This window comes from Sturnira hondurensis, unplaced genomic scaffold (assembly GCF_014824575.4).
Source record: "Sturnira hondurensis isolate 20B ecotype Veracruz unplaced genomic scaffold, ASM1482457v3 Scaffold0009664, whole genome shotgun sequence".
Taxonomy (NCBI): Eukaryota; Metazoa; Chordata; class Mammalia; order Chiroptera; family Phyllostomidae; genus Sturnira; species Sturnira hondurensis.
In genome coordinates this window covers 167,398-411,190 of record NW_028082295.1, presented here as the reverse complement: position 1 = coordinate 411,190, position 243,793 = coordinate 167,398, and the positions used below count along the sequence as shown (strand labels likewise).

At 40.8% G+C, this 243,793-nt stretch overlaps 1 protein-coding gene and 1 long non-coding RNA gene across 2 annotated transcripts; one reads left to right on the top strand and one right to left on the bottom strand.

The window, feature by feature from the left end:
• The first annotated feature begins 584 nt into the window (after nt 1-584).
• On the top strand, nt 585-5,125 carry LOC118994639 (uncharacterized). Its single transcript, XR_005068111.1, has 2 exons — nt 585-977; nt 2,758-5,125. It is a non-coding gene; the product is annotated as an uncharacterized LOC118994639 (long non-coding RNA).
• On the bottom strand, nt 3,085-115,836 carry NPAS2 (neuronal PAS domain protein 2). Its single transcript, XM_037057267.1, has 20 exons — nt 115,788-115,836; nt 86,665-86,813; nt 71,757-71,848; nt 65,468-65,557; nt 47,889-48,009; nt 44,145-44,258; nt 34,730-34,854; nt 33,973-34,055; nt 33,180-33,286; nt 30,845-30,992; nt 27,729-27,813; nt 23,874-24,009; nt 23,246-23,355; nt 18,754-18,843; nt 15,766-15,912; nt 10,083-10,280; nt 8,536-8,723; nt 8,140-8,235; nt 4,869-5,046; nt 3,085-3,307 (listed from the first exon to the last, which is right to left on the bottom strand). The coding sequence occupies exons 1-20, from the start codon at nt 115,829-115,831 to the stop codon at nt 3,104-3,106; spliced, it is 2,505 nt and encodes an 834-aa protein (XP_036913162.1). The 5' UTR covers nt 115,832-115,836; the 3' UTR covers nt 3,085-3,103.
• Nucleotides 115,837-243,793: the final 127,957 nt, after the last annotated feature.

Genomic DNA, 243,793 nt, shown 5'->3' with positions numbered 1-243,793 from the left:
TTATCCAGATTCTGAATATGTGTAAGATTTAAACAACACTAAATTAAATTAGTAGCCTGGCATATCCCACCCTCTCTTAATGGATTCCAACTAGAAAATTGTAGGGCAATTAAATGCTGTTTCCATTAAAAATCTCATTCTACTTCGAAATAAGAATTCTGACAGCCCATTAAAATACAAACTCTTTTACAGAAAAATCAGATTTTCCATTTTACAAAACAGTTAAATTATAAAGTCATTAATCCAGTTCCTTTCTGGTTCCTTTAGTTTTAAACAGTAAATGATTCTAATGCATGCAAAATTTCAGACTTACTTTTTTCCAGGAATACAGCAATTGTATGGTGAATAAAACTCCTTTTTGATGTATTTATATGGCATTGTCTTAGGCCATTTAAACCTGATCCCAGTCATAGAGCTGAGGAATGTTTTGTGGTTTTTTTTAAGAAGGAGAGAAGGAGAGAATTACCAATGTATGGTTGCCTCTCGTGAGTCCCCTGCCAAGAACTGGCCTGCAACCCAGGCATGTGCCCTGACTGGGAATCGAACTGCGATCGTGTGGTTCGCAGGCCCAAGCTCAATCCACTGAGCTACACCAGCCAGGGATTGTTTTGTGTTTTACAGGGGTGCAGGTAGGAGCACAGAGCTACAGTGATGGAGGAAGGAAAGGAATTCAGTTCTCCTGGACCAGTGGCTTTGGAAAGGGCTGTGCTGAGCATCATCACCTCATTGGTTCCCAGTCACAATGTGCAGGGTACCCTTGTGTCAGCATGATGAAGCCTCATGGGAAAGAATGATTGATATCTGTAGTTGGCAGAAGTCTCCAAGATGCTGTTGTTCTATCACCCCTCATCAGTATGATATGCGTCCATGTCTCACACACACACACATACACATGCACACACACACACATATGCACGCACCCTGTGTATCACCACTGTCTGAATGCTGTTGGTCAGAGCCCATGGAGATCAGCCCAGGTGAGTTAAATTATAGCTGATGAATGCTTTGGTGGTAAATGTCTTGTTCTTCACAGATTACCTAAGCCCATAAGGTTGTCATGTTTCCAGGAACTTTGCCTGTTTTTCTGTCATTTCTATATAGAACCATTGTTTTTTCCTGGCACAACACTTGATATAAAAATCAGGGACCTGACAGGCTGATGCACATGTTGTAGCTTAAAAAAAAATAATGCTATCACCTGACTTATTTTTTGTTTGCTTCCACCTTTTCCATGTATTTGATTATCCCTAGAAACATCTTGAAATTTAAAAAACATATGTTTATGGATGAAAAGATATGTTTATGAGCATGTACATATAACAAGGGACAGAAACTGCCTCCAGAAGAAATTTATACAAATCTGTTCATTTATTACAAAATGTCCACTCACAGAAAAACGCAAGAAAACTTTTATACTTTTATATTTGGGAAAGGAACTGAGTCTCAGGTAGAAAATACTTTACATATAATCCATACAATTTTATATAGAAATAGGTCATCATTACAACAGCTGTACTAGACTCCATCTTGTAACTACATAAAATCTCTTTAGAAATATCTCAACATAAGAAACATACAAAAAATAAAGCAAAGTGCATTTTGAAAAGGAAATCTGGTCCTGGGTCTTATTGTGGAAGATGTGTAGCAAGGGACAGTGTTCTTGCACACAGGTTCAGCACACACAGAGGGGTGTCCATGGGGCTGGGCACCCCACAGGCGTATCTGGCTTGTGAAACCTCTTCATAACCCTTCAGTTCACAAGGCTCTGGATTGTCAGCTACATGACTGTGCTTTGCTCTGAGTTGTCTAGTAGTTGAAATCAACAAAGTAAACAGGAAGGAAAGAGTCCAGTGCTATAAAAGTAATCACCAGACTGGTACAACCATTATGGAAAACAGTATGGAATTTTCTCAGAAAACTAAAATTGGACTTGCCTTTTGACCCAGCAATTCCACTGCTGGGATTGTATCCTAAGAACCCTAAAACACCAATCCCAAAGAACCTATGCACCCCAATGTTCATAGCAGCACAATTTACAATAGCCAAGAGTTGGAAGCAACCTAGGTGCCCGTCAGTAAATGAATGGATCAAAAAACTATGGTACATATACACAATGGAATTTTATGCTGCAGAAAGAAAGAAGGAGCTCCTACCTTTTGCAACAACATGGATGGAACTGGAAAGCATTATGCTGAGTGAAATAAGCCAGGTGTTGAAGGACAAATACCATATGATCTCACCTCTAACAGGAAGCTAAACAACAAAGCAAACAAGCAAGCAAAATATAACCAAAGACACTGAAATAGAGAACAGGCTGACAGTGACTGGAGGGGAGAGGGGAGGGAATTTCAGGGGAAATAAGGGAGGGATTTAGAGGAACCTATATAAAGGATACATGGACAACAACTGAGAAGGGTGGAAATGGGAGGGAGGGGGGAGGATGGGGGGTGGGACGGGATGGGAGTAATAGACAGAAAACTGTACTTGAGAAATAATTAAATAAAAAAATTGGAAAAAAAAAAGTAATCACCAGCATAGTGTGGTACTCAGGCTGGAGGTTGTGTGCCTGGTGAGTGATGACCAGCTTTGCTCTCTGACTGGTTAGCTATTTTGTTACTGTGGTCTCCAAATGAAGTTGTAAGACATTTTTTAAAATGAAAGTGCTTGAGTTACCTCCTCTGTGCAGCTGTGCAAATAGAAACAAAAATTATTATTTAAAAATAATGAAAAATAATCTCTTAATTCTCTCTTCAATAGATTTTTAACGGTGCTTCTGGAATTAAAACATGATTCAGAGAGTGAAGGCCAGCTAGTACTTGTGGATGGGCTACTAATGGCTAGACTTCACTGTGCTGTCGGGAAGGTGCAGCGAGACCAGCTATCTGATCAGGGAGACTGAATCATGATGTCCAAGGATGGCTGTAGAGTGTGCCCGAGGAATGTAGAAGCAACGGAAACTCATCCAGCATTCCTGATCATGCCCACATGCCATCCGTGGTTCTCCAGAGATGGTTACCATTGAGAAGATCTGAAATGTATGCCGTGTGTGCAAAGGCCAATGGTTTAGTTCAAAATCTTCCCCACTCCCTTATCTGTCCATTAGTTAAAGGTGACTGGGACCTGACTGAGGTGCCAGGGTGCTACTGGGGCAGCTGCTGGAGGACTGAGGACTCAGGCTACTGACCCTTTGGGGAGATCCAGAGGGTTGGGGCTGTGGGGCAAAGCCCAGAGTCCCTGGCTCCTGTGAGTAGGTGGAGAGAAGTGGTGAGTCCTGCTGCTCACTGTGCAAAGAGGTTGGCACCTGTACCTAGAAAGGAAAGGAAAAGGGCTCCAGAGGTGCTTCTGTGATTCCACAACTCCTCAGCTGAAATGCAGATTTAGACAGTCAACGGGACTCCTCTTCATGGCTGGGGGGCTTGTGGTCAGGGCTTTGGTGGGACTGTGGAGGGAAAGTGCATGAGGAAGAAAGGAACCTCATGCTCTACCAGATGGTGAATTGTGAAGGCAAGCTTAAAGCTAGCACAAGGGTTCCTTCTGGCCCAGTGAAACTTTGGGGACTGAACATGTACACATAGTCCACATGTAGCTTGTATGTTTCTGGATATTGGGAGCTCACCCACATTCAGATAGTTAGTATAGCAGAATGCAAACATGCATGCAGTCTGCACACTTTCACTAGTGGTTCCTGATCCCATAACTCCTTCCAAATACTGCTGTTTGTAACACCTATTAGTAAACATCCTCATTTGCAGGTCAGAAACTCCAACTGGCCAAAGCCCAACTTCGGAAACTTGGACCCTTCAATCTCAACTTCCCACTATTCCCATTCACTCTGGTTTCAAAGCTGCTGGGGCACACCTACCTGTCTAATTTGGCTAAGACTGTTTCTCTTGCTACAATATTGGCCCTTCAACTCCACACCTTAACCTGCACTTCAAGCATTTCCCAAGTGTGCAGCTCTACAGCAGGACACTGAATTCTTTTCACAGAGGCCTCCCAGCCATAGTGCTTTCAGAGCCCAGTTGCTCTGTAACTAACCCAGAGCCCGGTTGCTCTGTAACAAGCTCTTTCCACACTGCACTGAGGCCCTGAGGGCATGAAGGAGGCCTCAGCACTCTTGCAGCCTGAGCCTTGCACCTTCGCTGCTACCACTGAAGAAATATCCAGGAAGCCTCTAACTTACCCTCAGGCTCTGCCTGCCTCTTCACAACATCAGTTCCCATCCCAAATCATGTCTGTGTTCTACCAGTTGACAAGATACACAAAATTGAGTCTTGAGTTGATTCCCATTATGCCTGGGATCAGGGAGATTTGAAAATTGTACCATAGTTTGGTAGCTTTGGAATTAAATTACATAGATTCTAGTTCTTCAAGGATGATTCTTTTTATTTCTAGCCCACTGCTCTCAAAACATCTGCCACTGCACAATTTGTTTTCTGGGAAAGCCCAACTTCAGGCAACATTATTGTATTTATTAAGGAAATCTGATGAGTCTTTAAATGTGATTTAAAAATTAAAATGTAATTTTATATTTGTAAAAGGCTCTAATATAAGCACATTAGCAAGTCCAACAAACATAGTTATTAGGGTCTTACTCTTTAAAAATACACTAATAAAAACTGCTTTTTAAAAAATGGACCTTTTTAGTACAGAACCATATGAGGCATAATAGCTGATGCTAAATTTCTTATACTGTGTACATTTATAACCTTTGAGAATTACAGACTTTAGAAACTATAAAGATTCAAATACAAATCTGTTAGGGGTATATTTCAGTTCTGAGGACTAAAACCACCTCTAAAGGTGGGAAAAGGTGTGAGCTTGGAGCTAGACCCTGTCTCCCTGGCCCAAGATTGCCCAGTGCCCACCTGCAGGAAGTGCTGCTGAGCCTGCTTCTGGGCCTGTGTGGGCTGTAGGGGTGCTGGCTGGGAGCTGGGGGAGCTGTGATGCAGCACTGCTTGTCCCATCATCAGGATGGGGGTTGAGGTGCTGCTGCTGGTGCTGTGCACGTCTGTATTTGGAAACATGGCCTGGCTCTGTGGATACCTGTTTGGTTTCACATGGGAAGGAAAAAACAGACTTAAAAAAGAGGTGTTGCTAGGACACCAATAGCACAGGCAACAGTGAGAAAGAAGATAAACTGGATCTTATCAAAATGAAAAATGTGGCCTGGCTGGTGTAGCTCAGTGGATTGAATGCAGGCTGTGAACCAAAGAGTCACCAGTTCGATTACGAGTCAGGGCACATGCCTGGGTTGCGGGGCAGGTCCCCAGTGAGGGCCACATGAGAGGCAACCACACATTGATGTTTCTGTCTCTCTCCCTTCCCCCCTGTCTAAAAATAAAAATAAATAAAATCTTTAAAAAAATGAAAAATGTTTGTGCATCAAAGGACATTGTCCATGGAATGAAATGTCCAGCCAGCAAAAATATTTGCAAATCATATATCTATAAAGGGATTGTTATCCAGAATGTGAAAAACAAACCTGATCAAAACATAGACAAAGGTCTTGAATGGACATTTTTCTAAAGAAAAGATAGAAACGGTCAATAAACACATAAACAGTCTCAATGTCACTAATCACTAGGGAAATGCAAATCAAGATCAAAATGAGATATCACTCAGATCCATCATGATGGCCATTATGGGAAAAACAAAAAACCAAATAATAAGTGTTGATGAGTATGTAGAGAAATTGGAGCCTGCGTGCCCTGTTGGTGGGAACTTAAAATGGTGCAGCCACCGTGGAAAATAGCCTAGTGATTCCTTAAAAAGTGAAACAATGCTCTCGAGATCTGCCCATGCTGTCACCTACACAACAAAACAAAAGAGCAAAATAGAACTAGAGACATCAAAATAAAGAACAAACTGATGGTAACCAAATGTTGGGAGAGGGATAATGGGGGGAGGGATAGGGGAAGGGTCATCCAGGAGCATATATATAAGACACATGGACAAAGCTAAAGGATTAGGATTGAGGGTGGGGCTGGGGTCTTGGGGGGGGGCGAAGAATAAAACAACTGTACTTGAACAACAAAGAACGAAACAAAAAATTCATAAATATATGTACCTATACTCTCTTCTAGAAACTTAATAAAGTTTTACATTAAAAAAACCCACGAAACGTAAAATTGCCATATGATCCAGCCATGCCACTTTTGGGTATATGCCCAAAAGGAGTGAAAGTATGGGCTCAAACACATATTTATATATCCATGTTCACAGCAGCATTATTCACAATAGCCAACACACTATTCATTCCACATTGTCCACACTGTGTGTGTCCACACTCTGTGGCTATTCCACAATATCCATACTGACAGATGAATGGATAAACAAAATGTGGTGTATATATTGCATCAGAATATTATTTATTCTTAAAAAGGGAGGGAATTCTGACATGCTATAGCACGAATGAACCCTGAGGCCATTACACTGACTGAAATAAGCTAATCACTGTAGGGCAAATATTGTATGATTCCACGTGTACAAGGTGCCTGGGGGAGTCAAATTCCTAGAGACAAAAAGTAGGATGATGGCTGCCAGGGCTTGGGAGGATGGGGAATCAGTGTTTAACGGGTAGGGAGTTTTAGTTTGGAAAGATAAAAAATGTTGGGAGGTGGATGGCGGTGGTCACTGAACAATATGAATGTATTTAATGCCCCAGAACTGTATACTTAACAATGGTTACAATGGTAATTTTTATGTTATATATATATTGTACCACAATAAAAATTAAAAATAAAAGAACAGGTGTAGATATTAATAAGTCATTAACAGTGGGTACAGGAAGGCCATTAGAAAGGCTCTGGAGGAGCAGAGATGAGGAACAGGTGCTTAGAGACACTAAAGAGAAGTCCAGTTTGCAGTATATATTTTAGAAATGTCATTTCTGTATTTGGGGTCATTTAAACAGGATTTGCAAGTCCTAAACTTCCCCTGAAGAGGCCTCTGTGGGGGGGGGGAGGCACAACCAAACACATTCTAGGAGATGGAATGTTAGGTTGTGTCTGGGAGAGATGGTAGGGGAAGATGGAGAGTATAAATTATTGGGATGACTGAGAATGACAGAGTTCCCAGAGGGAAGAATTTCCATTTTTGCCTAGTTCAGTGCATTTTAAGCATCTCTGGGAAAGCGATATATAACAAGATTCTTTGTTCCCATTCATTTGGACCTAAGGAAGAACAGGGAAAATCCAAAACCAACTCCACCACCACCGCCTGATTGAGAGCATCATTGAAGAATTAGAGGCAGCTTCTACACTGTGCACTCCCTCCACACCCCCCCACAGGGTTTTTATAAAACAAAATGAAATGATGTAGGTACAGTTCGCTGATCCTCAGAAATCATCAGTAACCATCTGCTGTTACTAGCGTAAGTGGTGGAGGGAGGACACAGGAGAAAGGGCTTCTGGGGAAGGTCCTAGGGGATGGCTGTAAGGCGTCTATGTGAGGGCATGCCAGGCCTAATTAGTTGGCACTGTCCTGGTGAACTACTATCACAAATTAAATCACTATTTATATAAAAAGGCATTTATATTAAAAAGACATGAGATAGTTCTTTTTATGCTTCATTTCATAGGGCCAGACACTGTTTTCCAGTAGCTGTTCAAGTATTTGCTATGTCTCCAGTAACCTTTGTCTCTAGAATTAAACAGCCAAGCAAAGCTGCTTCTGCTCCTGGGGTTTCTCCTGGGGAAAGGAGAGATGGTTGTGTGTCTGGGAGGGACAGAGGGCCACATTGCAAGGTCTCACAGTCCTGCAGCATAGTTCTAGAATCACAGAGCAGATAATGTGTGCCTGTGGAATCTGCCAGCATGTGCTGGTCAGCTGGAGCCAAGGGCAACATTTACCTGGGGTGCTGCTGAGGTTGAAGGCATTTAGACCTGTAAAGACATCAGAGGATGATGAAAAGCTAGAGATATGATTAATTGTTTCACCTGGGTCCTGTTCTAAGCATGGAACACTGACACAAAGTTTTATCTACTCAAATGCAATATGGTGGAAGAAAAGCTGAGGGAAAGGTCCTTCAAAGGATGTGGGACTCAGGGGGAGCTGCGAGTCCAGGCAGGTGAGATCCTGCCAGCCTGGGACCATCCAGTGGAGCTCTTGGCCTCCTCCCTCCACTTGACCACCTACTTGATGTGCTGTCCAGTCCTGCCAACCTCATAGGTCTGCCTTGCATCACAGGACCCAAGCATCATGGGCTGGACTGGCTGGCTCAGCAATAGCCTTGGAGCAGAGGAAGAGACAAATGGGAAATTGATTAGCATCTGAACTGTAGACCTGCTGGATGATGATTGCGGTACGTGTCCAGCCTGGCTGGGTCATTTCTGTCTGCAGGAATCCCTTTGCCTGCTCTTCTCAGAGGGTGAGGAACACAGCAGATCATGTCCTCTGGCCATCAAGACCCCACCATCTCTTGCCTTTGCATTAGCGGAGATCAGTTACAGAGGCCTGAGAATCTGAACTTTGCTGAAATGAGGAGTGTCAAGCTCAGCCTCAGTTACCTTATAAGGACAGGCTCCCGATCTGAGCTGCCTATCATGGCTGAAGTCCAGGCTGGGCTGGCACTGGTTGGTGTCCTGGGTGTTAGAGGCCAGTGTAGTCAGGCTCAGAGTTGGTGAAAACATAACCGTGGGGCTGCTGAATGAGGTTGTCAGGCTGCCCACAGGGTGGTGACCTGTCAGTATCATCTGCATGCTTCTGGTTGACTTGGGACCCTGAGCCTCATTTTAACAAGAAAGGCAAAACTTAGACTTTGCTCAGCTGTCATCTCCCCAGGAACCCTCCCAGAACCTCTCTCCTCCACACTCCTAGGTCTCTTGTCTACCTTAAAAGCTACTGACTATTATTTTGATCTTGTGACTGTCTTCACCATTCGATTATAAGCACCTCAAGAATTCTTTGGATCCTGGGGCCTAGGACAGTGCGAGACTCTCAGTAGACAAGCCACAGATGTGTGTTGAATTGAACAGCTTTCTGCTTAACAAATCCCCTATAGACACAGGATCCTCAGCTTCCTCCCGCACCAGGTCCTTTGCATTTGCTGATTCCTGCATGTGCAAGGCTCTTCCCACCACCAACATGCCCATTCCCTCATCCTGCAGGTCTTTGCTTCAGTGCCATCTTCTCAGTGAGGCCTTCTCTGGCTACCTGGTTAAAACTCCAACCCATCCTCTATTTCACCAGTGTTCCTGTGTTGCCATTGACATGCTATAATTTTTACTTATTTCTCTCTCTTTCCCCACTGGATCAGAGATTCTTTCTGGTTCACTGCTGTCCCTTGGTACCTAGAACTTAGTGCCTGGCATGCAGTGAGTGCTCAATAGATTTGCTGCATGAAATAATCAGTGAGTGAGGGGATGAGTTTGGGTTTGCTTTTGAGTTTTCTACTCTGTTTCACTAATTGTCTATTAACACGATGGCACCACAGTGTATTAATTCTCAGAGCACCTCCAAAATCTTTCAATATCAGATAGTGCCAATCCTGCCTCAGTTTTTCTTTCCCCAAATTTTCCTGGCTATTCTCAGCCATTGGTTTTTCTGTTGACCTTTTAGAACAAAAAGGCTGTATATTAAAGTAAAACTCTTAAGTTTAGGTGGAGGTTGACTAAACTCTCTGCTACATGTACTTCTCCACATTTTATTGTTTACATTCCTAGAGGTCCCACTAGACTACAAGCTCTTTCAGGTCAAGGACAACTCTTATTTTCCGGGGGGCTGTAGAATAACAGGAACTCCACAGAGGCTCACTAGATCCACAATTGTATGTGTGAATACAGGAGGCTTGAGGGGAAGCTGTGTCCTGTTGATTCTCCAGAAGTAGGTTTTCAGGACCTCTCAATTCCATTGAATTCTAGTGCTATTCACTGTCAGGTAACAAGGCCACTGGTGACTTTTAGTTTGTGGTAATGGCGTGAAGGAAAATTTGGAAGGAAATCTGGGGGATGAGGAGCATGGTGGTCCTGGGGTAAAGAACAACAAACAGAACTGGATGACATGTGTTCTTACACTGATAGTGGCTAAAACCAGGAGTGGATGATAGAGACTTGTGGGGACACATGAGTGAGGATGTTTACCTGAGTTGATGTCACACTTGATTCTCTGAGCAGGTGCTGGTCTGTGACCTGGGTGGAGGTTATCTGCCCTGGAAGCTGAGGGTTTGTGGTGAATGGGAACTGGGCCTCTGAGGTTGACCTCTGAGGGAGCTGCTGTTGAGCATCATGCCGCTGGGCACTGCTAAAACTCAGGGATACAGCTGGCTGCTGCAGAAATATCTGGAAGCACAACAGGAATGTCTTTAAGGAGGAGTCAGGGCCTCTACAGGTCTGCACTTGGATCTTCTGTTCATGGGAAGAAGTCTGCTTTCTCATTCTCACTGAACATGGAGACATGAAGTGCCCAGATACCACAGCACAGGGCAAGGTCCCTGAAACAAAGCACTATACAAGACAGAGACACTGACCTTGACTTCAAGAAGGTTATAGACTAGTGATGGGAGTCTAACAGTTCAAGATGCTTACACCCATATGGTCTATCAATAAATTGACATATGTAAAGCTAAAACTAATACAAAATAATATTGAATATAAACTGTAATTGCAAAATAAAATTTAAAAATAAATTGATGTACTTGCATGGAGTCTGGGCTGGCTTATTAGTTTATTATTAGAAGGGAGGAATATATTGTGAATGGAATGAATGACATGATAATGGGAGCAGAGAGTTGGCTAACTTGTGGCATGGATCAGGCCCTGTGCCCAGCCTTGAATCTCTGATCAATGACCAGGGTTTGTACCCAAATTGTAGATGGGCATTTTCCACCTAGTGCTCCCAGCCAGGATGGCAAATTTGCTCTCACTGATAAGGTGACTGTACTCCAGGAAGGCAAAGGGGTATGGAGATGATGATGTCATATCAAGTCCATGTACTTTAAAATCATGTTTAAGAGTAAGCTTTATAGACTTTGTGATACTCTCAATACACTATGTTATCTAAGATGTCTCCGAAATAATTTAAGAAGCTGTGATACATTAACCTGGTGATTTTAACTTGAAAGGTTTAGGAGAATTTGATCAAGTGTGTAAAGAGTGTTGAAGTGTTTGTGAGAACTTTGATCTACCCTATTTATAAGATTGGTGTATTTGATTAAAAAGAATTGCTTAGGTGCTTACAAAGATTTTACTTCTTAGACTTCCAAGTCTGCCTTGTTAGTTATGGGAAATGTTTGAAAGATTTAGGTATATTAAATTTGTAAAGTAATGGTTTTGGTAGGTAATGTTGATTATTTACAATCTGTTAAATTTATAAACTAATTAAACATAAATAAAAAAGTAAAAACATTGCTTTTTTTAGACCACATCAGTAGATTTGTAAATACAAGATAATTTGTACATTGACTCTAGAGGCTCAGGAAAAACAACTTTAATATTTTTAATAATAACTTAAACTTAAGACCTGTAACTAGTTCTTTCACAGAAGCTTCTCTTGGGCATTTAAAACATTAACTAGTGATTACTTATGCAGTGCAAAGAGTAATATTACTTATATATTCTGACTCTTCACAAACTGTTCCACTCCATTTTAGGCCTTTACCTTTGAATTCTTCAGGGAAGGCTCTCTTTCTCCTAGCATCTGGAGTTTGAACCCCAATTCCTGCAATCAGTGAGATAGCCTCGTACCCAGTACAAAACCAAGATGCAACATTTGCTGAGTGGTTTTGGGATGGTGGATATAGAACCATGTCAGGCAGATGCTTGGAAGAGTACTTGAATGTCAGGCAGTTCAAATGTCTAGTGCAGAGCTGGAGTCAGCATCTTCCAGATGCCTGAGGTCAGTGGGTAGCCTAACTTGACTAATTTTCCCATGTAGTGTGCTTCTCATCACACCATCTGTTCTCCACTTTCCTGTCATGGATCCAGCCCCAACAGAGGAGTCTGCAGTGTGAAATGAGGGCTCTTTCTTACTTTAGAGGTTAAAAGTTTTTTCTCGGTATCCCTCATTTCAGATTTACTACCCATTTAGTACAGATTCAGTTTGAGGATTAGATTAGTGCTTTGTGTAATTCCTGTTACCCATTATAACATGACTTCTTTATAGCACATAGGGTGACTTAGACTTCACTTCATACTCAAACCAAATCAAATAACATATTTTTTTCTGGTAGAATACAATTTACCTTCTGATTACAGCTCAAATAAATATCATCTTTATTTATGACAGGCTATACTCTAGCGTCAATCAGACATACCTTAGCTCAAATCCAGCCCCACCAAACTTGGGTGATTTTCATAACTTTTCTTTTTTAAATATTTTATTCATTTTATTTTTAGATAGAGGGGAAGGGAGGGAGAAAAAGGGAGAGAAACATCAATGTGTGGCTACTTCCATGCACCCCTCATTGGGGACTGGCCCCAAACCCTGGCATGTGCCCCAAATAGGAATTGAATCTGTGACCCCTTGTTTTGCAGGCCAGTGCTCAACCCACTGAGCCACCCTAGCCAGGGCTGCTTTTCAAAGCCTTAGTTTTCTCATTAATAAAACTGACACTAACAGCACACATCTCATAACAACATATATACTTGGTTTGCTACTGTGTTCCATTAATTTATGGTTTTCTCCTATTTAGCTCTGTATGCCCAAAGTGCCTAACCAAGTGCCTGGGCATCTGCTGGCTGTTTGGCTGGATGAAAGATGGATAGGTGAGTGGATGGATGCAGGGGAGGCATGAATGGAAGAAATAAAGGGGCCCTAGCTGGTGTGGCTCTGGGTATTGAGCGCTCATCTGTGAACCAAAGGGTCGTGGGTTTGCTTCCCAGTCAGGGCACATGCCTGGGTTGTGGGCCAAGTCCCCAGTAGGAGGTGTGCGAGAGGCAACCACAGATTGATGTTTCTCTCCCTCTCTTTCTCCCTCCCTTCCCCTCTGCCTACAAATAAATAAATAAAATCTTTAAAAAAGAAACAAAGAAAGGGCGGAGGGACAACCATAGCCCTTGTTACCTGTCCTTCCAGGAATTTCTTTTAATAGCTAGCAGAGGGCGTGCATGCTCTCAAAAGGAAAGAGAGGCAGCCTTCCCAGGAGTGCAGGGAAGAAGGAGTCCGCTGGTTCAGCGGCTCCCCTCAGGCGACCTCTTCTCTGTGACTACTTCCAGGTGCAAACAGCGACACACAAGAGAACCGCTCCCTCACAACCCAATCTTTTTAAAAATTATACTTAGCAAACAAGGCCGGTGCACAGAGTCTCAGTGGGAGCGCCAAGCCCAAGAGTAGAGTAGGAAAGCCTACTACTGGGTGAGCCTACTACAAAGGATGAGCGGGGGTAGCCCTGATGGGCGGCTGCACACAGCCAGCCATGACTCCTTGAAAGGGCTCCAAAGTTAACTGTACAGGCAGAAGGAGGAAAACAGTTCCCTAATTCAAGTGGAAAAATATACTTCTAATTTTCAAGAACAAACCAATCCTGCACACATATGTGGTTTTTCATTATTTTTATCTGCTTACATCAGTGAATATTAATGATTCCAGAATATTTCAGATGTACACAAAATGGAGCTAGTGTGCAGTGAAATCCATGTATTATTCATTACGCTTCTACAATTATTAACGTTTTGCCATTGTTAGTTAATCTACTCCCACTTTTGGGGGGAGGAGTTTTGCCATTGTTATTTAATCTACTTCCACTTGTTTTTCCTATGATTGAATTATATAATGTCTTTTTTTCCTAAACAAATATCACACTTTGGTTAAATATTTTGGAAGGCATTTCTTTAAATCTCTAAACTTGAAAAAATATCAAAAGGCTGATTGTTGGAGGAAATGTTCTCTGGTTGATTATCTGTGGATCTTCATGTTCTCTGGATAATCCCACAGCAAAGATAATGTCACAGGAATGAAGTGAGGAGGGACACACCAGGATGGAGCTGAGGGCTTTATTTCCACATTACTATTCACAGACCCAGGTGCTCACTGGCATATGTGATTTGGGGGTTAACAAAATGCACTAGTCATGAGGAACAAAAAGAATAATTCTTTGTAATAAGCCTGGGCTGGGTGCTGGGAAAGACATAACTTGTGTTGCCTTATATTTTAGAGTCTAGACTTAATGTTAAAAAGGTGGAAAATAGAAAAGTCTGGGCTCTGAGGAGGATGTTCATATGCCTACCTACCTTGCTTTCAGCAGTTTCTGGCTCAATTTCCCCCTTCCTGTGTTAGTGTAAAAACTCCATTCAATTAATTGAGTCAGGCAAGTTCTATCAGTTGGACCCTGGATCAGTGAGAAAAAAGTACAGCTGGGGTAGAATGAGTAAAAGGGTCTTAGACACCTTAGTGATTTCATTTCTTTTCATGTAAATGTTTCAGTCTTTTCCCTCATCAATGTTAGGGTTGTCCCTGGAGAGGGTTGGCTGGGGCAGAGCAGCAGGGCTCTGGGGGTGGCTGTGGCTTTCTCAGCAAATCTTGGGCATGTGTACACAAGCAGGCCTGGGTGACAGTGGGCAGGAGCTGTCAGTCTTGCTAGGAGCTCTGATCTCTTTGAGGAGCCAGCCTTGGGCTCAAAGTGCTGTGCAGGACATCTCTAGGGAGCCCAGGTGTCCCCCATTGCCCAGTAACCACACTATTGCATGATGCCTGTGCATGGCCTGCTCATTGGGGTTTCACTGCACTTGCGGAGCTGTGTGGACAGTGAGAGGGTGGGGCAGGGGCCATGCTCCAGCCATTTTCCCTAGGGGTCTCTTCTACTTTATGTCTCTCCTAATGAGGTGCAAAGGCTTAGAGCTCTCAGGAAAAACTCCCAAGTAGCTAGAATTACATTTACAGTTAAAGGCTGGGTCAAAAATAATGCACTCTGGAAGAAAAACAGCTCTGGACTGACATAAGTGACACTTGGTAAAAATAATTTATCCTTGAAATAGGCCCAATATCAGGGTCCAGCAAAAATAACCCCCTCTTTTTATGAGCTGGTAATCTATACCAAATATTTTATTACAAAATCTTAAGCATGCAATTCTGTAACATAACAATATCACACTCAAGCACACCATATGACATTTTAGGTGAAATGTTCAAGTTACCATCCATCTCATTGGAGACCTTTATGTACTCTACCAACCACACTCAATGGCATTACTTCTGCTGAACCCTGTATAGGTTTCCTCTGAGATGAAACTCTCAAAAAGATTCAAGAAGTGACAACTGGGATCATAGAAGCTGCTGCCATCAGTGCCCGCAGAGCACTCCAATTTGGCTGACCTCCAGTCCCCAGTCCCTCTGCTGTCCCCATTAGGGTGCAGATGTCATCACTTCCCACACCTCCTACCTCTGCTTTAACTGAGAAGAAGCAGAAGCAGAGGTGACCCCATGTCTCTGTTGACAGCCTGGGCTGGGTGCTGGGGATGTGGAGTTACACAGGAGCTGGAGTTTATAACTCATAGGATGGAGGCTGGCATCAGCCCAGGGTGATCCACTTCCAAACCCGTGAGTAAAAATGCAGGTGAGGCAGCAAATATGTACCAAACAGAGACAGGGGAGAGTGAAGAAGATGTCATGCAAACTTTATGTTTGGCTAAGAGTTAGGGACAAAGGAGGTGGTGTTTATTCTTGTACTCCTTCCATGGAGGTTTCAACATGTCTCGTAAGCAGGGTGTGTTCAGGCCATAGAGGGGAATTGGGGAGGGTGCTCTGCCTTTTCTGCAAGGGTGGATCAGGACCCATCAGGGAGCATGGAAGACAGGCCACACTGGACCACTGGCCCAGCAGGGGCATCACCTGGATGCTGGAGCCTTGGACCAGGCACAGCTGCTCCTGGATCCTGTAGAGCTCCTCCTGCTGCCACCGGATGTTGGCCTGCAGGACCCGTGTGCGCTGCTCCAGCTGGCCTTTGATGGTCTGGAACATGCTGGATTGTGCTGGAAACTTCAAGGTAGAGTCAGAAACACACCAGATGAAAGAGTTATTTCTGCCTCACAGACAGATGTTGCTGCTGTTCTGAGCGGCTCTGCCCACTTTCATTTCTGTCCCTTCTCTACTCTTTTTAGTCCCTACTAAGTGACCCACAGCCAGAATAGGAGTGAGCTTTTCTCAAGCCCACCAGAATCTGCAGGCTTACTTTATTACACTGTAGTCTGGAAGGGCCACTGGACTGGGACATGTTTTTGTAAGCAATGTGTACAGACTGGTATGTCCAATCTCGTCAGATAGACAAATGGTTTTGGAGATGAATTCCAAAAGCATCAGACAGCTCCTCCCACTCTTTTTTCCTCTCATCTAGGGCAAGAAGATTTGCATGTGATGGCTTCACAGGCACTTTTGGGTCCTATCATTCATCATCCTAAATCTGATCCTGGAGAGTAGGGTCTTTTGTAATCACTCCCCAGTGAGCTTGAATTTGATGGTAACTTTCACCAGAGCCCTGCTGTCCAACCAGCCAGTCTGGGAAGAGGGAGGACTCATTACTCCCCCTCCCCTCACCCAGGTTTACTTGTGGCTAGGGATTTCTTAGAAATCTGTGCATAAAAGAACTAAGGAGAAAAAATAGTACAATCACATAACATTTATCCTGAGGAGAACTTGTAGGAGGAACACTGATATCTGTTTTTCGAAGAGCACTGTCTCCTCTTGCTTACTTGTACCTCTCAATCCTTTTCTGGGACAGCTGTCTCTGCTCCCTGTCACCACCTGTTTACCCAGACACAAGGCCAATGGAGAGGCGGGATTATGGGATGGGAGGTGCATTTAAAACTACCTATGTTATTCTTATTATTATTACAAAAATCTTCATCAGAATGTAAGTAACCAAAGCACTCAGCTGGGATTTTGAAACAGAATTCAACTGAGAAAGAAAACAAGCTAGGTCAGATAATTTAAGAAACAAAACACAAAGCTTCTGTGGTAAGTTCTTAAAAGCCAGGACATACTCAGGGGTGCTTCTGCTGAGTGCAGTCCAGACTTTCTGGGTTGAGGGACCAGGCAGTCCTCTGGGGCCAGTACTGGGCTTCATAAGTGGTACTTCTAGTATGATTCTTATTTTCTCAAGGCGTTCAGGACACTCAAGCATTATGGTCATGATCTTGGCCTTTATCATAAAGAGATCTACTTTAACTTAGAGACTTTTAGTAATGGTATGAAGCAAAACCACTAGTTTCCCAGATTTTGGATTTTGTTGTTTCCCCCTTTCCTGACAAGGTGCTACAATAATAAGCTCCATGAAGGCAAGGGAGAAAACTGTAGAATTCATTGTTGCACATGGGGTAGGTATGAGGAAAACTGTTTGACTTGAAGGGTCAACATTATGCAAAAATGTCTTAAGGAATATAGTTATTGAGTATAATATGCTTAATAGACTAAGAACAATGTTATTAATTAAAATGCTGTCCTGGCTGGTGTAGCTCAGTGAATTGAGCGCGGGCTGCAAACCAAAAGGTCCCTGGGCTGCAAACCAAAAGGTCCCTGGTTCCATTTCCAGTCAGGGCACATGCCTGGATTGTGAGTCAGGTTCCCAGTAGAGGGCACCCAAGAGGCAACCACACATTAATGTTTTTCTCCATCTCTTTCCCCTTCCCTTCCCTTCTCTTTAAAATAAGTAAAGAAAATCTTTTTAAAAAATGAGGTTTGTTAAATGTAGAAAAGGGCCTTAACCACTCAGCATATATTTATTATAAAACAAAGAAATTCTTGACTATGCAAAACCTGCAGTGAAAGGAATTCTCATTTCCTGTGCCTTTGGATTGAAAAAGTTAATAATTGCATTACCAAATTGGGCCTGGGAATTTGAATAAAAGAATTTTCTATTTTTTCCCTAATGAGGATGAAAACAGACTCATTTAATTAGTTGACTCTGAATGAGTAGCTTTTACATCTTGGCTCTGGGAAGAGGCATGTGCTAGCTTGTGTTTTTCTTCTTTCAGGGATATTCAAGACCACTACTGATGGGGCCTAGGCCTCAGGCTTGTCAGACATTTCCATACTTCCCTGCTGAAGCACATACCTGGGTCCCTCTTGCCTACTGACCCTGACCCTCTATCTCTCCATCAGGCTACCTCCTACTCATCCTTCCAGGCCCAGCTCAGGTGTCACCTCCTCTGAAAAGCCACATAGGATTTTCCTAGGCAGAATATTTTCTTACTGGTTCTATAAAAACACATGGCCTGCCATGGTGGCTGCTCTCTTTATATGTCCAACTTCACTTAAAATATAAACAAGGGCTGTGTTGCAGCACCTCTGCAGCTCTCACTCTAGTTCAGAGACAGACCTAAACAGGAACATGTGAACGTTGTTGAAACAAGGAAGGAGTTACTCAGTGAAGTCATGACCACCTCCCCTTTATTCAAAAACAAATGATATCTATAGTTTTGGACTCACAGCTTTTAAAGACTTTCAGAATCTTCCTCTGACATTTGGCCTAATTCAGACCTTTCCTAAAATATCAGGGCCAATGTAGAGTGGCAAAAAATGAGAGAAACATAGAAAAGTGTCAGAGAGATGAATAAGATTATTTAAAAGACTGAGAAACAGACACTGGAGAAAAGGACAGAATGTTTCTGGAAAAGATGAGAATTGTGAACAGGACAGGTGTAGAAACAAAGTCTGTAGCTCAACATGCCCCTCCTGCATGTTGGGAGAAATATTCCCTATTTTAACACCTAAGCACATGCTACTCATCGACACCAATGTGTCCATATACTCAAGAGGACACCATATGTCCCGTCTTGGGGAAATTCTACTGCCAGATTCCCTTTCCCCCAATCCCAGACGCACCTGTGCCAGGGCAGCAGGTGAGTTCTGAAAAATGGTCTGAGGCAGGAGCTGCTCTGTGAGGTCACAGGATGATGGAACAGGCAGGGGAGCCTGAGGAAAAGAGAGGCTCTGTTAACAGACACTCTTTCTGGGTCATTACAGAGGTACATGGGTGTTGTCTCTCAGCCAGCTGGATTTCCTGGCTTAAAAGAGGCCCTTCTGTACTAGAGTGAAGAACTCACTTCTGAAATGTATAGGTGTGTGTTTCCTGGTAAATGGTGGGATAGTAGGCTGGTGCAGGGAGCAGGTGGTCCTTGGGCAAGCTCCTGAGGTCACTCAAGGTGGGTGGTGCCTCCCACCAGAATGTGCTTTGCAAAGCTGCTGCTACCTGCCAGAACTTGGCAGCTCTGTGGCACTTCCCCTCCTTTGTTTCCTCTTTAGACTCTGTTCTTGGTGGATTTGGTTGTTCTACCCAATAATTCCTGGCAGTGTCACTGCAGTGTGAATGAGATTGTACTGATAAGAGGTGGTGGCTTTGAGTGCAGTCCTTACCCTTTTTGCTCAATACTAATGCAGGTGGACAGACATGTCATGCACATCTATGACCATGAACTCATATGGGCAGTGAATAGTGGTGCAATTTGCCAGACTCAGCCTGGAATCTGTTAGAGACTCCTGGGAAGTCAGGGGAGTAACAGACCTTATTTTCTGATCACTTGAGTGGGTGGAGAGACAATGCATAAAAAAAAAAAAACAAATGAAACCTTCAGGATCACGGGCTGAATTTTAAAAGTGTTCTTCTGAAGTTATTCCAAAACTATTTCCTAGAAATTGTAAAAAGCAGCCCAAATGGAAAGTGACATCAAGACAATATGGGAGGATTCCAGGATTCCATTGTATAAATGTACCATAGTTTTTGATCCACTCACTTACTGATGGGCAATTAGGTTGCTTCCAACACTTGGCCATTGTAAATTGGGCCACTATGAACATTGGGGCACATAGGTTCTTTTGGATTGGTGTTTCAGGGTTCTTTACTATGCAGCAGAAAGAAAGAAGGAGCTTCTACCCTTTGTCACAGCATGAATCGAACTGGAGAGCATTATGTTAAGTGGAATAAACCAGGCAGTGAAAGACAAATACCATATAATCTCACCTTTAACAGGAACCTAATCAATAAAACAAACAAGCAAGTAAAATATAACCAGAAACATTGAAATTAAGAACAATCTGACAATAACCAGAGGGGAGGTGGGAGAAGATAATAGAGGGAAGAGAGGAAGGGTTTTCAGGAACAATTATAAAGGATAAAAGGTTTTATCCACACATGAATAAAACCAAGGGGGAGTGGAAGCACAGGACAGAGGTGGGGATGGCTGGGGTGTGGGGGGAGTAGCGGGGGGTAAATACAGACAACTGTAATTGTACAGCAATAAGATAATAATAAAAAAAAGACAACATGGGAGGAAATGACAACAGAAGACTTTGTTTTGAGTGAAAAGTCCCAGGCACAGGGCTAAACCAAAGACTGGTTTTGATTTTCCCAGCTGTATGGGCACCAGTGGCAGGAAGAGTTCTCCTGGGCAGCCACGTGTAAGTGGAAGGGAAATCACAGCTTACAAAGCTTGTCTAAGTGAGGCTGGAGAGAAGGAAAGTGGTTTTTGTTATCATGCTCTATTTGAAAAGAAAATGTGTCACCCATCCTTTTCAAGCAGTGTGTACATAATCTTTGTGGTGATGACAAGCAGAAAGGTGGCAAATTTACTCCCATTTCCAAAATGTCAATGAGAGATGGGTATGAGGTATTTGGCAACTGTCTAGATGTGGCCCTTAAAATTCTTTTTCTTCTAAATATATTTTATTGATTATACCATTACAGCTGTTGTTCTATTCCACCCTTCATTCCCCTCCACCCTGCACACCCCTCCCCCACCATTGCCCCCCTTTAGTTTATGACCATGTGTCTCACGTTCTTTAGATTTTATATTTTCCTTACTCCTCTTGCCCTCCCCCCTATCTATTTTCTACCTACTGCCTATGCTATTTTCTGTACCTTCTCCCCCCTTCTCCTCCTCCCACTCCCCTGTTGCTAACCCTCCATGTGTTCTTCATTTCTATGGTTCCACTCCTGATCTAGCTGTCCTCTTGGTTTGCTTTTGTTTTAGGTGTGGTTGTTAATAACTGTGAGTTTGCTGTCCTTTCACTGTTCATATTTTTCATCTTCTTTTTCTTAGATAAGTCCCTTTAACATTTCATATAATAAGGGCTTGGTGATCATGAACTCCTTGAATTTGATCTTACCCGAGAAGCACTTTATCTGTCCTTCCATTCTAAATGAAAGCTTTGCTGGATAAAGCAATCTTGGATGGAGGTCTTTGGATTTCATGACTTGGAATACTTCTTTCCAGCCCCTTCTTGCCTGTAAGGTCTCTTTTGAGAAATCCGCTGACAGTCTGATGGGTACTCCTTTGTAGGTGACTACCCCCTTATCTCTTGCTACTTCTAGAATTCTCTCCTTCATTTTAATCTTGGCTAATGTAATTATGATGTGCCTTGGTGTGTTCCTTCTTGGGTCCACCTTCTTTGGGACTCTCTGAGCTTCCTGGATTTCCTGGAAGTCTATTTCCTTTGCCAGACTGGGGAAGTTCTCCTTTATTATTTGTTCAAATAAGTTTTCCACTCGTGGCTGTTTCTTTTCCCCTTCTGGTACCCCTATAATCCCGATGTTGGAACATTTAAACATGTCCTGGAGGTTCCTAAGCCTCTCCTCATTTTTCTGAATTCTTGTTTCTTCATTCTTTGCTGGTTGGATGTTTCGTTGTTCCTTCTGGGCCACTCCATTGATTTGAGTCCCAGTTTCCTTTCCATCACTATTGGTTTCCTGTGCATTTCCCTTCATTTCAATTAGTTTAGCCTTCATATGTTCCTCTAATTTGTGACTATAATCAACCAGTTCTGTGAGCATCCTGATCACCAGTGTTTTGAACTGCGCATCTGAGAGGTTCACTGTTTCTTGGTCACTTAGAGTTATTGGCTCTGGGGCTTTGACTTCTTGAGCCATATTTTGGACTGTTCGTGCCTGTTACATTTGGGGAGCAGAGCCCTAAGTGTTCACTAGAGCAGGGCAACTAAGTCACTGGGTTGTGACGCTGTATGTGGGGGTGGGGTCAAAGGAAAGCAATGGCGCTTCCCTCTGCCGCCTCCCATCATCGGGGCCCACATGGTCCATCTCATTGCTCATACCTCTGCTGGTTTATCTGCACGCAAATGTGTAACCGTGGTCAGCCTGCCCCGCACCCTCACTGGGTCTGTGATGCTACCCTGGCTGCCTGCGCACCTGGGTCAGGGGATCCTTCCTGCCCAACCCCTCTCTGCTGCTGGTTCCGCCCCTCTTACCAGTCCCAGTTGAATGGTTCGTTGTTGTTGGACTTCCATATAGTTCAATTTTCTGTTCTTTGGCTGTGTGTTTGTTTACTAAACCTTTGTTGTATTCAAACTTGGTTGTGGGAGAAGGCACAGTGTTTCCACCTATGCCTCCATCTTGGTGGAAGTCCCCCCTCCCTTAAAATTCTTGACACTTCTTCTATCTAGAGATGGAGATCTATGTCTTTCTTTGAGTGAGTGTGTGACTGCTTTGAGCCAAGATGTCAAGAAGTATGGTAGAGGTTATGATGCTGTGGACCTTTCAAGGCTAGGTCAGAAAAGGCCATGCAGCTCCCTCTTTAGGCATTACCTTTTGGAACTCAGTCACTGAGCCAGAAGAAGCCTGGAACATGGAGAGGTCTGTGCAAATCAGTGGTGGGTAGTCTCAGCTGGCCCCAGCCTTCCACCAGCCCAGCCCAAATGCTGGACATATTAGTGCAGACACACCTGGGATGAGGTTCCCAGTCTTGGCCAGGGAAGCCTCTGACACCAAGCAGCAGGTCCTTTCTAAATTCTTGACCCAGAATCCATGAATGTGAAAAGTTGCTGTTGCTTTGTATCTCTGACTGTGCCAAGTTTGTACATGGCTGTAGATTGCTGGAGTGCCATACATCAGTGATTCTGCAGACAGGATTGTGTTTTCTAAGAGGCTGCTCATGGTCTGACATGTATCAAGGAAACTGCCTGGTATATGCAGAAATATATTTTGGTTGACAACCAAGCTTCTCCCACATTTTCACTGGAGGAAAATTAGATCCAAAACGGGAGGATACTAATCAGAGCATCTGGGGGCATGACCCCAGGTTTGAAGTTTTGAGCTTTATCTTTAAAACTCACATAGATTTTGAATTTTAGGAATATACATCCATTAATTAATTTTGGTATGAAAATATTCAAAATTACTTGCCAATAAAATCACCTAGCTTCCCATCCTCTCCTGTCACATAACACTCTCAGTCTTTAAGTGGAACTGGCTCTCTGGGCAGATGCAGCACAACATCTATGGCTGCAGGCCTGGTACTGTATTGCATGCCCTGGTTAAGAGATCTGGGGTCACACACATATCATATGTATCCCCCATGATACATACCAGTATCATGGCTGCCTGGCTGAGGCCTCGCATAGGAAGCTCATAGGGCAGGACAGCCAATCTTGGCATAGCTGTGGTGCTGGCCTCTGTCATCAGCTTGCTTGGAATGGCTGGAAAAAAGTAACAGATCACCTTCCTGACTTACACGTACTTAACCACTTTCTTATCAAGAGGGGACAATGAACCTGCATACATTAAAAAAGAGCTTGACTGCAATCTCTGATAAAGGAAGTCCAGCAGAAACTGAAGTGGGTTCCAGAGCCACAACATTCTGCTAGCTTCCACCCTGGCCCCGGAGCCAACGCATGACAGCAGACCATCCCCACACCTCATCTCCACCACTTGCTTCAGTCACCTGCCTGACCATTTAAAACCTAGCCAGCTTATCAAATCTGTGTATCACCTCTGATATGTCTGCTTCACACACTGAAGTAATCAGGGCCTGGAGAGGTAGAAGGCAGGAAGCCCATGGGAAAGGAAGCAGGAATGTAAACAGAGTGTGCACTTCTGCTCCATAGGAACACCCCCAGCCTGATTCTGCTCAAGCCTGAGGCCCTTCCTGGGGCTCTGTACCCCTCAACCCCAATAGGGTGCCCACCCCTCTCCCAACCCACATCATTGTACTCACAGATGGATTCTGACATAGCTGTGTGCAAGGATTTATGGGAACTTCTTGAGGACAATGATGGAAAGTAACTTGTGTTAAGGCCTGAGGCATCCATGTCAAGTGCCTTAAAGTGCTGCTGAGGTTCCAGACTTGAGCCCTAGTCCAGAAAGAAACATACACCCACATACACAATCCACATTTTAGCATCGAGATGATGAAAGTGAATCACATAACTTTATTTATTTATTTATTTATTTATTTATTTATTTATATTGTTGTTCAAGTACAGTTTTCTGCCTTCCCCCCACCCCTCCCCACCACTCCAGCCCTCCCCACATCCCTCCTCTGTTTCCACGCCAACTTTGTTAATGTCCATGTGTCCTTTATTATTGTTCCTGCAAACCCTTCACTCTTTTCCCCTGTAATTCCCTCCCTTCTCCCCTCTGGTCACTATCAGCCTGTTCTCAATTTCAATGTCTTTGGTTATATTTTGCTTGTTTGTTCATTTTATTGATTAGGTTCTTGTTAAAGGTGAGATCATATGGTATTTATCTTTCACTCCCTGGCTTATTTCACTTAGCATAATCCTCTCCAGTTCCATCCATACTATTCAACATAGTATTGGAAGTCCCAGCCACAGCAATCAGAAAACAAAAGGAAATAAAAGGCATCCAAATTGGAAAAGTAAAAACAAAATTGTCATTGTTTGCACATGACATGATAGTATACACACAAAATCCTATAGTCTCCACCCAAAAACTGCTGGACCTAATAAATGAATTTGGCGAAACAGTGGGATACAGAGTCAATATTCAGAAATCAAAGGCATTTTTGTATACCAACAATGAAACATCAGAAACAGAAATCAGGAAAAAAAATCCCATTTGATATAGTGACAAGAAGAATAAAGTACCTAGGAAGAAACCTAACCAAGGGGGTAAAAGACCTATATACAGAAAACTACACAACACTGAATAAAGAAATTAAGGAAGACACAAATAAATGGAAACATATACCGTGTTCATAGATTGGGAGAATTAACATCATGAAAATGTCCATACTACCCAAAGCAATTTATATATTCAGTGCAATACCTATTAAAGTACCAATGGCATATTTCACAGACATCGAACAAACACTTTAAAAATTTATATGGAACCATAAATGACCCCAAATAGCTGCAGCAATTTAAGAAAGAAGAGCAAGCTAGGAGGGATCAAATTGTGTTACAAGGCCACCGTAATGAATCACAGAACTTTAGTTCTCCACTAAATATGTAGGAAAATGTAAAAGTTGTTGAGAGAATGCTTGTAGCTGTTTGGTGATAATAGCAAACCTCTTTGGGCAGAATGTTTACATACCTCCATAAATACAATCTTTGAGAGAATTGCAGCTTATGAGCAGTAGTTATTACACTTTCTCACCTTGTATCTTACTTTCTTAGATTTTTGTGACTTTTGCAGTTTATTTTTTCCATAAAGTTGTCATCTTAATGCCAAGAATTTTGACTCCCCCAGAAGGAGGAAAGAAGCAGGTTCTAGATATAAGGTTGCCGGTGGTACTAGATTGTGAACACTTTGAATGAAATAAGTACCACTTGACTCTTGGTCTTTTCCTATGCTCACTCCCACTACTTGCTCCTCCTTTGAAGCCTTTGGGTTCCCAAGAGCAGAAGGGGCAAATGGCTAATGCCCCCCTAGCCTTGGACCCCTGGATTGTAACTGATGCTGGTTCCCTGCATTTCTGTTTCAAATACAGTGTGATGAGAAAGCAGCTGTGAGCTATCTTTTCATCCTGCACCAAGGAGCTATCTTTCCAACACAGAGGAGCTATCTTTCCATCCTGCAAGGCATTAAGTGTCTCAACCATTAAAAAAGTAGGTAAAATAATTTTTAACTTAAAGAATAAATATGATAATGACTCTCCTGAGCCATGTTCCCACTTTAGTCTTAGAGAGATAGTGAAACTCCTATCTTCTACTGGGCTATGCAGACAGGTTGGTCATACCCAATGGTCTCAAGGATTAAGAGACCTGAGAAACTGGTCTCTTCATCCCTGTGGATCCACATGGCCACTCTGTGTCTTAGTTATGGCTCCAGTGAGGGTGAATGCTGTGTATGTGCTCATGTAGGTCTGAAATGATTAATGTGTGACCTACAGACCTTTTTGTAAAACAGAAATACAGGATGTGCTTGGCTGTGCTAAGTGCCAGTTTTGAGACTCTGCTGTTTAGTCACAGAGTCTCCCCTAGATAAAACTTTGTTGTGTGTTGGGGGGTGGCCCTGGACCCTCCCTGGCCTATGACCATTTTCAAATTGTGTATTCCTAGTCCAAAGAGAAATAAGTACAGAAAGTGAGATTCGATACTGAGAAACTTTTACAGCCATTGATGCCACCACACTTCACAGGAGTCTGCCATTTACACAAGCAGCAGTCAGTGACATATTTGACATAAAAAACCCCCAACTAGTCCATTACTACTGATAGTTTGAAAAGCATTGTCCTAGAGCTTTTCCTTTAAAAGGATCTCATAACCTGGCACATGAGATTGTGTTTGTGTATTTACACATATGTGCATGTTTATAGGAAGACGTTGCACTGGGCTCTGGGATTCCTAAAGGATCAGAAATTCAATAATAAATCTCTGACTGGATTATACACATTAATCCTGTTCTTCAGCTGTGATGTATGGTGTGTCTAACATCCACCTATGAACAGCTTAATTCCATTCTTGGACATGATACATGATGCATTATGTGACATAGCTGGCTAACAAACATTTCTATAAACAATGACAGGATTCTGGTAATGAATCACCCTAGAATGCACCCCATGTAGCAGCCAGCGAGAGAAGCTCTGCAAAGATGCTGGCTACTGTTTGTCCTTTAAAGGAGACTTTTCCTTCCTCCCAACTTGGTCCTGGATAGACCACATATGCCTTTGCTGGACTATTATTACAGTGTCAGCCTTGGCCAAAACTCTGGATTCTAAGTCAATGAGCAGCCTGGAACTTGAACCACATTCCAACAATTCTAAGATATTTTGACATATCTGAAATTGAGATATATTCTTCAACTTATGAAAGAAATCCTTATTTCATAGATTTACTGGCAGAATTTTTTTCTTAGTGGAGGATAAAATAATGGTAGAACATATAGTTGATAGGTCCTTAGTTTTGATGAAACACAACACTCCCTCCCTTTCTTGCTTTCTTTTTTCCCCCCCAACATTTGTGTCTCCTTGAAGAATGGCCTTTGAGGAACAGGGCTCTTGTGTATCTGCAAGTTGCAGAGATGGGGGAAGCCTGGCCAGAAGGAACCTGGGAGCTTAGCCTTGGGCAGGAAGGAGGTCCAGTTTCATGAACGAAAATACTTCTGTTCTGGCTGTTAATTAGACCCAGACACAGATAAGGGATGTGCCTAAGAGAGGTGGGTGAGCCCTGGAGGCAGTGTAGCAACACTGAGTCTAGGGGAGATACAAGGGCCCCTGAATTATTTCATGCTCAATGGGATGATGGAATGGGCTGTTTTTTTCCTGTGGGAGGGATACAAAGTGGAATTCTTATAACCATTCTTGGAAGCCATAAAGTTGCCAAACTATGTTTTCAGTCTAGAGGCTGTTTTTAGCTCAATGAGTTGTAACTCTTGGTGTCTTCAGGATGTTAGCTTGCCCTTGTGTGCTCTCTGTCTCATCTGAAGAATGAGGACTGAGGACAGTAACAGTGCCCACCACACAGTAACACCACGGAGGGAAATAAATGTATACCTTGAAACCACATCGAAAAGTACTGGGACACAGCAAGAGCTCATAAAGCAAGAAATGCTGTTTCTATTATTCTTATTTTTATGATAACCCATCTGACAAGGATCAGCATACCTTTAGTGCTGAAGGGTGGATGGCCTCAGATGGTGGGTCTTCCAAAGCCAGCTCCTGCCTCCTTTCCACCTGGACATCTGAGTAACTAATCAAGAAATCAAGAGACCACAGCTGGACATGGGACAGTCCAGGATGTCATGGCAAAGAGGGCTGCATGATGTATGGAGGTCTCTATGTGATGACCTTCCTAGAATAGTCACCACGAAGGGGACTAGCCCTGGTTCTTGTCTGAGCAGGAAGTTTCAACCTGTGCCTAAATTCCACTGTAGTGACTTCTGATTTGACAGCCAGAATATCTTATTTTTCAGGATATTTTTATTCTCCTCTTTACTTACCTTCCCCATCCCCACAAACCTCCAAACATACTTGTCCATTGTCCACATACTTGTCCACATTTTCATTTAAAGGGTAAATCTCAGTCTTCAAATAATTAGAAAACTTTCTTAAAATCTACTGAGTCTAGATTTTAAGAAAGCCAAGATCAAGTCTCTGAGAGTGTGCCTATGAAGAATTGATGTAACTTTTTTAGTAATTACAACCTTCAGAAGTTTTTCTCTCAGACAAATCCAGAACTCTAGCCAGACCCAGACTGCTGATTCATGTATGGACCCACTTTTTAAATACTGTGAGTAAATCAATTCAATGTGGTGACCTAGTTATGGCTTGTGTGGAGATGCAGGCTGGGAAAGGACCTTGGAAAGAGACAGTAGCTCTGGAATCTCCAGTATGCTTCTTGTCTTATTTATTCACTCAGTTCACACTTTACTTTCCCTGAAAGTTTCTTTTTAAGATTTGCAAGGTGGAGGATGGAAAGGAAGATCAGGGTCAAGGAAAGGGTCTGAAGAACAAGGTGTTAATGATGACCAGCTTTCTCTGGGGCACAAGGACCCTCTGACAAAGGCACAAGCTGGTAGCAGTGGGTGGGGCTGGCTGCTGAAGTACCCAAGGGTGGGCTAGGAAAGTCAAGATCAAGTCCCTGGGAGTGGGCAAGCGATATGATGAGCAGGCACTCTGGCTAAGAAAACTAGTACTTTTCCTCTCTGTTCTCTCCCCAACTTACTAGAGTATTTACTTGTTGACTATTTATATTCCTGTGTATGTATAGTATGCAGCCATCTATCTAGATGTTCATAACATATGAACATAAATACTTATCAACTATCAACTGTAAGCATCAACAGATATTTATCAACTATGTTTTATACACACACATATAAAATGTAGTATATATGAATAGCATCTGCATATACATATCTATTATCTATCTACCTATCATATATGATGTATTATATAATGCAGCACATATATGTAATATCTATTGTGTGTATTTATCATTATCTATTATCTATCACCTATTTGTTTTATATATATATGAAATGCAGCATGCATATATATGCCTGTCAATTTTAACTATTCTTTTTTTTGCTTTCTTTAAGTGTTCTTCTCTAAACCAGTTTAAAACTAATTGATATTCTTAAAATTTCTATAGTCGAGGGAAAAATAACATTTGTCCTATACCTTTGGGAATTGTGACCTGATATAGGCAGCATCTGTGAAGTGCTAGATGTGCTGTCTCCATTGGACGTCCTAGTCCCCCACACTGGGCTGGGGCTCCCTGCAGCCCCTAAGAACTGCCAGGAACCTGTGCCCACTGGCCTCCTGGCTCTTTTTCCAACACAGCCTCAGTTGCCAGCAGGGGTTTTTTAAGCATTAAAAATAAAGGGGACTATGTGTTTGAGCTATTTAAAGGCAAAATTTTAATTTTCTTCTCAAAACAATGATAAGGGAATAATGGTGCCACGTCCAGCTCCACCAACCATGCTGTCTGACAAAGTCCAAGCATGGGGAGGGCAACTTCAAAGAAGCGTGTTCTGGCTTGGCGGAAGTGGCATGAATGGATATGTGGTGTTGATTTTAATCTTGCTGTCTCTTGGTGTTTTCACCTTTACCTTTCTGATAATTTAGAATCTCCTAGAAATGCTGACCATTCTCAGAGCTGAACAGCAACTATGTCAGGCTGAAAACAATATCACCTTGGCCTTTCCCCAAAATAACACCTCCTTTCCTGACCTGATTAAGCAACTGTAGGATATGATGATATCAGCTAGTAGGGGGCCTAGAATATCCAAACAGCCCCCTTAAGTAAGTCCCAAGGCAAATCCCCTCTAATGAAATAGCCCCTGAATGTCTAAAGTTGTTGGAATAACAGCCCCTCCTTTACCTTGAATAGGGATATATATCTATTAGAATTAGACAAGCAAAGAAATAAGAGAAGCTGCTTAGCTATTAAGCATATAGAAAACAGTTACTAGGGAGACAGAGTTTATAGTACACAGAGAAATATTTTAGACAGAAAGATAGATAGCTAAGTCAAACATCACAAAGGCTTATAATGAGTTTCCTAACCTCTGCTCGGTCTAGCGTATCGTTTTGCCCCAAGACTAACTCTGAGAACTTTAATAAACAATAAAATATTCAAACTCTGTACATAGAACTATTTCAAATTGTCTGATTAATGGTTCTCCTGGTCAAAATAATTTTTGTTTAATATAATTGAAATTATGAGAACTTTCGTACTTTACCTGGTTACCTTTGTATTGATTTTTTCTGCTTAACTGATCATACTATGCACCTGTAAATGTTAATCACTACCAGAAATGAAAATATAAAACCCTGCTTGTACCTACAATAAACGGAACAGTGCTTCACCTGCCTTTGAGCTGTGTAGTTGTCTGTTACCCATCGCCGACACCTATTCTCACCTTGAGGGACCCCTGGACCCTGCTGCAGCTGGACCGAAGCAGAATGGGGTATGGACAGAGATGAGGGGAAAATGTGTAAGTAGGTCGGTGAAGCAGTAACTTACTAAGTGATGTTCTGGGCTGCCTGAAAGAGCTCATGAGGCTTCAGAGAAACCTGACTGAACACTTGAAGGAAATCTGAGTAGGGGGTACAGAATGGGGTGTATGCCTGGAAAGGTTGAGCTCTGGTGATCACTCTGTCAGCTGCAGAGTGTAGCCCTGGCCAGTGGAAGTGGAACTTGGTCCTCAGAAGCTGGGACTACCTGAGGTGGCCAGGGCTCTGGCAGAGCTATTAGGGACCATGTCCCCACGCACCTGACCACTGAATGGGTGCACACGATGAACTCAGGCTTGGAATTCCACTGATGGTAGGTGATATAGTAGTGGGTCTGCAGCCAAATCCACTGCTGGCCTTTGGTTAGAAACCGGTAGCAGCATGACTTCCCTTTACCAAACTGCATCACTGTTGGTAGAAAATAGAGTCTGAATATAATGAACGTTAACACAAAAATAATATTTTTGAAAATAAGCTTTCCAAAAGACAGTATCAGACATTGTATACTTCCCCAGTTAGTGCTGTAGTTAAGTGACTAGTGACTATCAGGATAATGAATTCTTAAACAATGGAGGAGTGATCTATATGCTTTCCTAAATACCCCAAAGCTTAACAATCATTAAATATTGGCAGATTCAGACAGTTTCAAACTGGGGGTTTAATTAGAAAGAGACCCAGGTTTTCCTGGTATACATTTCCTGCTGCATGTAGTGCTGTCTTTAGAGCTGCAGGATAGAGGGGCCAGACACTGGGAGAATGGAGCTCAGAGCAAACATACTGGCCAGGGTCCTCTGGGCTGAGTTGGCCACCATCAGTCAGTACTTCAACTTTAGTCTACATGGTTCTAAGATAGTTGCTACAGATGCCATGTATTCCAGCCCAAGCTCACAGGGCTGTGTGTCCCTGTGAGGTTGTTGGGGGCTTCTCTGGGTGTTCTGCAGGGGAGAATAAAGGCTGTTGAGTTATTAGCCTTGGAGGGCAGAGAGTTGAACTGTGGGGCCCAGGAAGCAGAACCATTTGGGTTTTACTGCCACAGTGCCTGGACTTTAGCACCTCTTTGTGGTTAAGAGGAATCCTAACTAGGAAGCTAAAGCTACAAAAGGAGCTTCTGACTTGGGAAATGTGATATCTGAAGAGGAGGGAGGCCCAGCCTACTAAGGGAGTGGGCTAGATGGTGCAAGCATGCTTTGCCAGAGCCCCAGATGCTGAAGGGGATTCTACAGCCACAGCCTTTCATGTGTCCTTTCTCTGTGAGAGAGGTAGAAGTAGCCAAAGGCTTGAAGGAGTCATGCTTCTCAACTTTTCAGGTGCCCACCAGTCACTTAGGGGTCTCATTAAAATGGAGATTCTGATTCCATCAGCTGGTGGGGAGAACCTGAGAGTTAGCAAGTCCAGCAAATTCCTTGTGATGCCACATGGCTGCTTGAGGACCACCTCTGGGGAACAAGGAGTTAAAGTTTTGACAATTAACCTTAAATTCTAAGTGGTTCCTGATGAAACTCAAGCCTGTTCTTCCTTGAGCAAAGACAGCAGAGAAGAGAAAGTTATTATAATGGGCACTACAGACAAGGCATCTATGAAAATGCAATGTTGGGCCCTGGCCAAGTGGCTTAGTTGGTTGGAGCATTGTCCCATGCACCAAAAGGTTACAGGTTTGATTCCCATTCAGGGCACATATATAGGTGACCAGTTTGACCCCTGGTCAGGCATGTATGGGAGGCAACCAATTGATGTTTCTCTGTTTGTCTCTCTCCCTTTTCTTCTCTAATATCAATAAAAATATCCTTAGGTGAGGAGTAAAAGAAATGCAGTGGTGGTGGTCAATCCATGGATCAGGATCCATAGGACAATGTTACTACAAATCTTCCTGTGCAAAAGTAGGGACTTGGCACCAAAAATATGACTTTAAATGATTAATTCTTAAATTCTCTTGTTAAGTGAGAATGCAGACATGGTTGTAGTTTTCCCTTACCCCACACCAGGAGTCCTGCCTCCCATACCTTTGTCAAGTGTTCTTCTCTGTACAGAAAACCTTCCTGATGCTTCTGCCTTAGCTGGATGAGGGACCCTCCTCTGAACCCCCCAATATCCTGTGTACCTCTCTGTTACTGCACCAATAACATCCTATAAAGTCAGCTATTTCTGTGTTTTTATCAGCCTTTGTTCCTACAGAGCGGCAAGAAGAGTCTGATCATCTTTATATCCTGGGCCTCTTTGATCATCTGGCCTGTGGCTTAGGTCTAATACTTGTCTGCTGGCTAAAGAAAGTTATGTAGATTCAGTATTTTGTGTTTGAAGTACTATATTATATAACTTTAAAAAATGGCCAGTACCTTTTACATTTCTTTAAGATTAAACAGCTTGTGTATGTGAGGGATACTGGGAAGATGCTGGGGTGTGGCCAGGCAGAACAAAGTCAATTCTAGGTGAAAACACACACAGGATCATCCAGACAACAACCTCCATCATACTCCTGGGTCATTTCAGAGAATACAAAATCTTCCACCTCAGAAAGAACCCGAGTAACAAGCAGACTTCCAGGCTAGGAGTCCTGCTGTCAGGGCTCTATGGACAGGGTGAGAAAGCAGTACTCACAGTGCTGGTGACACCTAGTGAGGAGCTCCAGATCATCAATGTGGTAGTAGTCATAACCTGAGGTTCCCAAAACTTCAAAAGGAAGGTATCCTATTATTGTAGGGGCTCTGCCAAGAACAATGGGATAATTCATCAGAGAGGACTCACTATGGTGGCTGCACCTCAATGCTGAGGGTATAGTTTGCACATTTAGTGATACACGGAGGCCTTGTTTCTCAAGAATAGGAGGAGCAAAATAATTTTGCATTGGTTAAAGCCCAAGGGGCTGTGTATTCCAAAGTACTGATTTTTTTTTTTGGCATATAGGTACTCAGTGCTCTTGGCATAACCTGGCCCAAATAATAACAAAATTTATCACAACTGAAGAATAAAAACAGCTATAGATTGAGTCTGCCTAAATCCAAAGCATAATGAAAAATTAGAGGATGGGGAGGGGAAATTGCTACTTCTTAAACTGTGAAAAATGTCAAAAAGAAAGAATATTAGGCTACAGAGAAAAAGGAGCTGAAAGAAATAAGATGAGAAGTTTATCTCACTTCTGCTCCTGCCTTCCTGGGAGCTGGAGAAACTTTCCATTGGTGGAGGTGGGGGATGGGGTTGTTTCCCAAAGATGTCCCCAGGCTGCAGTGTCTGGCTCTTCTGAAATGGTCTGATCCAAACACAGAATACATCCATGGATACAGATACATGTGATAGAAGGCAAACTGCCTAACCCTTGGCTGGGAACCACTTTTCCTTCTGCCAGGCCCGACCTTTTTCACCCCAACCCAGATATGCTTTTCTTTTCACACACCTGTGATCCAGAAATAAAAACTTCCATTCCAAGCTGTGCCTTGAAGTGAAGTCCTCTAGAGTTTCATCAACTACACACATTTCCTATATTAGAAGGAAAGAAAATGTTGCCTGAGGTGATAGATGCTCATGCTAGAGCTGCTCAGGATGACTGGTGGACAACAGAAGTTACAACTCTTCAGAGCAAGTCTTCAAGTTGTGTTGGATTGAAGCTTGTAATCTGTAGCTAATCTGGGTATTAGCTGATACAAAATTTATTTCACAAGCTGGGAAAAATAACTAGGAGCTAAAATGTCACACCCCTCCCTTCCCATTATCTCAAACTGTGGTAAACATGTGGAAAATGGCTTTTCATCTGCACTTGAATTACTAATTTAACTCAACATTCCTGCCACAGACACTAAAGCAAACACAGACAAGAGATTTCAGACAAACCCTCAGTTTGACACTAGGTTCTCACCTCTGCCTGCCCTGAGTGGTATTAATGTTGGTATGAAATGTAGAAAGATTTATGGAGCTCTAAAGAAGCATCTATACAGGCTAAAGAGTGATTGATGCCTTTAAACAAAATATCTTCTAGGAAGTGCAGTTATGAGAGACAGCATGTGGGGCTGTCAGAGGTAAGGAAACCAGACATTTCAAATTTGTAGTGACAATACCCTTGTAATTTAATTTTTCCATAAAGACATTATTAAATATAAGTAAATCGGACTCAACTGTAATATTTCTACAGGATAACTTCTCTTTCAGGTACTTACCTTTAGGAATTGTGGTGTTGCTAGGTGAACAGTAGCGACAAAGCAGACTCCCTTTCCTAGAGGTACCTGGCAAGGCCTTAGAAGGGCACTGTCAAAGCGTCCTCCATTGCAGGAGGGGCTAGGCACTGGGGAGGGAGGGACACAGGTTAGCCCATCTGTGCAGCAGCCAGCCTGCCTGTATTCCTGTGAATCAGCACTGCACTCAGGGCTTTGTGAACATTAATTCATCTCATTCTTATAACTTGGGGAGTAGATGCTGTTGTTACCCCATTGCACAGGAACTGAGGCACAGATGGGTGAAGCAACTGCACAAGACCACACAGAACCAGAATTTGAGTCACTAGTATACTACTTGCCTCTCACTTGCACTATCCTATAGCCACTTAGATGATCATGTTGGGGAAAATATTCTGCAAAATGAGAAGACAGCCTCATTCTGCAGTTACTCACTCCAGGCAGTGTTTTAAGGGTCAATTCCATAGTCTGTCAGTGTTTCTAATACTGATGGACCCAGGAAAATAACTTTGTCTTGGTACATGAACCCCTGCACCTGGTGTGGCATAGCTGGAAGTCAAGGGCTTCTGCTCTGAAACACCTCCTTAGGGTCCTGTATGAGGCAGGGGTTCAGTCAGGACTACTAAAGAGATAGCCTCAAGACTTAGGGTGATCTCCAAAGGTATGGTGCATAGGTAAAAAAATCTGTTTATTGCCTTATTTATTCTCACAAGTCTGGGAAGGTGTGACTTTCTTCATATTAAGCAACGTCACTCAGAGTAGAAATAATGGAGCAGGAACTGTACTCAGGTCTTAGAGACTCCAAGTCCAGGGTTCTAACAAGGATGGTTCTAGGTTCATCTTGCCATGATGCTGGTACTAGGCCCCACAGGCCTCTTGAGGAGGTGCCCTTGGCACTAGCAGCAGTTTTCCCTGGTAGCTACAGATTTTCCCTCAGGTTGACTGTGAACAACTGCTCTTTCCACCTTCCATGCCAGAGAAGAATTCTGCTATAGCTAGAGTTTTTTGGGTGGGTGAAAGGATCCCATTAAATATGAGAAAAGTCATTTTATCATGTACACAAATTCTCACCAGTTCCCTGGGATCTTTGACATGGCTGCCTAGGCCCTACCCAGAGCAGTTAATTCAGAAACTTGGGGTGAAGTCCAGGCATCAGCATTTTAAAACCTCCCAGGTTTACTCATGTGCCTCCAGGATTGAGGACTACTGTTATAGATAATCTATATGACCTCTTTCCTTTTAAAATGTAATTGATTATATCTTGTACATTTCTGAATTTGTAAATTTAAAATTATGCTTTCTAGCCCTGGCTGGTGTGGCTCAGTGGACTGGGTGCTTGCCTGCAAATCAAAAGGTTGCTGGTTGGATTCCCAGTCAGGGTACATGCCTGGGTGGTAGGCCAGGTCCCCAGTTGGTGGCATGTGAGAGGCAACCACACATTGATGTTTCCCTCTCTTCCTCCCTTCCCCTCTAAAATGAGAACATATAAACATCAGAAAACAAAACACATTCTAAGATGATGTCTACAAGACTTTGGATTTTAGCTTTCCAATAATTTCTTACTTTATATGTGTATGGGTTTCTAAATGATTAAATAATGTAGTGTTTTATCTACAGACATGAATAAATTCATTTTACAGAACATATCTCTGAATGTATCCATATAACTAATGCATGTTTCCAAACATGACCATAAAGTGGGTAAAATAAAAAACACTGGTCCCAAGGGAGTTTGCATCTGCCTTTAGTTGGCTTTGATCATTGAAGATCAATGTGTAGGGTAGGCCAAGGAACTTATCAAGGGAAAAGAAAACAATTCCACATAAGGGAAGGGTTGCCAGATGTGAACATCTGCATGATGAAAAAAAGAAAGACATTGAAAAATTTCCCAGATGTAAAATATCCTCTCAACTGAAATCCAAGAAACATCACCAGCCAGATAAATACATAATAAAACGATCCCTACTCTTTCAGAATATCAAGACCTTCCAAGCAAACTTCTACGGATTTCCCAGGAATTTAAGAGAGTCTTTAATTTCACTTGAACCATGTGCCTTGTTTGAGGTATCCTTTCTGCTACTAAATTCATGTGTCCTTTCAGTAAGTGCCTTCCTTGGTGATTTACTGTGAGAGAGACAGGACAGATGGAGTGTGAAATAGGCAACACCAGCCCCTAAGGACTTCAAGGGGCAAGGATGTGTATCATGGCAATTAAATGGATGTTCTATAGAGCTTCCTGTTGGCCTGGCTGCCTCCCAGTATAGTTTTATCAACCCTTTTATGACTTCTAAAGCTTTGAAGATGAAAATGAATCTCTAGGGACATCCCATTATTGCTTGTACCCTGCAGTGATAAGCTATATATTTTAGAGAGGAGCCCAGAACCAGTAAATGCATCTTCTAAACAAACCTTTCCCTCAAACCTGAAGCAGTTGAGAGCTTGATCAAAAGGGATAGTGAGTCAAGGATCAAAATTATAACACTGGCCAAGGGGAAAACCTCAGGGAGAAACATAGGGAAGAAATTACTTTAAACATTTTGCCACTGGTGTTTGAAATGACTTTCACTCTCAGTGTGAGCCTTCTTGCAGTTTCTGGAGAGTCACCACGTGGGCACACTGCTCCCTGGGACTTCATAGTAATATTTAGCTATCCCATCCCCAGGTAGTTTAAAAACAATAATTAAAAATTTAATTAGCTGTTTCAGTTTAAGCAATAGAAAATTATATCTAATCACAACTGACTGCCTGAGCCTTTCAGAAGGATAAACCACTCAATGCAGGCCCAGACCTGTTTTTTCAGATCTCTGACTTTCTCAGCCTCTTTTCCTCTGTTCCTATCTCTGTTTCTCTCTATCACACACACACACAGCACTCATGATAGAGACAGAAGTGATTATTTCTTGCTACATGCCCCCCCCCAAGTCATCTTCTTTAAAATTGATCATAGTGTTGTCTAAAGCTAAAGTGATAGCTTTCCCCATGGCAGGAACTGGATCTAATTCTCTCTTTCCACCTCTGGGCAGGCCTCTTGCAAACAGTAGGTATCAACAAGTGTTTATGGGAAGACTCTCAAACAAGATAACTTTCCATGTCACCTCCAAGCCACAGCTCAAAGCCCAGTTGGGGAAGACACCTTCTGATCCTTGTCAACAACTAATGCATAGACTTTGAGATCCCAGGGTGATTTTTCCCTCCACAGCCCAGCCTGGTGCTGATGGTGGCAGGCTTACCATGGTAGGATTCCCTTGGTATTCAGATTAGCTCATTGCCCTACTAATGCACTGACACTGGTACAAAGAACGCCTGGGCAACACCTGCTGCAAATCAGCCATTTTTCAATCAGTCCATGGAAAGTGTGGGAGTGACCACTGTGAAACCCATGCTTGAAGAGAGGCAAGATAGGGCTCTGTTTTTGGTCTTCCTAATAAAAGTGTTCATGGAACCACAAGGACCCCTCTTCTTTCCTGACTCTTTTAGTACAATCTCTAAATTCAGAGACCCTGAAAGAAATTTGCCTTGGGCTGGCATTCTTAGGATTCCAATAATAAGATAGTACAAGGTTGTCTAGAGAATCAAAATGACTTGATTGTGCCCAGCATTCATCGGTTTCCAAGTCTGCCTGACGACAAAGGTGCGCTCCAAATAAGTCATAACAAGGAAATATGGATGACTATAGGGGCAAGGAGAGTGCAGATGGTGTGAGAACTTGTTCCCAAAGGGGAATGGGAGAGAGAGGAAGAAGCAGGGATGGTCATAGTGAACCTTTGCTGACAGCAGGGAGTAAAAGGAAATGGAGAAAGATATACCAATACTCTTCTGCTCAATATCAGTTCAGTCATCAGGCCTAAACAATTAAGCAGTCTGATCAGAGATGGCCTGCTTATGATGACTTGCAACAGCTGTAGGAAGATACACTAACAGTCCAGAAAATGACAAATAGCTTTCTCAGTACTTCTTGGAATAAATGAAAAACAAAGCAGGGCAGGTATCTGGGGAGACGTGAAACCAGGTGAAAAGGTTTGCTAAAGGAAGAATGAAGTTTGTAAATCTCATTTGTGTTAAGTGTCTGAAAGATTGGGCAAGATTGTTGGGATGTTGAGGGGAAATAATGTTCTGCACATTCATGAGAAATCATCTCCCCCATATTAAGTATGATTCCCAGACTCACATTTTTTCCTCTTCCTAGTGTGTGTTCCCCAAGGTGTTCTGAAAAATCAGGTTTTGGGGTTCTTGGGAGAGCAGCAGCACCATAATCCTGACCAGTGTTTGGCCTGGGGTTCTGCCTAACTTCTGGGGCTAATGTGCAGTTTTCTTTCCTTTCTGCCACTTCTATTTTGGCACAGGGAAGAACAATGTTAGACAGAAGCTACACCAGAAAGCTGGAGGGTAGCAGTCTTCAATTGTTAGACTGAAAATCATATTCTAATGGGAAAAATATACCTTAAACTTCTTTTCTGAGACATTCATTAATGAAATTGAGTCAATTTGGGGGCCAGGAGATGTAATGGCATTGACAAAATACCCACCAGATGGTGGGTGTGGACAGAGCCAAATTATTGTATGCTCAGGAAAGTGAACTTTCTGTAGGCTACTGTGCCCTGAGCCACAGTGGGATATCTTGTGCCCATTTTTATCACAATTATTGGACAACCTATACCAAAGTTCCCTGTACCAGGCTGAAACAAGCATGAAGATAGTTAATAAATGTATGACCATTCCTTACTGTTTCATTTTAATACAGACTGGAGATGCTCCGACAGGATGACAGTCTTAGGTAAAATTTTCTTCTTTTTTCTGATCTTAATTCCTCTGCAATATACTTGGCAGCAATGCTCACTGCTGGGGAAGGATATGAGCTTCACTGTTGGGGTGGCAGAAACACTCTGATCCTGATCCTTGGGGCTTGTGACAGAGACTAGATGAACCTGACCTACTCACATTGGACACGGAGCCAGCTGAGACCTGAGCAGTTAGTTATCTGGGTCAGCAGGCAAGCAGATGGGGTCTTCATCTATGTGATTTACGTGTCACCAAACACCCTCTCTGGCTCAGTCTTGCCCTCTCTTCCCTACCCGGAAACCTCAACATTTCACTTTGGCCCCTTTGTTTTAAGGCCTGAGAATTCCTGTAAATGTGAATTTTAGTAGTAGCAAGGGCCTTTATTGGCCTTGAGCCAAATTGGTTGATCAGAGAATCTTCTAGGCTGGGAAGAGAAGGTCAGGAACTGTTGTACAGGGGCCTGGTAAAGGATATTAGGGAGCACCCAAAGAAGGGTGGGGGCATAGAATAGGGAGTGAGTGGAGGCTAAGGGTGAAACTTTCCTGACCACACATTGGTGCTCAGGAGGTCTTCCAGTATAGACTATTCACAAGGCACAGGAAATTAGACAGGCTTCAGTTTACCCAGCACTTACAAATGTGAATTTAATCATTATTTCGCATTTAAGGCCAAAGAAGTAGCAGGAGCACTCCTGGAAGTAACCACTAGGTTCCTGGAGTGTGCTTTGGGGTCAGTCAAGGATGGCTAGGTTAATTACTTCCCAAGGAAGACAATGATTTCCCTGAGTTTAAAGTTCTTGGTCTGAATTGTGGCTGTTCCCGCCACCTCTGTGTCAGGGCCAAGTTCTCCAAGTCTCTGTCTATGTCAACCTATTGTGTTGAGTGCTTATTTGTGTGCCAGGCAAGGACTGCATCAACCCAGGAAGGGGTGCAATGAACAGATTAAAGGCTGCGCTTCTCCCCATGCCATTTTTTAAAAATAAAAATAAAAGCCTCATAGTTTGACAGGCACCAAGTAAGAATACACCTGGTAATAATACATAAACTAAACAGCTCTACAGAAATGAAAGATTTTTCATGGTAATGGACCAAATTAGGGTTTCCTACATAGTTATTTGATATGTGAGCAAATATTCTATTTAAAGAAAACTAGTGTTCATGATCATTTTTCTTCCACACTTTGCATATTGTTTTTAAACTTGTGCCATGCATGGGAACTTGGGAAAGTTATATGGGGTGGCTTGTGTAATGATCACAATTTTTAGTTCTGTATTTGGTGCTTTGACATTTGGGGCCTTGCTGACCCTGGAGGGACTGCTCCTCTCAGGGTCAGTCAATTCCTAGGGATACTAAACAACTCACCTTCCAGTGTACCTTTCTTATGGAAACTAGCCAATGCAGATCCTACCCACCCCCTCTCCCTTCTGGCTGTCATACTATCCCCCTGCCCTAAAGTGATTACTCCAGGGCCAGGACTGGCCCTGTGCCTAATCACTGACCAAACAACTCTGGGCAGCCTCTATAGCACAAAGCCCTGAAATTAGGCATATTAGACTATTCTAAACCTGTTAGCTAATCCTGCCTTGCATATGCTTTCTAGAATAAACCACAATAGAGGCTCTTCGTATTTTTCCTGCTCTTCCTCCCTCTAACCCATGCTGATGCTTCCCTACGTGACCCTGCATAATGGGCTATGCCTGCTGGATCTGTGCACATAAACCTCTTCCTTCATGACAACCATTTCCATGTTTGCATGCCTTATTATATTTGATATCCTTAAAGCAGCTTGATGTGTGGGTACAGGATATCTGTTGTACACAAGTATAGACATTATATACCACTTCCAGGGAAGGGACAGGCCTATGCTGTACATCTGGATATTTAATTTCAACACAGATTTGTGGAAGGCAGCAAAGCACTGGGCCTAAGCATGAGTTGGTTAGAATTGGTATAAATGTGGGTCTCCCTTCCTACCTATGCACCTCTGAATTCGCTTTCTTATGCATCAATTTCCTCTACTGTTAAGATGAGACAATGCCAATAGTACCATCTCCTAAGGTTCTTGTGAGGATTCAATGAGATGATCAAGGCAAATACTGAGCCCAGGGCCTGGTACTAAAGAAATCCCACCGATGAGCTATTTTTTAAAACTAATTGTTCAATGTTTATTAAGAAGTAAACCTACAAAATCAAATTTGAATTTTTTCTATTATATTAAACTGTATTTTATAGGTTAAAATGGTTGATTTTTTGTGATTTCATAAGGCTCCATGGTAGCAATTCATTTGTCTCTCTGATGCTTTTTCCTATCTATTGTAATTCAAGTCAGACTTATATTTCATGTTTTCCACAATTACATTGGGAGACTCTTGTCTCAACAAAACCCCTGCTAATTTTGGTTTGTTCAATAGGCTCTGGAAAGTTACTTTTCACTCTTGATTTTAAATTTTCCACTTCCAATGCTGTGTGTTTATAGAAGTAACAGTCTCCAAAAATAAAATCACACATAATTTCCATACATTCTTTCAGGCAAACAACCATCGTCTTAACTTGAAGTGGAAATAAAGCCATGTTAGTTAATTTTAAAAAAATCCAGGTATTCACAATGAAGCCTGCCTATTTCCTTGAAACGCTCATAAACCTTGTGATCAATGACAGAAAGGTTCAAAGTGATATTCAGTAGCATCTGAATATCGTGATCAATGACAGGAAGGTTCAAAGTAATATTCAGTAGCATCTTAGAATTGTGGGAATGGAAATTTACAAAGGACAGAACTGCTGCTCACCAGCAAATCATGGGATGGTTCCTTTAATTAAGAGTACGCACAGCTGTCATGGGGACACGTGGGAGAAGCATCCTCTCCCTTCTGTGGATGAGGCTATTGGGATTCTCTGCTCTTCCAGCAGCTGGCATTATTTATGGCCATAGCACATGCTTCAAGCAAATTCCAAATCACTGCTTATTTTAACTCAACGACAAAGTTGTCTGGAAAGGGTACCATATGTAAGAGGAGTGTCACAGAAATTCCTATGAAATGGCATTTAGTATTACAATAGTGCAGTATTTCTCCAAGTCCATGACCCCATGGTTCTTTTCCAACCATGCAACCCCAGCCTCATCCTCAGGTCTTCTGAACTGGAGTCATTTGACAACACTAACAACATGCATTTTCACAGCTGCCTCACCCCATTACCTACTGTACCAGGGCTGATATCATGTTGGGTATTCTATGAGGTCACCCTCTTTATCTGGTAGCTGAATGAGCTACTTGTGTGGTTCACTGACCAGTCATCTAAGAAGGTTTGGGAGAGCCTTTAGATGAGTCAGTTTAGCATGGTCATTCCTTGGCTTCATCTGTTTCACTCAGAGTTAGGGACCCGCTTGGGGAAGATGACCTTCCAACACTTCCAACCACTCAGGCAGAAGGTCTCCTGGATGATGATGGAGCCTATCATCCAGGCATAAATGCTGAACACTGGTCCTGGAAATCACTTTGGCAGAATCATGTTGCTTAGCATCTAGTTAGAGCCTTTTTAAAAAAGTAAGTATATTTTATGCAAATAAATATAATTAAGGAGCCTCCGAAGCTGGAGGAAAAACCTCTAATCGCCTCAGCATTAGGACTTGGTGCCATGGAAACTTGTGGTCTAATCTGACTGGGATGACTGAACTTGACAATGGACCCAGACTTAAACAGTAATCAGGGAGCACAAGTGAGCACTGTCATCAACTCCCTCATGCTTTCCACCTGCCTACCCACCCTCTCATTTCTGAGGCTCATCTTTCTGTATGTATTCCTTTGATATTTTTCTTCCTTTCTTCTTCCTACCATTCCCTGTCAACACTTCCTTCTGGTTTTTCTCATCTCTGCTGTTTTATGAAATACTAGATCTTTCAAAGTTATTTGTTTTGAGTTTCAGGGTATAAGACAAACAAAAGGCAGGTCAGCCTGTGCTAGTCTCCATAGCAGGGCTGTGTGGTGGGACATGTGTTTCTGAGTTTCTGGCATCAGGTCTGCATTCCCATTTTGCAACGGTAAAAAGTAAAACTGAATGTTTAAGTCTGTTAGAGATGCGTGAAGAGCTTACACAATTATTTGCCTGGGTAATTTCAGAAAGGACAGCTTTACCATTTAACCTGTCCTACTTAGCAGTTCATCCAATGTAGATGAGCACAAGGCCTATGAACCAGAGTTATTAAAATATGCTCACAGCAGTACAGAAGGGGTAATAAAAATTGTAAAATCATAGAAAGCAAAGTTATGGATAATCATGTCACAATGAAGCCTTGTTTGGCTGTTTGTTGGCCAAACCTCCTCTATATTAACTGTAAATTATTTCTCACAGTAGAACTATTCCATCAGCCTGCAATTAAATAAATTAATAATGTACATATCAGTGGGACTTTGCACACTGACATAAACAGGTGTGGAAGTGTGTTCCTCTAGAATAGGAAATAACATTTACAAGCACAAAAGCACACATCTTGGGAACAAAAAATCCAAATGCAAACATGTAAAGCACAGATTCTTCTGCTTCCTTCCTCCATGGATTTTTATGTCCCCATGTGCATATTTGCATGTTAAAGACACTGGTGCAATTACATGACAAGTAAAGCTTACCATTGTTGTAGGTGCAAAAATATCCTACACATTTTATGTATTCATAAGTTGGAAATTCCTTTGGGTTCAAGCTGCCTCTGAGAAGATGGCAATAAAACTCTAAATCATTGTCAGCTGTGTCATTAAGGGAAAAGCGAGAGAAAGAGAACATGAGCATTATGCACTGTAGACTAAACAAGTCACACCCTTGTGAAACTCACATGATGAGAATATTTCTTTCATTGTGTGATTGTTTTTGGACATGGTTTTGTAATCTTTGCAGCATAGGTTCCATCCCATTATTTACACATATATTGCATGCTATACTTGAACCCAATTAACCATTGCTCACAGGTGTCTGTGGTTGGTTATGCTGGCATTGATTAGGGCCAGTTGTTTTCACGGGGTATATAAAAATAATGCAACTCATGTAGAACAGTTGTATTTAATTTAATCTTTTTTTGCTTTTATTTGAGGTAAAATCAGATTAAGAGTAGGACAAATTCTTCATGGAAAATGGACAAAGGCTAGAACAAGCACAGGGCAGCTTCAGTACCTCCATTAGTATATCTGCTTCATTAAGTGACAAATGGTTCAGCAGACACCAAGGCCAGACTTTTAGCCAGGTGCCGGTTTAAAAACTTAGAAACACCAAAAACTGCAAATGTGTATAAATTATCCTATGACAACCCTGGCTGGTGTAGCTCAATGGATTGAGCATGGGCCTGTGAAGCAAAGGGTTGCGGGTTCGATTCCCAGTCAGGGCACATGCCTGGGTTGCAGGCCAGGTCCCCAGCAGGGGACACGTGAGGGGCAACCACACATTGATGTTTCTCTCCCTTTCTTTCTCCCTCCCTTCTCTCTAAAAATAAATAAATAAAATATTTAAAAAATTATCCTATAACAAACTAGGGAGAAGAAAATTTGGATTTTTGACCTAATTATTTAATTTTAGGTTGTTCATTTGTTATCATACCAATCTAGCATTACACTGTCCTCCAAAATAAGCAGATTCCTGATGTCCGCACTGTTTACTACTAAAAGACCCTCATGTGGAAAAACAATCTCTCGCATTATATGTAAAACAAATTACTATTCTTAAGTTCTATGCTTTCGAATTTCTTTTTTCTTTTTAATTTGTTGATTATGCTATTACAGTTGTCCCAGTTTCTCCCCTTTATTCCCCTTAGCTCTGTACCCCTGTTCCACCATCATTCCCCCAGCTTAGTTCATGTCCATGGGTCATACATACAAGTTATTTGGCTCCTCCATTTCCCATACTATGCTTAACCTCCTCCTATCTATTTTGCACTAACATTTATGCTTCTTATTCCCTGTACCTTTTACCCCATTCTCCTTCCACCTCCCCACTGATAACCGTCCATGTGATCTCTATGTCTGTGAATCTGTTCCCGTTCTAGTTGTTTGCTTATTTCATTTTTTTTTTTTTTTTTTTAGGTTCAGGTGTTGATAGTTGTGAGTTTGTTGTCATTTTACTGTTGGTATTTTTTATCTACTTTTTCTTTGATAAGTCCCTTCCACATTTCATATAATAAGGGCTTGGTGATGATGAACTCCTTTAACTTGACTTTATCTGGGAAGCACTTTATCTGCCCTTCCATTCTAAATGATAGCTTCGCTGGATAGAGTAATCTTGGATATAGGTTCTTGCCTTTCAAGGCTTCAAATATTTGTTTTTAGCCGCCTCTTGCCTGCATTGTTTCTTTTGAGAAATCAGCTGATGGTCTTATGGGAACTCCCTTGTAGGTAACTGTCTCTTTTTCTCTTTTTAAAATGATTTAATTATTGTTCAAGTACAGTTTTCTGTCTTTTACCCCCATCCCAGCCCACCCCTCCAGTGCTTCCCACCTCCCTCCCATTTCCAACCCCTTTAGTTTTTGTCCATGTGTCCTTTCTACCTGTTCCTGTAAATCCTTCCCCTGAAATCCCCTCCCCTCTCCCTTCCAGTCACTGTCCCCTTGTTCTCTATTTCAGTGTTTTTGTTTTATTTTGCTTGCTCATTTGTTTTGTTATTTAGCTTCCTGTTAAAGGTGAGATCATATGGTATTTGGCTTAAAACACCTGGCTTATTTCACTCAGCATAATGCTTTCCAGTTCCATCCATGCTATTGCAAAGGGTAGGAGCTCCTTCTTTCTTTCTGCTGCATAGAATTCCATTGCGTATATGTACCATTACTTTTTGATCCATTCATTTACTAATGGGCACCTAGGTTGCTTCCAGCTCTTGGCTATTGTAAATTGTGCTTCTATGAACATTGGGGTGCATAGGTTCTTTTGAATTGGTGTTTTAAGGTTCTTAGGATATAATTCCAGCAGTGAAATTGCTGGATCAAAAGGCAGGTCCATTTTTAGTTTTCTTAGAAAATTCCATACTGTTTTCCATAGTGGTTGTACCAGTCTGCAATCCTACCAACAATGGATTAGGGTCCCCTCTTTTCCACAGCCTCTCCAACACTTGTTGTGTGTCTCCTTTTCTTTTGCTGCTTTTAAGATTCTCTCCTTATCTTTAATCTTGGCTAATGTAATTATGATGTGCCTTGGTGTGAGCTTCCTTGGGTCCACCCCCTTTGGGACTCTCTGGGCTTCCTGGACTTATTGGAAGTGTATTTCCCTTGGCAGATTAGGGAAGTTCTACATTATATTTTCATATAGGATTTCAATTCCTTGTTCTTCCTCTTCTCCTTCTGGCACCCTGATTTGGATGTTGGAACATTTAAAGTTGTCAAGGAGGTTCCTAAGCCTCTCCTTGTTTTTTAAAATTCTTGTTTCTTCATTCTGTTCTGGTCGAATGTTCATTTCTTCCTTCTGCTCCAAACTGTTGATTGCGAGTCCCGGTTTCCTTCCCTTCACTTTCCTACATTTTCCTTTATTTCACTTTTCATACCCTTCACTTTTTCCTGTGTTTTGAGACCATACTCAGCCATATCTGTGAGCATCCTGATTACCAGTGTTTTGAACTCTGCATCTAATAGGTTGGCTATCTCTTTGTCGCTTAGTTGTAAATTTTTTTCTGGAGTTTGATCTGTTCTTTCACTTGAGCCATGTTTTTTTTTGTCTCTGTGTTCCTGTCAGCTAGTAAGGGGAGGGGCCTTAGGTATTCACCAGGATAGGGCAACCCAGTTTGCTGCATTGTGGCATTGTATATGAGGGAGGGGCCTGAGAAGGAACAATGACTCTTGCTCAGTTCTTGGCTGGCTTTCAGTCACTTCCAATTACCCACAAAAAATTGGGCTATTCTGGTGCTGATTTCCTGGTGGGTGGTTTTGTGAATGTTCTAGGACCCTGTGGGTCTCTCCAGTGAACTCTCCTGTGAGGCTGGAAGTTTCTCCTGCTGCCTCAATCCCACAGGTTTTTTCAATCAGAGGTTTTAAGGCTTTATTTCTGCCTTAGGAATAAACTGGAACCCTCAGTTGCACAATCTTGTCTCATTCCCCAGTTGTTCCTCCTGGTTTATCACATGCAAATGTGGGACTGCCCATTCTGCCAGCCACCGCAAAGTGTATCTACCTATGCCTCCATCTTGGCTGGAAGTGTCAAATTTTCTATACAAAAATTAAATGTCTTACATATTCCAAACTCCAGTTGTAGCTCTAATCTTAAAATATACCTCTTAGGATCTTGGATATGTTCTGAGTCACAAGGGAAATTATTCTTAAAATTAGTACTTCCTTCTTAATTTGTTTAACCTTTCAAAACTAAAATTTTTATCTTTATATATGGTAAAATTGGTGAAGTCAAACTTACCTTTTAAGTATCCTGGGAAGAGGGAATCTGTCACAGGCATATGGGAAGAAAGCATCTTATAAACTTCTGAATGTTCTTGTTCTGGAAGGAAATTTAATAAATTCTGATCCATGACATCTGACTGAAAAATAAAATAGAACAAAGGTATACACACAATGAATATGGAAAACAATAGCAAAAGCAAAAACTAAACATTCATGTAAATTCAGAACTATTTTCAGAAATGAAAAATGCAATATCTGATTTTTGGTGAAGACCTTTAATCTCTCACTCTGTAATTTTGAATTGTAACCTAAAGGTTTTACTTGCTCAAATGCACATGTGCTATTGCTATGGGCCCAGCAAGAAGTAAGAGTGAAGCAGACAAACATGCAGAGTCCTCTTCATGCTTGAGGAGCCCCATCTGCTCACATCCTCCCTTCTGGTTAGGGGAGCATGGGCAGTGTGATTGGCCCAGCACAAGATCACTCACTCATTTGAAGGGTTCTGAGGAGCTCAGTGGGGTTCCTTTTCTGACATTTATACCTGCAGATGGCTGCCTGTTTACTTCTTAAATGTCTATAGTTGAAAGAATTGAACTTTTTCTTCTAAGTGCCTGAGCATTGTAGATACAAAATAAATACAACTTCGAGTCTGGATAGCACTGATGAACAGAACTGTCTCTGATGAGGGAAATGGTCCACAATCTGTGAGTCCATTATGGAAGCCACTAGCCACATGGCTACCGATCAAGAGCTATTGAGCTCTTGAAATGTGGCTGGTATGACCAAAGACTGAATATTTAATTGTATTTAATTTTAATTATTTGAATGGGAATGTTAATAGCTCCACATGGCTATGGCTATGGCTCCCAGATTGGATAGTGCGGGAGGAAACTCCCAGTGGAGACAGAGGATAGGTATGTCTATATCACTTCCTTGGACTCCCTCAGTAAACTTACCCCCTCTTGCAGCTTAAAACATGATCTGTATATACTTGTAAATGTGTGTATCTAGGCAACTCTCTCTTATGTGCCTTGGCTTAACCTTCCAACTGCCCCTCAGATGCCCCCTAGGGACTAAAGATTCACATAGATCCCCAATATCATAATTCTTTTGCACCCATACTTCTCCTCCCCTTGTCTTCTCTGGTCTCATATGTGGTATTGCCATCTAGTCACTCACTCATACCAGACACCCAGGTGGCACCTTTTGCTTCTCCTCCCCCAACCTGATCTTCACATCAAACAGTGTTTAAGTCCTGTGATATTTTCTTCCCACCAATTTTCTCAGATCTACTCACTTTCCATACATATGGCCTCTATGCTAATCCAAACTACCGTCATCTTTTGTCTGGTGAAAGAACTGGTCAAGCTGGTCTTCCTATTCCAACATCTGTCCTTGTCCAATTTGTTTTCCAAAAGGAGCCTGTAGCAGATCAAGTTACCAACCTGCTTAAAACCATCTATGAGCTTCCAGTTGTTCCTGGGATGAAGCCTAACCATCTCAATTCACTGTAGGGCTCCCACACCTGCCATCTACCTGCTCCACTCTGGCACTTCTGCCTCCCACATCTTCCTTTTCTGCAGTTTGTCAGGACTGTTTTTCTGTCAGAGCCTTCCTCCAGGCTCTGCCCTCTGACTGGAATATTCTACACCCTCCCCTCTTGTTCATCTAACTTTTCAGGCACCTGCTTTGAACTCATGTCCCCTGAGAAGCTATTCATGACAGCCCCTCATCCAGAACGGTGCCCTTATCCAGAACGGCGCCCTCACCCTGGATTCTTTTTTAAAAAAATATACTTTATTGATTATACCATTACAGTTGTTCTACTCCCCCCTTCATTCCCCTCCACCCGCACCCTCCCTCCCCCACCATTCTCCCCCCTTAGTTTATAACCACGTGTCTCAGTTCTTTAGATTCTATATTTCCCCCACTATTCTTGCCCTCCCCCTTATCTATTTTCTACCTACTGTCTATGCTATTTTCTGTGCCTTCTCCCCGCTTCTCCTCCTCCCACTCCCCTGTTGCTAACCCTCCTTGTGTTCTTCATTTCTATGGTTCCACTCCTGATCTAGCTGTCCTCTTGGTTTGTTTTTGTTTTAGGTGTGGTTGTTAATAACTGTGAGTTTGCTGTCCTTTCACTGTTAATATTTTTCATCTTCTTTTTCTTATATAAGTCCCTTTAGCATTTCATATAATAAGGGCTTGGTGATGATGAACTCCTTGAACTTGACCTTATCTGAGAAGCACTTTATCTGTCCTTCCATTCTAAATGAAAGTTTTGCTGGATAAAGCAATCTTGGCTGTAGGTCTTTGGATTTCATGACTTGGAATACTTCTTTCCAGCCCCTTCTTGCCTGTAAGGTCTCTTTTGAGAAATCCGCTGACAGTCTGATGGGTACTCCTTTGTAGGTGACTGTCCCCTTATCCCTTGCTGCTTCTAGGATTCTCTCCTTCATTTTGGTCTTGGCTAATGTAATTATGATGTGCCTTGGTGTGTTCCTTCTTGGGTCCAACTTCTTTGGCACTCTCTGAGCTTCCTGGATTTCCTGGAAGTCTATTTCCTTTGCCAGACTGGGGAAGTTCTCCTTTATTATTTGTTCAAATAAGTTTTCCACTCGTGGCTGTTTCTTTCCCCCTTCTGGTACCCCTATAATCCGGATGTTGGAACGTTTAAAGATGTCCTGGAGGTTCCTAAGCCTCTCCTCATTTTTTTGAATTCTCATTTCTTCATTCCTTTCTGGTGGGATGTTTTGTTCTTCCTTCTGGTCCATTCCATTGATTTGAGTCCCAGTTTCCTTTCCATCACTATTGGTTTCCTGTGCATCTCCCTTCATTTCAATTAGTTTAGCCTTCATATGTTCCTCTAATTTGTGACTTTGTTCCTCTAATTTGTGACTACAATCTACCAGTTCTGTGAGCATCCTGATAAATAGTGTCTTGAATTGTCCTTCTGAGAGGCTGGCAATTTCTTGGTCGCTTAGAGTTATTGGCTCTGGAACTTTGAGTTCTTCTTGCACCATCTTTTGGGCTGTTCATGCCTGTTCCATAGCAGGATCAGAGCCCTAAAGTGTTCACTAGAACAGGGCAACTAAGTCGCTGGGTTGTGACACTGTATGTTGGGGCCGCAGTTGCTGCCGTCACCGGGCCCATGCGTTTCGTCCCACTGCACGCGAGTGTGCCACCACCATCAGCCCTCGCCCCCTGGGGCCTGCGTGGTCTGTCTCACTGTGCGCGAATGTGCGCCCGCGGTCAGTCTGCCCCACACCCCAACTGGTTCCGGGCTGCCTGCGCTCCTGGGTCGGGGACCTGTCCTGCCCGACCCTGCTTGCTCCTGGCTCCGCCCCTCTTACCATCCCCGTTGAATGGTTAGATGTAGTCGTACTTCCGTATAATTCAATTTTCTGTCCTTTGGTTGTGTCTTTGTTTCTCCAAACCTTTGTTGTATTCAAACTTCGTTGTGGGAGAAGGCACAGTGTTTCCACCTATGCCTCCATCTTGGCGGAAGTCTCACCCTGGATTCTTGAGCTTCTGCACCCTTCTGCTACACTTGCTAGGTCATTCTGCACTTGCCAACATGTCTTCATCTAAAGGGGAAGGCCTGTGAGGGACTGGCCCTCATTGTGGCAATGAAAGTGACAGTTGAGAGGTTGGGTTTGAAGAATGGCTCTGCGCCCTCCAAGCCACACTTTGCTCAGCTAGAAGATTGGGAACCTAATATGAAATGAGCTTACTTGAACATCTATAGCAGGGGTGTTAAAATTATTTTAACCAGGGGCCACATCAGCCTCATGGTTGTCTTCAAAGGGCTGAATGTAGAGTTCTTTGTTCCTAGTTAAAGAGTAGTTACATTTATATGGTTCTAAAATTACACTGGACACTTTGAAGGCAACAGCGAGGCTGATGTGGCCCCAGTGAAAATGAGTTTGACATCCCTGATTTACAAGAATTGGAGGGACAACAACAAACAAAGCCTAGAGCAAGTAGAAGGAAGCAAATAATAAAAATGAGGGAAGAATTCAATGACACAGAGATAAAAGAACACTTCTAAGGATCAATACATACAAGAGCTGGTTCTTTGAAAAGAGAAACAAAACTAACAAGCCTTTAACCAGACTCATCAAGAAAAAAAGAGAAAGGACCCAAGTAAATAAAATCAGAAACAAAAGAGAAGAAATTACAACTGATACCACAGAAATACAAAGGATTATAAGGAATTACTATAAACAGCACTATGCCCCAAAATTGGAAAACCTGGATGAAATGGACACATTTCTAGAAAATATAATTTTCCAAAACTGAATGAAGAAAAAGCAGAAAGCCTGAATAGAAAAATAACAGCCAGTGAAATTGAAGCAATAATCAAAAAGATCCCAGCACACAAAAGCCCTGGACTGGATGACTGCACAAGAGAATTTTACAAAACATTTTAGGAAGAGCTAATTCATATCCTTCACAGGCTACTCCAAATGATCTAAGAAGACGGAAGACCCCCAAACTCTTTTTCTGAGGCCACCATCACCCAAATCCCAAAATTGGATTATGACATAACAAAGAAAGAAAACTATAGGCCAATATTGTTGATGAACATAGATGCTAAAATCCTAAACAAAATATTGGAAAACCACATACAGCAATACATTGAAAAGATTACACATTGTGATCAAGTGATATTCATCCCAGGGATGCAAGGATAGTACAATATTCACAAATAAATAAATATAATACATCACATAAACAAAAAAAAAACAAAATTGCATGATCATATTACTAGATACAGAAAAAGCATCTCATAAGGTACAATGCCCATTTATGATAAAAACACTCAGCAAAGTGAGAGTAAAGGGAGCAAACCTTAATATAATAAAGGCTATATACGAGAAACCTACAGCCTACATCATATTGAACAGGCAAACTTAAAAGCTTTCCCACTAAAATCAGGAACAAGACAAGGGTGTCTGCTTTCACCACTTCTATTCAATATAGTAATGGAAGTCCTAGCCACAGTGATCAGACAAGAAGAAGAAATAAAAGGCAACCAAATTGGAAAGAAAGAAGTGAAACTGTTATTGTTTGCAGATGACATGATAGTGCACATAGAAAACCTCACAGACGCCATCAAAAAATGGCTCAACCTAAAAAATAAATCTGGCAAAATGGTGGGATACAAAGTCAACATTTTGAAATCAAAGGCATTTTTGTGCACCAACAATGATTTATCAGAAACAGAAATTCGGGGGAAAAAACTCATTGGCTCCAGCAACAAGAAAAATAAAGTACATAGGAATAAGCCTAACCAAGGAGGTAAAATACCTGTATGAAGAAAAGTACACAACACTGAAGAAAGAAATCAAGGCAGACACAAACAAATGGAAACATATACTGTGTTCATGGATTGGAAGAATTAACATTATCAAAATGTCCATATACCCAAAGCAATTTATACATTCAATGCAATACCTATTAAAGTACAATGACATATTTCACAGACATAGAACAAAAACTTCAAAAATTTATATGGAACCATAAACGACCCCGAATAACAGCTGCAATTTTGAGAAAGAAGAACAAAGTAGGAGGGATCACAATACCTGATTTTAAACTACATTACAATGTCAGGGTAACCAAAAGAGTCTTGTACTGGCATAAGAATAGACACATAGATCAATGGAATAGAACAGAAAGCCCAGAAACAAACCCAAGTTTCCATGGTCAATTAATATTTGACAAAGAAGCAGTAGCATAAAATATAAAAAAATATAGTAAAAATAGCCTCTTCAACAAATGGTGTTGGGGGAGCTGGACAGCTACATTAAAAAAAAATAAAACTTGATCAGCAACTTACACCATACCCAAAATAAATTCAAGGTGGATAAAAGATTTCAATGTAAGTTGTGACACCATTGAAGTCTTTCAGGAGAACATAGGCAGGAAAATCTCATATATTCTGTGCAGCAATATTTTCACTGATATGTCCCCTACAGCAAGGGACATAAAGGAAAGAATAAACAAATGTAATCTCATTAAAATAAAAACCTTCTGTGTGGTTAAAGAAAACAGCATTAAAATGAAAAGAGAACCAACTGTATGGGCAAACATATTTGCCAATGATATCTCAGACAAGGGTTTTATCTCCAATATATATATATATATATATATATATATATATATATATATATATATATATATATATAAAGAACTCACATGACTTCTCTCCAAGAAGACAAACTACACAATTATAAAATGGGCAAAGGACTTGGGCAAATGTTTCTCCAAGGAGGACATACAGAGGTCCCAGAGACATATGACAAGATGCTCAGCATCACTAGCAATCAGAGAGATGCAAATTAAAACCACAATGAGATACCACTTCACACCATTGAGAATGGCCATCATAAACAAAGCAACAAACAAGTACTGGAGAAGCTGAGGAGAAAATAGAACCCTAGTGCACTGTTGGTGGGAATGCAGACTTGGTACAACCACTACGGAAAACAGTAAGGAATTTTCTCAGAAAACTAAAAATGGATCTGCCTTTTGACCCAGCAATTCCACTGCTAGATTTATATTCTAAGGACCCTGAAACACCAATCTGAAAGAACCTATGCACCCCAATGCAGCTCATAGCAGCACAATTTACAATAGCCAAGTGCTGAAAGAAATCCAAGTGCCCGTCAGTAAATGAGCAGATCGAAAAAGTATGGTACATTTATATAATGGAATTCTACACAATAGAAAGAAAGACAGAGGTCCTACCCTATGTGACAGCATGGGTGGAACTGGAGAGCACTATGCTAAGTGAAATAAGCCAGGCAGTGAAAGACAAATACCATAGGATCTCACCATTAACAGGAACCTAATCAACAAAATGAACAAGCAAGCAAAGTATAGCCAAGGACATTGAAATTGAGAACAGGTTGACAGTGACCAGAGGGAAGGGGGGAGGAGATAATGGGGAAAAAAGGTGAAGGGTTTATATGAACAACTACAAAGGACACATGAACAAAACCAAGGACAGGTGGAATCAGGGGAGGGAGGTGGGGTTGGCTGGGCTAGAGGGGGAAGGGTCAGGGGAAAAGGCAGATAACTGTACTTGAACATCAATAAAATGTAAAATTAAAAATGCTTTAATGATTATGCTATTACAGTTGTCCCATTTTTTTCTCCTCTTTATTCCCCTTAGCTCTGGATCCCTGTCCCACCATCATTCCCCCAGCTTAGTTCATGTCTGTGGATCATACATACAAGTCATTTGGCTTCTCCATTTCCCATACTATTCTTAACCTCCTCCTGTCTATTTTGTACCTAGCATTTATGCTTCTTATTCCCTGTACCTTTTGCCCTATTCTCCTTCCACCTCCCCACTGATAACCGTCCATGTGATCTCTATGTCTGTGAATCTGTTCCCATTCTAGTTGTTTGCTTAGTTCATTTGTTTTAGGTTCAGTTGTTGATAGTTGTGAGTTTGTTGTCATTTTACTGTTTGTATTTTTATCTACTTTTTCTTTGATAAGTCCCTTCCACATTTCATATAATAAGGGCTTGGTGATGATGAACTTCTTTAACTTGACTTTATCTGGGAAGCACTTTATCTGCCCTTCCATTCTAAATGATAGCTTTGCTGAATAGAGTAATCTTGGGCCATATATTTTTTGTCTCTGTGTGCCTTTCAGGTAGTAAGGGGAGGAGTCTTAGGTATTCACCAGGGTAGGGCAACCCAGGTTGCTGCATTGTGGCACTGTATGTGGGGGAGGGGCCCGAGAGGGAACAATGACTCTTGCTCAGTTCTTGGCTTGGCTTGGCTTTGTGGGTAGTTGGGAGTGATAAAGTCACTCTCAACTACCCACAAACAAATTGGGCTTTTCTGGTGCGGATTCTCTGGTGGATGTTTTGTGAATGTTCTAGGACCCTGTGGTCCTCTCCAATGAACACTTTTATCAGGCTGGAAGTTTCTCCTGCTGCCTCAACTCCACAGGTTTTTTCAGTCAGAGGTTAAGGCTTTATTTCCACACACTAGAATCCTGGGTTGCACAATCTGTCTCATTCCCCAGTTGTTCCTCCTGGTTTGTACACAAGCAAATGTTCAACTGCCCATTCTGCCAACCGCTGCCTTGCCATTGTCCTCTCTGTCCCAGCTGGTCATCTCCACTCCTCTTACAGATCTGGATGAATGTTTGTCATTTAACTCCTTGGTTGTTGGACTTCCATACAGTTTGATTTTATGGCAGTTCTGTTTATTTTTTCTTTTTTAATTTGTTGTCCTTTGTTTGGTTGTGTGAGGAGGAAAAGTGTATTTACCTACACCTCCATCTTGGCTGGAAGTACTGATGTTCTTGATTTTGTTAAGCCCATTATGTTTAGTTTTTAAGAAGATGACTAATACAGATAACAGTAGTCTTTGTTTTTAAAGACAATTCAGATATTTGAACATAGTAAGTCCCCCCACAGTCTTTTCTTCAACGGCCAGTCAGTTAGTCTCTCCTGATGATGGGTATGGCAGAGAGCAGGGTTTTGGGCTCCCAGGAAGGTCAGAGGACTGTGGGGGACCTCAGGCTATACGTTCTGCACAGAATGAAAGGACTCTGAATGGAGGTGGGGGAAGTTGGGCTATAGGGGTAGGGGCTTTAGGGGCTTGTGTTAATACATGGAAAGGGCTCACAGCAAGTCTTTTATGTGTATTTGTTATTATGTTACTATCATGCCATTTCCATGTGCTGAAAACCAACACATAATGTTAATTTGAAAATTTAAACCCTACTGCTTACAGAAGAGTAAATTATACCTGCAATTGAATTCTCTCTTGAATAAGCTGAGCTCTATTTATTAAAAGAATAGCAATTATGGAGACAAGGGAGAGAATGCACCATCAGTGGCCATCTTTATAGCCAGATTATATTGTTAAAAACATCATTTACCTGTTGGGAAGGGAGGGTCTCTAACCCAACTTACTGATATGTCTGTGGCTAACATGCCTGTTAAATTCCAAATCACATATCTTCCATGTTTTCTGTTGAGGCACCTCGAAAGTTTGGAGCCCATAAGAAAGTGCTGGGAGACAGGAAGGAGATTCCTTTCTCCTTGTACCCCAACAACATCAGTCCCATTGCACCCAGTAGGATTAAGTGAACCTGTGCAGGCAGCGCAGGAAGCTGGATGGCTGAGGTGGGAGCGGGCTGGGCGAACACTTAGTTTAGAAATGTCCCTAAAGGCTCCAACAGTTCTGGCTGGAGACCTGTGTTGGCTACCATCAAAGGGGGTGATGAGGAGAAGTCCTGGAGAAACCTCCTAGTGAGAAGAGGCAGGAATGGGCTCAGGGAGTCAGGCAGTGTCTTGGTATCCCTCAGGGAGCAGGAAAGTGTGGGGGCCTGCTAGGCCATAATGGGACCAAGGACAGAGTTCTCCACTGTGAAAATGGTGGATGAACTTGGTTTCTGGTCTCTGGAGCTGGCGGGTACCTTGACACTTTCCTAACCTTTTAGTTCCCAGCCTTGAAGGACACAACAAGGCTCTGGCGCAGGTGTCATGTTCCCAGATGGTTATGAGAACTTCTTGCCCTTTTGATAGCTTAAGGGAGTGCACGAACTTTGAAAAACAACATTGTTTCTAGTTCCCTGCCATCTTGCTTTAGGTATTAACAGTTTGTATATAAGACAGCTGTTCCTTGAATAAAGTTGCCATATGCCAGCAGAGCTATGGTCCTCTCCATTTTTTTTTTAGTCCCTCGCCTCACCTCGTGACGACGCCTGCTGCAGCGGGCTGCGGCAGGAAAGTATATTTGATATGCTTTCTTTCCATTTACAGTAAGAATAAAACTGATGGCCAAACTTTCAGAAGACTGTATAGAGAATAGCTTTGATTGTGGAATAGTGATGAATTAATTAATATATGAAAAATACCAACTATCAAGAAGCTCTCTTCCTTAAAAAAAAACTAAAGAAGGTCAACAGAAAGCCACAAAATGAGTAAAGATATTTAGGATGGATATACCTGTGATGTAAGGTCTAAAACTAATGTTCAATGTTGTATGCTTCTTTATCACCTGGCAAATAGGGAGGGCCTTGACTGGCCTAAAAGGAAGCTCCTTTCTGCACTCCGTCCTTAGGGATGAAGTCCCCAGCTGAACAACCCTCCTTTCAAAGGGACCAAGCATGGTTCCAGCTCATCCCTGAGAGGCAGGTTTAGTCCTTTGCCAGCTGGCAGAATTATTCAAACAAGCTAATATTGTTGGGCATTGCCCTACCTGGTTTCAGAAGCTATGACCGCACCCCCCCTCCCATGGCTAGGGCTGAGTAAAAGAACTTGGGACCATAAGCTTATCTTCCTGGCAGGGGCACCACCTCTGCCCCCTTTTACTTCACCCTGCTGGCCCTGGGTAGATGACTGGTTAGCCAATGATGGGTAAGATTCCTCAAGAGATGACCTAAGACAGGCATGGTCATGATGGGGTCTTCGGAAGGACTTGGGGGGCTACAGTAAAAGGGGGTGATGGACTCTCACCCCTCAGCTTTAACATGGCCTGAGTCCTCATTCTGTCTGTAAGAAGTCTAATCTCTTGGTTGCCTGAATCCCCCACCTGATTCAGGCCTGAAACACGCCAGAGGGTGGTACAGCCCTGTGCTGGAAAGGGTGGTTCCCTGGGGCAATCAGGCCTAAGAAAGAATGCACAAAACCCTGTGAAACCTGCTTGGCTAAGAATGTCCTCAATTTTCTGATAAGGGTCCAAGCATGAAATGTGTTTGTTTCCCAAAGTTTTATGACCCTTTATCTATCTGACCCTGATTCAGAATAAGCCCTCATAGTTCTTTGAATGTTATCTATTGCTTGATCATTACTGCCTGACAATGATTGATGAACTTTACCTATATTCCTGTGAAAATTTAACCCAGTAAAAGCCCATTGAGGAACCAGTTCAAGGCCCTTCTATTTTGAGAGACTGGCCACTTTTGCTCCCCAATCAGATCATGTCTTTGTAGAATTATTCTCATCCATGGCAGACAGGGAGGCTCTGTGGGCAGAGTGCCCCCAACAATATCACTTCAGGCAGCACTGTACTGTCCTGTTGCTACACAGCTTGCCTCTTACAGCTCCTGCTGGGCCACTCTGTTCTGGAGTGCAGCCCAGGTGGTCCTACATGATCCTCCCCTGACTGTGAATACATGTTACTAATAAAGACCTGTCCATCTCACCTGTGTCAGGACTAGTGTTGAGAAAATAAAGAGAATGCTTACAAATCATAAGAAAACCCCCAGATATCAAGTAGGAAAATGGCAAAATACCTGAACAAGCACTCTACAAAAGAGGAAATTCAAATGGCTACAAGCATGTGCAAAGACATTCAACCTCATTAATAACTGAAAGAAAAGCAAATTAAACCTCCAGAAGACATTTTCACACACTAGACTGATAAGAACTAGCAAGTATGACAACACCAAGTCCTGCTGCTGTGGCACACCTGTTCTCCTGCTGTGGAGGGTAAACTGGTGTGAGCTGCAGACCATCTGGAGTTATCTGTAAGGGTGAAGGTGTCCATACCCTGCTCTTTAAGGGAGGCTTGCAAACCTTCCCTGGGATATTTGACAGAATATTCCCAGAACCACTTTCTCAGTTCCAAACCAGGATGGGCACAGAACTGCACATATTCCTATGATGGAACACTATGCAGTAATGACAACAAATTCATGACAGCTGCCACTAGAGTGGGAGGTGGTGAATCTCACAACAATGTTGAGCAAAAGAAGTTTAAAAGAAGACATATTCTGCCCTGGCTAGTGTAGCTCAGTGGATTGAGCATGAGCCTGCGAACCACATGATCGCGGTTCGATTCCCAATCAGGGCACATGCCCGGGTTGCAGGCCAGTTCCCAGCTGGGGACTCATGAGTGGCAACCGTACATTGATATTTCTCTCCTTCTCTCTATTCCTTCCTCTCTAAGGATAAATAAATAAATTAAAAAAAAGACATATTCTGTGATTCCATTTACATCAAGTTAAGCAAAAGGTAACACAGCATGTCCTCGAATAACACTGCACAACCATCCACAAAACTAATTCCTCAAGGAACATTAAAATGTTTAATAACTAATTATGCATGGCATAACGTCTTTAAGGCATTAGATTCTTTCAAACATGCCTTTCCATGTATAGCAGGTCCTTGGTCAACGTCCTTCCGTTCAAGGTCATTTCATTATAATGATGGCACTGTTGGTGTGAAGTGTACATATTCTCCCTATGTCTGTGTGGGTTTTCTTCAGGGACTCGGTTCCTCCCACATCCCAAAGATGTGCATGTGATGTTATCTGACCCTGTGACAGAAGGGCATCCTGTCCAGGGTTGGCTCCAGCCATCATGACCCTAGACTGGAACTAGCTGGTTTGAAAACAAGGGCCTTACTTATTTTTATTAATATTTCTTTAATGTATATATATATATCTCACATTTATTTCAATGTTTAATATCTGAAGTGCTTTGGGTTTTATTTAGAAGTTTGGGGATGTTTTTGTGACCAGAAATATGCCACAGGAACTTAATATAAACTTTTGTTTATATTATAAACTTTTATTTATAAACTTTTGTTTATATTAATAAACAAAACAATATAAACTTTTGTTTATATTAATTTGCTTATGATATAGTTGGTTTCATTATATGTTGTTTTGCTTAAAGTCAGTTTTCAAAGACATATCAATGATGTTAAGTAAGGACCTACTGCACTAAATTACAGTAATTAGCAATAAATTAAAAGTTGGTAAAACTACAAAGAAAAAAAAACAGCGATCTTAGAAACCAGGAAAATAGTGACCTGTAGGTGGAAGGTGGGGTGTGATGGGATAGGAGCAGTCAGGAGTGTCAAGGGTTCTGGCCACAATCTATGGTCATGCTTGTTTTATTACTAATTTAAAAACTGAACATATATTTTATATATACTTCTGTAGATATGATATATAAAAATAAAAAAATTTCCATCTGGTGACCTGAACTCTAACCTGTGATCAACTGTGGGCTGCAGCCATACCTGCTGCAGCCCCTTCTAGACTGAGTTCTCCAACCCCCTACCTATTCCCTAACCTGGAACCACCTCTGACCAGATGATCTAGATCAGATGGCTTCTTCTAGCAGGTGAGAGGAGGGTAGGAAGGAAAATCAGAGGGATGTTTCCTGGCCTTGGCCTTGCTGCCATATTTTGTGGTAATATAAACCAGGGGCTCTGCCTTTCATTTTCTGTGACTTCCTCTCCCCCAGTGACTCTGGCCACAAGAACTTGGTCCCATATTTCTCTTTGACCTTGTACATCTTGCTAGAAGCACTTCACAAAATTATTCTGTGGCCTGTAGAGTTCTCCAACTTTAAAATCACTTGTGCCATAGGTTACTTTCTTTTGGGGAAGTTGCATTATCCACACCCATATTTCTCACTTCTGAGAAATCCTGCCAAGCTGTTTGCAATTGCTCCTATTCTAGGAGCCCCAGTAGTGAACTCTGTCCCTTGCTCAAAGACTATGTAGGTGCATGGGTATTGTGCTCAGAGCCAAAAACAGGATTTCTGCCCTATCAGCTTAGCAGGGTCCAGCTCATTAGGCAAGCATCATTTTCATTAACAGAAAAGCAACCAGAGAAATTAATTTTTAAAAAATGAAACAAAAGTCCAACAAGAAATGCAGGTGATGAATACCCTGGGACTCATTTTGTTCTGCTTCAGCCCTATTCTCTCCCAGTTCTGTCTAAGGCACTGACTCATACCCTTGATCTTTCCTGACAGTTTTCACATCCAAAGTTCCCTTTAGCCCTTGGTATCCCACCAGCACACTCCTTGCCATGCCTGAGTTTCTCCTCTTACTGCCTGTTGTTAATTCTAGATGCCAAAATGGACTGGTGTTACACCAGGGAAAATTTTTGAGTTTATCTTAAAATCATTTTCTGATTTGAGCAGTTTTGTCTTTTCTGTCAAAATGAAAAAGAAAGTCCTAGGATATTTCATCAGGAAATTGCTCTACAAAAATCTATCATGTGACCTTTTGCTATGTCTGAGTTTCTAATAGTAGGAAGGAAGCAGACTTTAGGCCTGGCCATCTCATAAAAAAAAAAAAAAAGAAGAAGGAAAGAATTCTTGCTGTTCTTTACCACCCTCCCCATCCTCAGCCACCTACCCCAATCACTGATGGCTCTCTCCAATTCCAGACCCCAAAAGGGTCAGTGGGACCCAATCTCTGGCATGCCAGCCTATAATACTAACAGGGTGCACTGCTTCAGGGCCCACGACTTCCTGTCTTCCTGATCACACTGTGTCTCTGTCTCCCCTCTACGGCCAGCTCTCCCATAAAGACTGACCACTGTCTTTCAAGTCCTCATTCCCTAACCACCCACCTCACCTGAGAACATTTGACCTTCCTCTGTTTTTTTTTTTAAATTTTATTTATTTATTTATTTTTAGAGGGGAAGGAGAGAGGGAGAGAAACATCAATGTATGGTTGCCTTGTTTCCTTTTGTGCGTCCCCTGCTGGTAGTTTGCCTGCAAGGAGCTGGCCTGTAACCCAGGCATGTGCCCTGACTGGGAATCGAACCGCGATTGTCTGGTTCGCAGGCCCGCGCTCAAGCCACTGAGCTACAACAGCCAGGGCGACCTTCCTCTGTTTTATACAGAATTCTGAGTAGTGGTTAAGCACCAAGTTCTAGAGTCAAAGTATCTGAGTTCAAATTCCAGGCCCATCACTTGCTAGCTGTGGGACCTTAACCTCTCTGTGCCTCAATTTCCTCATCTGTGAAGTGCGGTAAGTATCTACTTCATAAGATCATTGTAAAGATCAATTAAGGAAAGCAATTGTGATATAGCTCTAGCTCTGTGCCAGCCACTGTTCTAAGTGCTTTACTCATCCTAACACATGCAAGGGACACTTAATGGTGCCTGGTACATAGTAAGTGCTCAACAGATGTTAGCTATTTTTCTAATGGCTTACAGGTGAAATCTAATGGCTTAACAGGTGAAATCTCACCACAAAATTGCAAACTCTTAAGGAAAAATAATCTCATATGGGTCTTTTTTTATATAGGTCTTTTGAATCACTAGTCATCTGTGGCATGTCCTGGGTGTTCTGAGCTCATGCTGAGCAATAAATAAATCTCAATAAAAGTGACCTAAACCAAAAGCAGAATTTCTAAATGGCAAGCCAAGTCCTTCACATCAGAGAGACACCAGAGCAGATTATGAAGAGCTTGGGCTATGCAGTCAGTTGTGCATATTTTAAACCCATCTATGCTCCTCACCAACAGGGCTGCATTGGGTTTCCTCCCCGTAAGTGGAGGTAATAGAAGTATTCCAGGCCAGCTCACTTGCTCAACTGGCCACAGGCTGATTGGCACCAGGGAAGTTTCCATCCTTAATCGCCCCAGTCCACCCACTAGCAAAGGATGCAAGTGTATCCTAAGCAAAAAGAAGAAAGAAGATCCAATCTTGGTGAAACTGGGTAATGTAAGCTACAAGTAAACAAAAGTTAAATTTGGGCTTTTTCCAGCCTGGGCACACCTCCACTGAGGAGCTCAAGGGCTGATTCAGTGTGTTTCTGGGTGTGGGTCTATGCATCGACATTTACTAAGCATTTCAAATTAGAGTCAGGGTCATTTCTGGCCCTTTCAGAGTTAGAGAAAATATTTACAAAGGTGGTCCTAAATTGCTCCATAATTTCATATCAGAAGAACTCCTTACTTATTTTTTGTAAGTCCCATCTGCCACCTACAGCAACTGCATCATCAGATAATTACATGGGCAGAAAGCAGACAATGCAAATCCTGTTCACCCAACAGGATGCATAGTGCTCCTGCACCTACTCCCTGCTCACTGAGGAGGAGATTTCTCATTGCTTTGAATCTGTGCCCATCATTGTCTAATCCCGTCCACTCACAAAACACAAACCCTTTTCACAGGGGTACCCATTTCTTCTTCTTCTTCAGCCACTGTCAGATGGGCCCAAAGAAGCTGGTGGATTGAATACAATCGCTTTTGTATTCCTCACCTTGACTGGCCTCATCACTGTTCTTCTTAGTCTCACACTAGATGAAACTGTGCTCTTAACTCCTTAGGGCAAAGTGAGAACCAGCCTCTCTAACAAAGGAGAGCACCCCTCACCCCAGCCTAATGCACCCTCAAAATGGTGCAGGAAATGGGCTGAAACACAGAGGTAAGATAGATTATGGCAAAATATAAAGGCATCTGCCTAGCAGAATAAAAAAATGCTTTGCTGGGCTATAACACAGTAACTGGCAAAGGGAAATGTTGACTCTATGGATGGTGACTTTGCTCTCCACACAGCATCATGTGTGGAAATTATGGGAGGTGGGAGGTATGCCTTCTGAAGAAGAATATGACCCAGGATGATGTGGAGCACTGGAAAATCAACACACTGGGTCATGACCCCAAAAGAGGCAAGCTGCTCACAGGTAAGGCCCTGCAGTTCTGGGGCAGGTGTCACTACGGATAAACAACCAGTCCTGTAGCACCTTGCTTGCCAGGAGTCTCTAGGTACAGGAACCCAGGGCAAACCTTCACCCTCCTCATCATATACACTATCAGCCTTCCTGCAGGTATGCTGGGGAAGGGGAGTGGTGGAAGTTAATCAGTTTATCAGGGCTTGTTGGGAGGAGAGAGAAGAGAGGAAGGTGTATCCTAAGTCCCACAGAATACTCCTGGTAGAGGAGTGTTTGAGATCAGGCTCTGTAGGAATAAACAATGGTGTGGCAGGAAATGGAAGGCTAGGCAGGTGCCTATGAGGGACCCTCAAAGTGGAGCCTTCATGAGCCAGATGCTCATCCTGATGGAGGGTGGGTGATGGGGGGTTATCAGAGGGTCAGCAAAGCTCATTTGAGAGGAGGAAGCATTGAGGAGGAAGGGAGAAAAGGAGAGGAGAGAGGGAGAAATACAGGGAGAGAAGCTAGGAAAAATGGGAGGAACATTTTTGAGGGCCTTTGAATATGCTGCACACTTCTGTCTCCTAGTTTCAGCCTAGCTCCGTGGGGAGAGCAGAGCTTGCCTTATCCTCTTGGCTACCCAAACCCTCCTTGTTCGCCAAAACCTTCCAGTGCCAACATCATCTTTCCAGACTGTTTTAATCTCCCCAGGATCAGCCCTGTTGTTGGACCCTCACCACTAGTGTCACTACCTACTTGCAATCTCAGTTACGTCCTTAGTGATCTCCAAGCCATGCCCCATCTGCAGCTATCTGGTTCATATTCCTAGACAAAGGAGTTGGAGTTTCCCTTCGCAGGAGGATATCTGTCAGCCTCTGCAGAGGCTCTGAGCTCTGCTAACTGCTGTGACACTCTCTTCAGGCCACAGCTCCTTGGTGGATTCTTGGGCACAGAGGGTGAGGATCTACATCATGTCCACCATTCCAGGTTGGCCCATGCCAAGACCACAGTGCCTTTCTTATTCCAGTATGACACATCTGGGACCTGCCAAGGACTTTGGCCTGGGTCTTGTCAAGGGCATTCCTGAATCCTTCTCACATACAGACCACCACATAACTGTACCACTCTGACTGTAGTTCTGGATGGTTCCCAAGGGAAAATGAAAATGTGTACTGGCAAAGGCCCCCAGAGAAGTGGAAACTCACCGGCAAGTGCCCAAGGAGAGGCGTGATACTGTCAGAAACATAGAGGATGTTGCCATCCGTTGTCACAGCAATGATGAAGCCATCTAATGCCTACAGAAAACACAACAGTGAACACTCTTTAGACATGCTTTTATGGGGGAGGATGCTACTGAAGTACAGAACCCCAGATTATTATTATCACAGATAATTAGCTAGTTATTAATAAAGAAAGGAAGCAAAGGGAATCAGACATTGTTGAGGGAACATAGCCTGTTTTCGTGAAGCTACAGCTTCACACACTCCAGGGGATCTCAGCATTGTCTGCAAAGGAGATTAACAACCCTTCTTTACTCAAACAGGTAAGAAGGATCTGCTTTTCAGTCTCCCTGGTCCACTTGCCCAGACTATGGGGGGAAGGAATAAAACAATAAAAGGGGAGGTAGGCACATGAGCAATCACAGCCAACACAGTGACCACAGAGGCCTATCAGTCTAGTCTTGGAGGGGCATAAATTGGTCAGGGAGTGGACCCATCAAAAGCCTGTGAAAGCTTGGGAAGTTGATTGGTTATTTTGAAAAAGCACCTGGTCCTTTCCAAGCCTGAAGTAATGTAATCCAGTTTAACAAAGCAGCTCTTGCTTTCTCTCTCTTCTCCTGTCCCTCTCTTTCTTTCTGCCCTCCTCCCTCTTCCTCTCTTTCCCTCTCTCCCTCCTTCCCTTCCTCTCTCCTTCTCTTTCTTTCTGCCTTTCTCTCTGGGACACTCACCCCATTCACCTGCACATTCTCTCCATAGCGACTACGAAGGTCTCAGGTGGAGCAGCAGCAAAGACTCCCAAGGCAAGCTCGAGGCGAGAGCCTGTATACAACAGCACAGCTGGGAACAGTGCTAAGCTACTTGCATGGGGACTGAGAACACTTAGCAGCTGTCTGTGGGTTCCAAAGGACAAAGCTTTAATATAAAATAGAAGTTCTGGAAACTGGCTTTTGTTTTGGCTTTGCTAAAGACTCGGTTGAACTTTTTCCTGGTAGGATGGATGGAGACAGAACATTGAGAACCCAAAGGCAGCCTTCTGTTTCTATCTGAATAAATCTTGCCACATCTCATTCTCCTTTGTGGGTCTCCTGAACTGCTTTTCTTGTGACATCACAAGAACCTTATTTCCACTGACAACATTATGACATTGACTTTGTTTTGTAAGACATGGAATATTTCTACAAATAACCTCACAGAACTCCTCTGCTTATCACACAGGATAGGTCTTAAAGTGCCTGTGAAAGCACTAAAAGGCTCTGTGAAACATCTGGCCTCCTGGTATCATGCATCAAAATTTAGCATAAAAATTATTCAAAGAGTTTTAATGATAAGCATACTATTGGGCTGGATTAGAAACATCACCATTATCATTAAAAGATGTCAGTGATATTTTATGGTTCCTGCTCCCCTACCCCTAATATCACTTTGAGTTTAGTAGTAAACATTTACTGAAAGACATCAGACCTAATAGAGGAATTAAAAAGAGATAGTTTGCCTGTGCAACAGGTTCCTCCAAAGGAACTGTTTGTAAAGAACATTTACATTACTCCACAGAAGTAAACAGGGCTGAGGAGGAAGTGGTGTATAATCCAACTAGGTCCAAAAGTATTTTAGAAAGGCTGAAAATTCATTCATTTATAATGCTTTTACTGAACACCTACTGTATGCTAGGCCCACTGCTCTAGGTGCTTGTGATAGAAAAGATTTAGGCAGCAGTGTTTTCTCACAGACACTTGATATATTGTTTTTATTTTTTATTTTTTTGTGTTAGACATATGTTTGATCTTTAATGAATATTTTTGAAGTATAACATAATGGTTTCATGTACATGTTTTGATTGAACCCTTACTTTTTCCTCTTAAGACTGAAATATCATAGAATCCGATTATTACATTTTCCCCATTACTATATATTCACCCTTTTTAAAAATGACTTTATTGTTGTTCAATTACAGTTGTCTGCATTTTCTCCCCACCGCTCCCCTCTATCCCAGCCAAACTTACATTCCTGATTAGATAGATGCTAATGATGCTGTCATAAGACACATCTGAAACCTGAGTTTTAAAATTCATACTAAGTAATTCAGCAGAGGATAAGGTTGTACTGGCAACTGGCTCCATGATACACCAATGAGATGCAAGAGAGGAAAAACAGAGCCCATCTCACTAAGAAATACATTTTGGAGGCAGTAATGTGACAAGTGGACTGTCGCTGTAAATCTAGCACTGTTACTTTATGGACTCTATCTCTGAAATACAATCTTCCCCAAATGGACTTTTTTCCGCTTTGGAGGAAAAAACAGCTAAACTGAAATGTATGCCTAGAAAGTCCTAGAAATATTTTGTATGCACTTAGCTAGAAGGTCCCAGGATCTGCATAACCAAATGGGCACTACTTCGTTTAGGTTAGGATACTGTGGCTATGTGAACAGTAACAGGAACCTGAATTGATCCACTACCTGTGTGTAAAAGGCATGGTTACAGCATGCCAAAATAGGAAATGGTTCCTTTCACCAGGAAAATTAGCACTGGGGTAATTTTATATTATACGTATGTAGTGCAGGATTTAAGACTGAAAAATATTTATTAAAGCATATTTCTCTTTTTTGATATCTTTTTATTAACGTTCAAATGCCTCAATTTTCCCACCACCACTTTCCCCCACCCTACCCCCACCTCCCACCCTCAATCCTAATACCCTTTGGCATTGTCCATGGTATATCTCTTAAGTAGACAGCATCCTCATGGATTACATCAGTGAACATCTGGCAGTGTCTAGAGACCTGTTTCATTATCACTAACTGGGAGAGGGTGCTGCTGACATCTAGTGGGTAGAGGCCAAGGATGCTTTGAAATATACCATAATGCACAGGACACCGCCACAACAAAGAATTATCAGGTCGAAAACATCAATAGTACTGAGGTTGAGAAATCTCAGATTAGATTTATGGGTCATCTTGAACAGAGAGGTATATCTAAATAACTTTTATTCTTTTCCCCTCAAATATTTTCCTAAACGATTTTTCAATCATATTTTCAGAGCTCCTGGAGGTGCATTTTTTTAAGAGGTAGGGGTGCTGCTGATGTGTCAGCTGGACTTTTTTGGAAAAAGCAGATTCTAATACTGGGAAAATTATCTTCCTGCACAGTAAGCCCATGCCCCTCTTGAATTTATAAAGCAAGTGGGTGTGCAAAAGCTGAAGGTATTTATAAATGGGATTGCTTTTATCAGCTCATGGACATTTTCTGTCAAATTCACCAGAACTGAACTGAGTCACTACTTGCTCATCAGCAGTATTTGAGAGTGACTCAACAGAATGTGATTGCAAAATGACATGCCCCTCTCAGTGTAAAGGTGCTTCTGACAGAAGATTTAAGGATGCCAAAGACACCACAATAGCCTCAATTTTAAACTTGCCACACAGAATAGGGAAATGAAACTATCCCTTTATGCCAATTTCTGATTCTGATAGGCTGTCTCTTGTGCTCTCTGGAACAAACTCTAGCCTAAGGGAATAGACTGTTGTAACTTCTCTGAATAAAATTTAGAAGTGCCTCAAACTCCCTCATACCCATCAACAATGGATTTCTCTTTTTTTATGTGTACTCATTCACCTACTTTAAGTGTAAGCTGGAATTACTGACAGCTTACACTTGACCAGCTTGGCTGGACTATAATCAAGTCATTTTTGTTCTTTCAAACATCACAACTGTATGGGTCCTCCTAGAATCTGGTTTGGGGCCTTTCTGAGAAAAGAGGAAAGAAGGAGGGATTCCAACCAAGGATACCAGCAGCTTAGCTTCCTAGGACCCGATGGGTTCTGTCCTCATTTTACAAGGGGAACTATTGGTTACCAAGACACGGCTTCTGAATTCCTCACATTCCCTGAAATGGCTCTGAAAAAAATCAGAGGGAGATGCAGCTGGAATGGGATACATACTGCACATGTCACTACTCTCTACTGTGAGAAAGCTGCACAGTAGAGAGTAATGACATCATCCTGTCTGGGTCACTGCTAGGTTTCAAACCACGAGGGGGGCTCCAGTGACTCATCACCAGGTCTGTGTCTACGGAAGAGCAACACATTGGAATAGAAGCCTAAGACATCCCAAGATAAATTTCAAGTACTAGTAGGTGGGTTTCTCAGACTCCTGAAAGCTACAATTCACTCAGAAGCTCTACCTGCTGTACAGGCTTAATTTCAAATCCATGTCACTCACCTAGTAATATTTCCTTTATCTGCCTCCGGGATATACTGGGAACAGGGGACAGACACAAAAAACAAACAAACAAACAAAAAGAACATCTACACAAATCCAAAACCTTATTTTTCTAGAAATTCCAGTCACCTGAAATCTCTGCCCTGCCTTCCAGCCCAAATAATTATCTATTTTTAAAATCTATGAAAGTCTTGTTTCATCAAATACTTTTGATTCCTTGAAACTCAGTGAAAAAAAAAGTTGCACTACAGGTTCTTAAAAAGAGGTGGGTGCTATAGGGTTATGCATTTTAACTACGGTTCTTTTAGAATTAAAAGATAAAAACAATTTATTTGAAGTAGCATAATGATGCATTAATTCAACATGATATTTCACAAGCTGCTCTAAGTATGTGACACTTAAAATGCATTGCTTCTGAAGAATGTTCCGTATTTTCTTAGTTCACATGGATATTTAAGTATCTTTCATTTTATGCAGATATTTATTAATATGTTTATATTTATAATGTTTGGATTTTCATTCTGGCATTTTCTTACTCCAATATGTTATTTTTACTGCATAATTTGTCTATGTAAATTAGAGTTTACATAAGTCTTAATGATGAAAATAAGATGAGATACAGAAAGATTTATTCCAAGAAACTACTCTCTAAAAACCTTGCCAGGAATAGCTGACACACAGCCGGAGTCTTACTTCCTTTTGTTAAATTCATCTGTCCCACTTTTCTTCTCTCTTAAGTAAGGGCCTAGACATGCTGTGTCTAGGGCTCTCTCTCCCTCCATTGTCATGCTCATAAACTCTCAGTCTTATTCCCATTTTAGATGCCAGAACACCCAACCAGATATTTTTGTAGACTTATTGTCATCTATTATGGAGGAGGTTCACCCATATACAAATATATGACATTAAGGAAGTCCACTGGCTCAGATTAGCCAGATTTCCATAATGCAGCCCTGCAGATGAGTATGGGCACTTCATTTTCTAGAGGAAGAAATGTAAGTGTCTTTTTTTTGGCACAGAAAGGGCGTGTGCTGGGTGGGGAGGCACAGGGTCACTAATGGTTGACACCTACATACCATGTTGATGTAATATGAATTCAAGTTAAAAGTAGCACAATTTACAATAGCTAAGTGTTAGAAGCAACCTAGGTGCCCATCAGTAAATGAATGAATCAAAAAACTATGTACATTTACACAATGGAATTCTATGCAGCAGAAGGAAAGAAGGAGCTCCTACTCTTTGTAACAGCATGGATGGAACTGGAAAGCATTATCCTGAGTGAAATAAACCAGGCAGTGAAAGACAAATATCATATGATCTCACCTTTAACAGGAACCCAAACAACAAAACAAACAAGCAAGCAAAATATAACCAAAGACACTGAAATAGAGAACAGGCTGACAGTGACCAGAGGGGAGAGGGGAGGGAATCTCAGGGGAAAGGGGGAAGGGTTTACAGGAACAGGTATAAAGGACACATGGACAAAAACTAAGGGGGAGGGAAATGGGAGGGAGGTGGGGAGCACTGGCAGGGTGGGCTGGGATGGGAGTAAAAGATAGAAAACTGTACTTGAACAACAATTAAAAAATAAAAATACCTTTTAAAAATATATTTTTAAAAGAAGACATTTATTTTAAAAATGTGTTCTACTTAGGGAAAAATGAATTATTGCATTCTCTAGAGGAGACTCTGAGCTGGAGACAGTATAGAGATGGGACTTTCCCCTCTCATTCCCCTCTCTCTAACCTACCTCCAGTTCTAGCCCTTCCCCATTCTTCCCACTAGGTGTCCTCTGGTTGAGACACTATTAGAGGGGCTGTTCTGCGGTCACTATGGCAACAGTACATTCACACCTTCAGTTTGGGGATTCTTGCTTATAGCTCCAACTCAGTAGCCAAAATATAAGCAGTAGCATGTGAGCTTCAGGAAAGTATCTGTTTCAAGACCTCTTTCCAGGGTGAAGGACAGTTGTTTATTAGGGCACATGATTTTATCTGGAATAAGCAGATACATTTTAAATTGGCAACAAGTTAAGTTAATTTAAAAGTGCACTTTACCTCTAACATCAGCTGGGTGAATTCTTCATTAGTGAGGAAGGAAGGTTTCCAGTCCTGCTGAGTATCAGAGATTTTCATTGGTGCTGAGACTTCTGAAAAAACAAACAAACAACACACACACACACAGGTAAGTTTTTATATTCAAAGGCACCTAGGCACAGGAATTAATGAATGAAGCACATGTTCTATCGATATAATTCTGTATAAACCTCTGTTCAGTTTAATTAAAGAAGCGAATATAAGGAAGTAAGTTACCCTGATTTCCAAGGATTGGGAACTTTGGATGTAATCAGCTTAAAAATACCTCTTAATGTTTTCACATTAAGCTTTCTGGGAGGAAAGTACCACGCCCTCTTCATGGGTATAGTGCCTGAAGCTAGCAGAAGGTACAGCATCCTTGGATTCCTATATGACAAAGCATGTCACCAGCAGTTGAAGTTAGCAAATGAAATTATCAAGGCAATAGGAACGAATAGGAACGAGGACTGGCATGGGGGGGGGGTGCATTCTTAAGCTGCTTTTTTTTTTTTTTGTCAAAGCAAAGCAGAGCACTTTGTTTCAAAATTTTAGAAATATTTTAGGCGTGTGGTATATTACCTACAGTGTCTATGCAGAATGTAATGTTTTTTTTTAGCATTTCCTGGCACTGAAGTATAATGTGCTATACAAATATATATTAGTTAATTGCTTTTAAAGGCAGGATTTACACTTCTCAAAACTTTACTGGTTTACTATAGACTGTTTCTGTAACTACCTTGTACTGATGATATGATTCACATTAGTAAATTCAATAGTCATTGGTCTACATAGGCCTCCTTTAAATATTCTATTTCTGTAGCATTTCTGAAAGTGTTTAGTTTATTACTGAAATATCTCTGATAAGATTATTACAGATAACTCAAATGCTATATCAGATATACTTGCTTTTCCCTTGCTTTATTGTACATTTTTAAAAACCTTTTCCACATTTTTTATTGTTTTTTCAAGTACAGTTGTCTCGATTTTCCCCTCACCACTCCCCACACACCAGCCATCCAAACTTCCCACCCTTGATCCTATCCCTCCTTTGGTTTTGTCCATGTGTCCTTTATGCATGTTCCTTAAAACCCTTCCCAATCCCCCCCCCCATTATCCCCTCCAACCTCCCCTCTGGTTACTGTCAGTTTGTTCTTTTTTAAAAAATTTATTTATTTTAATTGTTGTTCAATACAGCTTTCTGTCTTTTACTCCCATCCCAGCCCACCCTGCCAGTGCTCCCCACCTCCCTTCCACTTCCACCCCCTAGTTTTTGTCCATGTGTCCTTTATACCTGTTCCTGTAAACCCTTCCCCTTTTCCCCTGAAATTCCCTCCCCTCTCCCCTCTGGTCACTGTCTCTATTTCAGTGTCTTTGGTTATATTTCTCTATTTCAGTGTCTTTGGTTATATTTTGCTTGCTTGTTTGTTTTGTTGTTTAGGTTCCTGTTAAAGGTGAGATCATATGATATTTGTCTTTCACTGCCTGGCTTATTTCACTTAGCATAATGCTTTAATTTCAGTGTCTCTGGATATATTTTGCTTGCTTGTTTGTTTGTTTCTTAGATTCTCCTTATAAGTGAGACCATAGGGTAATTGTTTTTCAACGTCTGGCTTATTTCACTTAGCATAACGCTCTCCAGTTCCATCTATGCTGTCAAAAAGGGTAGGAGCTCCCTCTTTCTTTCTGCTGTATAGTACTCCATTGTGTAAATACACCATAGCTTTTTTGTCCATTCATTTACTGATGGGCACTTAGGTTGCTTCCAGAATTTGGCTATTGTGCACTGCGCTGCTATGAAATTTGGGGTACATGGGTATTTTTGGTGGTGTTTCAGGGTTCTTAGGATATAATCACAGCGGTGGAACTGCCAGATCAAAAGGCACTTCAATTTTTCTTTTTCTGAGGAAATTCCATACTGTTTTTCCACAGTGGCTGCACCAGTCTGCATTCCCACGAACAGTGTACTAGGGTTCCCATTTCTCCACCACCTTGCCAGCACTTTTTGTTTCCTGACTTGTTTATCATGGCCATTTTCACCTATGTGAAGTAGTATTTCATTGTGGTTTCAATTTGCATCCCTCTGATAGCTAGTGATGCTGAGCATGTCTAGCCATGCTCAGCCATATTTTCATATGTCTCTGGGCCCTCTGTATGTCTTCCTTGGAGAACGGTCTGTTCAAGTCATTTGCCCATTTTTTAAATTGGGTTGTTTGTCTTCCTGGAGTGGACTTGTGTGAGTTATTTATATATTTTAGAGATCAGACGGTTGTCTGAGATATCATTGGCAAATATACTTTCCCATATGGTCAGTTCTCTTTTCATTTTGCTAATGTTTTTTTTTAACTGCACGAAAGCTTTTTATTTTGATGAAGTCCCTTGTTTATTCTTTCCTTTATGTCTCTTGCTCTAGAAGATATATCACTGAAAATACTGCTCTGTGGAATATATGAGATTTTCCTGCCTATGTTCCTTTCTAGGACTTTTATGATGTCATGACTTATATTTAAGTCTTTTAACCATCTTGAGTTTATTTTTTGTGTATGGTATAAATTGGTGGTCGAGTTTAATTTTTTTTTTTGCTTGTAGCTGTCCAGATATCCAAGCACCATTTGTTGAAGGAGATATTTTTACTTCATTTTATGCTTCTGCTCCCTTTGTCAAATATTAATTGACCATAGAGATTTGGGTTTATTTCTGGGCTCTCTAATCTGTTTCATTGATCTATGTATCTGTTCTTATGCCAGTACCAGGTTGTTTGGATTACAACAGGCTTGAAATATAGTTTGATATCAAGTATTTTGATCCCTCCTACTTTGTTCTTCTTTCTCATAATTGCTGCAGCTATGCAGGGTCATCTATGGTTCAATATAAATTTTTGAAATGTTTGTTCTATATCTGTGAAATATGTCATTGATAGTTTTAATAGGGATTGCATTGAATCTATCAGTTGCTTTGCATAGTATGGACATTTTGATGATGTTAATTCTTCTTATCAATGAATTCAGTATATGCTTCCATTTATTTGTGTCTTCCTTAATTTCTTTCTTCAGTGTAGTTTTCTGAGTACAGCTCTTTTACCTCCTTGTTTAGGTTTATTCCTAGGTACTTTATTTTTCTTGTTGTTATAGCTAATGGGAGTTTTTTTCCTGATTTCTGTTTCTGATATTTCATTGTTGGTGAACAAAAATGCCTTTGATTTCTGAACGTTGAGTTTGTATCCCACCATTCTGCCATATTAGGCCAAGTCTTTTTTTTTTGTAGAGTCTAGGGTTCTCTAGGTGCACTATCATGCTATCTGCAAACAATAATAGTTTTGCTTCCTCCTTTCAAATTTTGTTGCCCTTTATTTCTTTTTCTTGTCTGATCACTGTGGCTAGGACTTCCAATACAATATTGAATAGATGTGGTGAAAGCAGACACCCTTGTCTTGTTCCTGACCTTAGTGGGAAAGCTTTTAAGTTTGCCTGTTCAGTATGATGTTGGCTGTAGGTTTCTCATATATAGCCTTTTTTATATTGAGGTTTGCTCCCTCTACTCTCACTTTGCTGAGTGTTTTTATCATAAATGGGCATTGTACCTTATGGAATGCCTTTTCTGTATCTAGTAATATGATCATGCAATTTTTGTCTTTCCTTTTGCTTATGTGATGTATTACATTTATTGATTTGCAAATATGTACCTTCCTTGCATCCCTAGGATGAACCCCACTTAATCATGGTGTATGACCTTTTTAATATATTGCTGAATGTGGTTTTCTAATATCTGTTGAGGATTTTAGTGTCTATGTTCATCAGCGATATTGGCATGTAGTTTTTTTTTTTCTTTGTTGTATCTTTATCTAGTTTTGGGATTAGTATGATGTTGGCTTCATAAAAAAACATTTGGGAGTCTTCTGTCTTCTTGAATTTTTTTGAATAATCTATGAAAAAGAGGGGTTACTTCTCCTTAAATGTTTTGTAAAATTCTCCCGTGATACCATCTAGTCCAGGTATATTGTGTGCCAAGAGTTTATTTTACTGCTTTGATTTTGTCATCTGTTATTAGTCTCCTTAGGTTTTTCTGCTTATTCATTCAGTTTTGGAAGATTATATTTTTATAGGAATTGCTCACTTCACCCAGGTTTTCAAATTTTGGCATATAGATGTTCATAGTACTTTCTTACAATCCTGTGTATTTCTGTGGAATCAGTTGTAATCTCTCCTCTTTCACTTCTGATTTTACTTATTTGGGTCTTCTCTCTCTCTTTTTTTTTCTTGATGAGTCTGATTAAAGTCTTATTGATTTTGTTTATCTTTTCAAAGAAGCAGCTCCTGGGTTTATTGATCCTTTGTATTGTTCTTTTAGTCTCTATGCCATTTAATTTTGTCAGGATCTTGGTTATTTGTTTCCTTCTACTTGCTCTGGGTTTTGTTTGTTGTTGTTCCTCCATTCTTGAGACGTAGGGTTAGGTTGTTCTTTTGGAATGTTTCTGTCATTTTAGTTAGGCCTGTATTGCTATGAACTTCCCTCTCAGGAGTGCCTTCTCTCTGTTCCATATATTTTGGACTGTTGTGTGTTCATTTTTATTTGTTTCCAGGAACTTTGTAATTTCTTCCTTGACCTCATTCTTAACCCATTCGTTGTTTAATAGCATGCTATTTAATTTCCATGAATTTGAGTGTTTTTGAGTTTTTTCCTTGAGGTTGTTTTTTAGTTTCAGTCCCTTGTGGTTGGAAAAAATGCTTGATATAATTTCAATTTTCTTGAATTTGTTGAGGCTTATTTAATGCCCTACCATGTGTTCTATCTTTGAAAACATTCCATGTGCATTTCAAAAGAATGTGTATTTTTCTCCTTAGGGATGAAAGTTTATATATCAGGTAATCTATTTGATCTAAGGCATTGTTGAATGCCAAAATATCCTTGATGATATTTTGTTTGGATGATCTATCCATTTTTGACAGTGGTATGTTAAAATCCCCTTGTAAGTGTGTCATTTTCTACATCTTCCTTGAAGTCATCCAAGATTTTCCTTATGTATTTGTGTGCCCCTTTGTTGGGTGCACATATGTTTATGTCTTCTGGATGGATTCTTCCCTTGGGCATTATGAAGTATCCTTCTCTGTTTCTTATTATGGGCTTTTTTGAAGTCTATTTTGTCTGATATAAATATTGTCACTCCTGCTTTCTTTCCTGTCCATTTGCTTGAATTTTTTTTTTCCAATTTTTCACTTTTAGTCTGTGTAGCTCTTATGTTTTGAGGTGGGTCTCTTGTATGCACCATATGTGCTGGCAATGTTTTTATATCTATTCAGCTACCCTATGTCTTTTGATTGGAACACTTAATCCATTTACATTTTAGACTATTACAAATAGGTACTTATTCAATTCCCCTCTCTTGTACCTGTGTTCATTTCTCTCTTACTCTTTTTCTTTCCCTTCTTAAAGCAGTCCCTTTAGCATTTCTTGTAGTGCTGATTTCATGGAGGTGTATTCTTTCAGTCTACTTTTGTCTGGGAAAGTCCTAATGTCAACTCTCATTTTAATTGAGAGCCTCATTGGGTAGAGTAGTCTTGGTTGCAGGCCTTCACTCTTCATTACTTGGGATATTTCTTGCCATTCCCTTCTGGCATGTAGTGTTTCTGTTGAGAAGTCATCTGCTAGCCTCAGCGGAGCTCCCTTGTATGTTACTTCCTGTTTCTCCCTTGCTGCTTTTAAAAGTCTCTCTTTATCTTTAAAACTTGGCATTTTAATTATGATGTGTCTTGGAGTAGGCCTTTTTGGGTTCATCTTCAGTGGGACCCTCTTTGCTTTTCAATCTCACATAGCTTTCCTCTCTGCAGATTTGGAAAGTTTTCTGTCATTATTTTTTCAAACACAGTTTCTATCCCTTGCTCCTTTTTTTCTCCTTTTGGTATTTCTATGATTTGAATGTTGTTTTGTTTCATGTCGTCTTGCATTTCCCTTAAGGTATCTTCATTTTTTTTAGCCCTTTTTTGTGCAGCTGCTCTACCTGGGTTTTTCTCTCTACTTTGTCTTCTAGCTCACTGATTCAGTCCTCTGCTTCATTCAGCACAGGTGTAATTCCTTGTAGTGTATTTTTTTTATTTCAGATATTGTATTCTCCATTTCCTCCTGATTTTTGTTTATAGTTTCTGTTTACTTTTTCTTACTGTTGTAGTTCCCACTCAGTTCCTTATAGTTGTCACTGAGTTCCTTGAGCATCCTTATAACTATTCCTTTGAACTCTATATTGGATAGTTTGCTTGCCTCTATTTCATTTAGTCCTTTTACAGGGGAGTCTTCTATTCCTTTTGATTGTGGGTTCTTTCTTTGTCTCTCCATTTTAGGTGAGTCTTTTTGTTTGTTTCTGTGATTCCTGATGCTCCACTTTGCCAGCTGTCTTTAGGATGAACTTCTGTGGGACTCAGTGGTGCAGTCTCTTTCATCTCCTTGTCTGGATGCTCCAGGGTTGCCATTTCTTCTAGTTGTGTGGGCTCTCTTGTTGTACTTGGGCTTTACCTGTCGGTGGCTCCTTTGTCTGTGGGATCTCTCCTCCAGCAAGATTACTGGTATTCACAACTCCCACCTTGTCTTACATGCATCTGTTTTTATGCATTCTCTGCCACCTTTGACTTCTGAACTTCATATCAGCTTGGATTTTGTTGACTGTTCACACTGTTCTTTGGAAGATCAGCTAGGTGTCCCAGTTGGGTGCACATGCAAGTGGGTTTAGCTCCCACCTATCTTGCCCCCATCTTCCCCTGTAAAATTGTTTAGACCATTAGGATCAAACTGTAGATTAACTGTCCAGGAAAGGAGTCTTTCTAGCAGTGCAAATTTGACTTAGGTGGAAGTTCATTCAACTTAACAGTAAAGGAAAATGAAAGACTATTTCTCCTATACAGGTAACTTTTAGATCATTTAGTATGATTAGATACTTTCTAAACAGTATCACAATACTGAAAGCAGATATTTCATTCACTTTTTATTTGAACAATTCTATTGTAGTCCTTACAAGTTAAGGCTCAATAAATAGCATAATATGTCTTAAAGCAAGTATGTAAAGTGTTTCAAATGAAAGAAAAATATTAAATAGGAAATAAAAGTCAGTGTTATAATCATGTATCCACTGGCATTTGATATGACCAATATTATAGGCTATAGGTACAGGGCAGGTTTACCAAAAAGGTGTGGTCACACTGGGTTCTAACAAGAGAATCAAAACCACCTGGGAGATGTTATGCAGGAAAACAATGCAATTAACAGCTGAACCCCAAAATTCTATATAGTGTTAAGTTATAGGTGTGCCCTAGTGTGCTCACCGCCTGGCTGATCCTTGTATGCACCAACAAGGAACAGTATATCTCTGGGCTGTATGTGGTCAAATAAATGTCTGGTAAATGGTGCAAAAACACTCTTCTGTGCTGGCATTTTACCCTGCCAACAGAGACATTACTCCTTGTTCTGTAACCTTCTCCACTACACTGTCATCCACTGAGGCAAACATATTGAAGTGGCATAAATGATGATTTGTGGGGAGCACTAGGGGGGCAGGGCTGGGAACACAAGACAGAAACTGTATTTGAACAAGAATTAAATTTAAAAAATAAAAAATAAATTAATTCTCTGAAAAAAATGATGATTGGTACTTGATGCTGGGAGAAAATGGCATTAAATCAGCTTGTGACTCACACAGAAAGAAGAAAGTGTGCAGGTCAGCCTGGCCTTGTAGAAGTAACATTAGATGGACATGGATAAGGATGTACAATACTCCTATTTACATAATTTAGGGATTTCTCTCTTGTATAGATAATGATGAAACAAAATTTTCCTACAGACAAACATGGTCAGATTCTCATTTTGATTTGAATTACTTCAAAGAGAATAAGCATGCATTACAGGATCAAGATTTATCTCCTGAGCTGAGAAAATTGGGATTAAAAATTAGTAAGAAAAGAGCTAAATAATTATAACAAATACCTGGACCCAATCATCTTTCCTTACTTACCATGTAGCCTCCCTTTAGCATGAGGGTAGAAAGCATGTCTAAATCCACAGTTATTAACCCTTGCTCTACACTGGAATCACCCAGGGATCTTTAAAAATATAAATGCTTGGGCCTTATCCAAGGTTGTGCTGGTAAAGGCTAACCATGTCTACAACAGAAAGCCTTGATTTGGAGTGCTTGCCCATTTTATGGTGTAAATACTCCCACAGTGGTTGATTTCATGCTGTCAACTGGCTTTCAAAACTCCTGGAAATTTAATGATTATCTTTTACAAGCTGGTATGAGTTGGCTCCATCTCACCACTGTGGTTCCACCCCTAAAAATTCTGATTATTTACTTGCGAGTTGTTACCCAGCTATACATATTTTAAAAAGCTCTTTGTGTAAGTCTGCTGGACAGCAAGCTTGAGAACCAGTAATCTAAATTGCCACACTAATGAAAAGCTATAGCACAGCTATGATACAAATATCTATAAGATCACCATAAATCACCTCTTGAGGAGAAGCAGTATGATGTAGTGTTCAAAACTTGGGCTCTGGGATAGACTGCCTGGTATATAAATCCTGCCCTTTTCTAGTTGTCGGAACCATCTCTGTGCCTTGGTAGCCTCATCTGTGAAATGACACTAACTCAAAGAAAGTGTGAATCTCAGATGTACCTTAGCATGATGTCTGCTTGGCTCTTGAAAGATGACCCTGGGATTCTGTACCTGGTTGCATAGGCCTGTGGAGTTCATGTCCATTTAGGTTATCAATAAAGTTTCTGTCTGTTTTGTTTTTTGCTTTAATCTAAATTTTGGCCCAATCACCATATTTCTGCATAAAATCTGCCACCTGGTTTCTGATTTCTTTTGAATATGGAATCACAAAGGATGAGTGAGATGCAGGGGTGCACAGGACTGTACAGAGTAGGCCTCAGTCTTAGCAAAAAGGCAAAACAGAGACAGGAACTCCTGGTGTCAGGAGGCTGCATTTCTGCTGACTGATCCTTTCTAGGTCCTAGATGTAACAATTCTGTAATTCCACAGCCAACAGAGCCCAGAATAAATGTCACACTAATGAACTTGATCTTAGCTGTCCTATTTAACAGCTGTCCTGCTTTTCCGTGGCACTGACCTAGTTTGAGTAATTTGCACAAAATATCTTGGTAATCAAACTAACCTGATATTTCACTTGGCTAAATCATTATTTTTGAAATATAACCATTCTTATTATATTATTGGGGTCATCAAATACTTCTGCAACATCATGTTCCAATCCTGCCTGACTGCTTTACCTTGACTTTTAACAAAAGCAGTGAACATATTCTTTACTTTCCCTGGGAGGCTTTGGAAAAAATAAGGAGGAAGGATACACACACACATATCATTACTGTCATAATTTAATAGGTATATACAATTATTAAAGAAATAATAAAAGAATAACAAATATAATTAAACTTTTTAGAAATATATTTTATTGATTATGCTATTATGGTTGTTCCATTTTTCCTCCCCCTTACCCCCCTATGCACCGATACCCCCCTATGTATCCCCCCTCCCACCATCATTCCCCTAGCTGAGTTCATGTTCATGGATCACACATATAAATTCTTTGGCTTCTGCATTTCCCATACTATTTTTAATCATCCTCTGTCTATTTTGTACCTACCATTTATGCTTCTTAAACCCTGTACCTTGTCCCCCATTCTCCCCCTCACACGCCCTACTGATAACCCTCCATGTGATCTCTATTTTCTGTGAAACTGTTCCTGTACTAGTTGTTTGCTTAGTTTGTTTTATTTTTGTTTTTGCTTTTTTTTTAAGTTCCATTGTTGATAGTTGTGTTTGTTGTCATTTTACTGTTTGTATTTTTTATCTTCTTTTTCTTTGATAAGTCCCTTCCACATTTCATATAATAAGGGCTTGGTGATGATGAACTCCTTTAACTTGACCTTATTTGGGAAGTACTTTCTCTGCCCTTCCATTCTAAATGATAACTTTGCTGGATAGAGTAATCTTGGATGTAAGTCCTTGCCTTTCATAGCTTCAAATACTTCTTTATAGCCCCTTCTTGGCTGCATTGTTTCTTTTGAGAAATCAGCTGATGGTCTTATGGGAACTCCCTTATAGATAACTGTCTCCAAGAGAAAAAACTCTTGCTGCTTTTAAAATTCTCTCCTTATCTTTAATCTTGGCTAATGTAATTATGATGTGCCTTGGTGTGTGCTTCCTTGGGTCAACCCCTTTTGGGACTCTGGGCTTCCTGGACTTCCTAGAGGTCTATTTCCTTTGCCAGAGTAGGGAAATTCTCTTTAACTATGTTTTCAAATAGGATTTCAATTTCTTGGCCTTCCTCTTCTCCTTCTGGCACCCCTATGATTCAAATGTTCAAAAGTTTAAGGTTGTCTAGGAGGTTCCTAAGCCTCTCCTTGTTTTTTTAAAATTCTTGTTTCTTCATTCTTTTCTGGTTGAATGTTTATTCCTTCCTTCTGGTCCAAACTGTTTATCTGAGTCCCAGTTTCCTTCCCTTTACTGTTGGTTCCCTGTACATTTTCCATTATTTCATTTTTCATGCCCTTCACCTTTTCCTGTATTTTGCAACCATACTCAACCATTTCTGTGAGCATCCTGATTACCAGTGCTTTGAACTCTGCCTCTGATAGGTTGGCTATATCTTCATCACTTAGTTGCATTTTTTTTTTTTGAGTTTTGATCTGTTCTCTCATTTAGGCCATATTTTTTGTTTCGGCTCTCTTGTTATGTAGTAAGGGGCAGAGCCTTAGGTATTTGCCAGGGTTGGGCAACCCGCTCTTCTGTGTTGTAGCACTGTATGTGGGGGAGGGGGTCTGAGAGTGAACAATGCTTCTTGCTCAGCTCTCTGCTGGCTTTCAGTCACTTCCTCCTCTACCCATAAGCAAATTGGGCTCTTCTGGCACTGATATCCAGGTGAATGGTTTTGTGTACATTCTAGGACCCTGTGGGTCTCTCCAACAAACTCTCCTGTGATTCTGGGAGTTTCTCCTGCCTCCTCAACCTCCACAGATTATTTCAGACAGAGGTTTTGAGGCTTTATTTCCCAATGCTGGAAGCCTGGGTTGCGTGGTCTGTTTTTCCCCCCAGCAGTTCCTCCTGGTTTATCCACATTTCAGATGTGGGACCACCTGCTCCAGCAGCCACTGCCTTGGCCTGTGCCCTCTCCACCCCAGCTGCCCACCTCCACCCCCTTCTGGTCTGGATGAATATTTCTTCCTTAACCTCTTGGTTGTTTGACTTCCATACAGTTTGATTTTCTGCCAGTCCTACTTATATTTTGTTTTTAAGTTTGCTGTTGTCCTTCTTTTGTTTGTGAGAGAAGGCAAAATGCATTTACCTATGCCTCCATCTTGACCAGAAGTCCCATGTAATGAAATTTTATAATGTCCCCAGCTATGCCCTACTTCATTATATCATCTTGTCTAGAAATATGTTCACAGGAAGAGAAGCATCATCATAAGCACTGAAGAACTGTAGTTATCTCCTCTATAATCTGACATTTCCGACTTGATGATGTATCGTTTCATGGTTAAGGAAAAAATAATTCTTCTCTTGATGGTTAATATCTACTGAACCTGCTTATTTATTCTCAAATATTTTGTCTAGTATATAGGTAAAAGCATGGGTCATCAGTGCTAACAGGGGAAAGAGTTTAAAGGAGAGCAAAAGGGAGAGAAGATGAGTTGGGAAAATCATAAATTCAAGAGTGGATTCAAGCGGTAAATTTATATAGTGGAATACTCTTACTCTACCAATGGAAATGGACTAGACATAGCACCAGAAGAACACATATTAATCTCACAAACATCAAGTTTATACATATAATTTCACCTGAATGAATCCCAACAGGCAAAGCCAATCTCTGGTATTAGAAATCAAAATAGATATGACCTTTGAGGAAAACAGAGATAGAAAGAAGAAAGGGGTATCTATTGGGGAAGCTCCTTTTTCTTGACCCAGGCTTTGGACTCCCAGTTGTGTTCTCTTTCTGATAACTCATTCAACTGTACAGTTATGATATGTGTATTCTCTGTACATATATAAAGTGTTAAAAAGTTTTTTTTATGGCTCTCTGGGAGAACTGGATAGCCCCATGCAAAAAGCTGAATTTTGATTCCCTATCTCATTCCATGTATAAAAATTAACTCAAAATGGGTCAAATATCTAAATTCTCAACCTATAGCTCATATCTAAACACTTAATCTTTAGCTTAAAACTATAAAACTCTTAGAAGGGAACACAAATGTAAATCCCCATGACCTTAGATTAGCTATGATTCCTAAGGCATAAGCAACCACCACAGCAAAATTATAAAGTGGACTTACCAGACTTGAAAACTTTGTATGTCAGAGGGCAAAAGTCAGAATGTAAAAAGACAACCCACAGAATGGGGAGAAATATTTGTAAATCACATATCTTATAAGGGTCTAGTATTTAGAATATATGAAAAACTCTTACAACCCAACAACAGAAAGATAAACAATCTAAATTAAAAGGAGAAAATAATTTGAATAGGCATTCAAATTCTTGTTATTTATCTCTATAAACAAGATACATAAATAGCCAATAATCACAGGAAAAGCTCAACATTATTAATCATCAGGAAGATGCAAATCAAATCCACAATGAAATATTGCTTCATACCAAGAAGGAAGACTACAATAAACACATGTATTCATAATCACAGATGACCAGACAATAACCAGTGTTGGTGAGGATATGAACAAATTATAACATTCATACATTACCAGTGGGAATCTAAAATTGGGCAGCCACTTTGAAAAACAGCTTCTTTGTTCTCAACAAGTTAAACATTGAGTTGCCATTTGACCCAGCAATTGCACTCCTAAGTATGTATCCAAAAGAACTGAAAACTTATATCCAAACAAAAGCTTGTATGTACATGTTCATTGCAGCATTATTAATAACAGCCAGAAAGTGGAAACAACCCAAATATCCATCAACTGATAAGTGGATAAGAGAAATTTAGTATATCAATACAACAGATATCTTTGGCCATAAAATAGAGTGAAATACAGAAACTTGCCAAAATATGGATTCTAAGTAAAATAAGCCAGAAACAAAACACTGCATACTGTATGACTCCATTATTTATGAAGTGCCCAGATAGGCAAACCTATAGGGACAGAAAGTAGATTAATGGTTTCCAGGATTTGGAAGGAGGGAATATGGGAAGTATATATTAATAAGCATGGGGTTTCTTTTTGGGATAATAAAATTGGATAGTATTGATGGCTGCACAATCTTGTGAATATACTAAAATCACTCAATTATAAACTTCTACATGGTAAATTTTATGGTATATGAGTTATGTCATAATAAAAATAAATTTGAGAAGTGGATTAATGATTTTCAATTTTTTTTAAACACCAAATTTTATTTTAATTAAAAATTACTTTTATAAATGATACATATTTTTTTATGAAATTCAAGCCAAAACACAAATAAATAATGATTCTAAATCCAACTAGCTAGAAACTTTTCTTACCAACCATAAGTGAACATCACACTAGACATTACTAGGAAGAAATTCAGATAAAAAATAGACAAAAGAGACATTAATTACTATAAAATAGGGGTTGTTCTATGCATGTTTTTAAATTTTTTAATTGCATTTTTGCTTAACAACAAAACAGAATAAAATGTAAAATATTTTAATTTTGGATAAATTTTTAAACCAAATTAATAAAAATCACAAAGAAACTATGGAGTGGCTGGAATGATTATGGTTATGTTTTAAACTCTATTTCACTTCTAAATGCTACTGATTGATAATATAAAAACTTAAGTCAATTACAACACTAATATTTCCTCCTGTCTTTTATTTAATTTTTGTTGATTAAATATTGTGTGCATTACCAAGGTTTACATTCTGTCTCAATTCTCTTAATCTCCATAGATGTTTAGTCTTAAATAAAACCATTCTCAGATCTGTTCCTTGTATCAGGTCCTCTCCTCTCCTGAGTTCTTTGTTTTAATGAATTGCCTGAATTTCAGCATCAAGAAGTGATGGGAAGGACTCAACACCGCTGGTTTGCTTGTGTTTGGGAATGCCTGCCTCTTGCTTTCACACTCAGTGGACAGTTTTGGTGAGTGTAATATTCGTGGGTCAGCTCTGCCTCAGAATGAAGCTTCTTTTACTCCATTGTCTTTGGGCATTCAATACTGTTATGTAGAAATCTGAGGCCAGCCTGATTTCCCCCAATAGATGTTATTGCATTATTGCTGAAATGTCCCGACCATATTTTTTTAATCTGTAAAGTCTGATACTTGATTAAGGCATAAATCAGGATCCTTCATTCAATATTAACCTTCTCTGGCATACGCATGGTCTTTCAATATGCAGAGTCAATTCTTTATTTATTTCAAAGGACTGTTTTTTTAAATTGATGTCTTTTCATTATTTCTGTTTTATCTATTGGATTCTCTCAATTTTTTTTCATAGTTGAGCTTCAAAGGCCAGATTGTTTAGGGATGGTGATAGAGGTGGTTGGAGGAACCAGTACAGTATGACCCAGTGGATAATGAATATGGGTACTGCATTTCTATAGGGCTGGATGAAAAATGCTTGTTAATCAAGATGCTTCCACTGTGAATGCCACTCCACTGTGCTAGGTACCACCTGTGAGGCTGTTCTGGATTCTCTCCTACAGCTAATAAAGTAATTGGGAGGTGAGTTTCTTCTCCCAAACCTGCTGGAGATGGGCTTTTATACAGGGCAGAGTGCCTTGGACAGAGGGAGCCTATGACTGATGAGATTGGGCTTTGCTGGGGAGAGAGAACTGAGCAGAAAGCCCAGCATGATGTAGTCACCACCAATGAAAGGGCAGGAATGAGAAAACAACAAAGAAAGGCATAGCTTTTACCATTGTGTTTCTGTAGAAAACCGATGACCTTTTCCAGCACAGTGGTTTTGTCCATTTTTTGCGTGTTTCCAGGGAGCATGGAGCTAAGCTCTTTGATGAGAACATTGAACTGGTCTCGACGCTTCTTCTCAGACTTGTTTCGAGAAGCTCTGAAAACACAAAACATGCGTTACTGGAAAATTCTGCTTCATAATTTTTTTTTATGAAATAGAGGTACTTTCTATCAGTGCATGTTCTCTTGTAATCATCCAATCAAGGCTCTTTCAGAGAAAGTAGCATTTGCCATAGTTCAGAGCTAAATAAAGGAGACAGAAAAATGTTTTGCTAGACTCTTGGCCATAAAGAAGGACAGCATTAATAAGTAAGTTCTGACTCAGATGAAAAATTGTATAGATTAGTTGTTGCCAGATGTTGCTCACTCTGACTTCACAGAACTTTGACTTTCAGAGAACAAGCAACATACTGTTTAAAAGCTGCAGTCCAGAGGGTTTCTCTCAGATAGTCCTTCCTTAGTCTCAAACAATGTTGTTCTCCAACTCAGAGCACCTAGCCTTTGGCAACAAGTTAAGGAGGGTAGCGAGGTCCTGAGTGTTCATCAGAGAACCAGTGCCACCCAGGGCATATATCCTAGTCACTGCCCTGGAGCTCATTATCCTGTCTGGGAGATGAAGCACATGCCACACAAAACCATCCGCAAGTCAAGTGCAACCCAGGACCAATGTATCAACACAAGCTGCTCATGGCTGTCGTGCTGATAAATAAAGAGTGGCTTTAACGATGGCAAAGAACCTTAAATGCATATTACCCAGTGGAAGAAGCCAATCAGATAAGGCTACATACTGCATGATTCCAACTGTATGACACTCTGGAAAAGAACATGGAGACAGTATAAAGATCAACAGCTGTCAGGAGTTGAGGTAGTGATGGATAAATAGGCAGAGCACAGAGGATTCTTTAGGGCAGTGAAACTACTTGGTGTGACACTATAATGATAGCAAACTGTCATTACACATATGTCCAAGCCCAGAGAATGTACAACACTAAAGTGAACCTTCATATAAACCACGGACTTTGGGTGATTATGATGAGTCAGTCACTGTCAGATTTATCAATTATAGCAAATGTGCCACTTTGGTGGGTGGTGTCGATAATGGGGAGGCTGTGAATATGTAGGGACAGGGGGTATATTGGAAATCTCTGTACCCTCCATTCTATATTTCTGTGAACCCAAAATTTCTCTAAAAAGTTAAATTTATTAAAAAATTAACACATAACACTGCATACCTACACAGAGATCCAAGTGCAGCTGTACAGGTGAGGGGAGAGAAGCTCTCTGGAGGCCCCTCTGAGGAACTGTTGGATCCCTGGAAACTTGAGAAGGAAGTCATAGCTAAAGGGATGCACAATGCAGGAAGCCTGCCCTCACCAAAGAAGTCTTGGAAGCAGGCCATTCCAGAGGCCTCAACCCTTAATTATACACCACAGGCCTAGGGGCTGGCTCTTAGCTCCACAGGGCAGGTCCTTCATCAAGGTTTGGCTTATTCAAAGGTGATGTAGGTCTGGGAAAGCTGACCTACCCCTCCCAAATTCACCCAGGACAGAATGTTCTGGAAGTCAACTCACTGGGAGAGGCGGGGACCATGCTGCAGGGCTTGTCAAACATGGTCAGCCTACTGCTCTGACACCCTAGGGCCTAGGATCAAGGTGTCTGGGGAAGCTGATCACTTATTGAATCCCTCTCATCAGAGGGATTCACCTTGCTTTGGGTAGGTGTCAAGATCTACAGGTGTCAGTATCAGGTGAAGATTCTGCTTCCCCAAACAGCCCTTGGAATATAGGGACACATAACAAATGTCCTTTCCTTGATGGCATGGTGGCCATAACAGCTCTGTTTGCCTCTGAATAATAACACACAACCTGTCTTTATGTCAACACATTCACTTATAAGCCATCGTGCTTATTATAGTTAAGTTTGTGCTGTTTTCTGATATTATTTGAGGCAATTCTTCAAAGCTCACGTAAAGTGGCCACCCATACCTACGGGTTTCTTTCTTTTCCTTACTTTCCTCTCATTATTGTCCTTGGGTTTTTGGAAGGATCTGAAATTCTTAAGGGGTTTGTACAAAGGCCTCATTCCTACCCGAGTACTGTCTTCATGTATGCTTTCCCAGTCACACACTTACTGGAGGTGCAGCAGTAAGAGGCTGTTCATCCTTTTTCTGGTCGAGGGTAAAAAGCATAGTGTTTAAGTACATGGGAGAGAAGAAAGGAACCTTTTAATTTTCAGAGTAGTTGTCTATGCATTATAAATAATTTTTTGGCCTAGATTTTAAAGAGTGACATGCAACCTTCTTAACCAAAAAAAGCATTATTCCTGTCCTACTTTGCCCATTATAAATTATTTGTGAGCTGACAACATCCAGCTCATTATTATTCTGCACTTTTCTTCAATGGCTGTAATGACAATGAAAATGGCTCATATCATAATGACAGGAACACAAGCTTGTTTCCATCAGCTTCGGCCTAGGACACATGATGGTGCCACTGGAAACTGATTACTATCAGCTGGATGTACAGCTCTGAGGCAGGAGGAAGAAAAGAAACCTCGAGAGACCTTATTTCCAGTGAGGTCTGCTGAGTAGGCTCCAAGACCACCACTCCTAAGGCACTGGGATGACAAGTTGAAAGACACTTAAGCAATCAGCCTTTGGGTTTGTTTTTTCCTGTAAGGTATTATTTATATTCAATAAAATTTATCCATTTTAAGAGTACAGGTTAATGAATTTTGGTAACTGAAACCACGACCAAAACCCACATATAAAACAGTTCTTTTACCCTTAAAATGTTTTCCCCTACTTCTTTGTTAGTGACCTCTCTTTGATGACAGACACAGAAAACCACTGGTCGGCTATCATTCCAGTTTTGCCTTTTTAAGAATTTCATATAAATGAAAGCAGAAAGTCCACTGACTTTCAAAAGCATAAAGCTTTTGAGATTTATCCATGTTGATATATAGATAATGTTCTGTTATTTTTAAGTGCCAACTAGTATGCCACTGGGATGTTTCCAGTTTGGGGTATTAAGAATAATGCTGTTCTGAATATCCATGTTCATGTCTTAGGCCTTCTCTTCTCTTGAGTAAATACATAGGTGTGAAATCACTGATTCATATGATACATGTATCTTTAACATTATCAGATACTGCCATCCTGCCACACAAAGGGGCTGTACTGTTTTTGCAATTCCACCAGCAATGAATGAGACTGGTGGAATTGTTCCAATTGTTTCACATCCTTATCAACACCTGGTATTGTCAGTCTTTTTTTGCTTAGCCATTGTAGTACTACCTTATTGTGGTTTTAATTTGCATTTTTCTGATGACTAGTGATGTTGAACATCTTTTCACATGCTTATTACTCTTTCATATATCTTCTTTTGTGAAGTGTCTATTCAAATTTCTGCCCATTTTCCATCATGTTGTTTCTTCTGATTGAGTTTAAGAGAGACAGAAAGAGAAAGAGGGAGAGAAGAGGTTTGGAGAAAAGGGAAAGTGTGTGAACATGTGCTTTAAATATACACTGATACAAACCTCATCTTTTGATTTTGAATGTAGCATTCAAAGAATCCCAGGTTATCTTTCCTGGTGTGTTCCTTAAGGGACGTTGGTTAAATAGATAACATTGCTGGGCACTTAAAATATAAAAGACACGATTTTAAGTGCTTTACATACATTAATTCCATTAGTTCTCTCAATGACCCTTTAAGTATGTATTTTGTCATTCCCATTTCACAAGTGAAGCTGAGGCACTGAGAGGTGTGTAGTCTGCTGACATCACATGACTAGGGAGTGATGGAGCAGTCTGGCTAGAATGCCCATGCTGTAAAGCACTGCTTTCTCCCCCCTCCTTCTACAACTCCCTTTAAAACCACTGTTATGTGACTATCAAACTAAGAGTGATGAATTCTGGCTGTTTAAGTTTATAGCACAGAAATTAAGTACACTGCAGAACATGGAAGGCATGTTAACAAGACAACAATATTTGTGTTCAGGGAAGAATACTGCAGAAAATCGACTAAAACACCCACTACCTCAAGATTGCACTATTACATAAGGTACAATGTGACACAAGCTAGGCAAGAATCTTAAACAAATTGCCAAAGGATTTCATAAAGATCAACCATGTAAGATGGTCAGGGATGCCTGAAGGGAGAGGCTGCATTCAAGCCGGCCTTGATAGGTGGATGTGCATGAAGGACAGCTCTAATAATGCTGAGTGGTTGAGTTCGACAGGAAACTGGAGACATGTGGGAAGGTAAAGTGACAGGAGAGTGGGCAGGAAGAGTGAAGCTAAACACTAAGTGTCAGATCAGGCTATCTGGTCTCAGCTTCTGGATGCATCTGGAATAGCCTAGGAGAGAGTCTAGGGGAGGAAACTGGTTTGGACATTAGGAGATGGGGAAGAGGGATCCATGTTAGGGAGGAATGAGCAGAGACAAGAAAGAGAGGCAAAGATGGTTGGCAACAGTACCACATGTCCTGTAAGGCAGGGGCTCTGTTCCCCAGTCAGCACTAGCCAAACCTGCTGTGAAGAATTGTGTGGAAGCTGATGGGGTCAGAGGCAAAGGAGTCTCAGCTTAATCTTATTTGTCTAGAAAGAGTAATACTGGTGACATATACATTTAAAAGTTTTTACTCAACATTAACATACAGTAAACATGACTTTTGCTTTGGAGCTCAGTTCTATAAACTTTAGCACATGTATAAATTCATGTAACCATCATCACAATCCAGAGACAAACCAGTTCCCACCAGAACTCCTTCATCTTTTCCACACCTGTAACTCCTGGTAACTCCAGCTCTGCCCTCCATCGTTATGCTCTCTTTTCTAGAATGTCAGATCAGTGCAATTCTACAGCATCCAATCTTTTGAGTCTGGTTTCTTCTACCCAGGAGAATACCTTTTAGATGAATCCAAGTTGGTGCACCTATCAATGCCTTGCCCTTTCTGTTATTAAGTAGTTTTCCATTGTATTGATGAACCATAGCTGGAGGAAATTTGGGGTGTTTCTTGTTTGCAGTGATTATGAATACAGCTTCTGTAGACATTTGTGTACAGATTTTTGTGTGAACATGTTTTCAACTCTCTGAAGAAAGAAACCTAGGGGTAGGATGGCCGAATCCTATGGAAAGTGTATGTTTAATTTTACAAGAAACCACCAAAGTGCTTTCCAGCATGGCTGTACCATTTACCTTCACCTTTAATGTCTGAGTGATCTAGATGTTCCACATCCTCAAGAGGAGTTGACATTGCCAATGCTTTTAATTTTAGCTAATCTAAGAGATATGCAGTGTTATCTCATTGGGGCTTTAATTTGCATTTTTCTTTTTTTAATATATATTTTATTGATTATACCATTACAGTTGTTCTACTCCCCCCTTCATTCCCCTCCACCCACACCCTCCCTCCCCCACCATTCTCCCCCCCTTAGTTTATAACCATGTGTCTCAAGTTCTTTAGATTCTGTATTTCCCCCACTATTCTTGCCCTCCCCCTATCTATTTTCTACCTACTCTCTATGCTATTTTCTGTACCTTCTCCCCCTCTCTCCTCCTCCCACTCCCCTGTTGCTAACCCTCCATGTGTTCTTCATTTCTATGGTTCCACTCCTGATCTAGCTGTCCTCCTGGTTTGCTTTTGTTTTAGGTGTGGTTGTTAATAACTGTGAGTTGCTGTCCCTTCACTGTTCATATTTTTCATCTTCTTTTTCTTATATAAGTCCCTTTAGCATTTCATATAATAAGGGCTTGGTGAAGATGAACTCCTTGAACCTGACCTTATCTGAGAAGCACTTTATCTGTCCTTCCATTCTAAATGAAAGCTTTGCTGGATAAAGCAATCTTGGATGGAGGTCTTTGGATTTCATGACTTGGGATACCTCTTTCCAGCCCCTTCTTGCCTGTAAGGTCTCTTTTGAGAAATCAGCTGACAGTCTGATGGGAACTCCTTTGTAGGTGACTGTTCCCTTATCTCTTGCTGCTTCTAGGATTCTCTCCTTCATTTTGGTCTTGGCTAATGTAATTATGATGTGCCTTGGTGTGTTCCTTCTTGGGTCCAACTTCTTTGGGACTCTCTGAGCTTCCTGGATTTCCTGGAAGTCTATTTTCTTTGCCAGACTGGGGAAGTTCTCCTTTATTATTTGTTCAAATAAGTTTTCCACTCGTGGCTGTTTCTTTCCCCCTTCTGGTACCCCTATAATCCGGATGGTGGAACGTTTAAAGATGTCCTGGAGGTTCCTAAGCCTCTCCTCATTTTTTTGAATTCTCATTTCTTCATTCTTTGCTGGTTGGATGTTTCGTTCTTCCTTCTGGTCCATTCCATTGATTTGAGTCCCAGTTTCCTTTCCATCGCTATTGGTTTGCTGGACATCTCCTTTCATTTCAATTAGTTTAGCCTTCATATGTTCCTCTAATTTGTGGCTATAATTAACCAGTTCTGTTAGCATCCTGATAAACAGTGTCTTGAATTGTGCTTCTGAGAGGCTGGCTATTTCTTGGTTGCTTAGAGTTATCAGCTCTGGGACTTTGAGTTCTTCTTGCGCCATCTTTTGGGCTGTTCGTGCCTGTTCTGTAGCAGGATTGGAGCCCTAAGGTGTTCAGTAGAGCAGGGCAACTAAGTCTGTGGGTTGTGACACTGTGCGTGGGGGCGGGGTCAAAGAGGGACTATGGCGTCCAGTCTGCCGCCTGCCGCCACGGCCCCCACTGGTGCCGTAGCTGCCACCGTCATTGGGCCCACGCGTTTCGTCCCACTGCACGCGAGTGTGCCACTGCCGTCAGCCCTCGCCCCCTGGGGCCTGCGTGGTCCGTCTCACTGTGCGCGAGTGTGCGACCGTGGTCATTCTGCCCTGCACCCCAACTGGTTCTGGGCTGCCTGCACGCCTAGGTCGGGGGATCTGTCCTGCGCGACCCTGCTCGCTGCTGGCTCTGCCCCTCTTACCATTCCCGTTGAACGGTTAGATGTAGTTGGACTTCCGTATAATTCAATTTTCTGTCCTTTGGCTGTGTCTTTGTTCTCCAAACCTTAGTTGTATTCAAACTTGGTTGTGGGAGAAGGAACAGTGTTTCCACCTATGCCTCCATCTTGGCGGAAGTCTCTCTAATTTGCATTTTTCTAATGGCTAATAATGTTGAAGACATTTTCATGCATTTTTTGCCATCTGTTTATCCTTGTTGGTGATGCTTCTGTTTGTGCCTTGTTGCCCATTTTTAAATTGCACTGTTTTCTTGCTGTTGATTTTTGAGAGTTTATATATTCTGATACAAGTCCTTTGTCAGTCATGTAATTTGCTCATATTTTCTCGCAGCTTGCCTTTTCATTCTCTTAAGTGTCTTTCACAGATTAAAAGTTTTTAATTAAAAGTTTTTGAGGAAGTCCAAGTTAATTTTTTCTTTTATGGTTTGCAAGCTTGGTGTCAGGTCTGGGAACCATGTGCTTAACCCCAGGCCACAGAGATTTTCTCCTCATAGTGTATTCTTCTAATAGTTTTATATTATTTTATATTTAGATTTATGATCTATTTTGAGTGAGTCATTTTTTTTACTTTATTGTTGTTCAATTACAGTTGTCCACATTTTATCCCCACCCTAGCCCCCCACCCCAGCCAAACCTCCCTCCCTCCCTTGCTTCCACCTCTCCCTTGGTTTTGGCCATGTGTCCTTTATACTAGCTCCTGAAAACCCTTCTGCTCACTGTCCCTTCCCCCTCTCCTCTGGTTATTGTTAGATTGTTCTTCATTTCAAAGTCTCTGGTTATATTTTATTTGCTTTTTTCTTTTGTTGATTATGTTCCAGTTAAAGGTGAGATCATATGGTATTTGTCCCTTACCACCTGGCTTACTTCACTTAGCATAATGCTCTCCAGATCCATCCATGCCATTGCAAAAGGTATAAGCTCCTTCTTTCTCTCTGCTGTGTAGAGTTCCATTGTGTAAATGCACCATAGTTTTCTGATCCACTCATTTGCTGATGGGCGCTTAGATTGCTTTCAGCACTTGGCTATTGTAAATTGTGCTGATATGAACATTGGGGTGCATAGGTTCTTCTGGATTAGTGTTTCAGGTCTCTTAGGATATAATCCCAGCACTGGAATTGCTGGGTCAAAAGGGAGTTCCATTTTTCATTTTCTGAGAAGATTCCATTCTGTTTTCCACAGTGGCTGCACCAGTCTGCATTCTCACCAACAGTGCACTAGGGCCCCCTTTTCTCCACATCCTCTCTAACACTTGTCCATTGCTTTGTTTATGATGGCCATTCTGACTGGTGTGAGGTGGTATCTTACTGTGGTTTTAATTTGCATCTCTCCGATGGCTAATGATGCTGAGCATCTATTCATATCTCTCTGCATGTCCTCCTTGCATGGGCCTTCTGCATGTCCTCCTTGAGAATTGTCTGTTCAGGTGTTTTGCCCATTTTTTTATTTTTTATTTTTTCTCTTCCTGGACAAAAGTCGTGTGAGTTTTTTATATATTTTGGAGATCAAACCCTTGTCCACGGTCTCATTGGCAAATATGTTTTTGCAAATAGTTGGTTCTCTTTATAATTTAATGCTGTTTTCTTTAGCCATGCAGAAGCTTTGTAAGTTGATGAGGTCCCATTTCTTTATTCTTCCTTTATGGCCCTTGCTTTAGGGGGCATATACATGAAGATGTTGCTGTGTGGAATGTTTGAGATTTTCATGCCAATGTTTTCCTCTAGGACTTCTATGATGTTATGACTTATATTTAAGTCTTTTATCCACCTTGAATTTATTTTTGTGTATGGTGTAAGTTGGTGCTCAAGTTTCATTTTTTTGCATGTAGCTGTCCTGATCTCCCAACACCATTTGTTGAAGAGGCTATTTTTCCTCCATTTTATGCTTCTTCCCCTTCCATTGAATATTAATTGACCAAAGAGATTTGGGTTTATTTCTGGGCTCTCTGTTCTGTTCCATTTGTCTATGTGCCTGTTTTTATGCCAGTGCCAGGCTATTTTGATTATAGTGGTCTTGTAATACCACAGTTTGGTACCAGGTGTTGTGATCCATCCTGCTTTGTTCTTCTTTCTTAAAATTGCTGCAGCTATCCAGGGTCATTTATGGTTCCATATAAATTCCTGAAATGTTTGTTCTATATCTGTGAAATATGTTGTGAGCACTTGACTATTGATTGCATTAAATCTGTAAATCGTTTTAGGTAGTATGGACATTTTGATGATGTTAATTCTTCCAGTCCATAAGCATGGTACATGCTTCCATTTGTTTGTGTCTTCTTTAATTTTTCTTCAGTCCTGTATAGTTTTCTGAGTTAGTTATTTTTATAATGTGTAATGTTTAGATTTAAGTTTATTTGTTTGCATATGATTGTCCAGTTGTTCCATCTCCATTTTTAAGAAAACATTTCTGCATTGAATTATCTTTGCGCCTTTGTAAAGAGCCAATTGGTCATATTTATGTGGGTTGATTTGTAGGTTCTGTATTCCCTATTCTATTCCATTAATCTATGCATGTATGTTTCCTGGGAGACACACTGTGACAGGAATGGGGAATCTCAGTATTCATGTAAATGTAAACATACACCTGCAGGTTTGTGTCCTTGGCCCTCTCTCTTTCTGAAATTCACAAGGACACATGACAGTGGTGCAAATGCATTTTACATATCACCAAAAATCCTGTATTTCCCTAAGGGGCAGAAATTAGAAAGTATTGTATCAGAATTCCTGATCTCTCAGCCAGATGAGGAATGAAGATAAAAACCAGTAAAAAGAGGAAAAAAATAACTAGCATTACGAGTGGGCTCTATTTCACGTGCAGACAAGTTTGGCTGGCAATGTCTTTAGCTCAAGCATCTGCAGCATGCACCAGGAACACCTAAGAAACTTCTGTACTAGAATCGTTCCATGATGTTTAACCTAAGGCTGCCATCTTTTAAAATGGTCCTAACAAGTCTAGTTTGGTTAACTGAGTAAATAGAACAAGGTGATGGGGGAAATGAAAGATGTTCTCTGAATCACATATAGTTGGTGAAATGGAGTAAAAGCTGATAAAATCAAATGTTGATAAAATCAAGTAAAGTTGGAAAGCAATGGCCAGCACTAGTGATATAATCACTACTGGGCTCCCCTGGCTGCCAAGAGTAGCTAGGTTTTTTAATAATAGGCATGCAATTCTGAAATACTAGTCCCATAGAGAGAAGGTTTTTATCCATACAGGGTCTCTATGGTGAGGAGCTAAAGGTATTTTATGAAGCACATTATATTCATGTTTACAATCTCCACCAGAAGTGAAAGAGTGGTTAGATACCAGAATTGCCTCTTTCTGGTTCTGCCACCTACTCTGGGAGAGAGTGGGCAAGGCACTCACTTTCACAGGTCTCAGTTTCAACTTATAAAATAGTGACACCATGGATATGGGGATTATAAACCAGAGCATTTAAAATTATCTAAAACTTTCCTCCCCCCACTCATAGAAATTAATATGAGTTTTAATTCCCCACTCATATGAGCTTTAATTTCCTTCCCTATGAGTATAGGTTGGCTGGGCTCAGGGACTTTCTTCTAGTAAGCAGAATACAGCAGATGTGACACTGCTTGAGGTCAAGGCCAGTTATTAAGAAGACACATGGCTCCCCCACTGGGTTTCTCTCTCCTGGTGCTTGTCCTTGAACATAGTCACATGTTGTGTGGAAGCCACATTTCCACAGGGAGAGTCATGGTCCCAGCAGAGGTCCCAGCTGAGAGTCAACATGAACTACTTACTAGCCACGAGAATGATCATGTCCACCATCTTTGAGCCACTCTTGCTGAGTCCACATAGACAAGCATTCCCTGCCAAGCCCTTCCCAAATTGAAGATCCATGAGCAAAATAAATGCTTTTGTGTTAGTCTTGTAAATTTTGGAGTAGTTTGTTACACAGCAACAGATACCTAGGATTGTTAATGCCTAGAATAAAAACTGATATCCAAGGTTCTTTCCAGATTGGGAATTCTGGTATATCTTAACTGGGTTGACTAGTTCCACATTACAGGATGATAAACACACTGGTCTTGCAACTGGGCCTCCCAAATATGAGTATTATAAACCATCCAACATGAACCTGTCTGAGAAGGCTTATCAGGAGTAGAACTCATACTTCTTTTGTCCTCTCCACTAATGTCTTCTGAAGTACCTGAAACAGAGTGAGTAGTTGTAGGAACTCACATTTTCTTGTAGAATTGACATATACCGTCTATGGCCATACCACCCTGAATGTGCCTGATCTCGTCTGATCTCAGAAGCCAAGCAGGGTCGGGCCTGGTTAGTACTTGGATGGGAGAATTGACATATACCAAATACGAGCTCACTGTCAGTGTCCCAAGAGGCACCTGTAAAAGTGAAATGTTCATAGGCATAACACACATTATAAGTAACCTCTACATTAAGACAATCTTGTCATTTTGGAAAATTCTGGCATAAAGCAACATTTCTAAGGTCAGTACAGTCCCCTCCATACCCAAGCCTGTGTCCTTGTGACAATTGCACACCTCCTCATTTCCTTGCACACCAAGGCACTGAGGTTTGGGGGCACCACCATGCTCAGGAGCCTTCAGCAGCTGGGCTCATCTGTGTATGTGTTTGGAGAAAAGTAACCCCATGTGGAGCAAGATGGGACAGGCTAGTGCCACCCTCATCTCATTGGGAGCTGTAGAAACTCAGTATGTTTTCTACTTCAGAGACTTGGTGGAGTGTGTGGGGATGACTGAGCTCAGCTGTGGGTATTCTTTCCTTCTGAGGTGTAACAGAAATATTTTCACTCTTAAGCAGAGTTATGAGAAAGTATAAGGGCCCAAATGGGAAGCTGGCCTAAGTTCTTAGTGATTTTTTCTTGATGGTTACACAGTGATGATTTCACCAGAGCACAATTCTTAGGAATCTGCTGCTGAAATTCTACAAGGAATGCTTAGCTTCTTCTGAAGAAAAAAAAAAAAAAAAAAGACAGCCTTTTTAATACGGGGAATCTTCTTTTAATTAAAAATTGATTGAAATTATTGAAGAGGCTTTTGATATATTGCCCATTGTCTCAGATGACCCCTTATTGGTTCTGGGTGTATCTGAGTTAAGAGATTCTCAAATTTTTAAACCTACCAAGCACACATTTCTCCTGACAATTCTTTGTAGCCAACCAAAGGACCCCACCAGTGTAAAACCAAAAGCCCCCAATAGAGGGAGGTCTATTTTCCATTCTGCTGTTTACTGGGCTACGGTCAGAATTAGCATTCTGCTTGGAAGGAAGGCTCCACTTTCCCCTTTGCTTTGAATACAGAATCACTCATCTGAAATTTGCAGGGTAATATACATGAACTGTGTGTCCTGATACACTCATATTCTTGCAATGCTTACTGTTGTCTCAAATGAAACAAAGAGAAAGGAAGCCTCTAAAAATTCTTACTGCTATTTTTTTTCATGTGTTGGGTCTAGGATGATGTACATAACACCCAGTCAAGAGCCTATAAAAGAAAATCACAGCAAAATCAGCAGCATAGGCTCTGCTTGTGAACATCAGCATACATCGCACGGGGCCAGGTGTTTCCACTCTGCAGCAAGCCAGCACACAGGGGCATCAAGTGCATACAAGTTGGCTACAACCTCAATGGACTGGGCCAGCCTTTCCTTTCAGACTACAGAATATACATTTAGAGAAATGAAACAGTAAAATGAGGTCAGTCTCTCTTCTTAACCATTTACTCTGCACAAAAGAGCACTGAGAAACTAGAGCTTACAAATTCTGATCACCATCCTGGCTTTGCCCAGCACAGACCCTGCAGAACATGCTCTTTCCCCTTCATGCTTGTTTCAAGAATGCTTCTCTGGTTTGCCTAAAAGATCTCTGAGGGCAGGGAAATGCTGTGTATTACTTCTTTATCTCCCACTTGCTCACCACATTACTTGGTTAACAAATACTGATGGGAGAGTGACAGAATGGCCTCAGTCATTAGTTCACATCAACAAACTACCCCTGGAGGAATCAAAAGAAATAGCTTGCTTCCCAAAGGCTAAAGCTTTTTCCTTCTGCAACATCTGCTTCTGCAAAGTGCCCATGTAGGCTTCATGCTTATTGTGTTGTAAACTCTTCCCCCTTCCCTGAAACATTTTATCCGTGTTGGGACTAAGAATTAGGGGGAAAGAATAATGAACTTGCTTAGCTTGTGTATCAGAACCAGTTTTCACTCTATTGAGAACCCCAAACCAGATACTCTTGTCTGATGCTTTTTGTTCCTATGAACAAAAGGCAGCACAACTCTAAACTCACCACCAATCCTCCTTCCTTCAAAAAAAATACATGGCATTATGGAAACAGAATTTCCCAGCTGATAGGTGGTAATGCAATTTTGATTAGCACTTATAAGCTACGCATTTAATATTGGATCAAAGAAACAAGTTTACATGAAACAGTTTCTTCTTGGTGTTCAGTTCTGTTTAAAGATGGAGCAAGCTATATTTTACAATATTGCAAAGTTAGAAAAAACTTGATGTCTTTGAGAAGGGAGGACTCCTTACAGCACTTTCTGTCTCCCTGCCCTTTGGGCATGTGGCAAGTCAAAAGAAGCAGCTTTCAGGGCTGTCATGAGAAGCTGTTACTTATGGTCAGACTTCAGTAAATGATGTCTGTGCTGAGTCTTTGCCTGCCACTGACTGACTGCATGAGCCCTAAGCCTCAGTTTTCTCAACAATTAAGTGAAGCTGGTGAGAACTTACATCTAGTCTGTGTGGTGAGGATTATGGAGTTAATCCTCCCTGCTGCAGACACAGAGTATAGGTTTTTTTAAAAAAATATTTTATTTATTTATCTTTTTAGAGGGGAAGGGAAGGAGAGAAGAAAGAAACGTCAGTGTATGGTTGCTTCTCATGCATCCCCTGCAGGGAACTGACCCCTTCCGGAAACTGGCCTGCAACCCAAGCATGTGCCCTGACTGGGAATCGAACCATGATCGTCTGGTTCACAGGCCTGCGCTCAATCCACTGAGCTACACCAGCCAGGGCATAGTATAACTTTTCTCATTAACACTGTGTCCATTGCACCATGCCAGGGGCTTATACACAGCTATATTTAGTTGGCACAGTAACCCTAGGAAGAAATTGCTACTATTCTCACCCCTATCTTACAGATGAAGAAACTGAGGCTAAGAGAGATTTAGTGACTCATCCAGGGATAGAACATAAAAGTGGCAAGAATGAAAGTGAGGCCTGTTTGATCCTAAGCTGTTCACTTCCTGCTAAACCACACTACTTACTGTGTGACCACATGCACATGGAGAATTACGTCACATCCAGACCAGAAAGACATGCACAGGATTGAAATACAGAGTGGGAAAATGTGAACTTCAGTCTCTTAAACTGTTTCCTTTTTGTGTTCAAGGACCATGTTTTTGCCTCTTCCCTAAAGAAAACAGCCCATAGTTCTGAATATACAATAGGCATTCAATTAATACTGGGTTTATGTGTAAATTCACATAAGAAAGTACAACTGTGTCCTGGTTCAGAAAATTTGATCATAAATCTAAATAAACTATAAATTCTCTAAAGCTTTAAAAACTTTGCCTAACAAAGTTCTGGCTAAAAATGTTCCTGCAAAAACATTTTTTCCTGCAAAAAATGAGCATTTTCATCTGCAGTTAAATATTTCTGACTGAATTAAAATTATCCTGTGAATGAAAACAATTCCTATCAGGGGTCCAGGTGGAATCAGCTGAAGGGTCTCCTATGTTCCCACTACAAACCCTCACAAACGAGAGGCTTTGAAACTGAAATAGTCTTAGAATCATGTCTGTTTTTTTTTTTTCTTGTGATTTCTAAGGGCTGTGAAGGATACTTCATTACTGTTGTTATTCTGGTGGAGAGTTGGGTATTACCAAACATTCTAAACCTGTTTCCCCATCTGAGGAAGAGAAGGGGAGAGAGGACCAATGGCCTCACTGCCCCCATCATCTGTGAAGGAGGCTTACAGATCATCAGTGTGGATTCCCTGGACTTTAAGAAAATAGGAATGGTACTTAATGGAAAGAAATTGCATTCAATCTGCCTGATTTCCAGGTAAGCAGTGAAGGCTTACCTAGAGAGGAAGGCTGAGGCCAGGGGTTGAGGGTGAAATTAAAGATAACGTCAGACTTCCAGCTAAGATGGAGGCATAGGTAGACATGCTTTGTCTCTTTACACAAGAAGTTCACAACTAATCTCAAAACAAAATACAGCAAGAACTGCCAGAAAATAGAACTATATGGAAGTCTGGCAACCAAGAATTTAAAGAAGAAATCTTCATCCAGACCAGTAGGAGGGGTGCAGATGGGGAGCCAGAAAAAAAGAGGATGCAGTGTGGTGGTGGTAATGCAGCAGTGTGCGCAGCTGGTAGAATGGGAGTTCCCATATTCACATGTGGCAGATTAAAACTGTGAGGGATACCCAAGGAATGAGCCATCCCAGCCCCAGGCCAGATCATGTGGCCCAGGGTTCCAGCACTGGGAAAATAAAGCCTCATAACTTCTGGCTATAAAGACCAGTGTGGGTTGGGGTGGTAGCAGAAACTGCTGGTCTCTCAGAAGAGTCCATTGACAGGACCTGTACAGACTTAGATCTTACGTAAAGCCACCCACTCTGGGATTCAGCACCAGAGAAACAGCTAGAAGGGCACTAGTTTCATATGGAAGTGGGGGAAATGCCTGGAAATGGGGTAAGAGCTGACCAAGAGGCGTGGCTCCCTCACCAACCCGTCCCCTCACAGAGTACCACAAAGTGGTAAAGTGGGTTGCCCCACCCTGGTAAATACCTGACGCTACACCTCTTACAATGTAACAGTTGCACCTAGACAGAGTCAAAGAAGCTCTACTTAATACACAGAAATAAACACAAGGAGGCTGCCAAATTGAGGATACAAAGATATGGAACTAATGAAAGAACAGATCAAAACTGCAGAAAAAGAACTAAGTGAAATGGAGATAGCCTATCAGATGCAGAGTTCAAAATACTGGTGCTAAGGATGCTTAGAGATCTTACTGAGTACAGTAAATGCATAAGGGAATAAATGAAGGCTACACTAAGGGAAATAAATAAAAATCTACAGGGAACCAACAGTGAAGAGAAAAAAGTGAGAGTTCAGAGCAATGGTTTAGAACATAATGAAGAAATAACAATTAACCAGAACAGAATGAAGAAACAAAAATTCAAGAAAATGAGGAGAGAATAAGAAGACTCTGGGGCACCTCCAAGCATGCCAACATCCAAATCATGGGGATGCCAGAAGGAGAAGAGGAATAGCATGAAATCCAAAACTTATTTGAAAAAATAATGAAAGAAATCTCCCCCAATTTGGCAAAGGAAATAGACATACAAGTTGAGAAATCACAAAGAGAATGATGGAACAAGAGAGTCCCAAACAAGTTGGACCCCGAAAGAGCCAAACCAAGATACATCACAGTTAAAATTCCAAAGGTTAAAGATAAAGAGAATCTAAAAAGTAGCAAGAGAAAAGAAGAGAGTTACATATAAAGGGATTCCCATAAGACTATCAGCTGATTTCTCAACAGAAACTTTCAGGAAATAAGGCACTGTCAAAAAGTATTCAAAGTGCTGAACAGCAAGGACCTACAACCAAGATTACTCTATCCAGCAAAGCTATCCTTAGGATGGAAGGGCAGATAAAGTGTGTCACCGACAAGGTAAAGCTAAAGGAGTTAATCATCACAAAGCCCTTTGTTAGGAACTGCTCTACCTGGTTTCAGAAGCTGTAACCCTCCCATGGCTAAGGCTGGGTAAAAGACCTTGGGACCATAAACCACTAAGGAGAAAAAACTTATCTTCTCAGCTGGGGTGCCACCTCTGCCCCCTTTATTTCACCCTGCTTGGCCTTGGGTGGATGACTGGTTAGCCAAGAATGAGTAAGATTCCTCAAGGGAGGGATGACCTAAGATAGAGGCACGGTCATGATGGGTCCCTTGGAAGGACTTTGGGGGCTATAAAAAAGGGGGTGATGGACTCTCACCCCTCAGCTTTGACATAGCCTGAGTCCTCATTATGTCTGTAAGAAGTCTAATCTCTTGGCTACCTTACTCCCCCTGCCTGACTTAAGCCTGAAACAATGTCAGAGGGTGATACATCCCTGGGCAGGAACAGGCTATTCCCTAGGGTGATCAGGCCTAAGAAAGGATGCATAAAATCCTGTGAAAACTGCTTTGCTAAGAATGCCCTCAATTTTCTGATAAAGGTCCAAGCATAAAATGAGTTTGTTTCCCAAACTTTATGGCCCTTTATCTATCTGACCCTGACTCAGAATAAGCCTTCATAGTTCTTTGAATATTATCTATTGTTTGATCATTACTGCCTGACAATGACTGATGAACTTATGTGTATTCCTATGCAAATTGAACCCAATAAAAACCCATTGAGGCTCAAGGTCTTTCTCCTTTGAGAGACTGGCCACCTTTCTTCCCCAATCAGATCATTTCTTGGTAGACTTATTCTTATCCATGATGGCCAGGGATGCTCTGCTGGACAAAGTTCCCCAACAACCTTTATTATATGAAATTTAAAGGGATATTTAAGAAAAAGAAGATCAAAACTATGAACAGTAAAATGACAACAAACTCAAAACTCAACAACTGAATCTAAAACAAAAACAAAAACAAAATAAGCAAACACCTAAACTAGGAACAGAACCATAGAAATAGAGGTCACATGGAAGGTTATCATTGGGGAGGGGGAAGGGGGAGAATGGAGGAAAAAGGTACAAGGATTAAGAAGCATAATTGGTAGGTTCATAATAGACAAAGGGATATTAAGAATAGTGCAGGAAATGGAGTAGCCAAAGAACTTATAGGCACGACCCATGGACATGAACTAAGGTGGGGGGCATTGCTGGAGAAAAGGGGCATACCTGGCTTAGTGGGGCAAAAAGGAAAAAATTGGAACAAGTGTAGTAGCATAATCAATAAAATATACTTAAAAAATAAAGATGATGTCAAAAATAAAACCCCTGTGGAATCCAAAGTCACCTCAGGCCAAAACATTCAGTCTGGGCCTGTCAGATAGACTGAACAAATTCTGAAGTGAAGAGATTTGCTTGTGGTCTGGAGATGAAGAATAGAGTCTAAGGTTTAGGAAGCCTGTGTGTAACTTCCCCTTGTGCCATTTAGAGTTTTAGGATGTTTGATGATTTACTCAAGCTTGTTGAGGCTTAGTTTCCTCATCTATAAAATGAGAATAGCAATGATACACACTTTAAAGAAATGTTGAAGAGATTATGACATCATGAAAATAAAAGTACTTAGCCCATTACTATATGCCCTAATCAGTTAGGCACCCAGGGAGCACTCACTGAGTGCACACCACCAGTGCTGATCTTACCATTATTGCCAATGAGAATACCTTGTAAGTGTGTTCTTGTAAAATATCCTTCATTTTCACACATATGTAGCAATTAATACTTTCAAAAGAGAGCTTCTTTTTTTTTTGTGGTTGATTCCCAAAATAATACAAGAGGAAGGCAGGACAGAAATGATTACCCTGGTGCTTCAATTAAGAAAGTAGAGGCTTGCAGAGAAGAAGCTGTTTGCTAGAATTTATCAGCTAGGACAGGGCTGGTATGGAGTATGGCTCAGGTCCCTACCTCTAGCTCTATGGATACAGCTCGCTGGAAAGAACTAAGAGGTGAAGGACCCCAGGGGAAAGAATTGGGTGTTGCCTGCCCATGGGAGAACTCAGGAGGGTTCTTTTCTTGCCTGGTCTGGTCTAGTCTGTTCATTTGTGTATTTCTTGGAACCATGTAAATTTTGCAACCCTCCTAGGTTGTGGTCTGAGGTCTCAAAAGCACTGTGCAGGAATCATGCTCCCCAAGGCCAAGTCAAAGGCTTGTTACTTCATAGCCAGCTGGGAACATTCATTTAATTAGTTATTTGTTTAAATTTTTATTACAGAAAAATTTCAAGAGAGGTAGGAGTATGATGACCTATTAGTGCTGACCTCCCAGCTTCTACAACACATTTCATCTACACCTCTGGCCATTTTCCCTGCTCCATGATTTTGTTTAAAGAAAATACTTGGGGATTGTGGGAAGATGGTGGCAGAGTAGGACAAAAAATTTCGCTTCCCTCCACACGCTGGAGAAAAACCGGGCTGATCTGTGGAGGAGCGCAGTGGATAGCCAACAGGGACCCAGCATATAGGAAGGTAGGACTCCAGAAAGTGTAGCGGACACTGAATGACCAGAGGTTGAGGAGAGGAGATGACCACAGATCAACAAAGTATGAGGGAACAGCACTGAGGCTGCAGGCTCTCTGTTGGGCCGCACTGGGGCCCTGGGCGGGCCACCTTGGTCTCTGAGAGCCGAGGGCGGGCAACAACAACCCTGGGAGAGAATTAGTCACCAGCACCCTCTCTATTTGGCAGGGTGCAGATTGGAAAACACCAGGAGAGATCAGTTTGCCTGTAGTGGCAGAGATAGGAGTGGGCATTGGGAAGCAAACCAGAGAGCTCTGATAACCGATGGAGTCAGGCTGCGGTTGCCGGCTTGGGAGAACTGAGAGTTTCCCATGCATTCTCTGTAGCTTGGGGTCAGAGTCAGGTGTGCCACAGACCCTGGGAGCCTCGGGCTACTAGCAAGGCCCCTGGAAGAGAGCCAGTCACCAGCTCCCTCCCTACCCAGCCAGTGCAGAATGAGAAGCACTGGGAGTCAGGCCGTGGTTGCTGGCTTGGGAGAATTGTGAGTTGTCCTGTGTGTTCTGCCACAGCACTGGGAAAGGTCTGCGCCCAAGCCTGAGAGACCAGGAAAGCCTGGCTAGGAGCACGAGCCCTCATGCCAGACCAGGGTTGGGAAGCCTGAGGAAAAATCTGCTCTCACTGCGGCCCTGGAGAGCGGAACCAGTCACCTGCGAGACCAGTTGGGTTCACCGAGAAAGGCCACACTAACAGCCCGTCAGGCTGCTGCAGCTAGTGAGGCAAGAAGAAAAGGTTTGACAGGCTGGAAACCAAAAAAAGGAGTAGGTGGAAACAGAGAATACCAAGATACCTGCAGGACACTGCACCACTGAATTTCACAGGTATCCTACCACAGAAGTTCACACCATAAACCCAGGAAACCAGAACACATCAATATAAGAAGCCAAGGCCAACAAGAAGAGCAACACAAACAATGGGAAGACAAAGAAACAATCCCCAAATGAAAGAAAAGGAGGAAGTCTCAGAAAGAATGTTAGATGAAATAGAAGCAAGTCAACTATCAGATATTGAATTCAAAGCACTGGTTATCAGGAAATTCAAAGAGCTTACAACGAGCTACCAGAAACTACAGGGAAGCTACAATGAACTCTCCGCAAACTATACCATCATGAAAAAGAAAATAGAAACCATCAGTAAAGGACAAGAGGAAATGAAAAATACAATTTCTGAACTAAAGAACACAGTAGAAGGTATGATGAGTAGGATCAATGAGTGGAAGACTGCATAAGCAAGCTCGAGGACAGGGTAGAAAGAATCTCCCAGATGGACCACGTAATGGAAAAGAGATGCAGAAAAAAAGAGGAGAGTTTAAGAGAAATGCAAGACAATATGAAACGTAATAATATCCGAATAATAGGAATACCAGTAGGAGAAGAAGAAAAACAAGAGATGGAAAACCTACTTGAAAGAGTAATAACGGAAAATTTTCCTAAGTTGAGGAGAGATAAAGTCACACGAATCCAGGAATCACAGAGAGTCCCAATAAGGTGGAACCCAAAGAGGCCTACTGCAAGACACATCATCATTAAAATGGCAAACCTCCAAGACAAAGAGAAAATCCTAAAGGCAGCAAGGGAGAAAAAGGAAGTAACATACAAGGGGGTCCCAATAAGGTTAGCTACTGACTTCTCAATGGAAACATTCCAAGCAAGAAGAGAATGGCAAGAAATATTCCAAGTAATGAGAACCAGAGGCCTACAACCAAGGCTACTTTACCCAGCAAGGCTCTCAATCAAGATAGAAGGCCAAATAAAGAGCTTCCAAGAGAAAACAAGTCTAAAAGAATATGCCTCCACCAAACCAGCTCTACAAGAATTACTAAAAGGGCTACTTTAAGGAAAGGAAGGAAAAGAGAGACAGAGAGGAACACAGGAACATAAATGGCAATGAATAAGTACCTTTCAATAATAACCTTAAATGTAAATGGATTAAATGCTCCAATCAAAAGACATAGAATAGCTGAATGGATAAGAAAGCATGACCCACACATATGCTGCCCACAAGAGACCCACCTCAGGTCAAAAGACAATCACAGAATAAAAGTGAAAGGATGGAAACAAATTTTCCAAGCAAATGGACAATAAAAAAAAAGTCGGCGTAGCAATTCTCATATCAGACAAAATAGACTTCAAAAGAAGGGCCATAAAGAGAGACCCAGAAGGTCACTTAATATTACTCAAGGGAAGAATCTACCGAGAAGACATTAACATCGTAAATATATATGCACCCATCATAGGAGCACCCAAATGTATAAAGAAAATCCCGGAGGACCTAAAGAAAGATATTGACAGCAACACAATTATAGTAGGGGATTTTAACACCCCACTGTCAAAAATGGACACATATTCCAAACAAAATATCAACAAAGATATTGCAGCATTAAATGACAGCCTAGATGAAATGGGCCTAATTGATATATATAGAGAGAGCCCTCCATCCCAAAGAAGCTAAATACACATTCTTTTCAAATGCACATGGAACATTTTCAAAGATAGACCACATGATAGGACACAAAACAAGAGTCAACAAATTTAGGAAAATAGAAATCATACCAAGCATTTTCTCTGATCACAAGGGATTGAAATTGGAAACTAACCCAACAGGAAAAAACCAAAAACATCCAAAATCATGGAGACTGAATGGTATGCTATTAAACAATGAATGGGTCAAGATAGAAATCAGGGAAGAAATAAAATAGTTTGTGGAAACAAATGAAAATGAACTCACAGCAATCCAAAACTTATGGGACACAATGAAGGCAGTCCTGAGAGGGAAGTTCATAGTGATTCAGGCTTACCTAAAGAAGATAGAAACATTTCAAACAAACAACCTAACCCGACGCCTGCAAGAACTTGAGGAACAACAACAAAGACAACCCAGAGCAAGTAGAAGGAAGGAAATAAGCAAGATCAGAGCAGAACTAAACAAAATAGAGACTAAAAGCAAAATTCTAAGTATCAATGAATTCAGGAGTTGGTTTTTTGAAAAGATAAACAAAATAGACAAACCTTTAAGTAGGCTCATTGAGAAAAGAAGAGAGAGGACCCAAATAAACAGAATAAGAAATGAAAGAGGTGAGATTACAACTGATACCACAGAAATAGAAGTGATTGTAAGAAATTACTATGTAAAACTGTATGCCAAGACATTTGAAAACCTAGGTGAAATGGACACATTTCTAGAAAAATATAGTCTTCCAAAACTCAATGAAAAAGAAGCTGAAAACCTGAACAGGCCAATAAGAGCAGATGAAATTGAAGAAGTAACCAAAAAACTCCCACCACACAAAAGCCCCATCCAGATGGTTTCACAGGAGAATTCTACAAAGCGTTTAAGGAAGAGCTAACCCCTATTCTTCACAGACTATTCCAAAAAATCCAAAAGAAGGGAAAACTTCCCAACTCTTTTTATGAAGCCAGCATCATCCTAATTCCAAAGCCAGATAGAGACACAACAAAGAAAGAAAACTTCAGGCCAATATCGCTGATGAACATAGACGCTAAAATCCTCAATAAAATACTGGCAAATCGCATCCAACAATACATCAAAAAGATCATACACCACGACCAAGTGGGATTCATCCCAGGGATGCAAGGATGGGTCAATATTCGTAAATCAGTAAATGTAATACATCACATAAACAAAAGCAAAGAAAAAAACCACATGATCATATCAATAGATGTGGAAAAAGCTTTTGATAAGGTACAACACCCATTTATGATAAAGGTACTCAGAAAAATGGGAATTGAGGGCACATTCCTCAATATAATAAAGGCCATATATGAAAGACCTACAGCCAACATCATACTCAATGGGCAAAAACTAAAATGTTTTCCACTAAGGTCAGGAACAAGACAAGGTTGTCCACTTTCACCACTTCTATTCAATATAGTATTAGTTTTAGCCACAGCGATCAGGCAAGAAAAGGAAATAAAAGGCATTCAAATTGGAAAGGAGGAAACAAAACTATCATTGTTTGCAGATGACATGATAGTGTACATGGAAAATCCTATAGCCTCTACCCAAAAACTGCTGGAACTAATGAATGAATTTGGCAAAACAGTGGGATACAAAGTCAATATCCAGAAATCAAAGGAATTTTTGTATACCAACAATGAAACAGTAGAAGCAGAAATCAAGAGAAAAAATTCCATTCGATATAGCAAAAACAAAAATAAAATATCTGGGAATAAACCTAACCAAGGAGGTAAAAGACCTATATACAGAAAACTACACAACATTGAAGGAAGAAATCAAGGAAGACACAAACAAATGGAAACATATACCATGTTCATGGTTTGGAAGAATTAATATCATCAAAATGTCCATACTACGCAAAGCAATTTACACATTCAGTGCAATATCTGTTAAAGTACCAATGGCATATTTCACAGACATAGAACAAACACTTCAAAAATTTATATGGAACCACAAATGACCCCAAATAGCAGCCACAATTTTGACAAAGTAGGAGAGATCACAATACCTGATATCAAACTGTATTACAAGGCCACTGTAATCAAAACAGCCTGGTACTGGCATAAAAACAGGCACATAGACCAATGGAATAGAACAGAGAGCCCAGAAATACCCCCAACTCTCTACAGTCAAGTAATATTTGTCAAAGGGGGCAGTAACATAAAATGGGGTAAAGATAGCCTTTTCAAGAAATGGTGGTGGCAGAACTGGACAGCTACATGCAAAAAAATGAAACTTTAGCACCAACTTACACCATACACCAAAATAAATTCAAGGTGGATAAAAGACTTAAATATAAGCAGTGAAACCATTAAAGGCCCAAAGGAGAACATTGGCAGGAAAATCTCAGATATTCCATACGACAATATTTTTACTGATACATCCCCTAGAGCAAGGGACATAAATTAAAGAATAAACACATGGGATCTCATCAAAATTAAAAGCTTCTTCATGGCTAAGGTAAACAGTATCAAGATAAAAAGAGAAGATGCCCTGGCTGGTGTGGCTCAGTGGATTGAGCATGGGCCTGTGAAGCAAACAGTTGCCAGTTCGATTCCCAGTCAGGGCACATGCCTGGGTTGCAGGCCAGGTGCCTAGTAAGGGGCACATGAGAAGCAACCACACATTGATGTTCCCCTCCCTCTCTTTCTCCTTCCCTTCTCCTCTCACTGAAATAAATAAATAAATAAATAAAACTAAAAAAAAAAGATAAAAAGAGAAGCAACAATTTGGGAAACATATTTGCCAATGATACCTCAGACAAAGGTTTAATCTCCAAAATATACAAAGAACTCATATGCCTCCACTCAAAGAAGATGAGCAACCCAATTAACAAATGGGCAAAGGACTTGAACAGACACTTCTCCAAGGAGAAGGATCCAGAGACACATGAGAAGATGCTTGATATTGCTAGCTATCAGAGAGATGGAAATTAAAACCACAATGAGATACCACTTTACACCAGTAAGAATGGCTATCATAAACAAAGAAACAAAGAACAAGTGCTGGAGAGGTTGTGGGGAAAAAGAGACCCTAGTTCATTGTTGGTGCGATTGCAGACTGGTACAAGCACTATGGAAAACAGTATGGAATTTTTAAGAAAACTAAAAATGAATGTGCCATTTGACCCAGCAACTCCACTAGAAGTATATTCTAAGAACCCTGAAACACCAATCCAAAAGAACCTATGCACCCCTATGTTCATAGCAGCACAATTTATGATAGCCAAGAGTTGGAAGCAACCTAGATGTCCATTGGTAAATGACTGGATCAAAAAGCTATGGTACATTTACACAATGGAATTCTATGCTGCAGAAAGGAAGAAGGAGCTCCTACCCTTTGCAACATCATGGATGGAACTGGAAAGCATTATGCTGAGTGACATAAACCAGGTGGTGAAAGACAAATACCATATGATATCACCATTAACAGGAATCTAAACAACAAAACAAACAAGCAAGCAAAATATGACCAAATACACTGAAATACAGAACGTGCTGACAGGGTCCAGAGGGGAGAGGGGAGAGAATCTTAGGGGAAAAGGGGAAGCACTCACATGAACAAGTATAAAGAACACACGGACAATATCTAAGGTGGGGGGGTGGAAATGGGAGTGAGGTGGGGAGCACTTGGAGGGTCAGGGCTGGGAATATAAGACAGAAAACTGTACTGGAACAAGAATTAAATAAAAATAAAAATTGAAAAAGAAAATACTTGGGAAATTAATCACCAATACCGACGCCCCAGACTCAAGTCTAGGAAGTCTGAAATGGCTGGGATGTTTGTTCTCATCCACACATCCCAGGTGATATGGAAGACAGACACCCCTGGAGCCAAAGGTCTGGATGACTCCTGAGGGCACCCACATCTGCAAGTGTAGGATTCTGTAAGTGACACCCAGGCTGTGAGTTATGTGAAGGGAAGGAGCAAACCCTTAATGTATGCAAGTACACAAGAGTCTGCCACAGGTTGTAAGGCCCTCCACACATACAGTGGCAGGAGCAGAAAGGAATGAGATTGAAGGAACAAGGGTAGTCCTCTGGGTCTGCCACAACACTCTATTCTGAGTCTGTCACCCTGCAGCTAAATGATTTGCATCACCTACCAATTGCCTCCATTCACCTGTGCCCTCTTCATGGGCAGGAGGCCTCTGACTCATCTTTATTCCTAAGGGCCTAGCACAGTAATTGCCAACTAAGTTGAATCATATGAAATTGGTGACATTAAACTGGATGTTGCCTGGAAACTTCACATTCAAAATATCCACTTTGTGACTCCACCTCATATACAGTACGTACTCAATAAATGTCCTGTGAAGTGCTTCTGGCCAAGGTGGAGGTGTAGCTGGAAACACTTTGCCTCCTCAAACAACCAAATTTAAAGACAACAAAGATTTAGAAACAAAAACACAACCAAACAGATAGAAAAGTAAACTGTACCGAAGTCCGACAACAACAAACCATTCATCCAGACCAGTAAGAGGCTCGGAGTCAGTGGCAGAGAGAAGTCCCCAAAGGAGGAGTCGGTGATTGGTGACGTGGGTGGGTGCAGATGGAAACCCAGTAAGGCTCGAAAGGTGGCTGGTTGGCTGACTGCGGACACACATTTGTGTGCAGAGAAACCAGGCAGGTTTAAAAACGGTCAGTGTGTTACAGAAAACAACTCAGCTGCTTTTGGGTGTACAGAGTGGAACTTTATTTTATGCAGGTGGACCCAGAAGAGTCAGTCTCCAAATTCTGGGCCCTGAGCAGTGGGGGAGCAGTTATTTTTACAGAGCAAGGGAGGGCCCGTCCTTCAGAACATTACTTTTGGCACGAAAGCAGGAGGCAGCTTACAGAAGCAGAAAGAGCAGAGTGTTATCTCTGGCATACAGACGATAAGCAGTCCAGAGAAGCCAAAAGAAAAACAAGCCTGAGTTGTGTGTTAAAATAGCTATCAATTTCCCCCAACAAGTGAGACAGACCCCACAACCCAGGGCCCCAGCGACAGGAAACAAAGCCTAAAAGCATCAATTGGAAAAACTTTCGGGGGCTGAGTTGCCAGAAGAGGCTCCTAGCCCCACAGGAGATTTTGCTGGGGAGACCCACAGGGTCCTAGAACATACACAAGCCCACCCACCTGGGAACAAGCACCAGAAGGGTCCAATTTGCTTGTGGGACTGAAATCCGAGAGAGAGCAGAACAAACACCATAGCTCCCTCTCTGACCCCACCCCCAGTCACAACCTAGCGACTGGGCTGACCTGCCCCAGTGAACACCTAAGCTTTCACCCCTCATATGTAATAGGCGTGAAGAGATCAAAACATGGTTCAAGCAGAAGAACAGCTCAGGGCCCCAGAACCAATACTTCTAAACAACCAAGAGATAGCTAACCTATCAGATGCACAGTTCAAAATACTGGTGATCAGGATGGTCACTGAATTGGTTGATTTTAGTCACAAATTAGATGAAAAATGAAGGCTACACTAAGTGAAATGAAGCAAATTGCACAGGGAACAAATAGTGATGGAAACAAATCTGGGACTAAAATCAATGGAGCGGACCAGAAGGAAGAAAGAAATGACCAAACAGAAAATAATGAAAAAGCAAGAATTCAAAAAAATGAGGAGAGGCTTAGGAACCTCCAGGGCATCTTTAAACATTCCAACATCCCAATTATTGGTGTACCAGAAGGGGAAGAGGAAGAGCAACAAGTGGAAAACTTATTTGAACAAATAATAAGGGAGAACTTCCCCAGTCTGGCAAAGGAAATAGATTTCCAGGAAGTCCAGGAAGCTCAGAGAGTCCCAAAGAAGTTGGACCCAAGGAGGAACACACCAAGGCACATCATAATTACATTAGCCAAGATTAAAATGATGGAGAGAATTCCAGAAGAGGGGACAGTCACCTACAAAGGAGTTCCCATCAGACTGTCAGCTGATTTCTCAAAAGAGACCTTACAGGCAAGAAGGGGCTGGAAAGAAGTATTCTAAGTCATTACATACAAGGACCTACATCCAATATTACTCTATCTAGCAGAGCTTTCATTTAGAATGGAAGGGCAGATAAAGCACTTCTCAGATAAGGTCAAATTCAAGGAGTCCATCATCACCAAGCCCTTACTATATGAAATGTTAAAGGGACTTATCTAAGAAAAAGAAGATGAAAAATATGAACAGTGGAAGGACAGCAAACTCAGTTATTAACAACCACACCTAAAACAAAACCAAACTAAGTGGACACTTAAAACAGGAGCGATGCCCCAGAAATGGAGATCACATGGAAGGTTGGCAATAGGGAAGTGGGAGCAGGAGAGGTGGGGAGAAGATACAGAGAATAAGTAGTATAGAGATGGGGAGAAAATAAGGGGAGGGTAAGAGTAGTATTGGAAATGTAGAAGCTAAAGGACTTATTATACATGGACATGAACTAAAGGGGGGGGAGATGGAGGGAGGGGATGTGCAGGGTGGAGGGGAATGAAGAGGGGGCAACTGTAATGGCATAATCAATAAAATATATTTTAAAAATGTCTAGTGAGGTGATTAAGCATGGTCAGGATTAGAAGAGCTCTGATATACCAGCTACCAAGCTAGTATTTCCAGTTAACCCAACAACAGCACAAGGTTGCTATATCCCCATTTACAGATGAGGAAAGTGACATAGTGCATCTGAACATGTTTTTTAAAAATATTTTATTTATTTGTCTTTAGAGGGGAGGGGAAGGAGAGAGGAAGAGAAACATCAATGTATGGTTGCTTCTCATGCATCCCCTGCTGGGAACTGGCCCCTGCCGGGAACTGGCCTGCAACCCAGGCATGTGCCCTGACTGGGAATAGAACTGCGATTGTCTGGTTTGCAGGCCCATGCTCAATCCACTGAGCTACACCAGCCAGGGCATATCTGAACATGTTTAACACAGAGATGGTGTTTACTGCATGTTCAGTGTGTGGGAATGATTATTATTGTTATTGCTCAAAGCTAGACTGTTTCCTTACACCAGGGTCATGATTTGAACCCAGGCTTGCCTGGCTCCAATCTCACTACTATGCTAGGCAGTGTCTGTCTTGGAAAAGCAGTAACCAGAGGCCTTGAAAGTAGACCCAAGTCAACAAGACCATATTATATATAATGTATTCATAGAAGAACACATTAAAAATAACTTGGCAAGTCCCAGACAAGGAGTAATTTCAGGGTAAGGAGCAAAAATGAGGTAGCTTGTCTTAATTTTTTAACAGAGCACTGCAGTATTTCAAGGAGAATGGGTGCCAAGGAGAAAAGCCAGTCCCTGCGGCTCTTCTTGCTGGTACTTACATCTATACCGAGTGCAGACAAGCCAGGTTCAGAGTGGCCAGCCATACAGACACTGCTGAGGCATTACGATAGTTCCTCTTACCTCTTTGCCCTGTCTTTCTCATCTTCATCCATTAGATTTTCCATGCGTTTTTTTTCTGCAAAAGAGAACAAATGATTACTATCTGCTTCTAGCTCTTTCTTGCAGGTCTTTCTGGTTGATCTCATTTTAGTTTTGCCTAAGCCATGTGCCTTAGTCCAGAGGTTCTCAAACCTTTTGGTCCAAGCAACCCTTTGCATACTCACAAATTTTTGAGGAATTGAAAGAGCTTTTGTTTACATGGATAAAAGCTGAGAGATCTTAAGTATACAGCAATTATTCCATTAGCTACTAGGGTGATGAATTCATCAGATGTCAGGCAGGTAATGTGTTAATATTAGGAAAACTGTTTTGACATTGCAGGCCTCCCAGGGTACCCCAGACCACACTTTGAGAGCTGCTATCTTGACCCATCTGAATGAAGTACCTGTTATCTCAGCCTTAAATCTGAAGATTTCCCATGACATTCTAAAGGTGAGCACTGATTTATCTCTTCTTTCAAATACACAAACTTCTCTTACAGTGCAGCCTGGGGGAATGGGAGCCCCAGAAGAGTATAGTCCACAGTTGTTCTTTTAGGGCACTCACAGTTCTCTAGATAGTTAAGGCACATAAGTATGAAAATTAAGCAACAATCAAGGAATATTCTTGCAGCCCAAAATCATCAGAGGCTACCCTACCACTTGCAACTTTACTCTCACAGGGCATGGTGCTCAACTGATCTGTGTGGAGAAAAGGCACCTAAGCCAAGTTACCCAGTAGCACATGCAGCAGAAGCTCCATCTACGTATTGTTTTGACACACTTACTGTAGCCCATGTCTTTACTATATTTTTTGTTTTGGCTTTTTACATAAAAATTGTGGTGAAGTACACATAACATAAAATTGATCATTTTTTAAATCTACAGTTCACTGGCATTAAGTACATTCATACTGTTGTACAAACATCACCACCACCCATCTCCAGAACTCTCCATCTTAGAAAAATGAAACTCTGCCCATTAGAGGCTAGCTCTCCATTTCCCCACCACCAGCCCCTGGCAACCACCATTATACTTTCTGTCTATGAATTTGACTGCTCTAGGGACCTCATTAAGTGGAACCACACAGTAATTGTCCTGTGACAGGCTTATTTTCATTTAGCATAAAGTCCTTAAGGTTCATCATGTTATAACATGTCAGAGGTTCTTTCATTTTAAAGCCTGAATAATGTATATCACCTTTTGTTTACCCAGTTGTACATCGATGGACACTGAGTTGCTTCCACCTTTGACTACTGTGAGTTGTTCTGCTATGAACGTGGGTGTACCTCCCCCTCACATTTTTGAGTCACTCTTTTACCTCATAATGTGGAGAAGCTGGAAAGGCCCAATGGTACACAAGGAAGAGGGTTAGAGGGAAGAAAGTCAGTCCTAGGAAGCCAGGGTAAAGAAATAATACAGAAGTTTAAGGGGTGACAACTCTTCTCAATTGTATAAAGAGTTTCCAATGAGAAGGATTTTGAACAGGTGTGTGTGTGTGTGCGTGTGTGTGTGTGTGTTTACTACAGTACCAAGGAAGAGAAAGTGAGCTTAAATGAAGATAGAGAAGATGCTGTTTGGAGCCAAAAAATAACCATTGATGTGATTTACCCCCCAGACTGAACAGTGGAGGGAAGTTGTAGTCTTTACTCTGCATAAGCATATACTCTAGAGGCTAAAGGAACTTTGTAAGAAGGGGGGGCAAGGGAATAAATACCTCATGTCACTCTCAGGCCTCCTTAATTTTATGCTTCTATCCCCTACTAGCCATACTACTCAGAAGGCAGAGGCAGGAAGGCTCCTGGGGCAGGGAGGAGGGTGGAGAGAAGGGTTGGAGAGGTGTGGAGAGGAACAGGGAGGAAACCCAGCACCCCCAGTAAGGTTCATTTCTTAGGTGCACTTCCAGTTCTTGGTTTCATTGAATTTTTCTGTAATAAAAACTATTCGGCATTTTTTTAAGCCTCACTACATCTCCCCAAATTAGATGTAGGCATTTGCATCTAGCAACTAAACACTCAAGAAATAATAACTGACAATAATTATAAGAGGTAGAGAAAAAGAGCCTGGCAAAGAAAGGATCCTGGAACTATTTGAGCAACAAAATAAGTAATGATAGATTATATAAGCAATAATAGATTTTGGAATAAACTAAACATTCACAATCCCATACTGATACAAATAAATAATTAAACAAATAAATAATATGGGGGCAGGTGTCCCTTACAGAAGACAAAAATCTACTTAATAAATGGAAAAGGAATAAGGGAAACAAAAATCGCCATTAGTACCCCATAGTAGTAATTGTTGCAGGTATGATCCACTGATGAACACTTAAATTAATGGAAAAATTTTGAGGGGAATCAGGGTACTTGCACAGTTCAAAGTACCTCCTCAAGATATTTTTTAATTACAAAAGAAAACTAGTAACTTTATAAGTGGAGGAGGTGGGCAGAGACACTGCCTTCACCTGGGGCCAAAATTAACATCCCCACTAGTAAGTCCTATCCAACTGTTTGGTGGAAATAAAAGTTCATTCTCTTGGGGTATACACCTAGGAGTGTAACTGCTGGATCAGAGGGCAGCCACATTATACTGTATTAGTAACTGACAAACTGTTTTACAAAGTGCACCAGTAATGTCTGAGAGTTCCAGTTGCTCCTCATTTACACTAATGCTTGGTATTGTCAGTCTTCTTGATTTTAGTCATTCTAGTGGGTGTGTTGTGGGATCTCATTAGGATTTAAATTTGCATTTCTCTGATAACTATAGAGTTGGTTATCTTTTCAAGGACTTACTGGCCATTCACATGGCTTCTTTTATGAAGTGTCCATTCACATTAAGCCTATTTTATTTCTTAATTTCTTTTTTCCTCTATCCCTCCCTTCCTCCCACCTCCTCTTTTTTCTTCTTCTCCTTCTTCCTCTACTTTTGTTTCATTTTGTTTTGTTTTCTGAAAAATTGAGCAGTGGAAGGGTAAGTCAGTTTTGGAGTGTCATCTGGAAACACTAAGGTTGTGGGTTCAGTCTCTTGTTAGAGCACATACAGGAAGCAACCAATGAATGCATAACTAAGTAGAACAACAAATTGACTTTTCTCTCTCTCTCTCCTCCTTGCTCTCTAAAATCAATAAATAGAAAAAATATAAAAATTAGGGTGAATGTCTACAGCACATTGATTTGTAGAAGTTTCTCTCTCCTGGATACAAGTACTTTGCTAAGCAAAATATAACCAGACACTGAAATCAAGAACAATCAGACAGTAACCAGAGAGGAGGTGGGAGGTGATAATGGAGGGAAGGGTTTTCAGGAACAACTACAAAGGACACATGAACAAAACCAAGGGGGTGGGGTAGAAGCAAGGGAAGGAGGTGGGTTTGGCTGGGGTGGGGGGGAAGTTGTGAGGGGTAAATACAGACAACTGTAATTGAACAACAATAAAGTAATTTTAAAAAATAAAATAAAATTTTAAAAAGTATTTTGCTAGATATGTGTGTTGTGAGCATTTTCTCTGAGCCTGTGGCTGGGCTTCTTCTCACTATCTTGAGGGTGTCTTTAATAAACAGTTTTCAATTTTGATAAAGTAAAATTTATATATTTTTATGTTTGGTGATGTTGTAACCTAAGAAATCTTTGTCCCCTCAGTGTCATGAAGAATTATCGTATATTTTCTTCTTGAAGCTTTTTAGCATTTTAGCTTCCACATTTAGATCTGCTGTCTATTGCAGTTAAATTTTATGTGTAAGACAATGGTCAAGGTTGGTTCTTTTCATCTCCATCTCGATACTCAGTTGCTCTAGGATCATTTATTGAAGACATTTCTTTCCCTATCAAATCGCATTGGCACTTTTGTCAAATATCATATGTGATCTTGTATGTGTATTTACAGAATTTCCATTCAGTTCCACTTACTGGGTGTATGTAGTATCCAACACACAGGATAAACTTATTTTTTAAAGTAAGCTTTATTTTTTATTTTTATTTATTTTTTAATCAGCATTTTTATTTTTTGTATTTAACTATTTAAAAATATTTTATTAATTATGCTCTTACAGTTGTCTCATTTCCCCCTCTTTATTACCCTCCACTCTGCACCTCCCTTCCACTAGCATCCCCCACATCGTTCATGTTTATGGGTCATACATGTAAGTTGTTTAGCTTCTCCATTTCCCATACTATTCTTAACCTCCCCCTGTTTATTTTGTACCTACCATCTATGCTTCTTATTCCCTGTAACTTCTCCCCTACTCTCGACCCTTCCCCAGCCTTCCATGTAATCTCCATTTCTGTGAATCTGTTCCTGTTCTACTTGTTTGCTTAGTTCATTTTTGTTTTTGTTTTTTTTTTTTTAGGTTTGATTGTTGATAGTTGTGAGTCTGTTGTCATTTTACTGATTGTATTTTTTATCTTATTTTTCTTTGATAAGTCCCTTTCACATTTCATATAATAAGGGCTTAGTGATGATGAACTTCTTTAACTTGACTTTATCTGCGAAACGCTTTATCTGCCCTTCCATTCTAAATGATAGCTTTGCTGGATAGAATTACTTTGGATGTGGGTCCTTTCATTTCATGACTTTGAATACTTCTTTCCAGCCCCTTGTTGCCTGCATTGTTTCTTCTCAGAAATCAGCTGATAGTTGTATGGGCACTCCTTTGTACATAATTGTCTCCTTTTTTCTTGCTGCTTTTGAAATTCTCTCCTTATCTTTAATCTTGGCTAATGTAATTATGATGTGCCTTGATGTGTACTTCCTTGGGTCCAACTTCTTTGGGACTCTCTGGGCTTCCTGGACTTCCTAAAAGTCTATTTCCTTTGCCAGATTAGGGAAGTTATACTTCCCTAACAAGTGTTCAATTTCTTGGTGTTCCTCTTCTTCTTCTGCCACCACTGTGATTCAGATTTTGAAATATTTATGTTTGTCCTGGAGCTTGCTAAGCCTCTCCTCATATTTTTGAATTCCTGTTTCTTCATTCTGTTCTGGTTGAATATTTATTTCTTCCTTCTCCTCCAGACCATTGATTTGAATCCTGGTTTCCTTCCCTTCATATTGGGTCCCTTTATTTCACTTTTCATAGCCACCACTTTTTCCTCTATTTTGCAACCATACTCAACCATTTCTGTGAACATCCTGATTACCAGTACTTTGAACTCTGCATCTGATAGGTTGGCTATCTCTTCACTGCTTAATTGTATTTTTTCTGGATCTTTCATCTGTTGTTTTATTTGGGCCATCTTTTTTGTCTCGGAGCTCCTGTTCCACTGTAAGGAGTGGATCCTTATGTGGGTGTGGCAACCCATGTTGCTGTGTTATGGCATTGTATGTTGGGAAGGGATTTCCCAACAGGGAACAATGCCTCTTGCTTGGCTCTCTGTTGGCTTTCAGTCACTTCTGCTGCTACCCACAAGCAAATTGAGCCCTTCTGGTGCTGATTCCTGGGTGTGTGGTTTTGTGTATGTTCTAGGACCCTGTGGGTGTCTCCAAGGAACTCTCCTGTGAGGCTGGGAATTTCTCCTGCTGTTGCAATCCTCACAGATTTTTACAGACAGAGGTTTTGATGCTTTATTTCCCTGCTCTGGAATCCTGGGTTGCACAGTCTGTCTTGCTCCCCAGTTGTTCCTCCTGGTTTATCCACATGCAAATGTGTTACCACACACTCTTCAGCCAACACATTGCCTGCCCCGATACTCCAGCGACTACATTGCTGCTCGTCCTCTCCATCATGGGTGCCTGTCTCCACCCCTCCTACTGGTCTGGATGAATGTTCGTTTTTTAACTCCTTGGTTGTTGGATTTCCATATAATTCTACCTTCTGGCAGTTCTGGTTATTTCTTATTTTGAAATTTGTTGTTGTCCTTTTGGCTGTGCAAGAAGGCAAACTGTATCTATTTATGCCTCCATCTTGGCCAAAGTTTATTTTTTAGAACCATCTTAGATTTACAGTCAATGCAAAGTCATTAGAGAGTGTTCCTACATATCTTGCACCCAGCTTCCCCTATTATAAATACCTTACACTAGTAGGAAACTATTGTCACAATTAATGGACCACTACTGATGTTATTATTAAATATGTCTATAGTTCATTAATATTTTCTTAGTTTTTGCTTGCTGTTCATTTTCCATTCCAAGATCCCATCCAGGACACATTAAATTCAATCATTGTGTCTCCTCAGCATCTCTTAGATGTGGTAGTTTCTTAGATTCCTTGATTTTGATGACCTTGACAATTTTGAGGAGCATTTGTAGAACGTCCCTCAATCTGGGTTGGTCTGATGTCTTTCTCATGGTCAGAGTGGCATGTGGGTTTTTAGGAGGAAGTGCTTAGAAGTAAAGTGTCCTTCTCATCAGGAAATATCAAGGGTGTTAACAAGGTATATCTCTGCCCTGGCTGGTGAAGCTCAGTGGATTGAGCACGGGCCTGTTCGATTCTTAGCCAGTTCAATTCTCAGTCAGAGCACATGCCTGGGTTGCAGGCCAGGTCATCAGTTGGGGACACATAAGGGGCAACAAGGTACATCTCTGTCATGTACCTTAGTCACCTGGATGAGGTAGTGATAAACTTATTTTTAAAATGTATGTTAGTTACATTTCCACATATCCCTAAATTTAAAGTTGTAGATCCAATTTTTATCCTCAAAAAAGTAGAATGACTCTATTTTCCCTGTTTTAAAACTGTTATACATAATTATTGAATTTTGAGCAGATTAACAATTGGAACCATTGCTTTAAACTTAGAGGCCCATCACCTGAAAAATTATCAAGCACATTATTTAGAAACATAACTGACCTGCTCTGTAGGTAAGCTCACCTGTATTTGCTGACTCTGTGACATGTACATTGTTATGTCAGTTCCACAGTCTTAACTCCTTTAGGTTTTCAGGAATTCTTGATATGAATGTAATTTGAGCCTTCTAAATTTTTTTCTTATTTAAGATTTTTGGCTATTGTAGGCCTTTGTATTTCCTTGTAAATTTTAGAATTTGTTGTCAAGTTCTACAAAAAAATGCCTGCTACAACTTTGGGATTATGTTGAATCTAGAGATCAGTTTGGGAAAAACTGAATCTTAACACTGTTGAGGTATGATCCATGGACAGGGCATGTGGCTGTGAGGAGGTGACAAAGTTTATTCACCAAAGCATTAACATGATGTCCAGGTGTGGTGTTCAGGAATTAAAATGATATTCCCTGGTTACCTGGGCAATGGGCAAAGCCTCTGCTCTCATGGTGCTTATATGGTGAAGGTGGGGACAGGCAGGGGAGAAAGAGCAAGGCACAATCAATTTGGTAAGAAAATACACATATAGTCTGCCACCTGGTTATAACTGCTGTGGAGAAAAATAAAGGAGACTCGGTGGGGGCATAGGAAGCACTATGGTGGGTAAGAGTCTCATTTTAGTGTTTCAGGGGTCATGAAAGTTCTCATTGATAAGACAATATTTGCACTATGACCTGAGAGATGTGAGCTATGGGGATACTTGGAGGAAAGCCCATCAGAGAGAAGAAGGACAAGAAACAGCAAAGAGGCCAATATGGTGGATGAAGCTAGTGAGGGGAGGCATATCAGGAAAACTGGGTGAAGTTTGGCTTCTGTTCTGAATGTACAGGAAGATTCAGATCTTCAGGAGGTTTACATAAGAGGAATGAGAAATACCTACCTCAGCAGACAGCCATGATTCCAAAATGAACTTAAGTTTACACATATGGAAGTACCCAACCTAAGTCTGGTCCATAGCAGACACTCAACTGATTTTGAGTTCTTTCCTTTGATGACAAAGATTTGATATAATCTATCTTTACCCACATTGGGTGCTCCATAAATGTGTGAGGAATAAAGAAGAGAGGGGGAGGGAGGGGATCAGAGAGGGAGGACAGGAAGGACATAGCCAGGGCCAAACCTTATCTGAATTCCCATGTGACTCCCTAACACTGACTTTCACAGATCTCTCAATGACTATGGTTAATTCAGAGTAATAGTACTTGATGAAGTACTGATGAATAAAAATTAAAACAAACACTCTGTGTGTCCTGGAGCTATTGACTAAAGTCAAATACACTTGGACAAAACAACCAGTTCTCTTCAGAAAGGGCCAAGGTCTCCCCTGCCAACTGTTAGCCCTGTAAAACCCTGAAAAAGTATAATTTCATGTTATTTCCATTCAGCTCTGTGGGTGAAATGGGCTGGCTAGAAGTATCCTCATATGAAAAGCCAGGAAGCACCACCCAGAAAGACTCTGTGGACAAAGCCTGCCACCCTGGGTTATATCTCCTTACAGCTGACTCAGGTGGCTCTTCCCCACTCTTGAACTGCCAAGGATATATGGGCTTATGACTTCAGATTTAGCCTGATTCAAATTTCAACTCCAACTTACATGCTCTATGACCTTGAACAAATCCCTTAAACCTCATGATTTTCTGTTTTCCTCATTCTTAATGTGAGGCTAACAGTGACCAAGCAGAAAGGGTGTGAGGCATAAATGAGAGGTAGCTCTGCATGCATGTGTGCAGTAAAGGGCCAGCATGCTACCTGAAACACAAAAGGCCTCAAGGTGAGTTCCAAACTATCTCATGTAACTGTATTAAGCTTTACATTTCCACTATGCTCCTGAGCCCTGCTAAGGCAGGTGAATTCTTGTCTGCTCTGAATGTCAATAGATGTGCTCTCCACATAGCAGGATAGTTACTGTGAGGTGAAAGGGGCCATCTGGACCTAAGATTTTGGAGAAGTGCTCCTAATCACAGAAAGGACAACTGTATTGGTAGGAAGTGTGCTTTTAGCAGCCAAGAGGTACCCAAATGTGGGTGGTCCTTCCCCCACTTCCAGAGATCACTGGTGGCTACCAGCAATCAGAGGCTGTGGAGACTGCTGAGCAGAGTGGGATAAAGAAACTTGGCCAGGAAGCAGACCAGCTGGGAAATTTAACCAACCAAGGCCAACAAGCACTAGGTGGACTCCAGAAGTTCTCAGAGACTTAGTAGAGTGCCACATCTGCTTCTGGGACACACTGGATCTCAGAGCTCCTAGCCCTGTACCCATATCTGGAAAGAGGAATATGCAGTTGTAACCTGGTGTCAGCAGCCCCCTGGGGAAAGCCTGGTCTGCCCTTCAGTAACTGTGTGACCTTGTGCTCCTAGCCCTCATGCACATCTGTGAAGTGAGAATAATAGCATGGCCTTCTTCATTGTGTGGCTGTAAGAAGGAAATGAGGGAATCAATGAGGAAGCCTCAGCTCACTGCTTGGCACAAATAAGTCATCGAGAATTTTTAGGTACTATTCAATCACAATATCAGAAATGACATTGAGTTAACCAACTAGCAGTAGAAACTGGTACTTAAGCCTATAAAATGCCTTTGAGCAGAGTGGGAGTAGTGCACCCCTGCATGTGTGTGTAGGCACAGTAGAAAGACAGACGCATACATACATTGGTGCTTGGGATGGTGGGCCTGCCCATGAGTGACTATTGATAGCTCAAAAGAAACTGAGGTCGTTGTGAAGTTGTGAGGAAAGAGAAAAAGGGAATGGAATAAACCTAGGTAGAAATGACTGAGGAGGCCCTCAATGAACAATCTTTGACTTTATTTTTTCCAATTTGTACACAATTTTTTTTTATTTTTAAACTTCATTTATTTTTATTTACAGAGAGGAGAAAGGAGGGAGAAAGAGAAGGAGAGAAACATTGATATATGTGAGAAACATCAGTTGGTTGCCTTTGGTACTTGCCCCAACCAGGGACTGAATATGCAACCTAGGCATGTGTCCTGAAAGGCAATCAAACTAGTGACATTTCAGCTTGCAGAACAACATGCAACCAACTGAGCCACACCAGCCAGGATGTGTACATAATTTTTTTTAGAAAAGTAACAAAATAAATTTAGTGTATTTTTCCATTGCCACTTAGCCCCCTTATATTCCCCTCCCCCCTATAATACCTATTGATTTTAATTAAACTGAAGAACAAAACAGAGGTTTGCAAGAGACTTTTTTATTACCCAGGTGAAATTTTTGCCCTAAAAGCTCTAGAACATTTTTTTTTCTCACAGCCACCTATGCAACTGATTGAAGCTGTGGTCCTTGGTAAAGAGGAACTAGAAAATGGCAGAGGGACTATTTTCTCAGACCACTTTGGCCCTGGGTCATACAGTGTATTAGCAGTGACGTAGGACAGTAATGAAGCACAAGGGGACAGGGACTCCTGGGAACTAACAGCTCACTTCTGGGTCTCCCAAGGAGGCTGCATGAAACATCCACGGAAAGGTATGTTGCTCTCCATAAACAGGGGTTGTCAATGCTTTTCTGCAAAAAGCTACCTTTAGAAAGCATGTTAGATGCAGGCCATACAGTCTCTGCAACTACTCAGCTCTGCCACTGTAGTGCAAACCAGTCACAGAATCAGTAGGGCCTGGGCACGGCTGTCTTCTAATAAAATGTTATTTACAAAAACAGTCTGTTACTCCTCAGCTTTCTTCTTCCCTCTCTTTTCACTTTGAATTTTTTGTATAGCCTTTATAGGCCCAGTGGGTAACTTTGAAAAACAGTCACTGATGAACTACAATGCTTGATACTTACTGGTCTCCCTTTGTCCCTTGAGAGGGACATGCACTACTAGGAATGCACTACTTTCACATTTTAATTCTTCCCCTTCAGGGAATGTCATTTAGGTTTTAATAATTCATTCTCTGGAGGAGGGAAAAAAACCCTTTTCTAAAGGAAATGGACAGTGAAAGCTGCCTGCTTCTACAATCCTGATTCCCTTCATCTAAGAAATTTTCATCACACCCTAGCACATTTCTTGATCTCGCAAAGGCAAGGTAGACAGGCCCATCCTTAACCTTCACTACTCCTGTGCTTTTCCCAAGTAGCCGTGCTTCCTGAAGCTTGCTAGGGGCTCACTGAGCCAGACTCTGAAAAGAAACCAAGATGAGACCATGTTGGCAAGCTCCTGCGACCCTGTGAAAATATATCACAAATTTCTCTAAGGTCAACACTGAGGTATTGATCTGCTTGTTGGATCATGGTCCCCTTTCTAAGGGTCTGCCTGTGGGGGCGGCTTCGCGCGATTCCCTCCGTGTGCCATGGATGAAAGTGAATGTGGCCGAGACACAACAGATCTGCTTAGGGAGACGAAGTGAGCTGTGGCCAGTTTATCAGGGGAGACAAAGGCCAGCATTGGCCAGTTTCTCCAAGGAGAAAAAGGCCTGGAGCACCTTCCTCCATAGCCTTTTATTGGGTTGTAATACACAGGAATACAGGGCGGCAAGGATCAAACAGTAGATAACATTTCAAAGATATCTGAGGGCTTCAGAGTCTGAGTCAGTGTCTGTCAGGAAGAAAGTTGTAGAAACTTTGGAAGACATACTCATTTTCTCTCGGACCCTTATTGTACGAATGAAAGCACTCTTAGCAGAGAAGATTTCACAGGTTTATCAGCAAGTCTTTGTGATGCCAGATTTTTCCCCGGGACATGCTCTAGCAAGTCAAGGAGCTGCATCTCTCCCCAACAGGTATTCAGGCTTAAGGGGATTAGAGCCAGGAAGCACTTCTCCCAAAGAACGTGGGGACTCATGCTTTGACAAAGCGGGAGGGGAGGTGTTGCGAGGGGGCAAGAGTCCATTGCTCTTTGTTGCAGCTTCTCTGAGTCCTTCCATGAAAGCCTCCCAAGTGATCGAGTTTGGCTTAGGTTGCTGCCTGCTGTGAGGGGTCTTACCCGTCATTGACTTCCAACCAAGCTTTGGAGGCAGGGAGAGGAACTGAGGCAGCATTTGCTACCAGAGACAAGCTTTGTCTCCTGCAGCTCGCATTCCAAAGGTCATCCCTCGCCCTTAGCCACAAGGGGTACAGATACAATTCCTAAAACCAGGCAGAGCGGTCTACAACATCTGCTGATTCATTGTTCAGGGGATTGCTGACATAGCAATGAAGGAATGGCAGGAGAAAGATTTGTTATGTAAATTTACAAAAATATTATTTGGTCAGCAAGGAATTTACAAAATAAAAATTGTCATGCTATCTGGGTAGGAGGGTCATCCTAACATGGCGTATTCTTCTTGTCATCTTTGGAACTTATATTCCAATCAGTTAAGACTCCTTTTATAGGACCCCTTTATAAAGCATACAGACTGCACAGTGTAAACATGAGTCAACTAGAGAGAATCTGATGAGTGACAGTGTGTGGTCAGGGTGTGGACCATAGGGGTCTATAAAAATCAGCAGGAGGGGAAAAAGAGTTTGGTGGGTCATGTTCAGAGCTGAGTCAGTAAATGTCTTTGCTAGGAACTACCGTTCAGCTGACACAGACAAACTGAAATGAATCCATGAAACACTGCCCCAGACAAACATCTCCCTGCCACATAATGATTTGTCACAATGTTCTTTTAGGCTTTGGAATGCTCATTCTAATTGTGTTCAAATTTGCAAGGAGAGCAAAAGAAAATGATGATGCCCTTGGGCAAGAGGTCAAATTTGTTTTGGCTCTGGAATTTTGGGTTTAATAACAGAGTAATTAAACATCAAATAATGTTTAATAAAGATGTGGGATGTCTCATGTGTACTGCTAACAGTGGGAGGTGGTGAAATTAATGTGGGAGCTAATGAGATCTAAGTTTGAATGTCCTCCAGGCCCTTACTTCACTTGGTGTGGTGGCCTAGACAAGGACAATGGAATGGCTGCCTAAACTTACATATGGGATGGTCCCCGTTCCCACTATCTATAGGAGAACCCATCAGGACAGCTCATTTACACAAAGCCTTTGGCAGGGGATGGATTGAGCATGAAAGGTGAAATGCCTCCTTTCCCACAGCACAATGGTCAGAAACCATGAGTTTGAAATGAGTGGCCAGGACTTTGAAGCTTAATGCCACCCACCTCACTGATACAAAACAGACTTCCTTTGTATTGTCTTCCATCTTTGCCACTGCAATCACTACTTTTCTTTACAGTTGAAACAGAGGATGTGGTCTGCTCTCCCCAAAGTGCCCTGGAGCTTCTGCCTACCTCCAACCCCTGTGATGAGAAAGTTTCTGCCTGAGCTCAAGGCTGCAGGAGCCCTGAAGGACAGTCTGCCTTGAGCTACAGAATAGTGTGACTTTGTCTCTAATGTGTTCACTTGTCAAAGGTATCCATGAACTCAGATCCATAATTCAACTGAGAAAGATTGCCCCTGGGAAGGCAAATGCAGCTCTGGGGGCTTCCTGTGGGATGGGGGTGGTACTAAAACGTCCATCCAAGCCACCTGAGCAGCCCTCCCCACATGACACAAGAGTCTGGTTTGATCTGTGCTGATGGCTGGGAAATCGGCCTTGTACCTGGTCACATCTCTCTGCCTGCTGAAGGTCACCTCTGTCAATGGCATACCCTATGTGTGTCTCTGGGGGCAAGCACAGATTGTGGGCCACAGTCACTAATGCCACAGGGGGCCTGGGAGGTGGCTTCCTGAGAAAGGCTTAGCCTACCTAATGGAAAGCAACCCTGACTTGGGAGGACAGAAGGAAAAGAGGATACCCCCTGTGAACAGGCCATGTTCATGAGACATAAGGCAGCCACGAAAGGAAGTTCCTACGGAAACGGTCACATTTCTGGACACCTGATCTGCTTGGGCCACAGTAACTTCCTTCCTCTTCTTACCCCGCACCCACCCTGCAAACATTCCCATAACCAGGACAACAATGATGGACTTCTCCAGCATCTCCCAACTTCGCAGGAGCAGCCCATACCCTCTAATTCCATCACTGCTACCATGATGAACTGCACACTGAGGTCTGTGTAAACTGGGCATCCTGGAGGCTTTTACTTTCATCTTCTCCAGAAACACTTTCAGCCCCTTCCACACCCAAAACCTGAAGTAAGGCCTGCCATACAGACACTACAACACAAATGGAAAGATGGGACACAGGAACAGACACAAACGACACTTGGTCAGGCATCTCCCAGGACCCTGAGAGAAGGGACTTAAAGCACTTCCCCCAGGAAGACCCTGGCAGAGGGGTAAAGAACGGGCTGTGACACAACTTGTTTGTCAAACAAATGGAGAGCCAGAAGACATAGAAATGTAGGATTTTTTAAATAGCATCTAATGGACAGTAGGGTTTTACCCCAGCAGGACGAGAAATCTCGTTTTCCCACTTTGTATGTTCGGATAATCATGCTGTAAATGAGAGACAGCTTAGAAGATATCTCTCCTTACATCTACCCCTGGATGACACTGAAGAAACTGCAAGAGAAATGGGAAATGTATTTTCCTTTTTTGAAACAGAGACTAAGTTCTTTCCTCTTACAAATGTCTAATGAAGTGGCCCCAATAAATGCACAATTTGCATTTATTGCAAACTTCCACCTCCCCTCTGTCCCCAGTTTTGAAGTTCTGGGTGGTAGCTTCAGGGTGTCAAAGAGAGTTCAAATACAACCTAGTCAGTCAAGACTGTTTGGTCAGGGCTTTGCAACTAGAAAAAGCTGTCCAGCACACCTTTTGTAAAGCATTTTTCTCTGCACAGAATATGTGAGTCAGTGAAATAAGCTACAATTGGAGATCTAACTTCTGGCTTTCTCATGCCAGCTCATTTAACCATGATATCTGATCCTATCATTTTTTCCCCTGAACAACTATTAGGAGACACTATTCTACACCCACAAGCAGCAACATGGCAACATTTCAGCAAGGAATAAAAGCAGTAAGTGAGTGTGTGTGTGTGTGTGTGTGTGTGTGTGTGTGTGTGTGTGTTTGAGGGGAATATATACACCTACTAGCACATACTTCTCTTGGCTCAGAGCATACACTTGGAATTCTTAAGCATAGGATTCATAGCTAGATAAAGACCTGTCAATTTTTGACTTCAGCCCTATCCCATCACATCTTCCCCCATCACTGTTCCTGACATCTAAATTGACACAAAGTCCACCTCTGCCTCTACCTCCATTACCATCTCTTCATGTCTCCAGCCTTCCCACACCATCCAAGGTCAGAGAAGTACTTTTACCCATCCCCTGTCATCCTCACCTAATTATAATGTCAATTTATTTCTGCTGTGGCTAGGTTACAACTCCCACCACCATTTCCCGTTAGATGGTAACCCCCTGGACAGAAGGCAGCCACAATTTCCATTCTCTTGTGCATCTGGGCAAGTAGCAGATGTTCCAGAGCTCAGCACAGGCTCCCATGACACAAAATATGCCATAGAGAAGCTTCTGCTTAGGAATCTGTTTTTAAAGTTTGGAGAGAAGCCAGGCCTTTGGTTCCCAGGAAGAATTTACCACAGTGCCGGATCTGTAGGGGAGAAACTGTATGGGGATGCAGGATGCCCTGTGCATGAACCTTGTCTCCACATCACCTCAGGTGCTGGGTCCTAACCCTTTAAATTAATGGAAAACAAAGGAAATAGATTAAACCTCAGAAGTCTGCCATCTGCATGACTCAGAAAGCTCCTTGCTCTGCATAGCCCCTCAGAACAACACTAAATGGGCTTAGCCTGCTGTGGGCAAACAGGAAAAGCAGGTCAGCTCTGAGCATGGCTCTTCCACCATGATGAACTTGTGATGGGGTTTTGAGGTGGTCCATGGACAGAGGACCCAGGAGAAAAAGAAAACACAAAGAAAGCTAGGGGAAATGGTTCCTTAAAATATCCCAAACTGCAGAAAAACATCATGATGATGCCCACTGCTATCTTCTTGCCTTCAAAAATAAATCAATCCATGTCTTCATGGTGATGAAATAGCCCCTTAACCTGCACAGGCAATAGGTGCTGCCTCCAGCCTGCTGCCTGCCTCCACTTGCTTCTGCCACCTCTCCCCTCAACTCCCCCACAGCTACTGGTAATGACTTGACCCTTGCCAGGTCGGAGATGGACTGGAGTCAGTGGTGCAAGAGCCTGTGGACACCAGGCCCCTGCTGTAGAGACAGGCACTGCACTGTCACTATGCTTACTGCGTTTGATCCAGGCTGCGGTTGTCCAGATAGAAAGGCCACCCCCTTGGGCTTCTTGGGCTCAGAAGTTGCACAAAGCACCAGTTACATTGATGGATATTCCTTGAGACCCAGGTGATCTAACTTATGTCCAGGAGCTGGTGTCTGAAATCAGGTCATCATGGAAAGGCCCAGCACAAACCTGGAGTCCTGCTCCCCAGAGCTCCTAGGAGGGACAGGATTCCTAGCTCAACTCCTCAAATAGCTTACTCATGCCCCTGGAACACAAGCAGGAGAAAGTTAGTCTGGGGGTCCCTGAAAAGTTTCTCAACTGAGCAGCAGCCTTATGGCCCAGATCAGGCTACAGTGCGATGATATGTAAATGTAGATGTGTAATTTTTAGAAGGCTTTCTTCTAAAATTCTGGACATTGTGTCCTCTTTATTTTATTTTTGCAACAAAGACATGAGAAAGTTTTGTCAATAAACCTTTTAGAAACATTCAGATCTAAAACACATGACTTCGGGAAGGTTCACCCAAACCTCTTTCAGAAACAACCTTATCTGAAAAGTTTTCTCTTTGGCCTTTTCAAGACTGAAAATGCAGAGGCCAGAGGGTCCCTTGGTCTCTATGATAGTCAGTTTTTCCTTTCTCCCTCTTCCTGGCCCTGGGCCTTCATTCACATGTTTATTTAACACATATATTATACCTTGGGAGCCCCACCACTGACAAAGGGAGATGATGACCAATGATCTAGAAGATCCTGTGTTCAAAATGTGATTGTCATTTACCTAGCTGAGTGACCTCAGGCAAGTAACTAAATATCTCTGTGCCTCAGTTTCTCACCTTCACAGGACAGCTGAGACTTAAGGACACAATACCCCATAAAGCACCTAGAATGTGAGCCACCAGGTAAAAAGCTCAACAAATGTTAGCTCAGGTGATTATTATTATTATAGTAATCTAGAAACCATTTAAAATGTAGCATTACACATTTAAATAAATCCTAACCATGGACATCAATTAGCTTTATTTTTAAGTTCCAAAGATATTTACAGCTCCCAGAAAACATGCTACGCAACACATTCTTTTAACTGTCTCTTGCAAACCAAAAAGTTCCTGTACTAAGAGACTTTTTCAGTTGGCATAACAGTATTTTATTGAAGAACTAGCATTAAAAATATTTCTGTGCAGTGAATAATACTTGAAATGTGTGAATGGCTCAAGGCCCAGTCACTAGAACAGCACAGAATCACGCTAAAAAATGATGTTTCTTTAGTGTAAAGCTTGTCACTTCTACTTAGTCTGCTTAACAGAAAGTCATACAGCCCTGGCCAGCGTGGCTTATTTGGTTGGGTGTCCTCCTGCAAACCAAAAGGTCACTAAATCAATTCCCAGCCAGAGCACATGCCTGGTTGTGGACTTTGTGCTCTGCCCCCCATTGGGGTGCTTGCAGAAGGCAGAAGGCAACAAACTGATGTTTCTGTTTCACATTGATGTTTCTCTTCCTTTCTTTCTCTCTGTCTAAAATAAAATAAAATTAAAATTAAAAAAAGTCATACACGTAGGTTCAGGAGATAAGAGCCAACTAGGAGTGTTTCTAAAACTTTGAAATTTCTGGGTAAAATGGGGGAAAGTTTGGATTCTTTTTCTGATTTTAAACATAAGTAGTTCTATGTTTTTAGCCAAATTTAACAAAGTTGAGAAATGCTGTTAAAATCAATTGACTACATATTAGTCAAATCTGCTGTTCAAAGTATTTATGAATGCAGCAGCCCTCTTAGAAGGTACTCCATAAACTTGATTACTTTACTAAGGAGTTAGCATATTTCATGGTGTTATATATGTTCACATCAATAAAGCCATGCAGTTATCAATCCCAGAGTATACTAGATGCTTGGGTCAATGGAGAAACCATCAAATTCTGCATAGCAGAACCAATCAGTCAGGGGCCACACTCACACTTTTGGAAGTTATAAACATAAAAAATACATTTCACTTTTTCAAATCGGTTTAGAAGAAAAGGAAACCAACAAATTAATAAATAAACCCCCAAATAATGTATGGTTTAAAACATTAAAATATTTTCATTGTTTCCTAAGGAAGAAGTGATACATATTCATTGCAATTCATTGATTCTTTCATTAAGAATAAAAGGGTAAATGACTTTACCCTATTATTATATATATATATGTATATTATAGTATATATATGCTATTATCACATATAATAGTATATATACTATTATTATATATAATATATATGCACATAATTTAAAATATATGAACATTATTTTTAAAAATGACAGTAATAAGCAGAAATCAAGAAAAAATCCTCATTTGATACAACGAAAACAAAAATAAAATATCTGGGAATAAACCTAACCAAGGAGGTAAAAGACCTATATGCAGAAAACTACACAACATTGAAGAAAGAAATCAAGGAAGACACAAACAAATGTTTGTGTCATTGAAGAAACATAACCATGTTCATGGATTGGAAGAATTAACATCATCAAAATGTCCATACTACTCAAAGCAATTTACAGATTCAATGCAATACCTATTAAAATACCAATGGCATATTTCACAGACATAGAACAAACACTTGAAAGATTTATATGGAACCCTAAAAGACCCCAAATGCCAGCTGCAATGTTAAGAAAGAAGAACAAAGTAGGAGGGATCACAATACCTGATATCAAACTGTAATCAAAATAGCGTGGTCCTGGCATAAAAACAGACACATAGACCAATGGAACAGAACAGAGAACCCAGAAATAAACCCAACTCTCTACAGTCAATTAATATTCAACAAAGGGGGCAGTAACATAAAATGGGGTAAAGATAGCCTCTTCAACAAATGGTGTTGGGAGAACTGTACAGCTACATGCAAAAAAAAAAAATGAAACTCAAGCACCAACTCACACCATACACCAAAATAAATTCAAGGTGGATAAAAGACTTAAATTTCAGCCATGACACCATTAACGTCCTACAGGAGAACATTGGCAGGAAAATATCAGATATTTCATGCAGCAACATTTTTACTGGTATGTTCCCTAGAGGAAGGAGTATAAAGGAAGAAATAAACAAATGGGATCTCATCAAAATAAAAAGCTTCTGTGCGGCTAAAGAAAGCAGCATTAAAATAAAAAGACAATCAACTGTATGGGAAAACATATTTGCCAATGATACCTCAGAAAAAGGTTTAATGTCCAAAATATACAAAGAACTCACATGACTTCACTCTAAGAAGACAACTAACCCAATTAAAAAATGGGGAAAGGACTTGAACAAAATGGTGGTGGAGTAGGACGGAGCAACTCCAGTTCTCATACCCCTGGGAGAAAATCCTGGCAGATTTACTGAAGAACAGCGCAATTAATTCCCCAACCAACAATTCTCCAGCATTTATAAAAATAAGAGACCAGAGATAGTGACGAACCAGACAGCTACAGGTCCTTGGGGTCTCAGGGACTGGAATAAGGACGGAGGTGGCCAGGCCAGCGGCAGCCATTGGGCAGGTGCGTAAAGACCTCGGAGCCGCAGCTGCTACAGCGGTTGGGGCCCAGAGGTTTCTGCCTGAGCCCAGCAACAGGGTCGTCTGCCACAGAGGACTCATCGGGACCCCGGCACCTGTGAGTAAAGACAAAAGCGGCAGCGGCAGGGCCGGCTGCCCTCGGGAGCCAGGCACCCCAGAGTAAAGTCAAAAGCAGCAGCAGGGGACCAGCAGCCATTGGCTGGCATGTAAAGACCTTGGAGCTGCTGCTGCTGCAGCTTCCAGGGCCCAGAGGCTTCTGTCTACTTCCAGCGTCAGGGCGTCTGTCACAGAGGACTCATCGGGAGCCCAGCACCTGTGAGTAAAGACAAAAGCGGCAGCGGCAGGGCCGACTGCCCTTGGCGAGCCCAAAATGCCTCGGAGCCACCGCTGCCGCTGCGTTAGGGGTGTAGAGGCTTCTGTCTGTGGCCAGTGCCACGGAGGACTCATAGGGAGCCCAGCACCCAGTGGAGCATTGGGCCGGCTGCGGGATCCTTGGAAGAGCTGGCTCCCTCCCTCACCATCTAGACGGGGCTGGGTGGCAGAGACCTGTCTGCCTAGGTGTGCAGGGAGGGTGGCAAGGAGGGTTGTGATCTCTGTGGTCACCAGCCCACCAGCCTCCCAGCCCAGGAAATTTGAGAGGAGCATTGTCCTAACCAGTCAGGTTGGGGATTGGGCTGGGCCGAGAGGCATGCTTTCTGGAGAAGTTTTTACTGGAAAGTGGACTGAGGTGTTCTCCTGTGAAGGCAGCTTGACTTGCTTCTCACCCAGCCACAGGACTGGGAAGGACCAGTACCAGATCCCCTGGAACCCAAGTAGCCTGTCGGGTGGGCAGGCGCCCGCATCCCAGTCTGGTAGCCTGGCTGGTGGGTGGGTGTGTGCCTGGGCCTACAACCCAGCCCACAGAGGGGTCCTGCCGAAACCAGAAAAAATGGATTGGACAGTTTGAAACCAACAAGGAAGGAGTTGGGTTTTTTTTTAAACTTCTTTTAAAACTTTTTTCAGTAATCGTATATATTTTTTCATTTTATTGTTTCTGTATCTTTCAGTACTCTGTTCCTCTCCTTTCTTTTTTCCTGTTTTAGTCCTTCTTCCTTTCACCCCAAACTTATTGCTTTTTCCTCACTTCTCTTGCTTTTTTGTGTGTGTTTGTTTGCTTGTTTGTTTGTTTGTTTGTTTGTTGCTTTCTATACCACTGTAAATACTTCACAACACATCTCTCGGGTCTTAGCCCACTTTACAGGTTCCTGAATTCTATTACTGTAGTGATTAACTCTACTTCCTTACACGCTACGCCTATTTACTATTCTTTACTCTCACCCTACCTCAAAATATTACCACCTGCAACCTCACTGCTTTCTAGATAAAACTCACAAGCCTTCCCTCCCCAACAAGAGACTTATCTTTGGTCTACCCTTTCTTAAAAGAGACAAATTGGGTTGAAGATTACCATTAACACTATATATAGCCTAAAGATCTTCTATCTATTCTCTACTGGCTGTGACTGTAAATATCATAAAGTACCTCCTGTTGTCATAAACCATTTTGCCTCCCCCTCCAACTGATCACACACATACACAAACAAAGGAGTAGGTGGAAGCAGAGAACATCAAGATACCTGCAGGAGACTGCACCACTGAATGTCACAGGAATTCTACCACAGAAGTTCACACCATAACCCTAGGGAGTCAGAACATATCAATTTAAGAAGCTGAAGCTAACAAGAATAGTCTGATAAGCAATGGGAAGACAAAGAAACAATGCCCAAATGAAAGAAAAGGTGGAAGTCTCAGAAATAATGTCAGATGATATAGAGGCAAGTCAGCTATCAGATATTGAATTTAAAGCACTAGTTATCATGAAATTCAAAGAGCTCACAATGAGCTACCAGAAACTAGAGGGGAGCTACCAGAAACTAGAGGGGAGCTACAATGAGCTCTCTGCAAACTATATCAACATGAAAAAGGAAAGAGAAACTTTCAGCAAAGGCCAAGAGGAAATGAAGAATACAATTTTGGAACTGAAGAACACAGTAGAAGGAATGAGAAGCAGGATCGATGAAGCAGAAGATCGGATCAGTGAGTTGGAGGACACAGTAGAAAGAATCTCCCAGAAAGAGCAAGAAATGGAAAAGAGGCTCAAAAAGAATGAAGAGAGACTAAGAGAAATGCAAGATAATAAGAAATGTAATAATATCCAAATAATAGGAATACCAGAAGGAGAGGAAGAACCAGGGATAGAAAACCTATTTGAAAGAGTAATGATGGAAAATTTTCCTAATTTGATGAGAGAAAAAGTGACACAAATCCAGGAATCACAGAGAGTCCCATTCCAGAGGAACCCAAAGAGGTCCACTTCAAGACACATCATCATTAAAATGGCAAAATTCGAAGACAAAGAGAGAATCTTATACACAGAAAGGGAGAAAAAGGAAGTAACATACAAGGGAGCCCAAGGTTAGCTACTGACTTCTCAATGGAAACACTCCAAGCAAGAAGAGATTGGCAAGAAATATTTCAAGTAATGAGAACCAGAGGCCTGCAACCAAGGCTACTTTACCCAGCAAAGCTCTCAATCAGGGTAGAAGGCCAAATAAAGAGCTTCCAAGACAAAACAAGTCTAAAAGAATATGCCTCCACCAAACCAGCTGTACAAGAAATACTAAAAGGACTGGTTTAAGGAAAGGAAGGAAAAGAGAAGACAGAGAGGAACTGTGGTACAAAAATGGGAATGAGTAAGTACCTATCAATAATAACCTTAAATGTAAATGGATTAAATGCTCCAATCAAAAGACATAGAATCGCTTAATGGATAAGAAAGCATGACCCACACATATGCTGCCTACAGGAGACCCACCTCAGGACAAAAGACCATCACAGAATAAAAGTGAAAGGCTGGAAACAAATTTTCCAACCAAATGGAAAAGAAAAACAAGCCGGGGTAGCAATTCTAATATCATAAAAAATAGACTTCAAAAACAGGGCCATAAAGAGAGACCCAGAACGTCACTTCATAATATTCAAGGGAAGAATCCACCAAGAAGACATTATCATCATAAATATATATGCACCCAACATAGGAGCACCCAGATATATAAGAAAAATCCTAGAAGACTTCAAGAAAGATATTGACAGCAACACAATTATAGTAGGGGGTTTTAACACCCCACTGTCAAAAATGGACACATATTCCAAACAAAATATCAAAAAGATATTGCAGCATTAAATGACTGCCTAGATGAAATGGGCCTAATTGATATATATAGAGCCCTCCATCCCAAAGAATCTAAATACACATTCTTTTCAAATGTACATGGAACATTTTCAAAGATAGATCACATAATAGGGCACAAAACGAGCCTCAACAAATTCAAGAAAATTGAAATCATGCCAAGCATTTTCTCTGACCACAAGGGACTGAAATTAGAAACCAACCCCACAGGAAAAAAACCCAAAAGACCCAAAATCATGGAGACTGAATGGTAGGCTATTAAACAACAAATGGGTCAAGAATGAAATTAGGGAAGAAATCAAAAAGTTTCTGGAAACAAATGAAAAGGAACTCACAACAACCGAAAACTTATAGGACACGACCAAGGCAGTCCTGAGGGGGAAGTTCATAGCAATACAGGCTTACCTAAAGAAAATAGAAACATTTTAAACAAACAACCTAACCCAAGGACTGCAAGCACTCGAAGCACAACAACAAAGACAGCCCAGAGCAAGTACAAGGAGGGAAGTAACCAAGATTGGAGCAGAACTAAACAAAATAGAGACTAAAAGCACAATTCTAAGGATCAATGAATCCAAGAGTTGGTTTTCTGAAAATATAAACAAAATAGACAAGACTTTAAGAAGGCTCATTAAGAAAAGAAGAGAGAGGACCCAAATAAACACAGTCAGAAATGAAAGAGCAGAGATTACAACTGATACCACAGAAACAAAAGGGATTGTAAGGAATTACTATGAAGAACTGTATGCCAGTAAATTTGAAAACCTAGGTGAAATGGACAAATTTCTAGAAAAATATAATCTTCCAAAATTCAATGAAAAAGAAGCAGAAAACCTGAACAGGCCAATAACAACAGATGAAATTGAAGAATTAATCCAAAAACTCCCCTCACATAAATGCCCCAGACCAGATGGTTTCAGAGAAGAATTCTACAAAGCATTTATGAAGAGCTAACCCCTATTCTTCACAGACTATTCCAAAAAAATCCAAAATGATGGGAAATTTCCAAACTCTTTTTATGAAGCCAGCATCATCATAATTCCAAAACCAGATAGAGACACAACAAAGAAAGAAAATTACAGGCCAATATCGCTGATGAACATAGATGCTAAAATTCTCAACAAAATATTGGCAAATCTCATCCAACAATACATCAAAAAGATCATACACCACAACCAAGTGGGATTCATCCCAGGGATGCAAGGATGGTGCAATATCTGCAAATCAGTAAATGTAATACACCACATAAACAAAAGCAAGACAAAAAACACATGGTCATATCAATAGATGGGGGAAAAGCTTTTCATAAGGTACAACACCCATTTATGATAAAGGTACTCAGCAAAGTGGGAATAGAGGGAGCGTTCCTCAATATTATAAAGGCCATATATGAGATCCGTACAGCCAATATCATACTCAATGGGCAAAATCTAAAAGCTTTTCTACTAAGATCAGTAACAAGACAAGGTTGTCCCCTTCCACCACTTCTATTTAATATAGTATTGGAAGTTTTAGCCACAGCAATCAGACAAGAAAAGGAAATAAATGGCATTCTAATTGGAAAGGAGGAAACAAAACTGTCATTATTTGCAGATGACATGACAGTGTAAATGGAAAATCCTATAGACTCTACCAAAAAAATTGCTGAAACTAATAAATGAATTTGGCAAAACAGCAAGATACAAAGTCAATATCCAGAAATCAAAGGAATTTTTGTATACTAACAATGAATCATCAGAAGCAGAAATCAAGAAAAAAAATCCCATTTGATATAGCAAAATCAAAAATAAAATATCTGGGAATACACCTAACCAAGGAGGTAAAAGACTACATACAGAAAACTACACAACATTGAAGAAAGAAATCAAGGAAGACACAAACAAATGGAGTACATATTCCGTGTTCATGGATTGGAAGAATTAACATCATCAAAATGTCCATACTACTCAAAGCAATTTACAGAGTCAATGCAATACCCATTAAAGTACCAATGGCATATTTCACAGACATAGAACATACACTTCAAAAATTTATATGGAAACATAAAATACCCCGAATAGCAGCTGCAATGTTAAGAAAGAAGAACAAAGTAGGAGAGATCACCATACCTGATATCAAACTGTATTACAAGGCCACTGTAATCAAAACAGCCTGGTACTGGCATAAAAACAGGCGCATAGACTAATGGAGGAGAACAGAGATCCCAGAAATAAACCCAATTATCTACAGTCAATTAATATTTGACAAAGGGGGCAGTAACACAAAATGGAGTAAAGATAGCCTTTTCAACAAATGGTGTTGGGAGAACTGGACAGCTACATGCAAAAAAATGAAACTCGAGCACCAACTTACATCATACACCAAAATAAATTCAAGGTGGATAAAAGACTTAAATATAAGCCATCACACCATTAAATTCCTAGAGGAGAACATTGGCAGGAAAATATCAGATATTTCACGCAGCAACATTTTTACTGATATGTCCCCTAGAGCAAGGAATATAAAGGAAAGAATAAACAAATGGGATCTCATCAAAATTAATAGCTTTTGCACAGCTAAGGAAAACAGTATTAAAATAAAAAGACAACCAACTGTATGGGAAAACATATTTGCCAATGATATCTCAGACAAGGGTGTAATCTCCAAAATATACAAAGAACTTACACGACTCCACTCTAAGGAGACAAGCAACCCAATTAAAAAATGGGCAAAGGACTTGATCAGACATTTCTCCAAGGAGGACATACAGAGGATCCAGAGACACATGAAAAGATGCTCAATATCCCTTGCTATCAGAGAGATGCAAATTAAAACCACAATGAGATACCACTTTACACCAGTCACAATGGCCATCATCAACAAAGCAACAAACAATGAGTGTTGGAGAGGTTGTGGAGAAGAGGGGACCCTAATCCATTGTTGGTGGGATTGCAGACTGGTACAACCACTGTGGAAAGCAGTATGGTATTTTCTAAGAAACTAAAAATGGACCTGCCTTTTGACCCAGCAATTCCACTGCTGCAATTATATCCTAAGAACCCTAAAACACCAATCCAAAAGACCCTATCTATGCACCGCAATATTCATAGCAGCACACTTTACAATAGCCAAGAGCTGGAAGCAACCTAGGTGCCCGTCAGTAAATGAATGCATTAAAAAATTATGGTACATATACATAATGGAATTCTATGCTGCAGAAAGGAAGAAGGAACTACTACCCTTTGCAACATCATGGATGGAACTGGAAAGCATTATGTTGAGCGAAATAAGCCAGGTGGTGAAAGACAAATACCATATGATATCACCGTTAACAGGGATCTAAACAAAACAAACAAGCAAGCGAAATATGACCAAAGACACTGAAATAGGGAACAGGCTGACAGGGTCCAGAGGGGAGAGGGGAGAGAATCATAGAGGAAAAGGGGATGGACTCACATGAACAAGTATAAAGGCCACATGGAAAATAACTAAGGGTGAGGGGTGGAAATGGGAGGGAGGTGGAGAGCATGGGGCGGGGGGCGGGCAGGGTTGGGAATATGACAGAAAGCTGTACTTGAACAAGAATTAAATAAAAAAATTATTTAAAAAAGGCAATATTTTTATTTACTTTTTTCTGGTTCAACAACTTTTTAAAAAGTGTATTATATTGATTATGCTATTAGAGTTTTCCAATCCCCCCTTTATTCCCCTCTGCCCTGCACACACCCTTCCACCCCCACTCCTTCCCACATTAGTTCATGACCATGGGTGACATATATAAGTTCATTGGCCTCTACATTTCCTATACTATTCTTAACCTCTCCCTATTTTCTACCTAGCACTTATGCTACTTATTCTTTGTACCTTCTTCCACTTTCTCCCTCTCCCACTCCCCCACTGATAACCCTCCAAGTGATCATTGCTGTAATTCTGTTCCTGTTCTAGTTGTTTGCTTGGTTCATTTTTTTTTTTAGGTTTGGTTGTCAATAGCTGTGAGTTTGTTGTCATTTTACTGTTCATAGTTTTGATGTTCCTTTTCTTTAATAAGTCTTTTCAACATTTCATATACTAAGGGCTTGGTGATGATGAACTCCTATAACTTAACCTTATCTGGGAAGCACTTTCTCTGCCCTTCTATTCTAAGTGATAGCTTTGCTGGATAGAGTAATCTTGGATGTAGGTCCTTGCCTTCATAGCTTCAAATACTTCTTTATAGCCCCTTCTTGCCTGCATTGTTTCTTTTGAGAAATCAGCTGATGGTCTTATGGGAACTCCTTTGTAGGTAACTCTCTCCTTCTCTCTTGCTGCTTTTAAGATCCTCTCCTTATCTTTAATCTTAGCTAATGTAATTATGATGTGCCTTGGTGTGCTCCTCCTTGGGTCCAACTTCTTTGGGACTGTCTGAGCTTCCTGGACTTCCTGGAAGTCTATTTTCTTTGCCAGATTGGGGAAGTTCTCCTTCATTATTTTTTCAAATAAGTTTTCCATTTCTTCTTCTTCCTCTTCTCCTTCTGGAACCCTTATGATTCTGATGTTGGAATGGCTAAAGATGTCCTGGAGGTTCCTAAGCCTCTCCTCATTTTTCTGAATTCTTGTTTCTTCATTCTATTCTGGTTGAATGTTTCTTTCTTCCTTGTGTTCCAAACTGTTGATTTGAGCCCCATATTCCTTCCCTTCACTGTTGGTTCCTATACATTTTCCTTTATTTCATTTTCCATAGCCTTCATTTTTTTTGTCTAGTTTGTTACCATATTCAACCAATTCTGTGAGCAACCTGATTACCAGTGTTTTGAACTGTGCAACTGACAGGTTTGCTATCTCTTAATTGTCGCTCACTTGTATTTTTTCTGGAGCTCTGATCTGTTCTTTCACTGGGGCCACGTTTTTTTGTTTTGGTGTGCCTGTTACATAAAAGGGGAAGAGCCTTAGGTGTCCACCAGGGCAGAGCAACCCATGTTGCTGTTTTGTGACACTGTATGTTGGGGAGGGGTCTGAGAGGGAACAGTGTCACTTGCTCTGCTCTCCGCTGGTTTTCAGTCACTTCCCCTGCTACCCGCAATCAAATTGGGACCTTCTGGTGCTGATTCCCCAGTGGTTGGGTTTGTATATATTCTAGGACCCTGTGGGTCTCTCCAGTGAACTCTCATGTGAGGCTGGGAGTTTCTCCCACTGTTGCCTCAACCCCCACAGGTCTTTTCAGTTGGAGGTTTTGAGGCTTTATTTCCCTATACTGGAACCCAGGGTTGTGTGGTCTATCTTGCTCCCTAGATGTCCCTCCAATTTATCTGCATGTGAATGTGGGACTGTCCAGTCCAAAAGCCACCATCTCTCCCGGTCCACCCCAGTCTGCCAGCTGCTGCCTTACTGGGAGTGCTTTCCATATGGCTGCTTGTCTCCACCCCCCTCCTATCTGGATGAATGTTTCTTCTTTAACTCCTTGGTGGTAGGACTTCCATGCAGTTCAATATTCTGTCAGTTCTGGTTGTTTTTTTTTTTTTTTTGCTTTCAAATTTGTTGTTGTCCTTTTGGTTGTGTGAGGAAGTACAGTGTATCCACCTTTGTCTTTAGTTCTTTAACTGATTCTGATGCAAGTGATAATTGAGCCAGAATTGGAGAAATTTTGTATTAGACTCTTAGCTTTAAAATATGTTTTTAGTGATATCCTTACACTAAAGAATTCATTCTTTTCTTTCCTGCAAATATCCTCTCTAGGTTAACTGCATTTACATTTTAATTACTTTTCCATGAAGGCACAGGAGTTTAAGTCAACTCTTCATATATTCTTTGGTGATTTTCTTTGTTCTTTACTCTCAGTGTTTTTTTCAAATGTTCCTTTTCCTATTTCCTCTTACTTTTCAAAAAAATCATTGTTTATCTGGAATTTAAGTTGGCTACATAGGATAAAGTGAGGATATAAAATGTCATTTTTTTCCTTTTTTAAAAGTCTACCCACTTTCCCTGATCCTTACAGGATAATTTTCCCTCCCTCAGTGAGTCTGATGCCTCAATTATCCTACATCAAATTATTTTTATTCACATTATTTTATTGTTCAAGTACAGTTGTCTCCATTTTCCTCCCACCACTCCCTCCCACCCTGGCCATTCCCACTCCCCACCCTTGATCCTAATCCACTTTGTTTTTTCCATGTGTCCTTTATACATATTCCTGAAAACCCTTCTCCCTTTTACCCCCATTATCCCCTCCCACCTCCCCCCACCCCGATTACTCTCATATTTTTCTTAATTTCAATGTATTTGGTTATATTTTGCTTCCTGGTTTGTTTTGTTGATTAGGTTCCACTCATTGGTGAGATCATATGGTATTTGTCTTTCATCACCTGCCTTATTTCACTTAGCATAATGTTTTCCAGATCCATCCATGCTGTTACAAAGGGTAAGAGCTCCTTCTTCCTTTCTGCAGCATAGAATTCCATTGTGTAAATGTACCACAGTTTTTTTTATCCATTCATTTACTGATGGGCACTTAGGTTGCTCCCAACACTTGGCTATTATAATATGTGCTGCTATTTACACCAAATTCTTATAGACAATGGGCCTGTGAAGGGGCAGAATCATGCCAGTTCACTCTTCTTCTCTCCTACCACTCTCTAGTTTTTCAAAATCTGTTTGTCACTAACTTAACACTTGAGAAAATTCCTGGTAATTGAAACTTTCTGGAATATTGTTCAGAGCAAAGTTCAGAATTAAACAATTTTAATTTCTCCCCACAAATGATTAGAGGATGTATTATAGCTCTTTGTAAATATGATAAAGTCATGCCCATCACTTTATAATAATATTTGTGATTCAACTATTGTTGAGGCAGAGATTTTAAAGCTGAAGGGATCCTGGAAAACATCTCTCTGTGAGGAAACTAAAGCCTAAAGACATGAGGCCAATTGCTCAAATTCCTATAGCTAGTGAGTGACAGGGCTGGAAGTCACAACCAGTCAGGTCACAGCTGTGTCCTTGTCACTGTGACCTTCTGCCCTCTTCCTGTCCTTTCCAGGTTATAAGTAGTCACAATTAAGCAGCTTAGTGATAACTGTGCACATTCTCAGCCACCAAATACCCAAACACCCAAGTACCATCCAAACCAGAGAAAAGAGAGCTCACTTTACAGTGATGCACCCCATCAGTCTAGAATAAATGCTTCTAGAACAATCCATTCAGAAATGGATTTTGTGCATGGATCAGCCATTATAGGGAGGAAAAACTGTCTATCTTATCCCTGGAAAGTCTCAAAACTCAGTTTACACCTAGGTTGATATGTATAGAAAACCACATTCCTGAGACAAATGCCTGGAAAATGCCAGGAGATGATCCATCAGAGTTCCTGGCACTGCATAAACTACAACCACAGAAATGGTCTGGGAATTTGTGGCAGAGCAACTCAAGGCAGAGACAACAATAGGACAAAAAGCAAACAATAGGACAAACAAACTTTTCCCCAAATAGAGTTATTTTTTTTGCCAAGATACATTTTAAAAAATATTTTTTATTTATTTTTTGAGAGAGGGGAAGGGAAGGAGAAAGAGTGGGAGAGAAACATCAATGTGTGGTTGCCTCTCATGTATCCCCCACTGGGGACCTGGCTTACAACCCAGGCATGTGCCTTGACTGGAAATCGAACCAATTACCCTTTGCTTCACAGGCCCATGCTCAATCCACTGAGCTACACCAGCCAGGGCACCAAGATACATTTTAAGTTAAGTAGAGAAAGTCTTAAGTATTGGACATGTGGGGACATTTGTCTTGACTATATGAATATTAAACTAAAATAATTTATACCTCTAGATCTATGTATTTACTGATTAGAGGTAAATGTCCTCCTTAGGTATTTTCAGCTCTACAGTTTTCACATTATGAAAGTAACTCAAACATCCACCTATTTAATTAAGCAAGCAATCACTTTTTCAACCTAAAATGGCATGTGTGTGTATTCCTGTCATTCAGTATGATGTCTTTGAGAAAAAGTGCATACTCTACTATGAAAGCAACTACATTATGGTGGCCTGGGTTAGCTCTTTGCTAACCAGAGCTCTTTGCTCTTCCCTGTGGGGGATTTGAGGCTCTGCCAATTCACTTTTCACTGTCCACTGAGTTCTCTCTGAAGCCAGGAAGGCAAAAGCTCAAGTTCTGACTTAAATCGTATACTTTCCCTGTGTCTGTGATGGCTATTTTCATGGCATTATCCTCCCAAGCACAGTGCAAGTGTTTTTTTCTTGAACATTATATGATCCTGAAAAAACAAAACAGGGCTTATCAAAAAATAGGGTTGAGGCAGACTGAGTACCCATCGGACTTTGTAGTCAGGATCTTGCAAAGTCACCTTCAATCCTCCTAAAATATGAGCTCAACTGAACCTTCCCTGGTCCAGCTGTGGAGTCACAGTGGTCCACCCTGAGCAGTCTCTTCCCTGAGCTCAGCTATTCCTTGGACAGGAAAGTCCTTGAAGAGATTTTCTTCTGAAGAGATTAGATCTATCAAAATGAGAAGTATGACCCAGGGGTTCCCCTCTTTGTCAATCCTTTTGTTTGTTTTCTTCTAAGCATAAAGGGACATACCTTTGCAGTATCTTCATCAATATTTATAATGTGCCAAACATGGTAGAAACTGAAGCCAGTAAATCAGCCACTTCTTGCAACAAAAGAAGGAACTTTGACATTACTCTTGGCTTTTTTCTGAAAGTCTTCATATTCTACTAAGGCTTTCTCATTCCTTGTGAGGTCAACGAAGAATGTTAACATGTTGGAGAAAAATCTGACTTCTGCCAGCACAACCTGAAAGTCCTCAGACATCACACCCACTAAGGATTCATCCATGAGCTTCTTGGTTTAAAAAAAAAAACTTTTTTACTTTAAAAATATTTATTTATTTATCATGGCAAAATATATACAACACAATGTAGGCCAGTTTAACCATTTAGAGTGCATAGTTCAATGACATTAAGTAGTTTACCATGATAAAAAAGACTACTATTTTTTTTAAAAAAAGGATTATAACAGGAAGATAACCATAATGTTTTCCTACAATTAACCTCCTTGTTTTTTGACTTGTTATTTTTGTTCAAGTTAAGTTCTGCATTAGTGAATCAGGAAAGTAATCATATTGGAAAATGTTCAGGTCAAATTTCAGGAAAATTTGAAGCCTATTACTTCTTACACTCCAAAAACTTAAAGCACTCTGAGCTAAAATCATGTACAGTAAGGTTTTTTTTTCTTTTCATGTTTATATTGGTGGGGAGAAGATGAGAAAAACTAAAAGTCCCAGCAATATGCAAATGGATGTTGATTCAAGGGCTGGCTTTGGAGAAGATGCCAGCAAGAGAGGTGGTGCAGAGGCCACTTCTCCCTGCATATGAGTGAATCACCTACCCAATTTTCTGAGGAACAGGGCAAACAGCCAATAGTTTCCCAGCATATATGAAGACTGGAGACCAAAAGTTGTACAGGACATTGAAAAATCAGATGAGTAGGTGGGAGCTGTGAATACCAGTACACCTACTAGAAAAGGAAACCCACCAATAAAGGACCCAGCAATAGATAACAATGGAAGAAGGTGAAGGAGGGAGTGGAAGCCACACTAACCGCAACCCAAGACCAATCTGGAAATAAAAGCAAATGGTGGAAAAATTACCCAGCACAAAAAGCTGAACGAGGGAGAAGCCTCAAAACCTTTTACAGACAGAAGACTCAGCTTCAACACAACCTGCCCACACCTGCACAATAGAATACAAGATATCATGAATGAAGTGACCCTCAGTTAAACAGCTGGAGGGATGGACCCACCAAAGAAAATCCCCAAAACAATCAAAACCCAAAGACAAACACAGAGCCAACATAAACAACAGCCAAAACCAGTGAGCTCAGGAGATCAAGGAGATGGCACCTGAATCTCACAGGTATTCTACCACAGAACTTCATATCAAAGACCGAGGGAGTCAGAACAGATACATTTAAGAAGCAGAGGCTAATAAGAATAGTCTCACAAACAATGGGAAGACAAAGAAACAATACCCAAATGAAAGGAAAGGAGGGAGCCTCAGAAATAATGCTAAATGAAATAGAGGCAAATCAATTATCAGACATTGAGTTCAAAGCAATGGTTATCAGGAAGCTTACAGAGAACTACCAAAAACTACAGGGTAACTACAATTAACTCACTGCAAATTATATCAGCATGAAAAAGGAAATAAAAACTATCAACAAGGGCTAAGAGGAAATGAAGAATACAGTTGCCAAACTGAAGAACACAGCAGAAGGAATCAAAAGCAGAATCAATGAAGCAGAAGATTGGATCAGTGAATTGGAGGACAAAGAAAAAAAAACACCCTGAAAGAGCAGGAAAAGGACAAGAGGCTCAGAAAAAATAAAGAGGGATTAAGAGAAATGTAAGACAATATGAAACATAATAATATCTGAATAATAGGAATACCAGAAGGAGAAGAAGAACAGCAAGGGATAGCAAACCTGTTTGAAAAAGTGATGGAAAACTTCCCTAATTTGATGAGAGAAAAAGTCACACAAATCCAGGAAACAGAGAGAGTCCCAATCAAGAGGCACCCAAAGAGGCCCACTTCAAGACACATCATCATTAAAATGGCAAAATTCCAAGATGGAGAGAGAATCTTAAAGGAAGCAATAAACAGAAAGTAACATACACGAGAGCCCCAATAAGTTTAGCAGCAACTTCTCAATGGAAAAGCTCCAAGCCAGATGAGACTGGCAAGAAATATTCCAACTAATGAGAACCAGAGGCCTGCAACCAAGGCTACTATACCCAACAAGGTTCTCAATTAAGACGGAAGCCGAAATAAGGAACTTCTCAGACAAAAGAGGTCTAAAACAATATACCTCTGCTAAATCAGCTCTGCAAGAGATGCTAAAAGGACTGCTTAAAGAAAAGGAAGAAAAAGAGTGAGAGACAAAGGAACAAAGGTATGGAAAAATGGCAATGAATAAGTACCTAACAATAATAACCTCAAACATAAATGGATTAAATGAAAAGACATAGAATAGCTGAATGGATAAGAAAGTATGACTTACACCTACAGTGCCTACAAGAGACCTACCTCAGGACAAAAGACTTACACAGACTGAAAGTGCAGGGTTGAAAACAAATTTTCCAAGAAAATGAACAGGAAAAAAGGCCAGAGTAGCAATATGAATATTGGACAAAATAGACTTAAAAAAAGCCAAAAAAAGATACCCAGAAGGTTACTTCATAATACTCAAGGGAAGAATCCATCAAGAACACATAGACCGACTCCACTCAAAGAAGATGAGCAACCCAATTAAAAAATGGGCAAAGGACATGAACAGACACTTCACCAAGAAGGACATGCAGAGGATCCAGAGACACATGAAAAGATGCTTGATATCGCTAGCTATCAGAGAGATGCAAATTAAAACCACAATGAGATACCATTTAACACCAGTCAGAATGGCTATCATAAACAAAGAAACAAACAAGTGTTGGAGAGGTTGTGGGGAAAAGGGGACTCTAGTTCACTGTTGGTGGGATTGCAGACTGGTACAACCACTATGGAAAACAGTATGGAATTTTCTAAGAAAACTAAAAATGGATGTGCCTTTTGACCCAGCAATTCCACTGTTAGTAGTATATCCTAAGAACCCTGAAGCACCAATCCAAAAGAACCGATGCACCCCTATGTTCATAGCAGCACAATTTACGATAGCCAAGAGTTGGAAGCAACCTAGATGCCCATTGGTCAATGACTGGATCAAAAAGCTATGGTACATTTACACAATGGAATTCTATGCTGCAGAAAGGAAGAAGGAGCTCCTACCCTTTGCAACATCATGGATGGAACTGGAAAGCATTATGCTGAGTGAAATAAGCCAGGCGGTGAAAGACAAATACCATATGATATCACCGTTAACAGGAATCTAAACAACAAAACAAACAAGTAAGCAAAATGTAACCAAAGACACTGAAATACAGAACGTGCTGACAGGGTCCAGAGGGGAGAGGAGAGAGAATCACACGGGAAAAGGGGAAGACTCACATGAACAAGTATAAAGGACACATGGACAATAACTAAGGTGGGGGGACGGAAATGGGAGGGAGGTGGGGAGCCCTGGAGCGGGGGAGCAGGGCTGGGAATACAAGACAGAAAACTGTACTTGAACAAGAATTAACTAAAAAAAAAAGAACACATAGACATTGTAAATACATAAGCACCCAACAGAGGAGCACACAAATACATACAGAAAATCTTGGAGGATTTCAGACAGCAACACAATTATAGCAGGGGATTTCAACACCCTACTGTCAAAAATGGAAAGGTACTCCAAACAAAATATCAACAAAGGTGCTGTGTCATTGACCAATGTCCTACATGAAATGGACTTGACTGATATATATAGAGCCTTTATCCCCCAAAAGCAAAATTCACATTCTTTCCAAATATGCATGGAATATTTTCAATGATAGACCACAATAGGACACAAAACCAGCCTCAACAAATTCAAGAAAACTGAAATCATATCAAGCATCTTCTCTAATCACAAGGGGCTGAAACTAGAAACCAACCTCAAGGAAGAAATCCCAAACCACTCAAACTCATGGAAATTGAATAGCATGCTATTACACAATGAATGGGTCAAGAAAGCGATAAAAAAAATAAAAACATTTCTGGAAACAAATGAAAATGAACTCACAACAAGCCAAAATTTATGGGATATAGAAAACGCAGTCCTGAGACAGAAGTTCATAGCAATACAGGACTACCTAAAAGAGATAGAAACATTTCAAACAAACAACCTAACCCTATGCCTACAAGAACTGGAGAAACAACACAAACACATACCCAGAGCCAGTAGAATAAAGGAAATAACCAAGATCAGAGAAGAATTAAACAACATGGAGACTAAAAGCACAATTGTAAGGATCAATAAACTCCAAAGCTGGTTCTTTGAAAAGATAAACAAAATTGACAAACTTTAAAGCAGACTCATCAAGAAAAAAAAGAGAGAGAGGACCCCAATAATCACAATCAGAAATGAAAGAGGAGAGACTAAAAATGATACCACAGAAATACAAAGGGTTGTAAGAAATTACTATGAAGAACTCTATGCCAAGAAATTTGAAAACCCAGGTGAAATTTGAAAACCCAGGTGAACCCATTTGTAGAAAAACATAATCTTCCAAAATTGAATGAAGAAGCAGAAAGCCTGAACAATAACAGCTCTTGAAATTGAAGCAGTAATCAAAAAGCTTCCAACACACAAAAGCCCTGGACCAGATGGTTTCACAGGAGAATTCTAGAAAGCATTTAAGGAAGAGCTAATCCCTGTCCTTCACAGACTATTCTAAAAAATTCAAGAAGATGGAAGACTCCCAAACTCTTTTTACGAAGCAAGCATCATCCTAATTCCCAAAACCAGATAAATTCATAACAAAGAAAGAAAACTTCAGGCCAATATCACTGAGGAATATAGACACTAAAAGCCTCAACAAAATATTGGCAGACCATATCCAGCTATACACTAAAAAGATCATACACCATGAGCAAGTGGAATTCATCCCAGGGATCCAAGGATGGTACAATATTAGCAAATCAATAAATGTAATACATCACACAAACAAAAGCAGAGACAAAAATCACATAATCATATCAATACATGTGGAAAAAGAATTTGGTAAGGAAAAGAACCCATTTATGATTAAAACACTCAGAAAAGTGGGAATAGAGAGAGCATTCCTCAACATAATAAAGGCCATATATGAGAGACCTACAGCCAACATCATACCCAATGGGCAAAAACTAAACTCTTTCCCCCTAAGATCAGGAACAACACAAGGTTGTCTACTTTCACCACTTGTATTCAACATAGTATTGGAAGTCCTAACCATAGCAATCAGACAAAAAAAAAAGGAGAAATAAAAGGAATCCAAATTGGAAAAGAAGAAACAAAACTGTCATTGTTTGCAGATGACATGATAGTGTACATAGAAAAATCCTATAGACTCCACCAAAAAGTTCCTTGATCTAATAAATGAATCTAGCAAAATAGCAGGATACAAAGTCAATACCCAGAAATCAAAGGCATTTTTGTACACCAACAATGAAACATCAGAAACAGAAATCAGAAAACAATCCCATTTGATATAGCAACAAGAAAAATAAAATACGTAGAAATAAATTTAACCAAGGAGGTAAAACACTTATACTCAGAAAACAACACAACACTAAACAAAGAAATCAAAGAAGACACAAACAAATGGAAAGATACGCTGTGTTCATGGATCGGAAGAATTAACCCCATCGAAATGTTCATACTACCCAATGCAATTTATAGATTCTATGCAATACCTATTAAAGTACCCATGATATATTTCACAGAGAGAGAATAAGCATTTCAAAAATGTATATGGAACCATGAATGACCCCTAATAGCTTCTGCAATTTTGAAAAAGAAGAGCAAAGCAGGATGGATCAAAACACCTGATATAAGAGTATATTACAAGGCCATTGTAATCAAAATAGCCTTGTATTGGCATGAAAACTGACACATAGACCAATGGAACAAAATAGAGAGCCTTGAAACAAACCAAAGTCTCTATGGTCAACTAATATTTGACAAAGGGGTAGCAGCATAAAATGGAGGAAAAATGGCCTCTTCAACAAATGGTGTTGGGAGATTGGGACAGCTATATGCCAAAAAAAAAAAAAAGAAGAAGAAGAAAAGAAAGAAAGAAAGAAAGAAAGAAAGAAAAAAAGAAACTCAAGCTTCAATTTACACCATAAAGAAAAATAAATTCAAGGTGGGTAAAAGATTTAAATATAAGTCATGACACAATTAAAGTTGTAGTGGAGAACACAGGCAGGAAAAAACCTCAGATATTCCATGCAGCAATATTTTCACTGATATATCTCCTAGAGCAAGAGACATAAAGAAAAGAATAAACAAATGGATCTCATCAAAATAAAAAGCTTCTGCATGACTAAAGAAAACAGTATTAAAATAAAAAGAGAACGTATTGTATGGAAAAACATATTTGCTAATGATACCTAAGACAAGGGTTTAATCTCCAAAATATATAAAGAACTCACATGATTCCACTCTAAGAAGACAAGCAACCCAATTAAAAAATGGGTAAAAGATTTGAACAGACACTTCTCCAAGGAGGACATACAGAGGATCCAGAGACATATGAGAAGATGCTCATATGTCTAGCTAGCTCATTTTGCTAGCTATCAGAGATATGCAAATTGAAACCACAATGTGATACCACCTCACACCATTGAGAATGGCCATCATAAATAAAGCATCAAATAACAAGTGTTAGAGAGGATGTGGAGAAAAGGGAACCATAGTGCACTCTAGGTGGGACTGCAGAGTGGTGCAGCCACTATGGAAAACAGTATGGAATTTTCTAAGAAAACTAAAAATGGAACTTTCTTTTGACCTTGGAATTACAGGATTAATTTCCTATAATTCCCAGGATTATAATCTAAGAACCCTGAAACACCAATCCAAAAGAATCTACGCACCCCAATGTTCATAGCAGCACAATTTACCATAGCTAAGTGGTAGAAGCAACCCAAGTGCCCATCAGTAAATGAAAGGATCAAAAAGTTATCCTACATTTACACAATGGAATACTACCCAGCAGGAAGAAAGAGGGAGCTTCTATCCTTTGCGACAGCATGGATGGAACTGGAGAGCATTATGCTAAGTGAAATAAGTCAGGCGGTGAAGGAGAAATACCATATGAACTCACCTTTAACTGGAACCTAATCAACAAAACAAACAAGCAAGCAAAATATAACCAGAGACATTGAAATTGAGAACAGGCTGACAGTGACCAGAGGGGTGAGGGGAGGGGATAATGAGGGGAAAGGAGTAGAGGGTTTGCAGGAACAATTATATAGGACACATGGACAATAACAAGGGGTGGGGTGGAAATAGGGGAAAGAGGTGGGGAGGGCTGGGGTGGCAAAAAGGGGTGGGAAAGGCAGAAAACTCTACTTAAACAACAGTAGAAAACGGAAAAAAAACTTCTAGGGTTAATGCTGTCTTAAGGTGGACATCTGATGGACCAGGTCCAAATTGTAACCTTGGGCAAGTGGTCAACCCTTCTGGGCATCAATTTGGAAGCTACAAAGTAAGGATAATGTAAGACACAAACTAGTTAATATACTTAAAATATTTCCAACAGTGTATGGCCCATTAAAATCCTCACTAAATGTTAGCTATTATTATTAAAAGCCCAAGACACACCAACAAACTATTTCAAGCAGAAGACCTCTTAATAAAGCATTTTTATTTTGTGTGGCTGAACTTCAAACTGACTTATTCTCAGAATTCATTAAAATGCTTTAAATAACTCAAGGACATGGATAATTGTTGTTCTTTTGATGACAAAAATAAACACTCACTTTTATGTTTTAAAAAAGACATTGCTATTCTTGGAAGTCAATGGCAGAAGAATTGTTATTAGGAGAGAGAAAAATCTTGACAGCTTTGAATTAACTCCTACATTCAGAGGTAGTCATTTAATTTAAAAGGGCAAATACATGCAAAGGCATGAAAAGAAATGCCTTTTCAAAGCCAGTCCCTCTTCAAAACTTGTAGATGTCTTTCAAAACCCTACATAATATTTTTAGAGTTTATTTTTAAACTTAAATACTCTACACACATTTTATATAAAATGCAATATCTGAAACTGAAAACATTTTGTTTTAAATTCTACAAAAGTAAAGGATTACAGTATCTACTTTGACTATCAATGACATTGTTACTATCTATGAATTTTTCCTAAAAGTCAGACCAAAACATACAACAAACATACAAACAAGAAACTGGAAGTGCAGGGGAACCACCTTCCGATGACTCATGTGGGCCTGCCAGGACTGAGGTAAGGAGCACTGTGGGTTAGCACAAACACTGCCAAGCCATCCCATGAGGCCATATGCAGTATCCAGGGCAGCTGAAGCCACGGCAGTCAACTTCTCAGGGTGGTTAAGAAATTGAGTGAAGAAGGGGCAGATTACTACAGAAATTGCAGGGCTGCTTGGAATACCCCATTTCTATGTAGAAAACCCTGTTTTATGTCAAGGCTGATAGCACAGACAAAATGACCATAAAAAGAATCTTTTATTGTCAGAGGAGTCCTTAGGTGATGAACCTAGCCAGTCACTACCACAAATGGACAAAAACCTGGATGGGGTTATGCCTGCACAATAAAACAGTATGCCCCTCAGAGAAGCAGTTCGCTAATGTGACTTCCAAGTTCAAAGATGGTAGTTAGGAGTTCATAGCATGCAAATGCTGCAGTGTCTATAGTCTCATGACCAAGCACAGAGCTGCCCACCAGGGCTGACATCACAGGGTCACAGGTGGGCCCTGCCTGGCAACCACTAGGGCATCTAGATGCATGCTACCTGACCAGGAGCTAAACAGCCTGAGTACCCCCCAGTTTCAACAGGTGTGCTAGGCCTGCTGTTTACTATTACCAGCTCTGTGTTGATTCTGAGATACAAAATGTACAAATAAATAATGGCCAAAAAATGCAACCTGCCCACAAGACCAAACCGCTATCTACAGTAACCAGCCTGAGAAGCTAGCTTGTATCTAAGTCAGACTTGTGGGAAGTCAGACCACCATCTCTAGCAGCCAGTCCGGGGATTAATACAATAACCTCTCTAACAATCAACTCCAAATGGCTATAAATTGATTAATAACTGAGAGCTTCCCTGATTTCTGGCCCCCTACTTCCAACTTAAGAACTACTAGAGAAAAATCAAATATGCTACCCTAACCAATCACACAGGATGCCTAGCTTCTATTTAGTCCCACTACAGCTTTCCCAGGCCAATAGCCTTCCATCAGAGCACAGTGAACTTTCTCTTTTTTAAATTATAAGTCTTTCTCACATTTCTGCCTGCCTTTGAATCTCTGCCCAAACCAAGTGATGGTAGCTGACTGCTTTGTTATTGCAAGTTCTGAATAAAATAGCCAGTGCTGATTCTCATCTGGCTGGTCTTCATTTATTTCCACAGTCCAGTGTCTCTTGTGCCTCCTCATCCTTGCCTCTATCTCCTTCCTTGACCAAAGTGGTATAAGGGAAATTAATTCATTTTAATGAAAGTGTCAACCATTTCTCTGGACAAAAGTAAACCTACACAGGACCAGTATGTACAGTCACAAAACTCACTCTTCTTACTTCCAGATGATAAAGATGATTGGTCTGGACACTATCAATAGTGAACTTTCAGTGATCTAGAATTGGAACAACTGAAAGTTCCCCTATACTTATCTAATATGAGAGCCAAAGGACAAGGAAATATTATATATTAACACTATACAGGTTTGTTCACAATGTGCCCTTGGACCCTGGCACATCAGTGTTGTATCTACAGCTTCTGACCCTGCAGAGCCAGAGGTGAAGCATGTAGAAAACTGTTCATAATTGTTGGCTCCTCAGTACTGTTGGAGACCAAATGAGCAAAGAAAGGTGACTTTACACTTGAGTTTATATATACTTATTTCTTCTAATTCTCTGAAAAGTATTGTTCCAAGTATGAAATACATGGTTAGGGAGAATTATCAAAATACCTGCTGAGCAAAGCCCTTGAGTCTCCAAATATTCTACATAAAAGGGTCCTAATGGCCCCTCTGAGCATAAGCTCCCTTATCTTTCCATCCACCTGTTTATGACATCCCAACACCAACAAAGTGTATTGAGAACCCATTGGGCAACTGTGGGGTAGTTAAAGGACATTACTTATATGGATATGGACCTAATGACACAAACCATGTTAATCAGGTCAATAGCAAAGACAAAATCAGTGGGCAAGGCCCTGTGCCTTCAGAAAGTGAGAGCTGACACAACCTTTTTAGCTCAATATTGTTTCCTGTATGAGACCCATTCAGACCAGGCACTTTTTTCTGCTGGAGTATCTCATCACCTGAACCTTTCTCTTCTCTCTCTCTCTCTGGGGAATGTAGGATGCTGGGGCTGAAATTTCTTAGCTCTCATATCAGGACAACATTTTCCCATTTTCTTTTTTTTTAATTCTCACCCCAGATTACATTTATTGAATTTTAGAGAGAGAGGAAGTGAGGGAGTACGGGAGGGAGGGAGGGGAAAAGAGAAAGAAAGAGACAAAGACAGAGACAGAGAAAAAGACAGAGACATAAATGTGAGTAAGAAACATCAGACAAAGGTTTAATCTCCAAAATATACAAAGAACTCACACGACTTCACTCTAAGAAGACAACTAACCCAATTAAAAAATGGGGAAAGGACTTGAACAGACACTTCTGCAAGGAGGACATACAGAGGATCCAGAGACACATGAAAAGATGCTCAATATCACTAGCTATCAGAGAGATGCAAATCAAAACCACAATGAGATACCACTTTACACCGGTGAGAATGGCTATCATAAACAAAGCAATAAACAACAAATGTTGGAGAGGGTGTGGGAAAAAGGGGACTCTGGTCCACTGTTGGTGGGATTGCAGACTGGTACAACCATTATGGAAAACAGTATGGAATTTTCTCAGAAAACTAAAATTGGACTTGCCTTTTGACCCAACAATTCCACTGCTGGGATTGTATCCTAAGAACCCTAAAACACCAATCCCAAAGAACCTATGCACCCCAATGTTCATAGCAGCACAATTTACAATAGCCAAGAGTTGGAAGCAACCTAGGTGCCCGTCAGTAAATGAATGGATCAAAAAACTATGGTACATATACACAATGGAATTTTATGCTGCAGAAAGAAAGAAGGAGCTCCTACCTTTTGCAACAACATGGATGGAACTGGAAAGCATTATGCTGAGTGAAATAAGCCAGGTGTTGAAGGACAAATACCATATGATCTCACCTCTAACAGGAAGCTAAACAACAAAGCAAACAAGCAAGCAAAATATAACCAAAGACACTGAAATAGAGAACAGGCTGACAGTGACCAGAGGGGAGAGGGGAGGGAATTTCAGGGGAAACAGGGAGGGATTTAGAGGAACCTATATAAAGGATACATGGACAACAACTGAGAAGGGTGGAAATGGGAGGGAGGGGGGAGGATGGGGGGTGGGATGGGATGGGAGTAACAGACAGAAAACTGTATTAGAAAAATAATTAAATAAAAAAATTAAAAAAAAAAAAGAAACATCAACTGGTTGCCTCCGGTACATGTCTCTACTGGGGACCAAATCCACAACTTTTATGAACACTGGGATGATGCTTCAACCAACCAAGTCACACTAGCCAGGCCACCTTTCCATTTCTCAAACTTTCTAAACAATTCATTGATAGGTGAGAAAAAGGAAGTTTTGAAAGGGAGTTGCTATCTGCAGGAGTCGTTCATAAGCCTCACCCACTTCCCTTTATATAGAGATCCTTTGGTCAGCTTTCTGAATGTCATCTACTTCCTTAAAGGAAATGGTAACTTTTTTTAACAACAAAGAAGTTAAAGTTCATACTAGAGTTTGGCAAGCATTTAAGTTTAAATTATTTTCTTCTTTTCCTCAACACGAGTGTATTACAAAATAACTGAATCCATAGTACAGGACAGTTGAACCACTAGCAAAATTCAGTATATAGAATAAAATATCTCAAATGTACAGAGAATATTGTTACCTTTTACCTGTGACTGTCAAAATGCCTTCCTATAAAAAGGGCACTGATTACCTATGTATCTAGATACGTATTTCCTACCCAACCCTTGAACCCCCCAAACTAAATCACTCTTTGGCTGTAACCTGATTTTAATGTGTTTGTGCAACCATAGAAGGCTTTATAGCCAAAGATTAAAGCTCAAGCAAAGTAGAGACTTTGGACTTTGATCATAAAATGTATTAAATTCCCAGATAAGGCTGATCAAAAGTGGAAATACTAGGAAACACCAGCATTTTCCACCCCTTTCGGTAACAGCTTGGGACAGATTCATTTCATTAGAACTGTACTTTTCTGTAAAAGAATACAGTTACAATTTGTAAAAAGTGGCTCTTTGTTCATGTACAAGATGTCTTTGATAAAAGAAGGGATGGTGATGAGGCTACCATGAGCCTCCTGGTTCTCTCTAATCATACACCAGACCAACAGCTAGAGAGATACTGCAGCATGGCTACTCCCCACCTCTGACCCACAGGCAAGGTGATGGGAGCAGGGGGAGACAGTCTATGTGGGTGCAGTGACAGCTCAGAAATAAGGGACAAATAACAAAGGGTTACCTCTGTTTATGGACAGGAGGGAAGTAGATGCCTCCCTCCCTGTTTAGCAAAGAGAGGGAGAAACCCTTGTTCCTTGGAGAAAGAATAGAAAACACTCTGGGTTCTTACCTTGACCTTTGGGAATATAAATCAACTATCTCCAGGGGTGAGAGAGTCCCATATGTCTGGGCTTTTATGACCTAAAGATGTGTCCAAGGTTTGGGCTTCATCCCTTTGGACATATAAACACCTAAGGAGATAGTACTGTGGTCTACCTGGTGCCAGGAGGGATGAACCATGTGTGGAGGTGAAAGTGGGGTCTGTGTGTGTAAATGGAATTCTGCAGGATCAGTCTGGTTACTGAATGTTCCAGCCCTTAGTCACCAACCACAGCAACTATTACCGGTAGTCACCAACCACAGCAACCATTACTGGTCCTGGCCTTGTCCCTACACAGCCTTAAGCAAGGTCCCACCCACACAGACAGGGATAATACTTGCTTTCTTTCTCTCAACTTTTAATAGTTTCTCCAACATCTTCATAGGTGTAAGTGGCATGAGCATATACAGTGTATACTCACTTGTATACTCACTTCAGAAAACCGAAGAGTGATAACTAACAGGTATGTTAGCTTACTCCATCCCAGGGGCTTTGCATACATTATCTCAGTTAATCCTCAGAACGACAGTGTGATGTGGGCACTACCATTATCTCTGTTTTACAGAGGGGGAAATGGAGCTGGATTTAGATCCAGGCAGCAACTATTGCCCCCTGACTTATAAGTATTATGTTCTAGCGCCTACCTGTGCTTACATTTCACAAAAAGGTCATTTCTTTCATTTTTCCCATTTTTAAACTAAAAAAGAATCAGAGTATAATTTTTTTTTACTTGGTACACATAAGGTTTTTTGATGGCTGTGGTTCACAACATTCCTGACCCACCATGGGACATGTGATTTCACAGGTACACACACGATGTTCTCTGAGATATCAGATTCAAAACCTTAAAGCCCCAAGAATATCAGGCTGTAAAGGATTAAGACAAGAAGAAATGTAAAGAGAAAAGGTTGTCTGGGGTTTTCTGGTCACCAGGAGGGAGCATTAGAGGGTTTGAAGAACCAGGGCCTGTGAACACAATGGGATTGGCCCTTGGCTGAGAATTGGGCTTAATACAGTGGAAAGCCTCAAGGGCTCAAAAATCACTGAGTGATGTAACTTTTAAAAGTGGGTACCAATTCAAGTGAACAGAGGCTTTCTGTCCTTTGGTTCAATTCAGTAAACACAAATGGAACATGTATACCACACCATAGCTCCTAAAAGACAAAGGGAAAAAAGATCTGATCTCTACTCCAGGAAACCTGTAGTCTATCGGAGAGAGCCACAGAAGCTGGTAACTTCAAAACTATAAAATCCAAGCACTGCCATGAAAAAGACATGTAAGAGGTTCTATAGGACCCCTGAGGATACACGCATCTCTTCATGGAAGGCTCTCAGAAGCCAGAGTTGAGCCAAAAAGGATGAATAGCAATTGACAGGTAATGAAGGTGGGAAGAGTGTTCCAGGAAGATGTAACAGCATGGACAAAGATCCAAAGATTGGAGAGGCAAATGAAATAATATAATTAACATTTGTTTTTCATGTAAAATATCAAAATATAAGCTCCCTGGATATACTGAGAAGGGTTTGCTTTGATACACTTTGCATTTACTAACCATGAACTGTTTTAATAAATTCTAAATTCTGTCAAAAAACAAAAAAAAGATATTTAAAGATATAGACATCTAGCGAAGATGGAGGCATAGGTAGACACACTGTGCCTCCTCATACATCCAAAAAAAGTACAACAGATTTAAAAACAAAAACCAATCAGAACTGCCAGAAAATCAAACTGTTTGGAAGTCCAAAAACCAAGGAGTTAAAAAAGAAACATTCATCCAGACCAGTAAGAGGGGCAGAGGCAGGCAGCTGGGGTGGTGAGGATACTCAGTTAAGGTGCTGGCTGGAGGACCAGGGCAGGTGAGTGGACTGGGCAAGGTGGTGGCTGATGAAGCAGACAGTCCCACATTTGGGTTTCAGATAAAACAGGAGGAAAAACTGGGCAGTGAGACAGACCATGAAAACCCAGGGTTCCAGCACGGGAAATAAAGCCTCAAAACCTCTTATTAAAAAACCTGTGGGGGTTGTGGTGGCGGTAGAAACTCCTAGCCTCACAGGAGAGTTCATTGGAGAGATATACAGGGCCCTAAAATGTACACAAACCTGCCTACCTGGGAATCAGCACCAAAAGGGCCCAGTTTGCTTGTGGATAGTGGGGTAAGTGACTGAAAGCCAGCCCAGATCTGAGCAAGTGGCACTGTTCTCAAATCCCTCCCCCACATATAGCACCACAAAGCAGCTATGTGAGTTGCCCCACCCTGGCAAATACTTAAGGCTATGCCCCTTACTATGTAACAGGTGCACACACACACACACAAAAGCCCCAAATGAGAGAACAGATCAAAGCCCCAGAAGAAATTCTACTATGTGAGGAAGAGATAGCCAATCTATCAGGTGCCGAATTTAAAACATTGATAATTAGGATGCTCACAGAAATGGCTGAGTATAGTCACAAAATAGAGGATAAGGTGAAGGCTATGGAAAGTGAAATAAAGGAAAATGTATAGGAAACCAACAGTGATGGGAAGGAAACTGGGACTCAAATCAATGGTTTGGAGGAGAAGGATGAAATTTTCCCAAGCTCCTGTCTCAGTTTTTTTTTTCTTGTATAAAATGATGGTTTTGTTGCCCTATCATTCGCCTCTGCTGCCCCCTGACTTCTCTAGTTAGAGGACACACTCTTGGAAGAAATTCAATTGTGGGATCAAAGCTGAGGATAAGTGTGTTTCTTCCAAATTGTCTCTCCTCTACACAGACAATGTTTCTTCACTTCAGCTTAAAGAGGATAAAAAGACCAATTTAAGAAAATTTAGCTTCACTTTAATCACACTGGAAGCTAACCCAAAAATTTTCCATAAGTTTCTTGCCAGTTAATGAAAGAGGAAATTGCAAAAGTAAAATGTAAACTCTCTTAATAAATAGCAATCCGTAGTTAGGTATAATAAGGAGAATAAGACATTAGGATAAATACAGCATTTTATTTTTATTTTTTTAAATATATTTTTTATTTAATTCTTGTTCACGCACAGGTTTCTGTCTTATATTCCCAACCCTGCCCGCCCCCATCCCATGCTCCCCACCTCCCTCCCCTTTCCACCCCCCACCCTTAGTTATTGTCCATGTGTCTTTTATACTTGTTCATGTGAGTCCATTCCCTTTTCCCCTATGATTCTCTCCCCTCTCCCCTCTGGGCCCTGACAGCCTGTTCCATATTTGAGTGTCATTGGTTGTATTTTGCTTGCTTGTTTGGTTTGTTTAGATTCCTGTTAATGGTGAGATCATATGATATTTGTCTTTCACCGCCTGGCTTATTTCGCTCAGCATAATGCTTTCCAGTTCCATCCATGATGTTGCAAAGGGTAGTAGTTCCTTCTTCCTTTCTGCAGCATAGAATTCCATTGTGTAAATGTACCATAGTTTTTTGATCCAGTCATTTACCGATGGGCATCTAGGCTGCTTCCAACTCTTGGCTATCGTAAATTGTGCTGCTATGAACATCGGGGTGCATAGGTTCTTTTGGATTGGTGTTTCAGGGTTCTTAGGATATACTCCCAAGAGTGGAATTGCTGGGTCAAAAGGTACGTTCATTTTTAGTTTTCTTAGAAAATTCCATACTGTTTTCCATAGTGGTTGTACCAGTCTGCAATCCCACCAACAGTGAACTAGAGTCCCCTTTTCCCCACAACCTCTCCAGCACTTGTTGTTTGTTTCTTTGTTTATGATAGCCAATCTGACTGGTGTTAAGTGGTATCTCATTGCGGTTTTAATTTGCATCTCTCTGATAGCTAGTGATATCGAGCATCTTTTCATGTGTCTCTGGATTCTCTGTATGTCCTCCTTGGAGAAATGTCTGTTCAAGTCCTCTGCCCATTTTTTGATTGGGTTGCTTGTCTTCTTTGAGTGGAGCCGAATGAGTTCTTTGTATATTTTGGAGATTAAACCCTTATCTGAGGTATCATTGGCAAATATGTTTTCCCAAGCTGTTGCTTCTCTTTGTATCTTGATACTGTTTTCCTTAGCCATGCAGAAGCTTTTAATTTTGATGAGATCCCATTTGTTTATTCTTTCCTTTATGTTCCTTGCTCTAGGGGACGTATCAGTAAAAATATTGCTGCGTGGAATATCTGAGATTTTCTTGCCAAGGCTCTCCTCTAGGGTTTTAATGGTTTCACGGCTTATATTTAAGTCTTTTATCCACCTTGAATTTATTTTGGTGTATGGTGTAAGTTGGTGCTCAAGTTTCATTTTTTTGCATGTAGCTGTCCAGTTCTCCCAACACCATTTGTTGAAAAGGCTGTCTTTACTCCATTTTATGTTATTGCCCCCTTTGTCGAATATTAATTGACTGTAGAGAGTTGGGTTTATTTCTGGGCTCTCTGTTCTATTCCATTGGTCTATGTGCCTGTTTTTGTGCCAGTACCAGGCTGTTTTGATTACAGTGGCCTTGTAATACAGTTTGATATCAGGTATTGTGATCCCTCCTACTTTGTTCTTCTTTCTCAAAATTGCAGCAGCTATTCGGGGTCTTTTCTGGTTCCATATAAATTTTTGAAGTGTTTGTTCTATGTCTGTGAAATACGCCATTGGTACTTTAATAGGTATTGCATTGAATCTGTAAATTGCTTTGGGTAGTATGGACATTTTGATGATGTTAATTCTTCCAATCCATGAACACGGTATATGTTTCCATTTATTTGTGTCTTCCTTGATTTCTTTCTTCAGTGTTGTGTAGTTTTCTGCATACAGGTCTTTTACCTCCTTGGTTAGGTTTATTCCCAGATATTTTATTTTTCTTTTTGCTATATCGAATGGGATTTTTTTCCTGATTTCTGCTTCTGCTGCTTCATTGTTGGTATACAAAAATGCCTTTGATTTCTGGATATTAACTTTGTATCCCGCTGTTATGCCAAATTCATTTATTAGTTCCAGCAGTTTTTTGGTAGAGGCTATAGGGTTTTCCATGTACACTATCATGTCATCTGCAAACAATGCCAGTTTTGTTTCCTCCTTTCCGATTTGGATGCCTTTTATTTCCTTTTCTTGTCTGATCGCTGCAGCTAGAACTTCTAATACTATATTGAATAGAAGTGGTGAAAGTGGGCAACCTTGTCTTGTACCTGATCTTAGTGGAAAAGCTTTTAGTTTTTGCCCATTGAGTATGATGTTGGCTGTAGGTCTTTCATATATGGCCTTTATTATATTGAGGAATGTTCCCTCTATTCCCACCTTGCTGAGTACCTTTATCATAAATGGGTGTTGTACCTTATCAAAAGCTTTTTCCGCATCTATTGATATGACCATGTGGTTTTTGTCTTTGCTTTTGTTTATTTCGTGTATTACATTTATTGATTTGCGTATATTGAACCATCCTTGCATCCCCGGGATGAATCCCACTTGGTCATGGTGTATGATCTTTTTGATGTATTGTTGGATGCGATTTGCCAATATTTTGTTGAGGATTTTAGCATCTATGTTCATCAGTGATATTGGTCTGTAATTTTCTTTCTTTGTTGTGTCTCTATCTGGCTTTGGGATTAGGGTGATGCTGGCTTCATAGAAAGAGTTGGGGAGTTTTCCCTCCTTTTGGATTTTTTGGAATAGTCTGTGAAGAATAGGGGTTAGCTCTTCCTTAAAAGCTTTGTAGAATTCTCCTGTGAAACCATCTGGCCCAGGGCTTTTGTGTGATGGGAGTTTTTTGATTACTTCTTCAATTTCATTTGCTGTTATTGGCCTGTTCAGGTTTTCTGCTTCTTTTTCATTGAGTTTTGGAAGATTATATTTTTCTAGAAATTTGTCCATTTCACCCAGGTTTTCAAATTTCTTGGCATACAGTTCCGCATAGTAATTTCTTACAATCCTTTCTATTTCTGTGGTATCAGTTGTAATCTCTCCTCTTTCATTTCTGATTGTGTTTATTTGTGTCCTCTCTCTTCTTTTCTTAATGAGCCTACTTAAAGGTTTGTCTATTTTGTTTATCTTTTCAAAAAACCAACTCCTGGATTCATTGATCTTTAGAATTGTGCTTTTAGTCTCTATGTCATTTAATTCTGCTTTGATCTTGGTTATTTCCTTCCTTCTACTTGCTCTGGGCTGTCTTTGTTGTTGTTCCTCGAGTTCTTGCAGGCGTTGGGTTAGGTTGTTTGTTTGAAATGTTTCTATCCTCTTTAGGTGAGCCTGTATCGCTATGAACTTCCCTCTCAGGACTGCCTTCACTGTGTCCCATAAATTTTGGGTTGTGGTGAGTTCATTTTCATTTGTTTCAAGGAGTTTTTTGATTTCCTCCCTAATTTCAATCTTGACCCATTCATTGTTCAATAGCCTACCATTCAGTCTCCATGATTTTGGGTGTTTTGGGTTTTTTCCTGTGGGGTTGGTTTCCAATTTCAGTCCCTTGTGATCAGAGAAGATGCTTGGTATGATTTCTATTTTCCTGAAGTTGTTGAGACTGGTTTTGTGTCCTATCATGTGATCTATCTTTGAAAATGTTCCATGTGCGTTTGAAAAGAAAGTGTATTTAGTTTCTTTGGGATGGATGGCTCTATATATATCAATTAGGTCCATTTCTTCTAGAGTGTCGTTTAATGCTGCTATATCTTTGTTGATATTTTGTTTGGAAGATCTGTCCATTTTTGACAGTGGGGTGTTAAAATCCCCTACTATAATTGTGTTGCTGTCAATATCTTTCTTGAGGTCCTCTAGGATTTTCTTTATATATTTGGGTGCTCCTGTGTTGGGTGCATATATATTTATGATGTTAATGTCTTCTTGGTGGATTCTTCCCTTGAGTATTATGAAGTGACCTTCTGGGTCTCTCTTTATAGCCTTTTTTTTGAAGTCTATTTTGTCTGATATGAGGATTGCTACCCCGGCTTTTTTTTCATGTCCATTTGCTTGGAAAATTTGTTTCCATCCTTTCACTTTCAGTCTGTGGTGGTCTTTTGTCCTCAGGTGAGTCTCTTGTAGGCAGCATATGTGTGGGTCATGCTTTCTTATCCATTCAGCTATTCTATGTCTCTTAATTGGTGCATTTAATCCATTTACGTTTAAAGTTATTATCGAAAGGTACTTATTCATTGCCATTTATGTACCTGTGTTCCTCTCTGTCTCTCTCTTTTCCTTCCTTTCCTTAAAGCAGCCCTTTTAGTAATTCTTGTAGAGCTGGTTTGGTGGAGGCGTATTCTTTTAGACTTCTTTTGTCTTGGAAGCTCTTTATTTGGCCTTCTATCTTGATTGAGAGCCTTGCTGGGTACAGTAGCCTTGGTTGTAGGCCTCTGTTTCTCATTACTTGGAATATTTCTTGCCATTCTCTTCTTGCTTGGAATGTTTCCATTGAGAAGTCAGTAGCCAACCTTATTGGGACCCCCTTGTATGTTACTTCCTTTTTCTCCCTTGCTGCCTTTAGGATTTTCTCTTTGTCTTGGAGGTTTGCCATTTTAATGATGATGTGTCTTGCAGTAGGCCTCTTTGGGTTCCACCTGATTGGGACTCTCTGCGATTCCTGGATCCGTGTGACTTTCTCTCTCCTCAACTTAGGAAAATTTTCTGTTATTACTCTTTCAAGTAGGTTTTCTATCCCTTGTTCTTCTTCCTCTCCTTCTGGTATTCCTATTATTCGGATATTATTACGTTTCATGTTGTCTTGCATTTCTCTTAAATTCTCCTCATTTTTTCTGATTCTCTTTTCCATTATTTGGTCTGTCTGGGAGATTCTTTCTATCCTGTCTTCAATCTCACTTATGCGATCTTCCGCCATATCGATTCTATTCTTCATACCTTCTACTGTGTTCTTCAGTTCAGAAATTGTATTCTTCATTTCCTCTTGGCCTTTACTGATGGTTTCTATTTCCTTTTTCATGTTGGTATAGTTTGCAGAGAGTTCATTGTAGCTCCCCTGTAGTTTCTGGTAGCTCGTTGTAAGCTCTTTGAATTTCCTGATAACCAGTGCTTTGAATTCAATATCTGATAGTTGGCTTGCCTCTATTTCATCTAACATTCTTTCTGAGACTTCCTCCTTTTCTTTCATTTGGGGGTTGTTTCTTTGTCTTCCCATTGTCTGTGTTGCTCTTCTTGTTGGCTTCAGCTTCTTAAAGTGGTCTCTTCTGGGTTCCTGGGTTTATGGTGAGAACTTCTGTGGTAAGATGCCTGTGAGACTCAGTGGTGCAGTCTCCTGCAGGTATTTTGGTGTTCTCCACTTCCACCTACTCCTCTTTTTGGCTTCCAGCTGGTCAAACCTTTTCTTCTGCTCTCCCTAGCTGCAGCAGCCTGAGGGGCTATTAGTGTGGCCTTTCTCTCCTCTCGGTGAACTTAGCTGGTCTTGCCAGTGCCCTCCCAAAATCCAGAATGGCGCTGCTCTCCCATGCCCCACTGAGAGCAGGTTTTTCCCCAGGCTTCCCAACTCTGGCCTGGCATGAAGGCATGCACTCCCAGCAGGCTTTCCTGGTCTCACAGGCTTGGGCTTGGATCTTTCCCTGTGCTGTGGCTGCACACACTGGGCAACTCACAATTCTTCCAAGCTGGCAACCACAGCCTGACTCCCGGTGCTTCTCAGTCTGAGCCCAGCTAGGTAGGGATGAATCTGGCAATTGGCGCTTCCCCAGGGGCTCTGTCAGTCTCCTGCAGCGCCCCGAGGCTGTGTGAGCACCCGCTGGAGTCCCCAGCTGGAGTCCCCCGGTATTGGGAATGCGCACCACTGGGAATCCGAGCCACCGCCACCGGGAATGCACGCCACCGGGAATGGAGGGGATTCCCAGACTTCCAAGCTGGTGACCACACTGGATTCTGGATGCTTCTCAGTCTGCGCCCAGCTGGGTAGGGATGGATCTGGCGATTGGCGCTTCCCCAGGGGCCCTGTAAGTCGCGCGCAGTGCCCGATGCTGTGTGAGCGACCGCTGGAGTCCCCAGCTGGAGTCCCCTGGTATTGGGAATGAGCACCTCCGGGAATGCACGCCACCCAGACCTCCAAGCCGGCAACTACAGCCTGCCTTCTGGTGCTTCTCAGCCTGCGCCCGGCTGGGTAGGGAGGGAGCTGGTGACTGGTGCTCTTCCAGAGGCACTGACCGTATCCCGAATCTCCCCCGAGACTATGGGAGCGCCGGCTCAGGCTACTGGGAATGTTGGGGCCCCTCAGTTCCCCAAACTGGCAAACACAGCCGGACTCCACGGGTTATCAGAGTTCTCCGGTTTGCTTCACAATGCCCACTCCTCTCTCTGCCACTACAGGCAAACCGATCTCTCCTGGTGTTTTCCAATCTGCACCCTGCTGGTTAGAGAGGATGCCGGTGACTAGTTCTCTCATAGGGTTGTCCTTGTTGCCCTCCCTTGGCTCTCAGAGATCAGGGAGGCCCTGCCAGGGCCCTGGCGCCGCCTGCGAAGGGCCCACAGCCTCTGTGCTGTTCCTTCGTACCTTGCTGATCTGAGGTCCGTCTCCTCTCCTCAACCTCTGGTCATTTAGTGTCCGCTATACTCTCTGGGTTCCTGCCGTCCCATATGCTGGGTCCCTGTTGGGTGTTCGCCGTGCTCCTCTGCAGAGCAGCCTGGTTTTTCTCCGGTGCGTGAAGGGAAGCGAAATCCTTTGTCCTACTCCACCGCCATCTTCCTCCCAGTTATATCAAATGCAGCATTTTATATATCTGCTATTGGGCCTCAAGTTGTCTGAATTATCTACTCTGCCTGAATTCAAGTAAATTCAGGCTTCTACTCATGCTGGAAAAATCTCCTTGGTATATTAGGTTTTCTCAAAACATTAATAAATTTTGGATGGGGACTCACTGTTGAATGACTCAGGTGTCTGGAAGCATCATAATTTACTGGCAACAGCGAGGCAAGTGCTGCCAACAATTAAGCCACTCCAAAGTGCTCAACAATATTCTTGATTTTAATTTTGGTTTCTGAGAAGTCTGCACCAGAACTGACAAAAGCACCACATTTCACAATTTACAGACTTCATCTCATGTTCTTTCCAAAGTTTTCTTATTTTCCACCAGACTTTTTCCTATCTGGAAAAATTGAGGAGAACCATTCATCCTAACCCTGTATACCTCTTCCTCCAGACACTACTCTGTGGCCTGGGACTTATCTTCACAGAAGTAGTAAAGTGCAACAGCAAGAACCAGGGAAGTGTTGAAACCAAGATGCTAAAATTTTTGTATGGCCCTGGCTGGTGTGGCTCAATGGACTGAGTGCCGGCCTGTGAACCAAAGCATTGCTGGTTCCATTACCAGTCAGGGCACATGCTTGGGTTGCAGGCCAGGTCCCCAGTAGGGGGCATGGGAGCGGCAGCCCAAACATTGTTTCCCTCCCCCACTTTCTTCCTCCCTCCCCTCTCTCTAAAAATAAATTAATTTTTTTTTAATTTTGTATGTGTGGACCTGACAAGGAGACAATATACTTGATCTAGCCTGTCCCTTTGATAATTGGAACGCAGTACCCCTTTAATTAACCGCAGACCATATTAACTCATGGTTGGTAATCCCAGCCCCCACAATTCCCTATCATCATTGTCCAGGCATAACATTGCATGAGTTGAACTTGCCATTGCCAAAAAAACTTTCCTAATTCAGTTTTTAGAAATTGTCTGAGACAATATACAGCCAAGATAATTCAGAAAAAAATGTTATCAGAAAAATTCAAATAGATGTTATTAAAGGATTCTGAAAAAAATAGAAATTTCTTAGTTCAATGTAATATACTCATTCTGAGCAGGCACTGGATAGCTCAGCTTATCTCTTAGATGTGAGTATGCCACAAATCTGAGTAAATGGCTGGAACACATTTCGCTTTGTGTGTGCCTATGTATGTCAATCGCAGGACAGACAAAGTTATCTTACTGATGTTTATTTGGGGTTTTGCTGGTTTTCATAAATGATGGGAGCAGGAAGATAGAAAAAGACAAAACTGACCTGACAGGGTTCCTCAGTGCTCTACCCATAAGACAAACCCAGCACCTTTGCTCACAGTCACCTAAAGCTGGGAGGGGAGGTGGGTTTGGAGTTTTCTGGACTGCCCCTCCAATGTCCAGTGAAACACTTGGTAGATACTTCCTCAGGAGTCAAATCAAGGAGCAACAGCTTAAAAAACCCCAAACCCAAAAGTCTTAAAATACTTTACCTCCTTTACACACACTGAGCACTGAGGTGTGCTTGTGTGTGGAGGGGAAAAGGTGGAAGGTGACAGTCAGGTGAACTCTCGGTGATTTTTAGGAGGCTTCTCCATAAAAAACTCACCTGCTGGTTTTGCAGACCCCAAGGCATGGATGAGACTTGGGAAAATGGTGTTTCAAAAATGTGGTCCCAGGTGGCACCACCTTTCGTGTGACTTCTCTGTTGTGCTCAGCTGAAGTAAGATATACCTGACTACAGGGAAAATGAAGGGAGACAGAAAGAGTATCCTGATTTAACAGTCCTATCACAGCAAAAGAAACCATTTTCAAAAGCAGGTTAGCTGGTAAAAGATGGCAATGAACAGAATACTGATTCCACCTTAAATACAAGTCCTTTCACACACAGCCTCTTCCTCATAGAGGCTGGCTTGAATAGGGACACCAAATTGGAGTTATTTTCAACCCCAGTGTGAACCCAGCAGCTGCATAATAACCTCACACTCAAGAAAACTGCTTAAGCTAAAGAAGTTATGTTTCAGATGCTCAATTTGTTTTATATACCTCCTATCTTCTTGGAAGTAGCATTTCAAGAAAAAGTAAATAAAAACCAGCTGTTCTATTTTTGGTCCTTTTATAAAGGGGTACATGCAAGTTCCTGCTCTAAATGTCCTCATACAAGTCACTTCGCTTCTCTGAGCCTTGGTGCCCTGCACTTAAAGTGGGAATAAAACAATGCTTCTTTCCAGAGATTTGCTGTCATTCAAACATGCTAATGTGTGTGACAGTGACAGCCAGACACAAGCCCTTCTCTGACCTCTATGCCTGATACTTGTCTAATATATCATAGAAAAATGATAAATAGAAGTTCAAGGAGTGACAATGGCAGAGTCATGGGAGAAAACCCCTACCATTGACCTTGCCTCCCATGCCCAAAAAGCACTATTGTTACAGATGTCCAAGGGGGTGCAGTATTTGGCCCACCCAGGGATGGGCCAAGATGCCAAGAACAACAGGGGCTCCTCCCAAGGACAGTATACTAATACCTACTGGGCTCATCTGTCCGCTGCCAGAGGAAAGACATCTCTCAATGCCAGAGATTTGTGAAAAGGAAAGGAAAGGTTTATTTAAAGACATACCGACTTAAAGTAGTGACCCAATGTCCCCATTAAAATATCAAAGTCCTTTAAGATAACCATAGATGCCCACAGAGCTTCCTTCCTCCTTGCCCTAATTCCAGGTACCATATCTCAGAAAAAGAAGCACACGTCTGTGTTTCAGGCTGCTGGCACCATCAGCTGCATCACCATCCAGGCAGCATCTCTAATTACTCCAAAGCCATGTGGAACCTTCTCATGGTCTACTGGCAAAGAGTTCTTTCACCCTTCTTCCAGGCAAAGTCTCTCCTGCTTCCCAGGCCACGCAGCTAAAGGGAACATCCCAAAGCCGCGTGGGCCTCTTCTACCAGAGCTTCAGGGGTCCGCACTCTGCCAAAAGCACGTGGCTTTCTTCTTAACCTGGCTGCAGGGGTCTCCATTCTGGCAAAGCCAAGTGGTACTCCTTCACATAGCTAAGAGGGGGTCCTAACTCTGCCCAAAACCGCATGGCTCTCCCTCCGATGGCTGCCTTGTCTGGGTTTAAATCCCTGCGCCAATCTTCCTCTGTACCCCTATTTTCTGACTCCTCCCACCATCAGTTACACCAGCCAGTATTTCTGTATTTTTACAAGTCTACTGGGCTGCCATCGTGAGTCTGGGCAGGTATCGCCCCAAGTCATGGAGCTTGGAAAACCTTCTCCAAGCTCCCACACAGGTGTGGTAACTCAGGGGACCTGCCCCCCAGTTACACCTTGGCGGGGAGTTACTTCATCCCCCTGGCTCCAAGCCTGGCCACAGCCATTTAACATATCCAAGTGACCTGCCAAAGGCTATAGATATGTTAAATGACCAGGCCATAGATTAGCTGAAAGGCTGTGGCTGTACATAACAGACCTGCATGTTCCTGCTCCATGTATCCCTTCCATCCCTTCCCAACTCACACCTGTGGGGGAAGGGGTGAGGACATCTTATATGTCTCTCCAATATTCCTATACACCTTAAGTTCTGGACACCATTCCAAATCTTTTTTTGCCCCGCCTCCTTGGCTGCACCCTATATCACCATCACATTGGGATTAGGATTTCATCATATGAATTTGCCATGGGGAGGTACACATTTGGTCTATTGCAGGTCCTTTCCTTCCATCTCAAGACCAACTTATTAACCAGAATAGATTGTGGTTGAGCACGTGTATGTGTGTAATCTAAAGACTAAATCCTGAGTTCTACTGAAAACCAGGTAATCATTGTTCTGACACAGGAGGGAAGTAACAAGATCTTCCTGGAATGGTCATAGCTGGGATACCATCCTGCATACTGACTCATTTCAGAAAAAAAAAACACCAAAAGGTCACAAGAAATAGCACATGTCACATTTATCATGGCAAAATGGCCCATATATCCCGTAAAACCTTATAATGTATGGCAATACACAGACTCTATTTGATCTGAATTGAATTTTCAGACACAAAAGGCTACGTTATTTTATAAATGGCAAAAGTATACTGTGCAACCCCAAGCCACTGCCAGGACATTTTTACGTGTTTGTCTTCTATAGTTTTGGTATTTCACTTTTCCCATAATGTTAGCTTTTGAAAGAACACTAGAACATATTAATTTTTATTATTAGCATGGGCCTGGTCTGAAAAAAAACAAAACTGAATGCTTATTCAAAAATAAATCACCTTGAGGCTGGCATTTAATGCAATGGGGAGGGGTCTGAGTGATGAGCTGGTCATAGCAATAAGTAATAAAAACAATACTACAATTTTTTATTTTTATAAAATTCTGCAATATTCTCTCTTCTTGATTTTCACCCTTGAGTATTAGTACATCTCTTTTATAGATTAAAAGACTGAGTGGTGGTCATACGTAACTTGCCAAAGTCACTTGGTCACAGTGACCATGTTATGGTGCCAACACTTTCTGTTTACAGGTCATAAGCTGTTTTCAGCAAAACATTTAAAAATGCTGCTGACCATATAGTGATGGCCACTCAAATGCTGTTATTTAAAATCAGATCATAGGTCAATGCTGCTACACTCAAGAAAAAGGCTGAATTTTTTATGGGTAGCCCACATCAACAGATTATGATATATATTAAGAGCTGCCAAACACAAGCTATTAGAAACACTAGCACAGCTTTGTAGAAGTTCATCCTGAAAATACCATCCTAAGCAGCATAAACTGGGGAGGAGACTCAGCTACTGAACAGAGATCCATTGACACATGATAAGATGGAAATGAGATTTTGTAGTGATGTAGAGGTTAGACAGCTGACCACTGTGAACAGTTAACTCATGCAAACTCAGCACAACTTCACAGAAACTAGGAACTCAAAAAGAACTATTTTTTTTTAACTTAAACATGGTATCTCCTTCATTAGGCACCCTCTGCTATTCCCCAGGTCTTTGCCAGAAAGGGGTTAATAAAGGTCTCTGAAGCTGGTTAGCTGAGACTTTCTTGCTATATGTTTAGAGAATACCACTAATCCAAGCATGAGAAATAGAAGAGAGAAGAAACCCACTGTAGAGTCAGAAGAATTATAGATACTTCCACTGTGTAAATACATATATAACAAACAGGACAAGTCCCAATAAATGTGGCACAAACTGGAGTCCACCACCTCACTGCCAACACAAGGCTGTTTTCATGGAGATAGGGGAGTGGCACTCCAGCCGGCCCTGGCTGAGGAAGGTGGACATAGTTGCGAAAACCTCCCAGGTTAGTGCTTGGAGCAGGTTTTTAAAGAAATCAGGAGATAAAGAGGACTGAGGCACTGAGCCTAGGTGGGAGCAGACACAAGTTGTTCAGGAGCCTCTGTGGAGGAAGCAGGGCGCTGTTGTGTTTCCTTATACACGGCTGAGTAGATCCTATCTGCTGCTTGGCAGCCAGAAACCAGTACAGGTTCCTCTCTCATTCCTTCCACAGAACACCTGAAGCACCTATATGCCCTCCCAGCATGAAGTGCTAGGGGTACTTGGGCTCACACGCCCAGCCTGAGCCTAGACTTTGTCATGAGAGGAATACCCACATGTGTTAACCAGGGTGAGGATTCTGGTACCTGTGTCTAAGACTAAACCGTCAGAGTGAAGCCCTGCCAGGAAACACCCTTATAGCTCCCTAGAGAGCAAGGCAAGGACTAGGGGCACTGGGAGTAAAGAGTCAGCCTGCTGGGGATGAATGATGGCAAAGAAGGTGAAAATGAGTTAGATTACAAACCTGAGATGGTGGAAAAGTCAGGAATAAAATGTGTAATGCAGGGGAGGTGTCTGTTTTCATCAAAGCCACCTTTAACTTTAAATCAAGGGGCCCTTTGTTTCCCCTGGACACAATCTCCAAAGTGGGGCCTTTCTACATCAAATGAAAGTAAAGAAGACAGTCAAGGGGTGGAGATTTTTAAATGAGATGCCAACCCTTGTTGGTAAACCTGGTATGTGGGAATGAGTTGAAGACTACAGGTAACAGTATGACAAAGCTTCTGTGATCATGAGACCAGGTGGGACGAGGCTACATTGCCTCTCTCTGAGTAGGGAGCTGAGAGACAGAGGCCAAAAGTGGAAATGCTGGGGGAAAGTCATAGAAGCAGCTCAAAAATAAAAAGCTCTCTTACCTCAATAAAATCGGTCTGTTCTGAGCAGTAAATCTAGGGGGCCATCATCACCCAAGAGTTCCATATAATTAGAAATAGAAACACATCCCCTTACTTTTGAGAGGGAAAACTTCTACACCATTGCTACAAAAATTTGCTATGAGTAGATTTCTCTCTCTCACAATCACTATGAAGGGGAAGGGAGAAGAGACCATAAACACAAACCCTCTCCCACTGACTATGATGGAAGCCTTGGAAAGATCAAGAGCAATCTCCTCTGGGTCTTTAGATGAACTGATATTCCAAACCTACAGAGAAACTATTGTTGGCCACACTCCATAAAATCCATCTACCTGCATCCCACCACAAACACACACCAAAACTGGGTTTTCAAGTTTTCCTCTTAGATTTATTAAATCAAGATCACCAGAGAAACAGGGATCTTGTGCAGTAACTGAGAACAACACTGTAGGCCATGTCTTTCATAGATAGTACAAATGAAAATGATGTGGCAAAAATATTGGATCAAGGTAGCAGCATGAGGGGTTCCACCTCTCACCAAAACTACCTCCTCAAAAATACTCTCCCCAACCCACCTCTTCACCAAACTACCTCCTCAAAAATCTTCTTTGGCTACAAGGCACTGCCTATCCCCTCCCTCACCCTGTGAACAGGCAGCTGGTGATTCACACTGTGATATGTACACCTATCATGCTGTGGCAAAACAGAACAATGGAAAATCAAAGTCATTTACTTCTAAAACTGAGAAAATAATGGGCTTTTCTATATAGTACTGAATAATTCTTTCTATATAGTACTGAATCCTTCTGGACTATTAGTAAAACTTCCCCAAAAGGATTGTAGGCCCCTGAAGAGGACCAATGGTTAGGCACCAGCCTTAAAGTGGTATTACTGATCTCTGAGAACTTCCTTGAAACTTTAGATTTTCTTCTCTCAATTAAGGACAAAAAATGTACCTGTTTATATGCCATTATATAGGCATTCATAAAAGTTTCTAAAAATTGAGGTTTTCCTTATTTCTTGGCAATTTCAAAGTGTCCTCTATGACATGTCATGTTATTGTGTGTATTTAGTGACTAATAATTCTACTCATATCAGAATATTTAGAATGCTTTGTGTACATACAAAGACCAAGAAGTTATGTTTCATCTTATCCCTCATGATGTCTCCAGGAAGCATACTGATAGTATTTTGTTTTTAAGGTATTTTTCCTTTAGTGGTCTCTGTTTCCTCTAAGACTTTTTTCTTTTGTCCTTTGGCCTTTTCCTTTTATATGGGAGGTCATCTTGTGACCAGTGTCCCTGTGCCATGCACTAATATTTAGGAGTGGGGAAACATAAGGATAACCTGGAGATCCAGACATGTAAGCAGTGATTTTCAAGTGTGCACATTACTAAAGGGCAATTAACATTTCTTGTGAGTTTCATCTACCCCATTTGCTTTCCTGTCTTCACCAGCAGAATTGGAACATTTCACATTTCAGCTATATAACATGCAACGCACAAAGTATTTGCTTAAGTGATTCCTGTTTATTCAGAGAATAAATGTCTGTCAGAATGTAAACTCTACGGGCCCCAGGAGAAACAAAGCTTCTCTGAAATGCTGGGAGTAGCCTGCCATCTGACTGGATGGAGAAGGGTCTGAAAGGTTGTAACCTCAGAGTTTTCTTGGACACAGATCAATGTGGGTGTGTGTGTCTCCTAACACCATTTGCAGGGCTCTTTTGAGATTATGCAAGATGATCAAGGCTATTCAGTTTTCAGAGAGCCTCCATTTCAAATATCCTTGTTTGCATCCTTACAACCACAGAAACACCCAAAAAACAATTGTCATGGACTATTACATGGTTATTAAAATTATGTTTACATGGAATATTTAATGACATGGGAAAATACTTCTGTTCAGTTTAAGGCAAACCACCAGAATAAAAACTACAAACAATGTTACCTCAAGCCTGTGAAATTACCTCAAGAATGAAGTAAAGAAATGACCCCTTCCCCCAAATCTTATGCCATTAAAAAGAGTCACTAAATAATATGCATAGATTGAGTTCAGTTTGTTTAAAAAGAAAATGTACACATATGGGTCTATATGTAAATGCACCAAAAATGAGTAGCTGAATGCACCTCTGCGGTTAACAGTTACATACCTCCTGAGGAGGGTGCAGAGCTGTGGGGTTCATCAGAATGCTCTTGGCTAAAACTAACAGAAAACCTAACTTGATTTGCTCTAAGTAGCCAGGAAGTTGCCAGGATGTTACAAATGTGCCAAAGCAGAGACTTCTCATTAGGTAATTCAGATGGTCAAGGACACAGTGGAGGTTCCATTTTTCATCTCTGCATATTCCAGCGGCTTAACTGTGATCTGGCCTAGCTTGCTCTGGTTCCCCACTTACTGGCATGATGTGTCCAGGAGAAGAAAAAATCTGGGGCCCTTGTCTCCTTTTAAGGGCTTGGGAAGCAGCCCGATTATCTACTCTCATGTTTTATCGAAGAGGGCAAGATCCAATGGCAGAGGCAGCAGGCCCACGAGGGTTGCTGGAACAATCAGGTTTTACTTTGAGACATGTGGAGGAGGGTGGACTCTTGAGCAAAGTCAAGTTTCCACCAGGCAGAAAAAGGATGACTATTGGGGAGGGTACAGAAGGTAAAGGGGACCTTTTCCCTTTTATTAGAAATGGTTCAGCATTATTTAAAATTTTTACAAGATTATACTTATTTTTTAAAGTCTGGCATAAAAAGCATTTGAATGTATAGAAAAAGGACTTAAAGGAACTAGACCTTGAGATTGTGTGAAATTTTCATTTTCCTCATTCTTTTCTGTATTTTCCAAAAACTAACTATACTTTTATAACAGAAAAGTAATAATTTTTAAAGTGTTCTCCAGTTCAGCCTGGGCTGGTGTGCCTCAGTGGATTGAACACTAGCCTGTGAAGCAAAGGATCACTGGTTTGATTCCCAGTTAGGGCACACGCCTGGATTGTGGACCAAGTCCCCAGTAGGGGGCGTGTGAGGGGCAACCACACATTGGCGTTTCTTTCCCTCTCTTTCTCCCTCCTTTCCCCTCTGTCTAAAAGTAAATAAATAAAATCTTTAAAAAATGTTCTCTAGTTCTCAATATTTTGACCTTCAAGAGGAAAAAATACCCCCCCTGAAATTGTGCAGTGCCATTTTTTGGTTCAGAAGAGGCTGGAAGAATCATGCTGCCCACCTGTGTTACCTGCCTTTATTTCTATTGGCTTGTGTCTACTAGAGTACAATGATTTTCAACGACCTGGGAACATACATAACCCTCCAAAGGCCTTCAGCAAAGTAGCAAAGGCCACATAGTTGTGTCCCTGGTCCCATCTCCCACCCTCCTGCCCTGCCACTGCTCTGAGCTCCATTCTGTGGACTCAAAGCTCCATGCCCCCTTTCCCTCCCTTGTTACCACACCCCCAGGCCTGCCTTGTCACCAATCATTCCTCCATTTTTTCCTTTTCCCACACATCCAATTGCCATGGCTTTCAAGGTTTATTTGGGGATGGGATGCATGGACCAGGAGTGGCAGCAGAGAAAGCTCCTTTCCAAATAATAAACTCTCTCTCTCTCTCCATATATATATATATATATATATATATATATATATACACACACACACACACATATACATACATATATGTATATATACATTCATATAGCATATTTATAACGGAACTCTAATATGAGAAATGTTGACAATTACTTTAAGGGCCACTCAGATTAGCCTTCTCAACATCAGGGTGAAGAAGACCACTGCCTACAACACCCATCTTTCCCAGATGTCAGGAAGAAACAATCATCTCAGGGCATGAAGTACAAAATGTCCCTGGTGAGTTCCAACACATCTGACACTAATTTCAGGTAACTAATGTTAAACTGAAAAGGACTAATTGGTGTCTTTTATCTTTAAAAGTGCCCTTTGGGGGAATGTACCAATACCCCTCAGAAAGGAGAGGTGCCTGCTCTGCCCTCTGCATCATACTTTTAAGGAGTGCCTGATTGCCACAACTACCAGTTAGCCTTGATCAACAGAACCTACAGATTATGTACCAGGAACAGACTCAGGTAAACATACAGTCAGCAAGGGTCTCACCAAGGCTAACCAGAAGTCATGGCACTACAGAAGAGTGGAGGATGTGTATGCTCTTGAGAATAATTCTAATTTGCATCTGATTAACTTCCACAGTTGCTAGCCCTCCAGCCCTAACTCTGTTCTCTCTTGCTGACTTTAGTTTTGTTGATTAACCATATCAGATCCACAAATTGGTGAACTACACAGAAAAATATCTTAGGAACCTTTTCTTTCTATTTACCTACTAGCAAGGTAAGCATTATTCATACTATATTTCTTAGCAGGACACTGAGGCTCAGAAAGGCTACATAAGTTGCTCCAGTCACACTGTAGCTGAGTCACAAAGATATCTTTTCAAAAAAGACTAGAGGTCTTAGTCATCAATGTGGGAGTATGATCTGAAAGTCCCCTTTCCTGGGACCCTCCCTGGCCACTGCCCTGTAGAGTGGCATCCCAGGACATAATTTTTCAGTCTAGAAAGAATCTCCACCCTCTCTTCCTCATCTGTCAGCTCCTTAAAGGCAGGGAGGTTCTATACTCTTGATTAAGAGAGTTATTATTCAATTAACTAGGCCTACTGCACAGATAAATACTAAGGAAACATATGGTGAATTAAATTAAGTATATTGCAGAATATACTTAATTTATACACTACCTTGCTAGTGCATTTAAACATCAGAGTCATCTGAGATCTTGTCAGAAATGCAGAATCTGGGGTCCCAACCCAGACCTGCTGAGTCAGTATTTGCATTTAACCAGGTCCCTAGGCAACAATATGTACTGTACAGTTAGAGACATGGTGGTTGGTGCCCTGCAGCTTCCTTAATACACTTTTTTTTCAGTGTAGAAAAGAAACTCTCTTGTTTCTATTCTAAATCATAAAATGAAAACCATATACTGCATTAGGACCCAAAGAAGCTCAAAGGGTCTCTGGGGGGAATATCCTCTAGGATCCCGAATCTAAAGAACTCAGGTGAGAAATAGTAAGTAGTGCTTTAGCTAAAAACTACATTAGAAAAATCCCCTTTTTAAACATATGTTCACATTTAACAAGTTTACTTAGTGTTCTCAGGTACTATTAGTCATCATCAAACTAGAATTGCTCATAGTTAAGTACCCTATTAACATCTGGATAACTATTAGTGACAATTCAGCTCATTTCCTACATCAATTTATTGAGCATCTATTATGAACAAGGCCTCCCAGAGAGAGCTGTTATGGGAATATAAAAGTGGCAGTCCTTGACCTCCCATCTTTGCTACAACAGAATGAAAGTCGAAAACACATTAACTGAATGTTCCTGCAAGTAAATAATACATCGAGTATCATTTCCACTACTTAACTGTAAAACTCAATTAGATGCTTCTATGATGCAGCCAATTAAACCACTGGCATAAAGCAGCCAATTCTGAGTCAATTCAATACCTCCTAATGTATAGCTGGGGAAATGTATAGCTGTTCATGGGATCAGTACAGGACAATTTGTGTCCGGATCACAACAGAAAACTGACTTCATGTAAAGAACAAAATACACACTTGTTTTAAAAATTAAGGAAAAGGACTTAGCTCTTTGAGCTCTTAAAGTACAAAAACCAAGACTGAAAAAATTAACATAGATATGGCAACATAAAAATGTATAAGCATGTATTATTATTATTTTAATCTGAAAAAATATTAATTTTGAATTTAAAACTTAAAAACAAGTGGCAGCATTAACAGCTAGCCACAAAGATTACCAAAAATTAAGAATGTTCAAAAACTAAAAATAAAAAAAGATGAATTCAACTTTATAACAATTACTCATTAGGTGATGCTGGTCACTTTTTTTACCATTTTTATTGAATTTTATCATTTTCATTATAAAACAGCTGGGAACACGGCGGGGGAAAGCTCAAACTCTTATAAAAACCAAATAAACTTAAAAACAATTGTTATTTTTCACAAAAAGGTGAATAAATTTTAGTCACTATCTGAACACTCTCTTATCAGGAAATTTTTTCATCACACTAATTAGTGAAGCCTCACTTGGTTCTTTTCATGGCTAACTCTTTGGGGGTTAACATTTTATTAATAATATATTTCCTCCAGAATGTATTCCCTTCTTTCACTTCTACAGGAGTCACTCTGGGGAGCAATGAAAATAACACTAATTCTATATCCCATACAGAGGGACAGACCAGCAAATAAATAGAGGTACCCATTTCCAAGAAAAAAATGGCTAAAAGTAGCACATTTACAATTCTTCTAAGCCACACTCCACATCTCTCTGTGAGATGAAAGACAATTATTCAATGTCTTCATGTTGTACACTTTATTTTTAACTAAATCTTTGAGTAGACTGATGAGACATGCCAATACTTCTATGGGTCTTGGTTTAGCTATGAAAAATGAAGCACTGATTTATTTATTTATTTATTTATTTATTTATGCTTCTGCAAACAGCAGGCCAAGTCAGAATGGCCCTTTTAAACATTATATTTATTTTGAGGTTACTTTAAAATACACTTTGGGGTTATTCAGGGCAAACTTTTTCTGTAAGTTAATCTTAGCAGTAGAAAGACAGAGCCTCCCAAGGAAGGGAGTCTATTTTAATGCAAGCCAGGATTAGTAAGTCAATTCGCTGGTCAGGGACTGAGAGTGACATAGACAGAGATGTATGGTGAACTTTGCCAGGAACTACTTTAGAGCTAGTAATTGTCTGGGAAGTCCAAACAGGACAAAGGGTAAAACAAAACAACACCCTCCTATTAAGAAAAAAAAGATTACGGTTCTAAATTATCAAGAATGACCAGTTCTTCTCTAAATTAATTTAAGAACTACTCAGTATGCCACCTGTAAAGATACAGGCCAACCAATTTAATGAATTTGCGGCGGGGTAACAAAGCTGCGGATATTAAAGACTAAGCGCGTGGACCTCTATAGCCTCTGAGACCCGCTTCTAACACTTCTTGAAACCCAGGGCTTCTAACTTGAGAAATAAAAGCCTCATGTATACAACTTTGGGAGTTTTTAGACTTTCTGGGAGAGCATGTGTATTTTTAAGATTTCCATCCTGCTTAATCAACAACACTGGTTAGTAATTATTTATGAATCAAAGAGCTAAAAACAAACTCTTTTACTTTGAGCAGTTTAAAGAGTGGTAGAGGACCGGGGTTCGGTTTTCACTTAGCCCGTTGGTACGGGTCCCTAACGCCAGGTTACCGAACCTGCGCTGCTCTTTAGAAAGGTCAAAGGTGAGCCTTCTTACTCGCTTAGGGAAGGGAGCACACCTCCCAACAAAACCATACGCTCGCATCTAACCTGAGGAGCTCCAGGGTGTCAAGACTACGCCCGGAGCCAGGCTACGGTCCTTCTAAGCGACTAGGGAGGAGCCTCGGCATCCAACCCGTCCGGAACCAATTAGGACTGTGGGACCTAGAGAAACTGCGGGCCCCGGGAAGCGCACGCCCCACTCACTGTGGATACCCGGCTACCCACGCTTTGGAAGGGCGTACGATGCGGCCCACGGACCCAGTGAGTCGCCCTCCAGGCTGCGCCCTGCGCACGGCCTCCACCCATTCGGACAGTACTCCTTTGCGCACCTCCAAATCCTGAAGATAGGGGTGCCTCGTCCCCTGCCTCCTACGGTGACAAGCACACGCATCCCACCAGCCCCGCCGCCGCCGCCGCTGCCTAACTAAATGTCTAGGCGGCGGGACCCGGCTGTAAGGGCCCACTTCTCAGTTCCCCTCTCGGACCTCGGCGTCTACTGCACCAGCGAGCAGATAACCGTGTCCCGCAAGCTCGCGCACACGTCCTCCAGCCCTGGGTCAGTCGAGGCCCTGGGCATGGCCCCCTACCTTGGAGTCGGCTGAGGTGGCCCCAGCAAGGCCGGGGGAGTGCCGGGCAGGAGAGACGCACCTTCCGCCGCTGCTGACGCTGGGAGCCTGAGCGGGGAGCTCCTCTCGGGCGGCAGCGGGAGGTACAGCTCTCGCCGCCGCCGCCGGCGCGGCGGAGGCAGCGGGGTCTTGGAGCTAGGCAGCCGCTAATCCCGGTGCGTCGCCGCCCTAGTCCCTCCGCTCCTGAGGGAGGCAGGCTGCTCTCGCGGCAAACTCACCCGCAAGCAGAGCACTGCTGGAAGCCGAGACTGTCCATTCCTCCTCGCCTCCCCTCCCTTGCCCCCTCCCCTCCTCCTCCCCCTCCCTCGCCTCTTCCCTCTCCTCCTCCATCTCCTCCTTCCCCTTCCCTCCGCTCCTGTCTCTGCCATCGGGTAGGAGACACCCTCCCTGCATTCCAATGAGCAGATGGACCCTGGACCTCAGCTTCCTAGGCGGCTCAAACCCCACACTCTGCATCCTCATTGCCTTTTCCAGGCTGGCCGGCATGCGCGGCAGAGTCTGGCCTGGGGAGAGGGACAGAGGGGTGGTGTTGGGGGGAGGGGGGCGTGCTTATAGATGAACTTGGCTGAGAGAGGACCCTAGGGGTTGTAGGGCTGCCAACCGAAGTCCTGCTCCTTTTGCCGCTGAGAGTAGCAAGGAATCTTCGTCCATTGCCTAGTGCAAACCCTCGCCTGGGCCGCTGCCCACCTGCCGTCTTGTGCGTTGGGGAAGATTACGTGATTGTCCTCTTCTGCACACCGTGCAGGTCTATGAACAAGGCCCGAGGTAGATCACAGGGCGAGTCTCCTCGCGGATCACTGTGATCTCTTAAGCAGGAGAGGGAAGAAAGGGGGGCAGGTGGGGCATAGGAGTCAGGGACACTGGTGATAACTGTTATGGGAGGATCATGACGGCTACTGGGGAGGCATGATTGGTGTTTCTTTCAAGGCGAACACAGCTGGTCCAGAAAATGGGTCAAGGATGGAAAGGGCCCAGCTTTGTGCTCTCCTCCCCGGCAAAGGCACGTGGGACCTTGGTCAGCAGCACACACTGGAGCTTTACTCTTCCTCTCCCTCCACTCCCTCGCAGCTCTCTTCTCCAGTACAGGAAATGTTCCACTGACCTACATATTTTTCCATACATACGTGACCTTTTTTCCTCTCTGTGGGAGGAGACAGGCGAGAATCCAAGAAGACAAGAAGCTAGAGCGATGAGCTTGGGAAAACAGAGAGGCTTTCACCAAGGCTCCGGCAAACACCGAAAAGAGATGCAGTCTCGTAGGGCCCAGAGCCTCTGTTTGATGCTCTGCGGGGCTTTGAGATCGAGATTGGTGATAGAGCGAGACCCTGCACTCCCTGACGCCTGGGACTGTGAGAGGGTTTGGCCTAGGCTTGCAGGCTCCACCCTGGGTGTTGGAGTTTTCACCATATGGAGGCTGCTGGGGAGAAGCCCAAAAGAAGGAAGAAGTATCCCACCCTCACGAAGTCACCCCTTCCCTGACATCACTCAGCTACAGTGTCTGGCACTGCCCTCTGAGCCCAGCAGTCCTTTTGGGATGTTCCCGAGTCCCTCACACATTCTGGCAGGGACTCTCGTTTAGGTGTCCAGTAGGAATATCCTAGGGCCTTTCCTCTCGACATCAGCCAGAGCAATGAACTGGGGGTCACTCCTCACCAAAGCAAGGTTCTAGGGCCCTTGCTTTATCCTTTCCCTCCTGGGGTTTAAGAAAGACCCTCTCCTGCGTACATTTGACCAATAGCACCTTATTTGGGCATGCAGCCCCACACCATCAATGAAATCAAAGTGCTCATACAGAAACCACCTCCCCCAAAGTAGGTCATTCTCTTTCTGTCTAATTTTCCTTCTGAAAAATAGTCAACTGTAAAGAAGTTTGCAGAACCTTGAGAGCAACTGTCTTAGTCTTGCTTCTGACTCAGAGGGCTTTTCAAGAAGGAAGAGGAGGCATTTGGCACATTCTGATTTTCAAGTCTGTTCCTTTCCAACAGGAGAAAATTTTTTGGATGTATTTTATTTTGCTTCGTTTCTCTACTTACTCTTTTTCCTTCAGGCAAACAGGTTTTACCCTGCCCTTAAAGTGTGGCCATGACTAATATCTACTAAAGAATAAAGTTGTGTGCTTTTAACCAGATTTAATGCAGAATTTAAAGCCACCTCCCTTCCTTTCTTGCTTTGAAACAAATTCCAACTCCTCCCTCCTTCCTTTTGGGAACAAGCTGAACAATATTAAATGATCTTTTAGGAAACAAATGGTCTACAATAGTAACACTTTAAATAATTCTCTAGTGCAACATGTATTTTTGCTATGATTTGTTTTTAACTGTGACACCATAAGATATCCTGCTAAATGTGTGCTTTCTGCCCTTTAATTATGGATTTCATGTATATATAGTTGTACTTTTTGCAGACTCTATCCAATCTTCTAGTGTTAATCTCACTGGGTCAGGAGACCTGCTTGACCATAAGGGAGAGTGGAGTCCACAGAACAGAATCCAGTCAGGACTAGAGCACAACAGGGTCCACAGAAGAATGTGTGTTTTCTCCAAAATTTTGGGGAGAGTTGAAAAGGCAAGTTTACTTTCTGTTCATTCTATGCATTTGACTGTTCCCTTCCTTTAATTGGCATTTGTTAAAGGCTATTTATGAATCAGGCTGAGCTGAGCCTATGAAAATCAAGGGAAACTTCACAGAATTTTCTTTCAAGAAAGGTTTACAATGTAGAGGACAGGAAGAAGATGAGACCAAATAGGGCTAGTGCCAGAAGACAGCTTGACATGTGAATTCAAAGGAAAGGAATTAGGATGGGCTTCTCAGAGGAGGTGACATTGGTGCTAGTATTTACATGAAACAGATGACAAAGTCAAACTAAATCACAATCTATACATTATTTAAAATGTGCAGCATAGAACAAAGGAACCATTTCAAAACTACCTTGACAATTTGGGAAAGTTCTCAAGTGTCATGTAGTTAGTCCATCAAAAGAACATGGCTTTGTTAATTGAATACTGAAGTGATATACCCAAGTACCCCAGATACTTTTCAAAGAATAAAAATTCATGAAGGAGAGAATTAAAATGTTTAGTTGTAGTCATTTATGAACTTTGAAGACATCAGTGGAACAACTCATGGGTTTTGCATTCTAATTGGATATTCTTTTTCATCAGAATAGTTGAATCTGTGGCATATCTTAATTTAACACATTTATCTAATTAAGATAGAACACACGAAAGAATACAAAACAAGCCTCAACAAATTCAAGATAATTGAAATCATATCAAGCATTTTCTCTGACCACAGGGACTGAAACTAGAAACCAACCTCAAGGAAAAAATTCAAAAACACTCAAACTCATGGAGATTAAATACCATGTTATTAAACAGTGAATTGGTTAATACTGAGATCAAGGAAGAAATCAAAATGTATCTGGAAACAAATGAAAGTGAACAGATCAGTCTTCTGGCCAAGATGGAGGTGTAGGTGGAAACACTATGTCTCCTCCCACAACTAAATTTAAAGAAAGTGGAGTTTTATAAACAAAAATGTAGCCAAAACAGTGAAAATTTAACTGTGTGGAAGTCCGATAACAATGAACCACTCAGCCAGACCGCGTCACAACCCAGCAACTGGGTCGCCTGGCCCTGGTGAACACCTAAGGCCCCGCTCTTCATACATAACAGGTGCAAACAAACCAAACATTATGACGCAAGAACAGCTCAAAGCCCCAGAGCCTATAATTCTAGGTGACCAAGAAATAGCCAACCTTTCAGATGCACAGTTCAAAACACTGGTGATCAGGATGCTCACAGAACTGGTTAATTTTAGTCACAAATTAGAGGAACAAATGAAGGATAAACTGATTGAAATGAAGGGAAATGCACAGGAAAACAATAGTGATGGAAAGGAAACTGGGACTCAAGAAGGAAGAATCAAGAATTCAAAAAAATGAGGAGAGTCTTAGGAACATCCAGGACACCTTTAAACATTCCAACATCTGAATTATAGGGGTACCAGAAGGGGAAGAGGAACAGCCACGAGTGGAAAACTTATTTGAACAGATAATAAAGGAGAACTTCCCCAATCTGGCAAAGGAAATAGACTTCCAGGAAGTCCAGGAAGCTCAGAGAGTCCCAAAGAATTTGGACCCAAGAAGGAACACACCAAGGCACATCATAATTACATTAGCCAAGATTAAAATGAAGGAGAGAATTCTGAAGCAGCAAGGGATAAGGGGACAGTCACCTACAAAGGAGTTCCCATCAGACTGTCAGCTGATTTCTCAAAAGAGACCTGACAGGCAAGAAGGGGCTGGAAAGATGTATTCCAAGTCATGAAGTCCAAAGACCTACATCCAAGATTACTCTATCCAGCAAAGCTTTCATTTAGAATGGAAGGGCAGATAAAGTGCTTCTCAGATAAGGTCAGGTTCAAGGAGTTCATCATCACCAAGCCCTTATTATATGAAATGTTAAAGGGACTTATCTAAGAAAAAGAAGATAAAAAACATGAACAGTGAAAGGACAGCAAACTCACAGTTATTAAGAACCACACCTAAAACAAAAGTAAACTAAGAGAACAGCTAGATCTGGAGCGGAACCATAGAAATGGAGATCACATGGAAGGTTAGCAACAGGGGAGTGGGAGGAGGAGAAGGGGGGAGAAGGTACAGAGAATAAGTAGCATAGATGGTAGATAGAAAATAGACAGGGGGGAGGGCAGGAATACTATGGGAAATACAGAATCTAAAGAACTTGTGACACATAGACATGAACAAAAGGGGAGGAATGGTGGGGGAGGGGTGTGCAGGGTGGAGGGGAGTGAAGGGGGGAATGGGACAACTGTAATGGCATAATCAATAAAATATATTTAAAAAATAAAAAAAAGAAAGTGAACATACAACGGTTCAAAAATTATGGGACACAACGAAGGAAGTCCTGAGGGATATTCATAGCAATACAGGCCTACCTAAAAGATAGAAACATTTCAGATAAACAACTTAATTCTACGTCTACAAGAACTGGAGCAACAACAACAAACAAAGACCAGAGAGAAGAGAAGGAAGCAAATAACCAGATCAGACAAAAATTAAAAAACATAGAGACTAAAAGAACAATTCAAAGGATCGATAAATCTAGGGGCTGATTCTTTGAAAAGAGAAATAAAATCAACAAGCCTGTAATCAAACTTAGCAAAAAAAAAAAAAAAGAGAGAGAGAGAGAGAGAGAGAAAGGATTCAAATAAACACAACCAGAAATGAAAGAGGAGAGATTACAACTGATACCACAGAAATACAAAGGATTGTAAGAAATTACTGTGAGCAGGTATATGCCAAGAAATTTGAAAGCCTGGATGAAATGGACAAATTTCTAGAAAAATATAATCTTCCAAAACTCAATGAAGAAGAAGCAAAAAGCCTGAACAGACCAATAATAGTTGGTTAAATTGAAGCAGTAATCAAAAGGTCCCAGCACACAAAAGCCCTGAACCAATTTTAAAAAACATTTTAGGAAGAGCTAAGCCATATCTTTCACGGGCTATTCCAAAAAATACCCAAGAAGAGGGAAGACTCCCAAACTTTTCTTATGAAGCCAGCATCATCCTAACCCCAAAACCAGATAAAGACACAACAAAGAAATAAAACTATAGGTGAATATCGCTGATGAACCTAGATGGTAAAATCCACAACAAAATATTGGTAAACCACATGGATCAATACATTGAAAAGATCATACACCATGATCAAGTGGGGTTAAACCCAGGGATACAAGGATGGTACAATATTTGCAAATCAATAAACAATACAACACACAAACAAAAGGAATGACAAAAATCACATGATTGTATGAATACATGTGGAAAAAGCATTTGATAAGGTACAGCACTCATTTAGTATAAAAACACTCAGCAAAGTGTGAATAGAGGGAGCATTCCTCAACATAATAAAGGCCATATATGAGAGACCTACAGCCAACATCATACTTAATGGGCAAAAACTTAAAGCGTTCCCATCAAGACCAGGAAGAATACAAGGATGTCCACCTTCACATCTCTTATTCAACATAATACTGGAAGTCCTAGCCACAATGATCATACAAGAAAAAGAAATAAAAGGTATCCAAATTGGAAAGGAGGAAGCAGAACTATTATTTTTTGTGGATGACAAGAAAGTATACATTAAATTTCTATAGACTCCACCAAAAAATACTCAACCTAATAAGTGAATTTTGCAAAACAGTGGGATACAAAGTCAATATTCAGAAATTAAAGGCATTTTTGTACACCAACAATGAAATATCAGAAACAGAAATCAGGAAAAATCCCATTTAGTATACCAACATGACAAATAAAGTACCTAGGAAAAACCTTAACCATGCAGGTAAAAGACCTGTACTCAGAAAATTATACAACACTGTAGAAAAAAATTAAGGAAGACACAAATAAATGAAACATACCATATTCATGGATTGGAAGAATGAACATCATCAAAATGTCCATACTATGGAAAGTAATTTATAGATTCAATGCAATTCCTATTAAAATGCCAATGACACAGATATAGAACAAACATTTCAAAAAATTAAGTGGAACTATAAATGACCCTGAATAGCTGCAACAATTTTGAGAAAGAATAACAAAGTAGGAGGGATCAAAATACCTGACATTAAACTATATTACAAGGCCATTGTAACCAAAACAGTCTGGTACTGGTATAAGAACAGACAGATAGACCAATAGAACAGAATAGAGAGCTTGGGAATAAACTTAAATCTCTACAGTCAATTAATATTCTGCAAAGGAGGCAGAAGCATAAAACAGAATAAAAATAGCCTCTTCAACAAATGGTGCTGGGACATCTGGAGAGGTACATGTAAAAAATGAAACTTGACTACCAACTTACACCATACACAAAGATAAACTCAAGATGGATAAAAGACTTGAATGTAAGTTGCAGTACCATAAAAGTCCTAGAGGGGAACATAGGCAGGAAAATCTCAGATATTCCATGCAGCAATATTTTCACTGATATGTCCCCTAGAGCAAGGGACATAAAGGAAAGAATAAACAAATAGGATCTCATCAAAATAAAAAGCTTATTCACAGCCAAAGAAAACATCAGCAAAATGAAAAGGTAACCAACCATATGGGAAAATATATTTGCCAATGATATCTCAGACAAGGGTTTGAGCTCTAAAATATATAAATAACTCACATGACTCACACCCAGAAGACAAACAATCCAATTAAGAAATGGGCAAAGTACCTGAACAGACACTTCTCTGAGAAAGATGTACAGAGGGCCAGGAGACATTTGAAAAGATACACAATGTCACTAGCCATCAGATAGATGCAAATTAAAACCACAATGAGATACCACTTCACACCAGTCAGAATGGCCATCATAAAAAATCTAACAAATAACAAGTGATGGAGAGGATGTTGAGAAAAGGGAACCCTAGTGCATTGTTTGTGGGAATCCAGACTGGTGCAGCCACTGTGGAAAACAGTATGCAATTTTCTCAAAAACTAAAAATTGAATTGCCTTTTGACCCAGCATTTCCACTGCTCGTCTTATACACTAAGAATCTTGAAACACCAGTTCAGAAGAACCTGTGCACCCCAATGTTCATAGCAGCTCAATTTACAATAACAAAGTTTTGGAAGCAGCCTAAGTGCCCATCAGTAAATGAGTGGATCTAAACACTGTGATACATTTACACAATGGAATACTACATAGCAGAAAGAGTGAAGGAGCTCCTACCTCTCACAATAGCATGGATGAGTCTGGAGAGCATTATGGCAAGTGAAATAGGCCAGTAAGTGAAAGACAAATACCATATGATCTCATCTATAATTGAAACTTAATCAACAAACTGAAAATCAAGCAGAAAATAATCAGAGACATTGAAATAAAGAACAAGCTGACAGTAACCAGAGAGGAAGGGAGAGGGGATAATGGGGGGAAAAGGGGAAGGGTCATCAAAGAACATGTATAAAGGACACATGGAGAAAGCCAAAGGTGAGTAGGATGAAGGGTGGAAGGTGGTAATGGGTGGGGTTGGGGAAAGTGGTGCAAGGAAAATGGAGGCAAGTGTACTTGAACAACAACAAAAATATCTAATTAGATTCTCAAAATATGTACACTATAGGTGTCCATAAATGGTGTGCATACAGGCAAGAATTTTGGGACTACTACAATAATTACAGCACTAGCTGTAACCCACATTAAGGCTTGGGACCCAGATTAACTATGTTTAATCAGTGTATTAAACTCATCTTAGAATATACAACAAGGACATGTTCATGTCCTATGAAAATGTTCCTATGAACATGTCCTAGGAACATGTCCTTTGTTCATGTTCTATGCTGGACAATATCATCACAGTTTTTATGAGAGAGCATAAAGATCGAAGGGCCTTCTTTTTTATGTGAATGTCCAGAAGCCCATCTGTAGATTCTTACCTCTTGGCAGTTTCACATCAAAATTAAAAAAGAAAATGAAAACACAATACCACACGTCATTAAGTAGAATAACATCATACTTAGAAGGAAAATTGTTGCAACCTAGGCGGAAGGGGAAGTTAGATCAGTATAAGGATGAAGAAGAGGCCTCAGAGACCAATAACTGGAGACTGAATGACTCAGAGGCCAGGGCTTATGCACACCTATAGAAGAAAGACTTAAGAATGTCCACCCTGCGTTTGAAACATCAAGGTTAGAACTTGAATGCTTTGGTTGTACAAGAGCTTCAGAGTAAAGTGCAGGATAGTGATTTGTTCTCTGTAATAGGCTCTTTTCAGCTTGAAGATGGTACCAAAAGACAGTCAAGGCCTCCTTCAGCTTGCCTGGTAGAGTTAAGACTTGACTGACATTTGTACCTATTAGATCATGTGGTTGGCAAACTGAAGAATGAAGTAAAATTTCCTTACAAAGCTGATGAGGCAGGCCCCAGGGAGAAAATCTGGTCCGGAGGATCCTGGAAGTGACAAAGCCCCAAAGCTGCAGCTAATCCCCACTAGATAATTGCAGTGCTTCTGAGGACCACAGTAGGAAATGGTACATGCATGTACACATTCTTGCAAATACACAGTACACATACACACATTTGAAAAAAGGTGGTAAGATTATAGACAACATGGACCCTTGTGAATCTTCCCTTATAGTTAAGCCCCTTGAGGAGGAACATTTATGTACATTTCCTGTAATAATAAAGTTTGATTTTAGGTCCCATTTATTATTTAAACAAATAGTCTATTTTTTTACAGCAGTTGCAGGTTCACAAAAAAATGACTAGAAAGTACTGAATTCCTATACTGACTTCTCACCCCAACCTTCCCCACTGTCAACACCCCTCACCAGTGTGGTATTGATACATTTGTTACAATCAATGAACCTAAATTAAACCATCATTACCATCAAAGTCCATGGTTTACATTATGATATACCCTTGGCATTGTACATTCAATGGGTTGGGACAAATGTATGACTTGTATCTACCATGACAGTATCATACAGAGTAGTTTCACTCTCTGGAAAATCCTTTGTACTCCCCCATTTATCTCTCCTTCTACAGTAATCCCTGATTTTTTTACTACCTCCATAGTTTTGTCTTTTGCAGAATGCCATATAATTGGAAACACACAGTATATAGATTTTCAGATTGGTTTATCTCACTTAGCAAAATACATTTGTTTCCTCCATGTCTTTTCATGGCTTCATAGATCATTTTTAATAGTACTAAATGCTATTCCATTGTCTAGGCAAGAAAAATTTTAAATGATATTTCAGTAAATAATATTTGTAGTAATAAAAGGTAAAATTGATCTAATACTTATGTGCCAGATATTTACATTACCTCATTTTTTTCTTCATAAGTCCCTGTAAAAAAAAGTCATTATGAGTTCCAGGTGACAGATAAGAAATCTGACTTAGCCTCAAGGTGCCTTCAGAACAGGGCTAATCCCAATCCATGACTGCTGGGCCCAGGCTCCCTACCCCAGATCCAGCACTATGTTGGATGCTAACACAAAGATATTCATGGCATTACTCAATTTTCATAAGATCTCAGTTGGCAAACTGATGCCAAAGCAGCCATGCACTGCTACATCTTTGCAATTTCTTGTCTCTCTTTCTTTTTTCTCATCTTAAATACATAGGTTATTAATATCTTTTTTATTTTTTATTTTTATTTAATTCTTGTTCAAGTAGTTTTCTGTCTTGTATTCCCAGCCCTGCCCCCCCAGGGCTCCCCACTTCCCTCCCATTTCTGCCCCCCCACCTTAGTTATTGTCCATGTGTCCTTTATACTTGTTCATGTGAGTCCTTCCCCTTTTCCCCTGTGATTCTCTCCCCTCTCCCCTCTGGACCCTGTCAGCACTTTCTGTATTTCAGTGTCTTTGGTTACATTTTGCTTACTTGTTTGTTTTGTTGTTTAGATTCCTGTTAACAGTGATATCATATGGTATTTGTCTTTCTCTGCCTGGCTTATTTCGCTCAGCATAATGCTTTCCAGTTCCATCCATGATGTTGCAAAAGGTAGGAGCTCCTTCTTCCTTTCTGCAGCATACAATTCCATTGTGTAAATGTACCATAGCTTTTTGATCCAGTCACTGACCGATGGGCATCTAGGTTGCTTCCAACTCTTGGCTATTGTAAATTGTGCTGCTATGAACATCGGGGTGCCTAGGTTCTTTTGGATTGGAGCTTCATAGTTCTTAGGATATACTGCTAATAGTGGAATTGCTGGGTCAAAAGGCACATCCATTTTTAGTTTTCTGAGAAAATTCCATACTGTTTTCCATAGTGCTTGTACCAGTCTGCAATCCCACCAACAGGGAACTAGAGTTCCCTTTCCCCGACAACCTTTCCAACACTTGTTGTTTGTTTCTTTGTTTATGATACCCATTCTGGCTGGTGTTAAGTGGTATCTCATTGTGGTTTTGATTTGCATCTCTCTCATAGCTAGTGATATCAAGCATCTTTTCATGTGTCTCTGGATCCTCTGCATGTCTTCCTCGGTGAAGTGTCTGTTCAAGTCTTTCACCCATTTTTCAATTGGGTTGCTTGTCTTCTTCGAGTGGAGTCATGTGAGTTCTTTGTATATTTTGGAGATTAAACCTTTCTCTGAGGTATCATGGGCAATTATGTTTTCCCAAACAGCTGCTTCTCTTTTTATCTTGATATTACTTTCCTTAGCCATGCAGAAGCTTTTAATTTTGACGAGATTCCATTTGTTTATTTTTTCCTTTATATTCCTTGCTATAGGGGATGTATCAGTAAAAATCTTGCTGCGTGGAATATCTGAGATTTTCCTGCCAATGCTCTCCTCTAAGGCTTTAATGGTTTCCCAGCTTATATTTAAGTCTTTAATCCACCTTGAATTAATTTTGGTGTATGGTGTAAGTTGGTGCTTGAGTTTCATTTTTTTTTTTTTTTGCATGTAGCTGTCCAGTTCTCCCAACACCATTTGTTGAAGAGGCTATCTTTACTCCATTGTATGTTACTGCCCCTTTTGTCAAATATTAATTGACTGTAGAGATTTGGGTTTATTTCTGGGCTCTCTGTTTTATTCTATTGGTCTATGTGCCTGTTTTTATGCCAGTACCAGGGTGTTTTGATTACAGTGGCCCTGTAATACAGTTTGATATCAGGTATTGTAATCCCTCCTACTTTGTTCTTCTTTCTCAAAATTTCAGCTGCTATTCAGGGTCCTTTATGGATCCATATAAATTTTTGAAGTGTTTCTTCTATGTCTGTGAAATATGCCATTGGCAATTTAATAGGTATTGCATTAAATCTGTAAATTGCTTTGGGTAGTATGGGCATTTTGATGATGTTAATTCTTCCAATCCATGAACACAGTATATGTTTCCATTTGTTTGTGTCTTCCTTGATTTCTTCCTTCAATGTTGTGTAGTTTTCTGTATACAGGTCTTTTACCTCCTTGGTTAGGTGTATTCCCAGATATTTTATTTTTGCTTTTGCTATATCGAATGGGATTTTTTTTCTTGATTTCTGCTTCTGATGATTCATTGTTGGTATACAAAAATGCCTTTGATTTCTGGATATTGACTTTGTATCCCACTGTTTCGCCAAATTTGTTTATTAGGTCCAGCAGTTTTTGGGTAGAGGCTATAGGATTTTCCATGTATACTATCATGTCATATGCAAACAATGACAGTTTTGTCTCCTCCTTTCCAGTTTGAATGCCTTTTATTTCCTTTTCTTATCTGATCACTGAGGCTAAAATTTCCAATACTATATTGAATAGAAGTGATGAAAGTGGACCACCTTGTTTTGTTCCTGATCTTAGTGGAAAAGCTTTTAGATTTTGCCAATTGAGTATGATGTTGGCTCTAGGTCTTTCATATATGGCCTTTATTGTATTGAGGAATGCTCCCTCTATTCCTATTTTTCTGAGTACCTTTATCATAAATGGGTGTTGTACCTTATCAAAAGCTTTTTCCGCATGTATTGATATGACCATGTGGTTTTTTTCTTTGCTTTTATTTATGTGATATATTAAATTTACTGATTTGCGTATATTGAACCATCCTTGCATCCCTGGGATGAATCCCACTTGGTTGTGGTGTATGATCTTTTTGTATGGTTGGATGTGATTTGCCAGTATTTTATTGAGGATTTTAGCGTCTATGTTCATCAGCGATATTGGCCTGTAATTTTCTTTCTTTGTTGTGTCTCTACCTGGCTTTGGAATTAGGAAGATGCTGGCTTCATAAAAAGAGTTGGGGAGTTTTCCCTCCTTTTGGATTTTTTGGAATAGTCTGTGAAGGATAGGGGTGAACTCTTCCTTAAAAGCTTTGTAGAATTCTCCTGTGAAACCATCTGGTGGGGCTTTTGTGTAACAGGAGTTTTTTTATTACTTCTTCAATTTTATCTGCTCTTATTGGCCTGTTCAGGTTTTCTGCTTCTTCTTTATTGAGTTTTGGAAGATCATATTTTTCTAGAAATGTGTCCATTTCACCTAGGTTTTCAAATTTCTTGGCATACAGTTCTGCATAGTAATTTCTTACAATCCCTTCTATTTCTGTCCACTGTGTCCCATAAGTTTTGGGTTGTTGTGAGTTCATTTTCATTGGTTTACAGGAACTTTTCTTATTTCTTCCCTAATTTCTATCTTGACCCATTCATTGTTTAATAGCATACCATTCAGTCTCCATGATTTTGGGTGTTTTGGGTTTTTTTCCTGTGGGGCTAGTTTCCAATTTCAATCCCATGTGATCAGAGAAAATGCTTGGTATGATTTCAATTTTCCTGAATTTGTTGAGACTCATTTTGTGTCCTATCATGTGATCTATCTTTCAAAATGTTCCATGTGCATTTGAAAAGAATGTGTATTTAGCTTCTTTGGGACAAATTGCTGTATATATATCAATTAGATCCATTTCATCTGGAGTGTCATTTAATGCTGCAATATCTTTGTTGATATTTTGTTTTGAAGATCTGTCCATTTTTGACAGTGGGGTGTAAAAACCCTCTACTATAATTGTGTTGCTGTCAATATCTTTCTTGAAGTCCTCTTGGATTTTCTTTATATATTTGGGTGCTCTTTCATTGGGTGCTTATATATTTATAATGTTAATGTGTTCTTGGTGGATTCTTCCCTTGGGTAATATGAAGTGACCTTCTGGGTCTCTCTTTATGGCCCTGTTTTTGAAGTCTATTTTGTCTGATATGAGAATTGCTACCCTGGCTTTTTTTTTCTTGTCCATTTGCTTGGAAAATTTGTTTCCATCCTTTCACTTTTAGTCTGTGGTGGTCTTTTGACCTGAGGTGGGTCTCTTGTGGGCAGCATATGTGTGGGTCATGCTTTCTTATCCATTAAGCTATTCTATGTCTTGTAATTGGTGCATTTAATCCATTTACATTTAAGGTTATTATTGAAAGGTACTTATTCATTGCCATTTATGTTCCTGTGTTCCTCTCCGTCTCTCTCTTTTCCTTCCTTTCCTTAAAGCAGCCCTTTAAGTAATTCTTGTAGCGCTGGTTTGGTGGAGGTGTATTCTTTACACTTCTTTTGTCTTGGAAGCTCTTTATTTGGCCTTCTATCTTGATTGAGAGCCTTGCTGGGTAAAGTAGCCTTGGTTGTAGGCCTCTGTTTCTCATTAGTTGGAATATTTCTTGCCATTCTCTTCTTGCTTGGAGTGTTTCCATTGAGAAGTCAGTAGCCAATCTTATTGGGACCCCATTTTATGTTATTTCCTTTTTCTCCCTTGCTGCCTTTAGGATTTTCTCTTTGTCTTGGAGTTTTTCCATTTTAATGATGATGTGTCTTGCAGTAGGCCTCTTTGGGTTCCACCTGATTGGGACTCTCTGCGATTCCTGGATCCATGTGACTTTCTCTCTCCTCAACTTAGGAAAATTTTCTGTTATTACTCGTTCAAGTAGGTTTTCTATCTCTCATTCTACTTCCTCTCCTTCTGGTATTCCTATAATTCGATATTATTACATTTCATATTGTCTTGCATTTCCCTTAAACTCTCCTCATTCCTTCTGAGTCTCTTTTCCATTACTTGGTCCGTCTGGGAGATTCTTTCTATCCTGTCTTCGATCTCACTTATGTGATCTTCAGCCTCATCGATCCTACCCTTCATACCTTCTACTGTGTTCTTCAGTTCAGAAATTGTATTTTTCATTTCCTCTTGTCCTTTACTGATGGTTTCTATTTCCTTTTTCATGTTGGTATAGTTTTCGGAGAGTTCATTGTAGCTCCCCTGTAGTTTCTAGTAGCTCATTGTAAGCTCTTTGAATTTCTTGATAACCAGTGCTTTGAATTCCATATCTGATAGTTCACTTGCCTCTATTTCATCTAACATTCTTTCTGAGGCTTCCTCCTTTTCTTTCATTTGGGGATTCTTTGTTTTCCCATTGTTTGTGATACTCTTCTTGTTGGCCTCAGCTTCTTGAATTGATGTTTTCTGGTTTCCTGGGTTTATGGTGTGAACTTCTGTGGTAGGATACCTGTGAAATTCAGTGGTGCAGTCTCCTGCAGGTATCTTGGTGTTCTCTACTTCCACCTACTCCTTTCTTTATTGTGCATATGTGATCAGTTGGAGGGGGAGGAAAATTGTTTATGATAGTAGAAGATTATTTCATGTTATTTACAGACACAGTCAGTAGACAAGAAATAGACAATCTTTAGGCTATGTATAGAGTTAAATGTGCTCTTTGACCCAGCTTGCCACTTTTAAGAAAGGATGGACATAAGTTAAGTCTCTTGTTGGTAAGGGGAGGCTTGTGAGTTGTATCTAGAAAGCAGTGTGGTTGCGGGTGGTCAGAGTTTGAGGTAAGGTGAGAGTACAGGTTAGTAACTAGGTGTAGCATGTGAGTAAATAGAGTAATAGAATTCAGGAACCTGTAAGGTGGTCTAATGTCCAGGAGATGTGTTATGAAGTATTACTGTTGTATAGAACAGCTCTTATTTACAATAATATTAGAGCAACACTCACGTGATAGACTCTATGTGATCTGTCTAAATGGGGTTATAGAGCTTGGGTAGTATGGCAAAGGAGAAAGCAAATGAAGTATAGAAAATTAGCAATACACCATGGAGGAAAGAGCAGTGGGAACCTGGCAGGTAGTACAATATAAACAGCCAGGACTAAGAAACTTGTACAGAAATAGGAGGAATACAAAGATATTCTTAAAATAAAAAAAGAAGTAAGGATAATGCAAAAAAATAATAATACACCCAAAAGAAAACTAAGCAACACAGAAACAAACAATCCAGCACACACACACACACACACACACACACAAGTCAGGAGAACAGAGGAATAAGTGGGAAATTTGGGAAGAATGGAAGGATTGAAACCGGACAAAAAGACAAAGAAATGAGGGACAGAGTATTGGAAGATAGAGCAACAATTCTGTTTAAAAGATATAAGATTACTTAAAAAAAGAAGTTGATAGAGGAAAAAAAAGGGAAGGGGGAAACCCTCCCCACACACACACACATACAAAAAACAGAAAAAAAGCACCCTTCCTTTGTCGGTTTCAAACTGCCCAAACCAGTTTTTCTGGTTGCTGCCGGTGGGCCTCTCTGAGGGCAGGTATGCAGGTGAGTGCGAGCCAGGCTACCAGATTGGGATGTGGGCGCCCCCACCCCTGGGAGACTGCCTGTGTTCCGAGGTATCTGCCACTGTCCTTCTCAGTCCCATGGTGGGACCCAGGTGTTCCCACCCCTTCCCTGGATGGCTGCTGGGTGGTTGGGCCATGAGGCAAACTGCTGTTGCAGAGCATCTCAGTTCACTTTCCAACAGAGACTTCTCCACAAAGTCTGCCTCTCAACCCAGCCTAATCCCAAAAGATCGGCAACAACAGTGTCCTTCTTAAATCCCCCAGGCTGGCGTGCTGGTGGGCTGGCGGGCTGGAAACCACAGAGTCCGCAGTTGAATAGCGCCCTTCGACCTTGCCACCTTTTACCTTAGCTTAAGCCCACAGGTCTCTGCCTGGTATTACCCGGCCTGCCTAGACGGGGAGGGAGGGAGTCAGTTCTTTCTCATGGACCTTGTAGCAGGGAGTCTGTTGCCGGCCCACCGGGGTGCCGGGCCTCTGGAGTTCCCTCCGCCACAGGCGCTCCAGCCCTGGATTCAGATGGGGCCTCTGCTTCCCACTGATGGTGCTGGCCCAGATTGCCCGCCGCTTCTCGTCCATACTCATGCACTGCTGGAGGTCGCCTGCCTTGGGCACGCCAAGGGCGCAGCCCACCGCCAAGGAGGCCGTGGGTGCAGCTGCTTTGATCCTCACTCGCCTTCTGGAGTCCTCGCCGACCTGCAGCTGTCTGGATTCTCTGTCACACTCTCTGGTCTCTTATTTTCATAAATGTTGGGGAATTGTTAGTTGATTATGCTGTTCTTCAATACATCCGCCTGGATTTTCTACCAGGTTCAGGGGGAGCTGGGTTCCCTCTGTGCTACTCTGTCTCCATCTTCCCCCTCCCTCCCTAGTTATTAATATCTTTACTCCCTTCTTGAAGTGGCTGTCTTTCAAGGGCTTGAAAGAGAATTCCAGGATTAAGAATTGGGATTGGCAAAAGAGTAACACTTGGTGCTGGTAATTCATAGAAGGAACTAAAGTCAGTGAGTCAATACATGTGTTATTGACATATTGGCATCTTGTCAAGGGCACTGTTTGGACTTTGGTGATTGCTTGGATGGGAGTGTCCTTTTGTAAACATATGTTGTCGTCAAACCAACTCTAGGTCACAGGTTGGGAAAGGAAGCCAATTTCTCCCATGAAAGTGCAAGTGTGGGGGCTGGGCAAGCCTCCATCTCCTGGCTGGTGATGGAGCAAGTGCTAGTCAGCCCAAGGAGGAAGCTGTGACCTCTGGTTATCCTCCTGTGTTCAGGGATCTAGCCTTTTTTCACTAGAACTAGATTATTCTCTTGGGGGACATACTCAGCTCAAATTGTGAGTTCTCTGAGGAAGTACTTGTGAGTACTCCGAGGAAGTATTTAAGTGACCTACTTTGAGCTAGCAGACATCATGGGTAAGTCTATGGAATATGGAAGGAATGCTGGCTCTAAAGTATGTAGAAAATAGAATAAAAGAAAAATGTTTTATGTATAGGGCTCTGGAAGCTGGAGAAACAATGGTTCAAGAGACATAAATGTGCCAGAAATATGGGGCGTGTTTTTTATACCCTGCAATTAGTTCAGAGGATTTCATAGTTGTAAAGTGAGAGCTAAGGTATGTACACCATAGAAAAAAATCATTTCACCTCTGTTAGGCATTTGTTCCCATTTTCATGAAGGCACGGGCAAGCTGTAGAGCCCTGTGCTTTTTCAAATGTAAGGAATTCTCTTTCAGTGCAGGACAGAAAGACAGCTGTGTGGTCATGCAAGTGCCCATTGTCTTTCACTGTCCTCACTTCATGTCCTATTTAATATAACTAAGAAGAGGTAGTTAAGTGTGTTTACATGTATCTGTTAAAGCATACAGACCCTAAATGAACATTTTTAGTTAGTTTCGAAAACTGGTTTCCAATTCTGTCTTATTTATAAATTCTCTGACTTCTGTGCAATGCCAATTTGAATAGTTAAGTTTCTACACAAACAAATGCATAATCTACCATGCATTTTGCCTAGGAAGAATATTTAGTGATAGGAAATTCATACACATAATTCACTTGAAGTGAAAAGCTAATCATAGAAAAAAATGTTCTCCAAGAAGATAGATACTCCCTAATAGGCTGGATTACAAAATTCCTGTATGGGCAATCATTATTGAATCAGTACACTTTGTTAAAAGGCTTTGGTGAGAAAGAAGTTTTTCTCAGTGGCTCCAGTGTAACACTTACCTTGACAGTGTGCATGATTCTGAAAGAAATATAACCTCATTTGATGTTTTTAATGCATATGTGTTATTGCAAGTCACTCTAGATGTCTTCCTTTCATAGCAGATGAGGATGTGCTCTTAAATAAAAAATGCTTTCATTATGGCAACTAGCTTGACTGTATGTTTACATTCCAGAAATTGGTAATTAAAGTCACTTTTCCTTTTTATGGTACTAGTGAGACTCAGATGGTGCAAAGCATCTATTTCAGAGATGGCTTAAGTACTCCATGCTTTATTTAAAGGACTTTCACTTGAGGATTTAAGATGCCAATGAGTGGCGTTTTGTTTTCTTGACTTTTAATAATTCAGACCAGTGGTTCTCCAAACCAGTATCAGCATCAACTGGGAACTTGTCAGAAATGAAATTTCTCAAGCCCCACCCAGACTTGCTAAATCAGAAACCCTGGGGTTGGGCTCAGCAAATTGTGTTAACAAGTCTTTCAGAAGATTCTAATGTACATAAAGTTTGAGAACCACTGGTTTAGACAGTTGATGATGATGCTGCTGGGGTGGAGAGACTGTTCAACTCTCATAGGACTTGTGTTAATTTTGTTACACTTCCTGTGCCAGGCCTTGGACTAAAAGCATTGCACCCATTAATTTATTTAATCTTCAAGACCATCCTCTGAGGGTTTTTTAAAAATTATTCCTTTGACAGATGATGCAATAGTTTAGAGGGGGTAAGTTACTTCCACAGATAATGCTGCTAACAAGAAGCAGAGTCTATACAGACATGGGTCTCTCTACCACCCTGCACACATGTTGGTTTCTGGTAACACTCAGCCAAGTGATTAAAGAGTTTCCATTCTTCTCTTCATTTACCTATTGCTTTCTTAATTCCCCTTCTGCCAGTATCTTCTAGTCATTTCTTTTCTCTCTTGCTCTGTCCCACTCATCCTGCTCCATGGACTGCTTTAAAAAATCATCATCTTATCTATTATCTTGTTCTCATTTAGCTCTTCATCAGAGTCCAATTTGGTTAATTCTAAATCATAGTGCTGAGCTGAGACCTGGTGACTTGAGGCTGTGTGGAGCACTAGTTGGTTTGACTGTGGCCTTCAGATAAGGGGATACTGACACAGAGGGAAATTAAGTTAAAAGGCATAATATCAAAAGAGATTTATTAAACACAGAAATCTGTGCCTGCCACTGTACAAGGTAGGTTCAGTAGGCATTGTTTGAAATCACATGGAGCTGGTGGTCTAAGGGAAATGGCACTACGTCCATCAACAAATCAGGAAGTAGACATTAGTACTCTAACATAAAAATAAAAACATTAGAATAGTGTATGGATGGCAAGTATAAAACATTAGGTAAATAGAATTGAGAGCTTATAAATAAATGCTCACATTTGTGGTCAAGACAATTCAATAGGAAAGAATAGTCTTTCCCTTGGATGGTTCTGGGATAATAGGATATCATAGAAACAGAGAATAGAATAGAACCCCTACCTCATGCTATATTAAAAAAAATAAAATAGGGTAAGGGCATAAATGTAAGAGTTAGAACTATAAAACTCTTAAAACAAAGAGATGAATTTTCATGACCCTGGGCTTGGCAAAGGATGCTTAGATATGATACCAAAAGCACATGGAAACAAAAAAGAAAAATAGATAAACTGGACTCCATCAAAAGTTAAAAACTTGTGATGATACTATCAGGAAAGTGAAAGTTGGAGAAAATATTTTAAAATTACAAAAAACTTGTATCTGAAATATGCCAAAAGAAGACCAAAAGAAGAACAACAACAAATTTAAAACAAAAAAATAACCAGAACTGCCAGAAAATCAAACTTTATGGAAATCTGACAACCAAAGAGTTAAAGAAGAAACATTCATTCAGACTGGTAGGAGGGCACAAAATGGGTAGTGTGGTGGAGAAAACAAACATCAAGGTGATGGCTGGAGGACTGGGGGAGGCCAAGACTGTGGCTGGTGGACCAGGCAGTCCCACAGTTGTGGGCAGATAAACCAGGAGAAACAACTGGGGAGTGAGACAGACTGCGTGATCCAGGGTTCCAGCATGGTGAAATAAAGCCCTTTAACCTCTGACTGAAAAAACCTGTGGCAGCTGCAGTGGTGGGAGTAACTCCCAGCCTCACAGGAGAGTTCATTGGAGAGACCCACAGGGTCCTAGTATGTACACAAACCCACCCACCTGAGAATAAGCACCAAAAGACCCCAATTTGCTTTTGGGTAGTGGGGGAAGTGACTGAAATTCAGCTGACAGCCCAGCAAGCAGCACTGTTCCCTCTCAGATCCATCTCCCACATACAGTGCCACAGTGCACCAATGTGGGTTGCTCCATCCTGGTGAATACCTAAGGCTACCCCCCTTACAGTGTAACAGGTGTGCTGATACAAATAAATATGGCCCAAATGAAAAAACAAATCAAAGCTAAAAAAAAAAACAACTAAATGATGAAGAGATAGCCAATCTATCAGATGCAGAATTCAAAACACTAATAATTAGGAAGCTCACAGAAATGGTTGAGTATGATCACAGAATAAAGGAAAAAGTGAAGGCTATGCAAAGTGAAATAAAGAAAAATATACAGGGAACCACAGTTAAGGGAAGGAAACCAGGACTTAAATCAATGATTTGGAGCAGAAGAAAGAAATTCTGGTTGAATTGTTAAACAGTCAACCAGAACAGAATGAAGAAATCAGAACTCAAAAAAATGAGGAGAGGCTTAGGAACCTCTGAGACAACTTTAAATGTCCAACATTTGAATCATTGGGGTGCCAGGAGAAGAGAAAGAGCAAGAAATTGGAAACTTATTTGAAAAAATAATGGAGACCTCCCCAATCTGGCAAAGGAAATAGGCTTCCAGGAAGTCCAGGAAGCTCAGACAGTTCCCAAAAAGTTGGACTCAAGCAAGCACACACCAAGGCACATTATAATTAAATTACCCAAGATTAAAGATAAGGAGAGAATCTTAAAAGCAGCAAGAGAAAAGAAGACAGTTACCTACAGAGAAGTGCCCATAAGACTATGAGCTGATTTCTCAAAAGAAACAATGCAGACAACAAGAGGCTGGAAAGAAGTATTCAAAGTCATGAAAGACAAGGAGCTACACCTAGATTACTCTATCCTGCAAAGCTATCATTTAGAATGGAAGGGCAGATAAAGCATTTCCCAGATGAAATCAAGTTATAGGAGTTCATTATTACTAAGCCCTTATTATATGAAATGTTAATGGGACTTATCTAAGAAAAAGAAGATAAAAAATATGAACAGCAAAGTGACAACAAACTCACAACGATCAACAGCTGAATCTAAAGCAAAAACAAAATAAGCAAACAAGTAGAATAGGAACAGAATCACAGAAATGGAGATTACGTGAAGGGTTATGTGCAGGGAGGGGGAGGGAGGAGAATGGGGGAAAAGGTACAGGGAATATGAAGTATAAATTGTAGGTGCAAAATAGACAGGGGGAGGTTAAGAATAGTATGGGAAATGGAGAAGCCAAAGAACTTATATGTACCATGGACATGAACTAAGTTGGAGGGGGGGGGTGATGCTTTAGTGAGGGGAATGCAGAGTGGAGGGAAATAACGGGGAGAAAAAATAAGGCAACTGTAATAGCATGTGTGCATGTGTCTATGTGAAGAGCTTGTGCAGATTTTACAAATTTCACATAAATGCATGTGTTAACCTAATTATAGTGCATGGCAGGTAAGATGTTGCTTTTTTCAATAAAGATGTTACAACTCAGCCAGTTATATATTGTTATATCCTCTTGTTCTACCTTAACTAAGCCAGGCTATGGGGAGAAATATGTCAGGACTGTACACATGCTTTTTATTTTCCACATGGGGTAAGAGGGCTGTAATTTGTTGCTCCAGGGAGCTAGTATATGCTCCTGGGCTCACGACAAGGTCAGATACTAGGAAGCATCTGTGTGGAAAAACAAACACTTCCTGACTTTGCCTCACAAACCCTCACCCTGGGAAGGCTCTTCTATTTGTCTGCTCATGGTGTGTGGGTAATTAAATAAAGAAGGGGACTGTGTGCTTGCTCAAGGTTCTTTAATGAGTGAGTGGCCCCTGATGGATCTAGCTGCTCACATCTAGACAGAGCCTGTGGGGTCAGGGAGGAACTTTCTGTGTTGTGGTCCTCAGGGGATTTACTTTGGCCAGCGGCAAAATTTCCAAAGACGATATTGTCCCTGAAGAAAGGGGCAAGAGTGAGAGAAGGCTTGACAGGCATAGTGAGGCTTTGGAATAAGGAGGTGAGGAAACTGACTCCTGTGTAAACTTCACTCATCATGCCGGCTATGCATCACAGCCACAGCAAAATACTCTTGCTTTTGGGGAGCTTCTGCTAACAGATGTGTAACAGGAATGATAATAAATAACAACTGACACATATATAGCATGCTACACCCACACAGCATTTTTCAACTTTGGTATCTGGTTGGGTTTGCACAGTTTTGGAGGCAGAAAGAGCAGGCTCATAATTCTTTTCTCAAGAGACAATCTCTAGGTCTCAGAGAAGTTAGATTCAAACCTTTCTTCTGCTCTGTATTTTGTGATGATTTCAAACCAGAAGTAGATTGTATTAATGGGAGGGAGTGGAAAACAGTTTATGTAGGTGAGACACAGGAATTTTCCCCCCAACAATTACTAGGAGTTCCTTCTCGCTCACCTGCAACACTTTTCAGCATACAGCATATCTTCCTGGCCCACTCACTGCATGTGAGGCCAGCACCTGCATCAGATTCTCTCCATTCTTCTATAAGGATTCTCCACTGACTTTCTGCTCTCCCCTGGTCCTCTGTGTGAGTTGTTTGAGGAAGTTGTGGCTCTGTGCTCTGAGGTCAGGATGAATCACACACAGGTCCTGAGGGCTGGGGGAGGAGATAAGAGAGAAGCTCACTACAGCACCATTCTGCTTGTGCAGAATGCTGTTTCTTGGTACCAGGGCAAGTCCTGACCACTGGTGAAAATCAAAGATGAGGGTGACTCTGCCCACCACCAAGAAAATGTGGCACAAGAGATTCAGATTATTCTTCTCATCTGTGCTGTAAATATCCCAGGGAATTTTGTAGTTTTCAAATCCTCAACACTCCAGAGTGCAAGGAAAAATTGGACAATTGTCAGGAATATGGCATGTATTGGGCTGAGTTTGAAAAGTCAGGTGGGATTTGGAGAGATAGGGTGAAGTTTGTTGAAGTATTTAAAGACCTTCATGTTATATTTCAAATTTAGAGATTTAGAAAACATCAACTGTATTAGTTTTCTACATCTGCCATAATAAATTACCACAGACTGGGTGGCTGAAAACAATATAAATCTATTGTTGAACAGTTCTGGAGGACAGAAGGCCCAAGTCAAGGTGTCAGTAGGTCCATGGACCCTCTGATGACTCTCGCAGGGGGTCCTTCCTAGCTTCCAGTGGTTGCCAGTGGTTCTTGGAGTGTTTTGCCTATAGAAGTATTACTACAATGCCTACCTTTGTTGTCCCATAGTATTTTTCCTATGTGTGTATCTCTACTTTATCTTATAAAGTCACCAGTCACTGGATTAGCGCCCCCCCCCACCGCTAATCCAGTGTGCCCTCATTTTAACCTGATTACATCTTCTAAGACTTTCTTTCCAGATAAGTTCATATTCACAGGTGCTGGGGGTTAGGATTTTACTATATCTCTTATGGGGGAAATTCAACCCACAACAACAGCAAAAAGCCTTTATTGGCCTTGAAGCAGAGTGAAAAGAGCCAAGGAGCAGATGCAAATGTTGGGCATCATATTAGAGATTTTACTGACTAAAAGGTATTATCCCAAGTCAAGAAAAATTCACTAAGTTCATTTTTAACCCAGGTATGAGTGAAGAAATAACTAACCCCCAAATTAATACATTATGTTTTGTGACTTTTCATGGCTACCAAAAGCATTTTTCATGAATCTTAACATTTGTGGCAATATAATTAATAATTCAGTAAATGTAGTCCAGTAAAAAGCAACTCACTAGCAAGACAGTTCTTACCATTTGACACTGAATGAAGAAAAAAACCCCTACAATCTATCAATCATGACAGTAAAGAGAACATTTCATCAGATTTAAAGTCCTGTGTTGCAAACTTCTGACTTAGCTAAACAAACCTCTTTAATTCACTAGGTCATACATTCAGCTTCCTTAAAAGTAAGATAAAGAAACTTTAGAGCAGAGCATCCAAATAAAGTGCTTTTCAGTTTAAGTGACTTACTTTATAATTTCCCTTTAATTTAGAGTTAATTGACTTCTTCAGTAGAGATTCATATTTCTGATTTCATATTTTTCTTTTGGAAAAGGGGAACCTAAATATGTCTATACTTGTGGATGGAATTCCTTTAACAGAACAGAATGATCAAAGACCAGGAGGTGTAATCTGAAAACAATAGTTAAAAGCAAGGACTTGGCAGAAGACTGGTTGTGAGAACCAGGAGTGGACAAAGTGACACCATTCTTTGGATTCATAGAATATGGGTGCTCAGTAGACATTTGGTGAGAGAATGACCCGTATGGAGAGAATGCAGGTGCTCTTACTAGAAACAAAGACAGGAGAATTGACTAGAGCAGGAAGTGGGTAGAAGAAGGAAGCTTCATTTTGGAGACAGTAATCTTAAGTCTCCAGAAAGATTGCTGTAGGAGATAGAAAAGCAAAACTGGGGCTTAGCAATGAGGTCAGGGTGGAATATAAATTTAGGAGGCAGGCATATGGAAATAATAGTTGAAATAATGGATCTGATGAAATTACTGATAAAGATTGTACGCAGAGAGTAAAAGAAATGGGCTGAGCACAGGACACTGCAAATTGTCCACATTTAGGACATAGTGGGAAAAGAGGAGTCAGAGGGAAAAAATGAGGTAAAGCAGTGAGAAGGTTGGTTTCTGAGCTAGACTTTGGTCATTTGCAGGACAGCTGAGCTTGTCCAAATCATGGAAACCAGATACAGCAACCAGTAAAGGACAATGGCCTGAAGGTGGACCCAGCTGCAGAAAGGTCAGAGAGGATGAGGATGGAACAGCAGGAGATATTCACTATCTCACAGTATTTTTTAATTTTTAATTTTATTTTAATTGCTATTCAAGTAGTTTTTGGCCATTTAGCCCAATTCCAGCCCACCCCCTGCCCAGCTCTTCTCACCTAGCTCCATCTCCACCTGCCCCTTGTAATTGTCCATGTGCTTTTTATACTAGTTCGTTGAAAACCTTCCCCCTTCCCCTGAAATTGCCTCCCCTCTCCCCTCTGGTCACTGTCAGCCTGTTCTCAATTTCAGTGTCTTTGGTTATATTTTGACTGCTTGCTTGTTTTGTTGATTAGGTTCCTATTAAAGGTGAGATCACGTGGTATTTGTCTTTCACTGCCTGGCTTATTTTGCTTAGAATAATGCTTTCCAGTTCCATCCATACTGTTGCAAAGGGTAGGATCTCCTTCTTTCTTTCTACTGCAAAGAATTCCATTGTGTAAATGTACCATAATTTTTTTGATTTATTCATTTACTGATGGGCACCTAGGTTGCTTCCAGCTCTTGGCTATTGTAAATTGTGCTGCAATGCACATTGGCGTGCATAGGTTCTTTTGGATTGGTGTTTCAAGGTTCTTAGAATATAATCCTAGCAGTGGAATTGCTGTGTCAAAAGGCAGATCCATTTTTAGTTTTCTGAGGAAATTCCATACTGTTTTCCATCGTGGTTGTAACAGTCTTCAATTCCACCAACAGTGCACTATGGATCCCTTTTCTCCACAACCTCTCCAACACTTGTTGCTTGTTGCTGTGTTTATTATGATGGCCATTATGACCAGTGTGAAGTGGTATCTCACTGTGGTTCTAATGTTCATCTCACTGGTTGCTAGTGATACTGAGCATCTTATCATGTGTCTCTGGACCCTCTGTATGTCCTCCTTGGAGAAGTGTCTGTCCAAGTTCTTTGCCCATTTTTTAATTGGGTTGCTTGTCTTCTTAGACTGGCATCTTGTGAGTTCTTTGTATATTTTGGAGATTAAATCCTTATCTGAGGTATCATTGGCAAATATGTTTTCCCATAGAATACATTATGTTTTCATTTTAATATTGGTATCTTTAGAGATGCAGAAGCTTTTTATTTTGATGAAATCCCATTTGTTTATTCTCTCCTTTACGTCCCTTGCTCTATAGGACTTATCAGTGAAAATATTGCTGCATGAAATATCTGAGATTTTCCTCCCTGTGTTCTCCTCTATGACTTTAATGGTGTCACAACCTATATTTAAATCTTTTATCCACCCTGAATTTATTTTTGTGTATGGTGTGAGTTGGTTATTGAGTTTAATTTTTTTGCAGCTGTCCAGCTCTTCCAAAAACATTTGTTGAAGAGGCTATTTTCACTCCATTTTATGTTGCTGCCCATTTTGTCGAATACTAATTGACTGTAGGAACTTGGGTTTATTTCTGGACTCTTTGTTCTGCTCCATTAGTCTATGTGCCTGATTTTATGCTAGTACCGGGCTGTTTTTATTATAGTGGCTTTGTAATACAATTTAGTTTCAGGCATTGTGACCCCTCCTACTTTGTTCTTCTTTCTAAAAATTGCAGCAGCTGAAGAACCCTGAATGGGTTCTTTATGGTTCCATATCATATACATTTTTGAAGAGTTAGTTCTATGTCTGTGAAATACGTCATTGGCACTTTAATAGGTATTGCATTGAACCTGTAAATTGCTTTGAGTAGTATGCACATTTTGATGCTGTTAATTCTTCCAATCCATGAACACAGTATATGTTTCCATTTGTTTGTGTCTTCCTTGATTTCTTTCTTCAGTCCTGTGTAGTTTACTCTATACAGGTCTTTTACCTCCTTGGTTAGATTTCTTTCTAGGTATTTTATTTCTCTCTTTGCTATATTGAATAGGATTTTTAAAAATTTCTGTTTCTGCTGTTTCATTGTTGGTATACAAGAGTGCCTTTGATTTCTGGGTGTTGACTTTGTATCCCACTGTTTTTTCAAATTCATTTATTAGGTCAAGCAGTTTTGGGGTGGAGACTATATAATTTTTTTTAATATATGTATTTTATTGATTGTACCATTACAGTTGTTCTATTCCTCCCTTCATTCCCCTCCACCTGCACACTCCCTCCCCCGCCATTCTCCCACCCTTAGTCTATAACCACGTGTCTCAAGTTCTTTAGATTCTATATTTCCCATACTATTCTTGCCCTCCCCCCTATCTATTTTTTACCTACCGTCTATGTTATTTTCTGTACCTTCTCCCCCCTTCTCCTCCTCCCACTCCCCTGTTGCTAACCCTCCATGTGTTCTTCATTTCTATGGTTCCACTCCTGATCTAGCTGTCCTCTAGGTTTGCTTTTGTTTTAGGTGTGGTTGTTAATAACTGTGAGTTTGCTGTGCTTTCACTGTTCATATTTTTCATCTTCTTTTTCTTATATAAGTCCCTTTAGCATTTCATATAATAAGGGCTTGGTGATGATGAACTCCTTGAACCTGACCTTATCTGAGAAGCACTTTATCTGTCCTTCCATTCTAAGTGAAAGCTTTGCTGGATAAAGCAATCTTGGCTGTAGGTCTTTGGATTTCATGCCTTGGAATACTTCTTTCCAGCCCCTTCTTGCCTGCAAGGTCTCTTTTGAGAAATCAGCTGACAGTCTGATGGGAACTCCTTTGTAGGTGACTGTCCCCTTATCTCTTGCTGCTTCTAGGATTCTCTCCTTCATTTTAATCTTGGATAATGTAATTATGATGTGCCTTGGTGTGTTCCTTCTTGAGTCCAACTTCTTTGGGACTCTCTGAGCTTCCTAGATTTCCCGCAAGTCTATTTCCTTTGCCAGACTGGGGAAGTTCTCCTTTATTATTTGCTCAAATAAGTTTTCCACTCATGGCTGTTTCTTTCCCCCTTCTGGTACCCCTATAATTCAGGTGTTGGAACATTTAAAGATGTCCTGGAGGTTCCTGAGCCTCTCCTCAGTTTTTTGAATTCTTGTTTCTTCATTCTTTTCTGTTTGGTTGTTTCTTTCTTCCTTTTGATCTACTCCATTGATCTGAGTCCCAGTTTTCTTCCCATTACTATTAGTTCCCTGTTCATTTTCCTTCATTTCACTTAGTATAGCCTTCATCTTTTTATGCAATTTGCGAGCAAAATCAACCACTTCTGTGAGCATCCTGATCTCCAGTGTTTTGAACTATGCATGTATTAGGTTGGCTATTTCTTGGTTGCTTAGATGTATTGATCTGTTCTTCCATTTGAGCCTTTTTTGGGAGGTCTAGTTGTGCCTGTGACATAGTGAGGGGTGGAGCCTTAGGTGTTCACCAGGGCAAGGCAACCCACGTTGTTGGGTTGTGACTCTGTATGTGGGGGCAGGGTTAGAGAGGGAACAATGGTGCTTGCTTAGCTCTCTTTCAGATTTCAGTCCCTTCTGCCACTTCTCACAAGCAAGTTGGGCCCTTCTGGTGCGTGTTCCTGGGTGGGTGGGCTTGTGTACATTCTAGGACACCGTGGGTCTCTCCAACAAATACTTCTGTGTGGCTTGGAGTCTATTCTGGCACCTCAAGCCCTACAAGTGTTTTCAATTGGTGCTTTTAGGCTTTATTTTCCATTGCTGGGGACCTAGGTTGCTGGTCTGTCTCACTGCCTGTTTTTGTCTGGTTTATCTGCATGAGAATGTGTGGCCATAGTCAGCCAGTGGCCTTACATGCCTCACTGGGTCTGCTCATTGCTTCCCTGTGCCTGAGGTCTGCCAGCAGTCACCTGTGCACCTGGGGTCTGCCAAACTACTGCCTGCACACCCAGGTCCACCAGCCACAGCTTTTTCCTGCCATGACCCCTCTCCGCTGGCCACCGACTCTGCCCCTTTTAGCAGTATGGATGAATGGTTGTGAGACTTCTGTAAAGTTCAATTTTTCTGTCAGCTCTGGTTGTTTTTGTTTTTTTTTTGTTTCTAAATTTTTGTTGTCCTTAATTTTGGTTGTGTAAGGATGCACAGTGTGTCTACCTATGCCTCCGTCTTGGTCAGAAGTCCCAAAGTGCACACATTTTAAAATAGAATGGTCACATAAATTTGAGATAGAGGGAAGGATAGGAGCATGGGAAAGTGATAAAAGGAAAGTAATAAAATAAACAGGAGTACCATCTCACCCCTGCTAGTGATGGCATTTCTCTGTGAACTGAGGAATGTGATTAAACCATACCCTTTGCACCTGAGCTTCAAAAATGAAGGAAGAAAGGAAGGAAGGAAGGAAGTAAAGAAGAAAGGAAGGAAGAAAGGAAGAAGGAAGGAAGGTAGGAGGGAGGGGAGGAAGGAAGGATGGAAGGAACTGATATCTTTGTTTTCTACCCAAAGTATTCCTAAATTATTTCATGTTCTCAAACTTCAGGTCTTCCCAAAGTATTTCATGTTCCATCAAAAAGATCTTGCTAGAGCTTGGGTGAGTGATTGTTTTCTTTATTTTTGTTGCTAGTATGCCCAACAGCTTTATCTAGGTCTGGTTAAGTAGCACATGGACCTTGGCATCTAGAAGCTGCTCAATAGACAATCATAGATTGGCTGACTAAGACACTCATACACATGCACAGAGGTATATGTATGGAAAATCATTTTCACAAGATTCCTGACTGCCACATTCAATGTTTATGGTAGCCTTGGCCACCATCATGACTGGTGCCTATACCACAAGAACATGTAGTGATCTAAACACCAAGGTAGAAAAACTTTAGACTCTTGGCACGTGCTAACCTTGGCCTTTCCTGGATGCCTGCTTCTGGAAAGGAAAGGTTTTTTGTTTTGGGGTTATTTTTGTAGATTTGAAAAACCTGGAGAATCTAGGAAGTGAGAAAATGGCCCTCTTTGTCTACTTCTCAAGTGTGTAGCAGAGGCTGTGGGTGTCTCAGAATCTTCACTGAGTAACAGGAGTTTATAAATACCGCAGGGAGTTGCTTCATAAATACATCAGCTCTCTCTACCCTCAGGTAGAATAATTCTGTGCCCTTGGCTCCTAGAGTTTTTTAGCAGAATTAAGTTGACCAAAGAAAGTCACCTGATTTCCCTCATTGTTTTTCTTTTCTTCCCTGTATCACTTCCACACTCTGATACTCATGTTCCCAGGATCACCTCCCAAGTAAACTACCTGGGAATACTTATCTCAGGATCTACTTCTGAAAAAATCCAAACTAAGTCAGGCAGTGAGGGTTGTACTCATAAGTGAGTGAATGAATGAATTTGTTGCTCATTCATTTAACAAATATTGGTGCTAACCACTGCACCAGGGCTTTGGTTGTGAGCAAAGCAGTCTCAGCCTTATTGGGGCTTCCGATCCAGTGAAAACTCAATAGGAGCACTGAGAATTTTACATAGGGAATGACCTCAGCACAAAAGGAGCCCAAAAGGACATCTCTCTCAGTACCATGCTCCTAGAACTCAAAGTTCGTGAATTTCCAGGAGCCTAGTGTTGATGAAGTGTTATACAGACTGGAAGGTGAGACTTTCTGCTCTCAGATTATATGTTGCATTTAATTTTGCCCCATGACGGCAACCTCAAATGCTATGAGTATTTTGTGAAGCAACTACAGATCCTTTACAGTAGTTGAAGACCAGAGTGGTTTGGAGGCTTCCCTTCTGTTGAGCTTGACAAAGGAACATGTTGGAAAGTCCATCACGAGTAAATCCTTCTCTCTTTCTCTTTCTCTGTGTGTAGCTGTGTGTGTGTGAGAGAGAGAGAGAGAGAGAAAGAGAGAGAGAGATATCTACAATGTAGCTCTGTAAAATGCTGCTTGTATTTTATATGGAGGTTTGGAGGAAGAAGAATGAGAGGCTTTAGAGTTCCCAAGAGCCAGACTCAGGCAGGGCAACTAATGAGGTGCTGGTTGTAGATGTGGTGCCAGTGTTTGTTGAATGACTGAGTAACTGAAAAAGAGAAATGCCCTTCTTTGTCAATGAGATGGCATGTGTTGCTTGGAACCACAGCAGCCTTGTGGTAAGAGTGGCAGGGCCAAGAGACAGAAGGAGCCTGGACTTGACCATTTGGTTGCGTTGCTGAACCACACTATTCCCTATCTTTTACTTTCTAATTAAATGAAGTAATGAACCTCTGTATTTAAGCATCTCAACCAATACAACACATGAGAGATTGTCTACATCTGGGTCTCCGCTGTAGGCTTCTTAAAAGAAAAAACAATATGACCTATCTATCCTTCCATGCCTTTTTATATTATTGTTATTGTCTCCCTTAGTAGGGAGAGACTGTGATGGGAAAAATATGCTGGTTGTTCAATAAAACAGAATTGCCTGGTCAGCACTATGAAGGAGTTAAATATAAACATTAGGCTTCTCCATGTACAATGGTGACACCAGGGCTGGAGGTCAAGTTTTGGACATTTGGCCCCTAAAAAAGAACTTCCCCTTCCCCCGTGCTGAGACCTTTGCGGGTTACCACCTCAACACTCCTCATTGGCCCAGTTCTTGCTCTTTCCACTGTGGACACTGTCATTTTTCAACTGGGCACCCACAGGAGGCTCCAGTATCACTGCTTACTTAGGTCTATCCTGCCCTGTGTGATTTCTCCCCAGCCCCAAAACACGCACAGCAGCCAGGGCGATCTTTTAAAAACAAACCTGATCACTCATTCTCCTGCTGAAAATCCTTCCCTTTCCTCAACCCTTCAGACCCTGAAATCCCTTTGGATTTGAGCCCAATCCCTTCTCACGGTGGTAGCCCTCCAACCCACCTCTCTGCCTCTCTTCCTGCAGCTTCCCCACTCAGATGCCAGTCACACCGTCCTTTTTGCTCAGTGTGCTCCCCGGGGTCAGAGCATTCGCACATGCTGTTCTTCCCAACCAGAATCTTCTTGCTGCTGTGCTTGGCCTGGTTAATTTCACCCAAACTCAGTGCTCACACATCACATCCAGACTGTATGTATTTGTACTACCACAACATCACATTGGTCCCCATTAGATCAGCTCCCATGGGATCATATGCTACATGAAGGTGAGGTCTGTGTGTGTTTTGTTTCCCTTCAAGTCTCCAAGACCCAGCATGGAGAACTACAATGTAAACATTTGGAATGGATCATGAAAATGCTTTTTCTTTTGTTTTTGTTTCTTTCCCCTTCATGGTTATTTTTTAAATATAATTTTTATTTAATTCTTGTTCAAGTACAGGTTTCTGTCTTATATTCCCAACCCTGCCCGCTCCCCACCCCATGCTCCCCACCTCCCTCCCCTTTCCACCCCCCACCCTTAGTTATTGTCCATGTGTCTTTTATACTTGTTCATGTGAGTCCATTCCATTTTCCCCTATGATTCTCTCCCCATTTTATTTTATGAAGTCCTTTTCTCATCTTATGGACAGAAATCAGGTAGAGTCAAATTAATTTTTTTCTGGGACTTAAATAAAAGAAGGGGTTTGGGAGGCTGAACAGAAGGAGACGGTTGCATGGATGGGGGGACTGACCAGCAAAGACCTCGGTGGAAATGGTTTCATAGGCATAAGCCCCCAAAACGGACATATAGGATGCAAACAGATTTTAACCAACTTAGTCCCTGAGATACTTATTGCTCTAATAAGCTCAATGAATAGATATTGTATGTACTCATTCTATGGCCAGTGTAAATAAGACACAGCAGGGACATACAAGTAAAAAGATGATTGGCAGTGGTGATGATGGGTGCTATCGGAGCTGTGGCCAGGAGGGGTGGAAGGGTATGAGGAGAAGTCTAGGATTTTTTAAGGGTGCACTGTTTTAAGGGAGGCAGCTTAGAGCCCATGACAGCAGGACTTTCAGTACTCTGTGGGGGACTGGACAAGTTAGAGTAGAGAGGGGCGTGAGGCTGGGCCCTGAAGGAACTTGAAGGGTAAAGAAAAGTTTTACTCAAGCTCTATTCCAACAGTTCTGAAGTAGGGGACACAGGACAGGTTCAAGATGTGGGTGGACCTAGTTCCATTTGCCATTTATTTATCAATGTTGCTGCTTGAGTAATCGAATTGGGCTAGGTGGTGCTTTCCCACCCCCAGAAAGATGTGTCCATGCCCTGGAACTTGTGAATGTGACATGTCTTTGCAGATGCAATAAAATTAAAGATCTCGAGATGGGCAACTCCAAATTAGGGTGGGCCCTAAATCTAACATGTATCCTGATAAGAGAAGAGATAAGAAGAAGACATTTGCAGTGGGGCAGGCCATGTGTACACAGAGGCAGAGACTGGAATTTTGAAGCCCAACTTAAGGAACACCTGGAGTCACCAGGATCTGAAAGAGGCAAGGAAGGATTCTCCCTAGAGCCAACAGAGGTAACATGGCCCTGATGACACCTTTAGTTTGGACTTCTGGCTTCCAAAACAATGACAGAATAATTTTTTGTTGTTTTTAAGTCACTCAGTTTGTTGTACTTTATTAATGGGAACAGAGTTTCAGTTTTGTAAGATGAAAAGTATTCTGGAGATGAAAGATGATGATGGTTGCACAACAATGTTAATGTGTTTATGCCTGAACTTCATGTGCACTTAAAAATAATTAAAATGGTAAATTTATATTATTTGTATTTCACTGCAATAAAAAGTTGGAAAGAAATACTTTTTTTTGAATAGCTCGAGTGTCCACGTTTCTAAGAAGAAAAAAAAGACTGGATTTCTTTAACAAGCTAAGGAGAGAGAAAAATAACTGAGCAATTGGGAAAAAAGAAACTAGACTGGAGGCTCCCTACAGTGGGCATGGGAAACAATTGTTCCAAAGGAGGAGAAAAATGAAGAAGTGCTTAGACGGAGACAAAAGGACACAGGAGCATGAATGTTCAGCAATAGCATAGTCTGGTCACTCATATCACACATCAGATATGCTGATTGATTTCTCTCTGTTCCTACCCTTCATGCCTATATTTATAGTAACTATTTATTTTATTACATTATAATTTTTTATCAACACCTTTGAATAAGTTGTATACAGCTCTCATTTAGTGGTGTGGGCATTCCCTCATTGACTTGAAAAAGTCTGGAGTGAGGACCTCTTCTGCCTACAGTACTGGGCTGACCTCACAATCGTTAGGGTGCTACAGTCAGTCTTCCTGTGGTGATGAAAACATTCTCTAATCTATGCTGTTTAAAATGGTGGCTACTGAAACTTGAATGTGGCTAGTTCAACCTAAAACCTGAATTTTATTTTCAGTTGAAGTTAAATTTAAATAGCCATGTACCTACCATTTTGGCCATCTCAGGCTAGATTCCAGGTTCCAGAGTGGGTATTCCAGGTATTACCTGCCTTCTGGATGAAGTTGGAACCCTCAAGATGGTCTGGCCTGGAGGTTATCTATTTCATGGGCCACAATAAGTTCTGGCTCCTTCCTGGGGTAGAAGATATTTGATTCTGTGCAATAGGATTACTGGAGGGGGCAGCAGAGTCTTGGGAATTCTTTTCAAGCTGAATTCTTCAAGCAAATTAAGGCCTACAGAGCATAACAGGAGTGCCTATTTCCTCAATGTTTCTAAAATCAGTGCCTACCTAGGAGCATTCTAGATGCACAGGGAAGCGGATTGATTATGTTCAATGTGTCTCAGGACCTTAGGGCCTAATTTTCTCCTGGAACTGCAATTAAGAAAGACTGATCTAAAAGGAGGGCTCTAAAAAGTAAAAATGATACACTGAATCCCAATCTTCTCATTCCTTCCAAGGACATTTTCCTTAGACCTACAAAACTCCACAGGAGCCTATGGCATGTCCAGGCCTTACCTGTTGACTGGTATGAAAGAAAAGCCTTTATTTCCTCATGCAAGGAAGCAACTCTAGACAACCTTCACACTATGACTAACCTTGTTTTCTTTACCATCACCCTCACTGTTGCCCTTTCCCCATCATTGTCTCCAGGACCCTAGAAAGGACCTGATTTTCTGGCCAGTTATGATTGCCATTTGGGTAAGTATATATGTGGATAAGAACAAACATAACCTTTTATGAGCCTACAAGTACAGACAGGTCCACAGAATATAGGTCCTGCTTGGCTATAAAACCTATTCCTGAGAACTTAGGTATAAATCAACTCACATCTTTAAGACAATACATAGTTTACATTGCTAATGGAATACAGACAATTATAATGAAAGAAAAAGTGTGTAAATATAATGTGTATATAAGGTATGCCCAGAAAGTATCCAGCCATGTGATACTAAAAAAGAGATACTTATTGAAGATGATACAAAATATAAGAAACATTGTACATGAGACAATGTCACCTCAGTCCCCTTCAATGTAGGCACCTTGGGACCTCATACAGCTCTCCTAGTTGTCATCAGCTATCCCATCATATTTTCCTGAATCTCACTGATGGTCTGAATTCTATTCCGTTTCAAAGGTGATTTTAGCTTTAGGAAGGGTCAGAAGTCACAGGGCGCCAAATCTGGTCTGTAGGGGGACTGAGTCACCTGGATGATTTGATGTTTCACAAAAAAATTCTTCACAAGACATGATGCATGAGCAGGCACACTGTCATGATGAAGCTGCCAGTCACTAGTTGCCTATGGCTAATGTTGGTTTCTTCATACTGCATCTCTCAACTAGTCAGTAGGGGTGGTAGATGCCATTGAGTGAGCATCTCACTGACAATAGTCCTCAATGATGAAGACTGTTGAGGTAGTACTCCTTATTAGTTGTTTGGCCTGGAGGGACATACTCACAATGGACAATACCTTCCCAGTAAAAAAAAAACCATAGTCAACACGTCAACATGTTTGTCAAAAAACATTGTCAACATGTTTTTTCTTGATCTGGCTATGACTTTGCTTCATGTTCCTTGGGCACGGAGAACCAGGCAACTTCCATTGGGACCCATGCAACTCATCTCTGGTTATGACCTTCATTAGAAAATCTGGTTCATTGGCAGTGGTTTGAATCAAACCATTAGCAGCTGCAATGTGATGTTCCCTCTGCTCTGGTAGCAGAAGCCACAGAATGAATTTTGCCATAACATGTTTCATGGAAATATCCTTCAGGGAAATCTCAGATATAGTAGTTTTTGGAATCCCCAGATCAGCTTCTAGTTCTTGCAGTTGCCATTCTTTGTTGATTGCAGCCCATATTCAAAATTCTTGGTGTCCTACTTGTAGCAGGCCTTGCAGAATATGGATCACTTTCAACAAATTCTCCACTATATTTGAAATGTTTGTGCCATGCTTTTTTTTGCGCTGTACTGATTGTGTCATCCCTGAGAACCTTCTGAATCATCTAAATGGCTTCCATGGAGGAATGTTCAAGCTTAATGCAAAATTTGATGCAGATTTATTGCTCTTCTTTCTCATTTTAAATGAGACAGCCACACAGTACACATGCTCACTCAATGGCATCCACCACCTCCACTGACCAGTTCAGCGAAGTTGTCATTGTTCACACATGTGCATTCCAGTCCACTGTCCTTAGCTGCCAGATTACATCTATGTCACACACACACCATTTTTGTTACATTAACAATGGCTGGTCATTTTCTGGACAATATGTAGTAAAAAGTCACTGTATACAAGTAGAAAGTGAAAGTCTCCCTTCTTCAAGTCTTCCTTCAAAAAGTAGATATTGTGAAATTTTGTTGATTCAAGAAATTTTTTTAAAAAACCACTTACCTATATCATTGTTAATGTCAGTATACACACACATATACACACATAGTTTACAGTTTAATCAACATATACAGACATTAAAGCTGGGATTTTTTTCTCTCATTACATGTGGACATGACTTCTGCTTTGTATGAGCTGTGTAGTATTTCATTGTACAGGGTTATGGGTTGAACTGTATCACACAAAAAAGATACGTTAGAGTCCTAACCCTTAGTACCTCAGAATGTAACCTTATTTGCTGGGGTCCAGCCTCAGCAGGTTCAGGATCCCCAAAGGATGAACGGTGCAGGTGACGAATGTTGAGTCAGACACCTGATTGGATGCTGGAGAACAGCCAGCCTCTGTGGGTCTCACAGAAATCATAGAGTTTGATTTAGGCTTTATTTTTATAGAGATTGTTGTATAACATTAAAGGAACAGGTGCATGGCATGATCAGTTCAGCAGAAAAAAAACAACACAGAGGTAACCAGGAAAAGTACAAGAATTTCCATAGTTCCAGTTATGTTAAACAAAAGTTGTTTTGACCAGGAGAACCATTAATCAGGCAATTCAAAATAGTTGTGTGTACAGAGTTTGAATGTCTTATTGTTTATTAAAGGTCTTAGAATTTGACACGGGGCAAAAGGGTACGCTAGACCAAGCAGAGTTTAGGAAATTTATTATAAGGCCTTTATGATGTCTAACTTAGCTATCTATCTTTCTGTCTAAAATATTTCATTATGTAATATGGACTCTAACTCCTTGGTAATTGTTTCTACGTGCTTAATTTGTAGTCGCTAACCAGCTTCTCCTGTTTCTTTGCCTGTCTAATTCTAATTAATATATATTCCTGTCCAAGGAAGAGGAGGGGCTGTTACTCCATCAACTTTTAGACATTCAGGGGCTACTTCATTAAGTAGGACTTTGTTCTCTGGCCAAGAAATTATTTTGTATAACTTCATTGGAATTATGCGGATCATTGAACCTGAAATGTAGGTGTCTAAAAATCCCACCACCTATTAATCTCAACAACAAACATTCAAGGGAGAGGAAGACAGGAAATCCAGCCACAGTTTCCTCTGCTGTGCACATGCATCTCATCCATCCCGACTGTGTCAAGGGACGGCCGTTGGTCGGCTCCCGACACTTATTAGAGGTAGGGTCCTGGAAAGATAATCAAGGCAAGGTGAGATCATCAGGATGGGCCATAACCTAAAATGACTGGCATTCTTATGAAAAGGAAAGATTTAAACACACACACACACACACACAATGAGATCATGCGAGGAGAAACAGTAAGAAGATCACCATCCACAGGCCGGGGAGAGACATCACAAAGACCTTATAATAAATTTCCTTTATTATAAGTAAGGAATTTATAAGTAATAAATTTTCTTTATTATAAGATCTTTATTAAAAGATCTTTCCCTTATTGTCCCAGGAAACAACCAACCCTGTTGACTCCTTCAGCTTGGATTTCTAGAGCTATGCAAAAACTCATATCTATTGTTTAAGAATACCTAGTCTTTAGTACTTGTTATGATAGGTCCAGGAAGCTAATAATATACATGGTGCATCAACATTTATATTGTTAGCCCCTTTGATTTCCACTTTGGTTCTGAAAGAATATTTTAATGCAGCAGGTAAACTGTAACCAAAAGAATGTCTTCCAGTAATTTCTTTTTGTAGAACAAACAATTTATTAATTTTTTCACATTTGATTATTTGTATTTTAACTCATCAAGCTTTCTTAAAATGATCCTACCTATAAACAAGATGTCTATCCAAGTGGACCAAGTGCAGTCACAGAAATTTTATACCTCATTGTGGGTGAAAGAAAGTCAGGAGACATTATTAGGAAAGTTTTGGTTCTCATTTTAGTTATACTCTTCTCTACATATTTAATCAGTTCTCTTTCTCTTCTTGAGATTGATTTCCTTCATTTTTGTGGCCCATAGGATAGAGAACTTGGCTTCTAAAGTACTCTGAATGGTTCAGCTGTTGTCAAGTTGTCATGCCAGGACCTACCTGTAGAGTCAAGTAACAATGCACTCAGCTGACTACTATCTTGGAAACCTGTGGGGTCGACTTTCCTTGAGAGTTCCCCTGTGTGCCATGGATGAGAGTAAACATGACTGAGAAATGATGTGATCTGCTTGAGTATGAGAGGTGGCCAGTTTCCCAGAGGAAAAAGGCCTTGAGCAGTGGCCAGTTTCTCAGGGGAAAAAGGCATTGAGCCCCTTCCTCCAAGAGTTTTATTGGGCTGTAATATACAGGAATACAGGGCAGCAAGGATCAAACAGTAGATAACATTTCTGAGGGCTTAGTCTGAATCAGAGTCTGTCAGGAACAGAGTTTTAGGGTTTCCTGCTCGAACTCTTAACATATAAATGAAAGCACTCTTAGCAGAGCAGATTTCATAGGTTTTTCAGGAATTCTTTCTGATACCAGATTTTCCCCCAGGGCACACTCTAGCAAAGCGAGGAGCTGCACTCCTCCCCATCAGGTATTCAGGCTTAAGGGGATCAGAGCCAGGAAGCGCTTCTGCCAGAGTACATGGGGACTCAGGCTTGGTGAAAGCTGGGGGGCAAGACTCCATTGCTTTATGTTTGTCACAGCCCCCTGAGTCCTTCCATGGTGGCCTCCCAAATGACCATGTCTGGCCTAGGTTGCCCCTCCTCTGAGGGGTCTTACCCATCAAGGACTTCTGATCATGCTTTGGGGGCAGGGAGGAAACTGAGGCAGCATTTGCTACCAGAGACAAGCCTTGTCTCCTGTGGATCTCATTCCAGAGGTCACTCATTCATCTTTAGCCACAGGGGGTAGAGTTACAATTCCTAGAACCAGGCAAAGCGGTCCACAACAGAAACCATATGGATTATGGGTGTGGCATGGTAGGGTGGTAAGTGGGGGACTATTGCTGTTAGCAGAAGCCTTTGAGAAGACAGAAACCTGGGGGCTCATATATGTGTTAATGAATGCTTCCTGGAAAATGTGGAACAGCAGCAGTGCCATTTTTTGGAGAAAATCTAAGGCATCATAAAACCCACACTGAAGGCCCTGGAACACATTCTTGGGACCCAAAGAAAACCCTCTTCTTGACTCAAGTAGAGGTACCTTTGACAGTTTGGGGCCCACCAAGATCATCCCTCCTGTGGCCTTGGAGGCTGTGAGGTCCCTTCAGGCAAAAGTGTAAAGCAGCAGAAACCACTGTCAAAATAAGGCCAGGCTCTTCCTGCAGGGAATATATTTTAAAAATTCTTTTTTTAATTTATTAAATTTATTGTCTCTTTTTTTATTGTTGTTTCAGGTATAGCTGTCCCACTTTTTTTCCAGTTGCTCACCCCACACAATTCTCCCTCATTCCCACAGTCAGTCCATGCCTTTGTTCATGCCCTTGACTCCTCTATTCATTCTCCTTTGCTTGCCCCTTCCTCATCTTTTCTCCGTTACTCCCCTTCCCCTCTGGTCACTGCCAGTCTGTTCTTTATTTCCAACTCTCTGGTTCTACTTCACTCATTTGTTTGTTTTGTTAATTAGGTTTCACTTGTAGGTGAGATTATATGGTGTTTGTCTTTCACCACCAATTTATTTCACTTAGCATAATGCTCACCATTCTACACTGCCATGAAGAGTAGGAGTTCCTTCTTTCTTTCTGCTACATAACATTCCATTGTGTAAATGTACCAGTTTTTTGATCCACTCATTTACTGATGGGCACTTAGGTTGCTTCCAGCACTTGGCTATTGTAAGTAATGCTGCTATGAACACTGGGGTGCAGAGAATCTTTTGTATTGGTGATTCAAGATTATTTGGGTGTAGTCCCAGCAGTGCTATTGCTGGATTAAAAGACAGTTCCACTTTTAGTTTTTTGAGGAAATTCCATACTGTTTTCCACAGTCACTGCACCATCCTGCATTCCCACCAACAGGGTACTAAGGTTCCTTTTCTCCACAACCTTGCCAGCACTTGTTTGTTGATTTATTAATTATCGCCATTCTGACAAGTATGAAGTGGAATCTCATTTGGCTTTTAATTTCCATCTTTCTAATGGCTAGTGATGTTGAGCATTTCTTCATGTGTCTGTAGGCCCTCTGTATGTCCTCCTTGGAGAAGTGTCTCTTCAGGTTCTTTGTCCATCTTTACCTTGGATTGCTTGTCCTCCTGATGTGGAGTTTAATATGTTCTTTTTACATTTTGGATATCAAACCCTTGCCCAAGTTAACATTGGCAAACATGTTTCCAAGTACACTTGGTTCCCTTTTCATTTTGTTGATGTTTTCTTTAGCCATGCAGAAATTTTTAGTTTGATGTAGTCCCATTTTCTTAATTCTTTCATTTATATCCTTGCCCTAGGGGATATATCAGTGAAAATATTGCTGTATGGGCTATATGAAAATTTCCTGCCTATGTTTCCCTTTATGACTTTTGTGGTGTCACAAGTTATATTTAAGTCTTTTATCCGTCTTGAGTTTATTTTGGTGTATAGTGTAAGTTGGTCACCAAGTTTAATTTTTTTCTGCATGTACTTGTTCAGATCTCCCAACATCATTTATTAAAGTCACTATTTTTACTCCATTTTATATTCCTGACCCTTTTATCAAATACAAATTGACTGTATTGGCATGGATTTATTTCTGGGATCTTTGTTCTGTTCCATTGGTTTGTGTGTCTGTTCTTATGTCAGTACCAGACTTTTGATTATAGTGGCCTTGTAATACAGTTTGATATCAGGTATTGTGATCCCCCCTACTTTGTCTTCTTCCTCAAAATTGATGATGACTTTCAGAGTTGTTTATGTTTCCATATAAATTTTGAAATATTTGTCCTAGGTCTGTGAAATATGTCATTGGGCTTTTGATAGGGACTGTGTTGAATCTATAGATTGCTTTGAATAATATGGACATTTCAATGATGTTAATTCTTCCAGTCCATGAACACAGTATATATTTTCATTTGTTTGTGTCTTCCTAAATTTCTTTCTTTAGTGTTGTGTACCTTTCTGAGTACAGGACTTTTACCTCATTGGTTAAGTTTATTTCTATGTAGTTTATTTTTCTTGTTGGTATAGCAAATGGAATTTTTTTCATAATTTCTGTTTCTGATGTTTTGTTGTTGCTTTCAATTTCTGAATATTGACTTTGTATCTTGCCATTTTGCCACATTCATTAATTGGTCAAGTGGATATTTGGTGGAGTCTGTAGGGTTTTTTATGTACAGTGTCATGTTATCTGGAAGTAATGACAGCTTTACTTCCTCCTTTCCAATTTGGATGCCTTTTACTTCTTATCTAATTGCTGTGGATAGAAATTCCAATACTATGTTGAATAGAAGTGGTGAAAGTGGATACCCTTGTCTTGTTCCTAATCTTAGTGGAAAAGCTTTTGGTTTTTGCCTGTTAAGTTCATAAGTTTCTCATATATAGCCTTCATCATGTTGGGGTATGCTTCCTATATTCCCACTTTCCTGAGTGTTTTTTTTTATCATAAAAGGTTCTTGTACTTTATCAAAGGGGTTTTCAGCACCTATTGGTATGATCATGTGGTTTTTGTCTTTCATATTGTTTATGTGGTAAATAATATTTATTGATTTTTGTATATTGTGCCGTCATTGCATCCCTAGAGTGAACCTCACTTGATCATGGTCTGATTTCTTTAATGTATTGCCAGATGTAGTTTGCCAGTATTTTGTTGAGGATTTTAGCATCTATGCTTATCTCCATTATTGACCTCTAGTTTTCTAACTTTGTTGTGTGTTCTTCTGATTTTGGAATTAAGCAAATACTGGCTTCATGAAGAGTTGGGGAGTCATCCCTCTTCTTGGATATTTTGGAATAGTTTAAGAATCTGGGTTAGTTCTTTAAATGTTTGGTAAAATTGTCCTGTAAATCCATCTGGCCCAGGTCTTTTATGTGTTGGGAGGTTTTTGGTTACTGCTTCATTTTCAGTAGCTGGTATTATCAGTCTATTCAGACTTTCTGCGTCTTCTTGACTTAGTTTTGGAGGATTATATGTTTGTAGAAATTTGTCCATTTTTCGCAGGATTTCAAATTTCTGGCATATATCATTGTTCGTAGTAATTTCTTTTGATCATTTGCTATTCTGTCTTATAAGTTGTAATTTCCCCTCTTTCATTTCTGATTTTCCTTATTTGGGTCGTGTCTCCTTTTGTTGTTGTTGATGAGTCTGGTGAAAGGCTTGACATTTTTCTTTGTCTTCTCAAAGAACCAGTTTCTAGATTTATTGATCCTTTAAATTGTTCTTTTAGTCTCTATGTCATTTAATTTCCCTCTGATCTTGATTATTTCCTTCCTTTTACTCACTCCAGGCTTTGTTTGTTGTTGTTCCTGTAGTTTAGGGTTAAGTTGTTTATTTGAAATGTTGCTATCTCTTTCAGATAGGCCTGCATCACTATGAACTTCCATCTCAGAACTGCTTTTGATGTGTCCCATAGGTTTTGGACTGTTGTGTGTTCATATCCATTTGTTTCTAGAATTTTAAGGTATATTTTGTTGGTTATGCTATTACAGTTTTCCCATTCTTTCTCTCCTTTATCCCACTTCTTCCATGCATCCCCCTACCCTGCATCATAACCCCCCCACACACACTTAGTTCCTGTCCATGAGTTGTATATATAAATTCTTTGGTTTCTCTGTTTTCTGTGCTATTCTTTTTTAAAAATATTTTATTCATTTATTTTTAGAGGGGAAGGGAAGGAGAGAGGGAGAGAAACATCAATGTATGGTTGCCTGTCATGTGTCCCCCACTGGGAACTGGCCTGCAACCTAGGCATTTGCCCTGACTGGTAATCGAACCACGATCATGTGGTTCGCACGCCCGTGCTCAATCCACTGAGCTACACCAGCCAGGGCTGTTTTCTCTACTATTCTTATCCTCCCCACATTAGCTTTATGCATATCGATTGTGCTTCTGACTCCATGAGTTGTACATATAAATTCTTTGGTTTCTCTGTTTTCTGTACTATTCTTATCCTCCCCATATTAGCTTTACGCATATCGATTGTGCACTCTCTCTCTGTATCTTCCCCCCTTTCTTCCCCTTCCTCTTCCCAGTGAAAGCCCTCCATGCTTTTATCATTTCTCTAGTTCTGTTCCTGTTCTAGTTGTTTTCTTACTTCTTGTTTTTGTTTCTCTGGTTCCTCTGTTGATAGTTTTGTGTTTGCTGTCAATTTATTATTCATAGTTTCTGATCTTCTATTTCTTAGATAACTCCCTTTAACATTTCATGTAATAAGGACTTGGTAATAGGGAACTCTTTGAACTTTATCTTGTGTGAAAAGCACTTTAACTTCCCTTCCATTCTAAATTATATTTTTGATGGATAGAGTAATCTTGAATTAAGGCCCTTGCCTTTCATGGCTTCTAATAGTTCTTTCCAGCTCCTTTTGCCTTTAAGGTTTCTTTTGAGAAATCAACTGATAGCCTTACAGGAACCCCTTTGTAGGTAACTCTTCTTCTTGTTACGTTTAAGATTCTCTCTTTATCTTCAATCTTAGGTAACTAATTATGATGTACCTTGGTATGTTCCTTCTTGGGTCCAATTTATTTGGGACTCTCTGGGCTTCCTGGACTTCTTGGAAGTTTATTTCCTTCACCAGCTTAGGGAAGTTTTCCTTCATTATTTGTTCAAATAAGTTTTTTTATTTCTTGTTCTTCCTCCTCTCTTTCTGGCACCACTGTGATTCATATGTTAGAGTACTTAAAGTTGTCCCATAGGTTCCTAAGCCTCTCTTCATTTTTCTGAATTCTTGTTTCTTCATTCTGGTCTGGTTGGAAGTTTATTTCTTCCTTTTGTTCCAAAATTTTGATTTTATTCTAGTTTCCTTCCCTTCATTGTTGGTTCCCTGTATATTTTGCTTTACTTCACTTTTGCTAGCCTTCATGTTTTCCTTCATTTTGTGACTGAGCTCAATCAGTTTTGTGAGCACCTGATTACCAGTGTTTTGAACTCTGTATCAGATAGGTTGTCTATCTACTTATGACTTAGCTCTTTTTCTGGGGTTTTGGTATGTTCTTTCATTTGAGCCATATTTCTTAGTCTCAGTGTATCTCTTATGTTTTGAGGGTGCAGAGCCTTAGGTATTTGCCAGGGCAGGGCAAACCTCTTTGTTGTGCAGAAAGGACCAGAGAAAGAACAATGCCACTCACTTGTTCTACTGTAGCCCCATTTTCCAGTGAACTCTGCTGTGAGACTGGGAGTTTCTCCCACAGTCTCAACCACCGCAGTATTTTACGACTAACTTTGAGTTTTAGTTTCCCTTTCAGTCAGCCCTGCATCACCTGCGTGGTCCACCACCTTGTCACACATCCTCTCCACTTGACTGTCCATTTCCCATCTTCTCTTCTTCGACTTACCTGGATCAATGTTTCTGTAACTCCTTGGTTGTCAGAATTTCATGCAATTTGATTTTCTGGCACTTCTGTTTATTGTGTTTAAATCGGTTGTTATCCTTATTTTGATTGTGGGAAGAAGAGAAATCATTCTGTCTACACCTCCATCTTACCCGGAAGTCTGTTCCCAGAAACCTTTTGATTTCTTCTTTGATTTCATTGTTTACCCATTCATTGTTTAATAACATGTTATTCAGTCTCTATATATTTGACTTTTTATGAGTTTTTTCCTTGAGGTGGATTCTAGTTTCAAGCCATTGTGAGTCAAGAAAATTTTGATACGATTTCAATTCTCTTGAATTTGTTGAGGCTTGTTTTGTGTCCTATCATGTGGTCTATCTTTGAAAATGTTTCATATGCATTAAAAAGAATGTGTATTTTGCCATGGACAATAACTAAGACGGGGGGCGGAGATGGGAGGGGGGTGGGGAGCACTGGGGGGGGGTGCAGGGCTGGGAATACAAGAAAGAAAACTGTACTTGAACAAAAGTTAAATAAATTTAAAAAAAAGAATGTGTATTTTGCTTCTTTGGATGAAAGATTCTATATATATCAGTTAATCTATTTGATCTAGGACATTGTTCAATGCTGCAATATCTTTGCTGATATAGTGTTTGGAAGATCTATCCATTGTTGACAGTGGGGTGCTAAAATCCCTTAGTATAAGTGTGTTGCTACCTCTATCTTTCTTGAAATCTTCCAAAATTTTCCTTATATTTTTGCATGCTCCTATGTTGTGTGCATATATCTACAATAGTTATTTCTCATGGATGTATTCTGCCCTTAAGTATAATGAAGTGTCTTTCAATGTCTCTTTTCATGGCTTTTGTTTTGGAGTCTATTTTGTCTGATATACATATTGTCATCCTGGCTTTTTTTTCAGTCCACTTGCTTGGAATATTTTTTTCCATCTCTTCATTTTCATTCTGTGTAGGTATTTTGTTCTGAGGTGGGTCTCCTGTAGGTATCATATGTTGGGAGCTGACCAGCAACTGTCCCTTGACAATATCGGGGCAGTTGAGATGCATGCAAGGCAGAGGCAACTGTGGCTGGATTTCCTGTCTAGCCTTCCTTACATATTTGTTTTGATGATCAAAATGTGGTGGGATTGTTAGACACCTGTATTTCAGGTTCATTGATTCACATAATTCCAATGAAGTGGTACAAAATAATTTCTTGACCTGAGAACAAAATCCCCCCTAATGAAATAGCCCCCGAATGTCTAAAAGTTGTTGAAGTAACAGCCCCTCCTTTACTTTGAATAGTAATATATATATCAATTAGAATTAGATAAAGAAACAGGAGAAGCTGGTTAGCTACTACAAATTAAGCACGTAGAAACAATTACCAAGGAGTTAGAGTCCATATTACACAAAGAAACATTTTAGACAAAAAGATAGATAGCTAAGTTAGACATCACAAAGGCTTATAATGAATTTCCTAACCTCTGCTTGGTCTAGCATACCTTTTGCCCCATGTCAAGTTCTAAGAGCTTTAATAAATAATAAGACATTCAAACTCTGTACATAGAGCTATTTCAGATTGTCTGATTAATGGTTCTCTTGGTCAAAACAACTTTTGTTTAACATAATGGAAACTATGGAAATTCTTGTACTTTTCCTGATTACCTCTGTATTTGTTTTTTCTACTTGACTGATCATGCCATGCACCTGTTCCTTAATGTTATACAACAATCTCTATAAAAATAAAGCCTAAATCAAACTCTAGGAGTTTTGTCAGTCCCACAGAGGCTGGCTGTTCTCTGGCATCCAATCGGGTGTCTTTCTTCCATTGCTGACACCTTACCCACCATTCAAGAACCCCTGGACCCAGCTGCAGCTGGACTGCAGCAATCATATGTGTGTGTCATGTTTTTGTATCTATTCAGCTACCCTATATCTTTTGACTGGAACATTTAACCCATTAACATTTCAGGTTATTATTGATAGGAACTTATTCATTTTACCCCTTTTGTATCTGTGTTCCTCTCTTTGTTCCTCTTTTTCTTTTCTTTTTTAAAGCAGTCCCTTTAGCATTTCTTGCAGTGATGGTCTTGTGGAGGTGTTTTCTTTCAGCCTACTTTTGTCTGGGAAACTCCTTATTTTGAGTCATTTTAATTAAGAACCTCACTGGGTAGAGTAGTCTTAGTTGCAGGCCTTTGCTTTTCATTACTTGGAATATTTCTTACCATCCCTTCTGGGTTATGGTGTTTCTGTTAATAAGTCAGCTACTAGCCTTATTGGAATTCCCTTGTATGTTAATATCTGGCTCTCCCTTGCTGCTTTTAGGATTTTCTCTTTGTCTATAAATTTGGCACTTTAATTATGTGTTTGGAGTAGGCCTATTTGGGTTTTCTTGATTGGGACCCTCTGTGCTTCCTGATTTTGCGTAGTATCCCCTCTCCAAGTTAGGGAAGTTTTCTGTCACTATTTTTTCCAATAGGTTTTCTATCCCTTGATCCTTTTCTTTTCCTTCTGGTATTCCTATGATTTGAATGTTGTTGTGTTTATGTTGTCCTGAAGTTCCCTTAAACTATCCTCATACTTTTTGAGTCTTTTTTCATGACTTTGCTCTACCTGGGTATCTTTCCACATTGTCTGCCAGCTACTAATCCAGTCCTCTGCTTCATCTAGCCTGGTCATAATTTCTTCTAGTGTATTTTTTTTGTTTCAGATATTGTATTCTTCATTTCTTATTGGTTATTGTTTATAGTGCTTGTAGCCTTTTTCATGCTGTTGTAGTCCCACTTAATTCCTTGTAGTTGTCATGAGAGTCTTGAGCATCTTTATAACCTTTTTTTATAAAGATTCTATGTCTGATAGATTGCTTGCCTCAATTTTATTTGTCCCCTTTACTGGGTATTATTCCATTCTTTTTGACTGGAGATTCTTTCTTAGTCTCTGCATCTTAGGTGACTCTTTTTGTTTGTTTTTGCATCTCAGGGTGCTCTGCTTTGCCTGTTTTTCTTCATGGTGTGGACTTATGTGGTAGGAGTTCTGTGGGACTCAGTGGTACATTCTTTTTTATCTTGTCTGGATGCATTTGGGTTGCCCTTTTTCCAGTTGTATGGGCTCTCTTGCTGTATTGGGCTTTACTTGTTGGGGGCTTTTTTGTTGGTGGGTTCTCCTCTCCAATGGGTTTACCGGTAGTCCCAACTCCTACCTTATCTTGTTTGTGCCCATTTTGAAGTGTCCTCTGCACACTTTGGCCTCCAAACTTCATATCAGCTAAGATTTTATTGACTGTTCACTTTGTCTTTCGGAAGACCAGCTAAGCGTCCCAATTGGGTACCTGATTTAGGTAAGCTGAGCACCACCTTCTTTGCCACCATCTTCTGTCTCTATTAAGATTTCTTACACCAGCCTGAACTTTGGGGAACTTCAGTAGATTTAGAGCAGCGACAGCCTGAAGATCATTTTTGTTTTCACGAGTAAGGCCTATTACTTTTGCTAGTACGTTTTTTGGCAGCACTCTCCTTTATTTCGGGGAGTTCTGTAGCAACAGTATGTTGACTGGGCTCCTTAATTCTTTAATCAGGTAGAAGATCAATTGCCAGAGCAATGTCACCATCATTAGCTTTCAGACCTCCATGAAGGAAAAAAAGGTCTTGAATGCCTGTGATTTCTCTCAGTTGATTTAGTAGTGTTTGGCAGCTCACACCATGTCAATCAGGAGTTCTGGCCATGTCATACTAGTGGAGCTCTGCATGCATGGTGGAAAACCTCCAGGCTAGCTTTACTGGAGGCTGGGGAAGAGGTTTTCTTGATACCAATCTTGTATCCTATGGGTTCAGTGCATTATTGAGACTTTCCTTTGTCTTACTATCAGGGAAGGTCTTTAGGCCACCACCCTTCTCTGCACCATCAAGCAGTTCCCTGTCCCTGCTGAAACCTTATTATGCAACAAGATAAATTGCTTAACAGAAGGGATCTCATCCTATTTCTACAACCATTGGCAATATAGATTCAATTGCATGATGGTATATTGGGAACAATTTAGGGACCATTTTTCCCCTCTAAAATATACATAGGTCATACACTGTTACAGTAAAAAAAAAATCCTCTAAAATCTGACCTAGTCAGCTTCCTCCAAAAGTGAAAGCATAATAGCTCCTGATGGTCCAGAGGTGCAGACCCATAAGTATGAACACAAGACCCCAGATAACTGTGAACATATAAACACAACTAGCATCAACTCCATTATTCTGAACTAGTCCTCACAAGTGAGTTTCCTGCCAACTGATCTCACAAACAGCTTCCCCCAAACTCAGCCATTTCTCTTCCAGACCCTGGGAGACAGCCCTAAAACTCAGGTGGTCCCTTGTCTTTCCCAGAGTCTGTTCACTTCCCAGACCCATTTCCTTTTCATTTTCCAGGTGTGTTTAAGTGGCCAATGCCTCTAACATGTGTTCAGGGAAATTCCCAGTAACTAGGAAGCCCCAACGTCCCACCCATTGGGAGGGTTGACCTGTCACAAGCAGCTAGGGCCCCAAGTTGGATGCCACTATTGTAACAGAATGCAGCCCAGAGGGGGGCACCAAATAGGGATTTGTAATGGGGTCCAGAACTCAAGGTGTCCAGGAAGTATTAGAAAAATACACCAGATGTCCTCACACACCCCCACCGCCCCGCCCCAATAAGGCTGAGCTGGAGGATAGGACCATGGAGCAGAACTTTTGGGAGCTGTGTTGCATAGCAACAGCTGTGAAGCTAACCTCTGGCATGAAGCTAACCATGGAAGCTGGTTGGGCAGCTTACTCTCGCATCTGTGGCAGAGTTTGATGATGGCAGGGCTGCAGCGTCCTCATTGAGTCTGTGATGGAGGGTCCTCTGAGTACTCAGTTCAAGGAGTCAGAAAGAGATTGGAGTCTGGGACAGAATATTAAATCTGGGTAAGGTAAAAATCGAGGACATGGGCCACTGCAGGAAGAGAGGAAACATGAAATCAGGTGTGGGGTGTTAGCTTTCTGCCTTTCTTGTGACTGATTACTAAATGAGCTGCTTGAATTGTCCTCAGAGTATGGCACTGGGTATGAGCCAAACGACCTTTGTTCATTGCTCTCCAGCCATGGTGTGCTGGGGCTCAAACAGCCTTTCTGAAGCTCACTCTCTTAAAGAGTCTGGAGTTAGACCTTTGGTTGTTACTTCATTGTTTTAGTATTTCCATTTCATTCTCTTCTGGCTTGCAGCACCCAATGACTAGCAATGGAGAAGAGATTTGCTATGGAATAACAAGGTCTCATTTTATTTACATTTTCAGGTATTGCTTCAAACTTCCAGAGAGAAAGCATTGGCTCTATAGAAATCTGGCAAGCAGCTTGGACCCAAGATGACAGCAGTGGCTCCCTGAAGAATTCAGGTGACATTGTTTACAGAAATGGAGGAAGGGCTTTAGGTTCCAGTGCCTGACACACTACTCACTAGTCATGTGTGGGCAACTACACTTTCAGATGCTTAGTTTCTGCAGCTACAAAATGAGGACAAAAATACATAGCTTACAGCTTAATTGGGTGAACTTAAGGTATAACATTTTAATGTGCTTTGAAACCACAGTTGAAGACTTCTGTCACCATATAGCAAAGATGATATACTTTCTGTGTGCAGAAACCTGATTAATAAAACTCATTACTTGAATTGTTATCATCCTCTGACAAGGTTCAGGATTTTATCCAGCTTGCACCATAGACTAAGCAAATAATAGCGCACTTGTCATATACTGGTCACTTATTTCCTTCTGTAATTGATGGGATGTCTTATGTAATCAATGGCATCCCTACATTTATTCACTTCATACATATTAGAAATCATGTGCTCTGTAGCCTGTGGGTTGGTTTTACAAAGTGAACAGGGCTCTTTGAGCCTCTTTAACACTTTTTGGAAAGTGGTGCAGTCAAGCTCAGCAGTATCTTTTTTTTTTTTTTTTTGGCACCTCCAGCAACCAGCACATATGTCTGACAAATAGCAAATATCCAGGAATCAGATGGATGAAAGGACAAATTAAATTATTGGAATTAATTCACTTTTTCTAGTTTTTTTTTTCTGTAGGATGTTTCCAAGAGTTTACTGCTACCTTCCATTTCTTTAAAGTAGGAAAAATAAATGTACTTTGTCACTAATGGAAACCAGTTCTAGTGAAACTATGAGACGAAGATTCAGACTTTCAGAGGACAGGATAGATAATTATAGGAAATATTTAAGAAACTCTACCTGCCTCAAGAAGCATTGGTTCGCTTTTCATTCCCAGGATCAATTTGGTAATGAATCACCATGATCTAAACAAAGGCTACTACTGCCTGTGTGGTAAGTTACACATATGAGTAAAAGTGCTTTTCATAATATGCAGGAAGTAGACCTCCTTGGAGGTCTGTGGCTTTGAGTTCATGGGGAGAGGGTTGTTATGAGGAGTAGTAATTAGACCTAGACATTCCTAATCCAGGAGCAACAAGGATAGTGCCCAATCCTATACTGTGAGGGAATCATGATAAAAATTCATGGATGAAACCAACATGCAACCCTCTCACAACATCTTTTTGCCCCTGACCTATTAAGGATATGGAAATCTATTTTTTCTTATTGCACAATCAATATCCAAGGCATTTCTCTACCTTGCACTTTCCTTCCCTTCTTTAGCTAGGATTTCCTTTTTCTCAGATATTCCACATCACTCATTTAGTGACCCTCATTTTGAGCCAGTTCCTGAGCAAACAGAGAAGAAAGATGCAATGGAGGAAGAAATATTCATGAATAGTTAATCTCTGAGCTTGAAAGACTACGTGCCCTAAAAACGATGTGTACAGTGTGTAGAACATGGAATCGTTTATTCACACTGGCCTAGGGGAAGTGGCCCTTGAGCTGGACCTTATAGGTTGAGGAATCTGAGATTGAGAAATCCAAGTTTGAAGCTGAGGAAATGGAGAAGCCCAGCAGAGAAGGGGCAAATATGCAGATAGCATATGGAGAGGCAAGGCTTTGTGTATCCAAAATAGAAGATATCCCTCATATGCTTTGCTAAGGAGCTTGAGTTTTATTCTGTAGGTGATGGGACTCACCAAAGGTTTTATTTCATTTCATTATTGTTATTGAATTTATTTGGGTGACATTAGTTAATAAAATTATATAGGTTTCAGGTATAAAAATTCTGTAATACATCATCTGGATGTTGTTCTGTGTTTTCACCACCCCAAGTCTCTGTCCATCATCATTTAACCATCCTTTACCCTCTTCTGCCTCCCACCACCCCCATTTTCCTCTGGTAATCACCTTACTGTTGTCTGTGAGTTTGTTTTTTTTTGTTTTTGCTTAATCCCGTCACATTTTTCACCCAGCCACCGATATCTTTCCCAACTGAAAGCTGTCAGATGGTTCTCTGTATCTATGAGGTCTGTTACTATTTTGTTAGTTAGTTTATTATATTCCACAAGAAGTGAAATCACATGGTACTTGGCTTTCTCTGACTGGCTGATTTCACTTAGCATAATACTCCTCAGGTCCATCCATGCTTTTTTATGGTGGAGTAGTAGTATTCCATTGTATAAATGTACCACAGCTCTTTTATCCACTTCATCTACAGATGGGCACTTGAACTGCTGCCAAATCATGGCTACTTTAAATAGTGCTACAATAACCATAGGGATATGAATGTCCTTTTGAATTAATGTTTGGGGTTTCTTAGGATATATTCCCAGAAGTGGGATCACTGAGTCATAAAGAAGTTCTGTTTTTAATTTATTGAGGTAACTCCATGCTGCATTCCACAGTGTCTTTGTCCATCTGTATTCCTTCCCACCAACAGCACCAGTACCAGAGTTCCCTTTTCTTCACATCACCAACTTTTGAATATTGATTTGTTAGTGGCCATTCTGGCAGGTGTGAGGTGATCTCTTTGTGCTTTTAAATTGCATTTCTCTGATAATTAGTGACATTAAGCTTCTTCTCATATGTTTATTGGCCATCTGTATTTCCTCTCTGCAGAAATATCTATCAGATCCTTTCCTCGTTTCTTAATTGATTTTTTAGTGTTGAATTTATGTGTCTTATAAATTTCAGATATTAACACCTTATCAAATGTATCATTGGTGGATATTCTCCCATCAGTGTGTTTGTTGTCTTTTCATTTTATATATTCCTTTGCTGTGCAGAAAATTTTTAGTTTGATGTAGTTCAATTTGTGTGTTTATATTTTTTGATTCCCTTGCCTGGGGCAATATATCAGAAAAATATCATAGAAGAAATGTACTATATTTTACAACCTATGTTTTCTCCTAAGATTTTTATAGTTTTGAGACTTATCTTTAATTCTTTAGTCTATTTGAGTTTATTAATGTGTATAGTATGAGAAAGTGGTCTAGTTTCCCTTTTTTCACTTATCTGTCCAATTTTCCACAGCACTATATATTGAATAGACTATATTTACTCCATAGTAATTTTTGCTGCCTCTGTCAAGAGGCATGGGTCTACTTATTGACTCTTTATTCTGTTCTATTAGTGTATATGTCTGTTTTTATGTCAGTACTACTCTGTATTGATTACTATGGCCTTATAGTGTAGTTTGATATTAGGTAGCATGATGTCTCCAACTTTATTCTTTTTGAAGGTTTCTGCAGCTATTCTGGATCATCTGTGGATCCATATAAATTTTTAGAATACTTGTTCTAGTTCTGTGAAATACACCTTTACTATCTTGATAGGAATTGCATTTAATCTGTAGATTGCTTTGGGTAGTATAAATATTTTAAATATGTTAATTCCTTTTTAAAATTTTAATTGCTGTTTAAGTACAGTTTATGCCTTCCCGCCCCCCACACCAGCCCACCTTCCAAGCGCTCCCCACGTCCCTGCCATTTCCACCCCCCTGTTATTGTCAATTTGTCCTTTATATTGTTTCTGCAAATCCTTCCCTCTTTCTCCTGAAATTCCTTCCCCTATTCCCTCTGGTCACTGTCAGCCTATTCTCCATTTCAGTGTCTTGGTTATATTTTGCTTGTTTGTTTGTTTTGTTGTTTAGGTTCCTGTTAAAGGTGAGATCATATGGTATTTGTCTTTCATGACCTGGCTTATTTTTCTTAGCGTAATGCTTTCTAGCTTCATCCATGCTGTCACAAAGAGTAGGAGCTCCTTCTTTCTTTCTGCTCCATAGCATTCCATTGTGTAAATGTACCATAGTTTTGGGATTTGTTCATTTACTGATGGGCACCTAGGTTGCTTCCACCACTTGGCAATTGTAAATAGTGTTGCTATGAACATTAGGATGTATAGGTTCTTTTGGATTGGTGTTTCAGAGTTCTTAAGATATAATCCTAGCAGTGGAATTGCTGGGTCAAAAGGCACATCTATTTTTTAGTTTTCTGAGGAAATTTCATACTGTTTTCCATAGTGGTTACATCAGTCTGCAATCCCACCAGCAGTGAACTAGGGTTCCCTTTTCTCCACAACCTCTCAAACACTTGTTTGTTGCTTTGTTTATAATGGCCATTCTGACCAGTGTGTTGTGGTATCTCATTGTGGTTTTAATTTCCATCTCTCTGCTAGATAGTGATGCTGAGCATCTTTTCATGTGTCTCTGGACCCTTGATCTGTCCTCCTTGGATAAGTGTTTATTCAAGTCCTTTGCCCATTTTTAATTGGGTTCCTTGTCTTCTTAGTGGAGTCATGTGAGTTCTTTATATATTTGGAGATTAAACTCTTATCTGTGGTATCATTGGCAAATATGTTTTCCCATATGATTTGTTCTCTTCTTATACTAATACTGTTTTCCTTAGCTGTGCAAAAGCTTTTTATTTTGATGAGATTCCATTTGTTTATTCTTTCCTTTATGTCCCTAGCTTTAAGGGACATATCAGTGAAAATAGTGCTGCTTGAAATATCCAAGATTTTACTGCCTATGTTCTCCTGTAGGACTTTCATGGTGTCATGACTTATATTTAAATCTTTTATTCACCTTAAATTTATTTTTGTGTATAGTTTTAGTTGGTGATAGGTTTTAATTTTTTTGCAATGATTCATATTGCTGCCCAGATCTCCCAACACCAGTTGTTGAAAAGGTTATTTGTATCCCATTTTATGCTGCTGCCCTCTTTGTCGAAAATTAATTGACTGTAGAGACTTGGGTTTATTTCTGGGCTCTCTGTTCTGTTCCATTGACCTATCTGTCTGTTTTTATGCCAGTACCAAGATGTTTTAATTACAGTGGCCTTTTAATATAGTTTGGTATCATGTATTGTGATCTCTCCTGCTTTGCTCTTCTTTCTCAAAACTGTTGCAGCTATTCGAGGTCATTTATGGTTCCGCATAAATTTTGAAGTATTTGTTCTATGTCTGTAAAGTATGCCATTGGTACTTTAACAGGGATTGCATTTAATCTGTAAATTGCTTTGGGTAGTACAGACATTTTGATGATGTTAATTCTTCAGATCCATGAACACGGTGTATGTTCCCATTTATTTGTGTCTTCCTTGATGTCTTTCTTCAGTGTTGTGTAGTTTTCTGCATACAGGTCTTTTACCTCCTTGCTTAGGTTTATTCCTGGGTACTTTATTTTTATTGTTGCTATATCACATGAGATTTTTTCCCTGATTTCTGCTTCTGATGTTTCATGGCTTTGATTTCTAGATATTTACTTTGTATCCCACTGTTGTGCCAAATTCATTTATTAGGTTGTGTAATTTTTTGGCAGAGTCTATAGAATTGTCTATGTACATTATCATGTCATCTGCAAACAATGACAGTTTTGTTTCCTCCTTTCCAATATGGGTGCCCTTTATTCCATTTCTTTTCTGATTACTGTGCTAAGACTTCCAAAACTGTGTTGAATAGAAATGGTGAAAGCAGACAATTTTGTGTTGTTCCTGATCTTAGTGAAAATCTCAAATTTTTGCCCATTGGGTATGATGTTCGCTGTAGGTCTCATATATGGCCTTTATTATGTTGAAGAATGCTCCATCTATTCCCACTTTGCTGAGTGTATTATCTTTAATCGGTACTATATCTCATCAAGTTCTTTTCCCACATCTATTAATATGATCGTGTGGTTTAGTCTTTGCTTTTGTTATGTGATATATTACATTTATTGATTTGCAAGTAAGTACTGCACCATCCTTTCATCCCTGGGATAAACCCCACTTTGTCATGGTGTATGATCTTTTTAACATATTGCTGGATGGGGTTTGCCACTATTTTGTTGAGGATTTTAGCATTTATGTTCATCAGCGATATTGGCCTGAAATTTTCTTTCTTTGTTGTGTCATTATCTGATTTGGGGATTAGAATAATGCTGGCTTCATTGAAAGAGTTTAGGAGTCTTTCACTATTTTGGATTTCTTGGAATAGTCTCTGAAGGACAGAGGTTAGCCCCTCCTTAAATGCATTGTAGAAATCTCCTGTGAAAACATCTGGTCCAGGGCTTTTGTGGGTTGGAAATTTTTTTATTACTGCTTCAATTTTGTCTGCTGTTATTGGGTTTTTCAGGCTTTCTGTTTATTCTTTATTTAATTTCCAGATTATATTTTTTGAGAAATTTGTCCATTTCACCTAGGTTTTCAAATTTCCTGGTATACAGTTCTTCATAGTAATTTCCTACAATCCTTTGCATTTCTGTGGTATCAGTTGTAATCTCTCCTCTTCCATTTCTGATTGTGTTTATTTGGGCACTCTCTTGTTTTTTTTTGATGAGCCTGTTGTAGACTGCTCTGCCTGGTTTTAGGTATTGTATCTCGACCCCTTGTGGCTAAGGGTGAGGGACAACCTTCGGAATGTGAGTCACAGGAGACAAGGCTTACTCTGGTAGCAAATGCTGCCTCAGTTTCCTCTCCCTGCCCCCAAAGCTTGGTCAAAAGTCAATGATGATTAAGACCCCCACAGAAAGGGGCAATCTAAGCCAGACTCAATCACTTGAACGGCCTTCCTGGAAGGACTTGGGGGGCTGCAACAAAGAGCAATGGGCTCTCGTCCCCCACCCAGGCTTTGACAAACCCCGAGTCCCCATGTTCTCTGGGAGAAGTGCTTCCTGGCTCTAATCCCCTTAAGCCTGGATACCTGTTGGGAGGGGTGCTGCTCCTTGCTTAGCTAGACCGTGTCCTGGGGAAAAATCTGGTATCACGAAGACTTCCTGATAAACCTGTGAAATCTGCTCTGCTAAGAGTACTTTCATTCATATGTTAAGGGTTCTAGCAGGAAACCCTAAAACTTTGTTCCTGACAGACTGACTCAAACTAAGCCCTCAGATTTCTTTGAAATGTTATCTACTGTTTGATCCTTGCCACCCTGTATTTCTGTGTATTACAACCTAATAAAATCCCCTAGAGGAGGGGGCTTAACGTCTTTTTTCCCTGAGAAACTGGCCACTGCTCACAGCCTTTTTCCTCTGGGACAATGGCCACCTCTCCTCCCCAAGAAGATCACATCGTGCCTCAGTCATGTTTACTCTCATCCGTGGCACACGGGGGACTTGTGAGGAAAGTTGCCCCCACATGAACCTGCTTAAAGGCTTGTCGATTTTGCTTATCTTTTCAAAGAACCAGGTCCTGGGTTCATTGATTCTTAGAATTGTGCTTTTAGTCTCTATGTCATTTAATTTTGTTCTGATCTTGGTTGTTCCCTTGCTTCTACTTGATTCGTGCTGTCTTTTTTGTTGTTATTTAAGTTCCTGTAGGCATAGGGTTAGGTTGTTTGTTTAAAATGTTTCTATCTTTTAAAGTAGGCCTGTATTACTATGAACTTCCCTCTCTGGATTGCCTTTTCTGTGTTGCATAAGTTTTGAGTTGCGAGTTTAGTTTGTTGGTTTCCAGAAACTTTTTTATTTCTTCTCTAATCTCATTCCTGATCCATTCATTGTTTAACAGCATGCTATTCATTTTCCATGATTTTGAGTGTTTTGCTTTTATTTTCTTGGTGTTGGTTTCTAGTTTCAGTCCATTTTATTTGGAGAAAATGCTTGATATGATGTCAATTTTCTTGAATTTGTTGAGGCTTGTTTTGTGGTCTATCTTTGAAAATGTTCATGTGTACTTGAAAAGAATGTGTATTTAGCTTCTTTGGGATGAAAGGGTCTCTATATATCAGTTAAGCCCATTTCATCCTGGACATTGTTCAATGCTGCAATATCTTTGTTGATATTTTGTTTGTAAGATCTGTCTATTTTTTACTGTGATGTGTTAAAATCCCCTACTATAATTGTGTTGCTGTTAATATCTTTCTTGAAGTCCTCTAAGATTTTTAAAATGTATTTGGGTGCATATATATTTACAATGTTTGTGCCTTCTTGGTGGAATCTTTCCTTGGGTATTATGAAGTGAGTTTATAGGTCTGTATTTATAGCCCTTTTTTGAAGTCTATCTTGTCTGATATGAATATTGCTATCCTGGCTTTTTTTCCCTGTTTGCTTGGAAAATTTATTTCCAACTCTTCACTTTCACTTTGTGTAGGCCTTTTGTCCTGAGGTGTATCTCTTGTAGGTAGTATATGTGTGGCTCATGCTTTCTTATCAACTCAGCTATTCTATGTCCTTTGATTGGGGCATTTAATCCATTTATGTGAGAGATTGTGATGATGCTACTTATTCATTGCCATTTTTTGTACCTTTGTTCCTCTCCCTCTCTCTCTTTTCTTTTTTTCCTTGAAGCAGTCCTTTTAGCATGTCTTGCAGATTTGGTTTGGTGGAGGTGTATTCTTTTAGACTTTTGTCTGGGAAGCTTCTTATTTGGCCTTCTATCTTGGCCTTCTTTACCCTTGCTGGGTAAAGTAGCCTTGGTTGCAGGCCTCTGGTTCTCATTACTTGAAATGTTTCTTGCCATTCTCTTCTTGCTTGGAGCATTTGCATTGAGAAGTCAACAGCTAACCTTACTGGGGCTCCCTGCATGTTACTTTCTTTTTATGCCTTTCTGCCTTTAAGATTCTCTCTTTGTCTTGGAGTTTTGTCATTTTAATTATGTTGTGTCTTGAAGTGGGCCTCCTTGTTTTTCTGTTGATTTGGACTCTCTGTGTTTCCTGGATTTGTGTGACTTTTTCTCTCATTGAATCAGGGAGGTTTTCTATCATTACTTTTTCAAGCAGATTCGCTATTCCTTTCTATTTTTCTTCTCCTTCTGGTAACCCGATTTTCAAATATTATTACATTTCATGTTGTCCTGCCTTTTCCTTAATCCCTCTTCATTCTTTCTGAGCCCCTTTTTCCCCTTGCTCTTTCTGGGTGTTTTCTTCTACTTTGTCCTCTAGCTCACTGATATGATCCTCTGCTTTATTGAGCCTGCTTTTGATTCCTCTATGTGTTCTTCAGTTCAGAAGTTGTATTCTTCATTTCCTCTTGGTTGTTGTTGATAGTTTCTATTTCCTTTTTCATGTTGATGTAGTTTGCAGTGAGTTCATTGTAGTTTCCCTGTAGTTTCTGGTAATTCTGTCTGTGAACTCATTCAGTTTCCCAATAACCATTGCTTTAAACTCAATATCTGATAATTCAGTTGCCTCTATTTGATTTAGCATTTTATGAGTCTTTCTCATTTCTTTTAATTTGGGTGGGGTTTTTGTCTTTTCATTGTTTTTGAGACTGTTTTTGTTAGCCTCTGCTTCTTAAAGTGATCTGTTTTGACTCCCTCGGTTTATGGCTTGAACTTCTATGGTAGAGTACCTGTGAGATTCAGTGGTGCAGTCTCCTGAATCTTCTGAGATCACTGGTCTTGGGCTGTTATTTATGTTGGCGCTGTGTTTGTCTTTGGGTTTTGATTGTTGTTGTGTCTATCTTTGGTGTGTCCATCTCTCTATCTGGTTAACTGAGGATCACTCTGTCCACCATGTCTTGTATTCTGTTGTGCAATTGTAGACAGGTTGTGCTGGAGCTTATTCTCCTGCGTATACAAGGTTTTGAGGCTTCTCTCTTGCTCTCTTGTTCAGTTGTTTGTTGTGGGCAATTTCTTCACCTTTTAGATGTA

What these genes read in the sequence shown, in the direction of transcription:
- NPAS2 (XM_037057267.1), bottom strand. Translation starts at nt 115,831, where the DNA reads ATGGAAAATCTAATGGATGAAGATGAGAAAGACAGGGCAAAGAG. An exon ending in TTTTTGCACCTACAACAATG is followed by an intron (nt 34,855 to 44,144) that starts GTAAGCTTTACT and finishes CTCCCTCCCCAG; the next exon opens with TGCCTAGCCCCTCCTGCAAT. An exon ending in CAAGTGTGACATCAACTCAG is followed by an intron (nt 8,724 to 10,082) that starts GTAAACATCCTC and finishes AATGAGGCTCAG; the next exon opens with GGTCCCAAGTCAACCAGAAG.